At 40.1% G+C, this 288,358-nt stretch overlaps 4 protein-coding genes, 2 long non-coding RNA genes, 1 other non-coding gene and 1 pseudogene across 12 annotated transcripts in view; 3 read left to right on the top strand and 5 right to left on the bottom strand.

The window, feature by feature from the left end:
• The first annotated feature begins 14,133 nt into the window (after positions 1-14,133).
• On the top strand, positions 14,134-92,872 carry Sec24d (SEC24 homolog D, COPII component). Of its 4 annotated transcripts, none has more exons than XM_090356649.1 (23): positions 14,134-14,272; positions 16,394-16,552; positions 24,522-24,651; positions 30,208-30,356; positions 32,669-32,941; positions 33,397-33,527; positions 39,752-39,863; positions 40,371-40,498; positions 56,795-56,933; positions 60,604-60,719; positions 66,649-66,773; positions 71,290-71,481; positions 72,631-72,724; positions 75,046-75,162; positions 75,741-75,911; positions 78,578-78,674; positions 78,788-78,933; positions 80,113-80,251; positions 81,154-81,272; positions 84,292-84,471; positions 85,882-86,073; positions 88,700-88,789; positions 92,053-92,872. In XM_090356649.1, exons 2-23 carry the CDS (start codon positions 16,435-16,437, stop codon positions 92,191-92,193), a joined length of 3,099 nt encoding a protein of 1,032 aa, XP_090212775.1. In that variant the 5' UTR covers positions 14,134-14,272; positions 16,394-16,434; the 3' UTR covers positions 92,194-92,872. The 4 variants fall into 4 exon arrangements, with proteins under 4 accessions (XP_090212775.1, XP_090212774.1, XP_090212773.1 ...); XM_090356648.1 differs by having other exon boundaries at positions 14,167-14,272; positions 33,400-33,527; XM_090356647.1 differs by lacking the exon at positions 14,134-14,272 and adding an exon at positions 15,194-15,332.
• Positions 92,873-95,231: 2,359 nt separating this feature from the next.
• Mettl14 (methyltransferase 14, N6-adenosine-methyltransferase non-catalytic subunit) lies at positions 95,232-112,856 on the bottom strand. Its single transcript, XM_090356650.1, has 11 exons — positions 112,649-112,856; positions 110,702-110,790; positions 109,588-109,675; positions 107,821-107,901; positions 107,269-107,356; positions 105,495-105,585; positions 104,164-104,305; positions 102,294-102,386; positions 99,625-99,741; positions 97,547-97,757; positions 95,232-95,870 (listed from the first exon to the last, which is right to left on the bottom strand). The coding sequence occupies exons 1-11, from the start codon at positions 112,712-112,714 to the stop codon at positions 95,566-95,568; spliced, it is 1,371 nt and encodes a 456-aa protein (XP_090212776.1). The 5' UTR covers positions 112,715-112,856; the 3' UTR covers positions 95,232-95,565.
• Positions 112,857-118,492: 5,636 nt separating this feature from the next.
• Positions 118,493-120,049, bottom strand: LOC150047254 (lanosterol 14-alpha demethylase pseudogene; annotated as a pseudogene).
• Positions 120,050-130,191: 10,142 nt separating this feature from the next.
• On the top strand, positions 130,192-180,132 carry Prss12 (serine protease 12). The gene is made up of 11 exons (XM_090356536.1): positions 130,192-130,540; positions 146,158-146,308; positions 154,398-154,576; positions 156,088-156,229; positions 159,820-160,016; positions 162,531-162,672; positions 165,036-165,241; positions 167,812-167,890; positions 169,170-169,292; positions 178,602-178,882; positions 179,619-180,132. Exons 1-11 carry the CDS (start codon positions 130,192-130,194, stop codon positions 179,924-179,926), a joined length of 2,157 nt encoding a protein of 718 aa, XP_090212662.1. The 3' UTR covers positions 179,927-180,132.
• Positions 180,133-181,561: 1,429 nt separating this feature from the next.
• Positions 181,562-181,883, bottom strand: LOC150047256 (uncharacterized). Its single transcript, XR_016539420.1, has 2 exons — positions 181,829-181,883; positions 181,562-181,719 (listed from the first exon to the last, which is right to left on the bottom strand). It is a non-coding gene; the product is annotated as an uncharacterized LOC150047256 (long non-coding RNA).
• An 87-nt stretch (positions 181,884-181,970) lies between these two features.
• Positions 181,971-182,105, bottom strand: LOC150047257 (small nucleolar RNA SNORA24). The gene has a single exon (XR_016539462.1). It is a non-coding gene; the product is annotated as a small nucleolar RNA SNORA24 (small nucleolar RNA).
• A 6,641-nt stretch (positions 182,106-188,746) lies between these two features.
• LOC150047258 (bifunctional heparan sulfate N-deacetylase/N-sulfotransferase 3) overlaps positions 188,747-288,358 on the bottom strand; it is a 137,775-nt gene continuing 38,163 nt past the window's right edge. For 2 of the 3 annotated variants that reach the window (XM_090356652.1, XM_090356653.1), the window contains exons 3-14: positions 273,235-273,322; positions 268,404-268,558; positions 247,909-248,094; positions 241,897-242,025; positions 220,096-220,278; positions 217,494-217,590; positions 213,640-213,763; positions 208,373-208,547; positions 205,022-205,192; positions 203,002-203,111; positions 193,076-193,178; positions 188,747-191,062 (exon numbers count right to left, since the gene is read on the bottom strand). In XM_090356652.1, the coding sequence (XP_090212778.1) occupies positions 190,943-191,062; positions 193,076-193,178; positions 203,002-203,111; positions 205,022-205,192; positions 208,373-208,547; positions 213,640-213,763; positions 217,494-217,590; positions 220,096-220,278; positions 241,897-242,025; positions 247,909-248,094; positions 268,404-268,558; positions 273,235-273,322 (1,641 nt within the window). In that variant the 3' untranslated portion in view covers positions 188,747-190,942. The remainder of the gene's footprint in view (positions 191,063-193,075; positions 193,179-203,001; positions 203,112-205,021; positions 205,193-208,372; positions 208,548-213,639; positions 213,764-217,493; positions 217,591-220,095; positions 220,279-241,896; positions 242,026-247,908; positions 248,095-268,403; positions 268,559-273,234; positions 273,323-288,358) is intronic. The other variant, XM_090356654.1, reaches the window with a different exon arrangement.
• LOC150047259 (uncharacterized) overlaps positions 238,400-288,358 on the top strand; it is a 79,239-nt gene continuing 29,280 nt past the window's right edge. The window contains exons 1-2 of the long non-coding RNA XR_016539421.1: positions 238,400-238,466; positions 284,495-284,587. This is a non-coding gene — a long non-coding RNA (uncharacterized LOC150047259). The remainder of the gene's footprint in view (positions 238,467-284,494; positions 284,588-288,358) is intronic.

Here is a 288,358-nt window from a genome sequence, read left to right on the forward strand (position 1 = left end):
GCTTAAAAATATGTTGCTAAACCAACATCTCCCATCTCCCAGTGTTGAGTTTTCTCCACAGTCCTGTACAGTCAAGCTAAATAGAATTGTAACACCAGATAGGGCTTGGGGAATTTTTATCTGTGACCTTGAACTTCAAACATGTCAAGTGAACCAATTTATTTTAGATTCTGGACTTTGAGTTATCTTCATACAATAATGCAGTGGCAAATTCACACAGAATGAAAATAGCATCAATTAAGTGGAAATATATCAAAAGAAGACTTAAACTAACCTATTAACCCTGCTTTGGGCTCAAGTTTTATTAACTAACAAACAAAAAAAATTTCTGTGGGCTCTAGTGCTTTACCCCTGCAATCCTAGCTACTCAGCAGGCTGAGTACGGAGGATTCCAATTCAAAGCCCGTCTGAAGCAGGAAAGTCTATGAGGCTCTTATTTCTAATTAGACATAAAAAAGCTGGAGCTTAAATTGGTAGAGGGCTAGCCTTGAGCAAAAACACTCAGGGGCAACATCCAGGCCCTGAATTCAAGTCCCATAACTGATGAAAGAAGGAGATAGAAAGAGAAAGGGAAAGAAGGAAGGAAGGACAGAGCAAAAAACAAATAATATTTACATTTCTAATAGTTTCCCTCTTCGTAATCCTGAAGTTCTTAGAAGAATGAAACATCACGCAGTGGAGTGTGTACCATTTGCTAAACTCTAAACTCTAGGGAGAGAGGAAAACAAGCAGCTGGGTCACACAGGCCTCCAGGGGTCACCCAGGAATCAGTGGGCCAGACTCCAGAATCTTCTAACCACATCAATGGAATACAGAAAGTTCTATGGAAGTCACCCAGTCCATTTTCCTGGCAACGTATTCAGGGGATTTTTCTCTGTTTTATTTTCCAGACCTTTGCCAAATCTGGCCTTAAAGACCCCTGAGGGATAACATTTCCTTCCTTTTTTTCTTCTTCTTCCTAACTTTAATAATTTATGATGCTATTAGTTCCTGGCTCTGACTACCAAGAAAACTTTCCTCCATCCTCAAGTATAACTTGAGGCTATCATCATGTTATGTCCGACTGCTATCTTCTTATTCCTATTTCTTTATTCCTCTGTATGTGTGTGGTGTGTGGTGGTGGTGGTGGTGGTGTTGTGTGTGTGTGTGTATGAGAGAGAGAAAGGGAGAGTGAGGGAGAGATGGGGAAAGGGAGGGGAAGCGGGAGAGGGAGAGGAGGAGAGAAAGTCCTTGAGTTTCAATTCAGGGCTTGCACACTGGCCCTGAGTTTGTCTGTTTTGTTCTAGGCTAGCACTCTACCACTCCTGAGTTCTGGGATTATAGGCTTGAACTACTCTGCCCAGTACATTTCCTTGAACTTCTGGCAGAATGACTGATTTACTGATTTTTCTCAAATAATACTTCAACAGTTTGAAAACTACTTTTTAGATAAAAATGAAAAGAAAGCCGGGCACTGGTGGCTCTGGATTTTTATAGTTTATTAGAGATAAGAGTTTCCTAAATTTCTGCCCAGGCTAGCTTCAAAGCACAATCCTCAAATCTCAACCTCCTGAGTAACTGAGATGAAAGGAGTGGACTACTGGTGCCCGGCCTTCTTTATTCCTTTTTAGTGCTGATACCAGTCATGATACTGATTGAGAAGCTGTTGTTAAAAACAACAGCTCCTTCTCTGTAATGGTTTAAAATGATAATGAGGGAGACTGATGCAAGAGGTCCATTACTCCAACTGCCATGTTGAAGTGAAACCCCTTCTACAGTGATTTAAAGGCAATAAAAGTATAGTAATGATAAATGAACTTTATTTTTAAATCCCACCCTTCTCTCTCCTCCTCTCCTTTTGCCAATCCTGGGACCGGGATGATGTCTCTGAACTTTTTATGCTCCTACATAGTGCTCTACCTGTTGAGTCACAGTTCCACTTCTGGATTTATTCATTTTTTTTTTTAAAAAAATTCTTCTTCTTTTTCTCATTTTCTTTTAGGTGTGGAATTGGAGATTCGAGTCTCACAGCCTTGGCTGTCAGGTTCATGAGTTTCCTGCCTGGGTTAACTTTGAACTGCGATCCTCAGCTCTCAGCCTCCTGAGTAGACTGGATTCGAGACATGAGCCTCCAGTGCCTGGCCTTCTTTTCATTTTTATCTAAAAAAGTAGATTTGTGGGCTGGGAGTTTGGCCTAGTGGTAGACTGCTTGCCTGGCAAGCACGAGGACCCAGGTTCGATTCCTTGGTACCACATACTTAGAAAAAGCCAGAGTGGTGCTGAGGCTCAAGTGGTAGAGTTCTAGCCTTGAGAAAAATCCAAGGACAGGGCTCAGGCCCTGAGCTTAAGCCCAGGACTGGCAAAAAAAAGTAGATTTGTGTTTTCAAAACGTTGAAATATTATTTGAGCAAGTCAGTAAGTCCGTCATTCTGCCAGATCTCTCTAGAAGTTCAAGGAAATGTACTGAGCAGAGTGGTTCCAGCCTATAATGGCAGAACTCAGGAGTCACAAATCCTAAAGACTCTCAGGGACCCTGAAGCCAAACTGGGCTCGATGACCTAGTCTTTAGGTAGGTAGGTAGGTAGATAGATAGATAGATAGATAGATAGATAGATAGATAGATAGATAGATAGATAGATAGAGATATAAATATTCACCTCCATGAAAGTTTGTACAAATTGAAATTTTAAACATGTGATGTAACTAGGACCTCGTGGCTCATGCTTTTTATCCTAGCTACTCAGAAGACTGATATCTGAGGATTGTGGTCCAAAACCTAGACAAGAAAGTTCTTGAAACTCCTATCTCCAATTGACCACCAAAAGGGCCAAAAAGTGAAACTGTGGCTTAACTGATAGAACACCAGCCTTGAGCAAAAAAGCTTAGAAACAGTGCCAAGTCCTGAGACCAAGCTGCAGAACTGACAAAGAAAATAAAAGATAACATTATACTATAATTATAGAAAAGTGTACATCAGATATGTGATATGGCAAATCTACCATTTCTGATACATTTCATTTAATGTTTTTTTTATTTTTAAAAAAGCCAGTAATGGCCCAAATTTAGACAAGTAATTTTCGAAGCTGGAACACCTATTTATGGAGATAGAATATTTTAAAGGTGTGTTTCATTCGTTTAAAACACTCAAAATTCATCAGTCATTGCACAGAAATTTCAGCTGAGATTTGGTTTCTTCTTACAACATCCCCCATGTATTTTGTTGTTTTTTGTTGTTGTTTAGTTTTGTTTATTCTACGTCAGTGGAAAGGGCAAGCCAATCAGGTCACTGGAATTTTTCTCCCTCCTATAAATGCATACTTTTATTCAAAGTTAACATGATGGAACTTGGCTTGCACAGACGACAATTTAAGTCCAGAAGTACAGAGATAACAATCATTAAAACTGATTTTTGCTTCATTATTTCCAAGTCCATGCAATCCTGTCTTCCTAGTAAATGAAATCCAGATGTCTGTGTGCTGGGAGATGCTATATTTCATGCCCAGTAAGGCAGAGGCATGCTTTCTAGTTCTAGTTACTAGAGCCATTAGCCTTTCATTTGAAACACAAACCCTTCAGTTTCTTCTGACAACAGCTTTGCCTAAGGAACCCCGAGCTATACATCATAAAAGATTATCAATAGCTTTTAGGAGACAAGCAATAATAATAATAATAATAATAATAATAATAATAATAATGATAATGATAATAATAATAATAGAAACCCCTTCTCCCAAGGAAGAAGGAAAACTCAAAATCATTAAATAACAGAGATTCAAAATTGCAAGTAATTTTGGTCAAAGGCTGATACTCTTTGTAGTAGTAAATGCATTTCCTTTCCTTTCCCTGTGGCCAGACTGAAGATTGAACTCAGGCTCTTATACTTGCTCGGCAAGTATGCATATCACTGGAGCAATGCTTCCAATCTTCTAAGTATGTTTTTGTGACACAGATAATGGAATGAAAAATACCCATTAGTATTTGAGATGTAAAATTCAGCATAATACCATACGATGTTCATGATTAAGGACTGGCAGAAAAACTCATTATATATACACATATATATACATATATATATATATATATGATTTTCAATCTAGGCATTAGTGGCTCACACCTGTCATCCTAGCTATTCAGGAAGCTGAGACAGAGGATCTTCTGCCTGGGCAGAAAAATTCAAAAATTAACAACCAAAAAATCTGGAAGTAGAATCGTGACTCAAGTGGTAGAGCACCAGCCTTCAGTGCTCTTGCATTTTGTGCTCTTGAGTTAAAATCTCAGTATCAGGCCAAGAGTGTGTCCTAGTGATAGAATGCTTGCCTAGCCCTCGGTTGAATTTCTTGGTATCATATACACAGGAAAAAGCCAAAAGTGGTGCTGTGACTCAGGTGGTAGAGCACTAGCCTTGAGAAAGGACTGGCAAAAATAAAAAAGTCTCAATACCAGTGCGCGCGCACACACACACACACACACACACACACGCACACACACACACACAATTTACATATGTCAACCGACAGACAAGTGCTGTATTCTAGACAAAGATTAATCTCATACAAGGACAATTCTCAAAAACACTGCGCTAATACATTCTTTCTCTTCCTTTATGAGCCCATTTCTGAGACATACTGATTACCAAACTATACCCCACTTCTGCCAATGAGGAGACAGAAAAATTACTATATTTCAAGGTCAATTTGCTTCTGAGAGAAGCTAGATAGAAACTTATCACCAAACATGAAGTTATCGCATACAGTAAAGATTATCTTACAGTCTCTCAATAAATGTCAAAGGAACATGTAACATGTATAATGCCAAAAAGATTGAAGAAGGTGCATGTTTGTCTCACACCTGTAATCCTAGCTACTAAGGAGGCTGAGATTTGAGGATCAAAGTTCAAAGCTAACCCAGGCAGAAAAGCTGGTGTGAATCGTCTCTCCCAATTAACCAACAAAAATCTGGAAGCAGAGCTGTAGCTAAAGTGATAGAGCACCAGCCTTGAGTGTAACTAAAGGACAGCACCTCCCGTAAGGTCATGCACACACACACACACACACACACACACACACACACACACACACACACACAACACACTCCATGAGGAGCATGTCTATAACCCTAGCTACTCAAGAGGCTGAGATCTGAGGATCTCAGTTCACAGCCAGCCCAGATACTAAAGACTGAGACTCTTATCTCCAATTCACTGCTAGAAAACCAAAGTGGCACTGTGGCTCAAGGAATAGGGTAGTAGCCTTGAGCTTCAGAGCTCAGGGATAGTGCCCAGGCCCAGAGTTCAAGCCCCACAACAGACCAAAAAAAAAAGTGACAAGATGATTGGGAGGGGTTGGGGGAGGGAAACGGGGACAAAAACATGAAAAGGGGTATCAATGTGCAAGAAGTAATGCATCCCCTACCTAACCAATGCAACTGTAACCCCTCTATACATTACCCGGCAATTAAAAAAGTGTGACTTGTTTTGTTGATCTACATAGACATGACCAGTTTGTGCTAAAGAACTTATTAATATTGTTTCCCCCTTGTAGCAAATAATACATTTTTGCAGCATAAGTAATAAAGGTAAGTTTGGGAAATAAGAGAAAAAATTACTAATAGGAACAGCTAACAGGCAACAGCTGGACTTGACCCCTGGGTCGTAGTTTACTGACCTTTCACTCTGACTACAGAAAAAAATAGTGGAGCAGAATAAATGGTTATTAAAAATACAATTCATCTGATTTCAGATACAAAAGAACTTAACTTTTAGCACAATAAAAATCCTAGAGAGACCTACCAAAAAGGCAGATAATATTTTTAAATGTGTTGAAAAATTCCAGAAGTGCTGAGCTAATTTGGGGTTGGAGGGAACACCAAGATTCCAGAGAAGAGAAAAGCAACTGAGATTCTGGGCTTTGCCTCATAGTAGACAACAAGGAATGGGTAAAGCTTTGTGGCTCTGACAGTCCAGAATAGAGCAAGGGCTCTGGGCCAATGACAGTTTAGCCTCTGGAGATATGTGACAAATGTCAGTGACATGTTTGATTGTCACTGTGGAGAGGTACAGATTCCCACTGGCTTTTAGGGATAGAGGACAGAGAGGCAGCTGATACACAAAATAGTCCCAGTCCCTCAAGTATAAATTATGAAGACTAAATGTCAACAGCACCATGCTAGCGGGACACAAACGCTCAGCAAATGGTGTGTAAGTCTTGTATTGTTTTTTTTTATTTGTCTGGTTTTGTTTTTTGTTTTTGTGGGTTTTTTTTTTTTTTGCCAGCCATGGGGCTTGAACTCTGGGCCTGGGCATTGTCCTTGAGCTCTTCAGCTCAAGGCCACCACTTGAACCACAGCTCCACTTCCAGTTTTCTGGCAGTTTAATTGGAGATAAGAATCTCATGGACTTTCACGACTGGGCTGGCTTTGAACTGCGATCCTCAGACCTCAGCCTCTTGAGTAGTTGGGATTACAGGCATGAGCCACCAGTGCCCAGCTACAGTGGTATGTAATTTTTATTCCTACTCTGGGTCATGTTTGTTTTCTACAACCTAGCAAAGGAATTTATAAAACTGAATTTTACACCTGTGGTGTGATGTCCTAATTGTCTTTACTCTCCTGGGTCCCTGTCTCATAGCTGCCACCTTACCATTATCAGCAAAATACTTTATCACCTGCTTTACGATTTGGTTAAGAATCTGCTGCATAGCTGGGCACTGGTGATTCACACTTGTAATGCTAGCTACTCAAGAGGTTGAGATCTAAAGATAAAGTCTGAAGCCAGTCTAGGTAGAAAAGTCCATGATACCCATATCTCCAGTTAACCACCAGCTAGAAGTGAAGTATGGCTCAAGTGGTAGAGTTCTAGCCTGGAGATTCAAGCTGAGGAGTAAGACAAGACCCTGAGTTCAAACCCAGTATTGTCTTCCTTCTCCTCCCCCCACTACCACACATACAAAGAGGAATACACTAGAAATTCTCCCCTCCTTTTTCCTCATTATACTTTTTCTATAACTCCTCCCATTCGTTTCAATCCTTAAGACACTGTGTTCTCTTTACCAGGAATAATGGCTGATACTTCTCCTGTCCTTTATTATTTTTAATTACATTTTCTTGCCTCTTTCCTGGTTATTCTCCCATCTCTTGCCTTCTTTTTGTTGCTAAAGTTTTGAAAAAAATAAATCCACAGGCACTGAATGTACTTTAATCTAGAATCTGCTTATGGGTTGTCTGTAAATTCTTCCTTAGCCAAACCCTAGTCATGAAACAAAAGCTCTTTCTTCAGCTACAATATCTAACGTTGTTTAATAACCTGTGTCCTCCCGTGACTTGCTGATCTAATTCTGTTATCTCTTTTGTTGCTCCTTTACCACTCCATCTGATAACTGCACCCCACAACCTTTTATTAAATCACATCTCAGCTTCAATCCCTCCCTCCCACATCTGGCTTCCTGGTGCTAGCTTCTCTCCCTCCTTTTGACAATCCTCATGTCTCGTCAGTTGATAGAGGGCGCTAGAGGTAGTCTGTGGGGCCAGAGAAGGATGGTTGGCTTGCTCTCACCTGCTTCCAGTGCCTGTAGCATTCTCATGAGAGCAGCTGATTGGAGTTCACATCTATTCCAACACCTTACAGACATTGTCTCAATTTAGTCCATCCTATCAGAAGTCTGGCCTGGACTCAAGAAGCCTCACCTTCAGGCTTCTAAGTTCCACTCATTCCAGTGTTTAGGAACAGTGACAGTAATAAATAGGACAAATAATATTATATTCATTGTGTTTATTCAACAGGATGGTAAATGCTGCTGCTTCTTCTTTTTATAATCTTCTATGTTTTTAATCATCTACATTTGTGTGTGTGCGTGTGTGTGCAGTCCTGGGGTTGAACTCAGAGTCTGAGCACTTTACCTGAGCTCCTTTTGCTCAAGGCTATGCTCTATTCTTTGAGCCATGGCTCAACTTCAGTTATTTTGGTAGTTCAGTGAAAATAAAAGTCTCACAGACCTTCCTGCTCAAGGCTGGCTTCGAAGAGTGATGCTCAGATGAGAGCCTCCTGAGTATCTGCTTAAGCTCATGCTGAGACTAATGAGAGGTTTTTTGTTTGTTTGTTCCTACTTAATTATTCTTGAGGGGGCAGTTTTATCATTTTGAAATGTGATTTCACTCATCCCTTTCTTATGATTTAAATATGCCCTTCCCCTGTGTGGATGTGCTATTTGAGACTGGCTCTCTGCGTCACATGGCCAAATAATTCTAGAATAATCATACACCCATTAAATAGAATCAAGGGCCAGAATTGGGAAATGGCTTAAGTTCATCCCCCCACCCAATCTTTCATTCCCCAGCTAGGCAAGCAGAGGCTCAGAGAATCACAGTCACAAGATTTTGCAAGAGCGGAGACTGCCACCTTGATCTAGTCTGCAGTTCAGTACTTTCCCAAGATTCCTCTTCTCTCTGTTCATGATCTGTACTGTTTTCATGTAAAAGTTCCCTGTAAGATGTAGGCAAACTTTACATGATAAATGCATTTCAGGGGGATATTTTGAAGCCAATTTCAAATAACAGAATAAGCACACATCTACTATATTTATAATTCATATATTAAATTGTTGTAGGACTATGCCCTATCCTCCCATTCACATACACACACACATATGCACACACACACGCGCACACACACACACACACACACACACACACACACACACACACACAGCCGAGAGGGGAGAAAAGCAAAGGTCTTTGTTTATGGTTTAGCCAAAAATATAAAAGAAAGACAGAAGAAAGGAGAAGACAAAGGAGGACAACAGAAGGGAAGGAAGGGAAGGGAATGGAAAACTCTTGTGTCTTTGGCTTATTTTTTTAACCCAGTCCTATACAAGCCTTGCTTGCCAGGAAAATTGGCTCTCTGCTTCTGCCATTCTAGGCTCTCTGCCTTCTCTCTGTGGCTTGGAGCCATGATTCCAAGTTTTCCAAAGAGAGGTGCGAACGTGATTTTGTAGCATGATGTTGAGCTGTAACCACAGGTTCTTCTGCCTCCATATTGCATCTGTACAATTCCATCTTCACAAACAGCAGGCACAAAATGGTTCCTAGTGGAAGCAGAAGTTGAAAAATCAAACTGTCCTTTCTAGATGGAACGATTTTTAGCATTTACATTCTCTGAGAGGACTGATAGTATCTGTGCTTCTAGCTCTGAAGATGAAGCTACCTTTCCCATGTCAGTTTATTATTAATAGATACTGTTTTCTGTCTCCACCATAATGTTTCACGTCATTTGTTATCCTATCATACAGACTATAGGGCTTATAAGAAAAAAGAACATTGGAAACGTGTGTGTGTGTGTGTGTGTGTGTGTGTGTGTGTGTGTGTGTGTGTATGTGTGTGTGTTGGAGCTCAAACAACCCAGGGGTTTGTGCATGCTGAACAAACACCCTATCACTAAGCTATCTTCTGAGTGCCCCCCCCACAGTCCAATTTTTAGTAGTAGAATTAGGAAACCAATGAAGTTCAGATCATTAGGAATCCAGTGCAATGTGGGGAGGAGACAAATCATTTAACTAAAGGTGAGAATGTGCCATTAAAAATATTTTATTAGCGGGGGGGTGTGGGGGGGAGGGAAATAGGTACCAAGACATGTGAAAGGGTATCAATGTATGTGAATTAATGCACCTTCTATCTGGCAAATATCATGTAACCCTTTTACTAATTACAATAAAAAATATATAATAAAAAATATTTTATTAGCATATATTAGTGGTAAATGGGGGAGGTTTATTGTCACATTTCTATCTATCCATACAATGTACCCCGATCAAACTCACACCCTACATCTTTCCTCCCCATCTCCCTCCTCCTACTTATAACAATTTCTTTCCTTTCTCCTTCTCTTTCTTTCCTTCTTCCTCTTTTTCTTTCTTTTGCTCTTTTTCTATCATCCTTTCTATTCTTCTTTTGTTTTCTTGCTTCCTTCTTCCTCCCTTTCTTTTTGTGTGTGTGCCAGTATTAGCACTCTTTGCTTAACTTTCTAGTTCAAGTGTTTTACTACTTGAGCCATGTCTCTGGGTTTTTTGGTGGATCATTTGAGGTAAGAGATTCCTGTGTGGGATTTGAACTTTGATCCTTAGATCTCAGCCTCAGAAGTAGCTAGGATTATAGACATGAGCCACTTGTGCCCAACTCATTGATGTACTTTCTCTTTCTTTTTTTTTTTTTTTTGCCAGTCCTGATCTTGAGCTCAGGGCCTGAGCACTGTCCTTGGACTTTCTCAAGGCTAGAGCTCTATCACTTGAGCCTCAGCACCACTTCCGGCTTTTTTTCTATGTATATGGTACCGAGGAATCGAACCCGGGTCTTTGTGCATGCTAGGCAAGCACTCTATCACTAGGCCAAACTCCCGGTGCTGTGCTTTCATACATGCATATGTAAGCACCTCAGCCTTGCTCACCCTCCTTCCCCACTGGCACTGCAACCTGCTTGCCAACACAGCTTGTTTCACTAACTCCCTCTAATCTTTCTGACCTAGGCATAACATTTTTTTCATTCCTCTCCAATGCCTTTGAGGAATCCTAATCTATCTGTCCAATCTCATTCCTCTGCTCAGTCCTCCAAAAGCCTTCATGCCTGCTGGCCTGGACTCTGAGCACACTTGGTACTTTGTGTTCCTCACCCTCATTTACCTGTTCGGGTTGTGCTTGCTGCTGTTCATCTGTCCTCGGGCCTCCACCCAGCTGCCTTCTCCACTGGGGAGATTTTGCTTGCTTCCCAAGTCTGAGCTCTATCTGCCTTCTCACACGTTCCCATGGCAACCCCGTCTCTTCATGGGATGCTGATCCAATGTATTGTAGGGTCTTAGGAAACCAAACTTATGGAAAAGGCCAAGTCAAATATACTTCAGGTTTGGCAGGCTGAGATTTTATTTCTGTAATGACTCTGATTGTTACAGATTTCAGGAGGCTGAGATCTAAGGATCATGGTTTAAAGCCAGACCAGGTACATGACTACAAGGCAATCACAAGAGGATAAAAAGCACAAACCATTAACAATAGCAAATCAGGATATTAATCACAAAGAAAAGAAATGAATACATATAGGTAGAATAAAAAACACTGGAACGTTCTAGAATAGGAAATATTGACTTCCAACTGGCTGTAACTCTAGTAAGCTATTTGCATGCCTGTGTGTGTGTGTGTGTGTGTGTGTGTGTGCTGATCCTAGAGTTTGGACTCAGGACCTAGGTGCTTTTGTGCTCAGAGCTAGTACTTTCCACTTCAGCTAGAGCTCTACTTCTTTCTTACATGTGTATCAGAGCTGTCACTCTCTTTGAGATAATTAAAATGACAATTTCTCTCGTTGCTCTTGTAAACTGTACTGCTCCAAGGCAAGTCAGATTTTCTGAAACTTTCATGAAACTTTTTTACATATATGTATGTAGATTATAAGAATCAGTTTAAAACAAAATCCTGAGTGTGGATTTTTTTTTCTCCTAGTCCTAGGGCTTGAATTCAGGGTCTGGGCACTATTGTTGGGCTCCCAGGTCCACTGTGCATTTTTAACCTTGGCTGAATGTTGAAACTATACTTTGTCTATGGATTAGAGAGCACACCTTACTATAAAGGCTTCTAAGGATTTAGGAAAGGACCATAAACCCTCAACATGTAAAAAAAAAATATATATATGTATATCCTGTTCTGGGGCTTGAACTCGGCGCCTGAGCAATGTCCTTAGGCTTTCTCAAGGCTAAGGACCACAGCACCACTTCTGGCTTTTTTTTAATGTATGTGGTACCAAGGAATTGTGCATGCTAGGCAAGCACTCTACCACTAGGCCAAACTCTTAACCCCATGATGTTATGGACATGATTGCCCCCACACTGTGGCCCAAGCATTGAAGCCTTGATCCCTAGATGGTGGATGAAATCACTGAGAGGTGATTAAGTGATTTAGGAGAGAGAGGAGAGTACAGAGAGAGAGAGAGAGAGAGAGAGAGAGAGAGAGAGAGAGAGAGAGAGAGAGAGAGAGAGAGAGAGAGAGAGAGAGAGAGAGAGACAGAGACAGAGACAGAGACAGACAGACAGAGAAAAAGACAGAGACAGAGAGAGGGAGGAACTGGGAGAAAGTGACAGAGAAAAGACAGAGAAGAAGAGGGAAGACAGCGAAAGACAAGAGAGGGGAGGAGAGGAGAGGAGAAGGTGAGGAAAGGTCTGACATGATCCATTGGTGGGTTTTTCTTTTTCTTCACTCATTTAGGCACTCAGGGCTTCCTGTTCTTTCTTGATTTTTTTTTCATTTACTCAAGTGTGGTACTCTACCACCTGAGCCACACCATCACTTCCAGCCATTTTCTGGCTAATTGGAGGTAACAGACTCAGCCTCCTGAGCAGTTAGGATTTATAGGCATGAGCCTCCAGTGCCCAACTTTGGATTTATAATGTGATGGCATTACTTGGAGGTTATGGAAACTTCTTATCTGGAAGAAATAGGCTACCAGGGGCATGCTCTGAGTTCTTCTTTATCTCTTTCTCTTCTTGCCTACTGAGAGATGTGTAACTTTCTTTTTTCTTTTTTCTAGTCCTGGGCCTTGAACTCAGGGCCTGGGCACTGTCTTTGTACACTTTTTGCTGAAGGCTAGCGCTCAGCCACTTGAGCCACAGCACCATTTCTGGCTTTCTCTGTGTCTGATGTACCAAGGAATTGAACCTAGGCCTTTGTCCATGCTTGGCGAGCACTCTACAACTAGGCTACACCACCAGCCCCTGATGAGTAACTTTTCCTTGCCCTGTTCTTCGGACACATTATGTTCTCCTATTTCCAAAATCCATAGTAATGAAACAAGCTATGAGCTTAAATAAATTCTTTCTTCAGATTGTTTCTCTCAGGTAGCTGTCACAACAACGAAAAAGCTAACCCAAGTGACTCAAAAATCCCTGAACAACCAGGCACTGGTGGCTCACATCTGTAATTCTAGCTGCTCAGGAGGCTGAGATCTAAACATCAAGGTTCAAAGACAGTCCAGGCAGAAAAGTCCATGAGACTCTTATTTCTAAATAAATGCCAGAGAATCAGAAATGATGCGATTGCTTAAAAGTGGTAGAGCACTAGCCTTGAGCTACAAGAGCTCAGAGGCAGCATCCAGGCCCTGAGTTCAAGAACCAAGCTGACAAAAAAAAAAATTTTTTTTAAATGGAACCCTGAACATCTAAAAAACAAAACCCACCTCAGCAACCATTTTATCTAGGCAGTTTATCAGTAAAAAGCCTTTGCTCAGAAGCTTTTATTTTTCTAGTAGGCCAGAATAAGATACTTTTGTGACTACAGAAGGACTGGTCTGGTTTTATTCTGTGCACTTGAGCCAAGTGTTAGGCATCTTGCTCCCTCAAAGGTGGATTGGGGGGGTGGTGGCAGTGGGAACTGTGGAAAACTCATGGGCAGGTGCAGATTTTAGGGCAAGACAGGTGCAGTTTTCACTCAGGTTACCCTTATTTCTCAAATATCTCTCAGGACAGTGGAATGCTGGGTGCTCTTATATATTAAAAAGGCAGATCTATTCGGGGGTGGGGATCAGAGGTGGGATTTCACAGACCAGGGAAGCAGGGTGAGGGTGAAGGGCAGCACCCCCCTCCCACACTTTCAGCTGGGAGGTTCCCCCCCCCTCCGTCACATACACACTCTGTTCTGCAGGTCACCAGGGGTAGAAGCCGGCCGTGTATACCGGCCCGACGCGCCTCCAGGCTCGGCTGTCCTGGGAGAACCGAACCTGCGACCTGTTGAACGAAGGGAAGAATGCATGGGCTCCGCACGCGCTGCGTCCCAGTCTCTGACGTTGTTGCAAGAGGCGGAGGCAGAACAAAGGACAGCTGCTGCGAGAGGGGAAAACCGTACAATTAAATTTTAAAACGAACCGGGGGGGGGGCCGGAACAAAAAAGAAAGAAAAAAAGGCGAAAAGAGTAAAACCAGAAGGAGGGGCGGCGGGCGAGCGAGCCCGGAGACACGACCACGCCCACCCTCCAACCACGCCCCACACACGCGTCGCCACGCCCCCGACACGCGTCGCCACGCCCCTCCGCACCTCGCCACGCCCCCCACCTCGGAGCCCGTGCGCCTGCGCGGACGGGAGCGCGGCGGCTGGTCCATGCCCCGGCCGGGGGCGCGCGGCGGAGGGTTTGACGTGGCAGTTCCCAGCCCGGTTGCAAGTCGGCACGCACCGGGCCGGGGCGGCGAGGGCGCGGCGGGGGCCGGGTCAGCGGGGGCCGCCCGCACCGGGAGCGGAGACCCGGGCTCCGGGAAGGCCGGCGCCGTGCGGGACCAGGTAAACCTCGCGGGGCGCAGACGCGTCCGGGCGGGCGTCCCCTTCCTCAGGAGCCGCTGGCGGGGCCGCGGAGCCCGGCCCGGTGTCCGGTGTCCGGCCCGGTGTCCGGTGCCCGTCGGGGGCGCGTGGCACTGGGCGAGCGTCCGGCGCTGGGGCGGCTTCCGGGGACCCCGCACTCTGCCCGGCCCGCCTCGGCGCCGGGACGCCGGGGTCCCCGGGGAGCTCCCGCTCCGCATCGCCCCCCCTTCTCCTCCGTGGTCCCGGCGTGGGGGCTCCACGGGGACGCGGCCGCCGGGACGGGGACGCCCGGAGTCCGAGCGAGGTCCCGGGATGGAGGGGCGCCCGCGGCCGGGGTCGCGGGGTGACGTGGACTTGGGCGGGGGTGTGGTGGGAGGGGACGGGGGCTCCCGGGGTCCCGAGCGGACCTCCCCACATTTTCTTGACCCCAGGCCTGGCTCGTGCCAAGTGGCTTCCTGCCATGTCGCCGCCTTGAAGCTGAGTCAGGTTTCTACAACTTAATGCTCCTCTCTGAGGAAGTTTGACGTGGCAACCCGGGGTGGCGTCAGGAAGCGAATTCCTCCCCGGACCGGGAAGGGGGACCAGGCCGAGTGGCGGTGGCCGTCCTCCCCCTCCCGCCCTCCCTCCTTCCCCCCTCCTCCCCTCTCCCCTCTTCCTTCCTTCCTTCCTTCCTTCCTTCCTTCCTTCCCTCCCTCCCTCCCTCCCTCCCTCCCTCCCTCTGTCACTCAGCAACAGGCCGCTGCGTGGGTGCGCGCGCCCAGGCTTGACCAAAGCTCAGGCTGCCACGTCTCTCTTCCCCCAAGTGGGCGGAGGGGAAAGTGTAGTCGGGCACACATCGGGAGGCCTTGGCCTGCCCGCCCCAAGGGAGGAAAGCCACCCCACCCCACCCCCACACACACCCCACCCCACCCCCAGCTTTGTACTTGCTTACAATAGTTTTGGAAACATAGTTTCCTAGAAAAATGAAAACCCAGGCTAGGACATTGGACCTCGATATGAATGTGATTTCCCAAAGACCGCGCGGATTGCCAAGACTTAGCAGGTAGCTTTCCATCTTCACCTTCAAAGACAGCCAATGCAAGAACAAAAAGGAACACTGTGCCCTTGCTAGCTGAAGAGAAACTGGATGGAAACTGTAAAAATCTCTGTGTTTTTGCATCTAAGAAACATGTGAGAGGTTTCTTTTTCTTTTTTTTTTCCTGAAGAACTAAGGCTCAGAGAGGTTTTTAAAATACTTCTTGCCACACAGCTGACTGTTAGGTTGTCTGGAATGAAAACCCATCTCTCTTTCACTGGGATTCAGAGCACTCCCTTTGTTGTAGAATTAAAAAAAAATACTTCCATGAAATGTCTCTTATGAAAACTTAGAGGAAAAAAAATAAAAAGAAATTGATAACTGATTTCTAAATAGACTCAAGATGAGTATTATATTTGTGTATATGCCTATAAAAATGTGGAATTACACCCTTTCCCTAATTCCTTAAATACAGGAATGTGCATGTTCTTAGAGATATGATAGAAAATGATATCTGAAAGAAATTGTATCTATCATATTTGAGAAAGCACCAATAATTCTCATAGTGGGAGCTATCACTTGACTTAGCTTAATTATGACTCATAAGGTAAGGCCAATATCAATTTTATCTCTGGCTGTATTTGTTGGACTGTGATTTCTTTTTGTCCAAACTACCAGGTTAAAATGACTAATGAGAAGAGCACTGGAAAGGCACAAATCATGAAACATCTGGTTTTATAACTGGTAGTTAAGTTGGTCAGTCAGTTGAATAGTCAGATGTGTTCTGGGTTGAAAATGTGTCACAGAAGCCAACAAGCACAAAAATAGCAGAGCTTTCATGATTGCCACCCATAAAGGGGTGGCAATTGTTATTCAGGAGAATTTGCCATAGGACCACCAGAGTCCCCTGTTAGGGGGCAATATTGTACTGTATGTTATGGAAAAATACTTCATGAACATGGTATTTGAACTTTCCCCCAAGTCATCCTAAATACATATTAATAGTATTTATATTTTTAATAGCATGAAGTGACTCAAACCTCGCTTACATGGATTTCTGTTTTTTTTGTGTTTTTTTTCTCTTCCAGGGCTTTTCTGCACAACTATCGTGTGGAATGATATTTTCATAATGAGTCAACAAGGTTACGTGGCCACACCCCCCTATTCTCAGTCCCAGCCTGGAATGGGCCTTTCTCCCCCTCATTATGGGCACTATGGGGATCCTTCTCACGCACCTTCGCCACCAGGTAAAGTGTGGCATTGTGACTTGAGTGTGATAGTGTGTGCCTCAGCCCAGACACATGAGATCCTCTGAAAAGAGGGGCTGTGAAATGTCAGGTGGTGGTTATGTGATGCCATGCCTTGAGATGATGGGATTGTTTGAAATGGCCCTCAAAGCAGAACCCAACAACAACACTAGTGGGATTAGTAAATAGAATCTAAGTTTGGATTTTAAATGTGGAATAAACAAAGAAGAAGCCAGGCACCAGTGACTCACACCTATAATCCTAGCATCTCAGGAGGTTGAGCTCTGAAAAATCAGTTTCCGGCCTACGCAGAAAGTCAGTGAGACTCTTAACTCCAATTAACCAGCAAAAAACAAAAACAAACAAACAAACAAAAAACTGTGGCAGTGGAGCTGTGACTCAGGTGATAAGCACTAGCCTTGAGTGAAGAAGCTAAGGAAGTTCAAGCTCCAGTACCAGGGAGCACACACTGACAGACACACATGCACACACACACATATACCTGCAGTTACACACACAAAGGAATTCTTGAGTGTTCTGTTTGCACTGTTAGACTTGCTCTTGCTGTTATAGGTTACGTATTACAGCGGTTTGTATAAAAATCAATCTCCTGATTAGAAAGCACTGTTAAGTTTGAGCACTAATGATTACTCCTTGACAAAAATAACAAGAAGAACATGGCTTTGCAGGAAAAGCATTATTGATATTAATTGCTAAGAACACAATACCCAGCAATTTTGGAAAAGTGGTATTGTGGACTGACAAATCCTGTTCTTGTGATCACTGCTATAGGGTCTCCCTCACCACTGCTCATCTCCCTCACCCCCAGGGCTGCCCTGAGGATTCTGGGAGACTGGGGTGAGGCTGACTATTGCTCATTTTAGGTATGAGGGCAACCCTATTTCCCGAGTGTTAAAGGAAGGCAGCTCCTGGGCTTCTCAGAGAATACTGGGGAAATTGATCTTAATCCTCAGAACAAGTATATCGTATTTATAAACACTGAGGTGGGGGAAACTGGTGGACTCACAGTTCCTACTGGATCTAGAAAGGCAAGATAACACATCTCACAGGGAAGATTGGCCTTGTATAAATTATATGTCATCTGCATGTCATAAAAATCTGTGGTGGAAATGGTCTGTGTATAAATGAGTGAGTAATGCTGAGGTTGACTGCAACTGACTTGGGTAGTAGGATCCTAGACAGTTAGAAAACATGTATGGAGGACAGAACCAGAACCTGAGGAGAGCCAGTGGGAGGCTTGAAGTTGGTATGATTTAATCTTTCTCAGACTTAGAAAGACTTTTAGATTATTACTCCTCTTTTTTTCTTCTTAAACTGATACTCAGGCTTGAACTCAGGGCCTCTCACTCTTCCTTAGCTTTTTCCACTTATTAGTAGCTCTCTACCTCTTGAGCCACGCCTCTACTTCTAGCATTTTGCTGGAAGAAGTCTTTTGGATTTGCCTGTTCCTACTGGTCTCCAGTCTTGATCCTCCTGTCTCAGCCTCCTGAGTAGCTAGGATTACAGCTGTGAGCTCTCAGTGCCTCACTGCATCCTCCCCCTTGTCTAGAGCCAGGTTCTCTCAGGACATTCATCAGTATATCTTTCCCAATTCTGTAGAAAACATTAACTTATCTTTCTCCAGTTTCTATATAGTATATAATATATAAACTTGTTCATATGTGTTCTTTTTCCTTCAATCAACAACCAGTCCAAATCCTTTTTAATAGTTATATTGTTTTCATCCTCATATTGTGCTATACAGCGGATTATTGGCCGTCTTTTTTGTAGCTAAGAAAACAATGTCTAGTATAATATAACTTGTTCCAGGTCCCAGAGTTGCAAGGTAGGGGAACTGGAATTTATAGTTGGGTCCCCCAAAAAGCGATCAACAACCTGCCATATACACCTGAGCCCAAGACTTAGTGTTGCTCACCCTAACTGACTCTCTTCTATGTCTTTTTTTTTTTTAAAAAAAAGAACACAGTCTTTCCCCCTCTCTTCTCCATTCTTCCCTGTAACGCTGAGTATATTTCACAATCCATAGCTTACGGTTTGCCCTTTGATTTCTTCCCCCTATGATGGAAGCAGTAGTTGCTGCTCTTGTATTTGATGTTTACTCCTCTCATTTTCATAAAACCCTTTTCACTTTCATGCCGTTGTTTTCTGGACATTTCTTAGGAGGAGTTCTTCTATTTGACTCTTCAGTTCTATCTTCACTCCTCTGTCTGGGTCTGCAGTGCTTTCCCTCCACTGTGTGCCCATTGGTCTCTCAATTCTAGACAAATCGCATTGTGTACTTGCGGGCTCAGGTGTGTAGGACTCTCATTCCAAACAGTTCTTTGTTCATTGAAAGCTGTTTTTCTGACATTGGTTGGTCATGGGGCCTGAACTCAAGGCCTGGTCACATTGTCCCTGAGCTCTTTTGCTCAAGGTTAGTAACCTACCGCTTTGAGTTGCAGTGCTGCTTTTAGTTTTCTGGTGGTAAATTGGAGATAAGAATCTCATGGACTTTTTGATCCTCAGATCTTAGCCTCCTGGGTATCTGGGATTAAAGGAATGAGCCACAGCTAATCCTCTACTTTTTACCAAAACCTTTATGGAGCAATTGAAATATCTTCCCCACCTCTTCCTTTCTGTTTCCCCATCAGTCCTTTTTGTTCAGTCAACCTTCCTCTTCCCTGGACCACTAACATGCTTTCCTCACCAACAATCTCCTGCCCAGAGTGCCTTTCTACACACCATCAACTCTAGAGCCAGAGGGATTTGTAAAGCACATTAATCTAGTTTGGACTTAGCTTAAATCCTTTTATAGATTCAATTGCTCCTATTTTATATTTTAAGCTCTTTAAGGCCTTCATTTCTAAAATTTCTCCCCCCCACCAATCCCTCTGTCCCATTCCTATACTAGTTACTATTCCCTAAATGTGATGTGGTTGTTGTTTGCAGGTGGCTTTACTCCTGCTGCCTCTATACTTACCCCCTTCCATAAGGGCATCTCCACAGATGTTTTCTTCTTTTCTCCTTTTGTCCATTACGGGGCTTGAACTCTGAGCCTCACACTTGGCTATTTTGCTCAAGGTTGATGCTTTAGCACTTGAGCCATAGCTCTACTTCCAGCTTTTTTTTCTGGATATTTGGAGATTAGAGTCTCCCAGACTCTGCCTGGGCTGGCTTTGAATCTCAGTCTTCAGATCTCAGCCTCCTGAGTAGCTACGATTACAGGCAAGAGCCAGAGCATAACATTTCTGTAAACTGTTTTAGTCTTTGACCATCTTTTCTCTGAGGCTTACTTCTATCTCCTTTCTCCCTAAACCAGTGCAGGCTTTATATCATGTACTACCCTGCCGGCACAGTTGTGCCAGAGACTGGGTTGAGGTGGCTTGCTGGTAGAATGTTTGCCTAGCATGCACAAGACTTTCTAAATTGTATATTATATGCCACACAAATAAATAAAACATATCAAATGGACAAAGACATAATCAAATATACCTAAAGCAGAAAAAGTACTTACATGTTTGCTTAAAAAGTGTTTTAACACATATACTTAGAAGATATATTTTTTAGCTTGGCACATAAAAATGATATATATTTAGCCCGCACATGTTGTTCTGAAGTATGTACACCTTATGGAAAGCTAACTCTGGCTCCTTGTAAATGTTCATCTCATGAAGTGAATGGCAAGCTGTAGGTTTCATCTGCAGAATTCTGTTGTTGGCTGGGAGGAGGAATGTTTTCAAAGCGTGTCTTTGATGACTGAATCTTTCTTGCTTTAAGCTTCTTTGTTCTTTCAGTTCTTATATGGGCAACCAAACTATCATACTATGGATAAGCTTTCTGTAATATATGCCGTTGTCCAGTCTTTATTTCTGTGTCATAGATACCTTAGTACCTTAGTATACTAATAAGTTTGTTTTTTGGTTCTGGACATGATCTTATTTCTTCTAGGCAGAACCTATTCTACTCAGGACCTTATTTCCTTACAGCAAGCCCTGTATCACAGAGCTATAACCCCAACCCAGATACCTTAGTCTTTTGTCACCATGGGTCTTCATATCTAGCTCCTTTGGTGGGCCTTTCTTTCTAACAGTGTAGTTTCTCTAGTATCTTTCTATCATAATAGCAAATGCTAACCATTGGCTTGCATTTCTAACATACCCACCTTTCTATGAATTCTATTGGCTGTGGTTTTGTAATTCTTGTGTTATGTAGTACATTAATCCGTTTCACAGTTTTACTGAGTGAGCAAATACTTGTGATATAACAGCAAATAAAATAAACCTGAATTATGTAAGGGACGGCACATTAAGTAACTGGACCATTATATTCATACAGGAAGTTGGAGGTGATAAGGAAGCATGGGGAGATAGGGAATCTTCCCAGAGGGAACAACCAGAAGATGACTGAAAGTCAGCCAGGTTGAGAGGCAGTTTGCCAGGGCTGTCAAGACATGGAGATGGCTGGGTGGAGAAAGTGGACAGAGAAGGCTGCACCTTGAGGACAATGACTTTAGACTAGAATAGTGAGGTGTCACTGAGGGCATAACCCTTAGCTAGGTAAAGTTCTAACACAGTGTATGCTGTAGAAAAAGGTTCACTGTGCATTCAGAAGTGTGGAAGGAACTGGGGGTGGGGACACTGCTCTGGAGCAGCAGAGTTTCTCAGTTTCTGTACCATCCACACCTGAACCAACTCATTGTGTGTGCGTGTGTACATGTGTGCATCGGTACTGAGACTTGAACACATGGGCAGGACATTCTTGCTTTTTTGCTCATTCAAGGCTGGTGCTCTGCAACTGAGCCATAATCCACTTCCAGGGTGTTTTTATTTTTCCTGCTAGTTCCTTGGAAATGAATGTCTCATGTACTTTTCTTTCTTGAGATCCTCAGAACCCAGCCTCTTGAGTAGCTAGGATTATAGGCATGAGCCAATGCCCAGCTATGACATGGTTGTCATCAGATTTCATTTGCTAATAACAGATTGCTTTGTAATGGAAAGGGGTATCAAGCAGCAAACAGAATATTGTACTTAGGACTTTGTGGTCCATAGAGATGTCCTATCCGCACAGGACCATCCCATCACCTATTGCTACCTTTCTAGTTCCAGAGAACCATCTGTACTACCTCCAGGACATGCAGAGATGTGTTGTTTCGCACAGTAAACTGTAATGTAGGAGAGACTAGGAGATGGAGCTTCCAAGATTATTGAAAAGGAAAGGCTGACTGGCTTGGAATTAGTGTTAAGGAATTCAGTCCCTACTCTCTACCACTGTATTAAAGACAACTTGATGATTTCACACACTTTTGTCTTGGCAGTAAACATGGTGACTTCATTCTCCCTGCATGACATCCCTTCCTGCTAAAATCCCCCTACTTGTCTGATTCTCTTTATGTTTGTTCACTATCAGAAAAGGCAGTCATATAGCCAGTGAAACACTGTGGACAATGCAGATAACAGTGATTCAGTTCTCTCTGCCCAGGAAGCATTCCAGTGGCACTCTAGACTTTGTAGTCTGACCCCATCCACTCTGGAGGATTTCTGCTCTTGTTACTTTCGATATAGCCTCTCCATGCAGTTCCAGTTCCTTCCCCTGCCCCAAGCTCTGATCTTTCAAGCTCTCTCAGGCAATCTGTGCCTCTGCCTGGACCCTCATCCTGCCTACTATTTAAAACATCCCTGCTTTTCTTCAGGATGCAGCCCAAGAAATCCTTTTGTGTGTGTGTGTGTGTGTGTGTGTGTGTGTGTGTGTGTGTGTGTGTGTGTGTTTATGTGCATGTGTGTGTGTAAGTGTAAGAGAGATGGTCCTGGGGCTTGAACTCAGGGCCTGGCTAGCATCTACCCCTTGAGCTACAGCTCCACTACTGGCTTTTTGGGTAGTTTATTGGAGATAAGAGTCCTGCCTGGGCTGGGTTCAAACCACCATCCTCAGATCTCAGCCTCCTGAGTAGCCAGAATTATAGGCAAGAGTCACTGGCGCCTGGCTTGTTGCAGGTTCTTATAGTGCATGTAATTATTTCAGCTGGAATGTTTTTGCATTACTGTGTAGATCTCCTGCTGTTGTCCAAAATAATACAGAGGAAAATACAAGTGTGCATGTAATTATGATATGAATATATTAAGTGATTCATTAAAATAAAAATCTATCAAAATCAACCAAGGAAGGCAGAGAGCAGGGTCCAGAGAGAGAGAGACGATTGCTCTAGGCATAGGAGATGTTAATGTAGTAACACCAAGTTAGACATTCATGGCTCTAGAACATGGAGTATCCTGTGAGAGTGTCAGCTATAAGGTAGCTACTCAGACTCAAGTCTGTGATTGCAACGCCTATGTTTTTCTCACATTGCTGAATTTGAGGTTTAGAAATCACAAAAAGCTGTTAAATGAAATATTAAAACTAATAAGCGTGGGTGATTCACGCTTGTAATTCCAGCTACTCAGGAGGCTGAGGTCTGAGAATCCTGGTGTAAAGCCAGTCTAGGCAGACAGATCCAAGACACTCTTGTTTCCAATTAACTAGTAAAATACCGGGAGTGGAAAGTGGGAGATACTGGAAATGGTGTCGGTGGTAGATCACCAGCCTTTGGGGGAATAAGCTTAATGAGGATGAGTTCAAGCCCCAGGATGGGCACCAAAAAAAAAAAAAAAAAAAAAGGTAAATGTGGACCAGGCTGGGGCAAAAGCAAGCATGGAATTTGAGAGAGCGAATAGAATTGTGTTTTTGTCTTTTTTTTCCCCCTCCTAAGAGGCGAAAGGGGCTTCCCCATCTTCCCCATTATTGCCAAGAGAGGAAGCTATGTGCTCTGTCAAAGCCTCTTTCCCTATACCCATGGGGCTTTAAATCCCTGCATCCCAAGCCTGCTGATTTTTCTACCCTCCCATCATTGCCCAGAAGAAAGGAGAGAGACACTGGGAACCTTTTTAGGATCTCTTGAAGAGATGCTTGTGACAATAGAGCTGCCAGTATCCTCACTTAACTGCAGACGAGCCAGCTTGAGCAGTGCCCAGACGTTTGTCCTGGGAATGAGGATGTGCTCAAGGATCTGCAGAGGATTGCTGGGCAACCCCACACAACCCTCCAGTCTCTGGGTACCCCAACCCAGAGCCTTTTCGGTGGTCCCTTTAGTCCCCTGGCATTTCTCACCATGCAATCCTGCTGCCTCTCTTTCAGTTTTTATTTGGGGATTTTTAAGATGATTCTTTCTTGGGGTACTGGGGCTTGAACTCAAGGCTTCATATGTGTTCAGCAGGTGCTCTACAAATTAAGCCATACCACCAGTCCTTTTCACTCTGGTTATTTTTCAAATAAGGTCTTGCCCCCCACCATTTCTATTCCCTCCTGCCAGGCTGGCGTGGTATATTTATATGTTCCACAGTGGTTGGCATAACAAGTGTGCAGCCACACCCAGATTTTTCTGATGAGGTAGGGCCCCATGAACAGGCTGATGGGGAGCCATGACCCTCCCCACCTGACCCCAGCGTCCATGCAGTAGGGATGACAGGGTTGAGCCACTGGAGCCCAGCTCTTTCCTCCTCAGGGCCATTATTACGATCAAATAACTATGCCAGAGCCTGGCATCCATGGGCCTATCAGTCATGGTTGAAGCAAGTTGGAAGGATGCCTCATCGCAGCCCAGCATTCCCCTCTTCCTTTTCCCATGATGCACCTTCATTTTATGGTTGTTTTTCTTTTTCTTTTCTTTGTGGTGCTGGTCCTAGGGCCAGAACTCAAGGCCTGGGCACTGTCCCTGAGTTTTTTTGCTCAAGGCTAGTGCTCTGCCCCTTTGAGCTACAGCTCCATTTCTGGCTTCTTGGTAATTAACTGGAGAGAAGAGTCTCACAGACTTTTCTTCCCCAGGCTGGCTTGGAAACAGGATCCTCAGATTTCAACCTCCTGAGAAGCTAGGAGCCACCGACACCTGGTGTCTGTCTGCATTCTAACATGCTTCTAAGCCCATGCCCTTCTCTTGCAGGTATGGTGAAGCCAGCTGGGCCTTTGGGGGCCACCAACCCTGGGGTGGTGCTACCTCCAGGCGCTCCACCTCCTGGACCCCACCAGTTTGGCCAGAATGGAGCTCATGCTTCAGGCCACCCTTCCCAGAGGTGAGCAAAGTAAATACCAACCCTCATCTGAATAGTCTGTCCTAGAAATACATTCTAAACATCCATGTTGGTTGTTTAACCTTTTCGTGATATCTTTATCTTTGAACAGATCTACTGGACTCCTGCCCTAGGAAACAAAGCAGTTAGAAAAATTAGGAGGAAAGTATTAGTAAATACAAATATATAAATATAGTAGTCCTAATCTATATTTAAAAACATATAAAAATAACTTGTCAATACTGCTCATTTTGGTTTGGGGTTATAGTCAATTATTTTAATTACTTCAGATGGCACTAACTTATTTATTTTCCTTATACCTTGTATTCCTAGAGTCCTCTACAGATCTGAGCTCAATGCCAGTGAGAGTTCACTAAGTCATTTTCAGTAAACTCATAATGGGGTGGAATCTGTGGTTTGATGTGGAAGATCAAACCCAGATGCCAGCGAGTGTTTCTTGATTGATGGGGCTGCTCTAAAAGCAATAGAAGAATACAACTATGTATGTTTGTATTTGTAACTAAGAGAGGGAGAAGTTAAGAGGCAGGCCCCAGAGAAACCAAGGTGTGAGATGCTGCATCCCCCAGGGACTGTCTTCGGGGACGGAGGTGGCACTCTACCTTCCCCATTGGAAAGCCTGCCATTGTTTGTCCTGGGAGCACTTGCCACTAACCACACCATAGTTCCAGGCAGCATTTACGTGGGAGCCCAAGGATTATCTGCAGCAGTATCCCCAGTTTGTTAGGTTGGAGCGGTGACAGGCAGGAATCGCTCTGTAGCATGATCCCAGGCCCTGCACGCAATGAAGCTGTCCAGCTGCTCTTGAAGGAGTCAGTAGTTCTTGCTAATAAGAAAACTCCTGGGGGATCTTTTTTTGTAAAATGCCAAGTTAATCTGTCCCCTGGACATTTGAATTTGACACTTCCTAGTCTTGGAAATGGTTGTGAGGAGAGGGAAATGTGGGCTACACAGGGCAGGGCTAGTTTGGTGGAAGTGCGATTGTAGTTTGAGCCTAGAGCAAGAAGTCAGAGGACTTTAGCCAGAAGCTGAGAGACAAGAGTGGGAGAACCCAGAGACTACTTCTGCTTCCAGAAACAAACCACCCGTGAGGTTGGTGGGAGTGCCTTTCTTCATTTATAAAACAAGGTAACCAGATTTCTCAGTCCAGAAGTAAAGGAAAGAGAATCTGGGAATAGTTCATTGAGAATTTCCTAGCAGCTCGGATTAAAAGAAAAAAGAAGTGTGCAGCTGGGAGCCGGAGGCTCGTGGTGGCTCGTGCCTATAATCCTAGCTGCAAGCAGAGGCCGAGATCTGAATATTGCAGTTGAAAGCTAGCCTAGGCAGACTGATCAGAGGGACTCCTGTTTCCAATTAAGCAGTAGAGTCAGTTGGAGAGGGAGGGTTCAGATGGTAGAGCGCCAGCCAGTGAAGAAAAACTGAATGAGAGAGTGAGGTCCTGAGTTCAAGCCTCAGTGCTGTCTCTCTCTCACACATACACACACACAGGCACACAAAATAGTTTGTACTTTAGAACGTTATGCAATGTCACACTAGCAGTTCCCTCAAGCTACTATTTGCTGTGTTTCTGGTTAGCATCATTTTCTCGTGCTTGATTTTTATTTGATATCATTTTGATTTTGTCTGTCTTAGCCCAGAGAGCAGTGGAGGCACAAACCATGTAGCCTGGGTGTGGGGTCTCTCTCATCCAGGTTCGTTCGTGTTCTCTCTCTCTCCCTCTCTCTCTCCCCCCTCTCTCTTTCTCTCTCTCTTCCTCTCCCCCCCCTTCTCTGTCTCTGTCTCTTTCTTTTCTCTGTCATGGGACTTGAAGCTTGGGCACTGTACCTGAGCTCTTCAGCTCAAGGCTACCACCCTATCCCTTGAGCCACAGTACCACTTCAGGTTTTCTGGTGGTTAATTGGAGATAAAAATCTCATGAACTTTAGTGCCCAGGCTGGCTTTGAACCATGGTCCTCAGATCTCAGCCTCCTGAATTGCTAGGATTACAGGTGTTAGCTTCTGGTGCCCAGCTTCCTCTAGGTCTTTATAGGTATATTTATTGATTTTTTTGTGCAATGACAAAATCTCTTATGACATCTTCCTCAGAATGTGTTGTATTGTTAAGCCATGCACTATAGCGCTTTGCCAGTGTGTCATGGTTGGCTCAGCATAGTGATAGCAATTTTGATGATTGTACCTACAAAGTGGCCTTGAACTGTACATGACCCCCATTACAGCACCTGGGCTGCATCCATACTAATAGCATTTTTTTTTTAGCTGTGGAAACCATATCACTGGATGGAAGGTCCAAGGGCCATAGCTTGTCTTTCCTTACAGCTCAGCCCCAGGACAGCTCAGTTGGAGAATCTGCTTATGTCATAGCTCTAGGGTGGCACAGGTGGCTTTTGTCTCCTTTCTTCCACTAATCAGTTGGTTCAACTAGAATTCTGACCTGATCGGGTTTGAAAAAAATGATAAAATCATGGGGAAAATGTCAAGTGTTTCAGGCCCAGTCTCCTTGGGCACCTGTTACATTGCCCTCAGGGGTCTCGTTTCTGTGGATATAGTACAGTGCTAGAGCAAAGGGCTCTGTGGCAGTGCTGGTGAGTCACCCTGTCTGATGGCAGAGGGTATCAGAGGCAGTGCATAACCAGCCCTCCCTCCCTCCCTCCCTCCCTCCCTCCCTCCCTTCCTTCCTTCTTTCCTTGCTTTTGTCCCTCCCTTCCTCCTTTCTTCTTTCCTTTTTTTTTTTTTTTGCCAGTGTTGGGGCTAGTACTTTACCACTTGAGCCACAGCACCACTTCTTGCTTTTTCTGTGTATGTGGTACTGAGGACTTGAACCCAGGGCTTGATGCATGCTAGGCACTACTCTACATTCCCAGCCCCCCCCACCTTTTTCCTGTTTGGTGCTGGAATTGGGACTTAAACTCAGAAGAGCCTTGCACTCTTGCTTGTTTTCTTCTACTCAAGGCACTTGAACTATCACCTTCACTTCCAATGTCACTTCCTCCCACCAAATTTATAAGGAATCAAAGTCAGTTAGCTAATTATAAATAATCTATTTTGACCAAGAAATGGTGAATTGGAAGAGTACTCGGCTTCCAGATTGCAGCTGGTAGCTGTGAAATTATCAGGAAAGTGTTTGCAATGGAAAAGGGGGAACAATGAAAAACAGTTGCTGTCTCCCCTTCCCTCCCTCCCTCCCTCCCTCCTCCTTTTCCTCCCCCTGTCCCCTGTTCCCCCATTCTTCTTTCCCTCTCTCCCATTCTTTTTTCCTTCTCTTCCCTCTGTCACTCCTTCATACTTCCCTTCCTTCTCACAGCCCTTAAGGTGGAAAGGTAAAAGGGCTAAACTCCCATCTTTATCCTCATTCCATTAAGAAGGAGGCTTCAGTCCCCAGCTCCTGAAACTGTTACATTGGAAATCCTTGAGTTATATATAAATGGGACCTTCAAGCCACACAAGTACCTTGTCTCCAGTAGTAATAAATTTAAGCAAATCTTTCATTTCTTTCCAAGTCTATTTCAAACTTTAAAATGGTAAATGTTTGAAGTTCAAGGTAATAGAGATAGTAACCTTAAACAAAGGTTTAAGATTAAATTGAGACTCAGTTTTCATGTTTTATTATTCATCTGATGATAATTTTAGTAACTTCTTTTGATGGTGATTCTTGTTCTTTTCTGGAATTCAATGGAATCATAAAATACATTATTGAAAGCTGGGACCTTGTGGCTCACGCTTGTAATACTAATTACTCTGGAGGCTGAGATCTGAACAACATGATTTGAAGTCAGCCCCTGCAGGAAAGACCTAATTTACCACCCCAAAACTGGAAGTAGAACTATGATTCAAAGTGGTAATTTGCTAGTCTTGGAACAAAAAAGCTCAGGCACATGATTGCAAAAAGACAAATATATATATATATTTGTATATATAGTTTATATATATATATATATGAATATCAGCCCCCAACCAACCCAGATTCTTAATTTTCGTCACATTATGTTTAGAGCAGGAAAGAGGTTTTATTCTGTTCTGCCCACAGCTCACTTTTACAGTTTCATAGCTGGGCACTACTGAATTAAGTATCTTGACTGTTACCACATTCCAAGTATGGGGCTTATCTGTGGGGAAACTGAGATTCTTATCTAAACCCTTGACATCCTTTTGGTCAGCATAAATCAAATTCATAGAGTAATGGAACTGGAATGGTGGACAGTATATGTAAAACAAGGAGAAACATCATGACTGTGATTGGACTGAGGCTCTCAGTTCTAAGCCAGACTGGGCAGGAAAGGCCATGAGACTCTTATCTCTAATTAACCTCGAAAAAACCAGAAGTAGCGTTCAAGTGATAGAATACCAACTTTGATCAAAAAACTCAAGGACTGTGCCCAAGCTGTAACTTCAAGTACCAGCACAAAACAAACCAAAGCAGCCCCCAACTTTACTTCTCAGTATGTTTTCCAGGGAATGTTCTGCTTGCTTCAGATTACGGTACATATGACATTTTATTTAAAAACTGGATAGAGTGTAAGCAGAGTTAGCTTAAGATAAAGCCACAAAACATTTAAAGTGTGTGTGTGTGTGTGTGTGTGTGTGTGTTGCCAATCATAGGGCTTAAACTAAAGGCCTGGGTGCTGTCCCTGAGCTATTTTGCTCTAGGCTAGCACACTACCACTTTGAACCACAGTGCCACTTCTGGTTTTCTGGTAGTTAATTGGAGATAAGAATGTCATGAATTTCTCCTTCAATCTTGGCTTTGAACTGCCATCCTCAGATCTCAGCCTCCTGAGTAGCTAAGATTATAGGCATGGGTCACCAACACTGGGTTTTGTTTTTTGCTTTTGCTTTTGTTCAAAGCTAAAGTGCTGTCATGTGGGCCATTCTTCCTTGGCTTTTTGCTTTTTTTTTTTTTTTTTCCAGTCCTGGGCTTGAGCTCAGGGCCTGAGCACTGTTCTTGGACTTTCTCAAGACTAGAGCTCTACCACTTGAGCCTCAGCACCACTTCTGGCTTTTTTTTCTATGTATGTGGTACCGAGGAATGGAGCCTGGGTCTTTGTGCATGCTAGGCAAGCACTCAACCACCAGGTCAAACTCCCGGCCCCATGGCTTTTTGCTTTTTAACTGAAGATAGAGTCTCATGTTTTTTGCTGGGTTGGCTTTGAATTGGGATCCTCAGATCTCAGCTTCCGAATAGCTAGGATTACAGGTGAGAGACCCTGACAGCATTTAGTTTTCTTGTTTTCTCTTTTATCAATCCATATGTTTTGTATATACAAATCATGGTGGGCTCAGATTGATTTCTCAAGCCAGCTCTGTGTCTCAAAGCAGAAGTTCTCTTGTTTTTCTACCTTGACATACTGAACATACGCTACATATCGATTGGTATCCCTTGAACCTTTTGAGCTCACAGCAAGATCAAACATGTGGTATGTGGTACTGAGTGCCACATAACAACGTTCTTCTTTGGTTTTATAAGTTATTGACATTTATTGTATATGATTTGCTGTAGAAACTTGATGATATTCTATTCCTTCCATCTCTTCGAATCTCTCTTAGATTTCCAGGCCCTCCATCTGTCAACAACGTGGCACCCTCTTTTGCACCATACCAGCCCTCCACACAGCCATCTTGTCCATCTCCTGTGGCTACTTCGTCTGTCACCCATCTAGGCACTCAGCTCAGTGCTATGCAGATCAACAACTATGGTAATGTGTTCATTGATAGCTGCAGGTGTTTGAGGGGTTCTGTGTGTATATGTGTGGGTGTGTGTGTGTGACAGAGACAGAGACAGACACATTTGGCCTCAAACCCAGGATCTCACACATGGTAGAAAAGCATTCTCTCATTGATGTACATACATTCCCACACCTTGTGAATATTTTTTTCCTTTGAAACTATTTTTTAAAATTATCTTTAAATAGTTGTACAAATGAGTCTCAGTGCAACACGTGGCTTTTTGAATACTATGCATCTTGATCTCTCACAATTCCTTGTGATTATTATTAATAATTATTATTGCCAGTCCTGGGGCTTGAACTCAGATCTTGATCACTATCCTTGGGTTTTCTCAAGGCTTGCACTCTACCACTTGAGCCACAGCACCACTTCCGGCTTTTTCTATGTATGTGGTACCGAGAAACCAAGCCCTGGTTTTTGTGCATGCTAGGCAGGCACTCTACCACTGAGCCAAACTCGTGGTCCCTCCTTCTGATTATTTTTAATGAGAAAGATTGTCTTTGTTTTTTAAGTAGATGTAAATCTGGGATGCCATATTGAGATACTGTTCTAAACATTTTTGTGGTGGGAGGGGGCGGGGGGCTAGGGGTGTCCTGGAGCTTGAACCCCAGGCCTGGGCACTCTCCTTGAGCTTCTTTTACCCAAGGTTAGTGCTTTACCATTTGAGCCACAGCTCCCCTTCTGGCTTTGTGGTGGTTACTTGGAGATAGAAGTCTCCCAGACTTTCCTGTGTAGGCTGGCTTTGAATTGTGATCCTTAGATCTCAAGACTCCTTCATAGCTAGGACTCTAGAAACCAGCCACTGGCATCCACTCATTTTAGACAATTTTTTATGTTGGTTGTGGTGCTTAAACTCGGGGCCTGGGTACTGTCCCTGAGCTCTTTTGCTCAAGGTTGATGTTCTACCACTTTGAGCCATGACACCATTTCTGGTTTTCTGGTGGTTAATTGGTGATAGCATCTCCCACTTTCCTGCCCATGCTGGCTTTGAACTAGGATCCAGCCTTCCAAGTTGCATGAGCCACCAGTGCCTGGCCCTCGACATTTTTATATAAATGATTTGCAATATGCATGACTGTAAATAACTTCTTCTGGTCACTTTCTTCAAGGTAATTGAAGAACTGTCAGAATACCTTACATTCTGTGCTAGAACAATTAAAAACATGCTTGTTTCACAACTAGACATAACAGTGGAATTATTTTAAGAAATGCAAAGATAGTTTCAAAAAAGTGTTGTTTGTTTTAGGTGCCCTGAAGTGAAAATAGAATTCTTCTATGTTCAGAGCTTAGGCAAATAATCAAATCTCAGCAGTGTTGAGGCAGAAGGGAAGAGTTAGATAACTGAGATATCTGAGTTGGCTCAGTTATCAGTAGCAGTGCTCTGTATTCTAGTAGTCAGAGAACTCTCCACTGCCTAACTGAGAGTCAGCTGTTTCCCTACGTGTTGTAGAAATCTCTACTGTGTAACCTCAGCCAGCTGTTTCCCTTAGAGTTTTAGAAATAAAAGTATTCTGGAGTACTATCTTTATACTCTACTGATTTCAAAATAGGCTTAAAAGAGCAGCTGAAGTGTATTTAATCCAAGGGAGAGAAATACAGCTTGGTTTTCCAGCTATTTCTAACAGGATTGGAAAGTGGAGACTATCTTTTCTAGTGACTTTCACCTGCTCCTGAAGCTCCTGGATAAAAATGCACATAAGTGACTGAAGGCATAAGTTCCCCAAAGTTTGTGGTGTTATTACTTTCTAGCTTTTGTGCCAGATTGTGCCAAATACAGATAACTAATATGTAGATCATATAAAGGTATTGCAACTGAGTTAAAAATTCCCTAGTAAGTCTTTGACTAAAATTGTGCTTTTTAAATTTCCCATTTGAATAAAATGCTACAGAAAACATTGGTATTTTATTCTGAGTGAAGATTTCATTTTGTGGCCAGACAAAAGAAAAGTGGCCAGGCACCAGAGGCTTATACCTATAATCCTAGCTACTTAGAAGACTGAGATCTGAGGATCATAGTTTGAAGCCAGCCCAGGCAAGAAAGTCTAGGAGACTCTTATTTCCAGTTAACCAGTAAAAAGTCAGAAATGGAAGTGTAGCTCAAGTGCTAGCTTTTTCACTCAAGGGGCAGTGTCCAGTCCTTTAGTTCAGGCCTCAGTATTGGCACACACACCCCAAAATGATTTGCACGCCTGCCTTCTAGCTCTTGTCCTAGAAATTAAGTACTTAGACAGCATCAGAGTTGAGAAACTCGGCATTGATTTGAATGGTTCTCTTTCTACAGGATCGGGCATGACTCCCCCCACCCAGGGGTCCCCTGGACCTCTGTCAGCCACATCATTCCAGGGTCCCCCACGACCTCCACAGCCATCCATCTTGCAGCCTGGCTCTCAGATTCTGCCACCACCCCCCACCGTGCTGAATGGGCCTGGCGCCCCACCTCTGCCTCCTGCTGCTCACAGGCAGGATGGGCTCCCCGGGCCCACGCCTATGAATGCCCAGTACCAGCCTCCACCGCCACCAGGGCAGACCCTGGGTGCTGGCTATCCACAGCAAGGTAAGGTGCAGGGTTACCTAGGAGCCAGAACTGGAAGGCTGGCTTTGAACCCCTGTCACTTACTTGTCTGGAAAGGTAGATTGTTTATTTGTTTTTTGCCAGTCCTGGAGCTTGAATTCAGGGCCTGAGCATTGTCCTTTTTTGCTCAAGGCTAGCTTTGTACTGCTTGAGCCACAACACCACTTCTACCTTTTTCTGAGTATGTGGTACTGAGGAATGGAAAACAGGGCTTTGTGCATGCTAGGCAAGCACTCTACCACAAGGCTATGCTCCCGGCTGCTGGTAAGGTAGTTTTTAACTAGCATAGATAGAGCAAAGGAAAGAACTGCAGAGATTCCCACTTCACTTCTATTTGAATGAAAATAAAGTGTACTTGATCAGCCAGTATCATCAGCGAGTCTCAAACCTTGGGATTTGATAGCCATTTCTTCTTCTTTTTCCTTTTTTCACTCAAGCAGCCAACTATGGCCCCCAAATGGCAGGCGCACAGCTCTCCTACCCAGGAAGCTTCCCCACAGGACCCTCACAGATGGCTGGACCCCCACAGCCGCAGAAGAAACTGGATCCTGACTCCATCCCCAGCCCGGTAAGAGCTCTAGCCCCTTCCTCACTGTCCCATTTATTCACCATTACCGGAAACATTGTTAGCATTTTTCCTGCCTGTGCCCGGGCTGGTCAGAGCTTTCTGCCTCTAGACCTGTGGAGTGTCACACCCTCTAGACCTGTATGGTGTCACACGAGGGAAAGTGCTGCAGGGGTTTTTGGGAGAGAACTCAGCCCCATGGTGGTGAAGCCACAGTCAGGTGGAGAAAGACGACAGGTACAGGGTAGGGTGGAGGATTTGGGCTATTTTTGCAGATCGTCTTTTAGTCTATATTTATTTGAATACAGACTTGAAGATTTAAGATCAAGTGTTTAATAAGCTGCCTATCATTAGAAATCAGATTAACTGCTTTATTATAATCATATTTGTGATTTTTTTTTTTGTCTTTTACCTTTGCTTGGTACTAGGGATTGAACTTGAGGCCTCATGCTTACTAGGCAGGCACTCTACCACTTGAGCCACCGTATCACTCCTTAGTTCTTTCTGCAGTAGGATCTTCCTTTATTCTTGGGCCAGCCTGGATGGTGTCTACACTTTGTGCTTCCCCTGTAGCTGGGGTAGCAGATGTGTGCCACTGTGCTCTAACTAGTTGAGATGCAGTCTTTCAAACTTCCCGCCCTGCCCACCCCCATGGCTGACCTCAGTTATAATTCTTCATTTCAGTTTCTCCCAAGTAGCATGTATCTATAGGCCTAGCCACTCAGGAAGCTGAGATCTGAGGATCACCATTCAATGCCAGCCCAGGCAGGAGAGTTTGTGAGATTCCTAATTCCAGTTACCACTGTAAAGGGAAAAAAAAGTGGAGTTCAAGTGGTAGAGGGCTAGCCTTGAGCAGAAAAGCTCAGGGACAGTGCCCAAACTCTTGAGTTCAACTTCTAGGACTGGCACACACACACAAAAAAATCATGGACTTGAGATACTACCATGCCTGGATCTGGTCATTACATTTATGGTTTAATTTTATTTGATGATTCCAATTTAAAACTTAGGTGTTTCCATTAAGTTTACATTGGTTTTGTGTCTGTGTGACCACCCTGACATGGTCCAACACTCTGAGCCATGCCTCTCATTCTCAGGCATCTGTAGCTCCTGCAGGACTTTCACCTTTTTCCATCATATGATAAAATATGTTGCTTTCATCTTATCATTCTGACCGCATCATATTAGAGGTTCCCTGAGGCTCTCAGGCTCTGAAACTTTCCCTCTCTCCTGACATCTGCTCTTCAAGTCAACACCACTAGAATGAACTTTCAGTACAGTGCCATCCACATCTGTTCAGCGCTTCTTTCGGACTTCCTGGGTCTTAATCTCTCAGAGAGAAAGCTAGTTGCCTAGGCTCTCTAGGGGATTCGTAGACACACTACCTGGGAGCTCTAGATAACTCTAGTCGACTCCCTGACTCTCATGGCTTTAACTAAGGATGTGGATATTTCTAGTCCCAGACCTTGCCCCTAATATCCAGATCCAATCTCATCATTCCTAGCATCTTGCCAAAAATCTTTGAGTCATTATTGAGTCTCAGTTTTACATCTCACAGGTAGTTCTTTAACCAATTCTGTCCTATTCTTCATTCATCCTGGTGTAAGACTCCACATTATTGTAAGAGTCTTGTACCTGCCCTCCTTGTTCCTCCCATAATGTAGCTAGGAGCCAAGGGGTGTGTATTCCCGTCCTGTCAGGTCAGGTTCTGGCTCAGAGTAGACCCGGACATCATTCTTCTACTGAGATATTCTCATAGTAGCTTGTGGGATCTGACATCATTTCTCACCCCTGGCTCCACCATGTCCCCTTCCTTTACTCATCAAATGCAAGTGCATGTGTCCACATGAGTACCTGACTTGGTTTCTTCTGTCCTCTGAGCTCCAGCCACCTGCCTTGTACAAACAAGCATAGGGTGCCCCTGGCCCCACGAATCTGGCATCTGGCATTTCCTTTGGTGGAATGGTTTTCTCTAGACCTTTGCAGGGCCTGGCTCATGCCTTCATGTCTTCATTGCTCACCCCAGCCTCTGGGTCTCTCCATCCACACTACTTATAGCTCTATAATAGAGGGCTATTATTCATGCATTTGTTTATTTATTGACTGTTTTCCCCACTGCAGTGTCAGCTCCATGTGTCAGCAAGAAGTTGGTTGCATCCACTGCTACCTGATTTATAGAATGCATTCATGTATTTGCTTAAGGAGTGAAGAAAGGAAGGAATATCACCAGAGAAGCAGGAAGTAGTCCCTGCAATGATTTAACATAGACCCTTCAGACACGCTCACACAAATCAGTCCCCCATTTATTTTTTATTTTAAAGTAATGAAATAGCTATGCCAGATGGCGCTTGTTCCTATTTCCAAAACATGTTTTTGCTAATGACATAAACTTTTCATTTTGGAAACAAAGATGCCATACTCCAATCCTCAGCCTACATGCTTTTTCAGCCCTCTGGATGGTGACTTCAGCCACATTTTGGAAGTGAGACAGCTAACAAAATCAGAACTTGCCAGAAATCATCCCTGCTGTCTGTCCTGCATCTGGAGGATGTCATTCCGAAGCTGCACTTGCTGAGGCTCTTTCTGTCACCACCTCTGAATCCATATAGTTCGGCTTTGAGTAAGCCAGCCTTCCTTACTGAGGCTCACATATCTTAGTTTATTTCTCCTTTATCCTTCTTGTTCATTTATCTTGAGAACCATTTGTTTTTGCTTTCTTCCCTGGAAATTATCTCTAAGTATTGGTACAAAGAGGTTTCAGTTCAACGTGTCAGTTTATGTGCACATTGTCTCTTGATAACCGTCAACCCCTCCATACTTCTCCCCATCTCCTCAAGCTTCCTGGCTCCATTTTCACTTATGTGCGTTGACTATTACAACTGTATTCACCTACCCATCCTCTCTCCATTGATCTGCACTCCTCCCCCCTCATATTCTTTTTATCTTTGAGTCTTTGTATAAAGGAGTTGTCATTCAACAAAACAGTTAATGAACACAGTGTGTCTTGATCAATGTCATTTCTTTCGACATTCTCACCCACCCCTCCCAGCCCATCCTTCCCTCACTTTTCCTAATGTTCGGGTCATATGTATTGACATTTTTGGCCATTTATCAAAGAAGTTTATATATGCAATACATTTTGGTCTGTGTCATCCCTTCATCTTCACTCCCCTTCAACCCACTCCTTTTCTTATATTTCTGTCTGGTCAACGGAGTTACATCATAGAACCCCACCTCTATATATACTATACATTTCTAACTCTATTTTATGAACTATACTGCATTCATAGAAGATATGTGAAAGTGATTCTAGAAGCAAGTGTTGTGAAGAGAAAGCAGTCTATACCTTTGGGAAAGCATTGGCATCTAAGAGTTACTATCTTTTTTGCTAAACTCTAGATAACCAGTCACAGTGAGAATTACTACTGAAATGTCGGCTTATTGTTTCCCAGTAGCATGCATGTGCTCGTAAATATGACTGGCTCTGCTGTGTATTACCTACTTTTTTCCACTTTAATCCACTTTGCCAAGATGTAGAGTCATTTAGCAATGTAATACCACTACAACATTGTTTCTTTGGGGATAAGTTTTGTAAACTTAAGTTGGATATTTTACAAATAAACTTGGTGTGTTTGTGTATTTGTGAGCTAGTACTAGGGCTTGAACTCAGATTTCCACTGTCACTTGATTTCTTTTCCGTAAACTTTTCACTCAGTGCTGGCACTCTACCACTTGAGCCACTCCTACACTTCTGGCTTTTTGGTGTTTAATTGGAGATAAGAGTCTCTCAGATTTGTCTGCCTAAGATGTCTTTAGATTGTAATCTTCAGGTCTCAGCCTCCTGAATAGCTAGGATTACAGGGGTGAGTCAATAGCATTACAAAAACAAACATTTTAGAAATACAGTCTACTGAAGACTGACTATTGAATATATAGCTTCAATATTTTAGGCATATCTCTGAAAACCCTGGCTTTTACCTCAAATATTTGACATACTTTTGTTGGTTGAAGTGATTGTAATAGAGATTAATATAAAACTGTTGCTGAGTTTGAGTCAAGCCAATGAATAGTGTTCTGATTTTCCTACTCACCTCTTAGCGTGGCCTGTAGCAACTTTTGCATTCTATATCCTTAATTTAATAAGCATTCAAGCTCTGTGAATTTTGGCAGACAGACAAATAGGTATTTTTAAAGCCAGCCTACATCTGTTGCAAACATTTTGAGAAATCAATGCATGGGATGAATGGAAAAGGCAGAAGATACATTTTAGAATCTGGTGAAAGATAATATCTTTATGAATATCCCAATCTTCCCATCTTTCTGTAGACATCATTCTTGTCCCCACCTACTTTGCCTTTTCCCTTTTTTGCCTTCTTCCCTTTTCATCTTTCTGTTTGCTTCCTTTTCTCTTTTCTGGTTAAAAAAAAATAAGGAGATGAGAAGATAGGAAGCAAGATAATTAGGCTTTCTTCTTATTTTCTTCTTAATCCATACTGCATTTTGCTCATAATTTTCATTCCTGTAAACAGTTAAAACAGTTTTTTTTTTCCAGTCCTGGGCTGAAGCTCAGGGCCTGAGCACTGTCCTTGGATTTTTCTCAAGGCTAGAGCTCTACTACTTGAGCCTCAGCACCACTTCCAGCTTTTTCTAAGTATGTGGTACTGAGGAATTGAACCCGGGTCTTCATGCATGCTAGACAAGCACTCTACCACTAGGCCAAACTCCCAGCCCAAAACAAAATTTTTTTAACATAAAAATATTTTTAAATGTTTTATTGTGACTACATTATATTCACCAGATAGAAGGTACATAACTTCACAAACATTGATACCCTTTCTCATGACATGGTCCCCATTTCCCTCCCACCCAACAGTTTTTTAAGCCCTCATATATTATTTGTCAGTACATATTTATAGTACAATATGCTTCTAAATTATATAAAAAAAATTTGAGGACTTTGGCACCCATTGATTTCTATGCATTAGGCAGAAATCTGCATGCAGAGACTATACTATTCTTGTCTTTTAAGAAAGAAAGAGCTGAAGGCAAATTGAAGATGAAGAAGACTTTGGAAGAGAAAAACTAAGGCTTTTTTAGATCATGTATTTAGATAATTCCTTCTGAATTTTAATTTTAATTTAATTTAATTTAATTTTGCCAGTCCTGGGCCTTGAACTCAGGGCCTGAGCACTGTCCTTGGCCTGCTCAATGCTAGAGCTCTATCACTTGAGCCACAGCACCACTTCCAGATTTTTCTGTGTGTGTGGTACCAAGGAATCAAACCCAGGTCTTTGTGCATGCTAGGTAAGCACTTTAACACTAGGCCAAACTCCCAGCCCCTTGAATTTATTTATTTTTGTCTTAAAAGATTTCTTTCTATTAAAATACCTTTTAAAAAGCTTGTCTTAATTTACTTTACTGTGAATTTTAAAAATTCATTTACTTATTTGTTATATTTATTTTATTATTATTTTATTTATCACAATATTAAGGGTAGAACTCAGAGCCTTGTACAGGCCAGACAAATATTCTACTGCTGAGCTACATTCCTAGTTCCCAGAATTGTTAATCTTTTTGCCAGTCCTTGGGCTTGAACTGAGGGCCTGAACATTGTTCTTTGGCTTTCTAAAGGTTAGCGCTCTACCACTTAAGCCACAGCACCACTTCTGGCTTTTTTTGTATATGTGGTACCAACGTATTGTACCTGGGCCTTTGTGTGTGCTAGGCAAGCACTCTATCACTAGGCCAAACTCCCAGCCCCCAGAATATCTTTTTAAATGCTTACCTCTAGGCCCAGTAGAAAACTAAAGAAAAAGTTCTTCAGAGGGTCAGGATCAGAGCTCTGAATATGAGAGAAAACAACCGGAAAACTAGTGCCCTCATTTGGAAGTAAACAAACGTGAACCAGGTAGCTGTCTTTGAGACCTCCATCATGGGGTTAGAGGCATGGCTTATGGGGTTGGAAGCATGGCTCAGTTGGTAAGCGCTAGCCAATGACAAACAGGTACTGAGTTTGAGTCCCAGTCAGTCTCAGGACAAAACTCAAAGAAAAGATAATAATATGAAAGAAAGAGAAAGTATGTGTACGTACATATGTAGATCCCTATGTGTATGAAGGGAAAGGTGATAAAGAAGCAAAAGGGAGCATGAGTAGCTGGTGTGCACCCCTCTTTGCATGTTAAGATGAGTCCTCACTTTTAAGTTGCTCTTGGTATCCTGTTTCCCAGATCCAGGTGATTGAGAATGACAGAGCCACCAGAGGGGGACAAGTTTATACCACCAACACCCGAGGCCAGGTCCCTCCCCTGGTCACTACAGATTGTGTGATACAAGACCAAGGTATTTCTCTGTTTTCTTTATGTTTCCCATTAGCACATGTTGTCCGTGTAGAATTGTCACTTGACGAGTCTTGAGAGAAGCAGTCAGAATGCAGTCAGTCATGGGTTGACAAGGCCTCACGGTCAGTGTGTGCAGTAGTGTGCAGTAGTGTGCAGTTAATTACTCTTTTCATATGCAGAGGCATTGAATGAAGTCATTGTCATCCAGAGGCTTTACTTGTTACTTATTATCTTTGTTTGACATCTTTAGTCAAATCTAAACACCTGTCCAGTGTACATTAAGCTATATTAATGATCTGATTTATTGAAAACAATCATAATAATTGAAATATCTGTGTTGTATCCTTAGTAGGATTCAGTGACTTATATGAAATGTATAGTGTCCCTGAAATACAAGTTTACAAGTTTCTGCATAAAGCATGGAATAGTCTACCTTTGCATATATTTAAATGTCTCAGGAAAGTGTGTTTCTAATCCAGATCTGCGTGTGTCGCTTTGAATGTTTCAGGGAATGCCAGTCCTCGCTACATCCGGTGTACTACATACTGTTTCCCCTGCACGTCAGACATGGCGAAGCAAGCTCAGATTCCGCTAGCAGCTGTCATCAAACCCTTTGCCACCATTCCCTCAAATGAGGTAAGACTGCACATGGCACAGATGTAGTCACGGACAGACTCCAAGAGCCTTTGCTCCTCTCTATTTCTTACACAGTTATCTGGTATTAGACACAAGAAGCTGGAAGATGGTTATATTATGCAAGAACATCTGGCCATCCAATTCTCTGGGACAGCATTAGTCTCCTAAATTATGTTCTTTGGCATCATATCCACCAGTCATGGATGGACTAAGTCAATTTGTGATCTATTGTAAAAATGCATGTCTACAGAAACTGCAGCAGGTCCAATATCATCAAACACAGGACCTGTGGTGAAGCCATTTTACCCTAGACAGGGGGTGTGTGTGTGTGTGTGTGTGTGTGTGTGTGTGTGTGTGTGTGTGTGTGTCAGACAGAGGTGGGGGGAGAGAGAGAGATGGAAAAAGAAAGTCAACTCATGCTCCCTCTTGGGCACCCCACCCCTCCCACAGCCTCCCTTCCTTGCCAATTGCTGTTTTTATCTTTTAAAATACAAGCCAGGCACTGGTGGCTCACAGCTGTCATCCTAGCCACTCAATAGGTTGAGATTGGAGGATTGTGGTTCCAAGCCAGCTGGGGCAGGAAAGTCCATGAGACTTTTTATCTCCAATTAACCTCTAGAAAAAGCTGAAAATAGAACTATAGCTCTGGGGCTGGGAGTTTGGCCTAGTGGTAAGAGTGCTTGCCTAGCATGCACAAAGACCCGGGTTTGATTCCTCGGTACCACATTACATAGCAAAAAGCTGGAAGTGGTAGTGTGGCTCAAGTGGTAGAGTTCTAGCCTTGAGAAAGCCCAAGGACAATGTTCAGGCCCTGAGTTCAGTTCCCACAACTGGCCAAAAAAAAAAAAAAAGAACTATAGCTCAAAGTGATAGAGTGCTAGCCTGAGCAAAGCAGCTCAGGGACAGCACCCAGATTCTGAATTTAAGCCCTACTACTGGAAAACAAACAAGAATTTAATTGTGTGAGGGGCAGGGCAGGACACCAGCAGGCTGGTTGTATCAGGCCAAGGATGGCCTATATATGTGCTTACACTTGTGTGTGTGTATGTGTGTGTACACACTTATATGTAGAAATATAGATATATGTATGTATGTCTATACCCACACATGTACATACACATATATCTCTCTATATATAGGCATATATATGTCCATAGGTACTTCTATATATACCTATATATATATAGACATATGATTATATATACACACACACACACACACACAATTTATATAACACTTTAAGTATATATTTGTACGCACACAGTTTTACACACATAAACTTTTGGTGGTGCTGAGAGTCAAACTCAGGGCCTCAGTGAGTTATATTCCATTCCTACCTTTGCCCTTTCCCATTTTCGGACATCTCTTCCCTGATTTTAGTGATTCCCATTAGAAATAAACTATACACTGACTCAAATAGAACAGTAACTGTATAAATGACGACACAGCTTACACATTGTTCTACACTTGTCTTCTTCTAGGCCATGTGTCTAGCGCTCACCCAGTGCCTTTGTGTATAGAACAGGTCTCATTCTTTAAAACAGCTGTAAAGGACTGGACTCCTGTGGCTCACACCTGTAATTGCATCTACTGCGGAGGCTAAGATCTGAGGATCACAATTCAAAGCCAGCCCAGGCAGACAAATCCTTGAGATTTTTATCTCCCATTAACCAGCAAGCAGCCAGAAGTAGAGGCTGGTAGAGCACCAGCCTTGAGTTTAAAAAAAAAAAAAAAGCCAAGCAAGAGCCTAGGCCCTGACTTCAAATCCAAATACTGGCACAAAAATAAAAGTAAATATACAAGCCTAATTTAGTAACCAGCACTGTTGATAATTGTGGCATTGTTGTAGGCATCTATATCTAGATTTCGAGGTGCCTATAGCTGTGAGAACTTGGTGGCTTTCATAGTATGAGTCCTAAAGAGGAGGGAATCACTGCCTTGTCATAAACAGATCTGAAAGGATGCAGTCATTACTAAGAGTATTCTGTAAGCGGGTGGTGGCGGGGGGAGGAGGAGGGGAAGGAGTCGTCCTCACCAGTGGTATGGACAGGCAGTGAGCACAGACAGCCTCTTTCTGGAAAGGGTGGCTACAGATGTGTCTTTCCTGCTTCACTTTGCTCTTGTATGGTCTGAAAGGGGCTGCAAAACCAGTTACTTTCGTAATCAGGAGATAATATTTGTAGCTCCAGAGAAAGCTGAAGCATATATAAAATAACAAAAATACCCTAGGCAGTCACTTTTGTGTATCAGAATTGTGGCTGGGAGGGACTTGTGCCCATGACAAGTGTCCTTGCTCGGTACACCTTGTACACAACAGTGAATTTGCCAAGTTTTCAAGTAGACATAAATGAAATCTCCCTTCCCTCACCCTATTTGTGACAAAGCTGGCCTGAGTCAAATGTACAGAGAAGAGAACTAAAACTCAGTAACTGTTCACGTCTGAAACCTGAAATTAGACTCTTTAGTCTCCTTAAGGTAAATTAGTATTAGCAATGAAATTATTTGGTTAATCTGTTCCTGAAAATAAAACTTAAGTTTTAGATTTTTTTTAGTTTTGTTTGTTGACAAAACCTTGCTATCTATCATCTGTCTGTCTGTCTATCCATCCATCATCCTGGGATTTGAACTTAGGGCCTGAATCCTGTCCCCAAGCCTTTTTGTGTTCAAGGCTAGTGTTGTACTCCTTGAGCCATAGCACCACTTCCAACTTTTTGAGTAATTTATTGGAGATGAGAGTCTAATGGGGACTTTTCTGCCTGGGCCAGCTTCTAACCACAATCCTCAGATCTCAGCCTCCTAAGTAGCTAGAATTACAGGCATGAGCCACCAGTGCTGGATGACAAAAATGTTTAAATATTAATCTAAGCCTTTCCCAAAATGCCGATATGCATCCTGTATGCATACACAATGGGTATATTTCCTGTTATCTAAAGTTTTATTTTAAACAAATACCATCTTATCTCTCACCTAAAATTTCCTTTTGTAAAAACTTGTACTGCATTAAAGTCTGAGCTTTCTAAAATAATAAACAGATGAGGTTAGAAATAAGGGTTTCTTTTTGAAATCTAACTGAGAGAAAAACAGTACTTGGGGAAGCAACATGCTTTCTGTTCACCAGGGCTTGAACTTAGGATTTGGAGCTCTTGCTTAGCTCTTTTGCTCTCAGTTAAAGCTCTAGTGCTCAAGCCATGTCTCTAATTCAGTATTTTGTTGGTTGATTGGAAACGGAGTCCAATGGACATTTCTGTACATAAGGGGTTCAATCTCTGATCCTACAGGTCTCAGTCTCCTGAATCACTAGGAATAACTGTGTGAGTTATTGGTGCCGGGCTTAACACACTTACTGTTTCTCGAATAAAACTCCTGCAGAGCTGCTTTCTCAATGCAGACCATTTCTACAGAAAGCTCATCTTTTTTTTTCTCAACTTCAAGAGTAGGATTACTCTGAACATGCTATGTTTAAGAAGTGTTATTGGTTTGTTGCCAGTAACTAACTACTACTACTAACTCAGTAGGCTGAAATCTAGGATTGTGGTTCAAAGCCAGCCCATGCAAGAAATTCTGTGACACTCTTATCCATAATTAACCACCTGGAAGCAGGAAGTGGAGCTGGGCTCCAGTGGTAGAGTGCTAGCCTTGAGCAAAAAAGTTCAGGGACAGTTCCCAGGCCCTGAGTTTAAGCCCCAGGACAGGAAAAAAAAATAAGTGTCACTTTTCCTTATATGGCAGTATCTGCTTGAATGAAGACTTTCTCTGTTTAAAGAAATGTGTTTCTTTGTTGAAATAGACTTAGAAAAGTCAAGTAGTATGAAACAGATGCTAAAGCACCAAGAAGATGTTCCCCAAGGGGATACTTAAAAAAACAAAAAACTTAAGTACTGAGATATTTAACTAGATCTAAACTTGAAGAAACATTAACATAAAGAAACATTATTGCCCTACTACACTAATTTGTCACAGTATAATTACAGGTTTCCTTCTTACTATTACTATAATTATGTTCAACCTCTTATCTGCATTTTAGATACAAAGAAACTGAGGTGCATATTCACAAAGCCTTACAGGTACAAGCAGTAAATCCTCTGTTGCAACCAAGGGCTCAATGTTGAGTGTGAGGTTTTTTGGTTTTTTTTTTTTTTTTTTTTTTTTTTTTTTGCCAGTCCTGGGCTTGAGCTCAGGGCCTGAACACTGTCCTTGGACTTTCTCAAGGCTAGAGCTCTACCACTTGAGCATCAGCAACATTTCTGATTTTTTTCTATGTATGTGGTACTGAGGAATCGAACCCGGGTCTTCGTGCATGCTAGGCAAGCATTCTACCACTTGGCCAAACTCCCAGCCTTGAATGTGAGTTTTTGGTACAGGTGGGAAAGTACAAGTAAGAAGGAATATGATTCCGCTAGTGGTAGGCAGTGGAGTTACTAACTTATACAGATTGGCTCCAAGAATAAAGTTAATGTAAAAGCTTAAAAAAGAAGAAGAAGAAAAAAAAAGAAACTGAGGTGCAGAGTTTGATTGCTTGTTGGTGTCAGCAGCTAAGTGGCAGGATGCAAACCAGTTCCAGGTGGTCTGCTTTCAGAGGTCTTCACTTTTTTTTTTGCCAGTCATAGAGCTTGAACTCGGGGCCTGGATACTGTCCCTGAGCTTCTTTTGTTCAAAGCTAGTACTCTACTACTTAAGCCACAACACCACTCGTGGCTTTTTCTGTTTATGTGGTGCTGAGAAATCGAATCCAGGGCTTCATTCATTCTAGGCAAGCATTCTACCACTGAGCCACACTCCCAGCTCCAGAGTTCTTCACTTGAATCAGCAAATGTTGCTTTCCTTCGCATCTAAATCTTCAGCTCTCTGGGCTTCACTCCAAAAGAGAACCCAGAGGGCACTTCCAAGAATCTGCAAACTGCACATGTGCAAAAGCGAATTTCTGGTCTCTACATCATGTTGAATCGCCCACATATCAATAAATGATTCAAACATGTATCTAATCATTAAACTAGAAATTAAAAAAATGAAGCCGGGTGCGGTGACTCACACCTGTAATCCTAACTACTCAGGAGGCTGAAATCTGAGGACTGAGGTTCAAAGCCGGCCTGGCTCTAAAATCACTTCAAGTCTGTGAGACTCTTATCTCCAATTAACCACCAGAAAACTAGAAGCAACACTGTGGCTCATGAGGTAGGGTGGTAGCCTGGAGCTGAAGAGCTCAGGAACAGTGCCCAGGCCCAGAGTTCAAGTCCCACAATTGACAAAAAAGAAAAAGAAAAAATTTTTTTTAAAAAAGGCAAGTAAGTAACAGAAAGTAAAGGATGACTAGTTTGGGGTATTCATAATCATATACTCAAGGTATTGATTTAAAGTGTCTCTCAAGGGCAAGTGAATTTCATGGGTATTGTTCTTTTCATGAATGACCTTAAATGACTTATTTCATATTAGTAAAATGTTAGGATTTGAGTGCTTCTCTGACTAATATTACAATCTTTGCTATACATTAAAAAAAGAGAGAGAAAGAAAACTTTGGCTGTGCACTAATGGCTCATGCCTGTCTATAATCCTAGTTACTCAGAAAGTTGAAATCTAAGAAGATCGGAAGCTAGCCTTGACTCCAACTAGTCAGAAAAAAGCTAGAAGTGGAGGTGTGGCTCCAGTGGAAGAGTGCCACTGGCATTGTGTTAAAAGCTAAGTCAAAAGTACCAGGCTCTGAGTTCAAGCCCTAGTATACACACACACACACACACACACACACACACACACACACACACACACACACACACACACACACACACACACACACACACCTTCCTTACTGAAGAATATCTCGATTTGGTATCCAGTAAAATAATTTATTTAACGTTTGTTCTACTGTTTGACAGAACCTTTCTAAGTATGCGATTGTGTTAGCAACAGCCTGTAAATATAAACCCTCCTGAGCAGTAATCGCAGGAGAACGCCCTCAGTGAGCTGCTTCCAAGGGCAGACTGGTGTCATCTTTGTTTAACTAGTCCTTCTTTTTGTGTAAATTTTAATCCTTAAAATGTTTTCAGTGGAATCTATTCCCACATTCAGTATAATTAACTCCAGAGGTTAAAGAGATACTGGTGGTGCTGTTCTTTTTTTGGCCATTAAATCGCATCCCTATTTTGGAGGCTGTATTTTAAGCAGGGAGAACTTCAAGTAGGTCCAGGTGGATTTGGAAATACAAGAGGATTGAAGATTGTAACTAATCGAATGGTGCATTTTTCTTTCTCTTGACATAGAAAAGCTTTACACTTTGTACAAGTGCACACAGGTGGTGATATGTTCATTAAATGATACTGTGGGTAAACCAGATGGTCAAACGTTTTTACTCCATCCTGCCTATATTTTTAGACAATGGATGGATATAGTGATCACAGCAACATTGAATTGGCCTTGATAAATGCTTATCCAAAGCTATAGATTTTTACCTGAGTGTGAATTTCCTGCATACTTTGTGTTTGAAACTGAATTGAACTTTAAGGAAGTGAAAGAAAACAAAAATAGTTATCTTTGGGGCCGGGAGTTTGGCCTAGTGGTAGAGTGCTTGCCTAGCATGCACGAAGACCCGGGTTCAATTCCTTGGTACCACATACATAGAAAAAATCCGGAAGTGGTGCTGAGGCTCAAGTGGTAGAGCTCTAGCCTTGAGAAAGTCCAAGGACAGGGCTCATGCCCTGAGCTCAAGCCCAGGACTGGCAAAAAATAAAATAAAATAAATAGTTATCTTTTTTGATACTAGAATTTTAAATCAGGGCTTCATGCTTCTTTGGCTGGTGTTTTGCTGCATGAGCCATGCCTCCATACCAGCTTTTTACATCTAGTGGACTTTCCTGTCCTGTCTGTCCTTGAACTGTAGTTCTCCAGATCGCAGCCTCCTGAGCAGCTAGGATGACAAGTGTGAGCCACCAACTACCCACTGAGTCAGTTATTCTTTGGCCAGGATTTATAGGCAATTTACATAAAAGTTCTCCAATATGAAAATAATGATAGTCTTATTCTTTGGAGTTTTGGCTCAGAGTTACCTTTGCCTATAAGTTTTGAGATTCTTTCCTCTTCATGAAGGCTCACATTCACATAGACTAAATATGAAGAAGACCTGTTGGGAAAAGAGAGGGATAGATGTTAAAGATTTGATCAATAAAGTTAACATAAAAGGAAAAGACTTTCAAGGAGAAAGCCACCACCAGCCTTCGTATCACTCATCCCAGGAGAAATGGCTGGGCATGCCTGTGGCTTTTCAGCTAGTCTGGCTTATATGAGTTAATGCCATTCTGGCAGAATTGGTGACTGCTGTTTAATATATCAAAGAGCAAACTTCTGCCTCATTGTAGTCATTTATGTCACAGTGACCTTATGTCATCTTCCCTGTTTGGAAGATAGTAGCTAGAAAAGTAGGCGTTTATCTTACTTTTAGAGATGATGAAAATAAATGTTCTGGGCTGTCAAAACCGTTCAGCTAACAGGCCATGTGGCCAGAATGCAAGAATCCCAGTACCAAGTAAAGTGGTATTCCTTCTTTTCTTGCTGGCTATCATGTTAGCAATGAGATTTTTACTGCTGCAGGTTTGTAAGTTACCCTGAAACGTGTCTATCTGAAGCCGGTTTTCCTTTCTTTGTCTTTTGACGTTAAGCTCCTTAGTAATCCTTGGAGACAAAGAACCAAGCAGTGAGAGAAAATAGAGTACGGGTACTCATTCTCCTCAAGAGCCTACCATACCTGCCTGGTCATTCTTTTTAGTGTGCATTAATTACATCCAGGGCTTTTACTATAGTATTTCAGATGTTCATATATTGCACTTTGCTTTCCCTGTTACTGCACTATTTTAAAAATCATTAACAATGGCCGGGAGTTTGGCCTAGTGGTCGAGTACTCGCCTAGCATGCCCGAAGACCCAGGTTGTACTCCTCGGTACCACATACATAGAAAAAAGCTGGAAGTGGTGCTTTGGCTCAAATGGTAGAGCTCTGGCATTGAAGCCCAGGACTGACAAAAAATAAATAAATCATTAACAAAATAAATGTAACAAATAAAATAGAAACAGTGTAGGAAGGAAAATCTGGAAGAGAGTAAATGAAGGGATGACATCTAAAAAAGAAAGGTGCTCATTACCTGACTCATGAAACTCACCCCTCTGTACATCACCTGGATAATAATAGTAAAAAATTAAAATTAAAAAAATCAGGAGGCTGGGAGTTTGACCTAGAGTGGTAAAGTGCTTGCCTAGCATGCATGAAGACCCAGGCTCTATTCCTTGTTACCACATACTCAGAAAAAGCCAAAAGTGGTGCTGTGCTCAAGGGATAGAGCTCTAGCCTTAAGAAAGCCCAAGGACAATGCTCAGGCCCTGAATTCAAGTGCCTGGACTGGCAATAAATAAAGTGCCTTCATGGTATAAAGTTGCTGGGAACTAAGTCATATTCTTCTAGTGTTTGGTCATCTGGCTGTAGGGCTGTGGGTGAGTCTGGCAGCCACAGCCCAGAGCTGTGTCCCCTTTTAGAGCCATGTTAGAACAGGAGCAGACAGACTGACATGGTTGCATTTGTCAGAGCAAAGGTTGTTAGAATTATATTTTAAGTTCCAGTTCAGAAGCCAAACGCCCTGAGCTGATTGTCTCAACCACAGAATTGCTCATGTAGATCTTGCATTTTTATTTTAAATGAAGAATAACTTTAGAAGGAACAAGAATAAAAAACAAGTGCTGCCAGATGCTGGTGGATCATGCCCATAATCCTAGCTACTCAGGAGCTCTGAAGATTTCGGTTCAAAGTCAGCCAGGGCAAGAAAGTCTGTGAGATTCTTACCTCCAAGCAGAGGAAGCCAAAAGTGGGGTTGTGGCTCAGTGGTAGAACACTAGCCTTCACAAAAGAAGCTCAAGGATAGTGCCCCAGCTTTGAGTGGGTTCAAGTCCTAGGACTGACACAACACACACCCCCCCCACAAGATTCTGCTGTGATTTAATTTTCAGTGAGTGTAAATGGCGGTTGCATGGTATCTGTGATATAATCCTGGAGACCAAACTCCAGAGGCTCTTCAAAAAAACCTCCTCAGAGGGACTAGTTGAGAGCCTTTTATTTCCATTCTATTGGTTAATTCTAAGACCTGAATTTTCTCACTTTTTTTGTTGTTGTTTGTTTGCATTGGTGCTGGTTCTGGGGTTTGAACTTATGGCCTGGGTGCTATTCCTTAGCTTTTTCTCTCAAGCCACAGCCCCCTTTCTACATTTTACTGTTCGAAAACCAGGGCGGTGTCGTTGTGAGCAGGATTTCTCAGCCATTGTGCCATGTTTACTTGGAACCTTTGGAATCTCTTCAATCACATGGACTTTCCTGATCTCCCTAAGAACTGTTGTCACCTTGCTTCCCACCCCTGGCTTCACTGAAGCTTTGTGAGTATTTAGACAATGTGAAGGCCATGGAGTTCGATAGGTGACCCTTTCCTAGATAACATATATTCAGTGAATAAAACATTTTAAATTAATTAACAAAATCCTATTTTTAAAATGCAGAGAAGGCAGGGAGGAAAAAGCCTACTGGAGCTTCATGTTTGTAAGTGACCCTTGGGATATCTGATAATGTCACCCACAGATTTGCCTGGAATGTCAGCTATTTTGAAGTGATTATTCTCAGGGATGTATGCTTGCTTTCTCAGAGCCTAAAAGACTAAATCTGGAAGATGTTTGTGCTAAATAATGCTCAAGTATGCTTATTTATCTCCACCTGTATGTGGAGGAAGTCCATTAGAACTTGGAGGACAAGTCATTTGGTGAGACTTTTCACCACAGAGTTCTATGTCCAAACATTTATTGGGCATTCTTCTTGCAGTGTAAAGCCTGTATCTGAAGCGAGGTTATAAGTAAAATAGGGGAGGCCCTGACAAGCCTGGAACCTACATTTTTAGTCATTTACTTGTTTGTTTTGTATCCTTAAGTAGTTGTGCAAAGAACCCTTGTACCCTTACTTCAGCAACCCCCCCATACACATAACATGCTCCAGCTTTCTGGTATTTTGATAAACTGTAAGTTTGTTGTTCAAAGGAATTTCACTATTAGGATCCTCCCTTGAGTTCATATACCATACTTTAGCGAATACATTTATGAATATGTGCATATGATGTTTACATATCTGTTTATAATGAGGATCTAACTTCTACATATGTCTCTTTGAGCCCAACATACTTCACTTAACATGATTTTTTTTGTCAGGTTAATCCATTTCCCTGCAAATGACATAGCATCATTTTTCCTCCATGGATATTTCATCTCCTCAGCCATGTGCCATTTACTTAAATTTCCATGTTCTGTATCAATGAAAATATCTTACTTCCACATATACGTTCCAATGAAAACTAGCCCTTGGGGGGACTCAGCAGCACACATTGTCCTTGCTGTTAGGACTGCTAGCAGTTAAAGACAGCTGTGCTGGCTCCAGGAACAGTTGCTTAAGGAATTTCCTGGACAGTAAATTTTTCCCTAGGTTTAGCTTAGGTTTCACATTTCATCTTCTCCCCCATTGTTGGTTTTTCTCAATATCCTCTCACTGTCAGATGTGTAGTATTATGCATGTATACGTGTTTGTGCATGTGTGTTCGTTGGGGGAAGTGTATGGTATTTATACACATGTGTCTGTGTGCGGGGATGTGTATGAGTGAGCCATGTACAAAGAGTGGATCTGAATCCTCAGATCTTCAAAATTCATTCATTGTTTGAGAAAACAAGACCATCATTAGCTTTACTGAGCAATGTTTTCAAGTAAAACGAAAATCAAGTAAAACAAAAATCCTAACTATAAAGAATGGTGTATGTCACTCACCTTCCTCCATCTTAGCCAAACTGTGTCCCTGCAATGAGCGTGTAACACAGGAATGAGACTGCAGCTTTGAGTTTCTGCGTCTGGTTCTCGAAATATTTGCAAGCATGTCATTTTATCTGTATTCTTCCTCCTTTGACAGAAAAAGGATACAAAAGGTGGATTAACTCACTTTTATCCATTTTCTTGTGGTACTTAGTGAATTAATGGGCCATCTTCTCTCACTACTGTTCATGACTGATTTAAACTGAGAAGACATAGATTTTAGCTGTTTTTAAATTAGACCTTTTAAAAAAGGAAAACCTTCGTTAAGTATTTGTGTTTTTCTCCTTATGAAACTTACTTATTGGTAATGTTTTTTATTGTTATTATAAAAGTCAGGTACCTCTTTACCTGACTCATGCTACTGTAACCTCTCTGAACCTGACAGTGCGTGGCCAAATAGCATGACTCAGCAAGAGTCACGTCACCCTGTCCTCCTGTGAGCTGGCCCCGCCCCTGCCAGGGCAGCCTTCCTGTTGCCCTTTGCTTTAGGAGGCCATGTGAGCTGGGAGCTGATCACTTGTCCTGACAGTGTCCCAGGAGAAAGGGAGAAGGGAGAAAAGTTGAAAGAAGAAGAGAAACTTTTGAAATAAGTCCTTTTGTCTGTTACCTTAGTATATCTGACATACCCTTTAATTTCTTCCTTCCCTTTTCTTTCAGCCCTTTCTCTCTACTCCCTCCTTCTTCCCTTCCTTCTTCCCCCCGCCCCCTTTCTTGTCATAGGGCTTTGACTCAGGGCCTGGGTACAGTCCTGAGATTTTTTTTTTGCTCAAGGCTAGTGTTCTACCACTTTGAGCCAGAGCTCCACTTCCAGTTTTCTGGTGACTAATAAAAGACAAGAGTCTCACTGATTTTCCTGGTTGGACTGGCTTTGAACCACAATCCTGAGATCTTGGTTTCCCAAGTAGCTAAGATGGCAGGCATGAATCACCAGTGCCTGGCCAAACTTTTAATTTCTATGAAATTCATGTATAAGCTGGGTGCTGGTGGCTCACGCCTGTAATCCGAGCTACTTAGGAGGCTGAGATCTGATGATCACAGCTCAAAGCCAGCCTGGGATTAAAGTCCATGAGACTCTTGTCTCCAATTAACCACCAGAAAACTGGAAGTGGTGCTGTGACTCAAAGTGGTAGATATAACGCTAGCCTTTAGCTGACGAGCTCTGTGACAACACCAAGGCTCAGAATTCAAGCTAACAAAGAAAAATAAAATCTGGGTATATGGTAGTAACCTTGCATTTCTTACTTGATTTCACTTTTGGAATTTTTTGAACCCTTACTCAAAGATTCATTTTAAGGAAAGTTTAAGGTTCTCAGTTTTGTGATAATTAGATGTATGAGTTCAGTTCACGATTTTTAAAGTTACATGAAATGGACGGAGCATAGTTATCTTGGATATTTTATGATCCATGAAAGCTTGGTTTTAATTTTTGATTACACAGCGCCACCTACTGGTTGTATATTAGTAAACACCTTCACAGTTTTGACTCCCTAGATTTTGTATTTAACTGTGGAAAAAACCTATAACCAGGTTTATGCATTCAGAATCTTTTTTGAAACGGAATCTTTCCATGTCACCCTGGCTTGCCTAGAACTTGTGATCCTCCTTCTTTAGCTTCCCTGGTGTTGGAATCACAGGCATAAGCCATATTACAAGGCTGGATATTTACAGTTTTCTTTAAAATATAGGAGTCAAAGCAAAAACCTTGCCAACTTTAAGATATTTTTAGGGATATGTCATCCTATATTACGCTTCATTTTCTTGGAGCATCTGCTTTTGTTTTGGAAGTCCAATGTGGATAATTAAGCCTTGCCTTTCTAAGCTAAAAACAACTTTAGTTATTGATACTCGGGAAAGTATTCTGTCTGTGTGCCCTCTGTTCTCTCAGTTCTTGTGTTGTGTCATTGTCTTTCTACTCCACTTCACGGCAAGCCCCACAGACAGACCACATGCCTGGTTTCTGTGGTACCCAAGGGCAAACTATGCCAGACAGGGTATTAAAGACTGATAACATGTTGAAATAAGAAAATATGCAGAATTTTAAGTATGATTGAGTTATTGATTGATACTAATTGATACCTTCTTTAACATGGGAAATAATGAAGAATTGTTTTGTTTTGTTTTTAATCATGGTCTCCTTTGACTTGTAGTCCAAAATACACAATAGTTATGTTCATGGTTCTTGCTTTATATACATTAACAAAAAGCCATCTTGTAGGAAAAAGGATGGAGATTGCCGTGTTGAAAGAGATAAATCAAACTCAGGACAAAGATTTCATGTTTTTACTCATGTAGAACCTAGACCAAAATAATAATAATAATAATAATAATAATAATAATAATAATAATAATAATAAAATGATTAGAAAAGGGGAATTGATTGTTAGGGGGAACCAGTGGGAGGAAAAAAGGAGAGGGTGAGGGGGTAAATAGAGTGGAAGTCCACTGTATGTGTGAAATAGCATAATGAAACTCACTGAAAATGGTTTTAAAAACTGAATAGGAAGCGGGGTGCCAGTAGCTCCTTCCCCATAATCCTAGCTACTCAGGAGGCTGAGGTCTGAAGGTCATGATTTGAAACCAGTCTTGATAGACACACCATGAGACTCTTATCTCCAGTTAACCAACAAAAACCAGAAGTAGAGCTGTGGCTCAAGCAGTAGATAACTAGCCTGGAGGAAAAAAAAAAAAAGCTAAGAAACTGTACAGGCCCTGTGTTCAAGTCCCAGTACTGGTACAAAAAAGGAAGGGAAACAGTTGAGTGGCATGGAGGAATATTGTCTGAATTCATATTGTCAACAGAACCCACTGTGCAATTAGTTCATATTAATTAAAGATGAAAACAAACATTTTAATGAAAATAGGTGCCAATGTAGTATGTGGCACTCCCTTGTTTATCCAACAACACATGATTCAAAATTGCTTTCCTTCTTGGTTTATCTCAGTCATGCCAAAACTAAGAATAGTCAGCTGAGGGCTTGGAGCCAAACCATCTCCTTCCATTTCTAAGAGAAGACAAGAAAAGAAAGAGCTGGCAGGGATATTTTAGAGGCTGAAGATTAAAGCACATTTATAAACAAAGCATTTAAAACCTGAAAATATTTCTCAAGTAAATGGGGTATTAAGAAAACAACTTAGGGCATTGTTTTGTTGGTTTTTTTTTTTTAAAGTAATTCAAAGGTTTTTTTTTAAAGCCTATATTCACTTAAATTGAAGACAGAAGCTGTGTATAAAGCTCTTGCACAGTTCTGCTGAACAGATAAGTAGACATCTGGAAAAAGAAAAAAATGCTTGTTTTCAGCATGGCCCCTGAGAGATGAAACAACTGTGTCGTTTAGAAACCCTTGCCCTGTTGCCCCCAAACAAAATGTAAACAGTTAAAAAGCTTTTAACATTCTTTACTGTCACCTTGATCATCTGAAGTCCTTCCTTACCCATCCATCATCTGCTTTGTGAGAATGAGAATTCAAAAAAAAAATTGTATGTGTTCTTAATCGCCTAGATATCGCTTCGACTTGACTTCAGCTTGTTGCTAGACATTTAGTTTCAGTTCTACAAGTTGGAATCTGTCAGGGTTAGAAGGCTTAGGCATTAGTGGCTGACAGTCCTGGTAATTTTAGGCTGTGTCTGCCTTTGAGCAGATCATAATAATAGGATCAAAGGCAAATAATTGCATCATCTTTGAGGTCTCAACTATCTCAGAGAATTGATTATAGTTATTGAACTCTGAAAACAAAAGGATGAGAATAGGTGATGTGGCTGCAGGGAATGTAGTTTAGCTTCTAAACTGAGGATGGAGCTGGAACCCAGACAAACCACAGGCAGCATCGGCCACTAGATTCTCCTCTAGGAAGCTGACACCCAGATATGCCTACGGACATTGTATGGTTCTGATCATCCAGTATCTCCCTTCATTTTCCTAAGAAGCCTTCTCTTTTTAAATCTGTCACTTTTTTTTTGCTTCCCTCAGACCATTTATTTTTATTTTTTATTGTTATTATAAAGTGATGTACAAATAGGTTTACAGTTCTATAAGTCAGATAATGAGTGCATTTTTTTAAATAATGTCACCCCTTCCTTTATTTTCTCCCAGTTTTTAATCTCTAAATAGTGATAGAAATTGATTACGATTTCAATATGTCAACTTATGATTAGAATGCCTCTTGGCCAGTACCACTTCCCCTTATCCCCCAGGCCTTTTCTCATGATGACCAGCTAAAGAGAACAAGCATTGCCACTTTATGTCTTTCACACCAAAGGTTTGTACACACAACTCCAATGGTACATGGGTTTGTGAACTTGTATATGTGAACCCACATGAAAGGAAATTCTTGGCATGTTTACAAATGTACCCTGCCTCTCAGCTTTCAACCACTAGAAGGTGTTCCTGAGCTTTCCTGCCCCCCGCCCCCCACTTTAAGGCTAGTACTCAAACCACTTGTTCCACTTTTGGCTTTTTGGTAGATTATTGCAAATAGGAGTCTCAGAGACTTTCCTTCCTAGGCTAGCTTCAAACCATAATCCTCAGCTTTTAGCTTTCTGAGTAGCTAGAATTATTGTTGTGAGCCACCAGCACCCAGCCTAAATTGTAATAATATTCTGCGTTAGCTAATAAAGTTCATTTTGAAAGCCAGAGGCTAGTGGCTCATGCCCATTGTCCTTCCTATTCTGAAAGCTATGATCTGAGAATCATGGTTCAGAGCCAGCTTGGACAGGAAACTCCACCAGACCTAGCTCCAATAACTAGAAAAGCTGGAAATGGCACTGACTCAAAACAGGAGAGCATTAGTTTTGAGCAAAAGAGCTCAAGGACAGTGCCCAGGCCCTAGTTCATGCCATATGACCAACAAAAAAAATAAAAACAAGTAAAAGTTTCACTTTAAGAAACTTTTTAAGAGTTACCCTTTTCCAGCCCCTCGGCACTGAGCAGAGCACTCTGTACTGGACGCTTATTCAGTTCTTTCCTCAGCCCTGCCAGTGGGTGCCAGAGTCACCCCAAGAGACCATAGGTCAGAGGAGGCACAAAGTAGAAAACCCAGACCATCTCCTGCTTCTTCATTTGTAGTCTTTTAGCAAATTTAACAAAACGTGGGGGTTCAGGGGTTCAGGACATTTTGTGTTATAATTCCTGCTTACACATACATAAGGTAAATGTATTTATCACCTAGATGACAGTGTGCATCTACTGATAATATACTATATGATGGTATGCTGTCTATATACAGGTTAAAGTTTTAGCTTGGATCCTGTGGACGCCATTGCATTGCTTTACATTCACATGTTATCAGGGGAGATCTCTCTGCCATCCTGGAAAATTCTCAGTGTTGTGTTCCTCAGTGAGTGAATGCTACATGAGAAGACATTTCCAATGTTTCACACCTAATACCAATCTCGAATTCAGACATTCATTCAATCTGACTTGCTTCTGGTTTCCAGACTCCACTTTACTTGGTAAACCACGGTGAGAATGGACCAGTCCGGTGCAACAGGTGTAAAGCCTACATGTGCCCATTCATGCAGTTCATCGAGGGAGGGAGGAAGTTCCAGTGCGGCTTCTGCAGCTGTGTCAATGACGGTAGGTGGGCTAGGGCCCTGGTCTGGGGAAGCTTCTTATCCAGAAGTAAAATACATGATACATTTTAGCACAGCAAGCATGCACCTTTGTTTTCCCCAGCTTTGATTTGCTCTGATGCTTTCTCTGTCAGTTCCTAGAGGCAACTAAGTAAAACATGCATTCTCTGTTTGGGGATCCATGTCCCTCTTTCCCTCTTAGCTTTCTGTGAGACTTGTGAAAGAAAACTCAGATGTCAGCCACCTTACCCAAAAGCCCCAGCTGCAGCAAAATGAGATTTTTTTAAAAAGATTTTTGTTTTTTAACTTTTAAGTTTACAGAGAGAAACCCTAGAGACACCTTGTTGTCAACACGTAGGGTTATTTATTTATTATGCATATGCTGGTTCTCAGTCTTGAACTCTGGGCCTTGCACTGTCAGTTGGCTTTTTGGCACTCTACCAATTGAACCACAGTTCTACTTCCAGCCTTTCCTGGTTACTTGGAGAGGCGAGTCTCAGGATTTTCCCGAGATTGTGATTCTTAGATGGCGGCCTCCTGTGTGGCTAGGATTAGAGGTGTGAGCCACCAGCACCGGGCTCCATGTTATTCTCAAATATGAAATCCCTGCTACTGGGGTTGTGCAGGCGCAGCCTGAGACTTTAACTCTTCATGCAGATTTTCCTTTCCTCCACTAATTTTAAGGAAGGAACATTTTTATGATGTACTCGTCTCCATTTTTTTAGGCATTATATTTTTACTCTCATTCCACTGTGAGCTCACTGGTATTGAGAAAAAAAAACTTGCAGCGTTTTCAAGATTATTTTCACATGTGTCATATTTATAACACGTCTTTATATTTTTAATTCCCTGTTATTAAAGAAAACGTATCTCCCATATGCATGTGCATGTGTCGATGTTTGCTAACAATGATATTTGTGGGAGAATGGTTTTCCTAGTGTTTCCCCCATTCCTTATCATCACGGATACACTTCTGGGTAAGACCCAAGACCAGAAGAATGGACCGCGTAGCCACCCAGGGCTCCCTGACTCTTCACCCCTCGGTAGTCCTTGTGCCCAGCCACAGTTTCCTGCCTACCTCATCGTGTTCATGGCCTCTTGGTTCCATGAGTGTTCCCAAGGGAGGGGGGAAAGCTTACCACTTTCTTTCCTGTCCCGTTGTCATGCTCACAGTCCAGATGTGCCTTTGTCCATCTTAGAAACATAAAGCGCCAGACACTGACTTTGGGAGTCTTCCTCCTGAAGACCTTTGGTCAGTTGGTACAAGTGGACTTGCATGGTTGGCTTCTAGTCTGAACTTGAAGACCATGGCATGGACCCTTCAGCAGGCGTCTGTACTCATGTCAACTATAACGTCAGCTTGGAGCAAACTGGATGCAATGCTAAGACCAGGATTTGTTATCCAGCCTTACTCCTTAAGGATGGGATGTTCCCTTCCTCATCCCCAAATGGACTCTTAGCAGACCCTTGGCTGGCCTCTATCTCAGCACTTGTATTTCAAAAGCCTGGGGAGTCCTTCCCTTTTTCTTTGGGGGCAGACTGTCATAAGATGACAGAAGCCCCTCCTGAAGCACTAGGATAAAGTTCCTCCCCACCCACTGTCTCCTCGGGGTCTGAAGCCAAGCCCCCAGCTGTCTTTGGAAGATGATCAGATAAGTGTCAAGAGTTTAGAATACCAAGAATCTCCCATTTGCTGTTGTTATTCCCTGGTCTCTCCCAGGGTTAGGGAACCTTTTTTTTTCTACCAAGTGCTGTTTGGGTATTTATAACATCATTACAGGCCTCACAAAATTATCAGTGCAGAAAGTTGGGCTGTGGACAGCCAACATGTGGTGGGCATGTCTACTCTGTTTGTTCCAAATGATTTCATGAGCCTAAAACAGCCTTCAGGCCAGTGTTCCCAGGCTGTAGGCCAGAATTCCCTGGACTTACATTGATCTCTCTGTTCTCCAGTTGGGTTTAGTGAAGACAGAAGAACGTAGAGTTTTAGAATAAGAATCCCTGCTCAAATAATCCCACTCTTGCTTTCCTGCAGTGTCTAGAGATTACCAAGTGGGAGCTATGATAGTTACCAGTAGATGTATGGATTTCAGGTCTAGGCTATGTGATGTGGATATTTGCAGTTTCTGACCTAGTTTTCTCTGCTTCCAACTTAGTCACCATTTTAATAATGATGAAATCTTTCACATTCAGGGACCGATATGTAAACATAAATTTTAAAAGAAATGGCCATGATATATATGTTAAGAATGTAGGAAATTTAGAGTTCTATGATTTTGTCTGCAAATCTTACCTTAGAACATAATTTGTTGTGAACAAGTCTCAAGTGGTAGAGGACCTGCCTAAATATCTACAAGGCCCTGAGTTCAGACCCTAGAACCCCCAAAAGATAAAGGAAGTTAAGGGGTCTGGAGTTTCATCTGAAGTGATCAAAATACCTTATAACTTAACCAGCTGGCGTTGTATGACATTGTGAATGTATAAAATGCCAGTGAATTGTACATTGCAACTGGTGAGATGTTCATTCATTAGCTTAATTAGCCACCGGGCAAGATATCCATCTACCAAAACATTGTGTTGCATGCCTTATATACATGCAATTTTTATTGGTCAAATAATATTAACAAAAGAGAAAATAGTCTCTCTCAATTTCTATGCCAGTTTCACAACTAAGCGCAAAGAACACATAGTTACTTTTCAAACGTAAGTCATTATTTGTAAAGCTTTACAGAGGAAGATGTTGTTCTTTACAGAATGCCTTAACACAAAAGCACTGGGAGTTTTTCTAAACATCCCTGTTGGCAGAAGTTTCATAGCTTTCCCTATTCATCTTGCAGCAGCGAGAGTTCTTTCTCGCACAGATACCAGACCTTATTTGTCCAAGTGCATTGTATGTGACTCAGAAGTATTTCTGTGCTACTGGATGACTTCCAGGACTTAGCCAGAACTAACCTTCTGAGACATTTGAATCAAATTAGTTCTTCAGAGATCTCAGTGGTGCAGTCTTTCCCTAATACAGTAATCTTCAGCACTTTGCAACCCAGCCACGGGAAGATTACCATACAAACTTCCCTAGGGCCGAAAACATTTCCTAATTAAAGTATAATAAATGTGGTAATTAATAGTGTAGTTCAAACAATCAGTGTTTATCTCTGTTAGGTAGATTGAAAATTCAAATGGAAAACTCGGTTCTTTCTAGAAGATTTCAATCACTGAGATTACTGATTTAAAATCAGTGGTAACTTTTGTCTTGTATTTTGTTTATTATGGTGCTGATATTGGTATGCTCCACTTGAGGCAGATCCACTTCTGACTTTTTTGGTGGTTAATTGGAGATGAGAATCTGGCTTCAAATCACAATCCTCAGATCTCAGTCTTCTCAATAACTAGAATTACAGGTTTAAGCCACTAGCACTCAGCTATCCTGCTTCTCTTGAATGATCCCCCTCAAAAGTATTCTTAGTCATCCATAACTTGTAGAAGAACCAAAAGGATTTGTAAGAAAGTCTTAGGTTTTCCAGGACATGCTTTTTCTATTTAGAATACCCTGCATTCCAGCTTTCAAACTATTTGTCTTAAACTAACTCCTTTCTTCCCGTAATAAATTTTGAGAGTGTATTAAATTGTCTATTTATAAAAACAAAGCATGTCCTTTTCTGTTTGGCTCTCATTAGTTCCACCGTTCTACTTCCAACATCTGGACCACATTGGAAGAAGGCTGGACCACTATGAGAAGCCGGAGTTATCACTGGGATCGTATGAATATGTTGCCACTTTGGATTATTGCAGAGTAAGTACTCCCAGGGCCCCAGGTATTTATGCATTGATGTCAAATTCAAGTGACTAGCATTCTTCTGTAGGGAGCTGACTTGATTCATAAACAGAACATTTTGGCGCTAGCCTGGGAATGCAGAAAGACTGGATGTGAGACCCACATCCAAACTTCTAGGTTGTGAGCATGAAGCAGTTGCCCACGCACCCTCCAGGAAAACCCATTTCTAGAAATACAGTGCCAGAAATAGAAAACTATTATTTCGTGTCTTGTAGCCAGACTATACTGGCTGCTTGATGCAGCAGTGCAATGGAGGGCCTCTGCCTCATTCGTGTGTCAGTCACCTCAGGAAAACTTCCCTATCAAGGCGACAGAACCATTGACACGTTTTTGTTTGTTTGTTTTTGCATCTATTCTGCACTCTAGTCATTGTGGTGCCCACAATAGCATGATTAAAAAGTGTAACTTCCTCTATAAAGCCATTGACATTGCCCCCCATGGTGCCACTTCAGGCCATGTCTATCTTCATTTGTATAAAGATCTTGCCATGTGCTTTGGACTTAACCAGATCTTTGGTCTGGCCATGCTTTCATATAAGATGTCCTTCAGGCCATCATGCCTTTCCATTTTCCTGTCACATCTGTCTAAGCTCCATCTGACACACTTGTACTTGTTCTCCCTGCTGGTTTTGTTACATGCATCTGCAGCTTTCTATCTTCAGTGTCTGATTTTTATTTTTTAAACAATCTGGATCAATCTCCATGTTAGCAATTCTACCTATGGAATTTAAGTCTTCTCACCTGTCTGCCCTCTTCCTGTATCCTTGGGGACCCAGATCTTGTACTGAATCTCTTCATGACATTTTTATAGTATCTCACACTGGTGAGCAGTTAATCCATATGTGTGGAATGAATGGATGAGTGAGTTCACAAGTGAGTCACAGCTTCCCATCTCCTTTCTTTAGTGTCAATTTTCATGGCCTCATTATAGGCACCTTGTGCGGCTTTACAGTGGTTTTGTGATTTGAAACTCCCTTCAAGTCTTAGTTGAGGATTCATCTGAAGCATCTTGAGGAGGTTTGAAAAAACAAAAAAAGCAGGGTCATTCTGTCTTCTTGCCTCACTTTCCCTTCTGAAAATGAAAGCCACTAACACTTCTTGCCCAGAAACCTGCCTCTAACCCACAGATTTCTTCTGCAGATGGTTTCTAATTGTCCTGCTCATCTATTGAGAAGAGACCTGAATAAAGAATACTCCCACAAACCAGGCATGTTGTCCATTGACTGAATCTCTTTTCTCAACTAAATCTCCACTTATTTTAATGGGTTATATTAGTTTGCACTGTGTTTCATAGAACTAGTTACAAAAACTGTGGGACTGGGAGGAGTGTGACCTAGTGTTAGAGTGCTCACCTAGCATGCATGAAGACCCAGGTTCGATCCTTGGTACCACATACATAGAAAAGCTATAAATGGTGCTATGGCTCAAGTGGTAGAGTGCTAGCTTTGAGGGAATGCCCAAAGACAGTGCTCAGGCCCTGAGTTCAAGCCTCAGAACTGACTGATAAACCAAAACAAAACTGTGTGCCTCATTGGTTTGAAACACCATCCTGCTTAAGCATGGAGTGGGAATAGAAGAACACTTTCAGTGCACATGCTTTCTGTCAGCCCAGAAGTGAGTCCCCAAATACAATACCATCTGATTCGTTTCTTTCTTTTCTGCTGTTGACTGAACGAGCATCAATAGGCAAAGCATGAACACTTGATTCCCTGTTTATACCTCATAAAGCCATCGAAGCCTGTGGTAGGAGAATTGACTCAGTGAGTGATCTTTATAATAGTAGTATAAATCTTACAACACTCCAAGTCTCCAGCTCCCTGCCAAAATAGCTACATTATCTTGACTTTATGCTTTTTAGTAGAAACTTAGGCAGAGAATCAAGTCTATTTCTGGGAATGAAAATCTTACTATCTTCAAATTCTCGAATATGGAACTATTCCAGAAGCATGATGGATGGAAAAATCACACCCAGCATGCATAGAACCAAATAAGAGGCTTTAGCAAGCTTATTCTTCCTTATCATTTTCCAAGTAGGGTTTATAATGAATAGAGCTATAAACACCTTCAAACTTACTTATAATTTAAAATGCAAATGAAGTATAATAATAGGAACATTAGGGATTTGGATGGTAGAAAGAGCTTATTTAATTTATATTTGTAATATTTTTTGCCAGTCTTGGAACTTGAACTCAGGGCTTGGGCACTGTCCTTGGGCTTTCTCAAGGATAGTGCTCTACCACTTTAGCCATAGCACCACTTTGGGCTTTTTCTGTGTATGTGGTACAGAGGAATCCAACCCGGGCTTCATAGATTCTAGGCAAGCACTCTACCACTAGGCCATGCTCATGGCCCCTGTATTTTTTTTTTTTAAACACCATACACGGGCCGGGAGTTTGGCCTAGTGGTTAAAGTGCTTGCCTAGCATGCACGAAGACCCGGGTTCGATTCCTTGGTACCACATATGTAGAAAAAAGCTGGAAGTGGTGCTGAGGCTCAAGTGGTAGAGCTCTAGCCTTGAGAAAGTCCAAGGACAGTGCTCAAGCCCTGAGCTCAAGCCCAGGACTGGTAAAAAGAAAAAAAAAATAAAACACCATACACACTGAAAGGAAAATGATAAAACTCATGCTTTCCTGTATCCATTTTTGTTGGTCTTATCAACTTTGATCATTTTGGCAGTACTAGAATTTGAACTCAAGGTCTGTACTTGCTAGTCAAGTGCTGTACTACTTGAACCCCACACCTGGGCCCTTTGGCTTCAGTTACTTTTCAAATAAGGTCTCAGGCTTTTGGCCATAGCTGGCTTTGATTTCTTCTTATGTGGAGGAATGTTTATTATAAAATAATGAGAAGCAGGGCCGGGAGTTTTGCCTAGTGGTAGATTGCTTGCCTAGCATGCATGAAGACCCGGGTTCGATTCCTTGGTACCACATACATAGAAAAAGCCAGAAGTGGTGCTGAGGCTCAGTGGTAGAGCTCTAGCCTTAAGAAAGTCCAAGGACAGAGCTCAGGCCCTGAGCTCAAGCCCAGGACCGGCAATAAATAAATAAATAAATAATGGGAAGCAAATTGAGGGAAATTTTTTGAAGCAGTCTACTTTTTAATTTTCTACTGGCATTGTATTTCTGTTGTTGTTACTCTTCTTCTTCCTCTTCTTCCTCCTCCTCCTCCTCCACTTCCTCCTCCTCCTCACTTCCTCCTCTTCCTCCCTTCCTGGGGCTTAAACTCAGGGCCTTGGCATTGTCATCACTTTTTCGCTGAAGGCTGGCGTGCTACTTGGGCCACAGCTCCACTTCCAGCTTTTAGGTGGTAATTGCCCAGTCTGGCTTTGAATTGTGAACCTCAGATCTCAGCCTCCTGAGTAGCTAGGATTATAGACGAGAGCCACTGGTGGCCAGCCTCATCCTCTGTCTTTTCCACCTGTCAGTGTCTTGGTTGCCAGCGCATGCCAACATGGTTTCTTCTCTGCCTTTTATGGCTGAGACTCTCTTTATCCCTCCACGGGCACCATCACTGCCACCATGCATAGGTTTAATCCGTGCCCGGGACCAGTAACTTCCCGAACTTTCGTAGTGTTTTTCTTTTCTGAGCTTCAGACTAGCATTCTGCTTAACTGTAGCACAGCTCCAAGGAAAGGTGCCTCTGGCATCTTAGATTCAAAATTCATTAGTTCCAGCAATGTTTCTCCCACTGGTCTTCCCGGTTGCAGTAGAGTAGCATACTTACATGTGACACTTGACTAGACACAGCAAGTCAGGGATGAATGGAGGAAGCTCAGGCTATCTGAGCATAGCTTGATAAATGTTCAGAAAGGTAAGAATAAGGCTGGGGTGAGACACAGCAGAACAATATTTTTAAAAAGCCACATCTGGCTTTTTGGTGGTTAATTGGAGATACGAAGCTCACAGACTTCAATGCCTGCCTGGTCTTGAACCATAATCCTCAGACCTCAGCTTCCTAAGTAGCTAGGATGACAGGCATGAGCCATGGCACGTGACAGAAGAATCATTCTTAAAGAAAAGGGAATGGGGGGAGGTCAGTGATGGAAGAGAAAGAAACAGTCCAATCTAATTTCAAGTTATGGAGCCTTTGAGTTGTTCCATATGATGTCCTGGATGGATATGCACAGAGAAACTGGAAGAAAATTTGATTTAGAGGAATGATGAACTAAATGTACACATAGGAAAAAAGTTACAGTGAAGTGCTGTATAGAGATATGCAGCCTGGAGCTATGAAAATTATTGACTGGGGAATTGGTCAGACTGAATTTAGGAGTGAATTCAAGGATAGTAAGACATATTTGAGTTTGTTGTAGTTTTTTTGGTTTCATTAAGCATAATCATTTTCATCAAATACAGATCAGTATGGTCCGTATTATGATACAGGTCAGTCCGGTACTGTGACTTTCATCTGGAGTCCTAGCTCCTTAGGAGGCTGAGATTTGTGGATCAAGGTTTGAAGCCAGGCCAAGGAGAGAAATTCCTTGAGATTTTTATATCCAGGTAACCAGCAAAAAGCTAAAAGTGAAAGTTTGCTTCAAGTGGTAGAATGCTAGGTGTGAATGGAAATAGCGAAGCAAGACCTTGAAGCCCTAAGTAAGCCCATACCCAGCCCCCGCCACACACAGAGAAATACATGTATTCTCATAGAAGCAGCAGATGCCAGTCTATTTTGGATGTTTTCAGGTTGATAATCTTTTAAGCATTATTGTTTTTTACTTAAAATGAATTCTTTTAGGGACTAGAGCTATGGCTGAAGTGAGAGAGCATTAGCCTAGAGCAAAAATGCTCAGAGATAGTTCCCAGGCCCTAAGTTCAAGTCCCAGGACCAGCACCAAAAAAAAAAAAAAATTCCTAGCAGTATTTCCTAACTTGAGAGTAATTAAAATTGAAATTAGAATATTTTTAAATATTCTAAAATTGATCACAGGTTAAAATTTCACTTGGTCTTAATCTTTTATTCTCTAGTGTGGGTCACTAGTGTTACTCTTCCACAGCCATCTTTTCTAAATATTTTGTAAGTCCTGACTGAAAGATTGTTTCCCTAAGTGCTGTTTGAACACCAGCCAAAATAGAGACCCACAGCTAGACACCATTGTTACAGCAGCTGCATTATGTCAGAGTGATCGTTTTAAACACACAGAAAAAAAAAAAAGGCTGTCCTACTGTAAATAGGTAATAAATCAGGTAAGTAACAATACGGCTTGGTTTTTAAAGTATGCAGTTACATGGACCCATATAATTTCATATCTCTAAACGGAAAGAACTCATAAAAGAAGAGGTTTGAAAACAGCAATATCCAAGTCAGTGAAGTTTTATTGCCGTTTCCAAAATGAATACACACACACACACACACACACACACACACACACACACACTTTATCCTGGAAGGCAATGCTGTGGCACAGCTAGCCACAACATCTTACCACACCTTCCCCTCTGTAACTGTTCTAGTTGGTCCTCGAACCCTGCCTACTTTAGATCACATCCTGAAAAGCAGATTTTTTTTTTTAATCTTTTTTTTTGCCAGTCCTGGGCTTGAGCTCAGGGCCTGAGCACTGTCCTTGGACTTTTTCTCAAGGCTAGAGCTCTACCACTTGAGCCTCAGCACCACTTACGGCTTTTTTCTATGTATGTGGTACCGAGGAATCGAACCCGGGTCTTCATGCATGCTAGGCAAGCACTTTAACCACTAGGCCAAACTCCCGGCCCCTAAATTTTTTTTTTAATGGCATCAGAAACTGTTCTAGACAGTTACTTGATTCCTTCATGTTAGGTCCTCTTTCTTAAAGTGTCTGATCAACTTGACCGGGGTTCTAGTGAGTATTTAAGTTGGATTCTGAAGCATATTTACTTCATATACATTTGTGTGATGTGTTTGCTCTCCTGCAGAAGAATAAACCTCCCAGCCCACCAGCCTTCATCTTCATGATCGATGTGTCATATAGTAACATAAAGAACGGGCTTGTCAAGCTGATATGTGAAGAACTGAAAATTGTGTTGGAAAAGCTTCCAAAGTAAGAGACCCACCATTCTTTCCATCGCTTCCCTTGCTGAGTGAATGCTTTGTCCAGAAAATAAATGCTGAATTGGCCAATGGATATATTTTTTACTAATGAGAACATTGAATAGTCAGTTAAATCAAACAGCACAACTCCTTTGAGGCTTTAAAAAGTCAGAGTAATCATTTGTATGAAGCAAAAGAATCATGCTAACAAAATACTACTACTGCTATTACTACTACTACTAATAATGCTAGAGGAAAAAACTCCCAAAATATATGTTATGAAGATCCTAACAATAGAAGGGGGAAGTCTAGAAGTTCTTCCCTTCCCCAACCCCCATTTTTAGACAACTGGCTTTCTAGTAAAAACTGCAAATTTCTAGAAGTGATTCAGGATTCTAAAAGTGTCAGAAAATTGGACACATCTGTCTTAAGGCCAAGAATGATATCCTTTTAGGCAGTACGTTGGCTCACTGTATTGCCTGGCCATCCTTGAACCCCACAGCGGTGGCAGGTGTGTCCCTCTACTTGCTATTGCTACAGAGCAAGCACAAGCAGTAGCCAGCAGATGAACAGCACCATAGCTACTTAGTAAATTAAGCCAATGACAATTTTACTGTAAGAAAATTGAAAACTCCACACAAAAACAGCTCCCAATAAATCTTATGGAGAAAAAGAACCAGATTTGAACAATAAAGGAAGGGATATATGCAAAAGGTATTTTGGTTTGAATAAAACCTTTAAGAAAGACTTGAAGTGTGGCAGGGGATAGCTAGAGAAATTATTTTATTTGTTTCCTCTTGCCTCCTCTAATATTAAAATAAATCCTGGCTAGTTTTAAATGTCTTCATGGACTATCTTGTTGTTTAGGGCAAGATAAGCATCTGGCAAGGAGATCAGGAATCAGGGAAAGGCCTCGGGTCCTTGCCATCTGTCCTGCTTGATAAACAGCTAATAAGTACAATGATTTCTACCCTTGCACCACCTTCTGTGCTTACTGAACCACGTGGGCAGCAGTGGATTTTGCAGATCATGGGGGGCTACCTTCAGATCTTAGTATTCCCTTTGCTCTTTGGAGGCCTGTCCTTCCTTGCTCCTTTTACCTAAGGTAGGTGTTTTGGGCCACAGGAGGCTCTGCTAAGGAGACACAGGACCTCCCACAAGTGGCTTTGTTTGTTTTTGTGAGGCTGAAGGTATAATATTCTTCAGGAGAGTTTGGAAAAGCAGCAGGATGTTTGAGAAACACTGAGGTGATTTCAAACTGAGTCCAGATGAAGAATGAGCCAGGAGCAAGTAAAAGGTCATAGCATAAAGAAGGCCTCTTGTGCCTGCAGACAATGTGACTGGAGTTTGTCCTAGCCCATTAGGGAAACTTGAGAAGTGTGGATTGGTTTTCTGCAGAATATGGTACATGTTGTCAGGGACATCTCTAACAGGGTGTTTGTTTGGTTTGGTTTGGTTTGCTGTCTGTACTGAGGCTGGAACTCAAGGCCTGGGCACTGTCACTTTGATTTTTAGCTCAAGGATGGTGATTTACCACTTGAACCACAGCTCCACTTCTGATTCTTTTGCTGGTTAGTTGGAGATGAGTTCCATGGACTTTCCTGCCTTGTTTGGCTTTGAACCTTGATCCTCAGATATCAACCTTCCAAGTGGCTGAGATTTAGGCATGAGCCACCAGTGCTAAAAAGGGTTTGTTTGTTTTTTTTTTTAAATCTAAATCTGAACTTAGAACTTGGTTAGTGTGAAAGAAAACTACTTAAGTTTCTGAAAATGATCTCTCTCTGTTGTCTGAAACCAATTCAGTGTAGTGTACGTACTCTGTTTTCATAGACCAGTCACTCTACTCACTCTTCTTCCATGACAATGGTGGTGTGAAACTTACAATCTCTTGATATAAGTTAACATCACATTTTTTTCCTATGTGTCACCTGAACTACATCCCATCAAAGTAGATGTGTAGTTTTGGCAAAAAAAAAAAAAAAAGAGGTTAAAGGTAAAAGTTACCACTGGTTATTTCTGGTCCTATGCACATCTCTCTCTTAAAAGTTGCCCCCACCTCCCCCTCCTCAAAGCAACTACTTACTTCCTTTTCCTTTTTTAGATTTTAAAACAAAACTTGAGGGGCTGTGTATTTATGAAGCTTTATTTTCATGGTAAGATTGCCCTGTCAGTTTGATTTGCTTCTCTGTACTAAAGTGGGAAAAACATGCTGAATAGCCTTTTTAAATCACAGCCTGAGGTCTAGATTCATAGCCAAGGGTGTGGTCATCTCTCAGCTAAGCTTTTGAAAAGAAAAGGAGTCTGTCCTTTCTACTCAGCTTCAAATGCCTATCTCTGGCCTTGAAAAGTTTCTAGACTTTTCTGACTTTCTTGGAACCAGAAAGACAAACCTTGAAATGTTTCACCTGTTGCTCAAATTGGGTTTTTATTCACTGATTGCTGCTGTGACTATAATGTTTCCAATACATGATTTGGGATTTTTCTAATTCTCTATTTGTACATCTTCTGTGCTGTTCTGATTCATTTTATTAAAATGATAAGAGCAAGTCTTAAAGGCAGTGACCATTGAAAACTAAAAGATCAACCTGTGTCAATCTTCATGTTATGTAGTGATACAACTTCACAAAACTGGTATAAAATTAATACCAAGGAGAGACTAAGAATTTGTTTTTCTCTTCTGAATATAACTTCATTAGGTAACTAAAATGTTGAAGAACTTTTTTAGGATAGTTTTCTTGTTTATCAAAAAGGGAGGAAAAAACCATGCTCCCATGGAGACAAGTAATAATATTTTTGCAGTAATGTGAAATGTTCTGATTAAACGCTTTACAAAAATGTTAATTTGGGTTCTTAGTGAACCTTGCAAATCCCATGGTACTCACTTGCCTCCACTTGAATCTGCCCAGATTCAACAGGGAACGACAATGAAAACCACCCTCTCTAGTTTTTCTTCTGTGTCTCTTGTCTTCGTTGAATACAAACTAACTGAGAAGTAATAATGTGTAATTTGTTATTTGTAACTTGTCAGACGCCTTCCCTTATGTGATGAGGTTGGTGGAGGAATAGAAACTTAACCAGTAGTTTGCAGTATCAGTTCATTCTGTGAGTTCAGTACTTAACGCTGGCTGACCTTAAGCTATCAAAGTGGTGGCACGATAGCAGAGTTGCCTAGTCTTGGCTTATTGAGGGCTCTGGCTAGCCATCCCAAAGCCAGTGTTTCCCTATTATGTAAACAACCTTGGTTGTTTCCTTATTGTCCGCATTGGGTCAGGGAGACCCTGTAAAGACAGAAGCCTTGTGTAGCGCTCTTTATTAACTCATAATGTTAAAGCCATCATGGACCACGAGCCTTTGAAAATGGTTTGTGGGAGTTTAGAAGAGGAGATGACTTCTGATGGGTGTATATAGGGAAGTTTCGGAGAGGAAAGATTTAGACTTGAGTCTTAATAATTGAAAGGAGAGGGACAGCCCGGAAGCAGAATGATCCAGCATGACGTAGTGCAGTTCAGGGGAAGCCGAGGTGCTGGGGGAAGGGGGGGGTTGTCACTGCCAAAAAGCTTTTGCAAGGGTCCAGAACATATAAGCATTTACCACGCGCTTTTGGAAGGAGTTGGGATTTTCTTTTATTGTATTGGGGTTTGAACTCGGCTTGTGCTCTGCTTTGGTGCTCAGATTTGGGGCTGTTACCACTTGAGCTATGTCCAGTTCCAGCTTTTTTTGCTAGTTTGTTAGAGATAAAGAGTCTTGTAGATTTGTCTACCCAGGAGGGCTCTGACCATCGATTCCAAAATCTCAGCCTCCTGAGTACCTAGGATTTACAGGCGTGAGTTACTGGTGCCTCGTAATGATGAAAATTTTTCAACTGTCTACCCCTGTGTCAAGGCCACAAGGAAGGGAGAAAGAAAACAGAACTCAGCAGTCCGTTCACTGATGAGACATCAAAAGAGCTGAGACAGATATCAGTGATGGAAGCAGAAGTAAGCTTGAGATACCTCATCACTGCACTTCGATTTTTCTTTTCCTTGGGCTTAAGTAATTCTTTTGCCATGTGGAAATGGAGCAAACCAGGTTCTTCCAAAAAAAAAAATCCACTAAGCAAAATAAGGTTTGTTTCTTAACTGACATCTAAAGGTTAAAAAAAATGGTTTGTATAGTGTATGTTTTTCATTGGCTCATTGAGCTCTGTGTACTATCTATTACCGGAAATGAGTCTCGGTGTTAGATTTTAGGGACAGAGTAAGAGGAGAGAAGTGTATAGGTAACTAAAGACTCAAGTGGATTTGTCTGTCCAGGCTGGCTCCAACTTCAGTCCTCAGATCTCAGCCTCCAGAGTAGCTAGAATTACAGGTGTGAGTCACCAGCCCTCAACTTCAGTGTCCTTTTTTTCTAGTAACAGAAATGACAGCCAGAACTTTAAACATATCTTCCTTCCAGTTTCTTGAAGACAAACTTACTGAATTTCAGAGAGAAAATTCTGTTGTTCTAGACTGATTAAAAAAGACTGCCAACACTTACTTTTCTCACAGGGAAGAGCAAGAAGAGACGTCTGCCATTCGCGTTGGTTTTATCACCTATAACAAAGTTCTGCATTTCTTCAATGTGAAGAGTAACTTGGCCCAGCCACAGATGATGGTGGTGACAGATGTGGGAGAAGTCTTCGTTCCTTTGTTAGATGGCTTCCTGGTCAACTACCAAGAGTCCCAGTCTGTGATTCACAAGTAAATAAGCAAGTGTTTTATCATTTAACCACAGCTGGACATCTAATTGCATTTTGCTTTAATTCCATTATACAATGTTTTATTTAAGCAAGGGGGCTTTATGACATGGGTGGTAGAACACAATCATTTTCATTAGGTCTGTTTCTTTCTAATGTACACAGGGGTTCAGAAGGAAGAATGTTATTGCACTCTTTAGTTTTAAAATGTGTTTGTTAGTATATGTAAGTAGTTGTACAATGGGGTTTCATTTGAACATGTCATCTTATGAGAACGATGCATCTTGATCAATATCACACCTTCTATCCTCCTCCCCACCTCAACCAACCCCACCTCACCCAACCCCGCCCCGCCCCTCAAGTGATCTGTTTCCTTGGTCACATCTGTACATTGAATGCTTAGACTGCATCCTCCTACCCTTCCTCTCTCTCCATTCATCTGTTCCCTCCCCCAGACCTCTTTCCCTTCTGACAACATGTGTCTCAGCTGTCTAGTATTTCTTTTTGTTAGACTGGAAGCTGGTCATTCAGAGGACTTATACCACTGGAATCTTTCCCTGCAGATGCTGTAGTTTCGTCAGTTTGTATATATACGCATCTGACCCTGTGTATGTCTTATTTGTGTTTATAGTTTAGATCTTAACTTCCACATACAAGAGAAAACATCCTCTGTCTCCCTGAGTGGAGACTTCATGTAATGTAATTTCAGCCTTTCCCCTTGCAAATAAAATAATATTCTTCCTGATAGATGAATAGAATTCCAGTGTGTTATACTCATTTTCAGCCTTATTCATTTTTTTTGTCTTGGCTTAGAAAGGCAACACAAGGAGAATGGATATGAGGATAATAATTAAAGATACAGCTACAGTTTCAAGAACTTAGAGGAGAAATATAATGAATAGAAAAATATGTACAAAATGTGATTGCGTAAAAATGTTCCATCCAAATCTTAGGTTTGATGCAAACCATGACAGGCCATCATTTCCTAAGGAATATCTTAATCAGTTTGCTTATTTTCCCAGTAGGTAAAATTCTCCTAAGTGTTGTACATGAAATAAATACCATGAGTGTTTAGTGTAAAATGTTAGTGACCTACTGATTTTGAAATTTATGACAATCATTTACAACTTTTTTACTCATCCACTTTCTATAGTTTATTGGACCAGATTCCAGAGATGTTTGCAGACTCCAATGAAAATGAGACTGTCTTTGCGCCTGTCATCCAGGCTGGCATGGAAGCCCTGAAGGTGAGAAGCCACTTGTTGAAGCTACCAAATACATTTTCAAAACAGCCTGGCACCCGTAGGCAGGCCTGTAATCCGAGCTGTTCAGGAGGCTGAGATCTAAGGATCCCGGTTCTCTGCCAGCTGGGGCAGAAAAGTCCATGAGACTCTGATCTTCACTTAACTACCAGGAAAGCCAAAAGGGTGATAAAATGCTAGCCTTGAGTGAAAAAGCTAAGGGACAGCACCCAGATCCTGAGTTCAAGCCCCGGTACTGGCACAAAAAAGAAAGAAAAGAAAAGCCAGACAAAAGAGAAAGTTTTGTCTATGAAAAGAAGTACAGTGGTGGTCTTCACCAAAGTTGGAGGGCCACTAGAAACTCCAACACAGCCAAGACCCCATTGCTTACATTCCTGCACTTTTCAGCAACCCATCCACTGGTGGTGTCAGGATTTCCAGCTTAGCTCTCCCTTCTGCTTTTAGATGACCTTTGTATGATCTGTTTTTAAATAAGTTCAGGAGTAGCTGGATCACTGGCATGAAGAGTTCAGTTCCCAGGTTGCCCTCCCCTTCCTTGGGACTTTGAAGTAGGTGAGGACCAGGCCAACGACAGGACATGCGTGCTTGGAGCCTCGCTGGCTGCCTTAAGGGGAAGGGACGAGAGGTCAGCCCTGTGTCCAGTGGGGAAGCCAAACCCAAACAGCTCTGGGTCCGTTTCCAGGTAATCCAGACAGTAAACTAAAGAAGACAGAAGGCCCTGGAGGCACTTGTTCTAAGTGATGCTTACCTTAGCATGGAAGTAAAGCTCTCCGGCTCTGAAAGCTGATTCTTAAAATCAGTTTTAAATTTGATTATACGCTTTTAGACTGACTTCTAAAGTAAAATGACTAGTTATAATACAAGATATAAGTATCAGCAGTAACAGAACAAAACTTGAGGATATGAACCACTTCCTGCACAAGTTTCGTGTCTAAATTTATAGTGTGATTCTAATGCAGTGACTCTGAGAGGTTATTATTTAGGAAATGGGGTTTGAACTTTGGGCCTTGCACTTGCTTTCTACTTCTCGAGATAAGAGTCTTGCAGATTTGCCTGCCCAGGCAGTCTGAATCTGAATCATAGCCTTCAGATCTCAGCCTCTTGAGTAGATAGGATGATGATGATGATGATGATGATGATGGTTATTATTATTACTATATGCTTGTCATTCATAAAGCATATAGTAGTTGCCACCAATGTCTAAATTCCATCCGTAGTCTACTGTGGGTGTACAGTACTGCACATGCTGGGCTGTTCTTCCCATATTGCCACCCAACTCCCACTGAAGACATGTCACTTTTCAGGGAATCTCAGTTTCTTACTTGATCACTTCAATTATGCACATTAACCTTACTCCCTTTTGGGGGGCACATTTTTTTTTTTGGAAGGCATTCTGTATTGTCACAAAACTAAGGGTAGTGAACTTGTGAAGGGACATTGATGAAACTGGATTTCATTTGAATACTTCATACGTTTTCTGTTTTAGATATATGTGTGTGTGTGTGTGTATAACTGTTGTATGAAAAGGGTCACAATTCAGTATGTCAGTTTATGAGCACAAGGCATCTGGATCAGCCCCTTCTACCAATCTTCTTTGTCTGTCCCATCCCCTTTCATCCCCTCAAGTTAAAGTTATGCATTTTGTTACTGTTTTATTTTTTATTGTTTCTGAGGCCAGGTCTCATTATATAGCTCAGGCTGGCTTTGAACCCTTAATATTCCTGCTTTGGCCTTCCCATTACAATTTCAGACATGTATCACCATGCCTGGCTTATCTGGATGCTTTTAAACAGTGTTTTCCGCCTGACACTAGTGGCTCATGCCTGCAATCCTAGCTATTCAGAAGGTTGAGATCTGAGGATCACGGTTCAAAGCCAGCCTAGGCATGAAAGTCCATGAGACTCTTTATCTTCATTTAACCACCAGAAAACTAGAAGTGGTGCTGTGGCTCTACTGGTTGCACTAGCCTTAAGCTGAAGAGCTCAGGGACAGCGCCCAGGCCCAGAGTTCAAGCTCCACAACTGACAAAAAAAATACGTAACAATGTTTTCATAGTAATAAAAGTGACAGATTTTTAAGTGTAGTCAAAGCTGGCCCAGGCAGGAAAGTCAATGAGACTTAGTTCCTGTTCACTGCCAGAAAAGCCTGAAGTGCAGCTATGCCTCAGATGATAGGGCACTAGCCATGAGCCAGAAGCTCAGGGACAGCACCCAAAACAAACCCAAAAAACAAAACAACAACAACAACAACAAAACCCCTTCCTATCCAAGCATGTTCTCTAATTCTTTCTTGTTGGTTTGTTTTAGGCAGCAGAATGTCCTGGTAAGCTGTTCATCTTCCATTCCTCCTTACCAACTGCTGAAGCACCAGGGAAGCTGAAAAACAGAGATGACAAAAAGCTGGTTAACACAGACAAGGAGAAGGTACCGTGTGTTCAGTACGTTCTTCCACGGGAGCCCTGGCCAGGGTACCGCAGCTTAAGAGGAGAAGCTGAGTAATGTATACGTTGTAGGAATATTTAGAGTATAAACCCTGATGTCTGTCTGTAATATCTAAATTGAAATCAGAGAGTGTTCTCTCTCTCTCTCTCTCTCTCTCTCTCTCTCTCTCTCTCTCTCTCTCTCTCTCTCTCTCTCTCTCTCTCTCTCTCTCTCTCTTTCTCTTTCTCTCCATGCAGGATCTCTGTGAGGAGACACAGGAAGCAGTAGGGGGAAGGGTGGAAACTAGTGGGAACAGTAAGGCATCCAACAGTTGACCACATAACGCCACGTGAGCACCCCCTGCAGGTCAGAGCCGGGACAGCAATGCCAGCTTGCCCCCGGGGTCTAAAGGAGAATCAAGTGAAATAGAAGTGCATGGAATTGTTTCCTTAGCCTGGCTCAGTTAGCTGGAAATGTAGATATATTCTCACATTTTACAGCTCCTCTAAGAAGTCAATAGAAACTTAACTCTAATCCGAAACTAATTTTGTTCTTTCCTTTCTTGGGTCTTGTTCCTGCAGCTGCTCTTCCAGCCCCAAACAAATGTGTATGAGTCTCTGGCCAAGGACTGTGTGTCCCACGGCTGCTCGGTGACACTCTTCCTGTTCCCCAGCCAGTACGTGGATGTGGCCTCCTTGGGCCTGGTTCCTCAGCTCACTGGAGGAACCCTCTACAAATACAACAATTTCCAGGTAAATGCCAGCCATGTGCTCTTCTCAGTCTTCTCCTGCATTAGTTTCGATGCTTAGCTTATAGTTTAAGAAAGCTGTACTCCTTTGTGGCCAAAATTGACAAAGGTAGGGGACCAGGAGTGTGGCCTAGTGGTAGAGTGCTTGCCTAGCATGCATGAAACCCCAGGTTCAATTCCTCAGTACCACATACACAGAAAATGCCAGAAGTGGTGCTACAGTTCAAGTGGTAGAGTGCTAGCCTTGAGAAAGCCCAAGAATAGTGCTCAGGCCCTGAGTTTAAGGTAAGTTTGAAAACACAGAGAAATGTGGTATATTTAAGTTTTGAGAGACAATAGCAGGGTTTGAACTCAGAGCCTCATGCTTACTAGTCAAGCACTCTACCACTGAGCCATGCCTTCAATCTGGCTCTTTGCGTTGTGACTTTGGAGATAAAGTCTCATGGGTTTTTCTTCTTGCACTGACTTTAACCCACGATTCTCCAGACCTCAGCCTCCTGAGCAGCTAGGATGGTAGGCCTGAGCCACCATCGCCCAGCATCTTGTGGTTCGGGCCTGAAATATCTGAGCAATGCCAGGGTCCTGATTTGGGCACTGTTGTGATATCTGACCTAGAGCCCCAGCCCCACCAAACTTGGGATCGAGTGAAGCAGAGGCAGAGGGGATTCCGCTCATCACCTTACCCTGTTTCTTCACATCACTGAGTTAGGCACTAATCCTGAGCAAGCTCAGATATCATGAAGGATATTTACTTACACTCTATGTATCAGTAGTGATTATTGATTCCTTCAGTGTTAACTTTAAGAAGAAATGTTCTTGTAATCCTATAGAAGAAAAACACCAAGAAGGGGAAAGTGATTTTGTAATCACAGAGAGTTAGGAGTGCTAATTGGGGCTATATTACTTTGATTCATTTGCATTTATTGCACATGGTTGTAAAAGGAAATCACATGCTAGCACACTCCTTTTCTTAGATTCCAGTGATGTTACAAGATGGGACTGAGCCTGTTATAAAGACTGGGATGCCTCCCATTGTGGGGGGGGAGGGGGCGGTGGGAGCTGGAGAGGGAATAGTGGTCCTCTCCCCTGCCTACTGCTTGTAGGGGAGAACTTAAAGAGCTTCCCTGACCAAGTCTGAGGGGCAGCTCTGCAAGCCTAGCTCTTGGTTCATTTGTTGGCTCTCCTGGGTGAGCATCTCAGCCCAGTCTTGCACACATTTGCACATTGCATTGATGTTGCCTTTGGAGAATAGGTTTCTGCAGTTACGTGAGTTAAGAGCAATTAGAGAACCAGGCGAGAGACAAGGCACAGTGGTGCACACCTATAATCATAGCTATTCAGGGGTAGAAGCAGGAAGATCCTGCTTCAGGAGGATCCCAGGCCAAGTTACTATGACTTTAATAAATACATAAATGTGGAAGTGCTGCTATGAGCTCAAGTGGTAAAGTGCTTGCTGAGCAAGTACTAGGCCCTGTGTTCAGTCTCCAGTACTCACCCCCACTAAGCTCCACAAGTAAATAAAGAGTAAATAAATAAATGGGCTAGGAGAAGGGTTTCTACTAATTCTGTGTATGAAATACCCCTGCCTTAACTTTACTGAGCTCTGTCCATAATGACATAAAAGGACCCGAGACTCATTAAACTGGGTGTTAACCTTGTCCCTAACACAACCCTTGAGTAAATCATTTATTCCATTTTCACATTGGGAAATTAAAATGATTGATTTTCTTTTGGTCAGTCATGGGGCTTGAACCCTGGGCCTGAGCACTGACCCTGAGCTCTTCAGCTCAATGCTACCACCCTAAACCCTGAACCACAGCACCACTTCTGGTTTTCTAAGTGGTTATTGGAGATAAGAGTCTCACAGTTTTTAGTGCCTAGGCTGGCTTTGAACCGTGATCCTCAGATCTCAGCCTCCTGAGTGGCTAGGATTACAGGTGTGAGCCACCGCGCCCAGCCCAAAATGATTGTTTTTTTCCCCCCCTTCCAAATGTTATAAAGATGAAATGTAGCAGATGTTTCATTTGGGAACTAAACAAAATCATTGCCCAAAGATCACTTTTGTGTGTGTGTGTGTGTGTGTGTGTGTGTGTGTGTGTGTGTGTGTGTGTATTTTAATATGTTTCTTTTTTTAATTATATTTTATTGTTGTGGTTACATATAGAGGGGTTACAGTTACATTCATCAGGTAGTGGGTACATTACTTCTTGACCATTCATAGCCCTTCTCATGTTTTTGTCCCACTTTCCCTCTCCTCCTCCCCCTCCCAATAATCCTGTTTTTTCCCTTCCCTTCCCTATTTTCAAATATATATAAATAAATGTTATACAATATACCAGGTAACAAAGTCAGATACAATAACATGAGATAAACCATAAAGGGAAAAAAGGAGAAAAGAAGTAACTTCACATAGTACACTAAGAACAATGATCAAAAGATAAACCTTGTTTCCATATCCTAGAGTTCATTTTACTTAGTCTTATCCTATATATATCTATTTTTTTTAGCCAAGGAAACCAGCTATGCACATAAATATAATGCCATGCATTAGGATAAAAAAGACAAAACTATTTTAAATCAAGTTTAAAAAAAAAAACAACCCACACAATTGTTATTTGAAGTATTCTGCCGCCCTCTGGTGGACAGTGATCACGCTTTTAACTTTTCTAGATGCAGTTGGATAGCCAACAATTTTTGAAGGACCTCAGAAACGACATCGAAAAGAAAATAGGCTTTGATGCCATCATGAGAGTTCGTACCAGCACTGGTAAATATCACACCCTTCTCAGTTCTCATTCAAATCACTCGTTTACTTGTCAGATTAAATAACAAGACGGTCAACGCAGTAATTGTCAGAGGACACTTTGCTTTTGTCTTTAGGTTTCCGAGCTACTGATTTTTTTGGTGCTGTTTTTATGAACAATACAACCGATGTAGAGATGGCTGCCATCGACTGTGACAAGGCTGTGACTGTGGAGTTCAAGCATGATGACAAACTCAGTGAAGACACTGGTGCCTTAATCCAGGTGACTTCATGGTTTTCCTCTCTGTGATGAGCAGAGATGGCTGGACACAGGAATAGAAGCCATCTGAACAAAGCTGCTAGTTTCCTCATTTTAAAAAAATATATTTATTTTTAAGCTGGATGCAGTGACTCTCACCTGTAATCCTAATTTATTTCCTTTTTTTTTTTTTTTTTGCGGGGGTTTGAACTCAGGGCCTGGGCACCATCCTTGGGTTTTCTCAAGGCTTAGTGCTCTACCACTTGAGCCACAGTACCACTTCCAGCTTTTTCTGTGCATGTGGTACTGGGGAATTGAACTCAGGGCTTCCTGCATGCAAGGTGAGCACTCTACCAGTAGGCCATGCTTCCAGATTGAAAAAATTTTAATGAGTGAGGATAAGGGAAGCAAAGATACTGTACAAAAGGACATGCATTCATTACCTGACTCATGTCATGGTAATCCCTTTTATATTACTTTCGGGTTTTTTTTTTTTTTTTGTCAGTCCTGGGGCTTGAACTCAGGGCCTGGGCACTGTTCTTGGGCTTTCTTAAGGCTAGTGCTCTACTACTTGAGCCACTTTTTACTCCTACCAGATGTGTATCTGTCGGCCGATGCCACCATAACAAAGTACCACGGAAAGAATTGTATCTTCTCAAAGTTCTGGAGGCTGGAAATTCAAAATAAAAGGCTTTTGAAGGCCATTCAGGGTGAATTTACTGTAGGCCTGTCCTCATGACTTGTCATTGTCTTTCTGTGTCTGGGTAGACTTCCCTGTATTCAAGTTTCTCCTCTAGTAAAGACACCAGTTACATTGGATTAGGACCCAGCCACAGGGCTCTATGTAATCATTTACCTCTTGATAGCTCCAGCCCCCCAATCCAGCTAGAGTGTAAGGTTTTGGGGACCAGCACTTCATCATACAAGTTTGGAGGGTGTTACACAGTTCAGCCCATAAGGACATGTCAAGCATATTATCACATCATAAGTAAGTGTAATCGAATTTGGCCTTGTAGTAAAAAAAATTAACTAGGAACCATGGAGATTTTTCCATTCATCATTGTTGCTCTCAGGATAGAAAAAAAATCTCATGGAAAAATGAGAGCTCTTTTGTCTATGCACACTACTACAGACGTCCTTAAGATCAATAGTGTGGCTGGCTACATGAACCATAATGCACTTGGCTTCCATGTCCCTCTGCAGTGTGCTGTGCTCTACACAACCATCGGTGGCCAAAGACGACTCCGGATTCACAACCTTGGCCTAAACTGCAGCTCCCAGTTGGCTGACCTGTACAAGAGCTGTGAGACCGATGCCCTGATCAACTTCTTTGCCAAGTCAGGTAACACCTTGCAGCTCCATAAACCCTGCTTCATAACTCGGCCAGCACTTGCTGGTTAGAGTTGATACCTAAATACATACTATGGTGGTGCGACTATCTGGCAGAGAAATTATTAAGTTGTATGCTATGGCTCTCGCCTATAATCCTAGCTACTCAGTAGAGTGAGGATCATGGTTCAAAGTCAGCCCAGGCAGGAAAGTCGATGAGACTCTGATCGCCACTTAACTACCAAAAACAACAAGCCAGAAGCAGAGCTGTGCTCAAATGGTAGAGTGCTAGCCTTGAGCAAAAGTAATTCAGGGCCAGCTCCCAGGCCCTGAGCTCAAGCCCCAGGACTGGCACAAAAACATAAAAAAAGAACTAATAAAAGAGGAGTACTGAAAAGTGGGCTAACTCAGTACATACAGGGTGAAGCTGCTCAACTCGAGCTTCTTTCCTCATCAGGAGTCAGAGGTGAAGTGTAGTGGGTGATGTGAAGGGTTTTAGTATGTAGATGGCAGTGCCCTGAGGCAGGGGGAAAGAGACCACCCCTGACTCCAGACAGCCCTACCTCTTCCACTCCAAATCGGATGGGGCCCCACACAAGGATTTTGTCTTCCAAAATGCCTTAGTAAGAAGTCAGAATTCCACATGTCAACAAATGACAAACTAGCTTTTTTCTTTGCTGGGTGTAAAAGTGGGATTGAAGACAAAGCTGGCCCCACTTCAGCCTAACATTATTTGTCACTGGCTAAGTCGTGGAGAGACAGCCCCGCTGGCTGGCACCCAGCTTTAACATCCTCAAATGCCACTCTCCTGGTTAGGTGATCTAAGAGAAACAGTCGTCTGTTCTTTAAAGAGATCAGTTTCTAAGACTTTGATGTCCTTTGTTGTTGTTTTTGTTCATGGTTGTGTGCACTTAGCTTTTAAAGCAGTTTTACACCAGCCTTTAAAGATGATCCGGGAAACCCTAGTGAATCAGACCGCCCATATTTTGGCGTGTTACCGGAAGAATTGTGCCAGCCCATCAGCGGCCAGCCAGGTAAGCTGCCTGTGGTACTTAGCCTGCAAAGCATGAGATGCAATGACTTGTTCTTTCAGCACAGAGCTTCGGAAGACAGCCGTGCTGCTGTCACTTCCATACCTACAGCCAGGAGACTGAGAACACAGTGGAGGGGGCAGGGATATACTTGCATATATATATATATATATATATATATATATATATATATATATGTATGTGTGTGTGTGTGTATATATATACATATATATGCCAGTTGACAGTCAACAGCATGACATGTAAACAAATGAATGTTGTCATAATATAAACAGGGATTCTCCTCTGTAGGTAGAGATGGATATTTTGCTGTGAAATGTGTATGCTACAATATGCATAGGCATATTCATGTGGTATCATCACTCATGGCAGTAATAATGTATTTTATTAAGAAATATAGTTTATACAAAATGAGCCCAGGATTCAGCACCATGCACAAGTGTAGCTAAATCCTTCCTAAGACCCAATCTTGGCATGCAATGACACATCAGCCTATGAACACTCAGGAGGTGGGATTTTTCACTATCTTTTTTATTTTTGGACAGATTTCCAGAGTAAACAAAGGCGGTTTTAAAGGGTTACAGGACATTCTTGTTTTCATATATTTTTATTGTAGTTATGTTATATTCACCAGATAGAAGGAGTATTACTTCACAAACATTGATACCCTTTCTCGTCTTGATATAAGATGATGCTAAATGAAAGGACCTCCAGGATATAGAAACAAAAGCTATGTAATGAATGATTGCTGCCCTTAATGTACTATGTTATCTCTCATCTCTTTTGCTGTCCCTTGGTTATCTCATATTGTTACAGTATTTTACCTTGTTATCTGATATATTGTATATATGTGTATTTGGTTATTTGAAATCAGATAGGGAAGGAGGAAAACAAGAGAAGGGAGGATTACAGGACATTCTAAGCAATAAGAGAGGCAAATGTCCTGACAGTGGTATTTATCATCTTCCATTTCACTAAATTATTGGATCAACTCCTACTTTTCCTGTTTCTAAAGTATTATAAAACATACCCCCATCAACGATCTTTGACAGAAAAGAACACCATGAAAATGTCAGACTCCTAGAGAACCTGACAACTCCCTATTTATCAGTCATATCCCCTCAATGTAATAAATGTTTCCAAAACTCTTAAAAAAAGAAATATAGTTTATAAACAAGTATTTATGTGTCAGCTATTTATACTGAAAAGTTATAGATAGATAGAAGATATGAAGAATTTTGAAAGAAATCACATTTGGCCATCATCTAATAATTTGAAATGTTATCCTTGCATTAGTTTGTTTTTGTACCAGTACTGGAACTTGAACTCAGAATCTTGCTCTCCCTCTTGGCTTATTTGCTCAAGGCTGTCACTCTACCACTTGAGCCATACCTCCATTTCTGGATTTTTTCTGGTTATTTGTAGATATAGGTTTCTTGGATTTGTCTGTCTTGGTTCTAGCTTCAGTCCATAATCCTCAGTTCTCAATCTCCTGAATAGCTAGAATTATGTGTCAGCCCCTAGCACCCAGAAGAAATGTTAGAAAATCACTTAACTAACTTCATTTAGACTGTTGACCACACAACGGAGTGGATACTCAGTTCCACATTTAGTTTTATATTCTCTTATTCCTGTTCTTCCGTAGGCCAATAGTTAGTTAGCTGCTATTTCTCATAGTCATGTCTTAAACATCTGGCTATAAAATCTTGATTGAAAAAGCAGACAGTGAGCCAGAGATGGGAATGTTTTCTAGTTCTTTGTCAAAGTGATTACTGACAGGACATCTGAAACCCCACCTGCAAGGAAGCCTTGAGCCAGAAAAACAAAGCAGATAAATTCTGGATCTAAGCTCATAGTCCGTGTTCAAGAAAGAAAACAAAGACACTGAGATTGGACTTTTCCTAGAAATTCTTTTTATGCGGTTCAAAATGATTTGCCTGTACATTCTTTCATCCTCCGTGTTGAAAATTGAATTGGCAATATTATCTGTATTTGAAGATTCAATGCTGTTTATTAACATTCAGATATTCCACTGTAGTAAATGTAAGCAGTAAATGTGCTATTATTGCTTTGCTATGTTTGTTGAAGTTGTATGCAGCCCAGGTGAGCGCAACCTCGAGTCTCACCTGGCTGTGGTCCAGGCTTTACGATTGGTCTTGGATCTCTGGAAGATAGTTTTCTGTCTGTAATGTCTCCCTCTTCAGAGGGATGAGGTGATAGAAAACAGGAATAGTTACTGTCTGCCCTGAAAAGTCATTTGCTAATGTTAAAATGTTGGCCTCAGACCATAAGTGAAAACTTTAAAAAGGGGGAGGAAAATCTTTAGGGCGGTAGCATTGAGCTGAAGAGCTCAGGGACAGCTCCTAGGCCTGGAGTTCAAGTCCCATGACCGACCAAAAGGAGGGAATCTTTTACCAGTTTTAAAGTTAAAGCCTTATCCCTACTATTAGGCCATCTGTTTATATAGTTTAGTTAGTCTAAAGTAAAAATATTATGATGTCTGTATTCTCTGGAAGAGAGATTATTCCTATGCTTACAATGAAATTTGTTGTTCTCCATCAGTAAATTCTTAACATATGAATGTCTTTAAGCATAGCGGAGTTTAGTTAGACATGGTGCTCATGCCTGTAATCCTACCTACCTGGGAGGAAGAGATTGAGAATCACAACTCCAAATGCCCCCCCCCCCAAAAAAAATAAATTCTAGGGCAAAAGAAAGTTTGTGATACTCCATCTCATCCAGTGGCTGACACAGTGCCGCCGCCGCCGCCGCCGCCTCCTCCTCCTCCTCCTCCTCCTCCTCCTCCTCCTCCTCCTCCTCATATCATCCTCATCAATCATCATCATCATCATCAATCATCATCTGGAAGCATCGCAGGGCGACATAAATAGGGGATCACAGTCCAGGCATGCCCCGTGCATTTTTTTTATGCCAGTGCTGGAGCTTCAACTCAGGGGTCTTCCTTTGCCAAGGTCAAGCCTGAACACATGCCTTTCTTTTTCAGCTTATTCTGCCGGAATCCATGAAGGTGTTCCCGGTGTACATGAACTGCTTGCTGAAGAACTGCGTGCTGCTCAGCCGCCCGGAGATCTCCACAGACGAGCGGGCATACCAGAGGCAGCTGGTCACAGCCATGGCTGTGGCTGACTCCCAGCTCTTCTTCTACCCACAGCTGCTGCCCATTGTAAGCGAGCCGGCTCTGACGCCCGTAGCTCTAACACAGGCAGAAAGGGGATCACGTGTTTGTTTGTTTCAGGGTTTGTTGCACACATTTATATGGGCAACTCTTTGAACCTAAGAAGAAATTCAGAATCACACATGGCTTTCACAGTATGGAGAGCAAGGAGGGAACCAAGGCATCAGACTTCTCTACACTGCTCAGCCGGCTGGTTTGCCTGGCTCGTTCTCACTCAGCCATCTTTACCTGAATAGGCCTACTGCGATATCTGCAGATAAACGGGAACCAGCTAACAGCAGCCATCAAGAACTCCACAGCAAAGCCAGGCACTGGTGGTGGTTCATGCCTGTGATCCTAGGAGGCTGAGATCTGAGGATGGTGGTTCAAAGCCAGCCTGGGCACTAAAGACCATGAGACTCTTACTTCCAAGTAACCACCAGAAAACCAGAAGTGGGGAGTGCTAGCCCTGAGAAAAAGAGCTGAGGGACAGTTCCCAGGCACTGAGTTCAAGCCCCACAACTGATGAGAGAGAGAGGGGGGAGAGAGAGAGGGCACAAGCACGAGCACTCTTCAGCAATAAAGAAAGCATTTTCTTACCTTGGCCTGTACTGAAAAGTTACTTCATGTACCACCCCAATTAAAATTCTAGCATCCCTCCTTTACATCAATACACCCCCCTCCCTCAACACACACACACACACACACACACACTCCACTTTTCTATTTTGTTCTGGATAGGTTAGTTTTTATTTCAGTAATACTGGGATAAGAACTTAGAAACTCAAAATTCACTTTGCTTACTCACTTGGCTGTCATGCTACAAAGAATGGCACAAATTGCCATGCTTCCAGCCTTACTTTTTGCTGGTTATTTTGCAGTTGGAGTTTCACAAACTTTTCTGCCCAAGCTTTGAACTACAGTCCTCCAGATTTTGCCTTGCTGAATAGCTAAGATTACACATGTGAGCCACTGGCACTCAAATCCGTCAAAGTTATTCAATACCATCTGGAGTTATATCTATTCGACACTTTTTTTTAATGTGTGTGTGCTAGTCCTGAGCGCCATCCCTGAGCTTTTTTTTTTTATCTCAAGGCTAGCACTCTACCATTAGAGCCACAGCTCTACTTCTGGCTTTGAGCAGTAAGTATAGTGGAGATAAGTTTCAGGGACTTTCCTGAATCAAGATTCTCAGATCTCAGCCTCCTGAATAGCTAAGATTACAACTGGCTTATTTTAGACATTTATGATCTTTTCCTCCTTCCAGAAGAACATTCACTACACAGGCAGGGATTTTTGTCGAGTTCATATTTGCCAAATGTGCACAAGAGGGAAAGAGGGAAAATGGAAAAGGAAAGAAGGGGAAGAAGGAAGGAAAGGAGGAAGAGGTTTGTAACTCCCTCTGTGTCCTGCACACAGCACACATTAGATGTGAAGAACACAGCATTGCCTGCCGCTGTCCGCTGCTCAGAGTCCCGTCTTTCGGAGGAAGGGGTCTTCCTGTTGGCTAATGGTCTCCACATGTTCCTGTGGCTGGGAGTGAGCAGCCCGCCAGAGCTGATCCAGGCAATATTCAACGTGCCATCTTTTGCACATGTGAACACAGATATGGTAAGAATTTGGGCATTGTTTTTGTGGGGACTCTGCAAAAGATGCCTTCTGAAATAAATTTTCTGTGCACATTGACATTGCAAAGAAAAAAAGTAATAGGGCTGGTAATTTGGTATGAGTGAAATCAGATTTTGATAAACAGTTGATACACAATTATTAACAAAAATCATTAACCAAAGTATGTGATTTGAGTAAAACAGCCAGTGCTCTAAGGTAATTTGCAGTATGGCAGCCATACCTGTCATTCTGCGCTAGCAAGTAAGTGAAGCAGACATGGTACCATTTTTTCTTAATATTTAGATATTTTTATTAATCAGGTTTCCATCACTATCACAAGCAATCAAGATAAGATACTTATATTGGCAAAAAGGTTATTTTGGCTGGCAAAAAGGTTATTTTGGCTGACGGTTTGACAGGTTTTTGTTTTTCATTTTTATTATAAAGGTGATGTACAGAGGGGTCACAGATAAGTCAGGTGAAGAGTACATTTATTTATTTCTGGGCAATGTCACCCCTCCCTTGCTCTCTCTATTTTTCCCTCCCATCCCCACCCACAGCTGCATAGTTCATTTTCCACACTGTCCAGTGAGGACCACGGCTGGCCTCCATTTCAGTGCCCCCTTCACCCTCCCAAAGACAGATAAAGGAACAAACAAGACAACAAGATGATTGGGAGGGGTGGGGGAGAGGGAAAGTGGGAGGAAAATACGAGAAGGGGTATCAGTGTACCCACTACCTGACCAATGGAACTATAGCCCCTCTGTACATCACCCCGACAAAATAAATAAATAAATAAATAAATAAATAAATAAATAAATAAAGTCAAGACAGTTAAAACAACAACAAAGAAAAAAGAAAACCTCTATCCTGTTAGCACGTTTTTGTAGATGAACCAGTGAAGGCTCAGAGGCGAGTTCTTATCAGCAGTCAGGGGCCTGGACTTGGTTCCTCAGCTCGGACCTAACCTCAGTGCCGAGCTGCGAGCCAGAGACTCAAATCAGATTAACACAGGACAGGACAGTTAGGAGAACAGATGATAAGCCCTTCTATTGTAATCATAACAAAAGTGTGGGTTGAATCTGGAATTGAACACAAAATGCCTATTTTTAAAATAGTTTAGGAAATCTCAGCACCAGTGTCTTCTCAGTGGTGGAGTCCGGGGAATTCGTCCCTGAAGCGTAGCTGAAGTCATGGCAGGATGGCTAGTTCTCTGTGTTATGTCTAATTTCTGGGGCGAGTGCATAATTTAGGGAACCTATAATCTCTTGAGAGTGGTAGGAATGAAATTGAAGGCTGCAAAGATAGGCAGGTAGTTGGTTCAGAGATCTGCAGACCATTGTGAATGCCATCAAAATGTTTTAAAGAAATCAAAGTTTCCCAAGTCCGGGGAGACTAGTTTTATGATCTAGCAACCATAAAGATGCCTGTACATAGGAGAAATTAAGGAATTGTTAGAAATGCAAATTTTTAAAAAAAGAGCTGGAGTTAAAATTCCACCGGCAAGGACTTTATGTCCTTTATATTTATGTAAACATCTTCACAGGAACTTTCCTCCAGTAAACACTGAAAGCATGTTTGCTGAACTGAGTGTGTACATCTACAGCAGTTTAAGTCTCTGTCATAAAACAACATATTGGTAAGGATCTTCTTCACTTCCTTTAAAAAAGAAAGTTAGCACGTTGATGCATGTACATCAAGTATATTTTATGTGTTGAAAAAAAAAAGGGGGCCCACCAGGGGCTGAAGGCATGGCTCATACGGTAGAGCACCAGCCATGAGCAAGGAAATCAACTCTGTACAACACCTTAATAATAATACAACTGTATTTTAAGAATGTTAAGGGAAAAAGAAAGCCAAGTAAGCTGGAGGCCTTGAATACAAACTCTAGTGACCACACACACACACACACAAACACAGGCGAAGCACTGTTTTTTGGAGACTGGGAACTTTTACAGGAGCACAGCCTAACTCACCTATTCTGTGGCTAACTGAAAGAATGTGTTGATCTCAGCATCTCCATGCAGAGCTCGGAGGGTAGCGTGGGACCCTTCCTTCATGGAAGCATCGCCATGTGCAGCCAGATTGTTTAGTAAACTATTCACCAGATTTTGGGGAAATCTGAGAGACCACATCCCCTTGAGAAATAAGCAGTTTGGTAGTTTGTTTTCATGTTGGAACCGCGGAACAAGGGTAGCTTTTCCCAAACAAGGCAACGAGGAGATACACTTCATTCTTCATTTTGACACATGGGACCTTGAAAAGAGTTTAAAACCTCAGTGGCCCTCCAAAGGCCTCCTTGATATAAAGCAAACATCTGCTATAAACCAAACATCTGTTAGGCCATTTGCAATGATATGTATTTGTTATGTCCCACTGAAGGGTTTTTTTAAAAATTTTTTGCTTTTATTATTTTTTAAACCACTGTTTTCCAAAGACAGAGAAAAATTGTTTTATAGGTGGGAATGTGTTAAAAAGAATGCAACTTTTTTTTGTTTTCAGGTAAGTGAATTAAGCCAATCACCTGTACAGTACTTGAAGGATGTGTTCAGCATTCTGATAGCTACATGACGCTGCTTCCATGTAAATCTTACAGAGTGAACTGAAGCTGTGATTTTCTTACATGTAGACTCTGCTGCCTGAGGTGGGAAGTCCGCATTCGCAGCACCTCAAGATGACAATGAATCTGCTCCAGCAGAAGAGGCCATATTCCATGAAGGTGAAAAGGAGATTTGGATGCTTTTTTTTTTATGACTTTTAAAATGTATGTCTGTATTTCTATTTATTTATTTATTTATTGCCAGTAAGTAGGACTTTCACTTTGTTTCCCCCCTCTCCCCCCCCCGGAGGCTGGAACTCTTCCACCTGAACCACACCTTCTGGCATTTTGCTGGTTAACTGGAGATTGGAGTCTCAGGGATTTTTCTGCCCAGGTGGGCTGTGTACCACCAATTCTCAAAACTCAGCCTCCTGAGTAGCTAGGATTACAGGTGTGAGCCACCAGCACCTAGCAAATGTTCTGCATTTTTATGATGCAACTCACACTAACTTCTGATTAGAAGTTATCACCAAGGATTATCTTGAAGTAGCAACTTAAAATCACAAAAACCTACTTCATTGTGTAGCAGCCATTGATATCATTGACAGGCTTTGAAATAACTTTTCCTTTGGCATCTAATATTACTGAAAAGCAGTGGAGTTCAAGCCCCAGTTCTGGCACAAAAGAGAGAGAAAGACAGACAGAGACAGAGAGACAGAGGATTGAATAGGAAAGAATAGCTAGAAAGTTAAAATTGAGCCAGGCACGGGGATGAGAGTTATACACATAGTTCCAGCTCCTCAGGATACTGAGACAAGAGAACTGCTTCTGTCCTTGAGTTCAGGGCCAGCCTGAGCAACATTACTGTTTCCAAAAAATAAAAAAGATAAAGCAAAATCAGATACAGACGATGCTGCCACTTTTCAGTTGATGCTAGATATTTTTTTCAGAAACTCACTCTCTTTAGGCCTCATCCTTAATTTTGTGGTGGAACAAAAGAAAATTTTGACCCTCAGATGAGTAGGCACACGTGATTCATGATACATTCTAGTCCTGGATCACTGTCTCCCCTCTGTTTGCAAACTGTTTGACCCTACCTGTTTCTGCAAACGTCTGCTTCCCTTCCCTTCCCTTCCAGTTTTTCTACAAATATTTACTGCAGACTGGCGTTGTTGGAGAATTCATTTACCAGCAGGCTTCTTGAAAAAGTCATCTATTCTTGACTATCAGTCTCCTCCCTTCCCGCCCTCCACTTGTGTGTAAACAGCTAAACTGCTGAAGACAACAGATACTCTAGGCTTTTTAGCAACATTTCAACATGGAATATTTCCTCATTCCTCATTCTCTCTTCTATCAGTTTTGTTTTGTTTTGTTTCCTCCCCGTACTGGGGCTTGAACTCAGGGCCTAGGTACTGTCCTTGGATTTTCTCAAGGCTAGTACTCTGCTACTCGAACCATAGCACCAATCCAGGTTTTTTGTATATGTGATTCCATGGAATCGAACCCAGGACTTTGTGCATGCTAGGCAAGCACTCTACCACTAGGCCACACTCCTGCCCTCTCTTCGATGAGTTTTGAAAGTGATGTGGACTCTTCTTTCCCACCAACCTTTCTTAGCTTCTCTTCACCCACCTGCCCCCTAAGACTTGGGTAAGGGGTATGTCCATGGCACTCTTCTATTTTGCTCAGCACAGCCTTCCTGGGACATCCTCATGCCTCCACCGTGAAGTGGCCCTGAGACCTTGAGAGAGGAGGCAGGACGTGGAACACTCTCCCACTCGGAGGCCTCTCTGGTAGCTTAGGGAGCTCTAGAGACTTCTCATGCTGACATCAGAAAGGCAAGACCTATAGCAGTGCACATTTGCATTCAGCATTACACATCTTTCTCCTGACATTTGCAAACTGAGGAATCGAACCTGGGTCTTCGTGCATGCTAGGCAAGCACTCTACCACTAGGCCAAACTCCCGGCCAGGAGCACTTTTATATACTATCATTATGGTTTTTTTATTAGGCCAGGCATAATTTAAAAAGCCATCAGTCGGGCTGGGAGTTTAGCCTAGTGGTAGAGTGCTTGCTTAGCATGCATGAGGACCCGGGTTCAATTCCTTGGTACCACATACATAGAAAAAAGCCACAAGTGGTGCTGAGGCTCAAGTAGTAGAGCTCTAGCCTTGAGAAAGTCCAAGGACAGTGCTCAGGCCCTGAACTCAAGCCCAGGACTGACAAAAAAAAAAAAAGCCATCAGTCTAGGACCCAGGACAAAATATAACAGAAAACTCTCAAATTATATAACTGGATTGTTGTACTTCATAAGGAAAAAGCATGTGATGCAAACATGGGGAGGAACGGCCCCAGCAAAGTTGAATGGCACCTGTGTCTGTAGCAACAGCTGGTGTAGCTCAGGGCGTGGCCTCTGCAATGCGAGGGGGCAGAGAGAGGTGCCTTTGCCCCATTGCACAGGAAGCCCCTGTGGATGGCAGCCTTCCCCCAGGGACCCAGAATTCACCAGTCCTGACATGTGTTTTACATGCTCTTTTCCACATGAAGTCCTAGGAAGACAGTATGTAACTTACCGTTATGACCCATCTCTATCTGAATGAGTCATGCTTCCTGGACTCAGCAGCCTGCAAGGCTATGTGTGGCTACAGTAAGCTCAACACAGTTGGTCGCAGGACGTGATCTCTGTAATCCCCTCAAGTCTACCCACTTTCCAGTGCCTCCACATCTGTTCTTCTCACTAGTGTGCTGCACAGATGTCAACCTGCTGCCTCTCCTTGTAGTCTTCTTTCCTACAAAAGCTCAAACTCATGATAATGGTCATTTTGTTCCTACCTTCTCATTGCCTTCTGAAAACCTGTGTTAGCCAGGTGCTGGAGGCTCACGCCTGTAGTCCTAGCCACTCAGGAGGCTGAGATCTGAGGCTCACAGTCCAAAGCCAGCATGGGCAGAAAAGTATGTGACTCTCATCTCCATTGAACTATCAGAAAAGCCAAAAGTGGAGCTGTGGCTCAAGTGGTAGATGGCTAGCCTTGAGACCATAAGCTCAGAGACAGTGCCCAGGCCCCAAGTTTAAGCCCCAAGTGTTCATAGGCCAGCACCCAGGCTTGAACTCAGAGCCTCACACTCTCCCTTCACTCTACTACTTGAGCCACACCTCCACCTCTGGCTTTTGGGTGATTAACTGGAGATAAAACATCTTAAGGACTTCCTTGCCCAAGCTGGCTTTGAACCATGAGCCTCAATCTTGGCCTCCTGAATAGCTAGGAACACAGGTGTGAGCCGTCAGGAGCCCAGTGGAAATTTTCCTTTCAGTGTTGGTGCCTCCCTCTGCCCTGGTAACAGGCAAGGCCTCATTCATAGTGAATATTCTACAGTATTTGGAAAAATGGAAGCAAACTAAACGGAGCCATGATTATAACCAGCAGCTCTGGTTGCTTTCTAGCTGACCATCGTGAAGCAGCGAGAACAGCCAGAGATGGTTTTTCGACAGTTCCTGGTGGAAGACAAAGGACTTTATGGAGGGTCATCGTATGTGGACTTCCTTTGTTGTGTTCACAAGGAGATCTGTCAGCTACTTAATTAACTGAACCCTCTCCTTCAGTAATGTTGCAATTTAAGGAGACCTCTCCTCCTTGGTGCCTAATTTTCCAGATGATAGAGGCTAGTTTTGATTTTTTGCTCAATTTCAGAATAGCTTTCCAAGACGGCATGTAGGACTTTAGCTTTGGTGCTCAGGTATAAAGCCAATGAAGGGACAGTTGTACCATAAAGGGAACAAGTCTATTTCTGATTGCACAATTTTTAATTTGAAAACTGATACAGTTTCCATTTCATGAAAAAAAAGCATAGTTTACAGAAACATAAACATTCTCAATTTTCTTTGTGCTAGACATATAAATTATTTTTCAAAGTGTATAGATTTGGAGTAAAAAGTTGGTTCCCCTCATGTTTACAGTGAGGGAAAATTAATTTTTACATTGTGCCTAATTTTTTTAAGTCGTTGAACTCCATTGAACTGATTTTTCAAAGTAAAGTTTGCATAGTAGACTTTTAATAACCTTGGAATCTACCTGGTAGAACAATTTGTGTTCTACTCTATTTTCCATAATTATATTTGTCCATGTTGAAAGTATTTTCCAGGTGTTTGTCTATAATACCGTCTTATCAATATTCTTAATGGTTCTTTGTACAATTTTCATGGTTTCTACCTGTATATAATGGATCTTAACCAGTACCAATAAATCACTTCATATACTCTTAAATCACTGCGTACAATTTTTAGGTATTGAGTTTTGTTTTGTTTTTTAAGGATAATACAGCATCTTGGGAAAAAAAACTAGAAGAGTCACTAACAGCAAGTCAGGATGAGAAAATCTTGTTTCTAGGTTGTTAGGTAACGAATCTGGGAACTATATACTTAACTACATATTAAGACCATGTACTTAATACATTTAAAAAGAAATCTCAAACACATCTTTGTGGGCAAAGAAACAGAAACTGGCCACAGGCATTATTAATATTTATGTATATGTATACCTACACATATATACATGTATGTGTGTGTATATATATATATATATGTATGTATGTGTGTATGTACACCAGAATGATTTCAGGTGAGTAAGGCACCCAAAAGTGTCTGCCATACTCAACTTTTATCAAGGTATGAATAATAGTTATGTTGGGCCAGGAGTTTGGCCTAGTGGTAAGAGTGCTTGCCTAGCATGCACAAAAACCCAGGTTCCAGTCCTTGGTACCACATACATAGAAAAAGGTGGAAGTGTGCTGTGGCTCAAATGGTATATAGTCTTGAGAAAGCCCAATGACAGTGCTCAGGCTCTGAGTTCAAGCCCAGGGCTGGCAAAATAATAATGATAACAATAATAATAATAATGTCACAATATACCATAAAGCACATCCCAAGTGTTTTGTGACCATTTCTACATTAATTCCTTTGCAACAAACCCAAACCCATTATCAACTCCATGTATACATGAAGAAATGAAATGGCAGCAGTTAAGTACCTGGCCTATGATTCCATGTCTACTAAGGATTCTTCAGTTGGCAGATGCTGTAAAGTTCGTTAAACAGCGACACAATTTATATCCCTATGTTATTAACTAACTGGAATGATATTAGTTGGCTGATACAATTTTAAATAAGCTCCTAGACATGTGTGTGTATACACACACATGCATGTATACACACAAGTCAGAGGCACACAGGGGAGAGATGCTTCTGTAAAACAAGAGGTATTAAAATAGGAACCTGAAAGTGTGTGAACTTGTAGAGTGGGAAAAGCAAAGTTATCTCAAAGCAGTTGATCTCGAGGTAGGGAAAGGCCACCTTGTAACAAACAAATGCTAATCACTCCACTAGCTAGACAACTTATATTTCTGCTGAAATCATCTCTTCCGCAAATGTTTTCAGAAAGTACTAGACAGTACTGATTGGCTGAACAAGTTACATGCACCTGGCTTCTAAGGCCTTAGGTCTTTCGTGTATGACAAAAGCTCACCTAACCAGCCACAAAAATGCACAGACCAGCAGGTTTGATCTTATGCTGAAACTTTTACACTTGCTAACAATAATTCCACTTACAGAAAACAAACAACTTTCAAAGATTTGAAGTTTCATTACAAAATTTATAACAAAATAAATGAGTAACCAAGAATAATGGTACTATCTCATTCAGGAAATTCATTTAAACATGAGTGAAGGTACAGAAAGGCAGCATGAAATCTTACACAACTAACTGATGTGCACAGCCAAACCTTTAAAATTAAACACACGCAGTTCAACCATTTACAAGCTATAATCTTACAACACCTTTTACAAGCTATAATAACCTGAGTGTTTCTGGAATTGTTTACAAGTTGTGTGTGTGTGTGTACTGGGCCTAGGGCTTGGACTCTGAGCACTGTCCCTGAGTTTTTTTCAAGGCTAGTGCTCTACTACTCGATACTGTCAGCTTTTATTGGTAATTAATTACAGGTAAAAATCTCACAGACTTTCCTGCCTGGGCTGAATTTGAAGCTCCATCTTCAGATCAGCTTCCTGAGTTGCTAGGATTACAGAAATGACCTACGGATACCCAGATATGTGAATTTTTAAATGACAAGCTAAAAGATGTGTATCATGACCTCATTACTAAATATTCCCTAATATGTTTAAAGCAAACACCTGATAACGAGGTATTGGTTGTTGCCTGTTACCTTTCAGAGAAAAAAAAAAAGATGAGTACTGGCCTGCACTGATGGCCAGCCAAGTTCAAGTCCACAGCAGTCTCAGTGCTTGGGCACCTGCCCTGTGGCCTCCTAAGGACTTGTGGCTGCACAAGTTGAGGGTGTGAGGATGAGCTTTTATTCTTGTCTGTCTACAAAGCCCCCCACTTCTCGTTTGCATCTGGAAGGGGATCTGTTCTGTCAATGTCTTTGGTACTCAGATCTCATTTGTACTTACTAAGATGTTCATAAAAGGAAGAAAAAGAAGTGTGCTTCTTTTTATTGTTTCAGTAACAGTGTTAATGCCCAACACAAGCTTCTTGCTGGTCCCAACTCAGTTCTGTCCAGGTCCCCAGGCTCCATGTGCAAGACCACACATCAGACTGCTGCCTGCTGGAGTCTTACAGCACCTCAGGAACATCTTTTGTACTTTTTAGTCTTCCTAAAAAGCAGAAACCTTCGCTGAGATCCAAGTAACTTCAGTCTCGGAAGGTAAAGCTACTTGTGCCACTGTGATCTGTTCAGTTAACATATTCAAGACAGACTCATCCGGAGAGGCCGTCTGGTTTTGTTGTAGGGAATTGGGCTGAGTTGTGTGCCAACGGCAAGGGAGCTTGCTAAAATAATCCTGGCTGCAGGGAGAAGCTAAAGCAAGCTGGAACTGAGACAGAAAGGAAGCACCCCAGGAGAAAGTTTAGAGGAGCAGTACCAGAGACCAGTGTCTTTAAGCCTTATCGAGGAGGGAAGCCACCTCTGTGTGCTCCTCCTCGGCCACCCCTAAAACCTCCCCTCTCTCCTCGGAAGTTGGACCGATTTCTTTCTCGGCCTCGGCCAGCTGAAGTTCCTCCTCTCCCTCCTCCTCTGGGGGCACCACCGCCCCGATCAGACTTAGATTTGGGAGGAGGTGACTTTGGTCGCAGTCTCTCTATTTCCTCGGTACACCCAGTCAAGTAGGAATTAGGGGCGCTGAAATAGGATGCATATGTTTCCGCATTGTAGTTGCTATTTGTAAGGGTTGGTCCAACTGTAAGCCAGCCTGAAATGAAAGAAAACACTCTTTTTATTTGCCCTCTCTCTTACTGATCACTTTTGGGGAGTCATATGAATCCCTAATCTATTCTTTTTGTGTGTGTCAGACCTTGAATTCAGGGTGCTGTCTCTGAGCTTTTTTACTTAAGGTTAGAACTCTGTCACAGCACCACATCTGGCTTTCTAGTGGTTAACTGGAAATCTATGTGTTATGTGATAGACTCTCCTGCCAGGCTGGCTTTCGATTATAGGCATAGCCACAGCTACCAGCTCCAATTCATTTTTAACCACGTCTCCATCCTCCATCCAGTAGTGAAGCCTCTTATTGAATGTATGGCTCTTAATCATATCTTGTTTTACCTTCTAACATACGACTTCCACAAAATACCATTCTCCCTATTCCCCATCCATCTTCTACATTCTCTGACTATGCCACTTAGAAAAGCAAGTATAAAACAGACCAAGTTTAGGCTCCTGAAATTGACGAAGTTATGCATATACTTCCCACTTAGGAAAATGATGCCATTTTTTCTGATTAAAATTTTGGAACCAATTTTTGCTTTCACACAAAACATTCTCAGTCCACGGGTCCTAGAAACTGAGAACACTCCCTTATTGCTTCAGCTCATTCCCATCTTCCCATGGGCAAATGAGTACATCAAATACCTAAGAGGATGGCTAACCTGTGAAAAAATGGTTAACACCACTAATCACCAGAGAAGTGCAAATCAAAGCCAATGAGGTATCATTCCCCCCCGCTTCCCAGTTATCAACTGATATAATGGCTATTACCAATGTTGCTGGAATTGTGAGGATATCTATTATGGCAAACAGTCTGGAGCTTCCTCAGAAAATCTGGAGTAGAACTCCATATGATCATGATCGAGCAACATACCCAACAGAGATGAAATTACTGTGCTGCAGAGACATCTGCCCTTGCATGTTTCAAAGTATTCTTTACAGTAGCCAACACAATATGGAATCAGCGTGGATATGAATGAATAAAGACAGCACAGCATTTGCACAGATTTTTAGGTGCAGATGGAACTGGAGAACATCATGTTAGTAAATGAGCTGGGCACAGAAAGAGAAACACTGCATATTCTCACTTATAGATGGGAACTAAATGTTTATCATAAAGCTGTAGAGAAGAGAAGAGAACAGCAGCTACAAGAGGCCTGGGAGAGAAGGGAATGGAGAGAGGATGAAAATGGCTTCAGGGGTGCAGATGAGTAGGGGAATGACTTCTAATGTCCTTAGCACAACTCATCAAATACTCCAAAAGAGTAGACATCATTTTAAACACTCCCAATATTTAAAAAAATGGTAGTACAGCTGTCATCAGATACACCAATTATTCTAATCTGACCCATCACACAATGCACACACATGCAGCATCCAGTAGAGACACTGGAGATTTGGTGCATCCATGAGGCTCATGCAGGACGACCAATGTGCCAGGATGGAGGGGAATTCTGACCTGGGGGAGATGACGAGCATGCTGGAACAAGGAGGAGCTAGGAAATCTCTGAACCTAGCACTTAACTTTGCTGTGAACCTAAAGCTACAATCAAACATGGAATCATCTGTTTACACAGAACTATATCCTATTAACACCTATATCACAAAGAATCATAAATATATCCTTATTAGGAAAAAAATTTTAAAAACCTGAGGCCCTACCTGGCCGAATTGTACTATCTCTCCCAAATAGATGAAGGCGTCTCCTGCCAAGACAGAAATGCTCAATTATATGAAAAATTTCTACAGGTTTTTCAATGTTGCCGATTTCTGGTTCTTCTGTGATAATCAAGTCAATGTCAACATTGGCATGGATGAAATCCCCATCGGTGCTTCTCTTCACAGTTCCTTTGATCCCCATGAGGCAGTGTTCCTACAGCACAGGAAGAAGACGCACTGTCAGTAATCACTGCTGACAGCATCTTACACTGCTGATGTCACCCATTCTAAAACAAGCTTGTTTTCTCCTAATCTTCTGGATACTGTTTTAGTGGAAATGTGTAGGGAAATGGACAGTTCTATGCCCTTACAATACTCATTGCTTCCAGAACACTTTGCTTCTAACATCAATGCAGCAAGTCTCTGCTTTTCTGTCAACACTTCCATTCTGTTCATGTCAGTTCAGTTCTAGCACTATGTACATATGAGCACAGAGCCGCGGGTGAAAGGCTCATTCTCACAAGGCTAGCATCCTAGCAATGACAAGTCCAATGCTTCTGACTGGCCAACCAGAAATCCAATGTTCTAATAATTCTCTCTTGGTTGAATCACTCACCACGGTGGCTCATGGAATTCAGGAAAGTGGTTCACTATCACATGCTTATTATAAAAGGTTATAACTCAGGAACAGGCAGATAGGAAAAATGTGTATGATGAAAGTGTGAAGCAGGAACTGAGCTTTTAGGCCCCTTGGAGATATGCCACCCTCCAGTTTTTAAATCCAGGAAGGACTTACGAAAGATCCACTACTGGCTCCCAAAAACTCATGAATAGGGGGCCAGAAGTTTGGCCTAGTGGTAGAGTGCTTGCCTAGCATGCACAAACATGTAGGCTTGATTCCTCGGTAGAAAAAAGCCAGAAGTAGTGCTGAGGTTCAAGTGGTAGAGCTCTACCCTTGAGAAAGTCCAAGGTCAGTGCTCAGGCCCTGAGCTCAAGCACTAAGGACTGGCAAAAAAAAAAAAAGTCTCATGAATAAAAGCTGCTAAAGGCTAGTACTAATAGAATCCAGTGAAACAGAAATTCTCAGGACAGGCTGGGAGTTTGGCCTAGTGGTAGAGTGCTTGCTTAGCATGCACGAAGACCCGGGTTCGATTCCTCAGTACCACATACTAGAAAAAAAGCCGGAAGTGTCACTGAGGCTCAAGTGGTAGAGCTCTAGCCTTGAGCAAAATAAAGTCCAAGGACAACGCTCCGACTCTGAGCTCAAGCCCAGGACTGGCAAAAAAAAAAAAAAAAAAAGCAATTCTCAGGACATTTTGGGTAGGGAAAAAGAGAAACACTTATAAATGGGAAAGAATATCATTGGCATTTCTTATTTCTAAACTTAGAGAAAAGAAAATTAATTCTGAGAGTCAGGAATTTCAAGTGCTCTTACCTAACTTTGAAATATAAAGCTTACAACATGTAAGAATATTTCTTCTGGGGCTGAGAATGTAGCTTAGTGGTGCATGAAGCCCTAGGTTCAATTTCTCAGTACAACATAAACAGAAAAAGTCAGAAATGCCATTGTGTTGTGGCTCAAGTGGTAGAGTGCTAGCCTTGAGCAAAAGCAGCTCAAGGACAGTGTTCAGACCCTGGGTTAAAGCCCCAGAACAGGCAAAAAAAAAAGGAATATTTTCCCCTTTCCAATATGGTGCAGCTCAAAGATAGTGAATAAAATGCTTTCAAATTAATTTGGATTTATTTCTGTAATATTCAATGTTATTTTTATAAGTCTAAAAAAACAATCTTGCTATTGAAATTAATTAAATAGCCTACAGTGATTTGAAAAGTTTGAGAATAAGAATAACACAAAACAGGCCGGGAGTTTGGCTTAGTGGTTAAAGTGCTTGCCTAGCATGCATGAAGACCCGGGTTCGATTCCTCAGTACCACATATAGAAAAAAGCCGAAAGTGGTGCTGAGGCTCAAGTGGTAGAGCTCTAGCCTTGAGAAAGTCTAAGGACAGTGCTCAGGCCCTGAGCTCGAGCCCAGGACTGGCAAAAAAAAAAAAAGAATAACACAAAGCAATAATGATAATACCTTCGTTCTTTGGAAAACAGCCTTTGGATCTAGAGTCTTCGTCTTTCCAGGATTATTTTTGTTGGTTTTAATCCAACAAATATCTTCACATCTTCTGTAACCCCACTTGCGTAAACACTGGGAAAAAAAAAAGAAACTCATAAATTAAGGAAATAACACCTTCAAACTTTTCTAGAGGGACACTAAATTCTGCAGTATTAAAGTAACTGTTTAAGTGTAGAGAAGGAAATAGCAGCCATAATACAAAATGCATATATATATATATATATAATATTTACATCATCCATAGTTAAGAATAAAAACACTGAAAAGATGACATGGTATTCCAACCGATTCCTTACTACAGACTGGCATTCCTAATCAGTAAATCTGAAATCACGAATGCTCTGAAAATAACTTTTTGTGAATGCTCTGAAAATAACTTTTTGATTGTTGATAAAACATTCAGGGGGTTCTGAAGCTGAGAGCATTAAACTCCAAAATCTGAAACACTTCTGTCTGAAACATAGGGCCACTGACCTGTACTGTCTTCCACTGCCACCAACAGACAATGAGCTGTCAATTGTAAGGAAATTGAGGATCCTGTATAGTCACAAAATAATCCAAAAGATAATCTGAATTCTACCACCTCCATTTTCTGTCCTCTGACAAAGGCAAATACAAATGAACTTTTCTAATTGATAATTCTCTTCAAATAAGCCCTGCAAAACTTCATTTCTATATTAACTACTTTCAACTGCATAAAGTTCAGATTTAAAATCACAATGCCTATCTCCTGATTGGGAAAAATTGTAATTTTTGATCTTTATATAATCATCAAAGTAAGAAATATGAACTTTAGTATCCAAAATCTGCTAAAGAATATATGAAAGACATTGTTTAATTAACCATTGTATAGAATGGTATTTGCAAGGCTTACCACATGCCGGTGTTGGGTAGCTCCTCAGAATAGGAGCACAAATAAGATACAGGCCAGACCCCTGGCCCACTGAAGAGCAAAGTAAGGGAGAATGAGCAAATGATATGGTACTGCTGATATGATGATCGAGCATACATTAAGAGAAACGCATTCCATAAATGTTCCTTACTGCAGGCACTGAACTAACACCTCTAGGTGAAACTAAAATAATTATCAAAGACCCAGATCAATACAGTAGTCCCTCCTTACCCTGGAGTTAGTAAGTTATGGAAGCATCGCTGTTACTCAGTAGCCTCAAACTCACTATTTACATAAAGAACACAAAGGAACTGAAGAATCTTAGTCTTTGAGTAGGAATTCACTGCAATATAATCCTACTTATTATCTCATAAGTTTACTTAATCTGTCAAGCAGGATTAAACAAGATCACTTCATGTACAGTAATATAACCTAAAAAAGGAAAAGTGTCATGTGATGAAACAGGTCCCAAAAGAGTATGCTTCTAGGACCACTGTCTCACTGTTGCATACCAGGTGAATTAAGATCAAATGGAAGCAGGGCACCGGTGGCTCATGCCTGTGATCCTTTCTACTCAGGAGGCCGAGATCTGAGGATTGTGGTTCAAAGCCAGCCATGGCATGAAAGTCCATTAGCCATTTACCTCCAGTTAACCACCAGAAAACCAGAAGTGGCACTATGGCTCAAGTGGTAGACTCCTAGCCTTGAGCAGAAGAGCTCAGGGACAGAGCCTAGGCCCCAAGGTTCAAGCCATATGACCAACCAAAAACAAACAAAAACATGGATGACTTCTGATAAATGAACGGTGTTCCACGTTCCCATTATTTTTGATTATAGGCACTTATGGGGCTGGGAGCATAGCCTAGTGGTAGACTGCTCACCTAGCATGCACGAAGCCCTGTGTTCAATTCCTCAGTATCACATACACAGAAAAAGCCAGAAGTGGTGCTATGGCTCAAGTGGCAAAGTGCTAGCCTTGAGCAAAGTTTAAGGACAGTGCTCAGGCCCTGAGTTCAACCCCCAGGACTGGCCAAGTTACTCTGAATAATAAAAAAAAAAATAAAGAAGAAAAGTTCTGAGGTACAAATGAGTCTAAGACCATAAACAGAGATGAGACGTCTTTTTTCCTCTTCCATTCATGCATTTAAACTGCACAATACGGGAGCTGCTTTACTTTCCCAGTGTGTCACCATTTGGAATTCAGGAGTCAATACTATTCAGAATAACAGTTTTTGCTACTCATAAAGAGCAATAAACAGCAGTTCACATTTTCTGCTGTAATCTAGAGCTCTAGCCTGTTCTCTTCCTGTACTTATTAAATTATATTTTGAAGGACCTACATTTATCTGCAGAGCTAGTTAACTGATTTGGTGTGCATTGTCTTCTACATGCTTTCCTTTGAATATTTTAGAACTCTTCGAGAAACAAATGACAAAATAACATGAATATTCATCCCCTTGATGAAACACACTGTTATATTTTTCCTTATGAATTTATTTTGTTAGGTCCAATAGCTCATGTCTATGATCCTAGGTCCTGAGGAGTCTGAAATGTGAGGACTGCATTTCAAAGCCAGCTTGGGCGAGAAAAGTCTATGAGACTATTATCTCTAGTTAATCACCAAAGAAAATCTAGTAGAGATGTGGTTCAAATGGTAATGCTCAGGAACAGAGTCTAGGCCCTGAGTTGAAGCCCCATAACCAGAACCAAAAAAAAAAGTATCTAATCTTACCACTCTTCCAAGGTCCAATCCTTCCCCAGAGCCACACCAGAGAAATATAAACGATCGTGGTGCTGCAATCTCATCTATCTCTAATTTCATAATCTATAAGAAAACAAAACATGCATAAAAAGTTTCCAATTCACTTACATCCAATAGAACAATATTGTCTGAAGATGAGCACAGATAAAATCATTTCCCTGGCCAGGAGTTTGGCCTAGTGGTTAAAGTGCTTGCCTAGCATGCATGAAGACCCGGGTTCGATTCCTCGGTACCACAAACATAGAAAAAGCCGGAAGTGGTGCTGAGGCTCAAGTGGTAGAGCTCTAGCCTTGAGAAAGTCCAAGGACAGTGCTCAGGCCCTGAGCTCAAGCCCAGGACTGGCAAAAAAAAAAATCATTTCCCTTAGAAAACATTAAAATTATCCTTGAAATTGTTATAAGCTGGGTGCTGGTAGCTCACACCTGTAATCCTACTCAGGGGACTGAGATCTGAGGATCATGGTTCGAGGCCAGACTTTGAGATTCTTATCTCTGCTTAACCATCAAAAAAGCCAGAAGTGGAGCTGTAGCTCAAGTGTGGGAATACTAACCTCGTGCAAAAAAAATCAGGGATAGCACCCAGGCCCTACAGACACAAAAGGGAAGAAAAAGAAAAAATAACTTATGGTACTGTTTTATTTTACAGACAAACAATATACACATGTGTGCAAATAAGAACATGTACACACATGTGGAAAGAGGTTACAGGAAAATCAGCGAAAAGAATGAGGGTTTCTAAGGGAACTAGGAGCTATTCTACAGCAACACTTTATTATATACAGAAAAAGAAACACAACTGAAAGGAGGCTTAGGTGAGTCCAAAGTTACTGGCAAAATTAAAAGACAAAGAAGCTGGGTGTAGTAGCAAGTCCCTGTAGTCACACAGAATTTGGGAGTCTGAGGCAAATTTGAGATCACTTGAGCCCACTATCTGCAGGTAGTCACTGCAAGAGCTTTCCAACAGCTGCTTCTCCCAGATGCTTTCTCCCTGGTCTAACATGCTAACAGGGTATTCTCATTATAGCAGTCAAAACTTTCAAAACATCTTAATGTCTTCATGCTGAAAGTTCAAGTACTTCCTTCAGCTAAGAATCCTTGTGCCCCATCTTTCACCCCAAGGGTAGTTCCCACTGAATACACTGTTGAGGTGTTGCTTTCTCCATGCTCACACACCATCTTCCCATGTGTGGTCAGTGTTCTCATTAGCATCTCAGGCTATTCTCCACTGCAGGGCCAACAGAACTATAATATCCCTGCTCATCCGTATTCCCTCAGTATGAAGTCCTGAATCTGCAAGAGGTTGTGTAGTAATTAGTGGTCAATAAATATTTATTACTTTTGCTATTGGTTGTAAATCCAGGTACTTTATGTAACTGAATTGAAATCATCAGCTTAACGTTATTTAGGAAAATCTAAATTGATCATGATTATATCATACTGAGCTTACCTATCATGATCTATACTGTACAAGACTAGGTTCTACGTGAGAACAGAAGTGTATACACACATATACATACTTTTACTAAACCTGAACAACTGATCAGTGCATTACCAATCACGTCATTTGCTCTTAGGTTTTTCCCAACCATACTCAAGGTCTCAACAACTAGGATTACGATTCTTTCATAGTTTGCTTACAAGCTGCTCTTTTTACTCAAGTAGAAAAACGAATGAAAATGTATCGCATGTCAATGTTCCTTGGACTTTCAGCTGTAAAATGTTCCATTAATTTATGTTCTATTAATTCATACTTATCAGTAAAGAATTGGAATGTTGGTTAGGATACTTTGTGATCCAGTAAACATCTAATCATTTGAACAATCGATACAGTAGCATCATACATCATCCCAGGTCCAGCATTTCTCATTCGCCGTGATGCCTGTCTCTCTGTAATATTCTTCTAAAGGAGGTTCCAGAAGAATCACGTCAAATTTAGGGGTTAGCTCTCGAATATCAAAAGCTTCTATGTCAGCTTGTAAATACCTATTTTAAAAAACGAATAGAACATTTTCAAGTACCTTGCAGATGATAGTCCAAGAAATCATCTGACCTATTACTAAACATTATTGTTAAATATTATTTTCAAAGTAAAATGTTTATTTTGGAAGATCTTCTTTCTTCATCATAGATATGAATCCATCAACCAATATATCTACCCTAGGACACAGATAGGACACGACAAAGTAAATACCAAATTATTTCCCACCAATAGCCATTTATATTCTGCACTTATTTTTATACTCAAGTCTGTACTCAGATGTGAGTCTATAACCCCCTTTCCATTGCCACTGGAGTTTTCTAAGTAGTAATGTATTACTTTTTTCTCATTAATTAAAATAGAAAAACTACTTCTCACTAAGTTTCAAGTTCCTCCCCATAATAAAATTTCTAAACATGGACATAATTTTCTTTTATTCAATGGTTCATTAGTTAAAATGTACATGTTTTTTCCACACATTCTTTCCGCATGACATAATGGTAATTATTACTAGCTTTTAGGTATTTCACAGTTTGAACGTATTTTAAAGAATATTTTTACACAGATAAATATTAGACTATACCTAGACTTCCCAAATTGTGAGATTGATTTCTGATTATTCTAATGACTAATGTTACCTCTCATTGAATTCTTAAAAGTGTAAGATATCCAAATAGAGTTCAATTTTAAAACTCATATACATTTCTGAGAAAAAAACGTTGTTAAGCAAATATTAAAGTGAATTATTGTATTCCAAATTGTTAAAAATAGTATTTTAGTATGGCAAATTAAAATTTTTCTTTTTCTTCATCTAAGTGTTCTAATTTTTTTCAAGTCATTAAAGGCATTTTATGCAAATTTTATTAGTACGGTAAGCTGGCTGGAGATGTAACTCAGCACTGACCCAACATGCTCATAGCTGCCATAATGCCCCTGACACACACACACAGACACAGAAGAAAAAAAAAGAATATCATAAATTCAAATTATTTTCTAAGTTAGAAGAAAACATTTTCAGGTACTTTGTCTGGCTAAATTAGAACCCCCTGTGTAATCAACATGAGAATTTCAAAGAAACAGACTCATGGAATATTTTAACATTAGGTAGAGTTCTTCTTTAGAAGGAAGATTATAGGATAAACAGACTGCTAATTGAAACCGAAGTTAGGAACAAAAAGTAAGGCAGCTACTTACATCGGAGGGGTGTTAGACTTTGCTATTAACTCATCTTTCAGCCTGATAAGTTCCCTGAGTTTGGGATATTCTTCAAATCTGTCAGCTAAACCTGAGGAGAAATTATATAAATTTTAATTCAGGTGAAATATTAATGAATTCATAGTTTATAAGCACTCCCAAGAAAGCAAAACAATATGCACACACACCATTACTCAGGTGTGAATTCAAGACCCCATGCCTGCTAGGCGGGCACTTTAAAACCTGCCACACCCAAGTCATTTTTAAAAACAGGGGCGAGTCTCATTTTCAGCCAGGATCAGCCTCAGACTGTGATCTTCCTAACTATGCCTCCACATGAAGCTGGAACCCTAAGTGTGCATGCCATACCCTGCTTGTTTACTGAGAGGGGGACATTAATTTTTCCAAGGTTATCCTGGAGTCACAATCCTCCCCAGTCTCTACCTTCCAGGTGGGTAGATTAGAGGGGTGTACCATCATACCCAGCCTCAATTTTTTCTTTTATTATGCTTTCCTCCCATACTGAACATAATAGTACCAATACAGACTATATAAATTTCTTCAATTAAGTAAAAAAGAGTTGTTGACTGGGCACAGTGGTACCTACTTACAATTTCAGCTACTCAAGAGGCAGAGATCAAGAGGTATCACAGAGTGAGATCATCCTGGGCAAGATGAAACCCAATCACAAGCTGGAGAGTGGCATGCACTGTGGTCCCAGCGATAAGGGACCCTCTACCGAAGGACTGTGGTCCAAGGCCAACCTCTCGCAGAAACTGCGGGCTCTCATCCGAAAATAAACAGGGCTGTGGGCTTTGCTCAAGTGATAGAGCATCTGCCAACAAGCATGAGGTGCTGAGTTCAAATCCCAGTAATGTCAAAAAAACTAAAACTACATGTTTTTACTCTCAAGAGTAAAAATGAGGGCCAGGAGTTTGGACTCATTGTAGAGTGCTTACCTCGCATGCATTAAAAACCCAGGCTTAATTCCTTTGTGCCATATACATAGAAAAAGCCAGAAGTGGTGCTGTGGCTCAAGTGGTAGTACTCTAGCCTTGAGAAAGCCCAAGGACAGTGGTCAGGCCCTGAGTTCAAGGCCCAGGACTGGCAAAAAAAAAAAAAAAGTAAAACTGAGGGGACAGGAGCATGGTCTAGTGGAAGAGTGCTTGCCTATCTTAAAGAATCTAAATTCTATCTTTCTTTAAGATCTGATGAACAGATGGGTAGTGTCTTATATAAAATATGAGGACTGGAACTGGAGGCATTGTTAACCAAAGTGCCAGCAGCAGTGGGCAAAAAAGACGTGCAAGAACTTAAGACCCTGACTGCAAGTCCCAGTACTAGCACCAAAAGAAAAAAAGGGGGGAAAGAAAAAGAGAAAAAATTATGGAATGATAAAATAAAATGAAAACAATACAACGCAACACATAAAAGAACTGACTGCTAGTAGATACACAGCAATAATGTTCTATCACAGTAATAGTTGCCAACAAACAACCCTACGAAAACACTCAAATAACACTAACCGTTTATTACACCCTCTAAATGAATCGACTATATACTACACAAATTATCTACAAAAGAAAGACCTCCACATAACCAAAACAAAAGTAACATTGTTTAATGAAAAATAAAGATCTACTAGAAGCACTGAGATGAGAAAGAGGAAGTCCAAGCTGGGAAAAATGTTGATAGAATTAATCCAAAAAGAGATAAGATCACAAGCATATAATGAACAACTTACGATAAGAGGGCGCAAATAAAGCTGACCTACCCACATCCCTGATGAAGTTCTGAGGCCGGTGTCCGGTGTCTACGAAGTGCTGGCAGTAATCATTATGAGGATTCAAGCTCTGCGTCCCCTAAGGAAATGGTCAGCATTACATTAGCAGCAGGCCCTACAAGGCAGGTACACTAACTCTGAGCACCGCTTCTAATTGTGGGACCATACAAAATATAAAAGATATATTTGAAAACAACTATAATCAGGACTAAACCTCTTCAAGAGATGCCAACACCAATATACCATTATCCCAACCTAAACAGAAGAGTATTTCAAAAGTAACTTAAATAATTTTAATTTTACTAGTGATTCTCAATAATTAAAAGACAAACAGATATGGACAATACTTTCAGGCACATCATTTGAATATGAGGTGTTATAGAAGATTTAGCCTAGTGGTAGAGTGTTTGCCTACCATGCACAAAGACCCAGGTTCGATTCCTCGTTACCACATACATAGAAAAAAAAAAAAGCCAGAAGTAGTGCTGTGGCTCAAGTGGTAGAGCTCTAGCCTTGAAAAAAAACAAAAATTATTGATCTTACCTTAAGAAAAGTACTAGAATCCTTGTAAATTTCTTCTTCATATGGCAAATTTTCCTCTTCCTGTTGCATTTCTAGTTCATCCTTTGAAAAGAAAGATTAAGGAAATATTTAATATACTCCATTTCTTTATTTTTTTTCCAGTCCTAGGACTTGAATATGGGGCTTGGGCACTGTCCTTGGGCTTTCTCAAGGCTAGCATTATACCACTTGAGCCACAGAACCACTTCTGACTTTTTCTGTGTATGGTACTGAGGAATCAAACCACTAGACTACAATTCTGGCCCTCTTTAATTATCTTAAGACTCAAAATATTTATTTCTCTAAGATTATGCTTCAAATTAGCAATAAAAAAGTCTTTGCTTTCCTATCATTATATCCAATTAGCTGATTATTTTTACAATAAAAAAATCATTATCATGAATAATTACCTACAATTAATGTTTTATTTTCTTAACTGTCTAGAATTATCTCATATAAATATTAGGATTTAGTTGAGTGCTGAATGATTATCACTAATGGGCAAGTTTACTTCTATTACATGATACTGCCATTCTTATAGGGACAAAATGTTCAAATATATATGCTCTACCTAATAAAATCACAAGTACTTATGTATAAACACTAAAATAAGATATATCCTTGTGAGATTAGTCACTGACCTTCCTAAAAATTTAGGCTCTAAACAGAACTACCAAAGTAGGCATTTGATTCTACTATAAATATGTACTATAATTAAAATTTTGAGGCATTTTTGTCCAAATTACTTCCTTCTAAAATATTGCTATTACAAGTCCAGAAGTTTGCTTTTCCTTGGTCCTCTGTTTTGTAGACCATGAGTTCCCAAAATACTTTAACTGCACTACCCTATACTGGAGGACACAGAGACTAAAGTAGTCTCCTCAAATTAGACCCAAAATCCAGAGTTACTGGTACACATATTAATTCACCCTTCTTAAAAAATACTATTGGAGTTGTAACTCCATTTTCTGCAGAGAGAGAAGGAAATGTTTCTTTCCTCCATTTTCCCCTGTTTTAATTCTGATAAAACTTTAAAACTTGCTAAAACTTTTTTAATAAAACTTCAAAATGATATACTATTGTCAGTGATTGCTAAGAATGTTGCTAAATACTTTATGTCATAACTGGAAGTCACATTTACATTCATAAATATAAGCCAAACAACTCTTACATAAAATGAGGATAATATGAAGGCTTTCCTTTTTCTGACAGTGCTGGGATTTGAGCTCAGGGCCTGGTACTTGCTGGGGCAGCACCCTGGAACCACACCTCACCTTTTTATTGGTCAATTTTAAGATGCAATCTCACTTCTCCTCTGAGCAGCAATCCACCTACCTCAGGATTGTCATCACCGTTATGAGCACAGACATGTGAGCATCACATCCAGCTACCTTCCATGAGGTAGTCTTGCACACATTTGTTTTTCTTTGCCTAAAACCTTGCTACTCACAACTGTGGTCTCCAACATAACTTGGAATGACAGATGTACTCCACTGAGCTTAGCGATGAGTTGAGAAGGTATTTGGAATTTTTCTCCCAGGTTGACCCGGGACTATAATCTCCTACTAGTCTCAGCCTACCAACAAGATTACAGATGTGAGCCACTGGTAATTATTAGTATACCGTACTTTAACTGATAATATATGCAAGTGACAAGGATTTTAGCATTTGTTCACATTCAGCTTTCCACCTAACTGGTTTTCTTACATGTAAATCTACTATAGTAAGGATTTATTTTTCATTACTTGCCTTGTATTCTTCAACTTTGTCCTCATCTGTCTCTCCTTCATCCAAACACTTACGTTTTGCATTTGGAGCAGAGGTATCATAGGAAGCCCTAAAAATTAAAATGGAAGCATCACACAACTACATACAGACACTGATAGGCATATATGGCCAGTGGTGAATAACACGGTGTAAAAACAGAACAAGGAAAATTACTTATAATTAAATGACATCTGTTCACTGTTCATGAAAGATCCCAACCTGACTAATTATACTCTATTTTCTTGAGAAAGCAACTAAAGAAAAAAGCTATTAAAAAGAATGCATTAAAAGCTGAGAGTCAGTGGCTCACACCTATTATCTTGGTACTCAGGAGACTGAGATCTGAGGATTGTGGTTCAAAGCTCAGGGCAAAAAAGTCTGTAAGACTCTAATCTCCAAACAACTCCCAGAAAACCAGAAGTGGTGCTGTGGCTCAAAGTGACAGAGGGCTAGCCTTGAGCGAAAAAGCTCAAGGAGAACACCCTGGCCCTGAGTTCAAGCCCCACAACTGACCAAAAACTTTTTTTAAAAAAATGCTTTGAGTAATCAAATGAATATCCCTTTTAGTACAAAGTATACATTCTTAAGTTTATAAAAATTATAATTTATAATTTAAAGTATAATTATTTTCTACATGCAAGCTAATTATTAGTCTAAGATTCCTTGTTTAGCTACTTTGGGGGAGGGGGCAGCACTGGTATCTCAGGGCCTTGCAATAGTTCAACTTGCTAGCTAGACTGGGGCTCTACCACTTGAGCCATATACCCAGTCTTTTTTGTTGTTGGTAGAAACCAGTAAATGTCTGTACCTAGCTGGCCTTGAACCTCACTCAGCTCTCCAGATCTAAGCCACGCTAAAGAAGTGTGCCAACGGCACCTTGCTTTAACTGCTTTTTGAATGAGAAGTTACTATTTTCAGAAAATAATTTTTTTTATGATCTATGAGCGGTCCTCAAATCCCATGTTTCCAGCATCTTTCTTCTGATGCTTCTCATGGCAACACGTTTACATTTGTGGTCATTTGTTTATTAAAAAACACAGACCCTTTCAAAATATCAATCAGTAGGTCACTAAACAAGTTACTCCACTCCACTTACCTGCAAGTTTCTCTTGTTTCAGCAATTTCTCTCTGTTCATCTTTACTATTTAACACAGCACCAATGCTGTCTGCACTTTCCGCTCCCAACTGAGGAGAAAAACACAAAAAGTAGATCACAAAATCATGATAAAAATGACTTATTTCAACTGAAAAAGCATCTTATGCTTTTAATTATACTTGATATTAAGATAATTTTAGCCAACTTTTGACTTCTCAATAATAAACATGAATTGGTGCTAGTAAAAATAACCCCCAAGGAGGAGCTAACACCATGTGTACAAGTGTATGTAAGTACCACACTGGGTACTTTGTATGAATCAGCTCACATACTGTAACTTATCGAATGTGCAGACCAAAACAAATCCAGTGTTATTTAAACGAGGCTTTTAAAACTGATGGCAGGCACAATTCTCAACCTTATTTTTAAGGTGCTAACCTTAAAAACAGGAATGTCAACTTTGACCAGCATTCTGGATAATTTTTACAAAATGCAATGAATGTAAATAAAATCAGATTCATCTCATAAAAACTCCAAAGTTAGACTAGAAAATACAGAATACCATGAAGAATAATTTAATATTTTGAAGTATCAGAGGATCATAAGAAAATCTGCACTAAACAGTCCCTCAGGAGAAAGCATGCTAAACTATCAAAGCAGCAGTGGCCAACTTTGATTCTAAACAATTCCTATCCTTTTATGAATGCCAACACATCGACTGCTGCCAACACATCAACTGTTCAAAAGTCTCAACTCCACTGTAAAACTTTCCTGAGGCTTCTTTTTGGTCAAGAGACTCAGCACATCTACTTCCTATAGGGAGAGCTTTCTAGGTTTCTTCCAGGGCTGGCTCCTCCCTAGTTATAGTTTCTCTCTTTTCACACTCCTACCTTAGAGCACAAGGTTTTTTTCCTCCTAGAGCTCTTCCATTAGCAGTATACACAGAATGACCCCTATTCCTCATCCTTATTTCCTTACTCATTTGGAGCACTTAGTGTAACTTTCAGGGATTTTTACACGTTCCCTTTACTTTCTACTTATTTCATTATCTATATCACAACTCCCAATTATTTTCACACTTACAAATAATTCGGTGCTGCACTGAAATGAACTGCAGGTTAGGGTCACCTCCCTAACCCTTGTGTTGATCTCTATGGCGGAATGGAAAACCAGTCTGATTTTAAGTCTGCTATGGCTCTTTCCTCGCTGCATGGGAACGCTACTAACCAGTGAACATCAACTTACTCACCCACAAGAAGCAGTGAAGTGGGCAGGCTTGGAAAACCACCTTTGTGGAGTACAAACTCTGTTGGTGAGGCTTGAGGAGGGCAAAAATCACTTAAAACCTACCAAACCCATGTATTCGCTAAATGAAGGAAATGCTTCCAATTTCATGGGGGTTGTGACGGCTACACAGTAAAAGAAATTCTAATACCAGACGATTCCAGATGCAACTACGTGACTATCAAATTCACTGTACAGAAGAGGGAAAAGAAGAAAACAAAACAAAACCCTAACGTCCACCTTCGGGGCCACTTGCAATGAGGTTCTTCCAACACGACCACGAAGGAAAAAGACTTATTTCCAAATGAACCTCGAGAATGCGCGCTGACCGCCCAGAAGGTGGTATAAATAGAGGAAAGGGTGAGGTCGGGGGAGACGGCGAGTCACGAAGGCCAGGGTGGACGGTGCACGCCCGCCACTGAGGATCAGACACCGGGGCAGCAAACCCGGAGAGGCGGGCGCGGGCCGAGCCAGGTTTGGACCCCTGAGAACGGTGGGCAAGGGGTCGGGGGGCCGGGGAGGGATGTGGTGGAGGGGACGGGGCTGACGTGGAGAGACGCGGTGAAGGACGCGGGTGAGAGGCGGGGGCGGGGGGGGGGGGGGTGACAGCCGCGCGTGCGCACTCGCGATCCCGCCCCGCACCGGCCACTCCGGGCCGCGGACCTGCTGAGCCAGGAGTTGTCGCCGTAACTTCTGTCGCTCCCGGATCTCCTGCAAGCGACTATCCATGCCCCAGCTCGTGCTTTCCACTATCCCCGCACAGTCTTCACTGGCCAATAAACCCCAATCCTTCTCTCGGGACTACAGGCGGAACACACGCTTTCACCAGCAACTCGCCGCGGGGTCGTGCCTCTTCTTCTTCAGCGGGGAACTTCCGGTGCAGCCCGGCTTCGGGGAGCTGCGCGGAAGTCCCGCCTCCTGATGTCACCGAGACGCGGTCTGGTGACGTCACCCAGGCAAGAGCCAATGAGCGCTGCTGCTGCCCGGCGCGCGCTTTCTGCGACGGTGCAGGCGAGTCGGCGGGTCTCTGCCCGGTGGGTGCAGAGCTGAGTGGTCTCCAGTGATAACGGCGCCCGGTCAGGGAGCCTCGGGCCGAGCCACGACGAGAACGAAACCAAGGAGGTCCGGACACGCGCTTTGCTGCGTGAGCCAGACCTCTGCTCTTGTAAAAGCCGCCACCCGCGCCGGGTGATGCTGGCCGCCCAGGGGACTGAGATCGGAACATCTCCTTGAGACTTCGTTCAAAGAAGGGAGCTCTTCCTAAATAGCTAGAATGTGTCTGAAGATCGGTTCCACTTCACTGTGACTAGAGAAAATTCAAATTGAGTCAACAAACAATTGGTGAAACTTAGCAGGTGGGCTAACAGCAAGTGCTGCCTTAAATGAGGAGAAATGAGACTGCTTGAGCCCTGCTGGTAGGAGTGTAAAATCTTCATATTCTGTGAAGTTAACTGTGATTATATGTCACTTGCTGGCAGGTAGTTAAGAGAAATGCATCATTAGGGAATGTCCTATTGCGGCTGACATTGTAGAGTGTACCTACACAAACCTAGGTGGTATGTGTCAGTCACAATACATGGCATGCCACCTTCATGTGTTCAAGAGACAGGCCTAATGAGCTGTGTAAAGTTGTCCATATAACCCAGCATGCCTCTCATAGTGAATGTGTGTGTGTGTGTGTGTACACACCAGTATTACCCAGGGCACAACAAGCCTCTCCCACACCTCCACTGCTCTCTTTTTGCTGGGTAATTGGAGATAAGAGTCTCACAGACTTTCCTGCCCAAGCTGGCTTTGAACTGAGTAGCTAGACTCATAGGCGCAGTAGGAGTACACTCTATAAGTATGCAAAACACACAATAAGTACATAAAGCATTGATATTATTAAACAGGTATGTGGCTGTCTGTATAATTGTATATGCTGTGCCTTTATAGGACTGAAAGTAAAGTAGGCTGGTTTATGCCAGCTCTAGTACAAATGTGAGGCATGTGTTTATGGCATCTATGACACTTGGCTACAGGAACTTGTCAGCAGGTTCATTCTAATCTTATGGGACTGCTCTTGTATATGTGGTTCCTCATTGACTGACACAGAACACTGCTCATGACTGACTACACTCATTTCATTTCAGGTAACTATCAGTCTCACACCTGTACTCTCTATATAAAGTCCATAGAGACATTGACAGGAGTTTATGTCCTGGCACTATTTATCGTACCTAGATGGCAGAGGCAGCCTTGATACCCATTCCTAATAAATTGGCTAGTCAGAATATGTAATCCGTGACTACAGCAAAGTACAATAGAGCAGTAGCAAACAGATGGTCATTTTTATATAGTATTGTGAATAGTCTTAGAAACATAGGATGTATTCTATTGAATCAATATATATATTAAAAATATACACACAGGCAACAATAGTGTATTTAATTTCCTAGGACTGTATTTTTAAATGCCTGAGGCAATTTATTGGATAGTAGTGTGAATATCTCTGGTGTGAAAGAAAATGTAAATGAGAATGGAAAGACCCAAGAGGAAAAAGTAATGAAATATGATAGGAGAAAAATTGTTCAGTCTGGTAGTAGCAAAATCTGATATCTTGATATTCATGGGCCTTATGACTCATGAATCATGCATATGTGTCATTTTTAGAAGGAAAATTTGATGCTCCAAGCAAAAGCATGCACAGATTATAAAACAGATTCTGGGATAATTTCAATGGCCTTATGTACAAGACAGATGGATATTTGATTAATACATATCTTTAAATATATTTCTCTACCCAAAGTGTTAGAATTTAATTTGCTGGGTGCAAATTAATTTACATCCTAGGGAAGGAGTGATACATTTAGCATTCAGAGAGAATTACTTTGTAAATCTGGAAAATACAAAGATGTTTTGCCAAAGTGTTGTCCTTTACTGAGTTTCATGTAATCTAACAGTCATTTAAAAAGAAACCATTTGATTTGTTCTACTATTATTTCTTTACACATAAAACTAATAAATCTTTTACTCATCAGTAAAAATTTTTGTTGGATGCTGATGGCTCACACCTATAATCCTACCTGCTCAGAAGGATGAGATCTGAGGGTCACAGTTCAAAGCCAAACTCAGTGAAACATTCATGAGACTGATCTACAATTAAGCAGCAAAAGATAAACTCACATGTTAAGAGTGAATGGCTGGTATTGGGGTTTGCACTCAAAGCTTGAGCTCTTGCTTATTACTCTCTCCACCCTCGCTCAAAGCTAGCACTTGACCTCTTGAACAACACCTCCACTTCAGGCTTTTTGCTAGCTAATTGGAGATAAGAGTCTTTTGAGTTTGACTGTCCAGGCTGATTTCAAACCAGTATCCTTGGATCTCAGCCTCCTGAGTAGTTCGAATTACAGCATGAGCCACTGGCACCCAACCTCTTCATTATTCTTACTTGAGTCAATTATTACTATAATAGTTACCAAATGGAAAATCCTTATGGATTGTGGTATTTCACAGTAAAGCAGATAAGATCTTTCTTCCCTTCTAATTATTTAGCTAATTAATTAATATCCTCATGGATGATATAAGGATACTTCACCCAAAACTTTTCATTCATTACAATGCCTGTTTGTTCATTGGATATTTGGACCTCACTTCCTGCTGCCATCTCTTCCAATTACTCGTTCAGCCTTAATCATCTTAGTAGGTTGCAATAAAGACACTAAAAGTTTGTCGGAGTTGGGCGAGGAGAATGGCTGTGGTCTAGTCTTCTTAGAATTGTTGTCTGTAATATACCAGCTTCTCAGGGAAATTGAAGTCAGACATCACCTTATTTATTCTACTGGTCAAATTGTGTCACAACTGGCCAGTGAAACCATGCCACACTGGTTCCTGCATTCTGCTGATATGACCCTTTATTCTTTGTTAATCTCTGACCTACTGAGATGTTCCTGCTGTATCTCAGGGAGAAATCATATCTCCCAAGGCCACTGGCTTCTCCTAGTGAAGAATTACTTCTAGAAAACTAGATTTAGGCACTAGTCACAACTAGGTACATGGTATGTTCATTTTCCCTCTTGGACCTCTTACTGAAGGACTTAAGAAATCCATATGTGTTTTGTGGCTATATCTACAAACATAAGTGCATTTTCTTGGGTTTACATCTATTATCTATCATTGATCATCTACTCATTATCTGCCAATCTACCATTTACACACTATCTAGCTATCTAATATGTCATCTATTATCTATCTATCTATCTATCTATATGTATCATCCATATCTAGCTACACATATGTCTATGTACATAATCAAGTCTGTTTTCTTGCCCCTTTATATTGGACTACCCATGTGCTTGAAATGATTTCACACAGATATCTCAAATTCAGCCCAAACACCAGGATTTCTTTTGGCATTTCTTCTTCCACATTAGTATGTACCTTTCCTCACTTTCCTGATTTTCAGTGTTTTCTGTAAATAATCATTCCTGGGCCTGCTATTTGTCATTTCATCCAGATGAAGAAGAAAGTGGAAGAGAAAAGGAAAGAGAATGGAAGAGAGAATGAAGAAAGATTGGCTTTTGACAGAGCAAGTTTTTCTTTGCCTAACAAACATGAAATCTCTGTTGGACTAAGAAGAGGAAATTGGACTCTGCCCAGTCACAACTGAAGGATTCTTTCCAGTGACTGTGGACACTTACGACTTAGTTAAACTTGTGTTTGCCAGATTTCTCCGGTTGTTAAGGGTCACTTTTTTCTGAAGAATTTATAACAAATATGTAGTTTAGCTAAGCACTGGTGATTTATGCCCATAACACTAGCTACTCAGAAGGCTGAGATCTGAGGATTGAGATTTGAAGCCAGCCAGTGCAGGAATGTCCATGGGAGACTCTTATCTCCAATTAGCCACCAACAAGCTGGAAGTGGAGCTGTGGCTCAAGTGGTAGAGCACTATTGAGAACAAAAGTTTAGGAACAGCACCAAGCCCCAGTGATCAGCACAAAATGTGGTGGTGATGAGAGGGACTGTCCTGTCACTACCACCTCAACAACATTTTAACCACCCAATCGTTTTAGCATCCATTGATGTTCTTTCTTGAAAGTAATTATTGCACTAGTGCTTAGAAAATGGTGATTTACTTATTTTTCTTTCCCTTTATGTTCATTACCCAGTCTTCCTCTCAACAGAGTTAACCCTTTTCTTCCCATTTCTCCTTGTCTTTTTCTTTTTTAGATCTTCAAGAAATCTGTATTATGTACAATTTGTTGTGAAAATATTTGTGATTTCTACTGACAGATTTGAAAGGCACTACACTAAGACAGTGTGATTTGTTACCTCAGTTTTAAGTGAAGGAAATATTAAATTACAATTCGAAGTTAGTGCAAATAAAGATGAAATTTCCCTCATCCATTTTCCTATTCCCTGAACGCTATTCAATGAAGTAAACATTAGATTCATGAAACAAACTATTTTTCACAAAAGAATTTTAATGTGAAATGTTATCTAACAGCAGAGATAATGGCCTTCACAATTAGTTTTAACATGAATCTTCTAACCTCAAACAGAACTGTAATATACATGAGAGGAAAAAAAAATTTTGAGGCAGAGTCTTGCTGTGTAGCCCAGGCTGGCCTCAAACTCATGATCCTTCTGCCTCAACTTCCCAAGTGTTGGATTAAGTTGTGGGCCACCAGGCCCAGCCAGAAAAACAATACCTTATCTATTAGTAACAGGTAACAGATATCTCATATTTGTGAGTTAGGGTCAACTCTTGAACACAGAATAAGATCAGTGATAGCATCTCCCAAGCATCTTGCTTCACAATACCTTATCTTCAAACTGATCTTCAATCTTAGTTTAACTGTCCAACAGAACTTGTAATAAAATATTCCTAGCTGGGTTCTAGTGAGATTGTAGGAAACTACATTAAGTCAAATAATAAAAATAAAATTCCCTGAAGATTTGATTTTGGAATTTGACACAAATGTGGACTTGTGAACATAAGGACTATTTAGTATTAATGTATTATATCTCTAGGAAATATGATTATAGAAGCATGGCCCTAGATCTCTTAACTTCATATAAAAACTTCCAATAAAAATTTCAAAGGACCCATTTTTCTACAGCAAAGCTCCATCACTGCTGAGTGTTATCTTACCAAAACAAGAGACTACTCCCATAACTAAGGTTTTAACTGTCAATTTATTCCCACCCCCCATCTTTATACATAAAAACTATGCAGGTAAATGAATTACTATGGCCTTTTGAAGTATTTCACTAGACTTTTATACCAAGAGCTATTTGTGCTTTTAAATGTGGGACCTGGAAACTACCATTTAAAATCTGTCAGTTACCTAGACCCCCTAGATTTTTCTTATTAATGAACACAACATCCTTAAAACACATAGTATCAAAATTGTTAGAAAAATGTTTCAGTGCCATTACACTTAACAGTATCATAGAGTTTTGGAAAACCTTCAAATTGTACTGGCTTTTAGAATTACACACTCAAGAAAACTTTACACAGAGTTGTTTCATCAACTTCATTCTCTTCAAATGCCTTTGCATCTTTACACTGATGTGTCACGTGTTAGTTCCCTGCAGCCTTTTTCATTTTGATCTTTGTTTGAAATGGATTAGTGGGTTTTCAGAGGTGTGAATCATGGTTGTATAATTCACAGTGGGGAAATATCCATCAATGAGATCAAATTCATATAAACGGAGCATAGTCAACCAAATTGTCTTAATTTGAACATAAGCAAAATTTTCCCCAATACAATGATGACGTCCAGCTCCAAATGGCACATAGGCAAACTTCTCTCCTGATGCGGGGTTATCCTGTAAATAGCGATCAGGATTGAAGTCCAGACGTTCTATCCATGAGTCTTTCAGTCTATGATTGACAGTGGGAGAAACACACACCTGATGTCCTGGAGGAATGGTATACCCTGCCACTGTCTGAGGAGTTTTGGCCATTCTCATCATAGTCATTATAGGAGGTCTAAGTCTTAAGGTTTCTTTTATGCAGCAAACAAGCAAATGTAAGTCCTTGAGCTGGTCATAAGTTAAGGGAGGCAGAGTCTCTCCCGCAGACGGTTTTCTGTTCTAGATAACATTTTTCTTGAAGTGTTTTGACTCTGGCCAAAAAGAAGCCCATCCAGGCACTGGTAGTTGAGGATATATGCTGACCAGTCAAGAGCAGCCCAATAAGCATACCTGCCACTTCATCATCTGTCAAAGGCCGCCCATCCTTGTATGTAGAATCCAGTACAGTTTGGAGAATGTCATCAATTTTCTCTGCTGACTGCCTGCGTTTCTGGATTGCCTTGTAGAAAATATTCTTGATCTCTGGATGAGCTCTGTCCCTGCATCTGAAACTAGGCAGAGGCAGCCATCCTGGCAGGAGCCAGGCCGCGTGGCTAAAACCTCCATCCAGATCTGCATACAGCTGGGCGACCTTCTCATTAAGTTGGCTTCTGATTTCCTTTCCATGCAAACAATGGCTAGCGGTTAAAATTATAAGTTCGGAAAGAGCTTCAAATACATTTTTTTCTCCACTTTCTCCCCAACTTTGGAAATATTCCTTTGTTTCTTTTTCAATTATTGAAACATACTGTTTAAAGTGGGCTATGTTGAGGCTACTTTTTTAACATTTTCTTCTGTTCCAAGAAAACCGTATTAGGCACATCATATGCAACTCCCTTTCCAAACACCAGTGTTGTGAGGCGACTGCAGACATCTTCTGCATTCGGGTCTTCATTTTTACTATTAAAAAGTAGTGCAGCAGCAGCATTCCCCAGAAGGTAAGTAAATGTCTTGCCCACCATGGTAAAACTAAATACAGGTCCATACTTCTCATATGCATTTTCTAGGAATTCAATTGGACTTTTCCCAAATGCTATGGCATGCCCAAGAAATGGAATTGGAGAAAAAAAATGTATGGTGGACCACATAGACCAGGCTGAGCGTGAAGGCGCAGGCGGCCAGCAGTGTGGAGAGCAGGTTGCCGCCCGTCACCTGCTCCATCGCCTGCTCCAGCACCGACCCTCCAGCCTGCAGGAAACCCAGTAACACCATCGGGGTGGCAGCGGCTCCGCTTCACTCCGCCAGGGACACTGGAGGCCGAGGTCGCCGCCGCTCCTCGGAAGAGATGGAGCCAGAGAAGCCGGCAGATGGGCGTTGGGAGGCGGCCCCGGCCTCCAGGTCTCCTTGTCTTTTTTTTTAAAGATCCCTTTTAGCCTTCAGGTTACTTTTACATTTTGGATATGATTCTATAGAGGTCACCCTCTGTCCTCCCTGTGTCTTTTCCTGCCCCCCCCCCCCCCACCCCGTGGCTCATGGTTTAGGAAAGGAGAAAGGTGTAACCAAAGTGGCAGAAATGGAATAATTTACAGGCTATATAATACAGACATATATATGGTATTTGGGAAACTTTTCAAAGGAACCAGAAAAATTTCTTATTATGGTACAGCACCAGTTTCAGAAACTTTCTCACTAAATACTGGAGGTTGAGAATGCAGGCCTTGGAAGGCTGTGTTGTTACTCTCTGCTAACACATTACCAAGGAAAGAGATTTCTGAGAGAGGCTTTTAATTTGGAATAACAACTGTTACCTATTTCCGTACTGAGTAACATTCTGAAACTTTAAATGGACTCACTGATGTATTTTCAAAAGAATGTATAGGTCATGACTAATGTTGCTGTCTGAGAAACACAACTATAATTTATAAGAACAGTCTGAAGGATTATCATGTTTCGCATATTTCCTCCCTCTCCCCAATGTCTCCATTTTTTTTCTGTAAGCATCATTATTAGTTCAACTATAGTTCATCACTGATGAGAGAAACCAGACAAGGATCAGACTCTGAGAGCCATTGGCTTTGTTTACTTTCAGTGTGTGTGTGAGAGACCTCAGTGCTCTCCTCTTTTCATTTCATTTTAGGTTTTTGCTAGTGGATTCCCAGAGTACTAGATTAATCTATTCTAAGAAAGGACATGACTTCATCAATGCCAACAAGCGTCCCTGCATGCAGGAAAGGGCAGAGGGTGAGGGCCAAAGTGCAGATCATCACACAAACCCACTAAACCTTGGCATCAACGTATTAAATGACTACTCTGCAGAGCTGATTAAGTTCATGTCATCATAACGGGAAACTAACCAAGTGCTGGGAACTGGTGTTAATCCTAAATGGCATAGAGCAAAACACAGACCCTACAGCCACTGCTCAGAATGGAGCTCAGTGATGACTCTGTTAAAAATCTATCTACTATAATTTATAGTCACTGCTTTCCTTAAAAAAATATCATTGATAATCATAGTGACTCTGCATCTTTGTTTTTGATGGAGAGATTTGAGTAAAACTTTGGCTGTTTGGGTTGAATAATTTCATACTTGCTTACTAATTTATTACCATTCAGCACGGTGAATTAAGGTAAATTAGGACACAGATTTACCCTTTGTTTTTGGATATTTATGGTTACATAACTGGTTACGTCAAATATTATGATGTTTATGGCTAAATTCATATTGTGTATTGAATATCCATCTGTTTAAGGTTTTTCTCCCTTGTGCTGTATTATCGCATAAACTAAACCTAACTATACAGTTTCCAAGGTCTCTAGCAATAAGTGATTTTGCAGCCTTTCTGTTTACAACTGGTGCATAACTGCTTGAACTATGCTTCCAGTTTCCTCCCCCACCCCACTTTTTTGTGCCAGTCCTGGGATTTTAACTCAAGGCCTGAGTACTGTTCTTGAGCTCTCTCAAGGCTACAACTCTACCACTTGAGCCACAGCATCACTTCTGGCTTTTTCTTTGTATGTGGTACGGCGGAATCAAGCCCTGGTTTTTGTGTACCAAGGAATAGAACCTGGGTGTTCATGCATGCTAGGCAAGCACTCTACCACTAGGACAAACTCCCCCCCCCACACACACATACTTTTTTAAAAAATAACTGATTTTTGGATTTGCCTATTCCCAATGGCTTAGAATCAGGATGCTCAGGTCTCCCCTTCCTGAATAGCTGGGATTATAAGCATGAGCCACTTGCTCTCAGCAGACAAGCATCTGTGTGTGTGTGTGTGTGTGTGTGTGTGTGTGTGTGTGTGTGTGTGTGTGTGTGTGTTAGCACTGGGGATTTGAACTCAGTCCTAGGCACTGTTCTCAAACTTCTTCCACTCAAGGTTAGTGCTCTATCACTGGAACCACAGCTCCATTTCCATCTTTGGTGGTTAATTGGAGATAAGAGTCTCACAGACTTTGCCATGGCAGGAACTGAACGTTGATCCTCAGAACTCAGCCTTCTGGCTAGCTAGGATCACGAGGCACTGGTTCTAGCACAGGCTGAATTCTTCATAGTTTGGAGAAATAGCACACTGTTCTTCAGAGCTCATTTATAGATGATGGCAGCGGATTCTTTGGGGTCACAGGCATGATTGCCAATGACTGGCCCTTTTTTTTCCATTTTTGAAGGGACAGCTTTAGAGTTCATGCATCCATTGTGCAAGTAAGCAGATTTCAAAAGCGAGCTTTTTAATAATGATAAGTTTACATATAAGAAAGGAAAGGGATGACAGCAGTTTTTGGCTGAGTCAGAAAAGGTATTCTTGCTCAATGGGATTGTGCATCAATCTCTGGAGAGCCATAGAAATCCCTAGCTATAAAGCTGGATTCCAGTGATTCGTGTTTGTGATCCTAGCTACTCAGAGATAAACTCTCTGTATTTCACCTTTACAATAGCAATAAAAATATACCTATATTATAATGCATAAATAAAACTAAGGAACATTTCCCCAGCCCTGAGTTCAAACCCCAGTGCCAAAAGAAAATAATAAAATAAAATTTGTATCATTGTTTATCTTCTTGAAGCTCCTGTCATTTATTGTTCAGCATTTTGCGGGTTTTCAACATTTAAGCACTTTAAACTACTTATTTTAGATCTATTTCTTGGATCTTTACCTTTTCCTTTAATCATCTACCCTACTGAGCCATGTAATGTCCAAAGGTAAATGTCTTTCATGATTATTGGAAATAATTCACTTAGCCAGATGCCAGTGGCTCACACCTGTAATCTTAGCAACTCAGAAGGCTGAGATTTGAGGACTGTGGGCAGATGGAGCAAGAAAGTCCATGAGACTCTTATCCCCAATAAACTGCCCAAGAAAAGCTCAAAGTGGAGCTGCAATGCAAATGGTAGAAACCCAGAGACAATGTCCAAGCCCCAAGTTCAAGTCCTAGGACTGGCAATAAGTTAAGTAAGTAACTAAGTAAATAAAGTATTTCTGATGGCCAGGTGACACATGTCTATAATTCTAGCTACTCAGAAGGCTGAGATCTGAGGATTGTAGTTCAAAGCCAGCCCAGGCAAGAAAGTCCCTGAGATTTCTATTTCCAGTAAATCATCAGAAAACAGGAAGTGGAGGTGTGGCTCGAAGTGGTAGAGTTCTAATCTTGAGCCAATAAGCTCAGGGACAGTGCGTAGGCTTGGAATTCAAGCCCTCCAAATGACCACAAAAATTAACAATAAAATAAAATATTTCTGAAGATAAGAGTTCCACTAGGCCCAGGCAAGATATTCATAAATATTCTTTTTAGTTACTGTGTGTTATTTGAGACTCTGTGACAGAAGCCATCATGTTCTCTAAAGTTATCTGCTCAGCCTTATCTGAGGTTTCCAACAGAACAAATGCCAGTTGTGACTCCCATGTTAGGCCTTTCTAATGACTAATTACTATCAGTAATAGAAAAACCATTAAGTGAGATGCAGAGGCTTTTTTACACTGAGTAAAGATTCTGAGCCTTCTAAAAATAAAGACTTGTCTAGGGCAGCATCAAACTGTTTATACTCCGCATTTGCTTTATTACACAACTCAACTATAAATACTGCCAATGAGTCCCTATTTGAAATCTCTATCAAATTTTCAGTACTAAAAATGAAGGCATATGTCTTATGCAAGAAGGAGAGAAAAGAAATTCTGATTTCAGCTCTACTAGAATGTCTAGTTATTGTTGTTTCCTTATGCATAAATACAAGACTTTCAATGCTTTGGGAGTTTTGTTGGGGGGTATAACAGAAAAGTAGAAGAAATGTGTACGCACTATTAATGTTCAAAACATGCTGTATTGGAAAATGCTTAGTGGTTTGTTTTATAGTAAATATAATTTAATTGAGAAAGTGGCAATCTTGTCAAATCAAACCATAGCTGCCTTTCTTTTCTGTTTCTCCTCCTTCGTTTTTGTTTTGTTTGAAGGTCCTGGGGCTTGAACTCGGGGCTTGAACTCAGGGCCTGAGCTCTGTTCTTGAGCCCATCTGTGCATAAAGCTAGTGTCTATCACTGGAGCTGCAACACCACTTCCAGCTTTATCTGTTTATGTGGTACTGAGGAATTGAACCCAGTGCTTTGTGCATGCTAGGCAAGCACTCTATCTACTCAGCCACAAACCTAGCACCTATTCTTTCCTTTCTCTCTTTCTCTCTTTCTTTCTTTCTCTCTTTCCTTCCTTCCTTCCTTCCTTCCTTCCTTCTTTCCTTCCTTCCTTCCTTCCTTTCTTCCTTCTTTCTTTCTCTTTCTTTCTTTCTTTCTTTCTTTCTTTCTTTCTTTCTTTCTCTTTTTCTCTATCTTTCCTTTTTCTCTTTCTCTTTCTTTCCCTTCCTTCCCTCTCCCTTTCCCTTTCTCCCTTTCTCCCTCTCTCCCTCCCTCTCTCTCTCCCTCCCTCCCTCTTTCCCTCCTTCCTTCCTTCCTTCTTTTTTCCCTTCTTTCTTACTGTTAGTCCTAGAACTCAGAGCCTGGACTCTGTCTCTGATCTTTTTTACTCAAGGCTAGCACTTCTATCACGGGAGCCACAGCTCCACTTCCAGTTTTTTCTGGTTAATGGGAGGTAAGGCTCAAACTTTCCTATCCTGGTTGACTTCAAACCTTAATTTTCAGGTCTTGGCCACCTGAGTAGCTAGGATTACAGGCATGAGCAATCAGTACCCAGCAAACCATAGCTGTTTTCATGCTTCTTTGTCTTTAGCAATGTTGTAACATGAATAACCTTTTAAGTGATGTCATCTTCCTTGCCCAAATTTTGTTTCCTTGGAACTCAAAACAGGAGATTCTTGAGATCCCACAATTCCTTTGTCCATTCTTTGCATTCTTCTGTCTTGTGAAAATGTTAACACCAGACACATTAAGTCTCATGAGACACCTGGTACATTCTGTAGTCTGCTACTAGAGTCTGGATGCATGATTTACTTGATAAAATATTTTGTTTTCTTGCAACGAGACAGATATTTATGTCTGAAAAACTCATAAATATAGTATCATATGTGTGTGTGGGTATATTAATATTGGCACTTGATCTCAGGGCCTAAGTGCTATTCCTAACTTTTTCACTCAAGGCTAGCACTCTACCACTTGAGCCACACCTCTGCTTCTGAGTAGCTTGTGGATAGCTAATTGGAGGTAAGATTCTCATAGATTTTTCTGTCTGGGCTGGCTTTGAACCACAATCTATAAATCTCAGGCTCCTGTGTACCTAGAATTACAGGCATGAGCCACCAGTACCTACCTAAATAGAGTATCTTTAAATGTTCTCCTTTCGGGCAAGTTTACAGAACATAACGAAAGCCAAATCCTAATAATCCCTATCTCCTGGAATTCAGATCCTGTATAATTCCCTTGTGCTTAATTCCAGGGTTACTTTACTGTGGAAGCAATAGAATATGACAGAAGCAATTGTAAGTCTCTTCTGAGACTGATGTATGGAAGTCTTTGTGGCTTCTGTCTCACATCTCTTGGTGTCTGGATTCATTCATTCAAAGGGATGCTATAGCATACTGTAAGAGCCACTCCGGAGAAGTTCTTCCATAAAGAACTGTGGCTTCCTGCCTGTGGCCACCTGAGTAATCTTGGAAGCAGATCCTCCAGGTTTATCAAACCTCCCTCATGTCTGGACTGCAACTTCAAGACCTTGAGTCAGAGCCACCAGATTAGCTGTTGCTCCATTCCTAACAACCAGTAACCTGTGAACAAAGAACTCTGTTCACAGCAACTGAGTTGTGAGAAAACCTGCTACTTATTCACCCTTGTCTCCCAGACCCATAGGCTAAAAAAACCCATGAAACATCCCAAGGGCAAGAGACAGATTCCTGCCAGATATGGAAAGGTAGATGAGGTGACTGTGGCTCAAATGCTGACCAAAGCCAGACAGATGGGAGGGAACCGTCCTCCAGGACTAAGGATGGAAACAGCCATAGACATTTGTGGTCATGGAGAATGTCGTTTATCATGTTGCCAGGACTTGTGATTTTTCAAGATGTAGCACACATAAATTGGGTTCTTTCCAAGAATCTGTCACACCCTCTAGGGCTAATCCAGACTAATCAGAGCAATCTGTTTCTGAGAGGGATTTTTTTTTTTAATGAAGAACCACGGGAATCCCTCTGTACTCACCAGCTTTGGGAGGAGATCTACAATTCTGAAAAAGATTTTTGTTTTGTTTTATTTTGCTCATAAAAAAAGAAAGAAAAGAGCCAGGCCCCAGTGGCTCACACCTGTAATTCTAGCTACTTAGGAGGATGAGATCTGAGGATCTAAGTTCAAAGCCAGCCCAGGCACAAAAGTCCCTGAGACTCTTATCTCCAGTTAACCACCAGAAAACCAGAAGTGGTGCTGTGGCTCAAATGGTAGAACTCTATCCTTGAGCTGAAGAGCTCAGGGACAGCGCCCAGGCCCAGAGTTCAAGCCCTACAACCGACCAAAAAAAAGAGAAAGAAATCCAAGAAGGAAAAAAAAGCAGAAGTGGAGCTATGGCTCAAAGTGGTAGAGTGCTAGCCTTGAGCAAATATTGCTCAGTGACAGTTCTCTGGCCCCAAGTTCAAGGCTCACTACTGATAACTCCCCTTTAAAAAAAAATCAAAGGTTCATTAACATTTTGCTGGAAAATCTTATTTGTTCATTGAATGTTGTCTTCCACTTTAAGGTCAATCACTAGAATGCACAGCTGTTTCTATTTAGAGGGTTACAATGAAGAAAATTCTGGGACAATGTGATTGTTGTGAAACTGTATCCATGCAGCATGCACTAGCACAGAGTTTGAGAAGAGAATTTTGGGGAAATTTCACAGTTTGAACAGGGCTTTGAAGGATGTGAAGAGTTGTGTCAGGCTGATGAAGTTTTTTATTTTTATTTTTTATCATTATTATAAAAGATATACAGAGGGGTTACAGTTACATGAGTCTGGTTATAAGTACATTTCTTTTGGACAATGTCACCCCTTCCCTAGCTTTCTTCTAGTTTTTCCCTCTTGCCCCCACCCACAAGTTGTATAGTTCATTTTCAACTTAATGTACGAGTACCCTTGAAGCTGATGAATTTTTAGGTAACTTCATGCCTATTGTATAAGGTGCACACATTATATAGTTACGAAATGTTCATGACTCTGATCATTTTCTTTGTGCATGTAAACATTAGACATTTGTTCAGAGTCCAATACCTTTCATAAAAGTTATAATCCTTACAAGTTTGTAAAGCTGAACTGTCATTTCCAACCTCCAGACAAGTGAAAGAGATTAGAATATAAAAGTTAACACACAAAAGTTCTAATCCCTAGAAAGCTATGAAGTTGAAGAACTGTCATCCCCATATCCCAGACAAGTGAGCAAGAGATTAGGTTATATGACATGGCATGTTATCTCAGAGAGATGATTGATGGGTGATGAAGAAGTTTCCATTTCTAAGCCCTATCTCCATGTCTCCTGTCTCCATTCTAGGAGTTCCTCAGGCAAATGCAAACTGACAATGACCTGGGTTTTGCCCCACACTCTGAAAGGGCTTCTTAGTTATCGGGCCAAACAGTGGGCTGTTTCTCTTCTTTTCACTGTGACCCCTCCTACATTCAGCTTTATTGATGGTTCTTAGGATTGCTTGGTTGAGCTGGGCAAGCAGGGTGGCTCACGCCTGCCTGTAATCCTAGCTTCTCAGGAGGCTGAGATCTGAGGATTGTGATTTGGAGTCCTGGGTGAAAGAAAGGCGGTGACACTCTTTATCTCCAGTGAATCCCCAAAAGCCAGAAATGGAGCTGGGGCTCAAGTGGTAGAATGCTAGCCTTGAGCACAAAAGCTTATGGGCAGTGCCCAGGCCCTAAATTCAAAAGGTGGTCACACACACACACACACACACAGATTCTTCAGATGAAGCAAGGAGAAAACACACTGAATAAAAGGTGAACTGAGGATTTTCATCCTTTTAACCAATTCGTTTACACCTCAATAAATAGTATGCCCTCAGTGCTTCCCATCTCCCCCTCCTATTTTTAAAGAGGAAGAAGGGAGAAAGGAATCATTCACATCCTTTGAAGGGCTGAGAAATGAGAATCGCTGATAGGATTTTGAGCCCAGGTCTGCTGAAGCTCACAGCTGTTACTTTCCAATCAACTGGGAGTGAGACTCAGCATCCCAGCTGTGTGAAGGGGGGTCTCTAACCTGGAGGAGGAAACTTCTGGTTCAGTGGTAGGGAACTTTTTTGGATTTCCTAGAGATGAAGTGTGCTGACTTCCTGCTAGGAATTTCCCTGTGATCAGTTTTCAAGGGTCAGGAAGTCCTGGAAAGGATTCCCCTATATGGCAGGAACTTGGAACTCTTGAGTCCTTTCAACAAGAATCCCGAGATTCCCAGGTCACTGGCAAGCAATCTGGCACTGCTTCTTTTCCCATTGTTGACTTGTTCAGTGTGGCCAAGGCCCACTTCAGCCATAAGGCTGAGGGTTTGACACTACCCAAACTCCAGCAGTCAGGGGCAATCACTGGCTTTTCAGGGACATATCTTATTGAGAGGTAGAAAAGGCAATTCAGTCATTCTTCACAGAGACCTATCTACCAGGAAATCATACTACTGTCTTCTCCCTCTCTACCCTGCTGGAGCGAGGGGGGGGCGGGGGGGGGGGGGCGCAAGGGGTAAAGGGGGAAGTGGGGGAGGAGGGAGGGAAGGAGGGAGAGGGAGACAGACAGTGAATGTTTTGGTACTGAGGATCACTTTGTCCTAGAGCTTTTTCCCTCAAGGCTAGCAGTCTACCACTTGAGTCATAGGATAGCTCCACCTCTGGGCTTTTGGCAGCTTCACTGAAGAGATGAGTCTCCCGGACTTTCCTACCCTGGCTGGTTTCAAATCAAATCTCAGCCTCCTGAGTAGCTGGGGTTACAGTCCTGAGTCACTGATGCCTAGCATCCAGTCAATTTAAAAGGAAAAGAAAGAAGGAAAGAAAGAAAGAAAGAAAGAAAGAAAGAAAGAAAGAAAGAAAGAAAGAAAGGAAGGAAGGAAGGAAGGAAGAAAGAAAGAAAGAAAGAAAGAAAGAAAGAAAGAAAGAAAGAAAGAAAGAAAGAAAGAAACATCTCAGCAAATACACGCTTTGGACTGTTCAGAGAGTGGAGTTGGAAGGACGGTGGTAGGACGAGGGCTCAGCCAACAGAAGCCACGACACTACCCACAGGCAGAGTGCCATGTCGGTGTGGCAAATGCAGGCATAAGCTTAACTCAGCTCCCGGGCTCTGCAAAAACAAAAGCCAGGCAGGTGTTGGAAGGCTGGGCTGTTCTGGATGGGACGGAGGGCAGGGCGGATGGGGCGTCAGATGGAGAGGAAATTCGGTATTAAGAGAGCCTCCTCACCGAATCCCAGTAATACCCACAGCCCGGGTGCGTGCGGGCCAGGCCCGGGGGGAACGTGGGAGGGCAGGAAGCAGAAAGGCTCGGCTCCCTGGCCAGGCTCGGCTCCCTGGCCAGGCTCGGCTCGGGAATTTCATCCCGGGCCGGGACAGGGTGTGAAGCTGGCACCGGGAGGGGGATGCCAAGGTGACGGAGGGCGACTCGGGGGACCCTCTGGCACCCTTCTCCAACCATCTCCAAACCCAGAACACACCACCCGGGCCCGGGCGAGGTGAAGGGGAGAGGACGCGGGGCGGGGGCGCGGTGCCAGCCCAGGGGCGCCGCCGGACTCCGGGCGAGCGGAGGCGGAGCTGCCGGTGACACCGCGCCCTTGGCCGGGGGACCGGGTCCCCCTTCCCCAGGCCGCCCCGCTCCCGCTCCTCCCCCCCCCCGTGTGTGGGAGGGGGCTGCGGTCGGGGAGGGGCAGGACGGGGAGGGGCGGGGAGGGGGGTCCCGGGACGCCGCAGCCGCGCCCCGCCCCTTCTCCTCCCCTCCGGAATCCCGGGCGCCCGGCGAGCATGGACCAGACCCGGGCGCGCCGGCACCATGACGCCCGCCCGCCTGGTGCTGGCCCTGGTGCTCGGGGCGCTGCCCGAGGCGGTCGGCGCGGACGCGGCCTCCCCTTCTCCCCGCCCGCCCCGCGCGCGCCCCCCGCGCACGGCGGGGCGCTGCCCCCCGGGGGACCCGCGGCTCCGCGCCACCGAGCGGGGTGTCCCGTGCCTGCGCTGGGCCGAGGTGCCGCCGCTGCTGCGGAGGGCGCCCCCCGCCGGCTGGCTGCGGCTGCGGGCGCGGCGCCACAACCGGTGCCGCAGCCCCGACGGCGCGGGCCGAGCCTGGTGCTTCCACCGCGACGCGCGCGGCCGGGTGGACTGGGGCTACTGCGACTGCGGACCCGGTGAGCGGGCGGGAGGGCGCGGGGAGGGGAGGGGGAGAGAGAAGGAGAGGGTGAGGGGAGGGGCAGACAGGGGAGGAGGAGGGGAGGGAGGGAAGAAGGGGAGGGAAGGGGATTGGAGTGGACGGGGAAAGGAGAGGGGAGCAAGGAGAGGGGTAGGAGGGGAAGGCAGGAAGGGGAGGGCAGAGGAGAAGGGTGAGGAAGGGAATGCACTGGAAAGGGGGAGAGAAGGAGAAGGGCAATTCTGGGGGAGAGGGGAGAGGGGTTGTGTGATGGCCTTGAGTTGCCAGGTGTGCAGGTTGGCTGTGACGGTAAGTGGAAGGTAGCAAGGTGCAAGGTGTGCTGTGTGTGTGTGTGTGTGTGTGTGTGTGTGTGTGTGTGTGTGTGTGTGTTCCTGTACTGGGACTTGCCCTCAGGATCTGGAGCTCTCCCTTGGTTTTCCCACTCAGGCTTGGTGCTTCACCACTTGAGCCACAGCCCTGGCTCTTCAGTACTTATTTTGGAAAGGAAAAATGCTGAATAGGACTTAACAAACAGTAATTTCTTCCTGTAGATCAGGTTTGGCCAAACCCAACAACAACCATCGAAGATGACAGGAGATGTAGCTCACATGGTGAAAAAGCCAAGTGAGACCTCAAAGTCCTGAGTTCAAGCCCCAGTACATACATTTTAAAAAAGAAAATCCATCTGTAAGATGTTTTAGGTTGTGGTAATAGAAAGATCCCATTAATAAGCTTAATAAAGTGAATAAACTGCCTCTAAATAGAGCTTCATTTTGAATTGTTGGAGTTTTGTTTAATATTAGTTTTTTCTTCTCTTTTCTATAACAAGTAAGATAGAAAATACATCCTTCAAAGGTTGAGTTTATTCTTAAAGAACAATAACAACAGCTACAAAATCAGCAGCTTTTTGTCTGAGTTGTGGGGCAGGAGTTTCTGAACTGGCATCCTCAGACATATTTTGTCTCTTTCAGAGGTAATTTGGAGGTAGCCTTTTACAATGTCATTTTTTTTTTCTGCAGAAATTTTATTTATCCGTACCTTCAATTTCATGAGAGCTCTGAGTTAAAGGAATGTGATAGAAAGGTTAAGATCATTCTGCCTTCATCCCAGAGAATGAAGTCAGCACAACTCTCATGTTCCATGGTCAGAATGCCAATGTGGCTATTAAAAAAAAAATTGAGGTGAAATCAAGCAAGGAGCGACATAGCATTACCTCATTGTTTACCATAAGAGATTATTTGAAGAGAAAGAATCCAATGACGGCTAGCAAACACTGGCAGTTTCATTTAATCTTCTAATTACTCTTATAAGTAGGTAAGAGTAGAGAATTATTAGAAACAAAATGTGCACATAGGAAGCAAGATACTGTATTTTCCCCCTAAAGTATATAAAGACACACTTAAAAGGAATTTATGTCTCAAAATGGACGGTGATCTATTGCTTTGTTTCAGATACAGAGTTTTATTTTCCTGATGGGGATTACCCCTCCTTTGGTTTCCTGTCACCTCCCCTGCCCCTTTTAATTGGATCGAAATTTAAATCTTTCCAATGCCTTTCAGTTCATGGCTAACCCTCACCAAACAAAAAAATCCTGTCCATTGTATAATCTTCGTGTATAAGGTAATTGAACACAAGTGAAACAAAAGAAACCATCCAAGAAGAGATAAATGCTATGTTGTTACTGAATTATTCTTCTCACAGATTCAATCTTCTCACTCTGCCATTTACTCTCACAAGTCTGGCTGGGCATAATTTGGAAGGAAATGGCATATCCTGAGCCTTACAGCTTTCTTATTGTTGGAATTTCATCATCTCAGTTAGAAATTCAAACAAAAATGGAGAGTTGAAAGCATATTAAATTTTGGTTTAGAAAACCTTTCTGCTTCAGTGTAGACCAAGACACTTTTAACCCTGAGAACTTTGTTTTTTTCTCCTCTGGAAAGAAGGTTCAGAATAGGGCTTTTGTCCTTAACTAGGACAACTTTTCCAGCTCTGGGTATGTACACAAAATAGGTAAGATTTATTAGGCATTCATTTTATGCAAGATTCTGGAATAAGCATCTTCTATTTGTTTTCTTATTTAATTTTCACAACCTTATTTAAGAATTCTAGTATTTTGCTGTAGAAAATATCATACGCTTATAAACAGGAATGCTGGAGTCAATAGGGTTGTTTATGTACATTTTTGCTTCAGAGCTCATTTTGTGGTGTTTTTTCAGTTATATATCATGTAGAAATATCTATTTTGTGGAGTAGTACTTATTTGGTAACTTATAGACTGGCCTAAAAGGAAAAAAGAGAGAGAAAGGAAGGAAGGAAAGAAATAAATAGTGGCTTATGCCTAGAATTCTGGCTACTCAGGTGGCTGAGATCTGAGGATCATGGTTCAAAGCTAGCCCAAGCAAGAAAGGACATGAAACTCTTTTATTTCCAATTAACTGCTAGAAAACCGGAAGTGGGGTTGTGGCTTAAAGTGGTAGAATGCTAGCCTTGAGCAAAAGGGCACAGGAATTGGCAATAAATGAATGAATGAATGAAAGGAAGAGAGTGAGAAAGAAAGAAGAAAGGAAAGAAAGAAGGTAAAAGAGGGAGGAGGAAGGAAGAAAGGGAAGGAAATTATGTTAATAGAAAAGACATTATGTTGATAGAAAGGACATTATTTCACATCTCTAAGCTTTAATATTTTTGTTTCCTTTATAGAAAACCAGGACAAAAGAACACTGATGGTAAACTAATCCTCAAAAAAATAAACAGGTGGCTAGAGTCGGGTTTCTATTGTATCAAGAGAAATGAGGAAGTTGCCCCCCCTCCCCACTGGAGAGTTGTTTGAATCGAAGTGAAAGGGGCTGAGCAGGAACTTAGGTGAGCAAGGCAGGGTGTGGATGTTCCAGTGGCTCCAATGTCAAAGAGCAAGACAGGTAATGCCTAAACCCTGGCTTTATGAAACCTACATCAATGGAGGGTCTTAGTTCTTGTGATAAGGGTTTACTTATTTATTTACTTGCCAGTCCTGGAGTTTGAACTCAGGGCCTGAGCGCTGTGTCAGAGTGTCTTTTGCTCAAGGCTAGCATTGTACCACTTGAATCACAGTGCTACTTCCGCCTTCTTCTGTTTATATGGTACTGAGGAATGGAACCCAGGGCTTCACGCATGCTAGGCAAGCACTCTGTAAGCACTCTACCACTAAGCCACATTCCTGGCTCCTCATAGGAGTTTAGAATCACTTAAGCACTTCTTGAAATGCAGCTTCCTGGGTTCTAGTCTCCAGGTCCCAAGTAATTCTCACATTTGAATCAAGAATGGAATGTGCCTTTCTAAGGGGAAGTCAAGTTGACCAGATAGAGACAGCAGTGAATATTGGTGGGTAGAGTGACAGGGCTCACCATTCTTGTGCTTGATCCCCAGTGGCTCAGGAGCAGGCACATGGGACATCAATAGTAACTTCCTATGTGGTTTTGCATGAAATGCCACCATTAATATCTATATCGATATTAATTTTCTAACATAATGGCAATCTTAATTTATTAGAATATGCTTATGAACTGAGAGGTATGTCAAGTTGTATGTCAAATTGTGATCACATTTCTACAGAAAGATTTAGCTGGAAACGAACTGTTCTCCTATTCAGTCCTTGCAGTAAGTTACTGCTTCCTCAAGAGGAAAGCTCAGAATAGTGCTATAGATGAAAACACTTGCTTGGCACTGGGCTTGGCTAGGAATTCATCTTTGATATAAGCAACCAAGTGAATCTATCTTGTGATTGATGACTGAAGAGTGATATAGACAGAATAAATGATAATACTCTAATAAATGAGATTTTCCACTAGGAAGGATCTCCTAGCTTCTCATTACTATGACAAAATATGTGAGATAGTCAACTTGAAAGGAGGAAAGATTGCTTGTAGTTCAGAGGTTCAGCAATGGCAGTGCATTCCTTAGTCACCTGGTTCAGCTATTTTGGGGGTCCGATGATGAGTCAGGACAGCATGGAGGCAAGCATATGGTGTAGGCAAGCATGTGGGGTAACCATGCTATCTCAGGGTACCCAAGAAAGAAAAAGGAAGTGCAAGAGGCTAGGTTGGGTCCCAGGCAAAAGTGACTTCTTTAAGGTCACGCCTGCAATGACCCAACTTCCCCTCACTAGGCCCCTCCCCATGAGGATCTGTCACTTCCCAATAGTCACTAAGTCTGGCAGCCACCAAGCCTTCAACACACAGCCTTTGAGGAAGAGTAACAGAATGATTCCCAGATCGGCACCCTGCCCCTTCTAAAGCAATCATATCATGTTAATGTGCTCACATGTGCCTTCCCACCTTCAGTCTCTTGATTCAAACAGAGCAGACAGGCATGTGGGCAAAATATTGTTACTTAACAGGCTGTCTGCTTTGAAGTCCATCTGCTGTTTGAAGTGAAGCTTCTTGCTAATGTTATATGTATAGTTTGTATGCTATAACTCAACCATGGGTCTAATCTTCTTCCTTTGTATGACATCATATAGTGTTTCAAACTAAGGAATAATTTATAAGATTTATAAATGTCTAACAAGCCCAATGTAAATGGGTAGAATTGCTTACAGAGAGGATGTTCTCTCATTTTGAAGTAGACCAATTCTGATTCTGTTCTTAGCATTAAAGGTAGTTACATGAATAATAAATGAACAATTAGTATGAATTATAGATGAAAACTAATGGATGAAACTATAGTTTAGTTGGATATTGGCCCAAGAAAAGCCTAGTGTATTAAGAAATGAGTTGGTCTTATTTTAATTTAGGATAATGTGAATAATTTTGGTCTGGGAGTTTGGCCTACTGTAGAGTACTTGCCCAGCACATACCACATACATAGAAAAAGCTGGAAATGGTGCTGTGACTTAAGTGCTAAAGCTCTAGTCTTGAGAAAGCCCAAGGACAGTGCTCAGGTCTTGAGTTTAGGACCCACGACAAAAAAAAAAATCTATTTTTCACTGCCAAAACATTTAAATTATGGATCAGTGGTCAGTCTAATTGAAGATAAACATAGTACTACAAGATAGTTTATAAAAAGAAGAGATCAGGGCCGGAAGTTTGACCTAGTGGTAGAATGCTTGCCTAGCATGTATGAAGACCCGGGTTCAATTCCTCGGTACCACATACGTAGAAAAAAGCCACTTGTGGTGAGGCTCAAATGGTAGAGCTCTAGCCTTGAGAAAGTCCAAGACAGTGCTCAGGCCCTGAGTTCAAGCCCAGGACTGGCAAAAATAAATAAATAAATAAATAAATAAATAAATAAATAAATAAATAAATAGAAAGAAAGAAAGAAAGAAGAGATCAAAATTAACCTAGCCCAAGAGCAGGGGAAGAGATGACATAATCCAAAAAGAAATGGACTCTACCTGACTTACATAACTGTAACTACTCTGTACATCACCTTTGTAATAATAATCTTTTTTTTAAAAAAAAAAGAATTAAAAAAAATAACTTAGCCCCCTCTCCTGGGTTTAACACATTAACGAACAATGCCCCAAACCAGTTGTTTTTAGATATTGTGATTTTTTTGGCATAATTTATTAATGAAGACATAAAATGGGTATTTTATGTATTTTCCACTGTTGCATTTGGTATAAATCTTGATCTAATGTCAAATATATGGACCAAATCATCTAACAGGTATTGGATTTATTTATTTGTTTGTGTTTGTGCTGGGCACTGGGTCTTGAACTCAGAGCCTCAGTACACTTACTAGGCTTTTTCACTCAAGGTTGTCACTCTACCACTTGACAAACAACAACAAAAGAAACTTCATGGGCATACCATAGGCCAGGACAGTTTCCCTTTGAAGGTGCTAAGGAAGCATCTGTCTCTGGTCTTTCTCATAGGTTCTCTTAGTTGCTTGGACTTCGGCTCATATGTTTTCCTCTTTGGATTTCTCTTCTGTAGAACAATGTCACGTAGGATTAAGGCTTTCCTCCAATGACTGCATCTTAACTCGATCATCTGCAGAGAACCTTTTGACAAATAGGCTCACATTTGGAGGTACTGAAAATCAGCACCCCAGTATCTTGTAGGCATGCACAACTGAGAAATAGCCTTAAAGATGAAAAACCTGGTCTCGTGCGAGTGGTTCATGTTTTCAGTCCTAGATGCTCAGGAGGTTGAGTTCTAAGGATTATAAATTCAAAACCAGCCTAAGCAGGAGAGTCCATAAGACTTTTACCTCCAGTTATTATCAAAAATGTCAACAGTGGAGCTGTGGCTCCAGTTGTAGACTGCTAGCAAAACAAAACTCAGAAACAGCACCCAGGCCTTAGGACTGGCATGAACATGGCGTGTCCAAGCACACACACACACACACACACACACACACACACACACACACACACACACACCACACACATACAGATGAAAAACTTAAGAAATATGAAGGAAATTTCAATGCCCTCAACTCTTCTCCGGTTTGCCATAAGTTGTCTAGGTTAGTGTGTCCCAGTCTTTGGAATTCTATTTTCTAGCAAAGTTATCCATCAAGCAAATTCTTGTACCATGATTTATATTTACTTAGAAGTAAAGTATCAACTCAAATGACAGTAAATTAAACATTTTTGCTAAGCATTTAAGGAAGTAGAATTCTAAGCATTTTTTTTTATAATCGTAACATTCTACTTTGAAAGAATCGTAATACCAGAGATGTGTTGACTTGTTGGTTTATTTGTTTTAACAATTCCTTTCATGGACTCTAGACATGTTTCTTTTGACATGCTATCGTGCCTAAGTTCCAGTCATCCTGCCATAACTGGTTTGGTCTATATATTTTATTTTATTTTTTGCCAGTCCTGGGCTTGAGTTCAGGGCCTGAGCACTGTCCTTGGACTTTCTCAAGGCCAGAGCTCTACCACGGGAGCTACAGCTCCACTTTTGGCGTTTTTCCATATATGTGGTACCGAAGAATCAAACCTGGGTCTTCGTGCATGCTAGCAAGCACTCTAACACTAGGCCAAACTCCTGACCTATTATTTTATTTTATTTTGCCAGTCCTGCGGCTAGCACTGTACCACTTTCAACCACAGCTCCATTTTGGCTTTTTGCTGGTCAGTTGGAAATAAGTCTCACAGTCTTTTCTGCCCAGGCTGGCTTTGATCTGAGATCCTCAGATCTCAGCTGCCTGAGTAGCTGGGATAACAGTGTGAGCATGGGCACATAGCTGTCATCCTACTTTCCTCACTGTGCAAGTTCTTCAGTCATTCCAATGATGTGTGCCTATCATTGCTGTTGAGTGCCTTATCATACATAAGAGGAGTCCTAGTATGTTTTCATTGCTCAAACTTGCTTCCAACACTTCAATATAAGTTGTTTGGTGATGGTAGGGAATGAATGACTAGATTAAAATAGTAATGAAGAAAATCACAGCTGAGTATCAGTGGCTCATACCTGCAATCTTAACCACTCAGGAGGTGGAGACCTAAGAAGAGCATTTTCCAGTGAGCCCCGGCAGAAAAGTCTGTGGGATTCTTATCTCCAGTTCACACACAAAAAAGCCAGATGTGGTGCTTTGACTCAAGTAGTAGAGCACCAGCCTTGAGAGGAAAAAGATCAGAGACAGTGGCCAGGCCCTTGACACACATACCGACAAAAAAAGATAAATATTGTATTTATAAAAAATATAATAATAGGGGCCAGGAGCATGACCTAGTGGTAGAGTGCTTGCTTAGCGTGCATGAAGCCCTGGTTTCGATTCCTTGGTACCACATACACAGAAAAAGCAAGAAGTGGTGCTGTGGCTCAGTTGGTAGTGTGCTAGCTTTGAGAAAGCCCAAGGACAGTGCCTAGGTCCTGAGTTCAAGCCTCAAGACTGGCACAAAAATCCCCTAAGAAGTTGAAAGTAGCACTGTAGTTCAAGGGATAGAGCACTAACATTGAGGAAAGTGCACAGGCTCAGAGTTCAAGACCAAAGACTGGAGAAAAAAAAAAAGAGAAGTTAATGAGAATGAGAGGATACACCAATTTAAGTGTCATTTCAAATAATGGTAGCGGCAAAAAAATGGATTCTTCCATTGAAGTAAATCCTTGAAGATGTAAGAAAAAAGAAAGAAAAACTGCTGATATTTGTGATATGCATAATATTATGTGGTTTTGTGGTTTAAAAAAATCCTGTTGAAATGCATTTGAATTCTTCAGACATGCTTCTTTAAAAATATTCTGCACTTACTCTTCTCACAGCGCCTTCTCTTGCTTGGTCTGTGTTACAAAGATTTTGGATATGAAAGTGATTTGAAGGTGATCTATCATATGAATGACCCAGCCTGGATTCTCTCCCGAATAATCAAAATTTGGCAATCCAGTGCTTATCACTGCCTTTTGTTTGAATGAAATTGGATTCAGATTTTGTTAATTCCAAGAACTATGCTATGCTTTTCTTAAGTTCTGTGTTTCAAAGATGATAATGTGAGTGCTAAGAGTGATGGTCCATTAAACCAGTACAAATGGAATGAATAAATATGTTAGGATTATAATGCCTTTAGAAAAATTCTCATAAAACTGCACATAATAGCTGGAAATAGGCAAATTACCTCAGATTTTTTTTTTGGTAAGACTAGGTTTTTTTTTTTCTTCTGTATTTCTTGGGTTCTTTACTACAAAATAAAAGACATTATAGGTAAATTTGAGAATTTTACAGAATGTTTAAGTTTACATTTATATTGTTGTTGTTTTATTTTCATACTAGGGCTTGTGCTTAGTGTCTCAGGCTCTCATTTGGTGGTGTTTTTGCTTAAGGTTGCCATTCTACTTAACACCTTAAGCAAAACTCCATTCCCAGCTTTTTGGTGATTAATTGGAGATAGTCTCATGGCGTTTTGTTTTTGTTATTTTTCCTGGCTTTTTCAGCCTGGCTTCAAATCCCAATTTTCAGATCTCAGCTTTTGGAGTAGCTAGAATTACAAGTGTGAGCCACTGGTACAGGTTAAAGTTGCATTTAATTTAATCCCCACTTAGTTGTTCCAATTGCTGTTTTCCAATCATTTCTCTGCAAGTTCCACTGGAAAGAGAAACACAGGGCCTGGATTCACATTGAATTGTTATCTTTCCTGTTTAAATTTTGACTCTTCCAAACACTGAAAAGAATGACTCAAGACTATCAACTTTGGGACAGCTTAGTAGGGATAGATAGACAGTAAGAATAAATGAATTTCTCAGAACATTCAGTTACACCAAACAAGGCTGCAGAGTGGCTGGTTTCCTATGCCATATCTTAACATCTTGACATTATAGACACAATCTGTGGACTTTTCATGACTGTTACTCGAGGCTCACATTGGAGAAAACACTTCATTTCTTCTTTAGTGGATGAACAAATCAAATAGAGAGACGATATAACAAGGCTAATTACAGCTGATGTATAAAGGAGAGCTTTTAACTTTGTTTCTTGTGGACGACCTCATGTGAAAATGGAATGATAAATCATTATGATGAAAGCTTCCTGTGTGATGTAATCTCATATTTCAGATGCAAGATTATTAGTCACTCTTCCACTTTATTCCTCTAAAAGTTATAATTGGACGCTGGTTGCCTAGCTTAGAAAGTGAGAGCAGAAAGCCTGGGGATATAGCTGAGTTGTAGAGCATTTGGCTAGAGTTCTCAAGGTCCTAAGTTCAATCCCCAGCACCTTGATAAAGAAAAAAAGAGGGGTGTGAGGAAAGAGAGGAAGTTATTTAGCACTGATCCCAGGTTGATAATTAATCCCCATCCCAAAAATAGAGTGTGTTAAATACTCATTAAAAAATAGCTTGGCACCATGTACCAGTGGTTTTGTAATTCTAGTTACATGAGAGGATAAGATCTGAAGATCCTGGTTCCAAGCCAACCTCGGCAGTAAAAAACCTAAAATACTCTTATCTCCAATTAACCAGCAAAAGGTTGAAAGTGGATCTGTAGCTCAAGTGCCAGGCTTGAGCACAAAAAGCTTCAGGGAAGCACCTAGGCCCTAAAGTCAACCCCCAGGACAGGCATACACACACACTAAAAGAAAGATAATTAAAATAAATAAAGCAAAATAGGTCTACCTTGTACTGTAGGGTTTTGTCAAAGGCTCAGTTTTAGAATAAAAGGTTTTCTTCTAGCTCTTCTGATTTTAGGTCTTACTTTTGTTTCCTAACTGCATATTCTATATGTTTTCCTTGGCATGTATTTTCAGAAAACATGGAAAATATCTTGTTACGGAAAGTACAAGTCTTAAATATTGGAGGGGGAGAAGGGTTTCAAAGTTTATAAATATTTTGGAGTCATACTCAATGAGCTTGTGTGCTGACATACAAGAAGAGGACTCAGCAAAGATTCCTGTCCTCTCACTGGAAGATGGAGGTTGAGATTGCATACATAGTAAAGACAAATCTTAAAGGCCTAAGATTTGTTCAGATTCTTGGTGCTAATATAGCCACAAAGAAAGAGGGTTAATACGTTACATTAAAATGTATGAGTTTTCCTTCAGGGGGAGTGAAGATAAATTGGTGGGCGAAGGAATACTTCCAGAACCTATGAAAAGTGATGTGCCTGGAATTGTTTATTGCTATGTGTGCTGGTACTGGGGCTTGAACTCATGCCCTTCTACTCCAACTTGGCTTTTTCACTCAAGGCTGTTACTGTCAGAAAATGATCATGGACAACATTGAGCTACTCTGTCTTTGAAATAACCAAACCTTTATTTGTGCTTCACAAACAAGCAAACATGAACCATACCTCCACTTCCAGTTTTTTGGTGGTTTATTGGAAATAAGAATATCAAGGACTTTTCTGGCTTCAAATCTCCACCTTCAGATCTCAGTTTCCTTAGTAAAGAGAATTACAGGCACCTGCCTTTCATGCTGGCTTTTATCAACGAATATTGAATCCTTCACACAGATAGGATGCATTTTTCTTTGATGGCCAGCTAATGTAATAAATTTGTATTGTTGGTATCAATGTCATTCTTTGTGTGCAAAGAGATGCTTTTATTGCCCTTGAAAATCAGAAAAGAATAAATCTTCCTTTATGACATAATGAGAATAAGAACATCCAACATAATTACAGTGTGCTTACCTATCTTTCTCTGTGTTTGTGTGTGTATGTGTGCACGTGTGCACAGGCACACACACACATACACACGTACTTAAGAGTACTTGAATATGCACTTTGGGACCCATACTCTTGCTTTTTCTCAAAGGCTAGAATTCTACCACTTGAGCCACAGCTCTACTTCTGGCTTTTTGGTGGTTAGAGATAGGAGTCTCAAGGATTTTTCTGTCCAGGCTGGCTCTGAAATGCCATCTTCAGATCTCAGCCTCCTCAATAGTTAGCATTACAGGCATGACCCACCAGCTTCTGGCTTTGAAGTCTTTTGATGGCTGAGAGGATGTGAGCCATTATCCTGCAAACATAAACTTCAGATAAACCAATCTGGCTGGTAATAATATCTTTTAGTTTTCTCTTTAATACACAAGAATTGCACAATAGAAGTTGAGCAACATAACTTTGTTGTCATGGGGACACCTTGATGTTTTGAGTAGCTCCCAAGTACATGCTATTTGTTTGAGGAAACTGTAGCAAGTAGCCAATTACAGAGATTACCAAGTTAATCAGTCAAGTGTGGAGTCTTTTTAAAAGTTCAGTATCAGTTTGTGCACATCAGAGCTTATCTATAAAAATATGTGGATTAGATGAGCTGAAAGCATATCCCATCTGCATGATATTATTTTCTTTATTAATTTCAGACTTTTGGCTCATATGGTTTCAAGCATTGCAAATGGATTTCTTCTCTCCATCATCATTACTGGAAGTAAGACTCCTCAGCTGGAAAGTGCTAGTCTACAATTTTGAAGTATGCAAACATCTCTTTCTATGTATTAGAAATCACAGAATTAGAGAGCAGAATTCAGAGCAGAATCTAAGTCTTATGGGCTTATTCAGATCTCTCCCCCTCCCCCCATTTGATTGGACTTGGGATTAAACTTGGGCCATGTCATTGCTAGGCAGGTACTTTACTACTTGAACCACATCTCCAATTGCTTTTTCTGTGGATTGTTTTCATGGTCAGGGATTTTTGTCTGGGGGAGGGGCCTGGATTGTGATCCTCCTTCTTATGCTTCTCAACGTCTCTGGGATGACAGCTTTGTGACACAAGATTCATCCATTTTGCTAGATGCGGTGCTGCCATGCCCAGAAATGGCTTGTGATGGAGTCTTGTGCACTTGTTTTTTTTTTTTTTTTTCTTGGGCTGGCCTTAAACCACGATCGCCTCATCTTGGGATCCAATGGAATCAGATTTATCTCAAATTCCCCTTTCCTGTCACCAAGTTAAGTAAATCATTTGTTGTAAAGGCGTTATACAGTAACTCTTTGGGATTGATCGATGTTGCCAGGTAACCAAGTTCTAACCTGATGTTTTGACTCCCTGGAAATGTCTATAGTTCTGTCTTTTCCCTTTCCTTTCCTTCCCTTCCACTTCCATCTTTTCTGATTTCTTCCATCTTTACAAATTCAAGTGCTTTGATAAGGAATCTTGCTTCCATTTGATAACTCGAAGATGGTTCACATAATTACAGAGGCAAAGGAATAGACAAAGCAGAGCCTGTTTTCTGGATTGGACTATATTCCCATGATGGGAGCCGTATCTGTTGTCACGGAGATGAGGAAAATAGACTGCTGGGTGAGAGACACATCTGGAGGGTGGTGTGACTTTCGGATGTTGTCATGGGAGCCTTTCCCATGCTTAACCTGAACATTTCTGGTTTTAGTTATCTTGTATTTTAAAAATACTCTTGGATGATAAAACATGTCTTAGTTAAATCATTTCCTAAAGAGTTTAAATAAGAAATAAGTCTCAGTCACCATAGTTGACAGTCAAGTGAAAATTCTCTTCAAGACTAGAGAAAGAGTCCAATGGTGGAGCTTTTATCTATTATGCATGATGCCTTGTGTCTAATCCCCAGTACTCAAGAGAAAAACATTGTAAAATAAAATGAAAAGTGGGTCCTAGTGGCTCTACACCTATAATCCTAGCTACTCAGGAGGCTGAGATCTGAGAATCAAAGTGGGAAGCCAGTCCAAGGAAAGAGTATGTGAGACTCTTATTTCTAATTGACCAGCAAAAACTGGAAGTGGAGGTTATCTCAGGTGGCAGAGCACCCACCTTGAGTGAAAAAGCTAAGAGCTTGAGGCCCTGAGTTCAAGCCCTGAACTCAGCATGAGTTCATCATGAAAGAAAGAAAGAGAGAGAAAGAGAGAAAGAGAGAGAGAGAGAAAGAGAAAAAGAGAGAGGGGGGAAGGAAGGAAGGAAAGAAGGAAGGAAGGAGAAAAGAAAAGAATTCTCAGTATGACTGCATCTAACTCTTTGAATCCATTTAATTTTCAAATAGTAACTCATTTAAAAACATTTTAATATAATTTGGTTATGGAAATATTCAATGTAATGTACACTAACTTTGATAATGGGAAGTCACGATGAAAACTAGAAGGAGAGGCAAAATACAGCTTCATATAATGAGATTTCATAGTCTCAATCTTCTTTGGGTAGTAGGTAGCACATTTCCTAAAAATGAATCATTAGCTTGAAACAGGAATTCTTTCAAGCTTCTTATGAGGTAAGTATGTGGTAATTAACAGTATGAGTTAAGAATCCAGGTGTTTATATGTTCTTTTGAATGTAAGATAGGTGCATGTTTTGTCTGGGGAGAATCAGTATATTTTAATATGTCACCATAATCTGAGGCTACCCCAATTTACAATATTGTTCTTTACACTTTTCTTGAAAAACCCAGCCAGTTGTTCTAGAATCTGAAATGCCTACAGCCAGTGCAGGGCAATGGTTTCTGCTTGGAATAGAATTATGCATAAGGCAGGCATATATCACAAAGATTCCACCACAAGATAGAGATTCAGTTTCGAGTAATCCACATTAATGGGCTGGGAAACTCAAGGGCAAGAGAGGGAATGTGTGTGGGCTCTGAGAGCCATAATCGTTTTGGGGTGTGTGGGATGCATGCTAAATCACCATATGTTCTACCTTTCTGGGTTTTTTCTCTTTGCTCTCATCCTTCTGGTGAATGATCCTTTTGCCAAGTTCATAGTCAAGTGCATATAGTAATGGGTTTTTTTGTGTATTATTGGTTTTTATTCTTCTCTAAAAATGTCTAACATTTTTAAAAGTTATCTGTAGTTATCATGCCTATCTCTTTTTGTTTGTTTGTTTGTTTTTGTGAGTCTTGGGGCTTGAACTCAGCCTGGGCGCTGTCCCTGAGCTCTTCAGCTCAAGGCTACCACCCTACCCTTGAGCCAAGCCCCACTTCCCATTTTTCTAGAGGTTAATTGGAGATAAGAGTCTCAGGTACTTTTGTGCCCGGGCTGGCTTTGAACCTTGATCCTCAAATCTCAGCCTCCTGAGTAGCTAGGATTATAGGAGTGAGCCACTGCACCCGGCATGCCTATCTGACTTTATTTTCCCTTTTCTTTTCCCTCCCCCTCCCTCTTTTTCCTGCTCGTCCTGCCTCAACCTGAGTGCTGAGATTACCGGTGCACACCACCTTTTCCTCTTCCTTTTACCTACTGTAATCTATCCATTTGTTCATAATCATGTTACAAAGATAATTTTCATGTCATTCATAAATGTATAGAAACAAACACAGGAAACTGTGATGCATTAGAAATAAACATAAAAGAAGACTGTCTTCTGCTCAATTAAACAAGAACATGCAGGGCTGGGAGTGTGGCTTAGTGGTAGAGTGTTTGCCTAGCATGCATGAAGCCCTGAGTTTGATTCCTTGGTGCCACATACACAGAAAAAGCCAGAAATGGTGCTGTGGCTCAAAAGGTAGAGCACTAGCCTTGAGAAAGCTCAAGGCCAGTGGCCAGGCCCTGAGTTCAAGCCCCAGGACTGGCAAAAAAAAAAAAAAGAACATAACATCAACACTGATTCTGCATTAGGGCACATAAATATTTTTTAATACAGCTTTTTAGTTTGAGAATTACATTTACTAAAATTGTTGTCATCTAGAACTTGGAGTTTTCCCCAAACTCATAAAGTCAAAGATCATGCATATAAATATTGGATGTAGAAAATAGCAGCAATATAAATGAAAATGTGGAGAATTTTAATTCATAAAGTAAAATACAGCACAACTCCAACTCCTTTGCTAATTTTTTTTTCAAATAAAAATTTGTTGGGAATGTGAAGATGTGAACTAATTTGTGAGTGTGTGTGTGTGTGTGTGTGTGTTGTGCTGGTCTTAGAGCTTGAATTCAGGGCCTGAGTGCTGTCTCTGAACTTTTTTGCTCAAGTCTAGCACTCTATCCCTTGAACCAAGAGCTCCATTTCTGTCTGGATTTTTCTGCTGGTTAATCAGAAGTCAGAGTCTTACAGACTTTTCTACTTAGGGCTGACTCCAAAGTGCAGTCCTCAGATCTCAAGTCTCCCGAGTAGCTAGCCACCAGCACCCAGCTTGCCGCGTGTTAAGTGGTCAATATTGCTGTAATAATATTAGATAGATGTGTGTCTATGTTCCTGTCATTGCTGTGGCTTATTAAATATTAGTGAAAAGGGGAAGAAATGGAATTTACCAGCTCTCATGGATCAGTGGTATAAACATGCTGAATTGATTGCAAACTCCTGGTTGCCCAGGCCCAGCGTTGTCTGCCATTCGCCTGGCCGGAGGGAGCAGTGGGTATGAAGGGCGAGTGGAATTGTTCCATGCCGGCCAGTGGGGAACCATCTGCGACGACCAGTGGGATGCTGCCGAGGCGGAGGTGATCTGCAGGCAGCTCGGCCTCAGGTTGGTTTTTCCTGCTCTCCTTTTACTGCATTGAAACTTTTGAGTCTTGTCAGGTCCATACCCAAAAGGCAGGTGCTGTTTAGGTTAAATTGTATGTTTCCTTGACCAGATAGAAAAGGCTGCTGTTGATCTTCGTCCTATATGTATATATAGTGTGTGTAGACATACATATGTATTATTGTGTATGTACATATGCATATATACATCTGAGGATCACAGTTCAAAACCAGTCTCAGGCAGGAACGACTACGAGACTCATCTCCAGAGAACCAGAAGTGGAACTGTGGCTCCAAGTGGTAGAGTCCCATATAGATGTTAAACACTCAGTAGGTTAGAAGGATGTTAAAGCCTATTCTCAAGCATGAACTCATTGGTATCTTTCTATAAGGACATTCAGTCGTGGTGAAGGTTTCCTCTGGGAATTCACCCAGCAAGTAAGATTATGTAAGTGTCTCAGTCAGCTTTGTGTTGCTATAACAAATACCTGACATAGTTAGCTTGAAGAAGAAAGGTTCATCTGGCCTCACAATTGTGAAGGTTTCCCATTCATGGTCAAATGGTCCCTTTGCATTTTGGGCTTGAGGGAGGCAAAACAACATGGCAGCAGTTATGTGATGAGCAATCTGCTTGCCTTAGGCTGGAACATGAAGAGAAAAAGGAAGAGAAAGGTGCCTGGGTCCTATAGTCTTCCTCCAGGGGTGTGATCTCATATCTCTATTAGTTTCCACACTTTAATGCTTTATCTTAACAGCATCACAGTCTGAAGACCAAGCTTTTAACACCAGTGATTGGGGGGACACAGCCAAACAATAGCAAAAGGCAATAAAGATTTTCCACAAGCCTAGAGTTACTTTCCATTGTATGCACTCTGCTGTTCTGTTTTTGTGCTTTTCCTCTGATTAGTTCTTTTTTAGTTTTCTCTTGTAAGTTTGCGTTAACACAATATTCTGCAACTCTTCTTCCTCGATGATTTGTTTTGCTTATTTGAAAGCTAAATGCTTTCATATGAAATCGTTTTTTTCCATGGCACATGGTCGATAGGAGACAGTGTAATTGTTGCTTGTCTCCACTGATGATTTATTCTTCGGCAAACTCCATCTCCGTCTCACTTGCTTTGTTGAATTCCCAGCAGGAAATACATCATCTCTCCCTGACTGCCCCCCCAACCCCTGTGGTGGGTGATATTTCTTCTGAGGTGGTCTCCTTGTTGACCCTCATCTCTTAATGGTGTCTACATATTTTGATAGCTGGCAAGCTTTCTAAACACAAAAGCAATGATTGTACTTAAGATGCTTAAATCTGATTAGGCCAGCACTTGAAGAAAGAGGAGGAGAAGGAAGGAGGCATTTAGATGTTAGAAAATTAGATAACCTGAGAAATTGTATGTATCCAGTGAAGTGGGAGGTAGAGATTTTTTGGAATCCTTTCTGTGCACTTCCACTGTGTCTTTCAAAACCCTTAATAGCATAATCTGTAACTGTGACATCATATTTCATGGTGTTCATGTGTTGTAATTTATATAGGAGTTTTTTTCTTCCTTTCATCTTCTTAGTTGTTCTCTTCTTCTCCCCACTCTCCTCCTCTCCTTTCCTCTCCCTTCCCCTCCTTTTCCCTTTTCTCCTCTTCCATATATATATCTATACATATATATATGTATATATATATATAATTCTGCTATAAACTGCTTAGCATTTTCTTTGTTCTTTTTTTTTTTTTGTACCACTTGAGCCTCAGCACCACTTCTGGCTTTTTTCTATGTATGTGGTACGGAGGAGTCAAACCTGGGTCTTCATGCATGCTAGGCAAGCATTCTACCACTAGGCCAAACTCCCAGCCCTCTTTGTTCTTTTTTTATGTGTGTACCAGCACTGGGACGTGAACTCACTTGCAGCCTTACATTCTTCCTTAGTTTTTTGGCTCAAGGTTGGTGCTGTCCTGTAATACAGAAAGGAACTCAATCAGTGAGATACAGAGAAGTCACATTTTTGGGAGATGGGAGCTATCCCTTAGCTTTCTCCCATGGGGCTGGCACTTTATCACTTGAACCACACTGCCACTTCTTCCTCTCTTTCATTTTTTTCCTACCAAAGTGATCATTTTGTAGTTTGCTAAGATGTAATGATAATGTTATCTGATTTTGACTTGTTTTGTTGTATTGTATGTTAATTGGTATGTGGTAGAATTGAACTTGTTTTTCAGTCTTAATTTTCTAGTTTTGGCTTTCTTCCCTTGCTATTATTATTTTAGTCCAGGAAGATTTTAGTGTGTTTTTTTTTCCTTCCTCCTTCCTGCTTTCCATCCATCTCCTTATGTATACTCCCCTACCTCCTTTTCTTAGTCGGCCTGGAGGCTGTCCCTGAGTTCTTTCACTTAAGACTAGCACTCTATGGGCTGGGAGTTTGGCCTAGTGGTAGAGCTTGCCTAGCATCCTCGGTACCACATACATAGAAAAAAAAGCCAGAAGTGGTGCTGAGGCTCAAGTAGTAAAGCTTTAGCCTCGAGAAAGTCCAAGGACAGTGCTCAGGCCCTGAGCTCAAGCCCAGGACTGACCAAAAAAAAAAGACTAGCACTCTACCATATTGAGATACAGTGCTACTTCCAGTTTTCTGGTGGTTAATTAGAGATAAGTCTTATACAGTCTTTCCTGCTTGGGCTGGCTTTGAACCTGATCCTCAGATCTCAGACTCATGAGTAGCGAGGATCACAAGTGTGAGCCACCTGAGCCTGGCCTGTTTCATTTTTTAAAACTTAGAATCTTTGGCATTTTAATTATATTTTTATTATTATGAAGTGATTATACCCACCTTCATCTTTAAGACATCTGGGTTTCATGTTTTTCTGTCTGTTCTGAATTTGGGGATCACATTTCATAGTATCCCACTCTGGGATAATACACCGCCTAATCATGGCTCAATGAATTGTACCCACTGAAGTTTCCATGAATAGGTCTTCTTTTCCTCCCTGGTGTTGATCTCAGGGCAAAGATCCAAGGGGACGGAATGAGCTGTGAGTTCCCCCATCTGGCTTGCCTGCATCCATCAGCCTGTCACTCCATTTCTCCTCCTTTTCTGATCTCCAGCCCTCAGGGATGTGCACGTCAGAGTCCATATTCACATTCATTAATCTCTGTCTTCTAGAGAGTGGTGTGATCTGCAAACTCATTCTGTAACAAGAGGATAAGGAGTTTAAGTTTCCTAGCCACCAGGTTGTGCTATGTGAGCATAAAAGCAGCTTTAGACAATAACTTAGGAATGGTGTGACTTCATTCCAACTTTGGATAGTCAAAACTGCATCACATTTGATTTTCACTCATGAAATTTATATTCTCATGTAATTTAATTTTTCTCCAGCTATGAATAACAACTCTTAGCGCACAGGCCAGTATTCACTCAGGTGGCATTCAAGATTTTGCCTGAGGTCACAGATTGTTGGCTTCTGTTCTCTTCTCTGCTTACCCTAATGCTTCTCTGAAAAAGGAATCACTGGCCTCAGGCATACAGCTGCACAAACAGCCCCCTTCTCCTCTGAACCAATATTAGTGCATATATTAACATATTTACAACAATGCATTTTTGACACTCAATACTCCCCCTCCAAATTCTGGACATTACTTGCAGATTTTCCATCAACTTTGAATTTCATTTTCAGTGGGTGTTGAATTGTTCTTCTGTTCAGTATAGTATAAATGTCATGTGGATGTATTTTCCTTTGAGAGAAAAGATCTCTTCTGGTATCAATACCATTTGAAACATTTTTGACTTTTTCACAGCATGATAGATGACAGCTAAAGTATCATTTTGATTAAGAAACATTTTCCTAGAAACATCAACACTTTCTTTTCACAAAGAAAGTATTGTCTGGTGTACTAGGGCCTTTTCTTTTGTAGAGTTTTATGGTTGTGCCTGTTGTCATTTTGACACAGTTTCATTAGGTAGCTTAGGCTGGTTGTGAACTTTCAATCCTGTTGCTTTCCAAACACTGAAGTTACAGGGAGCAGTACCATGTTTACCTTTTCTTTGGGAAATAATTTGTGTGCATTAAGGTACTTAGAAATGTTTGCTTCTGATTCTATATGTCTCTACCACATGAGTATGAAATGCTAGAAATCATAAATTGAGGAGTTAGAGGCATGGTTTAGGTGGTGGAGAACCAGTATCAGATATCAAGTTTAAATCCAAGTCTCAGGAAAAAAAGTCACAAATTTTGCTTCAGTATGTTATTAGAACCAGTCTATTTTGGTAAAAGTTATCATCACTATCTTACAATGCAAAATTTGTAAATGAAACTTTATCATAGTCATATATGATATGCACAGGGTTTGGTAATATCTGCCCTTTCAGATATCTTGGGGCATCTTCCCCATGGATACAGAGGAACTATAATATATGAAGTGGAAAGCAATACCGACGTTCATCAAAAAATTAAACATAGAACTAGTCTATGACATAGCCATTCTACTCCTGGACATTTATCCAATAGAACACAAAGAAGGCCACACTAAAGCTATCAGCACAACCATGTTCACTGCAGTATTGTTTACTATAGCTAACCTATGAAATCAGCCCAGATGCCCTTCAAGGGATAAAGGAGTCAAGAAGATGTCGTATATATACACAATGTAATTCTACTCATCAATCCGAAAGAATGATATTGTACCATTTATAAGTAAATGGAAAGACTTGGGAAACATTGCTTTAAGTGAAGTAAGTGAGACCCAGAGAAATATAGGTTGCATGGTTTCCCTCATTTATGATAGCTATAATACGCCTATAAATCTACAGCAAACACACTAGATGGTAAGTAAGGGGTTAAAAATGAATTAACTGATATATAAAAGACTCTATGGAGAGCGCAAATAGTATAATTGTTGAAGCCCAACAAAGTAAGTACTGGGACATGGCTATTTGCAAGAGAGGAGGGTGGGACCAAAGGGGAAAGGCAAAAGAGTCAAAGTGTGTTGGGGGTGGGGTGCAGGCAGCAATTCAATGTATATTCTACAGAATTGAGAAATACAAGGGAATGGGTGGATAGAAGGGGGTGAAAATGTTGATGCGGTAACACAGACCAAGATGCATTGCATATATAAACTGCTTGGTTAAATGGCAAAAACATCCAATATATAACCAACCTAAAAAAGATAAATAAGGGAGGGAAGGGGTGCATTAAGAGAGGTGGGTGAAAATGTTGAAAGGAGTGCCATGGATCAAGATGGCGCTGTCTTTATAAACTGCTTCAGGGAATGGCAACTCCATTGTACAATTACTTAAAAGATTTTATATGTGTAGAAGATTTGTGCCTGCCTACTCCATGTGAACATTCTCTGAAACGACTACAAGTTTCACTGAAGACAATCCCATCAATGGAGCATTTAAATTTTCTTGTTCGGTTGTTACATTTCCCATAGCAAAGCAAAACAGTCATTCAGGAACTCACAAGTTTCGGACCACATCATCTGTGTCAGAGGATTTCTTTGTTGTGCTCTCACCTTTGTCCCCTGAGTTCCAGATATTGCTCTTTGATATTTGTGGGAGGAGGGTGGCTCAGAGTCTACTGTTCTGCAAACATTGGAGAGTAATTCAAGTGTCAGGATCATAAATTTCAAACTACATTTTTATTGTTATTATAAAGGTGATGTACAGAGGGATTACAGTTATGGAAGGCAGATAAAGAGTTCATTTCATTTTGTACAATGTCATCCCCTCCCTTGCTCAAATTAAATTTTTTTTAAACTGCAAACACACAAAAAAGATGCAATTTCAAACGGAAAATAAATCTGTTGTTTTCTTTCCCCAGCTTCCTCTATGCCTCACCAATTGTAAATACTCCTTTATTCTTCCTTTAGTTTTACTCCGTGAGTTTTAAACAAGAAGTTGGCCAGGTGATAAAGGAACAAGTAAATTTATCCTATTTGCTTTACTGGTACAGATGTGCTTACCAACTAAATATTTGTGTCATTAAAAAAATATAGATGTGCTCTTAAAAGCCATTTCACAATATCTATTAGAAGTCATCAAACAAGATTTTCTTAAACCACAAAATTGATTCTAAGTTGTTTACCCTTATAGGGCTATCAAAACCATTTAATAAACTTTTCCTAGATGTTTTGGTTGTAAATTCTCAATGAAAGCATCAAAATAATAGAGAACAAAAATCATAGAAACTACAGACACTATTATTTACAAACAACTTATATGAGTCTAAAAAGGCTAACTGGGGGGTGAAAACGCAGTTTCTAAAATCATTAGTTATTTTGAATGATGATCACAGTCTTCATCAAACTCTTGGTTTCAAGGATATGATAGGACTTTTGAATTGTGAGAAAATCAAACTTACTACAAATATAATTAGCTGAAGATGTTTTCATTAGGGATTGGTTTAGCTGTCAGTCCCCAAGACCTAATTGTAATAGCAGCTTAAATAAACTTAGGCTAAGCTAAAGTTTATTTCTCCTTCAAGAAAAGAGTCTGAGTCCAGTGGCACGCACCTGTAATCCAGTGACCTGGGAGGTGGAGTTCAGGAGTTATCTCAGTTCAAGGTCAGCCTGGAGGGTGAAGCCTGAGAGACTTCCAGTTCCACAGAGGGAAGCTTAAGGATGTGGCATGTGACAGAGATCTCATCATCCCTAGGAAGCCTGAAATAGGAGGATCACTGTTAGGCTTGTGTTCTGGAGGAAGGCAAGACCTTATCCTCAAAATATCCAGAAAATAACGTGTGGCTGGAGACATGATACAGCAGTAGAGCTCTAACTTCACAAATGTGTGTCCCTTGGTTCAAACAACACAGATGAATGAAAGAAAGAAAGAAAGATAGAAAGATTAAGACTCTAGACATTTCTTTCTTGCTATCATCATTTTATTTATTTATTTATTTATTTATTTATTTATTGCCCATACTAGGGTTTGAACTCAGGGCCTTGCATCCTTGCTTAACATTTTTCATTCAAGTTTAGACCTGCATTACTTGAGCTACCACTCAGCTTCTGGCTTTTTGTTGATTCATTAGAGATAAGAGTCTCATTATTTTTTCTGCCCAGGCTGACTTTGGACCAGCAATTCTCAAATCTCAGTTTCCTGATTAGTTAGAATTATAGGGATGAGCCATCAGCTCCTGGCCAATGTTAACTGTTTTGGTTTTTTGTTTTTGTTGTTCTTTAATTTTTTTTTCCCTTTTGGTTGTTCATTTGTTTGCCAGTACTGTGGCTTAAATTCAAAATCTTGCACTCTCATTTGGGTTTTACTTTGTTTGTTTGAGCTGGTCCTAGGGCATGAATTAGGGGTTGGGTGCTGTACCTGAGTTTCTTTTTGCTCAAGGCTAATGCTCTATCATATGGGCCACTGCTTTACTTCTGTCTTCTCTGATTAAGTGGAGCTAAAAGTCTCACAAGCTTTCAAGGCCTAGCCAGGCTTTGGACTTTGATCCCCAGAGTTCAGAGTAGCTTGGATTACAGGTGTGAACCACTAGAGGCTGGCTTGGCTTTTTTATTCAAGGCTGGAACTCCACCACTTGAGTCACACCTTGTCATCTTTAATCTACCACCTTTAGGGACTGAGTACGGCTTCTTAGACTGCAGCCATCCTTGCCTTGTAATGAGAAGGAAGGAGGGCGTGAAACATGGACCCTTCCTGCAAATGATACTTGACTCCTGTTTCCTCAACTATCACTGGTAATACTTAGTCATGGTACAGTTGTATTATGGATGCTGAAAAATTTCTAGAATGGAGATGCTCATATTTATGCAGCATACTTGATGTGCTGTACACAAAAGGAGGACAGAATAATATATCTGCTGTTACCAAATGAATGAAATTATCTAGGATTATGGTCTTTATTTTGGACAGCCATTTCCCCACCCTCCCCAAAACCAAAGTAGGGTAAATATTCGAGAATGCCTACCAGTCTTTGAGACATATGTGATGGCAGAAAATATAAAGAAATGCAGCAAACAAGCAAAAAAGAAATAAGGAAAATCATGAATGCCCTATGCAGTGAATTGGATGATGATCTTTTTTTTTTTAAACCTGAGACAAAAGAAAGTTCAGGAAAGTTTTGTTGTCGAGCCTAGAATTCTTACATGCTTATGTTTTCTCAGTGGCATTGCCAAGGCCTGGAATCAAGCATATTTTGGGGAAGGATCTGGTCCAATATTGTTGGATGAAGTCCGCTGCACTGGGAATGAGTTTTCAATCGATCAGTGTCCTAAGAGCCCTTGGGGAGAGCACAACTGTCTCCATAAAGAAGATGCTGGGGTGTCCTGTACTCCTCTAACAGGTTAGAGTCTTACCTAAACCCCTAGTAGTGTCTTGGCAGCCCACATCTCCTTGATTTGAATATAACTGTTAATGAACAGGTGAATACTTTTCCCAAATAAAACTAGAGAAAATGTAACACAAGCTATATATTAAAGATCAACCTTGGGCCAGGCACGGTGGCTCTTGCCTGTAAATCTAGCTATTCAGGAGGCTGAGATCTGAGGATCATGGTTCACAGTTAGCCCAAGCACTAAAGTCCGTGAGACTCTAATCTCCAGTTAACCACTAGAAAACTGGAAGTGGTGCCGTGACTCAAGGGGTAGATCAGCCTCTATACTCATGCTCGATTCCTCCCTCCCTCCTTCCTTTCTTCTTCTCTGTACACACAAAAGGAAAGGAAAAGGGGCCAATGAAATTCTAAATATATACCTATTTATTGACATGGGTACACACTGTTGTTTTTATTAGCAACATCACACATTTCTAACATATCAGGGATGAGCAAGACCACTTAATTTCCTGCCATATAACCCTTTTGCAAATGATTATAAACTTATGTTATTGCTGTGATGACAATAGGTGGCATGTCACACAGTGTTGCAGGTGGTATTTGTTGTGCTAGTAGAAGGCTCTTTTCTAAAAGATTTTTAGTTGCTATAAAAGGTCCCAGAACCTCATGAATATTACGATCTCTGCTGAATATTATTTATGTTTTATTCAGGGAGGGGGGTGACATAGCTTTAAATCTACCTTTTTTGGATTTAAATTTATTTATTGTGTATCTGCTTAGAAACTTTTTTGTGTGTGGGGGGGGTCATAGGGCTTGAACTTGGGCACTGTCCCTGAGCTCTTCAGCTCAAGGCTACTGCCCTACCCTTGAGCTAAGTCCCACTTCCAGTTTTCTAGAGATTACAGATAAGAGTCTCAGGTCCTTTTGTGCCCAGGCTGGCTTTGAACCATGATCCTCAGCCTCCTGAGTAGCTAGGAGTATAGGTGTGAGCCACAGCTAGAAACTTTTGTTAGAGTTCTCTGGAAGCTGGTTACTCATTGAGGTAAAAAAAGATTTAGATTTCAGATCTGTATTAATAAAAGAACAAAGGCAAGACAAGTGCCCTAAGTTTTGTCATTCATGAATGCCCATGGAATAATAAAGCTATAGATATGATACAGTCATAGTTCTATATTTTGGGCTTGCAGTTTAAAGTTTGAACGATTTCCATGTTACAATTGTTTCTTGCTTTTTAAATATCAGCCAACAGTATGGCCTAGGCATAAACAACTCCATTATAAAATTTTTTCCCAAGTAATATTTCACTTTGAGAAATCAGAATATGTTCTTTGGACTGTTTTCCTCCTCGCAGAACAGGCAGGCAGTTTACTAGGAAGAGCTGACAGCAGAAACAACACGAGAGTAGGAATGGACCCTTAGTGAAGAGCATGGATGGAGGCCTTGAGCATGGAGATACTTTTTGCCTTTTCTCTTTTGGAGAATTGATGTGCTTGGACCCCCGTGTCTCCTTCTTGTCACAGATGGAGTCATCCGACTTGCAGGTGGGAAGGGGAGCCACGAGGGCCGCTTGGAAGTGTACTACAGGGGCCAGTGGGGGACCGTGTGCGACGATGGCTGGACCGAGTCGAACACATACGTGGCTTGTCGACAGCTGGGATTTAAGTAAGACTCTTTGCTATGAAGTAGCTGAATGCCAGGTTGTATCTTTAAAAGTCTTCTTGTGGCTTCCTGATTTGTAATCTCTATAATGCTGAAAATATATCTTTTCTCTCATCTATCTATCTATCTATCTATCTATCTATCTATCTATCTATCTATCTCCATCCATTATCTGTTTTCTATTCTATATATTAATCCTTCTATCCACCCATCAATCCAGTTTATCTCATATCCATGTATCAGTACATTTATGTATCTATCTATGTATCAACTTTTTATAAGTGGATAAATAACCATTCCTTGCCATTTGCATCAACTTTCCTACCACCTCTCTTCTTAAACAAATCAATTGAAGCCAGTGGTGCCTTCTAAGTCTTGAAATTTGTGATAATTATCACTGTTATTTGAGAAACGCAACACACTCGTCATGAGATGACCTTTAGAACTCACTTTCTCTGAGTTTTGCACTTTGGGCAGTGTATTCCATGTCACACGCACAATGCATTCTAGTGTGAGGATTTACGTTGGCTGAAGTAATGGCAAATGACGCCTTTGAGCGAATACTTGAATGAAGCCCATGAATGCTCATTCTTTGTTTTCCTTATTTCTGTGTCATGCTTGAAATAGTGTTCTCATACTTAAATGATTGACAAAGTTCTTTCCTTGCAGCTTGAGGTGACGCTAATTGCAAATGTGCACAAAGACTTAAATGCTTTATGTTGGAACATGCCATGTTAAAATATATAAATACAATATATTATAAATTATTATGCCTATTAATTTATAAAACAATATAGAAGAGAAAGTATAGCAAAAGAAGAAAATGAAATACTATGTAATTTTCTTTATTCTTATATTCTGGTTATTATAACTTGTATATATAACTGCATCTCCTCTAATAATGAGCATTGGAGTTTTGCCTGCACATTTTTTACTTTGTATTGCTTCACAATCACAAGTTTTACTGGTAATTTCATATCCACTAAATAGACCTATCATAATATATGTATAATATCCAAGTTAACTTTTAGGTAAATATTAATTTTATATTAGATTAGTAATAAATAATGTTATATGAGGATGTAATTGTGTATAATTACCCCATATTTTGAAATTTATTGAGCAGAGCAGTTTTGTTTTGTTTTTCCAGTACTGGGCTTGAATTTGGGGCTTCTGTGCTGTCCCTAAGCTTTTGTGCTCAAGGCTAATGCTCTACCATTTGAGCCACAGCTTCATTGCTGCCTTTTTTGGTAATTAATTGGAGATAAGAATCTCATACTTTCCTTTCCTGGCTGGCTTTGAACCATGATCCTCAACCTCCCGAGCAGCTAGAATTACAGGTGTGAAGCACCAATACCCAGGCCCAAGAGTTATTAAATTACTAGGTCAGAGGGTATGAGGTATCAGACAAAAAATTACTGACAAGTAGGAATTGCTTAGCATTTGTCACTTTTGTTTAAGTGAATCTGTTACACAGAAAAATGTGATGTTGCAGCTGGGAGTTTGGCCTAGTGGTAGAGTGCTTGCCTAGCATGCATGAAGACCTGGGTTCGATTCCTCGGTACCACATACCCAGAAAAAGCCAGAAGTGGCATGGTATCCTTAATATGTGGCTATTAGAGCCAAATAGTACAAGAGCGATGACTCAATATTTGGTTACCCATTGTTATGGACATGGTATTGGAGATATAAACATCACTACATAGACATAAAAATTTATGACTCTGTAGACATAATGTTTTATTACATAGATTAATATGTATCTATGACATACAAACCCTCAGCTTAATTTTAATTATGTTCTAAAATCTAAGTGCCAGTGATTATATATAGAGATCCCCTTCTTGAGTACTTATTTGTTAAATGTGACATTTGAAATATGATGTAAACATCAATGTTAATAAATTCTTTAATTAAAAAAAAAAGCCAGAAGTGGTGCTATGGCTCAGATGGTAGAGCTCTAGCCTTGAGAAAGCCCAAGGACAGTGCTCAGGTCCTGAGTTCAAGCCCTGTTTCTGGCAAAAAAATAGAAAGAAAGCAAGCTGTGATCTTCTTCATGAATTCAGAGACATTACTAGACCCCATATGTTTTCATCATTTTCTTTATTAATGAAAAGAATTGAGCGATAGTAACTTTCTCCTCCATATTTTACTATTTCTTTGGTAAGTCTCTTCAGCTTTTCTTTCATACATAGATAGAAGACCCACTGGTTCTAAAAGTGTTCTCATACTGTGCTACTGCGAGCATGTGCTTACTGAGGAATTTTTGAAAAAAAATTTGGAAAGAGAAAGAGGGAAAACAACTTCCTGGTATATCTGTTATGTATGTAGTTGAAAATAACAGACTGATGAATTTTTCCAGGAAGATGGGATAAGTTGAAAGTGATAGGTATATGAGATCTGCAGCTGATGAGTTAACAAGATTAGTAGGGAGAAAATTAAGATAGACTAAAAAGTGCATTGTCTTAACTTTTAAAGTGTCAGGTGTTTAAATAAATTTAAGCAACTGGAGAAAATCATGGTGAATTAAAAGAGCCTTTTACATTCTTTTCTTTTCTTTCTTTCTTTTTTTTGCGGATCATGGCCTGAGCACTGTCATTGAGCTTTTCTGCCTAAAGGTAGTACTCTACCACAGTGGCCACAGCTCCACTTTTAGTTTTCTTGCAGCTCATTGGAGATAAGAGTCTCACAGACTTTCCTGTCCAGGCTGACTTCAAACCATGATCCTCAGATCTCAGCCTCCTGAGTAGGATTACAAATGAGCCACCAGGGTCTGGCACTTCTTGTATTCTTAATGTCAAAATAATAGAAACATAAAGTAAGAGAAATGATTGACATGAAACATTATTATTAGAGATGAATTTTATCAACCTTTAGAACACAAAGACACCATAAAGATCTTTTAAGCTCACTGCTGTCTGGAAGCTTGGATATTTTTGGAACCAGAGGACAATTGAAAGGAGGATGAGAGAAGGTGCAGGTTGACCTAATACGTTTTACAAATATTTCTTATTTCCAGGCATATAATTCCTTACAAATACATGTGATGTAATATATACTGGAAAGTCGGTTGGAATACCAGTGATAAAGTTTATAAAAATTAAACTCACATGTAAAGCTAAGAGTACTATCACTATTCTGATTTTCATGGGCTGACATTTGAGTTGGGCCCCACCCTTGAGCAATCACTGAAGGAACACGCCTTTCATTTTGGAGAAGAGAACACTAAAGAGCTGTAAGGGAGGGGATAAAATCACATGAGCTCAGAAAGCTCACCAGGGGCCAAAACCATACAGGCAGTTCCCAGGAATACTTACAAAGTTGGGAATTGGATGTTAATCACCTTAGGTGAAAGGATGAACTGTAGACAGACACAAGAATGAATCTCCCATTAGCTCCTTATGGACTCAATCAGAAATTATGAAGAAGACTAAAATGTATGATGAAAGCAAACACCACTCAGAGTCTCCAAGGTAAGAGAAAGACCAAATGCTTGTCTTCTGAAGTCATGATGCTAATTAGCCTGTTTGTTTTATGGTTCTCTGCAATGTAAGGCAGCAGTCGTGAGCAGAATGTTTATTTCATTGCCACAGATATGGCAAACAAGTCTCTGCAAACCATATTGAAGAAAGCACAGGGCCCATATGGCTGGATGATGTCAGCTGCTTGGGAAAGGAAAGCAGTTTTCTGCTGTGTCCCAGGAAGCAGTGGGGCAAGCACGATTGCAGCCACCGAGAAGATGTGGGCATCGCCTGCTACCCTGGCAGTGATGCCCGCAGACCTTCCCAAGGTGAGCATTGGCTGCTGCTTCTGAGATTTCCTAATCACTATCCTCTGGCCTGAGGGTGAAGCATTTTTCATCAATAGTATTTTGCTTACCTGTTGGTTTCCCAAGAAAAATAATCTTTGAGTCTTTTCCATGGATAAAATTTGTTACTCCTCAGGTGTGTGTGTGTGTGTGTGTGTGTGTGTGTGTGTGTGTGTGTGTGTATGTGTAAGAGAGAGGGGGGGATTTTTTTCTCATTTAATGTATTTATAATGTATAATGGCATGTGTCTGAAAGGTGGAAGAACCAGAAATATCCATTCAACTATCCCTTGGTCACTTATTCACATTTTCATTGATCTTGAGTCCTAAGACTTTGCCAATACTAGGACTTGAACTCTTAGTCTCTCTCTTGGCCTTTTCACTCAGGACTAGTGTTCTTTCACTTTGTGTTATGTCTCTACTTCCAGCTTTTTGTTGATTAATTGGAAAGAAGAGTCTCAATTTATTTGCCCAGCCTGGGTTCGAGCTATGATCCTCCAGCTAGGAGTGTGGCCTAGTGGTAGAGTGCTTGCCCTAGCATTCATAAAAACCCTGGGTTCAATTCCTCAGTACCACATAAATAGAAAAAGCCGGAAGTAGCTCAAGTGGTTGAATGTTATCCTTGAGCAAAAGAAGCTCAGGGACCATGCCCAGGCTCTGAGTTAAAGTTCCAGGACTGGCAAAAAAACCATCTTTTCCAGGTGCTGGTGGCTCACACCTATAACCCTAGCTACTCAGGAGGCTGAGATCTGAGGATTGCAGTTCAAAGACAGCCTGAAAGTCCATAAGATTCTTATCCCCAATTAACAACCAGAAAACCAGAAGTGGCACTATGGGCTCAAGTGGTAGAGCACTAGCCATGAGCTGAAATGCTCAGGACAGTGCCCAGGCCCAGAGTTTAAGCTCTTTGACCAACCAATCAACCACCCAACCAACCAACAAAAAACTATGATCCTCAAATCTTAGCCTCCTAAATAGCTAGGATTACAGACATGAGCCTCTGGTGCCTGGCTAGCACATGCTTTGATATAAAAACAAGACTTTTCCCTTTCCCCATCTTATGATTTTTCTATAGTCCTGAGGTCTGTTCAGTGCTTTGTCATCAGCTATCTGCTGGTTCTTCAGAGATCTCAATGGGGTTTTGAGTGGATTCATTGCTTTCAATAATCCCTCTTTCCCATCTTTTAAAAATATACTTCCAAGAAGTTCCCTGCCAGGTGTCTTTCCTGTTCCGTAATTATAATTTTTATCAGACTCCTGTTTGGATAACAGGTAAGTTGCTTCTCTTGTAGTCCTGAAATACTTTGGATACAGATCTTCAAACAACAATTAAGCATTCTAGACAAATTCTTAATGTCTGGTGAAAAGGGCAGAATAAACATTAATGAAAAATAGACATGGAAGTCAGGTAATGGTAGTTCATCCCTGTAGTTCTAGATACTTAGGAGGCTGAGATTTGGGGGATTGTTGTTGGAAGCTGGGAGGAAAAGTTGGAGATTCTGTCTCCAACATAGCAAAATGCTGGGCTGAGGAAATTCGTGGAGTTGGGATAAATGAGAAGAGAAAATGATGAATAGAGTGCCATGTTGAATTGAAGTCTTTTGTACAGCCATTTAAAGACAGTAAAAATATACTTTTAAACCTTGGCTGTAGGCCTAGCTCAACAAGAAAGCAAGCTGAACACTCACAGGCCCTGTGTTCATACCCCAATCCCAGCAGAAAAACAAAACCAAAGGTAGAAGGATGTATTTATAACATTTGCCAGGATAAATCACAGCTTTATTATTTATCTGTACAACTATGATATACATCTCTGCATATGTGGATAGATGTTAAGATATTCACCCGCAGGCTTTAACTTTAATCTCAGGATTGAATCATCTTCTTATTTATTGATTGGTTGATTGGTTAATTGGTCCCAGCACTGGAGCCTGAACTCATGGCCTTATGATCTTAAATAGCTTTTTGCTCAAGGCTGGTGTTCTACCATATGAGTCTAACCTCCACTCTGGCTGTTTGCTGGCTAGATGGGGTTAAGAATGTCTCAAATTTTTCTGCCCAAGGTTGGCTTCAAACTTCAAATGTCAGCTCCCTGAGTAGCCAGAATCACAGGTATGAGTCCCTTGATGCCTGGTTTTGTTCATAGATTTTCTTTTTAAGATAGGAAGTAAACACAAGTCTGGGTTAATGTTCTTTTAATATTTAAAAGTTTGTTGGCACTTCTGCAGTGTCATTCATTCATTTCACAAACCACCATTGGTTTTTCTTTGGATACCAGGTGATATTCGGAACACTGGGGATACAAGACAGAACAATACGAGCAATTTGACTTTGGGATTTCAAAATACATAGACATGGAGATAGATTTTTTATTAATGTCTTTTGCCTTTCCTCCCTTAAAAATTGTCTGATCTTTAACAAATATATTCTGTGAAATCTCATAGGTTAGCACAAGTTTGCTTATTTGGTTCTTCTAATACTTTTGAATCATGGTTAGGTTTTCCTATCAGACTGATGGATGGAGAGAATAAGAAAGAAGGGCGCGTGGAAGTCTTTACCAATGGCCAGTGGGGAACAATCTGCGATGATGGCTGGACTGACAAGGCTGCCACTGTGATCTGCCGGCAGCTTGGCTATAAGTAAGGGAGCTCATTATTTGGACTGGCTTCTTGATGACCATTTCTGATTTGTTTTGAGGTTTGTTCTCATTTGTGACTTTACAAAAAACAGCTTTCTTTTTTGACAGTATTGGGGTTTAAACATAAGGCTTTGTGCATACGAGGTGGGTACTCTACCACTTGAGCCATGCCCCCCTTCCCTAAATCTAATGCCACTCGTTGAAAAATGTAGGCAGAATATTATCTTAATTCAGAATTATAAAGCAGTAACAAATAGTGTCTCACTAAACCTTTCTATTTTTCCTCTAGAAAAATGCACTATTTTCCACAAGAAAGTTTTTTTTTTATAAAAAATATTTTAAGAGTCTACTAAGCCAGAAACTGGTGGCTCATGCTTATAATCATAAGTATCCAGAAAGCTGAAATCTAAGGATCACAATTCAAAGCTAGCTTAGGCAGGAAAGTCTGTGAGATGCATTTTTGGTAGCTAATTGGAGATATAAGAGTTTCATATATTTTCATACCCAAATTAAAGTATATCTAATTTGTGTCTTACATTGAAATTCTTGCAAAGATATAAGTTTGACATATTTTTATATGAAATTTAAAAGTTAAATTATAACTGGTACTGATAGCTCATGCCTAGCTGCTCAGGAGGCTGAGACCTGCGGATCATGGTTTGAAGCCAACCGAGGCAGAAAAGTCCCTGTGAGACTCTTATCTCCAATTAACCACTCAAAAACTGGAAGTGAAAGAAACAAACAAAAAAAACCTGGAAGTGGTACTGTGGCTCAAAGTGGTAGAGTGCTAGCCTTGAGTGAAAGAACTCAGAGACAGAGCCAGGCCCTGAGTTCCATCCCCACAACCTTCCAAAAGTAAAAGTTAAATTGTTTTTATAAGTAGATTTGATTTTGTCATCTATTACAAATATATGAAGGAGAATTATTTCTTAGGTCTATAGAAAGTATAGTTATTTTACCCTTGAAATTGAAATTGTTCTTCCTTCTCAGAACATATATTTGCATGTGTGTATATGTGTCTAGGTGCGTTTGTGTATGTGCAATATACATATACATGTATACACAGTCTGGAGGATATTACATAGACCTTAGTTTCTATAACCCAGCTTGGGAAACTGAATGTTATTGTATTTTTAAACTCCTTATGGGCCACTCCCACCTTCTTACTTCACCATCCCAACGTGAACACTATCTCAAATTTTTGTGTAATTTCATTGCATCTTCATAATCTTAACACTATAGAGATCCTTAAACAATAGCTTTGTCTATTTAAAAAAATCTATTTTTACAAAGTTAAATCATAATACTTTGGGCCCTTCATTTTCTTTTTTTTCTTCTTTCCATATATTTTTTATTGTAATTAATAGAAGGGTTACATTGTATTCACCAGATAGAAGGTGCATTACTTCACATACATTGATACCCTTTCTCTTGTCTTGGTCCCCATTCCCCTCCCTCTACCCCCTCCCCCCATCCTGTTTCCCCCCCTTCCCTATCCTATTTCACATAACCAAATACCCACATATACAATATATCTGATAACAAGGTGAAATACTGTAACAATATGAGATAGCCAAGGGACAGCAAAAGAGATGAAAGATAACATAGTACATTAAGGACAACAATCATTCATTATATGGCTTTTGTTCTATATCCTGGAGGCCCTTTCATTTAATGTTATCCTATATGGCCTTATATATCTAGGTTTTGTTCTATTGTAAATCTCTGCTAGGAGAGCCCAAGGTTTCTACTGATTATGACAAATGAGGGAAACCATTGAGCCTATGTTCCTTTCAAACTCTTATACTACCTACATTGTCAGATAAATTTACTTAACACATGATATTTTCATAAAGTACAATCCACTGTAATTCTGTTCCAGGAGAGATGATAGGCCCTTCATTTTCTTGTCACTCTTCCTAGATTTGTTTTTGAGATTAATTTCTGTTGGTCTATGTCACTGTAATCTGCTCATACTCATTTTTTGTAGTATTAAATTATGTTAACAGTCATGAAAGAAAATGGTCTTCCAAATACACACAGGTTAATTGATTTTTTTTTGGTTTTTTTTGCCAGTCCTGGGCTTGAGCTCAGGGCCTGAGCACTGTCCTTGGACTTTCTCAAGGCTAGAGCTCTACCACTTGAGCCTCAGCACCACTTCTGGCTTTTTTCTATGTATGTGGTACTGAGGAATCGAACCCTGGTCTTCGTGCATGCTAGGCAAGCACTCTACCACTAGGCCAAACTCCCAGCCAGGTTAATTGATTTTTATATGTCAACATTAATGAACAGACAAAAGTATCTCGGAGTCATATGAATGCTTGACTAAGTCTCTCACATCCTTAAAGAATGCTTCACTTCTAGGGGTCCTGCTAGAGCAAGGACCATGGCTTATTTTGGGGAAGGAAAAGGCCCCATCCACATGGACAATGTGAAGTGCACAGGAAATGAGAGGTCCCTGGCTGACTGCATCAAACAAGATATTGGACGACACAACTGCCGCCACAGTGAAGATGCAGGAGTTATTTGTGATTATTTTGGCAAGAAAACATCAGGTCACAATAATAAAGGTAAGTCTCCTTTGCAGGCCCTGAACACATGAAAAACTACTCATGCATACTTCATTCCCACACAAGGTGCTCTGATCATGAAAATCTCATGCAAGGAGGCTGCATGCAGCCCTGTATTACTTGTGTCAGTGCTGAGAGCCAGTGCTTGGTGCCTGGAAAAATTGCAAAGGTAAACAAGGATATCTGCCATGCTCTAAATGTGTAAAAACAGTGTAATGACCCAATTTTCCCTACATGCTGAATGTAATAGCTTAATAAATACCTTTTAATAATTTATATTCTATTTAATTCTTTAGATTCACTCAGATTCCTTAAGCAACTAAAAACATAAACCTAAGTTATAATAAGCTATGTCAATCAATTAAAAATATGAGATATCATGGATTTGTTCTGTTACTTTTTCATACCTTCACCTAGTTGTACCTTATCTTGATTTTTTTTTTTTTGTGGCAGGCAATGCTACCAAACCTCAATAGAAAGATGTCATGTCAGAGTAGTTACAAAACAGAATCTGGTTTATCAACAAACGGATCTTCTGCTGGTCAAGAATTGGTGACTTGTATATGATGAACAGATGAAAGCCAGAAACATTACTGTTCCTAAAAGACTGTGGTCTAGCTTCTTAAATATTTTATTTCAGTGTGTAGCTTTAAATAGATTCTCCTTCCCTGTGGTTTAGAATCTTTTGTCCCAGAATTATGTGTACTTTATGTTTTGCTTGCTCAGCATTTTATCAGCCCCTTTCTTGGCTGATAAACATTGAAACGATTTGGGTATGGTTGGAAAGTTTTGTTTTTCTAATAGGCTAATTTGCAGTGTCATCTAGGTGACTCATATCCAAAATGTTGAAAGTCCAGCTTTGGACAACATACTTCTGAGATCATTTGGCAAATTAACACATTGTTGAAATATTTTCTCTATCAAGAATTCACTACTGTAGGGCTTAGTGAAGTGGCTCAAGTGGTTGAATGCCTGCCTACCAATTTTGAGATTCTGATTTCAAACCCTAGAATGAGCAAGGAAGGAAGGAAGGAAGGAAGGAAGGATGGGAGGAAAAGAAGTGAACTTGCAGCTGATTCCCTTCTTATTAGGAGGATTCAATTGGAATAATTGTCTTCTTACACATATAGTAATCATTTTGTGCATATATATTTAGGTAAAGAAACCATCCCTATATAAAATCTACTTTGTATCTTTACCCATCTTTTATATACCACCTCTTATATATGATCTATACATGTATACCTGCTACGTAATGTATCATTATGCATAATATATATTATAATATAACATACGTAATGCATGTGTACATTGAATATGAAATATATACCCACATTATAAACAATGTACTATATATGATACACATATGCACAATGTAGACAATATACTGTATGTAATATACACATGCACATTATAAAAACATAATATATGATATGCATATTATATATACTATATATATGATGTGTGTGTATGTGTGGTATAGTGCTGAGGACTGAATCCAGGAAATTTAACATATATACATATACATATATACGCACATATACATATATATACATATATATGTATATTTTTTCGGTCCATCATGGGGCTTGAAGTCTGGGCCTGAGCGTTGTCCCTGAGCTCTGCAGCTCAAGGCTACTGTCCTACCCCTTGAGCCAGTACTACTTCTTCTTCATATATATATATATATATGTATATATTTTCTTGTCAGGTAATGTATAGAGAGGTTACAGTTACATTCGCCAGATAGTAGGTGCATTACTTCTCACACATTGATACCCCTTCTCATGGTTCTTCATGTATTTTCAATCTAACTCTTTTGTACATTCATGGCAGAAATCTAGGAAGCTGGCTTTCATCTGTTACTATACTATATCAGTAAGTAGATGTAAATTCAGATCAAAATTCTAGTTTGGGGATTGTGCTTTCTTTCTCTGAGTTAGACTTTGATCTATGTTTTAAGAAGAAGGTTGTATTTAGGAAGTGACCTAGACTGTTATAACTTTTACAATTATCTTTCTTAATGCTCTTGATTTTTTTTTTTTTGCCAGTCCTGGGCTTGAGCTCAGGGCCTGAGCACTGTCCTTGGACTTTCTCAAGGCTAGAGCTCTACCACTTGAGCATCAGTGGCACTTCTGGCTTTTTTCTATGTATGTGGGACCGAGGAATCTAACCCAGGTCTTCATACGTACTAGGCAAGCACTATACCACTAGGCCAAACTCCTGGCCCCTTGTTCTTGAATGTTTAAAGAGCTTCTATAACCAGCAGAAGGAGACCTTGGTAACTTCTGCACAGGGTGGACTCATTCAGCAGCCTATGAAACCCTTCCGAGCTGAGGGATAGAAAACGCCATGTAGTTCATCATCTGCTTGCACATTGTTGCCTCAGTGGAAAAAAAAATTGCTTCAATGAAAACAAATTTGTTTTTAATTGTTAAAAGAATTATCTAATACTGTAAAAAAAACAGGGATTTAAAATATAGAAAAGCTCATGGGGGAAAGGTGTCTATCATGGGTTTAGTCCTCTATTGACAATGTGACAACTAATTCCTCACCCTTTTCTGCTCCAGACCCCCCACCCTCTGTTTGTGGGTTACGACTATCACACCATCGGCAGAAGCGGATCATTGGTGGGAAAAATTCCTTAAGGTAAAAATGTACGCAAAACCATTTTCCCACCGTACAGAGTTATTTATATCGATAGCATGCTACAAACTTGAGATTGCCTATTCATACATAAGGAATTTATTTCTCTTAATTTCCTAAATTAAATGCAGATCACATCAATTTATTTTACAGAGATCATAGTTTTATGTCTCTAGCCCGTGTAGACGAGATAAATACGATGTGGCAGGGACAAAATAATTTTAAGAAAAATGTATAGTTGTACAGACCCATTTAATCTAGAATATATAGATTTCTGATTTGACTCATTTGTAATGGAACATTTAATTTGAATTGGCTAATGGGAAGTCAGCACTTTGTTTTATTCAATACCCTGTGGGCTTTCATTCACTCATTCATTGTGTGTGTCTGTTTGTGTCTGTGTCCTGGTACAGGGGCCTGGACACTCGCTTTCTCTTAGCTTTTTTTTTTCGGCCAGTCCTGGGGATTGAACTCAGGGCCTGAGCACTGTCAAAGGGCTTTCCTCAAGGCTAGAGCTCTACCACTTGTGCCACAGCACCACTTCTGGCTTTTCTATGTATGTGATACCAAGGAATTGAACCCAGGTCTTCATGCATGCCAGGAAAACACTACCACTAGACCAAACTTCTGTCCCTGTCCCTTAGTTTTTTACACTCATGACTGGGGCTGTCCTGGAGATATGAGTCTCACAGACTTTCCTTTGTGATCTGGGTCTGTATGATGATCCTCAGATCTCAGCTTCCTGAGCAGCTAGGGTGAGAGAGATGAGCCACACCAGTGTCTCCTTCAGGTTAGTGGATAAGGAGAAAAGCCACACTCAAAGTACACAAAATGGAGACTTGGCTCGTTTCTAAATATGTCAGTGATTGATGTAACATCTATAAAAGCCCACAGGCACATCTTCAGAGATGCTGGTGTGTGGTGTGTTCAGAGTTGAAAACAGGAAGAGACCTTCAGCACCATCACAAGAGAGTCACTGCTCTCCTGCTTTCTTTACTTTGTTTTCCTTCTTTCTTTTTTTCTTTTCTTTTCTTTTCTTTTCTTTTTTTGCCAGTGCTGGGGCTTGAACTCGGGGCTTGGGCACACTGCCCTTGGACACTTTTTGCTCAAGTGGCTAGTTCTGCCACTTGAACCACAGCACCACTTCTGGCATTTTCTGTGTATGTAGTACCGAAGAATCAAATCAAACCCAGGGCTTCATGCATGTGAGTACTGTACCACTAGGCTGTGATCCCAGCCCTTTGTTTTCCTTTTGTGGATATGTGGCTTGCTTTCTTCCCAGGGGTGGTTGGCCCTGGCAGGTGGCCCTCCGGCTGAAGTCTTGGCATGGAGATGGCAGGCTCCTATGTGGAGCTACGCTTCTGAGTAGCTGCTGGGTACTGACGGCGGCACACTGTTTCAAGAGGTACGTGTCCACCTTTCCCTGTCACCCTCAGCAAGGGCTCCTGCCCAGCCCTGTGCTGCTAGATAGCACTTAGGGGGAAGTGTGGGAGGTGACAGCTAAAAAACAACCCCCACCTCCTGTGAGAGTCCACTTGCTTACCCTGGTGGCAAAAGGAACTCTGAATCTAGGGAGAAGGGAAGGTGAATTTTTGGAGGGAAGGGAGTTGGAGTAGGACTTCCCTCAAGAACCGATCTGAAATCATGGCAGCAAAAGACAGGCTGATTCTCGTAAGACAGTAGAAAAATGAAGTAAAATGCTGCCTTTCATTCCAAGAAATCTGGCTTAGACACAGCAGAACGAAGAAGGCTCCTAGGTTTTAGTGGCCAATCTTTTTTACTTCGTACTACCCATGTCATGTGGTTGCCCACAACATTAATTCAGTCTTGGCTAGCAATGAATGATAGCGCAGTGTTTAGATAAAGCAGTGGAAGAGTCTGCTGTCCTGTCTTCTTGTTTCAAGTTACTGTAAGGAAACTGTACTCACTTTATCAAAGAGAATTATGCTTTGTTCTGAGTGCCACACTACCAAGAAACAACATGGTGCACCTCAAAGGGTAAGCAAAAAGAGGTTCCATTCATTGCCTATTGCTTCAAATACCACCCATGTTAGAAGGAGGTGAGCTGCTTTTTTGTTTTAACATAAGGTTTTTTTTTTTGTGGCTGCTATTTCCTTTTTGTGTGTTATTCTTTAACACTGGAGCAGTATAAAGGTGGGCTAGACTACAAGTGGAAGGAAGAGATTTGTTCTGCAGACTACTGAAGCAGAGAATGGCTGTTTGAGAGGACAGGGTGAGGAAGGGGTGAGCCTCCTTGGAAGGAGAGCAGAGTATAGCATTAGTATTATTAGCGGGGCTATCAAATCACAGAATTAAGTAAGGCTTGGAATGCTGGAGCTGTGGATCTCTGTTCTACTCACTAAGTAATGAGAAACACCAAGGGTTTTTGAACCTTGAAATGTGATCAAAGGGAGAGTTTTAGGAGATGAGTCATTTGGAGCTGTGTGGGAGAGATCTGAAGAGGAAAAGCAAAACAGATAAAGGTACATTAAGGAGGTTGAAAAACAGAAAAATCTTTGCCTGTGGGTTTGCATGTCTTTTTCTGGAGTGGCTTAAAATTTAAAACTCTCTATGGGAGGAACTGGTAGGGCTCTTTATATTCCTCTATAAGAGGAAGACTAGTTATAATACTGTAATAACAGAGAGAGAGAGAGAGAGAGAGAGAGAGAGAGAGAGAGAGAGAGAGACAGACAGACAGACAGAGAGAGAGAGAGACAGACAGACAGACAGACAGAGACAGACAGACAGAGACAGAGAGACAGAGACAGAGAGGTAGAAAAATAAAGATAGGTGGTCTGAAGACATTGTATTGGAAATCAGTGTAAGTCAGTACAGTGTCACAGGAGGAAGATATGGATTTGGCTATCAAGACCCAGCTTTTGGTCAACTTTCGCTTTTTAGAAATTGTTTCTCCTCTTGGTGCCTCATTTTACTCCATTGTAAAGTGAAGTTAAGCAGTATTCCATTGTGAGATCACTGTACAAATAATCTGTAAATTATTATGGAAATCTTACAGAAAGTATGAAATTCAAAACCAACAGCAGTTATTATTGTGGTTAGGGTAAAAGAGAGGAAGGGAAGAATAAGGATATTAGCAAAAGAAAGGACTAAAAATGTGTTACTTTTCACTTACAGGAGGAGAATAAAGTAGAAAAGGAAGAGAAGCTGAAGAAGTCTAATTAGGGGCTTAGGGTTTAGACAAAGTATTCTACATGTTATCTTTAGGTTTTCTTCCACTTTTATTCAAGACTCCATGCCTTTCAACTCAATTTAAAGTTATTGTCTTAAGGGGTTCAAGGACTAAAGAAGGAAAGTAAAATATTCCCTTAGTTTGAAAAGCTTCAATATGATTTTGGGTTTTTGGTTTGGGGTGGGGCAGGTTGAGTTGGTTCATTCTGTTTTTCCTCCCGCAGCCTTTTTCTTTTAGACATTGCCTAGATTCACTATCTGTCTCATTGGTGCTTATGTATCAGGTGTCTACCATGTAACTTGGCATATAACAGGTCATCCTGAGTGCTTGCTGCACGCTAAACGTGCAAATGGTGGCTGTATATAAGACATTTGGGCTTTTAGTTAGAGGATAGTGATAATTTTACATCTGGATCAACGTTTAACTCCTTCCATATGTCATTGGGCATTTCCTCCTGTGGTCTGCTTGGTGTAAGGTAAGGCCAGTTGATTAAAGGGCAGCATCTTCACATGCTTTGGCTACACTGGAAGACTTAGTTATTGAGAGAAGGGGGAACACTGCATAACAAATACGTTACATCTGATGGGTCAGTAATGTGCTGGGTTTTCTGGGCTTCCTGTTTGAAGTGCCACTTCAGTCCTCCTTGTGCTGAGTTTAAGAAAAGGCAGAGAGCCAGATCCTAGTGATTAGAACAAGACCCAGGAATTTTTTTTTTTTTCTTTTAAGTCTGCATTTGGGGACTTTGGTTCCAAATAATCCTCTATTAATCTGGAGAAGTTTGCAAAATAGAGACTGTGGTGTGGAACAAAGGAGCCCCACTGAGAAGTTATTCAGCTTAGATTGCTTGCAGGGCATATGTAAATGATGTTTATTACTATAATACTTGTAGCTGGGTGGGGTGTATGTCTGAATTCTGTATTTGAAATTTGTTCTTTTATCTTCTTATTCTGTTTGTATTTCCTTTATTTTGTCAAGCCTGGGGCCTGTGTACACATGAAGGTATTTTTGTGTGTGTGCAATAGGCACTATCTGATACTTGTATCTGAGTACTGACACAAACCAGTGCTCATTTTTTGAGGGGGTGGAGTGGGGTGCTAAGGCTGGAATTCAAGGTCTGGGAACTGCACCCCCTTTTTGTTTACACAATGCTAACACTTTACCATGTGAGCTACAGTGCCATTTCAGCTTTTCAGTGGTTAGATGGAAATAGGAAACTCACAGACTTTCCTGCCTAGGCTAGCTTCAAACCACAATCCTCCCATCTCAACCTCCTGAGTCCGTAGGATTACAGAGGTAAATCATCAACCAGTGCCTGGCTTCAGGTTAGTGCTCTTGAGCAGTCATTTCTGAACAGTAAGACTCAGACATGGCTGCTGAATTATTTTATGATGTAGAATGGGACTTTTTTTTTTTTGCCGGTCCTGGGCTTGAGCTCAGGGCCTGAGCACTGTCCTTGGACTTTCTCAAGGGTAGAGCTCTACCACTTGAGCCTCCGCACCACTTCCGGCTTTTTTCTATGTATGTGGTACCAAGGAATTGAACCCGGGTCTTCATGCATGCTAGGCAAGCACTTTAACCACTAGGCCAAACCCCCTGCCCTAAGATGGGACTTTTTGATGTTCTTTTTTCCTTTCTTCCCATAGTCATGTCTACTTTATACAGTCTTCAAATCAAGTTAGGGTAGGAATGATGGCCTAGTGAGGATGAAGTCAGAATGCCACTGTGACCCATCCCCATCCTGCGGGGCCCACTCTTCTGGGTGATCCCTACTTATAGGCCTGCTGCCATTTTGTTTTACATTTTCTCCATTGTTAAAGCCATAGCACATTTGGAATGTCATATCCTTGTTAACAGGTTCAAGAGAAAACATGTTTGTTTGTTTTGTAGTAGTCTTGTAAATCCTTCACAACAGAGTTTGTTCTTGCCCTTTCCTATACAGAATCATTTCTATAAAGTACCATGCAATTACCATCTGTTTATAACTGAAAAGTACCTGAGCATGAAACTCATTCTTTTTAATTGCCCATTCTGATAACAAACACTAGTTTTGAGGAAAGTCCATACTTGACACAAGGATTGTGTGTGTGTGTGTGTGTGATTCTACTCCAACTTTGATTTGCTCAAGATTATAACTTTATCTGATTTTTATCTTTTTGACTTTTTGCCTAGGCATGCCATAGCAGCTGGAAATGGTCAAGAGATTATTGCTTTGGAAAAATCAGGAATGTGTAGATCTTTCTCAGTAGAAAGACAAGCCCCAGAGGTAACGGGACTTGCTTTTTAGGAACACAGCATATCAGATGGCTGGCACAATCCATCATCTGTGTGGAAGAGCAGAGGTATAAAGGACCAGGTCTTTGCTGACATGCACACTGTTCTGGGTCATAGTAAAACCACTTCCTGTGTACATGCTGTGTATCAGTAAGGCTCAATGCAAGATTCTTTTGAGGAGGTTACTTCTGCCCAGCAGCTGGAACCATTCTCATAAACAACTTTAGTTGACCTCTTTTTGAGTTTCTTGTAGTAGTAGCAGATGTGTGTGTATAGCCTGAATAAACACACACACACACACACACACACACACACACACACACACACACACACTACAAATTGACCTTAAAACCTAAACTAAACCTTAAAACCTAAACTTAAAATCTATCCCTGAGCTCTTTTGTTCAGGGCTAGTGCTCTACCACTTGAAGCCACAATGCCCCTTCCAGGTTTTTTTTTGTTTGTTTTGTTTTTGTTTTTGTGTGAGTCTCATAGAGACTTTTCTGCTTGGGCTAGTTTTGAACTGTGATCCTCAGGTCTCAGCTTCCTGAGTCGCTAGGATTACAAGCATGAGCCACTGGTGCCTGGTTTGAATTTTTAATTCTAGTAACTTTTTTTGGGGGGGGAGTATTCTTCTAACCCCAGAATCCCAGACATTTAATTTTACTAAACTGCTGGGTATCAGCTTGCTCAAGACTGTCTGAGAAGTTTTGTTTGAGGGGGAAGGGAAGGCATTTTAATGAAGCAAATGACTGCTGTGTCAATCAAAATTGAAAATGTATATTTTAGAAGGGTTTTTCAATATAATAAACATAAGGCAACAGGACAGCAGTGGCTCACCCCTGTAATCCTAGCTTCTTAGGAAGCTGGAGGAACATGGTTCAAAGCCAAGCCTATGTGGAAAAGTCAATGGGACTTTCACCAGTAGAAGGACAGCTTTAAGTGCGTCTCAAGTGGTAGAGTGTCAGCTGAGCAAGCATGAGTTCAAAGTCAAGACAAAAACGAATCCTAAGGGCTGGGAGTGTGGCCTAGTGGTAGAGTGTTTGCCTAGCGTCCACGAAGCCTTGGGTTCAATTCCTTGGTGTCACATATACAGAAAAAAATAGAAGTGGTGCTGTGTGGCTCAAGTGGTAGAGCTCTAGCCAAAGACTGCCCAGTCCTTGAGTTCAAGCCCCAGAATTGGCAAAAAAAAAAAAAAAAAAAAAATCCTAGAAAAATGTACAAAGTTCAACTAGCAAGTCCTTTAGATACACAGAAAAATCTGGGAGAATGGGAGCATGGCCTAGTGTTAGCATGCGCACCTAGCATGCCCACAGCCCTGGGTTCAATTCCCTGGTATCACATAGACAGAAAAAGTCAGAAGTGGCGTTATGGCTCAAGTGACACGGTTCTAGCCTTGAACAAAAAGTGTCCAAGGACAGGCCCTAGTTTAGGCTCTAGGACTGGCAAAAAGAAAACAAAACAAATAAACAAACAACCCCCCCCCCAAAAAAAAACAGAAAAAGAGGCTTCTTTTTGTGCTTTCTTGAGAATCTCAGAAACACAGTATATGTTTCCAAATGTATTAGTAAATTGGGAGTTTGGGCCAGAGTTTTATCCCTGAAATATATAATTATATCCACTAGGCGAGGTGGATGGAAGACAAATATTATTGGGAAATGAATCCAGATTTCTGTAGGCTGCTCTTCAGACCTCCCGTATGAAATGCACTCTAACTAATAATGGATTAAACGAGTGAGGGATTCCAGGCATAGGCTTAGCAGATCCATTTCCCTAAATTAGGACCACTTCAAAAGTATAGGTACAGCTGGATGATGGTGGCTCACATCTATACTCCTTGTTACTCAAGAGGCTGAGATCAGAGGACTTGTTCAAAGCTAGCCTGGGGAGAAAAGTTGGAGAGAGTCGTATCTCTGAAAACCAGAAGTGGAGCTGTGGCTCAAAAGTGGTAGGACAGTGCTTAGGCTCTGAGTTCAAGCCCCACGATGGACAAACCAATTAAAATAAGTAAAAGTATAGATGCTAAGATTCCATTTTGACAAGAATAGTGCATTTTCTTTTGGTTAAATGTTTTCAGTTTATAATCAATGAAGGCCAGATTGGTAAACATACTAAGTCTGGGGGACACATGACTACGATAGCTGATCAAAGAACACATTATATAAACACAGTATGTGTGCGTGTATGCATGTGTATACACACACACACACACACATACACATATATATATGGCACTTTGGTATCTATTAGTAATGTCTTGGGATGCTTACTCACCAGTGATTTGTGGGCATGCAGGGGCAGGAGACCCATGCTTGTCTTTGACATCATCCCTTCAGTGGTTCTGAAGCCTGTGAATTTGAAAGCATCTATGGGACTATGCCAGAGCTATTAATTTAATAGAGATTGTGGGGTATGGATATTTGCATTTTAAAAAGCAATATAGGTAATAACTAGCCAGTACTAATAATATTTGATTTTTGTGGGATGTTTTGTGAAATACAAACTTTGGGGTTAGTTCTTTACACTGTGAGAATTGGTAAGATGTCCCTTTGACTTCAGTACGTTCAGGATGAAAGTGTATGTGTGCCTGGGGACACAGAGCGCTTTCAAAAGCCACAACACACAGAGGTTTCCAGTTAGAAAAAAGTAGCTTTCTAGTTAAGAGTAACTGTGAATGCATCCTTGAAAGTGCTGCTGAAATAGTTGTGTTTAAGAACTCACCTAGTACTTGAATTTTCCAAAACAGTGGTCCCTGTCTTATACGTCGCTATTGGATCAATGATTTTTCATATTGTTTTTCACGGGTGATATTGAAAATGCCAGATTATACTGTCAAAAGTACAGTGAGGGCCAGGAGTTTGGCCTAGTGGTAGAATGCTTGCCTAGCATGCACAAAGACCCAGGTTCAATTCCTCAGTATCACATACATAGGAAAAAGCCGGAAGTGGTGCTAAGGCTCAAGTGGTAGAGCTTTAGCCTTGAGAAAGCCCAAGGACAGTGCTCAGGCTCTGAGCTCAAGCCCAGGACTGGCAAAAAAAAAAAAAGTTACAATAGTTCACAGAAAATGGAAGTGAAGGCTATTCAAACACTTGACTATTTTTCAGAATCTTCAACTTTTACTTAAATTTTGAAATAGAATCCGAAAAGCTCTTTTTTAGGCACAACTATGTTGAAGTTTTGTGATATTCCACAGAAAGTGGAAGTGAGGGTTATTTGAATACTTGAGTATTTTTCATAGGTTTTTTTTGGGGGGGGGGGGGGCTCATGGGACTTGAACTTTGGCCTGGGCACTGTCCCTGAGCTCTTCAGCTCAAGGCCCTACCCTTGAGCCAAGCCCCAATTCTCATTTTCTAGTGATTAATTAGAGATAAGAGTCTCAAGGCTTTGTATTGCCAAGCTGGTTTTGAACCATGATCCTCAGATCTCAGCCTCCTGAGTAGCTAAGATTACAGGTGTGAGCCACCATGCCCAGTTTTTTTCATAGTTTTTAAATTTTACTTTTTGAAGTGGAACCTGTAAAAATCTGTCTACCTCTGTGTCTTCCTATCTATTGGTGGAAGTGTACTGAGAGAATTTTTTATGTAGCTCAGGCTATCCTGAATTTGAGATCCTCTTCTCTCAAGTGTTGGGATTATAAGCCTAAGCCACCAAGTTTAGCAGGAGGCTATACGTTAAACAGGTAGTCAATGAAAATAACAAGATTTTTTAAAAAAATGTCTTTAAGTTCACAATCAACTAGAGGTCTTATAAACTGTATAAGACTCTCAAGTTTTGGTCCCAAAATTAAGGTGAAAGCTGTTACATATATGCCAACACCTAGAGACATTATTGGTTAACAAAAAATTTTCTGGTCACAAATGTTTCAGGTAGATACCTCAGAATTAAATTATATTATTTAGAAGTCCAAGTGTGGCTTAAGTTGTAGTGAGTCATCCTTAAGTGAAAAGGCCAAGCAAGAGCTCAAGGCTGCAAGTGCAAGCCCTGATGACAACAAAACACCAAAACAAAACAACCAAACCAAAGTATGAAAGTATGTTATTTAAAAAGACTGATGATTATCCATGTAGTAGTTTTTATTTTAATATACTTATTTGAAGAACACACACATTAAATAATGATTCACACAATCAATGCATTGTATTCCCATTTATGAAGCATTATACAGTGAACACAACAGATAAATATCTTTGACCTAAAATAACTTTCATTCAAGGAGACAGAGAGACAGAGACAGAGACAGAGAGAGAGAGAGAGAGAGAGAGAGAGAGAGAGAGGGAGGGAGGGAGGGAGGGAGGGAGGGAGGGAGGGAGGGAGGGAGGGAGAGAGAGAGAGAGAGAGAGAGAGAGAGAGAGAGAGAGAGAGAGAGAGAGAGAGAGAGAGAGAAAGGAATAAAGACAGGGCTTAGAATGTGGCCCAAGTGATGAGTGCCTGCCTAGTAGACTTAAGATCCTGAGTTCAAGCTCGAGTACCACCATAACCATCTACAGAGAGCGAGAAAGAGAGAGGAGAGCGCTAAAAAATGTGAATATGTTGATCTAAAACGAGGTTTGCATTTGGTTCACATGAACAGGGAATATTTGTGTCTTGGTACTAGGAATAATATTGTCTTTGAGGGATACCAGATTAGATTACACATACTTTCTGCCCCTATGAAAATTCAGGATGAATTAAAAATCTTAGTAATAGGCCGGGAGTTTGGCCTAGTGGTTAAAGTGCTTGCCTAGCATGCATGAAGACCCGGGTTCGATTCCTCGGTACCACATACATAGAAAAAAGCTGGAAGTGGTGCTGAGGCTCAAGTGGTAGAGCTCTAGCCTTGAGAAGGTCCAAGGACAGTGCTCAGGCCCTGAGCTCAAGCCCAGAACTGGCAAAAAAAAAAAAAAAAAAAAATCTTAGTAATAAAATGAATAACAAATATAGTACAATAATCCTGTCCTGTGTTATTTGTCCCTGCTTTGATCTTTCCCTATGGTGGAGAATTGATAGGTTGTTGTTTGTTTCCACTTGCTTTCCACATTTACTCTGCAGAAAATAAAGGTTAATTGGTAATCTAGATTTCACAGTGAAAATGGAAGAGGTGATTGCAGCAGGTTCCTCGGAGGAGACAATGCGCAAGACAAAGGTAGTTATTATTTGCCAAGTGTCTAATAAGTAGGAACAAGATTTTCATTATCACTGCTAGCATCCTTGGCTGTCAGTCACCCATTTTCAGTATCTGGAACAAGGCTTTCATTAGCTTTTTCCGTCTCTCAGGTATGGTAACAATACCAGGAACTATGCTGTTCGGGTTGGGGATTACCACACTCTGGTGCCAGAAGAGTTTGAAGAGGAAATTGGAGTTGAGCAGATTGTGATTCACAGGGATTATCAGCCAGACAGCAGCGACTATGACATCGCCCTGGTGAGGTTACAAGGACCTGAGGGGCACTGTGCCCGATTCAGTAGTCACGTCTTGCCAGCTTGTCTACCCCTCCCAAGAGAGAGGCCACACAAAACTGCCTCCAACTGTTACATAACAGGATGGGGAGACACAGGTAATCTAACGTGATGGAGCCAGTGAGCAACATTGGACACCCTTCAGTGTCTGCCACTGGCCACATTTGGTTGTGCAACAGGCAAGATTTTTGCCCAACTTAGGTCTAGATTCACACGAGTTGGTTATGGGTTCAACTGCAACTTTAGCACCAGCTGAGAACCAAATTACTCGTGTTACTTACTAGTGGAGAATGTTCTAATAACTTAGTTTCTTAGTATAGTGAGAGGACTGGGAAAGAGTTTAAGACCTTACCCTGTACCCTGGTTAACCCGATTTAGTGGAGATTCTGATGGGTTTGTATGTGGGCTTCAACTCAGGAGCCATGAGCTTACACTTGGTCTTTTTACTCAAGGTTGGTGCTCTACCACCACTTGAGTCATGGCTCCACTTCTGGCCTTTTCTGGCTAATTGGAGATTGAGTAGTGGCTCCAGTGGTAGACTGTTAAGTCCTAGGCTTAGGCTCAGGGCCTGAACACTGTCTTTGGGTTTTCTCAAGGTTAGCGCTAGCCACAGCAATACTTCTGGCTTTTTTCTATGTATGTGGTAGGAATCGAACCCATTCTAGGCAAGCACTCTACCACTAGGCCAAACTCCCAGCTCTACAACTAGCATCTATAACTTAAAACTTAGCTTGAATTAATTACATGAATGCCATCCTTAAGTGATCTCATTAAGTGCTTAACTGTTGAGATGTTAATAGATGGAACTTCAATGAATTTTTTTGGTTTGACTAGGACGAGCCTATTCAAGAACACTCCAACAAGCAGCCATCCCCTTGCTTCCCAAGAGGTTCTGTGAAGATCGCTACAAAGGCCGGTTTACGGGGAGAATGCTGTGTGCTGGAAGCCTCCATGAGCATACCAGTGTGGACAGCTGCCAGGGAGACAGTGGAGGGCCACTTGTGTGTCAGCGTTCTGGAGACAACTGGGTTGTGTATGGAGTGACATCTTGGGGATATGGCTGTGGGCTGAAGGATTCCCCTGGTGTCTATACCAAAGTCTCAGCCTTTGTACCTTGGATTAAAAGCATCACCAGACTTTAGCTCCTGAAAACCAAAGGGGAAAAAATGAGTACAGAAACCAATAGAAAACTATCAGCCTCCAGTACTAGCTCTAACCCAGAAGTGACACCTACTGGAGACTAGGGTCTGTGTCCCTCCTGCTCTTGAAAACATGTGAAGCCTTTTGGGCATATACCTCAATACTAGTGACTGAAACTAGCATTGTAACCAAGTTTACTGGAGAAATGAATTTCTCCTAAGTTTCATCTCTTCTGCATGCATTTCCCAGCATCCTCCACTGTGCAGTATGACTGCTTTTCCTTATTGATGGTCATTCTTAAACCGAAAAAAGTAGGACCATTATCAATTTTGGCCCTTTTATCCATGCAATCAAGAAGCCAAAAGAGGCACTTTATTATTTCACTATACACCTGCAGCAGCATTACTGAGTCACAGGCTATGTGATCGTTCTAACAGTCCCATAAATGGCTTGCTACATATCCTACTTGAGTTCCAATTGCAGGAAAAGTCCTATTCTTTTCTGGAGGATATCTACTAACATATACAACTTTGATCATCTAATATAGCAGTCTTCCTGAACCATGACAAGTGTGCCATCTACTGGAATGTCCCAACAATTGACTTGTTTCCCCAACAAATAGCTGCAGAAAACCTGACAAATCAAGATCCCTTCCTTGCATAAATCAGGGTCATATTTTGGTTTGTGCAACACAAAACTTTATGGCAGTGGATAGCCCCCACACCTACAGGCTGTAATTCTTTCACAGGAGCAATAGCTCCTGTCAGCATCTGTGACAGTACAGAAGTGGATCATAGCCACAGGAAATGCCAAGGCTACTCTTGACCTTCTTGCTTAGGATGGCTTGACTTTTTGGTTCAAATTGCATTTGGACAAATTAAATGTCACGAAACCTCCAGGTGCCAGCACTTTTAGTAAGGGCGCAGATATTCGTTATACGTGGTTGTCTTCTATTTTACCAGTCTCCCCCAGCATCTAATTCATATCCCTTGTTAAACCTTGTTCAGTAACAGCTGAACACGTACAGGTGCTTTACACTTCCCAAGTAAGTCTCATTTTATGTTGTGCCGTGTACATTTATCCGAAAGCACACCTCGATTACTTTGCAGCAACAATCACAAACCACAAACACGGTATCTAGCTTAGAGAAGTTAAATTCGCACATCATACACCATTCTGTGAAGAAACCTCTGGCTGCTTATAATTAGACCAACAGGAACAATATCATGAAGCAGGGAATGTTTCAAGGCCAGTAAACCCTTCCCACAGCCAACTGTCCATGAGTACAACTTTTATATCTGGTACAAATGATCAGTGTGTATCTCTGCAAATAAACTGCACAAATTCTCCATTTACATCGAATTGTTTTGGCATGTTCTGTTGCTTGAACTCAAGGCTTGGAAGTGTCCTTGGGATTTCTAAGCCACAGCTCCACTTCTGCCTTTTTCCATGTGGTACCGATGAATTGAACTCGGGCCCTCATGCATGCTAGGCACTAAACCATTACATTAGGCCCAACTCCTGGCCCTTTATATCTAATTTTTTGTTATGGAATACCATATTCAAGGTTTTCTCAAAGCCAATAGTATCAAAACTCACACCAGCTCCGTAATACACTTAGTCATGATTTAGTCAAGTATGTAATAACCATTAAGCCATTTTATTTATACAAAAAAATAAGCACTAATTACAACAATGCAGGCCTACATTGGAAAATAGACCCGTTATATTCCAGACCATTCAAAAGGACACCTGAAGTCGCTGTGCATTTCCATCCATTATCATTTGGGCTTATCTGTAACAGAAAAGGAAACTAGCATTACAAAACGGCTGTCCGTGCACTTGCCTGTTATTCCATTTCAGCCAGCAGTCTTAGCCCATTTCAGACCGACTCCAATACTCACAGAAAAGCAAGCGCGCGCTCCGCTGTCCCCCTATCCGGTCCGCATCGGCAACGAGTTCGGGCCTCCTAGAAAACACATTAAACAGTCGCTGAGAAGAGCCTCCCTTTCTCGCCTAGCCATCCCCCAGCGTCCCGCAGGTTTGCCGTGTTCCTTGTGCAAGTCAGAATCTGATACCAACGGACATGGCGACAGCTTTGCCAATCAGCAAGAATCATGCTCTTCCATGGCTAGGAAGGGAGACTGCCACACGGCTGACAGGTCCCATAGATACATGGAGACTTCCGAGGGAGAAAACCGCCCCAGACCGCGCCACCACTCACCGGGCGGGCGAGCGGGGTCCCGCGTGCTCGGCGCCGCGTCCCGCGGGCGGGCTATTTAGCCAGGCGCGGACTCACGGTGGGCACCGCGTCCCAGCTACCTTCCCCGTCGCCGGCCCAGCCAGGCCCGCGGACCCGTTCCCCGGCGCGCGTCTTCCGGCGCGGGCCTGACGGCGCCTCCCCGCACCGGCCCATCCCGGAGCCCGGTGAAGACCCGAGCGGGCTCAGCCTTTCCTCTAACCACCATCTCCCGGCACAGCCAAAGACGCCCGGATCGCCTCCACTTCGGTGACTCCAAAACCAAACTCCAGCTACCCTGCACCGAGATAACACGAGAGCCACGACTTGCCGGGCCAAAGAGGACGAGCCGTCCCGGCGCACGCTCTCTTATAGACCCGATGACGATTTCCGGCGGAAGTGCCTCGGAGGGCGGGGCCGGTCTGCTTTTTTTGGAGGGGGGGTTCCCCCGTGCTCTGTCAGGGCTCCACCCCTTCCGGTCGTCCACCTCCGCGCCCTTTTCTCTTCTCGCGGTATTTTCCCCTTCTGAGTTGAAGTGGGGGGAAACCTGGCACGGCACGCATGCGCCTAGGTGGGAAGCGAGGGTGTTCTCGCGAGATCGTGGAAAGCGGTGGCGGGTGAAACAATGTTGGTGTCATGGCCGTCGTCCACGTTGTGTTGAGACGCCTGGCTCTGCAGCCTTACGCTCTAAACCCGGTATGTTGACTCACCTACGAAGAGTTCATTTTTTTTTTCCCCGTCTTGCTGGGCCCCCCTCCCCCGCCCGTGCCCGGGAGCCAAGAAGAAAGGAGAGCCAGTGATTAATAACCGATTTAATTATTCTATGAGGAGACCGAAGCTTCATGCTATCCTTGGAAGCTTAAAAAAAAACCGTCGGGTCTAGTTATGAGTGCATTTCATGTTTTGGACTCTTTACCATATTTTATTTTTAAAAAAAAATACTCTTCACAGTGAAATTTTGCCAATTTTCAGTCAACTGAAAAGACCACGGGCGAATGTTAAATCAGTTGGATGTTTAGACGTCATTGTTGTGAACTTTTTTTCTTTTTAAAGCACATCTGGATCTGCCATGCAGAGAGTTCAGTCAATGCGTGTGTCTGATTTCCGTAAAGAGACTCAAAATAATGTAATAAAATAAAAATAATGTATAAGCACCCAGACCGTGGCACAGTATAAGATTAGAGATTAAACACACTTGCATATTCCTACATCTTAGAAACAGAAGTCACGTGTGACGTGGAAAGCCATTCCCCAAACAAAACTGATACCTTAAAAAATAATTGCCTGCATGCTTAGTTGTTTGTTGAGAATTTGTTTGGTCACATCTGGGATTTCACGTGACACAATTTGCTTCTAAGTCACGTCTCTGGGGGAGGGAAATGGGGACAAAAACATGATTGTTAAGTAATGCACTTTTTATCTAGCGAATATAATGTAACCCTTCTATTAACTGCAATAAAAAAACCCTAAATCATATCTCCATGTTACATATACATGGGAAAAAAAACCACTGTACAAGTAAGTTACTAAGGAATAGACCTCATTATTTCCTCTTAACAATTTTGGCTTTTCTGGCTTGCATCAATGAGAATGATGTGTAAGCTTTATACTTTTAAGAAATAGAGGATGAGAAAGCCAAACAAATCTTTTCAATTTCCCCAAATTTGCCACCTATGTGAAACCAGGACAATCATTTCTGTTTAGGTCTAATTTAAGTGATATAGTTGGAAAATACACTTAAATTGTGCAGTGCCTCCTTCATTTCCTGTATATCAATAAGCCAATAAATATATAACATTCTTCTCCTTTGTCTTTCCTAAACAGTGACAATTGTTAGCTAGGTGCCAGTGGCTCACCCCTGTAATCCTAGCTACTCAAGAGGTTGAGGTCTGAGGATCAAGGTTCAAAACCAGCTGGGGTAGGAAAGTCCATGAGACTTATCTCCAGTTAATCAAGAAGCTGAAGTGGAGCTGCAACTCAAATAGTAGTTAGCTTTGAACAAAAAAGCTCATGGATAGTGCCCAGTCACTCACTGATTTCAAGCTTCAGAATCAGCTTTTATACACACACATACACACACACACACACACACACACACACACACACACACACACACACACACACAACCAGTTATTTACATCTGCTCAAAAAATATAAGGGTTAGAGGCATGGCTTTCATTTGCCTGGGAAGCTCAAGACCCTGAGTTCAAACTTCATGCCATTAATTTTTTTTTTGTCCCATTTAACCCAAACAGTTACTAAAATATTTAAAAGAAAAATACAGCTGAAGATCTAGTACACTTAACTACTAGTTGAAAAAATTACTTAAGTGATGAAAAAAAAAAGGGTTGAAGAGTTGAGGTTATTGTAATGTTGAATTAGAGAGATCTGGCAAGAATTGAGGAATCTACATAACTGGCTAGTATCTTATTCCTACAAGATTAGTCACCAGATAGGTAACAAACTGAAACCATTTACTACTTTGTCTCATGCTCAGTGCAGGCCTTCCAAGTATAAGAAGTACAGTACATAACTATCACTTCATTTACTGAATCCTACAAAATACTCTTATGGCCCATATTAGCCTAAAACTATTCAGGGGAAGAAAGGGAAATGTAGTGGTAACTGAGTGAAGTTCAAGAAGTCATTCACACTATTAAAGCACACTATGGTATGCTAAAAGCAGTAAATGGTATGGAGTAAAAAGAGCAGGAAGTATTGCAGGGAGGGTAGGAATTGAACATTTTTAAAAGTTCATTCTGGTTTAAAACAAATTATGGTCTTATTGAGAATATGCTATTAGGTCAAAGACTTGAAAGTGAGGGAGAAGAGATGCTTATATCTAGTAGTAGTTCCATAGTGGCCGTATTGATTATGGTAAGTTATGGATTTCTTGCAGTTCCCACCTCATGTTGCTTCCTTAGGTATCCCACTTGACTGCATAGAGAAAGAAATGTTGCTTTTGAGATTAGCCTAACAGATTGACTTGTGCTGGTGGTTTATCCCTGTAAGTCTAGGTACTCAGAAAGTTGAATTCTGAGGATCATGGTTCAAAGCCAGCCAGGGCAGGAAAGTCCATAAGACTCATCTCCAATTAAATACCTGAAAACTGGAAATGGAACTGTGGCTCAAAGTGGTAGAGAGTTAGCCTTGAGCAAAAAAGCTCAGGGACAGTGTCCAGACCCTGAGTTCAAGCCCTGTAACTGACCTCCCTCCCCCCCAAAAATGACTCTATTGCCTTTTGGATTGCTTGTATTGGTGAAATAATTTAGAGACATGTGCCAGGAACAAAATTAAGCCTAGATTGACTAGAATAGTGTAAGCAAGATGGCAGCAAAGTTACAAAGATAATGATCTGTCCAGATCAGTCATTGCAGAATGTTTTATTTTTATTTTTTGCCATACCTGGGGCTTGAACTCAGGGCCTGGAGCACTGCCCTTGGACTTTATTAAGGCTAGTGCTCTACCACTTGAGCCACAGCACCACTTCCAACATTTTTTTCTATGTATATGGTACTGAGGAATCCAACTCAGATCTTCGTGCATGGTAGGCAAGCACTCTACCACTAGGCCAAACTCCCAGTTTGTTTTTTTGAGTAAATTGATTGCCACTGGAGTTTGACCTCATTGAACTCAGGATCTGCAGGTTTTCTTTTTTTTTTTCTTTTTTTCTTTTTTTTGCCAGTCCTGCTTAGAACTCAGGACCTGAGCACTATCCTTGGGCTAGAGCTCTACCACTTGAGCCACAGCATCATTTACAGCTTTTTTTTTAATTAAAGAATTTATTAACATTGATTTTTACATCATATTTCAAATGACATGTTTAACAAACAAGTGTTCAAGAAGGGAATCTCTATTTTTTTTTTTTGCTATGTATATGGTACCGAGGAATTCAACCCAGGTCTTCATGAATTCTAGGCAAGCACTCTACCACTAGGCCACACTTCTGGCATGGGTGATTAATTTAATGAAAATTTTTTTTGCTTGCATGTTGTTGCTTACATGCATTTGGGATGATTTGTTATTAATGTTTAATATGGCATATTAAGATGGAGGACTTATTACTGTTCTGCAGTATTTGTAATCTATATTTGTAAAATATATAACTTGTAAAATACTAGATATATTAAAATAATTTAGAGGATGTGTGGCCACTTGTTAAAATTACTTATTTTCTTTATTGTTTTCTCCCAATTGTAGACAGTATAGATATTTCATGACAGGAGGCATTTATTTCTGTAACCTATCTCAGAACACTTTTGAATCATTGTAAAGAGAACAGAGAGGATGGGTGTAGACAGATAAGGGACTGGATAGAAATGCTGCCACTGATCATGATGCATTATAATCATAATCTGACCCGTCGGATTGAAACCCCTTTGTACAACTATTTTAATGATAATAAAATAAAAAGTAGATAAAACTTGATGGAATGGAACAAAATGATATGGGTATCAATTTTTTGAGGCCACTAGATGGCTCTGTTGGACTGTTACTTAGTGTTTAAGCCAGTACAAGGTTTTGCCTTAGGACTGTTCATTTAGGATGATGACATGAAAATGTCAACATGTCTAATGGCTCTAGTGACTTACCTTGCACATTTCAGTTTTATAATAATAAAGAGCTAAAGAGAATATTGAAAACTGTAGATTCTACTAGAAAGGACTGACTTCCTCCAGGAACATACTCAATTAATACAATTGAAACAAATCAAATATGGTATTAATGGATATATCTCCATATGGTAAAATAAAAGCAGGGTATAAACAGTGTCCCCTTATTACTGATGATTGTATTTTACTTCCATTGGGAGAACTGAAACTGAGTCCCCAAAGTTGTTTCCCCCATGTTAATTATTTTTCACAGATGTCGAGCTGAAGTTCAGTTTACCCCCTTTGCTATTTTAATTGGACCATAGCCATTAATTGCGGTTAAAAAAATAGAGCTTTCTGAAGTTGATGGTTAAATGGGAGTGAGAATTTATCAATATTTAAATTTTTTTCTTGCTTCCCAATTTGTGATCTTTAAAGTCTTCTTTTTGTTGGTACTGGAGTTTGAACTCAGGGTCTCACATTTGCTAGGCAGGTCTATCTTGAGTTACATCTTCCAATCCATAATCTTCAAATTCTTATAAATTTATCAAACTTTTAAATCATAAATAAAGTAAAACTATTTTTTATTATATACCTGTATTGTGGCTTGAAAAAGTTCCATATACTGGGTTGGGAGTTTAGCATAGTGGTAGAGTACTTGCTTAGCATGTACCAAGACCTGGGATCAATTTCTCAGTACCACATATATGGAAGAAGCCAGAAGTGGTGCTGTGCTCAACTGGTAGAGCCCTAGCCTTGTGAAAGACCAAGGACAGTGTTCAGGCCCTGAGTTCAAGCCCCAGGACTGGCAAAAAAAAAAAAAAAAGAAACAGTTCCATTTTTTGAAGGATATTAAAATTTGAAACAATGTACTGAAACCCTAGGAATATATAGCATATTTAGCTTGCATTTCTGTTTAAAGTGGTGACACCACACACATGCACACATATGAACATACACAATATTCAGGTTCAGAATGTTGTAAACCAAATAAAGTAAGAAAACCCATCTTTTCTGGTCCAACTGTATAAACCATGCATAATGTTTCCGAGCAAGGCCTTATTTCTATTTCTGTTATTGATTTGAATAGAACATTTTGGCAGCAAAAATATAGACAGCAGGCATTTCCCACATTAATTTATTCTCTCATAACCAAGGAGAAGTTTGATGTAGACAGTTTGATGTAAATTTGTCACAGATTCTGTGTGCTTTGGAAATGTCTCACATTTCATTCAGTTTAAATCATTTTCCTGTATTGTAAAAAGTGGAAAAATAAATAGATTCTTCTTAACAGTATTTGGAGACTTCATCCTGTAAGCATTTAATGGATAAAATTTGTTTTGACACCCTTGAAAGGGAGGGACTGCTGGGTGAATATTATGGCTAATTTCATGTGTCAGCTAGATTGGGCCCCAGGATATCCAGAGAGCTGGTTAAACATTATGAGGTATGGTAATATGGGTGTTTCTGGATAAGATTAGCATTTGAATTGTTAGATTATCAACATCCAAACATCCAATCGACTCTCAGTATTAATAGCACCAATAGCGATGTCTATATCTATAAATAGATAGATAGGAGACATGCAAGTTTAAAATGCTGTATAATCTCAGAGTTTTATGTATCATTTCATATATACATTTATATGTAAATATATATATTTATACATGTGATCATTACAGGGTATTGCAATGGGGAAATTAAAATAAATTTAAAATGAGTTAATTAAAGACAATGAAAAAAAAGATTTAGTTCTCTTTTAATTCTATTGAGTTATCTTTGGCTATTGGTGTGAATCACACACAGTAGTTGGTAGATTTTCTTGTTGATGGATTCCATGCCACATTGAATGTATTGATCAGGCTTCCCCAGAGAAAAGGTGTGTGTGTGTGTGTGTGTGTGTGTGTGTGTGTGTGTGTATGTTTGTATGTGTCTGGGATATATATATGTGTATATATATGTGTGGGTATGTATATACCCACATTCACCAAGCTATGCAATACTTTCAATACTTGTAATATTTAAAATCACCAGATCCCAAATAGTTTTCTAATCAGAATTTATTGTTATACATATGAGGTACCATGCCACTATCATAATTATATCCAGACTTTTTTCTTTTAAAAAACTCAGAGAAAAAAATGTTCCCAATAAATTTCATTCAATGTGAATGACTAGAGTATTATAGCTATAAACACCATTTCATTTCTTCCTGAAGAAGTTCCATATTGTAAGCAATAGAAAGGGGATTTTATACAGAGCTAGTTTTTAATGACATTACATCTCATTCTTTTCTTCACTATTCATGTTATTTTCTGATGTACATATAATCTGTGTGGGTATAATCTGCGTGGGTATATGGTATAGAAATCATGCATGACTTCTAGAATGTGATGCTATTGCCCAAACTATTAAGTGTGGTACCATCTCTTCTTTTTTCTCCTTTGCTTACACAGAATTGAGCATGATAATAGCATTTGTATATTAAAGGATGAGTTTTTGGCTGCTGAGTAGACCTACTAAGTTACAGGGTGCCATTATTAACTTTATTTAGGCGTTCAATTGTACAGTCTCATCTTTAAAAGTAGATATGGATCAGTTTTACTTTCTTTCATCAGTAGAAGCATTGTTGCCCAAAGAAAACATGGCCTTGGGTGTGACTACTGGGTCCATTCTATATTTGAGCCTCCTAATGAAAAACAATGGCAGTTTTCTTGGTACATTTGCCATGTGCTGCTTCAAAAGAGATAGCAGTAAGCATAAAGATTCATTTTTTTCCCAAATGACTCTGCTTTGTTTTAAGACATTTTTTCTTTTGTACCAGTTCCTGAGGTTCGAACTCAAGGCCTGGGTGATGTCCCTGAGCTTTCATATTCTAAGCTAGTGCTCTACCATTTCAGAGACAGCTCTACTTATTGATTTTTCCTGATTAGTTGGGGATAAGGGCCTCAAAGACTGCCTGGGCAGGCTTCAAACTGCAATCCTTAGATCTCAGCCTCCTGAATAGCTAAGATTACTGGTGTGAGCCATTAGTGCCTGACTTATTAATTCATTTTTTAAAATTATAAATTTGTACATTGTACAATTTTTATTTTGGACTTCTTGGCAAAAATGTCATTTTATCAAAAATTTAAATGTAAATACCCTAAACATAGCATCTAGGGAAATTCCCTGGTTTTCTTTGAGTGGGTTGTGTTTTGGGGGAATAGCAAAGTAAGCTATTAACAATTAAAAGTCAGCTTGCTTCTGGTGATGACACATATTTCAGACTGTATGCATGCATTTCTATAGAACTAGAGGACTGGAATAGATTTTCAGCATATAGGCATAGAGTTCTCAATCATGTCTCCCTCCTAGAGGGAGCACAAATATATTATTGCTTACTGATGTCATTTATGCTATGTTTCTATTCACCATCCAACAGGTTTGCAATACTATATTTTATTTTGTATTTTATTCTGATAGTAACATTATGGTGGAAGAATAAGTACTTTTTATATAAATGCCCTTGATTCTATATGTAAACCATTATTCTTCACACATCTCTCTTTTTGATTTTTGATGCAAATAAAGCCCATAGATGATACTCTTCCACCCATGATGTATCACAAATTATGACACACAATTCTTTCTAAATAACTAGGGTGGATCTGAATTTTGGCAGGCATTTTTTTTCCACGAGTGTTGTTTTGGAATTGTATATTACATGGTGAATTATTTATGCATTTATTTGATTCTCATTTTGCAGTATACTTTATAGAATCCACAAATAAGAAAACATTGTACAGGCAAACAGTGATCTAAAAATCTACAGAGACACAATCTTCGTTGCTATACAAAAGTGTAATGATTACTATGAAGTGCAGCAGTCCTGCGTTTGTTTGTTATTTATGTTGGTTGCTATTGACTTCCACAAGAGTGCACAGTAGTCTACGATAATCCCACAGACTCTGAGATGGGTGAGGAGGAAAGCCATAGGTTTCAAGGCTTTTTTCCTCCCTTTTATTCCTAGTCATCCACATGCCAGCATATGGAAGGAACTTTTTTTTTCTTATTTTGAAGAGGTATATATTATATTTTGATAGCCTTTTGGTAGCTTCTGGAAGCTTTGGAAAAGGTATGTGTTATCTCATGGAGGTTGGTTGCTCCAGAAGTTTGTTGTTGTTGTTGTTTTCATTTGCTCAGTGCTATCTCACTTTCTGCAGCTCCTGTCTCAGCCAGGATGGCAGAGGCTGGCCCAGTTTGTGCAGTAGCTTTGAGAGCTCCACGTTGTGGTCTCTATAGTAGCTTGACAGAAATGCTCTGCTCTGAGAGGGCCAGAAGAAAGAAAAGCACATTTTATTGTTTATTGGAGCGTATTTTACATGCCTTCACAATGCTTACATATCTGGACTAAAATTTTTATCAATGAGGTGGACTATTTAGTTAGCACATCTTACAATGTGTTGTGAACAGTCTTGAGGTGAGGGCTTCTGGCATTTCTCAGCATACTAGGAGAGGGTAACAGTGAGTCAAAAGCTTTCCCTCCCTTGTCCATCTATATGTTTATATTTCCATTACCTTTGTGGAGGCTTGTTTTTACCTTCTCTCTAGAAGCTATTTTCACCAGCTGCTATACTCCCCCAAGTAAACCCAATCTGTATAACGTAGTATTTTGTTGAGCGATATAGAATTGATATATTGAAATGTGTTTTTCCTATCTATTTCTACCACCAATGTTTGTATATAATATATCAGTATGTCTACATTAACCAAAGTAAAACTCAGTGCCTAAAAAGACATTCTGTACTGTTTTCAAAAATTTTTTAGCTTTAATATATAGTTTTCACATAAACATAGTATATTTTAGCCAAGTGGTGCTGGTATCTCATGCTTGTAATTTCTTGGGAGGCTGAGATTGAGAGGGTCCTGGTATGAAGCCAGTTCAAGTGGACGTGTGAGACCCCTCCATCACATAGCTGGGTGTTGTGTGGTGATGTATGCCTAGCATCACACTTTATGGGAGGGTGAATTGAGTTAGATCATAGATCCAGGCCAGACCGGACAGACAAATTCAAAAGAATCTATCCACTTGAAAGAAGCTAGGTGTGGTGACAGATATCTGCCATATCAGCTCTGGAGGGAAATGTAAGATATAGGCAGATGGTGGGTTCAGGCAAGGAAGTAAGACCTTATCTCAAAATGACCAGTATAAAAATACAGCTGGATGTGTGCTTAATATAGAGTGGCTGTTGAGCAAGCAAGGGATGCTTAGTTCAGACCCCAGTACTGTTGATATATCTCTATCATCTACAGCTATACCTATTTTTCAAATAGTTCCTTCTTGAAAATATCATAAAAATCACCCTTCCATTTCTTTTAATGTCTAAGGATTGTTTTCATAGCTACAAGGCTGTATTTTGCTACTAGAGTCCTGAGAATGTAATTTCTTTATCAGAATAAGGGAACTTCCCTCTTCCCTGCTTTCTATTCAGAATTTAATTGTGAGCTTAGTGAGCAGAAACAGGCCTGACATGACAAATGGTCCTCAAAGTCTTGTAATCTGACAAGACTTGTAAAAATAAATTCAGATTTATTGTTAGGTCTTACTTAAAGTTTGTAATCCACTTGCATTCATATATTCCAGGTATACATGCTATGCAGGTTGACTGTGAAATAAAAATATGAATAAATTTCCCTATATGTGTGATAGCATTATATAGTCTGTAAAAATACAGAGCTATACTTTAGCATTATGTTCTCCATGACACCATTCTGAACAGAATAAACAGAATTCTAGGTGCTACACCGCAGGCATGTCTCCCTTCTTAGAGACCTGGTCTGTCATGGTTTCAGTTAAAATTTTTAGTGCTAAAATTTCTGTATAGGTGCCAGTATTGTTTCAGGGAGAAGTTATCTTTTTGTTTGATTTCACCACTGAAAATTCTATTATTATTTTCTTCATTCTCACATGGCAGGTAATAAAATGTAACTGGAGGGCCGGGAAGTTGGCCTAGTGGTAAGAGTGCTTGCCTAGCATGCACGTAGATCCGGGTTTGATTCGACGGTACCACATACATAGAAAAAAGCTGGAAGTGGTGCTGTGGCTCAAGTGGTAGAGCTCTAGCCTTGAGAAAGCCCAAGGATAGTGTTTAGGCCATGAGTTCAGTCCCCATGACTGGCAAAAAAAATGTAATTGGAAAATCAAAGCAAGCCAACTTAGATGCATTGAAACTCAAATGTCACTGAGTTTTCAGAAAGACTGACTTGACTTTAATCAGAATCTACACAGTGTTATTGCTCATCAACTTTCATATTTGGGGTGTGAGTACCATACTCACATCAGAATCCATTGGAGGGTATCTTCTCCCTTTACTCTTCCCAAGGCATTTTGTTTTACCTTCTTCCAGTAGCTGACACCAGAAGCCTTTGTGAGAGTCAAATCTAGAAAAAAAAGACAAACACAAACAAACAAAAGACTAAAACAGTATTTTAAAGCGGTTTATATAACATATTGACCATTAGCATAAATACTTAAATGGATGTCAGTCTACAACTAGGGAAACTAGAATATTTTCTGCTCAGCCCTTTCCATAAAATACTTTGGCACACTTCTGAATTCTCAGTCCATCTGTCATATTTGTAAGTTTGCCAGATTCTTAATAGAAAAAAATCCAGCATACAATTTCCTATTAATAGAAATTAATAAGGCTGTCTTCTTTATCTGGAAGGAAAAAATAATGAAATTTCAGCCTATTTTTTTCTTTTTGCCAGTCCTGGGTCTTGAATTCAGGGCCTGGCCACTGTCCTTGAGCTTTCACAAGGCTAGTGATCTACCACTTGAGCCACAGAACCACTTCTGGCTGTTTCTGTGTATGTGATACTGAGAAATTGAACCCAGGCCTTTGTGCATGCTAGGCAAGTACTCTATTACTAGGTTATGCTCTTGGCCCCTATATATTTTTCAATACTATTTAAAAAATGACAAATTAGTCTTCATCCTTGTCTGTGGATTTAAATAGTCCCCGAGCCTCTTTGTGCTCAAATCTAGTGCTCTACCATTTGAGTGATAGCCCCACTTCTGGCTTTTTCTGAATAGTTTATTGGAGATAAGAATCTCATGAACTTTCCTGCCTGGCTGGCTCCAAACTTCAATCCTCATATCTCATCCTCCTGAATAGCTATGATTACAGGCATGAGCTACTGGTACCAGGCTGAAAGAAACATTTAACCAAAAAATGAATATGAATGATCAATAACCAAATGAAAATTTAGTCAGCATTGCCAGTCATCAGGGAAATGAAAATTAAAGCTAAAAATTCATGGGCATGTGTAACTTTAAAGATTGCTATTTGAAACAAGTAGAAATATCAAATATTGCTGGTAGAAATGATTTGTCTATTAATAGCCAATAGTGGAAACGACTTTTCTATGCATCAGTTGGTGAAAGGAATACTACTTACACACGAGAAAGGGTATCAATGTATGTGAAGTAATGTACCTTCTATCTGGTGAATATAATGTAACCCTTCTATTAATTACAACAAAAATGTATGGAAAAAAAGAAACAGAAGAAAGTAAAAAGATATGCTAAGTGGTGGAAAGTACATGGACTGCTTACTAGAGTCCAGGACTAAGGAAAAATGTCTGAATGCATGAGAACATGACAAAACTCTACATGAACTGAAATGTTCTGTGACTTCATTATGTTGGATTCAACTATATATGTTAAAATTAATTGAGTTGTGTAATTGTGATTGGAAATTTTTTTTATTTGTAAAACTGTGCATCAATAAAACATTTTCAACTCTTGTCTGATTTAATATGTCTATATGTAGCTAATCTTGTGGAATTTATGAGAGCCTCATGCAAAGAATCTAAATTCAGGTTACTACCTGTTGGCTTTGGCTATTGGAAACAATAAAGTCACATCATTTTTTATTCCTTGTTATCATTAAAGTGTAAGATCATGAAACAATATGATACATCTTCATGCAGTGTCTGTTCTTGTTTCAATAGATAAAAACAACTGAATTAATTAATTTTATGTTCAGAGGAATGAAGTGGGCATTAATAAATGTAGTATTATTTAAATCTATGCAGAAAACCCTTCACAAAACTCTGATAAGCATCGTTTCTCTGACATAATTTTTTATTACTATTTTGATGACATCAGTTTCTGAATTTGAAGATTCTGACAGGTTTTAAGTATTCATGATCAAAATTCAGATTCCAGAGCAGCTGCTATTGTTTTGTTCATACATGTGGCTATAGATACATGGCTGGGACATATTTATCCTGTGCATTAAGACTTACAACAAGCTTCTCTAAGAATTTTATTTATTTATTTTTTTGCCAGTCTTGAGGCTTAAACTCAGGGCCTGGGTACTGTCCTTGGACACTTTGCTCAAGTGAACACTAGTTCTGCCACTTGAGCCATTTCTTTTTCTGAGAATGTGGTACCAAGGAATTGAATCCAGGGCTTCGCGCATGCTAGGCAAGCACTCTACCACTAGGCCACATTCCCAGCCCAGAAAGTTTGGATTTCACATGTGTCAAAATTAAGAATAAAAGAAAAACAGGCTTTTCTTTCATCTCTGCTAATTGATTAGATGTCATGTAGCAGACTGTCACTCGGGGTTTTATTGAGTTAAGAACTGAGTGTGTGTGTGTGTGTGTGTGTGTGTGTGTGTGTGTGTGTATGTGTGACCAAGAACAGATGTCTGTACATAAGGTCACAGGGAGTGGTGTGGAAATCAGTATGGAAAGGCAGAGGGAAAGGAAATCACCATTTTCTAGGTGGCCCAAGGGAGAATCTTGTTCCTCAGAGAACAGGAAGAAAAAGAGGGCCTGCTGTTTTTATTTTGAGTCCACAAACCATACTGTGTCTGAGCCCATCTGAAAAAGTCTGACAGAACTACAGATCTCCTCACATCTACTCATAAGAGCAGGAATGTACCTCTGAAGAGTAGCCTTTGGCCCAATCACTATTGTTAGCCTTAGAACTACTCAAGTTTAATGGAACAGGAAGGAAACAAGCTTTCTACATAAGCACTGGCTGCCATACTCGTAAGTGAGCCCCTCCTGAAGTGAGCCCCTGCCTTTATGACTCACCTGTCCTGGACATGGTAATAGTTTATGGTAATAGTCATATACACAGTAGTCATTCACAAAACTTCACTGCATGGGCTTACACTTGTATGTAGTATCATCTGGGGATATCAGTATTTAACCACTGGCACATCTACATTATTTCTACATTAAAACATGATTCACCTCAAGCAGAAGAAAACCAAGGAAGATTTAGATAACACTTAAAGGTTAAAGTATGTCTGAAATGCTGTTAAGTTGAAGTAATATTTCCCTGTAAAAATTGCAGATAAATTGCAAAATTGAAATATGGTTATTGTAGTTACTAGTGTAGGACGAGATCAGAGGTCCCCCCCCATGGTTTCTCTCCAAAAGCAAGCATACTTCTTACACTCTAATGAATTGTTTTAATTCATTTAATTCCAGTCACATACTTGTGCATTCCAGGCAAGCACTTTACCACTCCATCCCACATTTTATTCTTAAGGCATAATTTGCATGTCATAACCTTTACTATTACAGTTAAAGGATGCCATAGTATGTTTATCCCCACAATAATTTTAGAACATCTCTATTGCCTCAAAAAAATCTCGGGAGCCTGCTCAGGGTCAATTTTCCTCTTCCTTTTCTCCATCCTAGATGTGTACAACCTTTTTGACTTAAGGCACTTAAGGACATTTCCTTTTTATCTTCTGGTATGAATTCACCAAATTAAATCATTTTCCAGTTGCTGGAGGCTTGGATTGTTTCTTGTTTTTAGCTTGTAACAAAGAATGCCACCAGTGTTTTTTAATGATATTGGATTTTTTTTATTTTGATGTTGATCCCCAGCAATAGAATTATATAGATGATGAGTTTCTGTTTGTTTGTTGGTTTGTTTGTTTATTTTTGCCAGCCCTAGGACTTGAATTCAGGGCCTGGGCACTTCCCTTTAGCATTCTCAAGGGTAGTGTTCTATCCTTTGAGCCACAGCACCATTTCTGTCTGTATATGTGGTACCTAGGAATTGAACCCAGGGCTTTGTGTATGCTAGGCATGCACTCTTATCACCAAGCCACACTCCCAGCCACCTATTTAATTGTTAACAAGTTGCAAAACAGATTTCCAACATGGCTAGTATGTGAGGGTTCCAGTTTCTCTACATTCTTGCCAACATTTAGTATTTTTTTTGGATTTATAACTCTTGGTTTTACTTTTGGATTTTAGCCATATGGATGGGCATGGAGTGGTATCTCAATGTGGTTTTAATTTGTGTAAGTATGGTTACATATTTATTTGTAAAGTGACACGTAGTGTGTCTAGAGATGGTTTCTGTCCCTGTGCCAGAAACCATTTTAAAAAGATAGTTTTAACATTCTAATTATTAAAGTCATATTTTTTGTTGACATACTATCCATTAGGAAAACTCACAGTATTGTTTTTCTCTTCTAACATCTTGTGCCCATGGGAAGAGCTTAAGAGACTGGAAGTGTGAATTCCAGAGATAAATGAATTCTAATTCTGCTTCTTCTCTCTCTCTCTCTCTCTGTGTGTGTGTGTGTGTGTGTGTAGATAAACCTAGAACCTAAAAAACATTTATGACACATATCTATATATTTTGAAATACTGCAATCCCTTTAAAAATCTATCAGAAATTGGGTAATTAATTGAATTATAACAGATGCTGCGGAGAACTCAGTATAATTTCTTCAGAAAGACAAAGTCAACTGGGCAGGGGTGGCTCACATCTATAATCCTAGCTACTCAGGCGGCTGAGCTCTGAGGATCGAGGTTCAAAGCCAGCCCGAGCAGGAAAGTCCACAAGACTCTCATCTCCAGTTAACCACTAGAAAACCAGAAGTGTCGCTGTGGCTCAAGGGGTAGAGTGCCAGCCCTGTGCTAAAGAGCTCAGAGATAGCACCCAGGCCCAGAGTTCAAACTCCTCGACCAACTTAAAAAAAAAAAAAAGAGTCAAAATCCAACAAAATAAGCATCAAGAAATGGGTACTTACAAAGAGGGGGTGGGGCCTTGTGGTGAAAGGTAGATAAGAAACATACAGGAAGTGGTAGGTGGAAGGGGGATGAGATGGTTGAAGGAGGTGATACAGGGTCAAAATGCATTGCATTCACATACTGCTTTGTTAAATGATACCTCCCTTATGCTACTTAAAGATAATTATAAAAAAGAAACTGGATAGACTTCATTTTCTTTTCAATACTTAGCATTTTCAGGTACTCCTGTGAGTTATAAGAAGAAACAACAGATTTTAGTCAATATGTTGCTATGTTTTGTTACTAAAAACATGGTAGATTTTTTTTATTACTCAAACTCATTGGCAGTGGGTTGGAAAAGAATATAAATTTGTTTGCAAGAAAAAGGATATTAGAAACAATTGAAATCTTTCTGAAAAAAAATTTTTTTTTTGCCAGTTCTGGGGCTTGAACTCAGGTCCTGAGTACTGTCCTTGGTCTTTCTCAAGTCTAGAGCTCTACCACTTGAGTCACAGAGCCACTTCCAGCTATTTTTTTCTAGGTGTATGGTACCAAGGAATCAAATCCAGGTCTTCGTGCATTCTAGGCAGTCACTCTACCACTAGTCCAAACTCCTGGTCCCAATATTTCTGAATTTTGAAAGAGATTTTGTCCTTTATGACTGTGCTAAGGTTCATCCACAAAATACAAAACACACACACACACACACACACACCACACACATATGAAATTTTTAGTCTCTGGCTTTTAAATTCCCATTGCTCACTTAGTGAAATTTTCTGAGCAAATTAATAATTCATACAATAAAATTTAGTTTCATTATGCTTAACAAAAACATTAACTAGTATTTTTGAATGTGAAGACTTTGGTCTTGGTCATTGATGGCTAGGTGATAATTGAATGGATATATTTATGGGAAACAACAGCTTATATTTTCCATTTTAGCTTGTATAAATTAGCACCATCCATATCAGGCATTGTTTTCCTTCTGTTCGTTTTTTCCCCCTCTGTTGTTTCAAATGATTAGCCAGTTTGAAACACTGTATTACATGTAGGCTTAATGAAATTATTACCATTATATCAATCCAAGTTATTATTTTGGAATTACAGTTATGTTGAACAAGAGGTGTAAAATGATAACTTACTTTAATTAAATGCGAAATTTCTCATAGCACACTCAAGCTCACTGCAAAAGTTGACTTGTTTTAAACATACTCAAAATGTGACTGTACTGAGCTATTTTAAAACATCAAACTTTCTGATGACTTTATATTTGGAATTCCTGACATTTTCTTTAGAAATTGTGAGAAGGATCTGAGTGCTTGCTGATGGCACACTATAATCCTGGCTACTCAGGAGGCTGAGATCTGAGGATCTTGGTTTGAAGCTGCCTGGACAGATAGATACATGAGACTCTCATCTCCAATTAATTAAGCACAGAGCTGGATGAATGACTCAGGTGGTAGAGTACCAATTGTGAGTGAACAAGCCAAATGTGAGGCCTTGGTTCAAGCCCCAGTACACACACACACACACACACACACACACACACACACACACACACACACAAAACCTAGAAATTATGAGGAGTAAACGGTACTTTGACAGTGGAAGATTTTTCAAGAATGGAATAATTTGGGGCCAGCCTAGTGGTAGAGTGCTTGCCTAGCATGCACGAAGCCCTGGGTTCCACTCCTTGGTATCATGTACTCAGAAAAAGCCAGAAGTGGTGCTATGGCTCAAGTGGCAGAGCACTAGCCTTGAGCAAAGTGTCTAAGAACAGTGCCTAGGCCCAGAGTTCAAGCTCCAGGACTGACTGGAATCATTCTTCTTGAGAATAGTTTTGATACTGGAATTTCTATATTGAAAACTATCAGTTTGACACCTCTTAGGGTACTCTTAAGAGTATTCTTGCAAGATTGCATAGCAAATCCTTAAGATACAAGTCTTTCATCTATTTCTGTTGTGCTATGTGGTTACTTGAGGATTTGTATTGGTTTGTAAGTTTAGTACATTCATACAAGACTAACTGAAAGAAAGTTTTTAACACTGAAGAGGTAAACTACTATCATTAGTAGGGAAGCAAGCAATACCAAATCAAACAGAGTCTCTTGGTAATTGTCATTTCTGAGAATATGCATTTTGTACCGTGAAACAGCTGTGAGTGCAACATTACTGACGGTAGCTGTATTGTAGGAACAGATAAACAGATAAACAACTTGCAAAGGGCATAGGGTAGAGAAAGGCCACTGTAGACCCAAGACAATGGCACAAAACTTCCAGATATTTTACAAGTGCACTGCTGGTTTGTTACAAGCTCTGTCAGGCCAACTGATGATTGGCAAGAAAATAGAAAAAGAAAGTGACTGGAAGTGCATTATCTTTATCAGCAGGGGGAGAGCCTGCGCATCTCCACTGGACTAGAAACTGTGGTTTCTGTGCTTATCCTGTGATCCCACTTTCTTGCTTACCCACTGAGCCCCCCACCAAGAAGAGAATCATATAATAGGGAATTTTAGGCAGATACATCCCAGGTGTGAAATGGCCCACAGTTCTTTGTATATAGAACATTGCTTTGGCATTAATTTCTTTTTAGTTTACATTGCCTTTTCTCAGCAGTGGAGTTGAAAAAAAAAACCAACAACCCCCCCCCTCCTTGCTGCTGAGTTGGATACAGAGGAGACAAATACACAGCATGCAGGTCAAGGGCCATTCCATAGGAAAGAGATTATGTTTTTATAGAATACTCCACTTCTTTTTTCCTTTCTGAAAATACAGTGCCTTGCCATATGCTCTATAAAAGAAAACACCCGAAGATAAGACAACTTGAAATAGAAAACTATTTAGAAAATAAAAGCTTTCTCTTCTAAAGAGATGCTTAAAAAGATAGAAGGCAAAAAGTGGACTTGGATTTCCAACTGTAGCAAAAATCACTAGGCTTCCTTAGAGGTTAAGTTGGATGTTAAATGCTTAAGGCTAGAGTCTGTTAATACTTTAACTCACATCTGCAAGACTTTAGCAGTACTAGGAACACATAAAACAGAGTGTGTAGGTTAATAGTAACAAAAAAAAGTAAGCGACTCTCAGGAAGGAAGCACAAAACTTCTCTGTGATCCTCTAAACCAAACTGCCTCTCCTACAGGTCTCAGTGTGTGACTTATACAGAATGTAAGCAGTGTGTGAGGTTTTCTTTCCAACTCTTCACTGCCAGGGGTGCTGAGAGGTAAAAGAAACTTTCCTCTTACTTTCTAAATTGGCACACAGTAAAGAGTATAATGAAAGGAAAATCATGTGTCTCTGGAACTGAGATTTAGACTGAAAAAGCACTATGGGCCAACTCCATAACCCTGTCTTTTTCATTCAGTGGTGCTTTAGGCACATAAGCTAGGAGGAAACATGACCCTCCACAATGAAAAGAACAGTGTCAGGGAGAAATTTTAAACATTTAGACTCAGAGCCAAAAGCTGTTGGCTCATGCCTGTAAGCTTAGCTACTCAGAAGGCTGAGATCTGAGGACGGAGGTGTGAAGTCAGCCTGGGAAGGAAAGTCTATGAATCTATCTATCATCCATCTGTCTGTCTGTCTGTCTGTCTGTCTGTCTGTCTGTCTGTCTGTCTGTCTACCTATCTACCTATTTGCCAATCCTGGGGCTTGAACTAAGGGCCTGAGCACTGTCCTTGGGCTTTCTCAAGGCTAGAGCTCTATCACTTGAGCCACAGCACCACTTCTAGCTTTTTTTTGTGTATGTGGTACCAAGGAATTGAACCCAGGGCTTTGTGCATGCTAGGCAAGCATTCTACTACTAGGCCACACTCCCACCCCCTAGGCAAGCACTCTACCACTAGGCCACTCTCCCAGCTCCTGAAACTCTCATTTTCAATTAACCACCAAAAAAAAAAAAAAAGCCAGCAGTGGCTCAAGTGGTAAAGTGCTGGCCTTGAGCAAAAAAGAGGTGAAGGACAGAGTCCAGGCCTTGAGTTTGAGCCGAGTAACAGCATTAAAAAGTAGACTCAGGACCAGGGTGGATTATGAGAGCCTCTTCCTCTTCTTCTTCTTCTTCTTCTTCTTCTTCTTCTTCTTCTTCTTCTTCTTCTTCTTCTTCTTCTTCTTCTTCTTCTTCTTCTTCTCCTTCTCCTTCTCCTTCTCCTTCTCCTTCTCCTCCTTCCCCTTCCCCTTCCCCTTCCCCTTCCCCTTCCCCTTCCCCTTCCCCTTCTTCTTCTTCTTCTTCTTCTTCTTCTTCTTCTTCTTCTTCTTCTTCTTCTTCTTCTTCTTCTTCTTCTTCTTCTTCTTCTTCTTCTTCTTCCTCTTCCCCTTCTCCTTCTCCTTCTCCTTCTTCTTCCTCTTCCCCTTCTCCTTCTCCTTCTCCTTCTCCTTCCTCTTCCTCTTCCTCCTCCTTCTCCTTCTCCTTCTCCTCCTCCTTCTTCCTCCTCCTCCTCCTCCTCCTCTTCCTCCTCCTCCTCCTCCTTCTTTTTTTGTCGGTCATGTGGCTTGAACTTGGCCTGGATGCTGTCCCTGAGCTCTTCAGCTCAAGGATACCACCCTACTCTTGAGCCAAGCCCCACTTCCCGTTTTCTAGAGGTTAATTGGAAATCAGAGTCTCAGGTCCTTTTGTGCCCGGGCTGGCTTTGAACCTTGATCCTCAGATCTCAGCCTCCTGAGTAGCTAGGATTACAGGTGTGAGCCACCTGGCCTGGCTAACTCCTGAGCTCTCTCAAGGTGGAATGATGCAGTCAGATTTACAGTGAGTAAAGATGCATAAAAGGAAAGTAGGACAGTGTTGTGTATTCGATCACCTAGTGTGTCATTTGCTGGTGCATGACATTGTTTCTAAGACCCACATGAAGGTCCATAGTGAATCACTCTCTGTTTTTGAAAGGTCCAGTGCTCTTCTTTAAGTAGGCTTGGCCCTTACCAACTTATTACATATATCTTCTCTTAAGGTTAGTTGTTGGTGTGATGCTTCACAACTATTTTGTTTCTTTAGTTTCCATCCAGGGCAAACCTTTGCATAGTTAGGAATCAGCAGATAGCTCAGAACATGTCATGGTCATATAGTTCAAATGTTCTTTCCCCAGAGATGAATGCCAATCTAGAAAAACAATACCTAAGAAACAGCTGACTAGCCAATTATATCACCAAGTCATCATTTTTTCTCACATAAGTTCTCTGGCCAAACTTTAGTAAATGAATTAAAATATAAACTTACGTTAAAGCTTCTGAGTAATTATAATGAGGAGAGACTCCTAGAAACTTCTGTACTTCATCCATCACTGTGGCAGGGTCTGTTCTTAGCTGCTGCCCATCGATAATTAGCAACTAAATTAGCAAAGGAATAGTAATAAGGAAGAAATGGTACATGTTGAAGAAATATATGTCAGTTGTAAAAAAAATGTCTATGCTCTGCACTTATTCAGACACAGTCTTGAGGGGATTTGTATGCCGTTAGATGCAACTAGGTCATCCTCATTAATGACCTGGAACAAGAAATAAATCATGCTCATTAAGCACACTGGCATGTTTTGTTGTCTGGAAAGTCAGCAGACACTAGGAAAACAAAACACCTCTTGTAAGGACCGAGGATACTTAGAATGGTGACTACAGAAACCACAAATGGAAACCAAATTTGAAAACAAACCAAGGGACGGATCCCTTTGGTTGTGTTGAGAAGTCGGACCACAGAAAAGGATCAAGATAAGCTTAGCTGTAATAAGACAGAGAACTTTATCTTTCTTAATTCAATCAGATAGAATATGATGGGTACTGGAAAGTGTTTTTGCTGCAAAACTTAGACTCCTTACTTGTACCTGTAAATGCCCTCGATGATAACTGAGAGCAGGAGACAAGTTTGGCATCTCTGCCTCTATTTTGTATGCCTGAGTTCTAAGCTATTTTCTTTGAAGTCTCTTTTGCAGCCACCTCAGGATCCAGAAAGGCAGGACTACTGAATAACACTTAGTGATGACAAGAGTTAAAACCGACCCCAATACAACAATGTCTCTCTTGTCCTGAGCAGGTACCACCTCCAAATGTTGATCAACTGCATCAACTGGGTGGCACCTGTGACTGGGAATTTTTTAACTGTAATACATCTCTCTCCCCTGCCCCAGCTCAGATCTATACTTAGATATGCTTGCTTTGCCTCTTCCCAAAGTGTGTCTCTGTTGTGTAATAAATCTTCCTCTTCACATGGTACTGCTCTTCTCTTTATTTGGCATGTTGGAGTGACTAAATAATGTGAGCTGATAATGTGTAACCCCTGGAATTGGGCCTCTAGCTGAGAACACCCGTGTTGTTAGAAGAAATTCTAAATACATTCTTTATAAACTCTTTATAATTTGAAGAAATCCTTCAATAATTCACTTGGAAAACAGAAATTTCAAAGAGAACCTTAATGGCGATAGAAAATTCCTCAAGAAATGTGGGAAGAATTTGTCATTCTGGTGATGGTGGATCCAGTGAAATGTTAGTGGACGCTAATGAAGCCTTCTGTAATGTCATTTTCCATCACATCTCTTTTCTAGGGTTTGTTCCTCATCTATACCTAGCTATCCTACAGTAGAATGTGTAGTATGGATGTGTCCTCTAATTTCTGTATCTAACATAGCTTATGAACTATGAAATATAACTAAAGTCAATGAGTTGCTGAGTTTTAACTTTCACTCAATTCTAATATAAGCTTAATTAGCCATGTGTGTTAGCACTGGACATAATGTTTTTAGGCGCAAGTACACAAAGCCACACTGCATCTGCTGTCACTGAGTTGAGTGCTTATATAGCAGCTCATGGCTGACTTTGTATTCTAACTTGTTGTTGGTCAGAAGAGAAGCCAGGAATCTGAGGAGGAAAAAACTTGGGATTTATGAAAAATTCAGCTTGTTGATTCAGAAGGAAAATAATGGTGCTTAATTAAACAAACAGTATCTTGTGCTTTTGAGCTTTATTCATGTCAGAATAGGCATTAGAGATTAGAAGCTTCTGAAACTCTACAAGGAAAGACTTGCACTAGAAAATGGAGCAGGGAAAATTGTCCTGAAATACTCTTAGAAAGAAAATTAAACCATTTTTCTCCCTCTGCTGATCTATTTTTCTTTGCCACAGTCTCATTATTTACAACTAATGAGTAGAAGTGAGTAATGGCTGAGTGAGTTAAAACTTTCCATATCCTTGAGGCAAAATCATCAACTTAATGAGGTTGTTACAGGCTGAAAATGCTTACTGCTTCATACCTGAAATGGGGGGAAATAAACAAGCCATCTCTCTATATGGCTGGCATACCATCCGGGGATCAAGCATCTCTTCTGCAGGGTTCTGAGTTCCAGGGACGCCCGGGGCCCAGCTGTGATGACTTCATAGAAGCTAAACTTGAGAGCTGCAGGATCCTCATGTGATCGCTGGTGCTGTGAGGAGAAGGTGGCAGACTTACCTGACTTGAACTAGAGACATAAATAATGAAAAACTAATTTTTGTGTGTGACAAGTCTCAGAGGGAAAGGAAGGAGTCCTCTCTGCTGGAGAGCTATTTGTTTCAAAATTAATAAAGGATGAAACAGTTTGCTTGGAGCACTGAAATGTAAAATTATGATACTTGGAGTGTATTTTTTAAAAAAGAATTTACATAGTAGAGGCTGCATTTATTTATTTATTTTTGTTAATAGGCTTCCTTAACCATCTTCACCAAGTTGTTTCTGGCTGTCTGTATTTTTATTCTGAAAGTAAACTTTTGAAAGCTGCTTGGATGTCTTCTTTTGGCATAGATACAAATCATTTATCATGTTCTGTGAATATCCATAATATATAAGCACTCTACTGGCTCTTGCTAGTAATGTAGCCTTAGATTAGAAAGCCCTAACAGCTATTTAAAATGGAGAAACTACTGAAAACCCTTGACATGTACATTATCTGAAATCCAGTTTTTTTTTTATCATAACCTAGCATCTAAAAGCCAAGATTATTTTATATAATGGTAACCTTTGCGGCGAATCAGAATCATTTACTGTACAGAAGCTTCAGAAGGCAGCAATACAGACCTGAAAGTATCTCATAATGGCTCAGGCTCAAGCTCAGGTTTGAAAAGGAAAAAAAAATCACCTTTTTTTCCTTAAATTGAGCAATAAACATTCAGGTTTAGTGGCGAGTTTGTGGACGTTTACCACATCTAGTTGAATAGCAAATTTGCTGCAATTGGGATTCAAATTACTATACTACAAACTCTAGTGCATTTTGTTAAGCCTTGCATTTTGCCGCTGGAGAGTGATTTATTTTCAATATTTAGGCTGTTTTGTTAGTTTCCTGCCTTGAAACCTCCTTTTCTGTAAATTTCCAATTTTCAAGGGCTAAGTGGTTGCCAAACTCCAATTTCTACTTCTCTTTTTGAGTCTATTAGGCCTTAGTTCTCTTTCTCCAAGATACTTGACAGAAAAGGCAAAAGGTACAAAATCAAATCTGCCAGTATGAAATCTGATGTATATTTTTACTTGAAAGATGGCTTTATGTTTTGCATGAATAAGTAGGGTGGAATTGCCGATTTCTCCGAGCTTTTGAGGCGTCTCCACTCCTATCTGGTCTGTCCTTCTCTGTGTCCCTGACATAAAGCCTTTTATGACAATCTGTCCTGTCACTTGAGAACCTCAGACCACTACTTTGGCTGAATACCTCTATGCTGAGAAACTTTATTCTCTAGTATTGTAATGATCAAGATGTTAGATGTTTAAAATCACAGCTGTGCAGAGATCTAAGCTCTGTCGGTCACTGAGAACAGAAAGAATTCACCTCTGATCATTAGGATACTAGAGAATAAAGTTCCTCAGCAGAGAGTGAAAGGCCAAGGAACAACACCTATGCTCTCAGTTCCCACCCTAGTACAGCAACAACAAAAATGACTAGAAGAGGTTTGCCTTTTTCCTAGTTGCTATTTATGGTTTATTAAAGTGAAATAATATGTTTGATGAGTATCAGTGGAGTTAGTTATTATATCAAAGTGATGGTTTTCATGCTAGGTTTAAACCAACATCAGAAACATAAGGAAAACAAATATATGAGAAAAAGAGAAGGCTTAGACAGGTCAGGATTTCAGGATGGAAGAATTTTTGTATATGCTTTATTACCAAATAGGTTCTTCAGTGCAAATAATTCTTAAGTTCTTTTGGAGCTGAGGTCAGCATTTTGTGGTCTATAGTCTGTTCCTATAGTGTTTTACTGAAACACAGCTATGTTGACTCATTTACATATCATCACAGCTGCTTTTGCAATACAATGTCAGACTTGTAACCAACATCATAAAACATGCAGCCGCTGATTTTTGCTGGCTGGCTCTTTATGACGTATACAAAAAGTTGGCTAATAAAAAGACTTTAAATTATTAAAACATTTACTTCTTAAAGAAGCAGATATATACAAACACATAAGCCTTCACAAAAATGTGTTTGTGTTTTACCCAGTTGTCCAGAAACAAGGACATAGTAAAGCCACTAGCACAACGATGTTCATTGCAGCACTATTTACCATAGCAAAGATATGGAACCAACTCAGATGCCCCTCAGTAGATGAGTGGATCAACAAGATGTGGTATTTATACACAATGGAATTCTATGCTGCAGTCAGAAAGAACGACATCGCCCCATTTGTAAGGAAATGGAAAGACTTAGAGAAAATTATAGTAAGTGAAATAAGCCAGACTCAAAGGAACATAGGCTCAATGGTTTACCTCATTCGTCATAATCAGTAGAAACCTTGGGCTCTCCTAGCAGAGATTTACAGTAGAACAAAACCTAGATACATAAGGCCATATAGTATGATGCTAAATGAAAGGATCTCCAGGACATAGAAACAAAAGCCATATAATGAGTGATTGTCCTTAAAGTACTATATATTATCTCTCATCTCTTGCTGTCCCTTGGCTATCTCATATTGTTACAGAATTTCACCTTGTTATCTGATATATTGTATATATGTGTATTTGGTTATTTGAAATCAGATAGGGAAGGGGGGAAAATAAGATGAGGGGCAGGGGTGGGGGGAGAAAAATGGGGACCAAGACATGAGAAGTATGTGAAGTAATGTACCCTCTATCTGGTGAATATAATATAACCCTTCTATTAATTACAATAAAATATATAAAAATGTGTGTGTGTGTGTGTGTGTTCTTAATTGGAGAAAAGAGTTTCAAGGACATTTCCACCTAGGCTGGCTTTGAACCATGATCCTTAGACCTCAGTCTCCTGAGTAGCTAGGATTAGTGGGGGATTAGCTGTCAGCACCTAGCAACACTACTACTTTGTATATCTGAGTTGCTTTATTTTTTTATATACAATTTAAAAATTAAAGTGGCTGTACAAAGAGTTTCAATTCAACATATCAGATTTCTTTATTGCATGGATAATTTATTAAATGAATGGACTAAAGTAATACAGACTTTACAACTACAGAGAATTGGTTTATCCAGGGAAACAAAGAAAAATTATTTCTTTTCCTGCAGTTATGATCAAATTGGTCTTTGTCATTAAAACTTAACATGGTGGTGGTAACTAAGAGGAACCCTGAGAGTGTGTCCTTTCCACTGTGATTCTGTCTTTTCCTTACCTGGTACCAGGAGTATGCTCTGTCTGATGGGTCAATGAGAATGGTGATGATCTTGGCTTTGGGGACCAGGGAAGCAGCTCTCTTAGGAGCTTCCTCAGAGTGGAAGTAATTGGCACTCTTCTCAAACAGGAAGTCAGTGGTGACATTAGACGGAACTGGGAAAAAATCCATGTACCTATAAAAGGAATATTTTTCTCAAAATAAAACTGATTTACTGAGGGCATTTGAAGTCTGATGATATTATCCTGCCAACAGGATAACAAGAAGACATTAGGTATTTCACAAACTCATTTATCTCCTAAACAAAAGTCTTCTTCCTTTTTTTTGTTAAAGATTTTTTTTATCCATACTTAGCAAAGCAATCATGTTTGGGACACTAATATTGCATTTGGAAATCCTATTTTTCTGAGTAACTATTCCTTTTGCTTAATGAAAAAAAATGAAAGAAAAGATATGAGATAATAAAAGTATAGGCACAATGATCAAAATTGCAATAATAACCATACTATAAAATGCATCTAAACTCAGAAATGCCATACAGATATAAATGTAAGTAATCCAACAGAAAGAAAAGAAATTGATCAAAATAAAGATATAGCTGGGCTCTGGTGGCTCACTCCAATAGTCCTAGCTCCTCAGGAGGCTGAGATCTGAATATGGTGGTTTGAAGCTAGCCAGAAAATCCATGAGATTCTTATGTCCAATTAACTAGCAAAAAGACAGAAGTAGAGATGTGGCTGAAGTGGTTGAGTGCTAGCCTTGAGCGCGCGCACACACACACACACACACACACACACACACACACACACACACATGCACACATACACACATACTGTCACCACCAAAAGAAACACAGAAAGAATATATTTAGTTCAAAATTTTTTTTGTCAGTCATGAGGCTTGAAATCAGGACCTGGGTGCTGTCTCTGGGTCCTTTGCTTAAGGCTAGCACTCTAGCACTTTAAGCCACAGCTTCACTTCTGGTTTTCTGGTGGCTTATTGGAGATAAATGTCTCATGGATTTAAAAAAAAATTGAATTGTCAGAATAATGTATAGAGGGATTATAGTTACATTCATCAGGTAGTAGGTCCATTACTTCTTGCACATTGATACCCCTTCTCATGTTTTTGTCCCTGTTTCTCTCCCCCAATCCCTCCCTAATCATCTTGAGTCTCACAGACTTTTGACTGTTGTGCTTGGGCTGGCTTCAAACTGTGATTCTCATATCTCAGCCTCCTGAGTAGCTAGGATTATAGGCATGAGCCACTAGCATCTGACTCAAAAATTTGTGTAAAAAGATTTAGACAAGGTTTTTGAAGTCACAGTAAAACAATTTCATTTCCATGAGTGTGTTGTGCTAACTTTATATTTAATCATGGAATGTCAAAGAACAAAAAATATCTCTGCCCAAATATTTTTCAAATGGAGCTATTTATATCTCAGAAAAATTACAGAAAGATTGGAAAGGTACGTACATATTTCAAATTATAAAAGCCTATTAAAAAATCCAAGGCCAGAGTTGTCATCCTTAAGTGTGGTGAGAATTCAGATCACAAGCAGTTAGCACGCAGGCACGGATACCTGCGGGCTCAAGCACTGAAATGAAGGATTGTGCTTAACATTCCACCCACAGAAAAGCTGTCAGGTACAATGATACCAATATATTGTAATACATGTTTCTGAAGCAGGAAGGGATATCTTCTAGAGCAAAAAAACCTTCTGTGTCATAGAAGGGCTATCACTTATAAGGATCCTTACACTCACAATAATGCTACCACCTTCCCCTTCAGTTCATTAAACAGTTCATCATTTTGGGTCACCAAGACAAGTTAGTTCAGAAATTGTTATACAAGACAACTTCCTCCCCAGCCCCCCAGCCCCCGCCCCGCGCAGTCCTGGGGTTTTAACTCAGGGCCTGAGCACTACTGTCCTTGGGCTTTCTCAAGGCCAGAGCTCTACCACTTGAGCCACAGCACCACTTTCGGCTTTTTCTATGCATGTAGTACCAAAGAATTGAACCCAGGGCTTCGTGCATGCCAGGCAAGCATTCTACCACTAGGCCAAGCTCCCGGCCCCAGTGATGACTTCTTTTGATAGTTCGTTGTTTGCTTTTGGCAGAAAGATCATGAGATACTTTCCCAGCATTGAACTGTGAGATGTTTCTCCACATTATAAAACTCCTAGTAGGAGTCCACTTGTTACTACATTGCAAAACAGAGCTGCAATAAGTTGATATATGGAGACTGGGAGAAGCAAAGAAACCTTTTATGTCCGCTGGGCATTGCCTTGCTGGTTATAGGCGAAGAGATATACAAAATATTTGAAAGAGTTGGATGTGCTATCTCTTCATTGTACACTCTATTTGTAGATTGCTATCCCTCATTTTAGAGTTCTGCAAGAGCTGATACTGGGTTCAGAGTGCTTATCAGTGTTAGTGGTAGCCTATTTGATCTATGCTTGTCTCAAGCATGTTCATTCTGAGAAAGGCCCTCTAAAATCACAAAAAAAGGAGTATATAGATGTGCTAAAAAAATTAGACAACTTTCAGCTTCTAAAAATGGCCGTGCTCTCCCAGCAGTTTTATACTGAAAACAGTTTTGTCTGTGAGGATTTCCTCACAGATGTTGTTCTAGATGTTGGACCTGAAGCAGGTATATTTTGCCTGGTCACAGTGGTTTACAGAGAAGTTGAGGTCTTTTCTTGTTTGTCTCCCTGTTCACATTTTTCTAGTGTAGGGGTTAAGACTTAGAGACACTTAAAAAATGTTTGATCAACAAGAAAGTAAATGAAAGGAATTTAAGCTCTTGTTTCCAGGATGGAACCTGAAAGTTACCTAAGTAGGTTTATTTCTATAAAATTTTGGACATTGAACTGGCACTTAGATTTTAGAACATAATTAAAATTAAGCTGAGGGTTTGTATGTCATATATACATATTAATCTATGTAATAAAACATTATATCTATAGAGTCATGAAAATTTTGGAGATTGAATATTCAGGTATAGAAAGGACAATGCAAGCATTATAGAGTGAGCATGTAATTTGAGGGTTATCTGTGAATTCTGCCTCCCTTAAACTTTGCTACTTCTACAACATGTAACACTTCAGCTTTATTTTCAAGCATAAAGAAGTGACATTGGCTGTATATAAAATTTATTCATGGTTGTCATTATCCCTGAATACTTTTAATTGAGTTTTACTCAGAATCAGGTCATCACTGTAGATTCTAAAATGTTAACAATATCGAATGGCTTTCCATACACCACCCAGCCATCTACAATACCCCCCTGCAATTCTATACATGCATAAATTAAATATTCTTTTTTTTCTGAGAGCTTCTGATTGCAAACATTGGTGATTTTTGTCAAAGATAAAGTTTTCTGGTTTTACCTTTACCTCTTGCTTAGGGCTGCTTATAAGTTTAGGCAACCAGATTAACTGCCTGAGGCAGTGCTTCAAATGGCTCTGCAGCTCTGAGGCATCTAACCTTCCACCCTGTGGGATCTTGCTTTCACAAAGGTGGCAGACAAGGCTAAGCTTCCCAGAGAGGTGAGTCTGGATTCTCAGTCTAGCTGTGAAGGCATTTAATGTGACTGAGAGCAAAGCAGTAATTACTGCTGAAAATTGACATTTGCGGTTACCATTATTTGTTATTTGCATTAACTGCCTTTTATAAATGTGCAATTTGTCAATCAAAAGAGTTAGTACTTAGGGAAATTTTAGTGAGCTATATTTAAAATCTTTTATTGAGCTTTTACTTTATATTTACTTATAATATCTCCTATAAATTGCTTAAAGGACTGCATATCTACATTCCTGGCCTGGAAACAAAAAGATCGTATTTGATACAATTTATGACACAAAGTGATTATGCTCATAGTTATGGGTACGTCCCAGGGACTCTAAGTATTATACTAGCTTATATGTCCAAAGAAGTCTTTAATCATTTACTCTACTGTTACTGTTATTATTCTATTACATATATACGCATACATCCACATATAGAAATATATATTGTATATACCTTTTATATACCTGTATACATATTTAAACAGGATGAAATTATATATATAATAGCTTAAAAATTAGACTCACTGGTTAAATAGAAACTGAAGTAGTTGTAGTTTCTTGATTCTATTGTTATTTAATAACCCACAATTAATCAATATCAAGCACACTAGGAAAGAATTGGCAGTACTGTAAACTATATCACAATTAAAATATATGTAAATCCTAAGTAGGTATACAAATTATATTCTATTTTTTTCTCTTTCAACTCAAGACTATCCACAGCGACTCTTGAAATTGTTGGTACTTCTACTAAAATTGAGATCATGCTATCTGACAATGGAGGGTAATACCCAGGCTCCTTATGCAAGAATAAATGCAATATATGTATATATTGTAATTATCAAACCTTTTTATGCCACATTTTTCTGGATTAGTAGAAAAGCCTCTATACACATATTATGATCAGCATGTAGCTTTGTGCCATCCATTTCTACTGTATGGTTTGTCTATATCTTCATTTTTTTCTTTCTTTTTCTTTTATGGCCAGTCATGGGGCTTGAACTCTGGGCCTGGGTGCTGTCCTTGAGCTCTTCAGCTCAAGGCTACCACCCTACCCACTGAGCCGCAGTGCCATTTCCAGTTTTCTAGTGGTTAATTGGAGATAAGAGTCTGATAGACTTCAGTGCCCAGGTTGGATTTGAAGTATGATTCTCAGATTTCAGACTCCTGAGTAGTTGGAATTACAGGCGTGAGCCATCGCACCCAGCCAGATGCATAATATATTTCTAATTTCAATGGGAAGGCAAAAATTAACTTTCAAATGTTGTGCCAGATTTTTAATATAAACACACTTATATTTCAATTTACTTTGTTTTCTTTGCCTTTTACGTAATAGGCCACAGCATTGTCAAAGAAGTGCTCAAGAGCAAGGCAGGAAATGAATTTCTATGAGTAGAGAAATGAAATTTTTAGTATTAGGCTATTTCTCTGACTACCCAACTATAATTACTGTAAAAGATAATTAAGGCTATATTGCAATGACATGTGAGCCTCTTGAGACAATAAATCCTTTCACGAACTGAGAAGGACTGGTGGTAAGTGACTTTGTATTTCTTTATGTTACTCAATGAGTTTCCAGGGCATAGAGGACAAATTTTATTCATGGTTATAAACCACGTGCTTTAAAATATGATCACTAGGTTTATAGTGTGCACAGTACATATACTTTTAGATTTATACTAATAACCCATCTTACCAATCAATCCCCCTGTGGTAGTTATTTCTATTAAAGAACTGTACCTCCTCAAAGGTTTTTGGGCTGGGGGAGTTACTAAGGATGGAAGGATGCATAACCAGGAACAAATACAAAGCAGTGGTACCTGCAAAGACAACAGAGGTTTCGAAATTAATGAAAGCAAGTGCCCAGTATTAACATTCCGAAGTCATTAATAAGCTAATGTTTCCATGGTGCAAGCAGGTTCATTCTGAGTATTCCATGACTTAAGTTGAATAGATAATCAGATATTTAAAACTAACAGGTTGTAAAAAAAATGGAGATTGAATGGTGTGCAATGTAGCCTGGAATTGGGAGAAATGACCTGAGATCTTGGCTCAGTCATGGCTTTGACTTGTGACTTTGGGTTTTTACTTCTCTCTTTTTCAGATGGAAAAATCCCCTGCTTTATTTTACGGGTTTGCTCTGAAGATGAAAAACAAGATAATGTAGTAGAAAATGTGTTCATGACAATAAAGCACTCTCTCAATAAAACATATCACTATCAAATATATAACATTATCGAAATTGATACATATGATCTATAAAGCTCTTACTGAGTCCTGTCAAAACTAGTCAGCCTCAAGACTGAATTTAATCCTTTACCATATTTGCATAAACTTGAGTGTACTTACTTAACACTGTTTAAGAAGCAGTGTCAAAATGGTTTAAATTGTTAAATCTGAAGGAAAGTAGCATTCTTCCTTAGAGACATAAAGTAGCATTATCATGTATTAGAGAGAATGGCATGTCATTGGTACCCATGTAGACTCATAACTACTGAGGGATAAAGATGTGGTTTCTTTTAAAGTGAGCAATGTTATAAAATGTAAATTAGTATTTTTATTAGCCTAAATCAGGAGGTGGCTTCGACTATCTCATTTTCTGCTCCACTGTTGTGATTTACACTATTCTACAATTTGATGGAGCACTCTCCTCAATTATATGATAGCAATAGCAGTCAGACACGGCCTTGTACTATTCCTCTCGCTTGGAAAATATACCATCCTACTTTCCCAGTAATGCTTTGCTATCATTTGCACAGAAGTCAGACTTTTCTGATCATTCTACTAAACTCTTTAATAACATCAGAAAATATATACTAGAAAAATGGATAAAATGACTCTCAGCTACCAGTAGTATTATCTAAACCTGAATTGAAAGAAGCAGTGCTCCTATAGTGTAAGAGCCTTGCTTGAGCCTTTGTCGCCAATTATAGATAACCTAGACAGCGTTTAGAACACAGACAACTGGCCCCAATCCCAGAGGCCCAGGTCTATGTCATGGCTTGAGAATTCACAGTTCTTTTAAGTTCTCTGATCTGGTGAACATCTTTTGAAAAATCAAAAAATTAGAAGAACTGTTGAAGAATATCTACACCTTACTTGTAAGGGGGAAAAAAAAATCCTTCGATACTTGGAAAATCGTAGTAAATTAGAGTAAGCATGTTTTCCTGGAGGCAGGCTAATTCTAGGGTTGACTTTTGTTTCCAGTACTTTATCAGTGTGCGAACCTCTCTAGGTCTTTAACTTCTCTCACCTGGTTGCTAATGAAGAAAATACTGAGCTGTGAAGGTTTTCTAGGGGCCCAGTAGCTAAGTTATGGGAAAGTTCAATCTACGTAGTGCCATACCTGAATATTTGCAAGATGTTTTTAAAAAGAACTTTATTGAGATAGAATTTAGAACATAATAAATATATGAAATATGCCAATCTCTCAGATACAGAACTAAAATACAAATAATCACAGAAGAAAAGCACAAGGCCTTTGGTAAACTAGGAAGAATAAATGTTCATGGACATAAGATACATAGCTATTATAATCTGAAAAAAGAAAATAAACTTTTCTGGGCTTTTTTTTTGGTTGAGTGTGGGGCTTGAATTCTGGGCCTGGTTGCTGTCCATGAGCTCTTCCTCTTAAAGCTAATGCTCTACCACTTGAGCCACAACCCCACTTCCAGTTTTCTGGTGGTTAGTTGGAGATAAGAGTCTCATGGACTTTTGTGCCCAGGGTTGGCTTTGAATTGTGATCCTCATATTTCAGACTCCTAAGTAGCTAGGATTACAGGTGTGAGTCACATGTACCCAACATGTATAGATCTATTTTGACTGCAGGAAATCAACTACATAATTACAGATACGTATTTTTAACCAACTACCTATAAAGGTTCAGTTTTTATACTTCTTTTGGGTCAGTTTCGATATTGAGAACTATTTAAATAGCCAAGTAACTAGAAATCAATGAAAAATTATCCAAAAAAACTACTTTTAATAAAACTCAAGTTAAAATGAGGCTAATTCTCAGTGGAACTTTAGAGGAGGAATCATTTTTGTGAGATTAAAAAAATTAATTTCATGAAAATACTGGTATCAGTGTCATAAACACAAGGAAATCTGAAAAGCTTTATGTGAATGAAAGACAAAAGACTATATAGCACAAGCTTCTATTAGTGACATTCTAGAAAAAGTAAAGCTACAGTGGCAGGAAGTAGGCACCTATGGCTGGGGGTGTCGATCCCAGAGTGACTTTTTTCTTTTTCCTAACAGACCTGTTTGGTTACATGACTGGATACCATCCCCCCAAATGTATCTAATAGTACAATTAACATTGGTGAATTCTATTGGACTTAAATTATACCTCCATAGAACTGGGAGAAAAATCAATATCTAGAAAAATCATTTTCTGTAATTTGTTTTCATTCAAAAGGTAAAAGCTCCATCTAAATAGTAACATGAATACTTAGGGTTTTGAGTTTAGAGGGCAAATAGTAATTCCACCCCTGGTGCTCAAAGGGTTTCAGGTCACATGTGGCCTGAGAGGAATACAGCCCACAGAGGTCTCAAAGGCAAATTTGTCAGCCAAGCTTCAGAGATCTGTGATGGGCGGTGACAGTTGATGTGTTGGCAGGAGGCTTACGGAGAAAGACTTCAGCTTCCATGTTTTCCTGGTTGCTTTTTGACTTCAAGTAGAAAATGACAGGTGAGATAAATAAGGGTGAGAAACATGTTTGTCTTACCTATTGTGTTTAGGTTGATATTAGCAAATGGCACTATGAAAAAAAAATGAGTAGACTTGCTTAGTCTTGTCAGTTTGTTCCAGAGAGATGAGGAAAGGCAGGCACCCCCTTAGCATGCAATGCGACTGTTTTCTGTGAATCCAAAGGCCTCCACTCCACGTGATTTCTCACTTAGGATACAGCTTGAGTGTCTGTCATTTTAAAGCTTCCACTGGGCTTTATTTTAATCCTGATTCTTACAGAAAAGGAGTTTATGGGAAAAAATGCGCAGTGATTTGAGAAAAAAGCACTAAAGATTTCTCCTGGGCATGAGTAAATACCTTTCTTAGCATAACATTTTGTTTATACTTAGGAATTTTGCTTGCTGCACACCTTTTCAACTGTTTGTGAAAAATAGTCATCTCTGCAAAAAGAAGTAGTTTACAAATAAATTAGATCCTGAAGATTAGATGATCTTTGGGAAGGGGTTTATTATAAAATATTCTAGGAACTTTTCTGTATCCCCATTGACTTTTAACCAAATCTTGTTAGTCACTTTGTAAGTACGTGATCAGTTTTGATTTTAGAAATGTTATTGGCATTTCTCATTTAAAATTTTTGGAAAATGTGACACCAAACACGCTGCCGGGTTTTTAAATTCTTTTTACTTAAAAATATGTGGACAAAGCACTCAGGTACATTATTGAGGCAAAATTTATGTCATATGACAACATTCAGTCAGCAGCTTTGTAGGAAATTTAATACCTACTATGTCAAGCATTTGTTATCTAGTCCCCTATATTTTCACTGTTTGGTTACACATAACATTAAAGATTCTCACCAGTTTTCTGAGGTCCTATTACCAAGAATTTTGGTAAGCGATCACAGGTTTTCTCTTTAGACCAAATGTCTCTGTGGCGTTTGTCATCACAAGGATTCTAAATTAGAAAAGAATACACATTAGCATGTGTACATGGATGTGTGTGTGCTTACAGTGTGCAAACATTTACAGTTTTTGTCCTTATAAGAAATTCCAGAATACAATGAATAAACAAAAATGTTTCTTTTTTTAATTTAAAAACATTGAAAGCATAGAAAGTTGCATTATTGAAGTTTTAGAATAATTCTTATCTCTGAGTGAGGTGGTATGAAAAGAAGATAGTTCTACATTGGGTAAAAAAGCCTCATATCTCTGAGAGTTTTCTTTTCTCTCCTGATAGCTCTATACTTATTTATTTTTTCCAGTGCTGGGATTTGAACTGAGAGATGCTACCTCTCACTCAGGTTTTTTGCTCAAGGCTCGCAGGTTAACACTTCCAGTGGCAATTCCCAACTTCTGGCATTTTGATGATTAGTTGGAAATGACTCTCACAGACTTTCCTATGCAGGTTGGCTTTGAGCTGTGACCCTAGGATCTCAGACTCTGAGTTGTTAGGATTATAGGCATGAGCCATTTGCCAGCTTTTTACATTTTTGGCTTTCAAGAAAATGATGACCATGTTGAGAAGAGGTTGCACTTCTATCCTACAATACTCTCAATATTCAAGCGCTAACTGAAACATAAGGTGTCAGATTTTTATTTTATGTGATGTTGAGCTTTCTTGATTTGCTTTAAAGGGTTTGGGATTAGCCATAATAATACTGTTTAAAGAGATACCCAATTCCTTTCAGCTGTTTTCAAAACTGGATTATATACGCACACGTGTGTGTATGTGTGTGTGTGTGTGTGTGTGTTTCTATATAAATGCACTTTAGAGGCTGTGGTGGTAAAAAATCACTAAATTTTATCAAAAGGGCAAAATGAAGATTAATTACTACTTTAGGGATTCTGCTTTTGGTTTATGACACTTAAAAAATACCAACACTTGCTGTGCAAGATGTACCCAGAACATCATTTTTTTTTGACAATCCAGGTAGTTGAACTCAGGGCCTGGGCACTGTCCCTGAACATTTTTGTGCTCAAGGCTAGTGCTCTATCACCTGAGCTACAATGCCACTTCTGTCTTTTGCTGAGTAGTTTACTAGAAATAAGAGTTTCATGAACTTTCTTGCCTGGGCGAGCTTCACAACTGATCCTCAGGTTTCAGCCTCCTAAATAACTAGGATTACAGGCATGAGCCAATGGTATGCCTGCATGCACCCTTCATTTTTTAAAATATATTTTTTATTGTAATTAATAGAAGGGTTACATTATATTCACCAGATAGAAGGTACATTACTTCACAAATATTGATAACCTTTCTCATGTCTTGGTCCCCATTTCCCTTACCCCCTCCCCCCCGCTCATCTTGATTTCCCCCCTTCCCTCTCCTATTTCAAATAACCAATTAAGCACATATAGAATATATCAGATAACAAGGTGAAATTCTGTAACAATATGAGATAGCCAAGGGACAGCAAAAGAGATGAGAGATAATATAGTACTTTAAGGACAACAATCACTCATTATATGGCTTTTGTTTCTATGTCCTGGAGATCCTTTCATTTAGCATCATACTATATGGCCTTATGTATCTAGGTTTTGTTCTACTGTAAATCTCTGCTAGGAGAGCCCAAGGTTTCTACTGATTATGACAAATGAGGTAAACCATTGAGCCTATGTTCCTTTAAGTCTGGTTTATTTCACTTACTATGATTTTCTCTAAGTCTTTCCATTTCCTTACAAATGGGGCGATGTCGTTCTTTCTGACTGCAGCATAGAATTCCATTGTGTATAAATACCACATCTTGTTGATCCACTCATCTACTGAGGGGCATCTGAGTTGGTTCCATATCTTTGCTATGGTAAATAGTGCTGCAATGAACATCGTTGTGCTAGTGCACCCTTCATTTTTAACTGCCAAGTATGTATTACGGAGAAAAGGAGAGAATTACAATAATTTCATACTATTTAAGGAACAAGTAAACTGGATCACTTTTTTCTTTCTATTCAATTAATACTGTAGGTATATGAAATTAAAACTAATAAAGCCGCTTTAGAAAAAAGGATTATTTTAAACTTGTCAAGTAGTAAAAAGTTCAAGAACTTAGTAATTTTGACTACTTAATTTCAAGTACTTTAAGGTGTTAAGCAGGAAAAAATGTAGTAATTAAGATTTGTAGTAATTAAGATAGTTAAAAAGGAAAGACACTTGTTATAACAACTGGAATGTCATACAACATTTCAATCCTGAACTCTTCATAGTTTGGTAATTAGAGGAAGGAAGACCTGTTTGAGGCTGATCAGTAGTTAGTTACCTGTCTAAACTCAATCTGTTTACCATCTACTCTTTTAATCTGTTGCAGTGTGCAGATTGATCTCCCACTCTTGATTGAGAACATCCTAATCACTAAAACCTTCAGTGAGAATTCCACAGTTTTTACACGCAATAGAACAGAGAATTTGGGTACAGCAAGGAGTCTGTAATTCAAATTAGTTGTAATGATTATGGAACCAGTTTTACCTGCCAGAGAGGGTCTTTCTGATCGGGGAAGAGCTCAAAATACTTGCGAGCTAGTTGTACTGGAGGCAGAGTCTGAAGGCGCAGGTTAGTCCAGGTCTGTACAAAGTTGGCCAGATTAACAAAGGTGTACAGTCCCAGCCGGTCATTCCCATAGTTGGACAAATGGGTCATGAAAATACTGATCTGAAAAAGGACAACGAACTTTAGAGTAAACTTCAGTGATTTTTGACACTAGAAGGCAGTAAAGGAATGTTAGACTATTTTTTCTTGAAGATCACTTATGAATTCTTTTGCTAAGATTACTTAAGAATTACAATCTATGATGTGTTTTTTGATGTTGAACATGTCCTAGAATTTCTTGTAATATTAATGCATAATATGGCAAGCTTTAACGAGTATTTATTTCCTGATTTTTTTTTTTGCCAGTCCTGGGCTCAGGGCCTGATTACTGTCCTTGGACTTTCTCAAGGCTAGAGCTCTACCACTTGAGCCTCAGCACCACTTCTGGCTTTTTTCTATGTATGTGGTACCAAGGAATCGAACCCAGGCCTTTGTGCATGCTAGGCAAGCACTCTACCACTAGGCCAAACTACCGGCCCCTATTTCCTGAAATATTAATATGTTTTAGTCACCAAAAATCAGAGCTGCCCAACATTCATATACTCACAATCAATAAGACCAATTATTGATATATATATATATATATATATATATATATATATATATATATATATATATAGCTTTGGCCCTGGGGCTTGAACTCCGAGCCTGGATGCTGTCCCTGAACTCTTCAGCTCAAGGCTAATGCTCTACCACTTGAACCACAGCACCACTTCCCAAATACTGATATTGTAGCCTAGATATTAATTCATGATGCCTTTATGATATGCGAACTATGAATATGTGAGTCTTTGGGCTTTCATGGGATCATGATTTTTTTTTTTGGTAAACTCAACCCATTTAATTTGGTTAATACTGTAATATTTCCAGCTAAGGAGTATAAGTAATCAATGAATTAATATTAGGTCCTGTGCTTTACAATTCTTAAAAGCTAGGGTCACAACATGTGATGCCTGAAGGTTATACTCAGCAGAATAACCTTCCAACCTTTTTCCACATGAACTGAATCTGAATCTGCCATTATTCCCTATACAAAACAGCTCCTTTAAGAAACGTTTTCAGTGCTTGACTAGATAAAATTGACTCTTGCTATGGAAGCAGTGGACCTATGTTTAATTTATACATTGAAAAAAAAGCACAGAAAATATGGGGAACATTTCACAATGAAAGAAATTTGAATTCAATCAACTTGGTCTAGATTGTCAGATGGACATTTTTAGAATTACTGCTTTAACTAATGCAAGCTGTTGATAAGGGGAAAGAATTCTGTGGGAGATTTTCAATAGCGGAGCCAACTTCTATGGCATTTATGCTGTTTTAAAAATAAAAATATGGTAGCACTGCTCTAAAATACATTAAGGCTTAAGCACATAGTAATTATTGTTACTCTGATCATCATAATAATATAACCAGTCATTCGTTAAAAGGGTGAGAGAAATATTGAAAATTCATTGAGATAAACTGGCAGAGATGACAGGCAAAAAAGTTATATTAAGAGAAGACAGTATATAGAAAAAAGTAATTGATTACAACTCTGAATAAGTGGAAACAAATATCTTGTATTCCATGGAACAAATCATAAAAATCCTATAGGCTTTCTCAGTTGAAGCCAGCTGTGATCAAGAATATTTTACTGATTTCTATTCACTCTGCTAGAAAATTTATGAAATCTCAGGACTTTCACAAGCAAGATACTTGGGAGATCATTCTTAACAGCCATCAGAATATTGGTGCAGTTATGGAATTGATAAGAATTTTATCCTTTTAGAACTTGATGAAAAATGAGACTTTCAAGTTTTTCCCTTGTTTTTAAAGTAGCTTCATTTCTGTGATTCTGAAAGATTTTTATTAAGAATCTGTGTAGTCTAAGCTGGCTTTGAACTCAAAATCCTTTTGCTTCAGTCTTCCATGCCTAGCTGTTATGATTTCTATTATCCCTTCTTTTATTCTTCAAAAGCTTATAAAAACAGATGGCAATTGAGAAACTTATGAGCACTACTTTTACACATAGTGGTTCTTTTCTAATTTAAAAGGCAGTCCTTATTTTATATGCCACATTTTTCAATGTAGCTTAATGACATGGTAAAATGATACTTCAAATTATATTTCTCCTAAGAAATTTGAATGCAATTGGGAATTGAGCTATGTATGGGCCTAGTTAGCTGCTAGTTCAGATTTCTTGCTTTATATTTTATGGAAGATCTATTAGGCAATCTATGGATGTTATTTGAATATTGTCTGTATTAAGCAGAAAATGGGAAATGAGAGATACCATAGACAGTGTCATGAATACACCTGAACCCTTTGAACTTACTATTTGACCTCATAATCAATATTGTTCTGCGATAGAGTACTTCTTTGCTACCTGCATGACCACAGAAAATTTAAAAAAATACTAGTGTCTCTGACAAAGACAGGCTATTCAAAATGAGTTGTGGGCTAGCTGATGACATTGTTTTTGTTGATTCGGAGCCCAGATTGCCAGAATTAAGGAAGCCCTTATAAAACCGAGCTTAATTCTGTAGAACAGATCCTTAGCCTTCAAGAGTGGAACCTTTAAGCCAGCCAACTCTTTATCTCTTTCACTTTGTCCTGTACAGTGGTTACAAATGTGGGCTCAACTATTAACTGGTTCTGTGATGTTTGCAAGTTATTTCAACTAGCAGTGCTTTAGTTTGCTTATCTAAAAGAAAAACAAACCATGTAACAATAATATCTACCCTGAAGGCTGTCATCACAATTACATGTAGGAATGAATGTAAAGGCTTGCCTCAGAGTAATTGCCTAATAGTCAATAGCTGTTGCTGTTATCCACCTCAGTGTCCTGGAGAAATGTAGTTCATCTACAGCTTCTTCTCCCAGCTCATCAGCCTAGCCCTCAGCTTCCCAAGGAGTTAGGAGACAGAAGTGTGCCTGCATCTCTCTTCTGATCGCTTCCTCTGTCAGGCAAGATTCTGTCATCAGTGACTTGTGCATCCCTCCTGCTTTTCACTCTTAAATTCCTTTGTCATCTTTCAGCCTTCAGTACACTGTACATTTAAGATTTCCAATCAGTTTTCTCTTCTCATTAGTTAGCAAACATATGGATGGTGGGGCACAGACACAGAGAATGCACAGCGAAAGCTATTCCTATCACAAAAGATATGGTCCCCCGTCTCAAAGGCACACTCAGAACAGTTGCATATTCTTCATATTCTTTTCTGTCGGCTCACTGTTCAACTTACCTTACTGGACATCTTCCTCCCCTCTCCCCTTCCTTCCCCTCTCCTCCCCTCCCTTCAGCCTTCTCCACATCTCATTCCACTTCATTCCTTCTTGGCCCTTTGGTTTAGTCTGTCATATCTCTAGTTAATCATCCTAAAATCTCAGTGGGCAGGAGCTCTGAAGGAACTCCCCACCCTTCTCCACACACATGTGGGATTTTAGAATTCCTCCTGATACCTGCAATGCCAGGCTGAGGTATTTCTTTCTTTCTTTCTTTTTTTTTTTACAAAGAACATCTTTACTGATAAATGACTATAAAAGCAGTCTTAGTTTATAGATACCCAAAACAGTTAAAAGGCAGAGCATTAACACTTGCAGTAGTCACACTGAGATACAAACAAGTATTCAGGTTAAACACCAGGTGTAAAAAGGACAAATACTGAAGTGCAAAGGACCAGAGGTCCCAGTTCTATTTCCAGACTTTAGAGAATAAGTCCATCTACCACTAAACTGCAATTAGTTTGAAAACTTCAGATGCTAGCTCCCACTTTAGTGATATTTGGACAGAAAACAAACAAACAAAAAATCCCATGGGTTCCATGGAAACTCTGAAGAACAGAACCTGGTATAAACAGAAGCATGGGTGGCCAGGGAGTAGAATGGTCACAGCAGGCTAAGGTATTTCTTTTATAAAATTTATTTTATTTTAATGTATAGAGGGGTTACAGTTATATTCACCAGATAAAAAGTGTATTACTTCCACACATTGATACCCCTTCTTATATTTTTGTCCCCATTTACCTCCCTCACCCCCTCCCCTCATCTTTATTTCCCCTCCTATTTCAAATAAACAAATAAACATATGTATATAATATACCAGGTAACAAAGCCAGATACTGTAACAATATGAGATTAACCAAAGGGCAAGAGAAGAGAAGAGAAAAAAAAACATAGTACATTAAGAACAAGTCACTCATAATTAATTAAGCTCCTGCTCCCATGTCCTGGAGCTCCATTGGTATTTCATCTTTTACAAGTATTCGAATATTTCTTGGTGTTTTTCCTGCCACCTGCTTTCAGTTCCATGAGATCTAATTCATCTAGGTAAGAGTAAAAAATCAATAAACTCCAGAAGTGGAGCTGTGGATCAAGTTGTAGAGTACCTTGACCAAAAGAGCAAAAGGATAGTGTCTAAGCCCTGAGTTCAAACACCCTCTCCAAAAAAAAAGGAGGTCATAAAATTCCCAAATGTGCCTCCCTCAGATCCTTTTCACTCATCTCACAAGTTTTCATTTTGTCTGAGATGAGGCTGACACCAATCTACTGTGTTTCTGCAGAGAACACCTTTCAAGGCTCTGATGCACTCAGCAGGTCTCAAGCCAGCACTGCAGGCTCTTCCTCTGGATGGATATAGTAGAGAATCACATTCACCATGAACCAGCACCATGCTTTCCAGAAGTGTTACCCATTGCCAGAAATGCAATGGATGAGAAATGTAAAATTTTGGCAGGGGATCTCTCTCTCCTTGTTCACATCTTTTACATTCTGTGCTATAACTGTTGCATGCCAACAAGTACTTTTATTGATTTTTGTCACCTTCTCCAAGCGAAGCGATGTCACTTTATTTTGAAGGTTTAGATTCATTGAGTGCTGTTTTATTTACCTGGCCATGTGCCTTACTCATCATTTAAAAATCTCAAAGGGAAGCTCACTTGCAGAATAATTTGGCACAGAGCTCTAAGCATTTTTGAGTTAGAGACCTGATAGGCTTTAAATGAAAGTTGGAAGGGTAAATCAATTGCTCTCAATTAAGGACAGGTTACAAAGGTATACAGTTGAGGTTAATGTAATTCAAAGTAATTTAGCTTGAAGTGGTTTTCCTTTTTTTTTTCAAATAACATTTATATTGCTCATGTAATTTTCCTGGCTATACATTCAGAACTGCAACTTCAGCCTTTTTATTACAAGGTAGTGATGGATGATCAATTAACATGTCTGTTAGGTGCCAGAAGTAATTCTACTGGGTTAATGTGTCACAATTGCTTTAGCTTCCGAACAAATGTTTACATGCCATGGAAGTGTCTCCAACTCTCAGACCACCAATCTGCAATTAATTTTGCATTGTGTCCATGGCTTATGCTCTTCTCCTACTGTCTCTACATGAAACTGCAAGCCCCCTCTGCGGTGATTTAGAGACCAGACACCAGCTGCTCTTATCCTCCTTGACTCACAAAGTCACAGAATAACAAACACAGTTACAGCTGAAGATGAATTAAAAAGTGATGGAGAGAAATCTTGTTTTTTTTTTTAAGTAGAGTCTCAGTACAAAAGTTATATTTGATTTTTCCATAGTATTTTTATTTTTGAATTGGAAACCATTTTATTTGGTTCTTAATTTTAAGGCACTTCCTCAAGAGCATAATGAAAAAAAGAGAAAGGAAAATAAAGTGCGGCTCAATAAATTGTGGCTCATGCCTGTAATCCTAGATACTCAGAGATCAAGATCTGAGTATCATAGTTCAAAGCTACACCAGGCAGGAAAGACTGTGAGATATTTGTCTCCAAATTAAAAGGTGTGTGTCTAAAATTTTTGTTGGGATAGATATTTGGGAGTGTCTTATATGCATAAAAGCAACTGTATTTATGCATTCTTCTTATTGTATGAACACAAATATAAAATTGTACACATATTTGAAATTTTTCTTCTTAATAAGCATTGGAGATATTTCCATATTTGTACACAGACCATGCTGCCAATGCTGATTGTGTGGGTGTTGTCTCATTCTGCATAGTAGTCTGTAGTGTACTTAATGAGTCCTTCTTACAACTATTGAGAATAACTTTGCCTGTGGATCCCCTCACAGGCAATGCAGATACAAGGATACAGTCTTGGAAGTAGAATTTCTGAAGAACATGATGTGTATTTGAAATAGTGAACAGTTAAAGGAGCTTGGAAAATGAAAGGTTTAACAAATAAGAACTATTGGCATACTCTGTATGTTCTCCCAATTTCCAAAGAAGATAGGAGTTTCTCCTCAACTCAAGACCATTGACTGGAGAGCCCAGACCCCAGCATTCTGCATTGCTGGGCGGGGGGAGGGGATTGTCAGATAAAAGGTCTGCAGAGCATGGAGTAAGAGCTCCTTAGCAAGTTCACAGAGCTAATCTCCTTCTCCTTCTCCACACGTTAGCATATACTGATTACCACAAAGGAGAACAGACATGGAGGGTTCCCTTCTTCCAACAGACTGGAGGTGAAGGATAACAATGGGGATTAGGAGACGCTTTAACCGTGAAGGAGGTTCACTACTTAGACTTTTATACAAGACTAGATATAGAGAGAGTATTACATTACATTACAAAAGTGATTGGAGGACTTTCATTCTATGAGCATCACTACCCAAAGTTACAGGCCTTCCTTGAGGTTTTCTCCACCCCCCACTTAAGTTGAGAGGAAGTAGTTTGTGAGGAGACATTTCAAAGAATTTAACATGTTCAATGTAGGAATAAAAAATCACAAGTGATATAGGGGGCAGAGAGACTGACAACTTACAATACCTTTGTCTTTGTGGTATTAAAGAATGAGTCTGTGGACACAGGGAGAAGTGAAATATAAACACCCATTGAAGGAGAAGATAAGCAGAGCTCCTTTAGAGCTCCGAGTGCTCACTTTGGAGCACTGACTGAGTCATGCACTGTGAATAAAGTGTCTCTAGGAAAGGGCTATGTGACTTTCAGGATCATTGGACAGCCAGTGATCACATCTGTCCCCAGACCCAATCAGAGGCTCCACGCATCCTTTAGCCCTTCTGGCTGAGTGTGTCCATTCCATGCACACTTCTGAGGTCCAGTCAGTCCACTGTTTACCTGCAACTCTTCCAGGGACAATGGGCCAAGATGGGATGGCCAGGGGGCCATATGTGTGACTGCTTCAGGTTATGTGCAGGGATGCACAACCTCTATGGGAAGGGACTTTGGCCTGTCCTGAATTTTTCTGCTCTTGCTTAGGCCTGTTTATAGGTTTCATTATTCTAAATTCCAATTCAATGGTAATTACAATCATTTTAAACCAAGTATTTCAGAGGTATATTATACCATTTTCTATGAGTTGTAATCCTCTAGTAAATGACATTTACTAGAGTTGAAAGAACGAATGAGGTGCAAAGGAACAATGATGGAGATTGTACCACTGACAAAGTGACATAGACAGACACTCGTAAAGGTGGGAGAGCCGTCCACACTGAGAACCTATATTTTTACTGAGTTTTTTCCCCCCCTGAGACTTTCCGTTTCATTGTGGAATTGCCTGCATTATTAAAATAAATGGGTGTCAAGCTCTTTTGATGTTTCATCCCAGGCTGAGGGAGAATTTTGATATGTCTACACATCCTCGCAGCAGGCAGAGGAAACCCACACAGCTGGAGTTGTTGTCAGTTGTCACCACTGAGGATATAGTTTAGCCTGAACATTTATCAAAAGAGCATATCCTTTGGGTCTCCTATTATGTGAGGTAAGAGATATTGAGTTTTACCTGAGAAAACCATTTCAGTCCTTTGGTTGATAAGATAGGGAGAAAAGATATTATCTCACAGATTTGTCTTGTAAAGAAAAGAACATAAGAACTAGCCTCCTGTGGCAGGCCCTTAGTATCCATCCCACGTGTTTTTTGCATTTTCAAGGAAAAAAACATTTAGTTTTGTGATGTTGAGGATGGAATCCAAAGCCTGTACCTGCTTAGACAAGTGCTCCAATATTAAATGTCATCTCTGGCCCACAAAGAGACATCTAGTATGTTCATTCTATACTTTTCACTTTCTGATTTATTTTTATGTTGCACTTTCGCTATGTTTTTTTCCTCACAATTTTCTGTGCACGTCCTTTTGAGTTTTAACAATTTTTCACACAATTTGATGTTGTGTGAAAAGAGATGTGAAGAGATGTTAACTTTTTCATTTGCTCAGATTTCTGCACACATTCCCTCACAGCCTAAAGTCCTAAATTGGCTTAGTTTTTCCTTTCATGTCGAGTCATTATTTTCTTATGCCTTCTGCTCAAGGTGTCATTTCTGCATGTAAATTCTGCTCTTCACCCCTGTATTGTTGACTTTATTGCAATGGTAATTTATCTTTCAGTCATCATATAAAAGCTGCATCAGGCTGCTGTGAGCACTCTCTTGCCAAAGAATCCGGCATCACAGATGTGAATTCTAGTAATAAATCTGTCCACACATCACAGAAAGAGGGAACACATTTTTTTACATCTTTGAAATCAGAGGAGTTAGAAAATGTGGATGAACCATAATTGTTAATACATGATATTAATGTGACTGGTGAAACAAATGGAGAGTAATAAGTTTCTAAAAGAATGAAAATAAAGGTGAGAAGAAAAAGAAGAAACTGAAAGAGAAATGAATATCATTTTTCCACCGCTACAGGGAATTCAATTGGGAATAGCATGAATAGGCTATTAGGTCTGTTCCACGAGACCTCACGATTCATTTGGAAAAGTCTTCAGGTATGTCTGGGAAACAAAGAAACAGTTAATAAAATCAAGGCTAAGTTCTGGTGTACTGAAGTGATGAAGTAAGAAGAGGTTTAGATAGTATGACGCTAAATGAAAGGACCTCTAGGATACAGAAACAAAAGCCATATAATGAGTGATTGTTGTCCTTAATGTACTGTTATCTCTCATCTCTTTTGCTGTCCCTTGGTTATCTCATATTGTTACAGTATCTCACTTTGTTATCTGATATATTGGATATATTTGTATTTGGTTATTTGAAATTGGATAGGGAAGGGGGGAAAACAAGATGAGGGGTGGGGGTGGGGAGGAGAGAAATGGGGACCAAGACATGAGAAAGGGTATCAATGTATGTGAATTAATGCACCTTCTATCTGGCAAATATCATGTAACTCTTCTATTAATTACAATAAAAATATATAAAAAAGAAGAAGTTTAGGACGAATGGTACAATATGAGGTTTATAAAAGTATCATTAAGACCTCTGTAGACTGGTGATTGCCCAGTCAGAGAATTGATCATGTATTTCTTTTATGACTCTGACAAGGATCATGGTACAGTGGGAAAGAAAGCAATGGCTTGTTTGGTTCGGGGCAAAAGAAATGACAAAATAGGTGACATCTGGGAAGCTAGCCAAAGGCAGTCACAAAAAGCAGGTCCAAAAAGGACTATTGAAGATTAACTCAAGGACAGTGACAGCTAGGTGAAAGACATGGAGAGAATTCCTTGGAGGCTTGGAATCAAAGAGAAGGAAAAAAAAATTAGAGGCCACTGTGCCAGACACTTTTTTTTGTGTATGATGGGACCATTTAAACACACACACACACACACACACACACACACACACACACGCACACAACATCTAATAGAAATGTTTAAGTTAGTAGCATGCTATCAAAATATTCCATCTCCTTTCCTCTGGAAACATAAATGTATCAGGACTATGATGGGCTAGGCTGTTGAGATCACGACACCACTGAAGTTCACAGTTCAGTTAGCCATCCAGAAATACAAATCCAGATTTCAGAATTTTAAACAAAATGGTGCATCACTTCCTAAGCAATGCATTGGATGTGATTTCATCTGTAAATGGAAAGTAGGGATCATTTACAAAATAACAGAGTAGGATTTCCTGTGCAGACAGATGCTTTTTATATTTATATAGCCAGAGCTGCTTCTCTTTTTTTATTTTTAATGCTCTGAGAAACTGGAAACTGATATGATTTTTCATATCAAGTTTAGTTTAACATATGGCAAAGAACTCATTCAGACTGTCTCCAAACTTTGCAGTTAACAGTTTCCAGCCTACATAGGAAGCGAAACGGGGCTGCTGGTGAGTTCCCACTCCCTCAGAAGACCGCAGAGAACAGCCTAAGTTAAACCACAAAAATGATGTTTATACAAAGTGCAGCCTTCAATTTAAACCACAGTCACACAGAAAGCTTTGGTGGATGCTTCAATCCTGGTTTTCAGTTGTACCAGCACAAGACTTCAAACACAGCTCAATAACCAAGTAGCTGTCAACACAGTTCTTCAGCCTTTTGGAAGAAAAGCAAAGAGCAGGTTCTGAATCTTGGAAGGCCTCAGTTTAGCTGTTTGTAACTCTTCTACTGGATTTTCCACTCTTAGGCAAATACAACAAGAGAAGCACATCTAACAAGAACCTTTGAAAAGAGAGCTAAGGCGTTCTTTGTGGAATGCAGTTGTGCTATATTCCCTCCTTACTAAACACATGGGAAAACAGACCCTAAATATGATTACTTCACCATTGCCTAAGGGTCTGTGTTTTGTTATCACCCAGTTTCATGGGTTTTTAACCTTTAGCTATTTTTGACTTAAAAAACAATTTTTTATCAGCTTTTATTAACTACTTCTACTCTGTCATTCTTCCTTTCCTTCCTCTTATGTCCTGATGTTGCTTATAGAATATATTCCATAGAATGAGAAAATAGACTAAAAAAATGGCTGTATTCTGCTTAAAAAATAAAAGGATCATGGAGCCAGGAGTTTGGTCTAATGGGAGAGTGCTTGCCTAGTGTGCATGAAGACCCGTTCGATTCCTTGGTACCATATACATAGAAAAAAGCCAGAAATGGTGCTGAGGTTCAAGAGGTAGAGCTCTAGCCTTGAGAAAGTCCAAGGACAGTGCTCAGGTCCTGAGCTCAAGCCCAGGACTGGCAAAAAAAAGGGTCATGTTGTCACAGTGACAAAAGAACAAAATAAACATATTTTCTGTTTCTTTCCCTTGGGTCTAGTTAGATATTCTCTTTCAACCTCTGTTTTCTCCATCTGGGCATGATTGGTTCATACCTGCATTCTTAGTTACTCAAGAGGCTGAGATCTGAGAATCCATCCTAGAAAGTTCATGAGACTCTTATCTTCAACAAACTACCAGAAATACCTGGAAGTGGATCTGTGGCTCAAGTGGTAGAATGCTAGCTTTGAGCAAAATTGTCCCAGGGTAGTGCCCAGGCCCCAAGTTCAAGTCCTAGGACCCACAAAGCAGACAAACAAAAACCAACCAATCAAACAACAACAAAAACAACTAAAAACCCCTCAAATCCACCAAACAAAAAACCTCATAGAACTGCTGTCAGTTTCATAATTAAATAAAGTCATGTGGAACAGCAAGTAGTCTACTCCCTGGCAGTTAGTCTTTGGTTTCCTTTCCCTCTGAAAGCCTTGCTAGCTTGGTTTCTCATCCTCTGCTACAATCTACCTACCTACTAGAGGGACAAAGTGGAGTTAGAGACACCTGAACTATTACGATTACTGTTGTTCCTATGTGGTCTTTATTTGCTATGTTGAGATGATTTCCTTCTATTCCACAGTCTTTGTATCACAAAGCGATGATGAATTTTGCTAATATGGTACATCACATGGATTCATTTTTGCATATTAAATCACCCTTAGATCAAGGATACTTACCTCTTGGTCCTGGTTTATGACCTAATAGATTATTGTATTGGTTTGCTGGGATTTTCTTAGGAAATTTGTTCAAATGTGAGGTATTAATTTGTTTTTCATTTTTTTTATGGAGTGATTTTGGCATCATGTTGACCTTACAGAATAAGTTTGGAGGTGATGATTTCTCTTCAAATTTTGACAGCAAAGGGAACGGCAGTGATTTTTAAAATCTGTGATTATCATCTATTTATACAGCACACCACTGACTCAATGTCCTTACTAGTTATAAGTCTGTCTAGATTTTATTAATAAACTAGCTTGTATGTGTTTGGCAGTCCACTATTTTTTATGCTATCTATTTAGTTGGTGTGTGATTGTTCCTAGTAGTCTATGAAGATCATTTTATTTCTGTGATCAGTTGCAATGATTTCTCTTTGTGATGTGAGACCTTCCTTTTTACTTATTTACTAAATAAAGGGATGTTAATCTTAAAACTAAAATACCCAAAACTTTCAGTTTTGTTGCCGGTTACCAGTGGCTCATGCCTGTAACCGTAGCTACAAAAGAGACCCCATTCCTGTAACTCTGGCTACACAAGAGACTGAGATTTGAGGACTGCAGTTAGAAGGCAGCCTGACCAGGAAAAATCCATGAGACTCTTATCTTTACTTAGCCATAAAACAAACAAAAAAAGCCTGGAAATTGGGGTGTGGCTCAAGTGGTACAGTGCTAACCTTGAGCAAAAAAGCTCAGGGGACAGTGCTCAGGCCTTGAGTCCAGAATTATTACACAACCCCCCCAACTTTAAATTTTGTAATTTTTGTCCTTTGTTTTGTTGATTTTCACTCTAATTGCTATTATTTCTTTTTCTTTCTTATTTTGGGCTCATTTATTCTTCAATTTCTAGTTTCTTAACATTCCTCTAGGCAGAGTTGTTTTCATTTACTTCAAAGCATTTTCTAACTTCTCTTTTGATTTCTTCTTTGGTCTTGGATTGTTAAAAAAATGTTTTATTTATCTGTACTCATTTGTGGATTTCCACTTCTCATTCTATTCTTGATTTCTAATCTGTCTGTGGTTAGAAGTGATACTTGGTATGATTTTAACATTAACTAATAGATTTGTTTTGTGCCTTGACATGTACTCTATGCTGAGTGCCATTTTAGAAAAGAATATTCTGCTGCAGCTGAGTGGAATATTCTGTCTTTGAAGTCAATTTATCCTATTGCACAGCATTGCCCACATTTTCTGTTTAAATATTGATCTTCACCATGATTGTTAATGGGTTATTATGGTCTACTATCTATTTAGACATTTCTGTCAATACTTCATGTACTTTGCAATTCTCATGTTCTGTACATATAGAGTAATAATCATAATATATTGGATGATATCCTTCTTGGTTTCTAGTGCTCTTTTTTTGATTTTAGCCAGATGCCAGAGGCTCAGGCCTATAATTCTAGCTTCTCAGGAGGTTGAGATCTGTGGATCATGACTTGAAAGAAGCCATCAAGAAACTCAATGAGACTCCCATCCTCAATTAACCAGCAGAAATCCAGAGGTAGACCCTTAGCGCAAGTGGCAAAAACCTCAGGGATACGGCTCATACCCTGAGTTTAAGCACCAATACTGGCACACACATACACACATGCAAAAGTGTAACAATTCTATTTTGGGTCTTGGCCTTACATTTACTAAACATACACAGTCTCGAAATTATCTTGGTTATTGTCCTTAGCAAATCAAATGATGCAATTTGTCAAATACTTGGGTTACTTATACATTTATCTTCAGTTTTCATATTTGCATCTGATATACTAGGGCCAATGTTTCTACATTTGCTGACCAAGTAAAACATTGTATAATTGAAAACCAAAGCTGTACTTTGTAAAATATTTTTCCCTTTTATATTCCCATCCCCCTCCTCTCATTCCCTGTATGTAACAATACCATTATTTTTGGTGTATCCTTCCTAGTACTTTTATACAACCAACTATATACTAATTCATGTATGATTTGTGCCTAACCCTTATTCTAATTTTGTGTGTATAGTTTCAGTGTGATACTTAATCGGTCTCATACAAATAGATACTCAAGTTATTACCACTGCTTGAAGTACAAATAACTGTAAGGAAAACTGTTTAAAACTATTCATTAAAACAATGTGTAAAAAATAGATCCTTGAAGTAGAGTTCTGAAATTAGAATGGGCACACCAGAGGTCAAATGCATATGTAGGCTTTTTAGTGGTTGTTAATCTTCGAACGGTAAGGATGGTATCCTTTTGCCTTCCTACTAGAATGCATGAGTACCTTTTTATTCATCGCCTTGCTAACAGAATGGTTTATCTTTTAAATCTGATTTTAATTTTTTTCTCCCAGTTTTTGACATTCAGTAGAAAATGAATGGTGCTTCAGTATATTTAGCTTTGCATTTTTTTTTGTTGGTCATGGGTTTTGAACTCTGGGCCTAGGCAATGTCCCTGAATTCTTCAGCTCAAGGCTAGTGTTCTACCATTTGATCAGTGCCACTCCTGTTTTCTGGTGGTTAACTGGAGTCTCACCAACCTTAGTGCCTGGGCTGGCTTTGAACCACGATCCTCAGATCTCAGTCTCCTGAGTAGTTAAGATTTCAGGTGTGAGCCATCAGCACCCAGCTAAGCTTTGCATTTTTGTCATTTCTAGTGACCCTGAACATCTTCCCAAAGGTCTCTGGAGATCTTGGGAACTAATAAAAGCTCCGTGAGGCAAGCCCCTTGAGGAGAAATGAATTTTGGACAGCCAGACTGTCCTTCAAGCTCAAAAGATATTTTCAGGCAGGGGAGGTTAACGAATTGCCATTCATTCAGAGCCTATCATGTGACAAAATTTTTACTTTTTCTGTATGCAAAATAGAATAAGACATGACTTTTAAAAATGAAAAACCCACAAATTATTGGAAGATGAAAGTAATAGGTGATAGTAAGCAGAGAAAGTTATATATTAGGTTTAAGTTGAGGTACTGCATGAACATAGAAGGGACACTCAGAATCAAACACTGGAGTGTTGTGGGGAGTCTATGGAAGACTGACATGTGAACTCAGATTTTCACAAAAATATTCTGACTCAAAGACTCAGAATGAGATAGTAAATCCTATTCAAGAAGGGAAAGGGAAATACAGATTATTGAAAGAAATGTCCAGAGAAATTTACAATGGCCAGGCTTGATTTGCTTATTTTTCTCCCCAACTAAAGGACTTTCTGTTCATGCTGAAAGCTTATAGGAAGTTATGAGAGAATTAGGCATGGGATTATGGCATTTGTTGCTTGGTTCAACTTGAGAATTCAAGTCCCTGGGAGGGAATAAGGAAATTTTTGGCATCCTAGATTCTACCCCATCTGGCTATTGGTCATTTGGCATTGTTGGCAAAAGTTCCAACATGGTTGCTCACTTTGAACCATGGTATTTAGCCTAGCTTTACCCTTCCCACAGATACACGGGCTGGCCATGCCAACCTTTAGCTTGTTTTGATTTCCAACATGATCAAAGGCAACCAAAACAATAACGACTTCCAATTCCTGTCACCTCTTCGATTGCGTCCCCAGACATTGAGTCCTATGGGAACTGGTACAAAGCACAGGGGGAAATCATGGGAATATTCACTGTGATGAGTGGGACTCATGTATTGATTAATATACATGGCATGACTGATTTGAAACAAATGCTTCAGTTCTCTTTGACTGTGCAGATCAGAGCAATTTCCTTGTGCTTAAGTGTAAATATTCAGGCACAAATTATTCAACTAAACACAACTGAGAAATAGTTTGTATAATAGCTGGTCTAATGAGTCCTGTTTTTCTTAAGAGCAGGTATCCAAAAAATAACTTCTGTTTTCTTACAGCTTTATAATCACTCAATGGCAACAAATTATAAAATACATAATTCATAGAAAAGGACATTATTTACAGAAAAACAGAACCAGTATGGAGGATAGAAAATGTCTAAAATTGTTCTTGCTCTGTGTGTGTGTGTGTGTGTGTGTGTGTGTGTGTGTGTGTGTGTGTGTGTGTGTATACTGGCATGTGAACCCAGGGCCACAGTGCTCTCTACTTTATTTTTTTCTTTTAGCTTTTTCCCTCAAGGCTAGTGTCCTATTACTTGAACCCCAGCTTCACTTCTGGCTTTTGTTTTTCATGGTTAATTAGAGACAAGAGTTTGGTGGACTTTCCTGCTGGGGGTGGGGCTGGATTAGAACTAATATCCCCGGATCTCAGCCTCCTGAGTAGCTAGGATTACAGGCGTGAACCAATGCTGCTTGGCAATCATTTTGATTTCACAAGCTTAAACATCTTCTTAGGCAACATCAGTACAATTTATTGTTTGAAGAATAAAGAACATAGTTGTTTATAGTTCTTTAAAATTACAGAAGATATTTTCCCTTATATAAGTGCTTATAACAATCATTTTCTAAAGCACACACACACACACACACACACACACACACACACACACACACACACACATTTGTCCCAACATAGCCATGGGTTGCCTTTCCCTAAACAACAGCCTCACATTTCAAGTCATGTTCAAATGTTCCATAGCCAAGTTACATAGACCTGTTAGGAGCCAATGTCCCTTACGATCCAGAGTGTAAAAGTGCCATATGGTGGTGATACAGCACAGAGTAAGAGCCAAGAACAACATCCTCATCAGAAAATTACTGAGGTGATGGTGAGAAGCCCAGGCCACCTTATGGGGAGAACAGCTGCTCCCCTGATGTCAGGAGACCGACCAGGTTACCTTTCTAGTCCAACAGCTCATTGTCTCATGTCAGGCAGCTCCACCTCCCTCGTGAAGACCTGTGAAGGACTTGGGACCATTTACAAACCTTTCTGAGTCTCCAATTTCCTTTCCTTGCAAGCAGGGAATCTGCTACGAGGCAGTTTTTATTAAACTGGTTGTTATCCGTGGTTGGATATACCATCAATCAATCTATGGCCTGCAACCTCACTCCCCATGTGTTCAGTGGATCATCTGAAACACCAGGAGACCTCTCACTGCACTGAAAATGTACCAGGAGGCACAGCAGGAAGCATAAAGATGAAATATGCAGAAATCTTTGATAGGAAAGATACCCTTTTGAAAAGTAGAAAAAAGTACAAATAACCACCCATGAGGCAAGTGCTAGGCAAATTATGAGACTTTAAAAGAGAGAGCATAATTTGAACTGAGTAAATATTAATTCTGTCTCTGATATACTGATAACACACAAGAATCCTACTTCTCTCTTTTGTTACTAGATAATTACTACTATTGTGAAGTTTTGGATAGCAGGGATGTGTGTGTGTGTGTGTGTGTGTGTGTGTGTGTGTGTGTGTGCATGGTTTCTGGTGTAAGAATAATAGGTAGAAACCACCATGCCCAGCTTGATTATTGAGATGAAAGTCTCATGGACTTTTTTTTTCCCCAATCGGATTTCAGATTGCACTCTTCCTGATCCCCCATCTTCTGAGGATCTGGGATTGTAGACACAAGCCATTGTAGACAGATCTTCATTTAACAATGGCAGCAGGTTATTAGAAAATGTAGGGTTTCTTCCTTGACAAAAGGCACTGTGTCCTACATAAAAACTGGGTACAAGCCAGGCACCAGGAGGTTTTGGGAAAGTAAAGAAGAGCCATTCTTTGCAATCAGACATGAATAGCCTCACAGCACTCTGGAGTTTATGGGGTAGGACAACTTTGAAGGAGTCTGCAGGAAACATTATAATAATACCAGGGAGGGGCCCGTGAGGCTTGGGGAGGCAGAGGCTTGGGGAGGCAGCTCTTGCAGGAGGTGGCCACTAAGACAAGTTTGAAAGTATGAATTGGAGTTACGTTTAGTTTTGAACCAGTTTATGTTAGAATTCTCCCATCAATTAAGAAAAACAACATTAGTTTCCATTGTTTTATTTCTTGTTTGGCGGTCATCTTCAGTTCTAATACCTCAATTTTTTTTTACCCCGTACTACATCCCAAATTTACCTGATCAAAACAATCACCTTAAAGATGTGATAAATATGAAATACACTCTTCCCTGTGGAGTTTTTGAATATTCCATATAAGTTGTATTCTGTGTCTCAGGTTGCTTTCTAATGAGCATGTTCAGGAGCTGCTTTCCTAATGTGTAAAGATGTTCTGATCAGTCATTTATTTTTCAATAAAAGTTTTCTGTTATGAGAATGTTTTCTAGGACTAGAGGAGGAAGAAATATACCCTTTCCATTAGGAATAAAAAGGTTGTACTAGAGGAAAACACACGGAAAAGACTTCAAGATCAAGGCACAGGCTTCTTTCTTAGGAAATAATAGTAAGAATGGACAAGTAGGATGGAATGAAATGAAAAGATGTCTACACATCAAAGAAAACCATTTACAGAATGGGAGAAAATGTTTGCATCTACCAGTAGGATGACAGAATAGTATCCAGTATATGAAAAGAGCTCTAAATGTGAAGCACCCAGAGAATAAACAATGCAATTAATAAGTGGGCAAATGAATTTATTAGACAGTTTTCAAATAAAATTATGTCCTTTGCAGGAAAACAGATGAAACTGCCAATCAACATGTTAAGTATAGTAGGTGATACAAAGAAAAAATATACAGGTATGTGGAATTCAGATCCCTCAAAGGATCAAAATGTCAATAAAAATAATATTAAAAAGGAACTACCTGGGGCCAAATTAGTAGTCGGGGGGAGAGGGAGCTCATGAAAATACATTATATACCTGCATGAAGAGTGCATAGGAAACCCATTTTATAAAACTTGCAAGAGGTAGGAGGATAAAGTGATAATAGAGTGACATGATCGAAGTACACTATATGCATATATGGAAATAATATTTACTATAATTAACATACACCAATAAAAGAAACAAAAGGAGTAAAAAGTTGTTTCCTTTCAGATGAATTTTGTAGACAAGCACATACTGTACATAACCAGGCAAAGTATGTTTGAATTTAATATGGATTAATTTCTATTCATATAGCCTATTATCTTGTGTGAATTTTGTGGTTTTCACTTTATTTTCCCCTCTCTGCTGTTACTCCTGGTTTGAGGTACTCATGGCTCACACCTATATTTAAGCTTCTTGTTTGATGAGAGAAACACAACTTCTAGTTTATAGTTAGAGATTTGGGCAGACGGGTGTTGCAAGGATGGGGAAAGAGTACTATATCAAATTCAGAACATTGACATAAAGTTTAATAAAAGGTGTACATAGAGGAATTAATGAGTAGTTTTGTGAACTTACAAAGGTAGAAGTATAATGTTTGTTTCCCTTGAATATCATCTAAGGGTAAGAAGAGGGTGAATCTTCTTGCAATTCCAACTTATTTTTGAATTAGTAACACCCACATCAGATGGATGGAACTGAAGACATTAAAAGATAATGTCACCAGTATCTTTTTTACAAGCAACTGGAAGGATTGATTTATGGAGGATGAGTGTACTTTGTCAGTGAGTCTTTCTTGCCATCCTTGTCATTCTGTTCTATTTTTTGTCAGTCCTGAGGTTTGAACTCAGGGCTTGAGTTTTCTCAAGGCTAGAGCTCTACCACTTGAGCAGCACCACCACTTCTGGCTTTTTCTATGTATGTGGTATTGAGGAATCGAACCTAGGGCTTCTTGCATGCTAGGCAAGCACTCTAACACTAGCCCAGACTCTGTCTCCCCATTGATTGTTTATACAGGTCCCTCTGTGGTTGTTGAATTGACCAAGTGTATTGTGTTTGGCAGAAATCTTGTGCTTGTGTACATAGAGCTGTGTCTGGGATTTCTACAGCTTCTCTCCTAGGTACAACATAGCACACCATCCTTTGCTGTCTGGAACAACAGAACACCCCACTGCCTATTCCTTAGACTAGCAAGCTCTAAAACCTGGCTCAGTACCCCCACCTTGACAGTGACAGCTTTTCCCAGTGGTAGAAATAAATTGACAAAACCGATTTAAAAACGAGGCATTATAAATTAGGGGGAAAAAAAAACAACCCGAACTCAAGAACTAGAAGTTTCCTTCCTGATGCTGAGGCTGTATGGGAAGCAGTCACTAACCAAAGGGAAATTTGTAACATTGTGTTGCAAAGAGTGCAAGTCTCCATGATGAGAATATTCAAGGGCAATATTTAAGGAACTGAATAGGCACCACAGCAACCGAGAGTTAAAAGAACTCAGAAAAGGGATTCACAATTCTATGGCTCAATGACGAAAGAAAATATACAATGTCAGAATTTTGTAGATTAATATTATTAATGAAAATGTAAGCATGAATATTTTAATGGAATGGCTTGTCAATATAATTCCTTTGGCCTGTGGGTTAGTGGCTATATTTAAAAGACAAAGAGAAGGCCATAGGCTATGACTTATAAGATATTGCCATTTGTAAAAGACAGATAATCTGGGAGAATCCACTTAGGTTGTTGTTTCACTCAGAATGACTTACCCTCTAGGGATGTGAAGAGGGATAGCCTCCCAGAAGGCTCAATATTACACTATTCCAAGCTGACTTCTGAAGTCCCTGGCGGGTTTTCCCCAAGGATGTGTTATGCTTAACATCTCTGGCATTTTTCTAAGATGTTAAAAAATAGACCCAGCTGTAGACTAGAAGGAAATGGTGAAAAACATGTGCATTTTGGTTTTGCAGGACCTGGAAAATTATGGTTTAGACAGGAGTCTTGCACATGTTTTTCTGTTTATTTCTAATTTTAGCCAACGTTTATCCTGATAGGATTTTTTTGTTCATATTCAGAGATAATTACAGTTTTTCATCTTGAATATTGCTAATGCCAGGGGCAAATCCACACATCTAATAAATAAACTTTAGCTTTCCTTTTTATGTTCCCTCACAAGGGAAAATCACTAACAGCTTTTCCTTATACAGCTTACTTCAATTAGTTCTTCTTTCACTACACTATTTATAAGACTTGCCTCAAGCAAATGTATGAATAGTACCTCATGTTGCTGATACCCAAGTATTAAGAAATGAAGGAAGCAGAGCAGTGGTTCATTGAACAGGGTTGTTCTGTAATCTAGAAAGGTGAGACCGGTAGCATAGTGACCTTATTTTCTCATTTAATTCTTTGCCTTTATGGGAAAGAGAGCATAAGAGAAAAGGAGTAAAATAGACAGAGACAGAGACACAGACACAGAGGGAGAGACAGAGACAGACAGACACAGAGGGAGAGACAGAGAGAGAGAGAGACAGTGAGAGAGACAGAGATGTATACAATGGTTTCCTAAGTAAAAAACAAAGAAACAAACAACAACAACAACAAAACAAAAACAAAAATCCCACTTGGGGGAGTTTCTAGTTGAAAATTCTTGTGTTTTTTTTTCCCCAGTCCTGGGGCTTGAATTCAGGGCCCAGGCACTATTGTTGGGCTTTCTCAAGGCTACTACTTGAGCCACAGCACCACTTCTGGCTTTTTTCTGTGTATGAGGAACTGGGGGATCAAACTCAGAGCTTCATGCATGCTAGACAAGTATTCTACCATCAGGCTATGCTCCCGGCCCCTGAAAAATCTAAGAGCAAGAATCTCTAAATTCAGCACAGTTTTCAACACAAAGGAGGGTCTGGTGTCTCACTTTGCTAAGTTTCTCATGTCACTATTGCTAACAGAGTTGATGACTCTTTATTTGTACATGTGATTCAAATCAGTTTTTCTCCCCTGGTTTTGGGGCCAGAACTCAGGGCCTGCCTGGGCACTGTCTCTGAGTCTCTTTGTGCTCAAGGTTAGCATTCTACCACTTGAGCCATGGCACTTGAGGCTGGCTTTTTCTGAGTAGTTTATTGGCAATAAATGTCTCATGGACTTTTCTACCTGGGCTGGTTTCAAACCATGATCTTCAGATCTCAGCCTCTTGAGTAGCTAGGATTACAGGAATGAGCAGTGTCAGTTTTTATTTACTGACTTGGAGCTTAGATGTCATGTTATGTTTGGATTTGACTTTTTCCCCCCTCTCACCTGGTTGTCAGGATGATTTCCAGCTGTGCTGTCACTTCTCATTATTTATTTGAAGAATAACCCCAATTACTTACCGGATTGAGTACCACAGTGAAGAAAAGTTCACCTCCTTGGATGCTCTTGTCCAACTCTCTTGGTCCCCCTGGATATTCTTTGTAGAAAATGGTGTGAGTGAAAAGTCCACAGGTCTGTCTTGGCAGAACCTGGAGGAAAAATGCCCATGTAAAGAAAAAAATCTCTTTTTAATTAGTTACTCTGTTGAACTAAGTACTTCATATTTTGTTTTCATAAAAGATGATATTCTTGAATTCTAACCAGAGCCTGAAAACCAGAGCCTGCATAATCTAGGAAAGAGAGGATGATGTAAATATGAAAGGAACCATGAGGGAAATTAAAAAAATATTTAAAACTGAAGTAGACTTTATATTATTTTATTTACTATTCTATTTCAAATGTAAAGGTCAGTACTTTTTACTATGAAGCCTAATATGAATTAACAAATAAAAAGGAATAAAACATTCTAAATATTGTGATCATTTTTATTATATTATAATTCCAGTAGGCAAAAAAATGTAAAGGATAACTTTCTGCCACGTTCTACACATACGTTGGAAAATGATGTGAACTGTTAATGTACTGATTCAGAAATGCCATTTTAAATTAAGACAAATAACCTGGAACACAAATCACAGCATCTGCTCTAGTCTGAAAAGATTACTCCAGGATGTCATGAGTGAACAAAATTCTAAGTGTGAAACTTCCCATTCAAAATAAGAGGTTAACCATTTGGTTAGTAACTGAAAGTGTCATAAGCAAAATGATAAACGGTGGCCATTATTTGCCTCTAGTATACATTGTTTTATTTTCAGAGTTTTACAGATCACCTGACAAGATCCAAGTATAGTGATAGATTATAACATACAGCTATATAAGATGGTCTAGGTTTTCATTAAATCTCAGGATAAACTGTTTATCTCTACATATTCAAAGTGTGGGAAATTAATTAACCTATTTGGGAAAGTTGCTAATTGTGCAGCAGCTTACCTGGGCAGGTGCTCTACTTTCACTCCTTAACAAACTTTCTTCTTACTGTCTTGACTAAACGCATATTTAGTTCAGAAAATGCTGCTCAAGATTTCCTGTATTTTGCATCCCTTTCCAAATACCCTAGGTTTTTCTTATTGTTTTTAGTCTGAATGTTTATTTAATTTGCCTCTTGAAAAGTTTTCTTAGGAAACATAATTCTCAGCTCAGTATATTGCAGAATACACCAAGCCTCTATTTTCTATTTACTTTTACAAACTTGTAAAACTTACACAGTGTTCATACCTCTGTATTTTATATCTGTGTCGCTATATGCCTTATAGTTCTCCTTGAAGCACTTAAAAGAACTTTAGTTTAAATAAAAAAGTCTTAAGTCTGGTGATGTTCATGTTTGCAAGCATTCTTCACTGTTGTAATACTACACACATAACAAAAACACGATAATTGGGAGGGGGTGGAGGGAAAGGGGAACAAAAAGATGAGAAGGGGTATCGAGGTTTGGGAAGTAATGTACCCATTATCTGACAAATGTAACTGTAACCCCTCTATACATTATCCCGACATTAAATACAATAGAAAAGATACTAAAAGAAAAATAATAACAACAAAAAAGGATAAGAGAAAATCCATGTTAAATGAGAATATATTTTCTAGCAATTCTTGGAAATGGTATTTCCTGGAAAGTAAACCTTAATGTAATATTCATCCATGTATAAAGATACATATTCCAGTCTTGATGCCTATCCAGGAGAAGAAATGCTTTCTTTTCAAAAATATTTTTGTCGGCCTATATTAATCGTATAAAGAGTTTATTATGCTAGTTCCATGCTTGCATATAATTTTGATTATAATTTGGATAACTTTGATCATAGTTACTCTTTAAATCAGTGTAAGAAGAGATATCCAAAAGCGAAGTGAGAAAATGCCCAGATTAGATTCAATGCTCGGTTAGGGCAGCATTATAAAAATGGGTGCTCTAAGGGTATCAATGTATATTCGCCTTCTATCTGGCGAATATAATGTAACCTTTCTATTAATTACAATAAAAATATATGAAAAAATGGGTGCTCTAAGTAAATCAATCTTCTGACTCAGTCTGACTACTTGCTTGGAAAATTGTGCAAGACCTACAGAGCTCTACCTGAGGCATGTTTGCCTCCCTGATTCTATTCTAAATGGAGAATGGCGTGGAAAACAATTGAGATTTGTTTTTTCTGTACATTGGAACTTGGTGAAGACCCTGCAAACTCTAGGAAGAGTGATTCCCTGCAGGCTGTCTGAGCATCACCGGAAGTGCTGGGGACACAGTGATTCAGGGAGCCTGAGCATCACCGGAAGTCCCAGGGATACAGTGATTCAGGGAGTCTAAACATCTTCGGAAGTCCCGGGGACACAGTGATTCAGGGAGCCTGAGCATCACCGGAAGTCCCGGGGACACAGTGATTCAGGGAGCTTGAGCATCACCGGAAGTCCCGGGGACACAGTGATTCAGGGAGCCTGAGCATCACCGGAAGTCCCGGGGACACAGTGATTCAGGGAGCCTGAGCATCACCGGAAGTCCCGGGGACACAGTGATTCAGGGAGCCTGAGCATCACCGGAAGTGCTGGGGACACAGTGACCCCCGCAGGAGGTTAAGGAGATTCTCAGGGTGTGATGATGGCGCTTGGCAAGGTGGGGCAAGCCCACTGTGTTCCTTGAAACAGGTCTCTAGTGCTAGAGCAGGAACAAGAGGCCTCGTTCACCGGGTATTTGGCTGTGGATTATCTTCTAGATCTGGTTCTGTAACACCAGCTCGGCTTCCAGCCTGAGAGGGACTGATGGCAACCCTGCAGCCGCCGACCACGTGCGAGGCGGTTATGAGAGCCTCTTCCCACAGATAGGAATCCTATGGTACCTGAAGCCAGACTCCTAGAACCTCACGCTGGCAAAAGTCCTGTTAGACTTTGCCAGAAAAACATGCAGATGTCCAGCTGCAGCGAGCAAAGAAAAGGTTTATTGCCAGCAAATGGACCAGGCAAGATCCCCTCTCACAAGAAAGAAATAGTGCCGGCTATTGCCTGGGGTGACCTATATAAACCTGCGGGGTTGAGGAGGCAGCGACCCTGGTGGGGCTTCATCAAGCGGACTATCAATTGTAGCTGCTGCCCAAATGGTGGATAAGGGGTTTGTCTGTAGCTGCCCAGGCCTGAATGTCACTCTAAGGGATCTTGTTGCCTTATACGGTTATAGCTGCCCCAAAGGAATACCATCTCAAGGAAGCTGACTCTTTACTGCTCTGATCAAACAGGCCTAGTAGAGCCTTGGAGGAGCATACTAAACTATTGGAAAGGGGTTGGGGGGGGAGGGAGCTGGGCCAACACTGATTATTTAATGCTTTTACCAAAGGGGCCTAAAGTTGCCTGGGAAAGGGGCATGCTATCGGAAAGAGGCCCACTAGGTCAACAAGTCCCAACATGGTTTCTGATCAGTAAAGACTCTGAGAGGTGGAGGGCAGAGGCTGCTGCCAGAAGAGTCAATGGGAGGTTTTGCCAAGGGGCAGCTCTGGTGGCCACAGTAAGTGTAGGTAGTATATGCAGTCTTGCTGAGAGATGGTTGACCATCTAGGACTAAGTACAGCTCTGGCTTCCCATGAGCTCCTTATGGGATGAAGAGAAGCATTGACCATTTGAAAGTGCAAGACTCTGCTCAGGGTTCAAGGACTTTGAACTTGTTTAAGTTTTGTGTGCTTAGAAGATGGGACTGACTTTGGAGGAGAGTAAGATAGGCCTAAGACTGACACTGAGCTAGTGTATACTAGTATGCTTTCTGGGGGGGAAGGCTGTGTAAGACATGGCACTTGATGCTCAAATAGAAAGGGGCAGAAAGTCAGGGTGGAAGAATGGCATGGGCATGAAGAGCAGTCCTGTGGTGGCAGGAAGATTCCAAGGGGGGATGCAAACCAGGTTGATTTGAGATCCTAGAGACCACATGGAAGGGTGTGGAAACTACTGGAACTCATAAAGATGACAAAGGGCCTGCGAGGTGTGTCTCCAGACTTACTGGAGGTCGAACTAGAGTTCAATTCTGAACTACAAAACTGAATTAGCAATTGATAAATCAATGAGTTTTCTGTTAAGTCTTTTGAGTTTGATTTCTGGAGTTTGCCTCACCTCATATAGCAAACTGTGGAATGACCTAAAGTTCACTCATCAGGTACTGGCCCTATTCTTGCTACAGTTTCTCACTGAGAGAGCGTATTGGCTCCCAAAGTTTCCTTTGTATCTTTCGTTGGATGGCTGCTAGTTCAGTTCTCCCTCCTACTGAATAATCAATGGGTTACAGAACATTTCCCACTTGGAAATTCTCACCCAGGTGACCACAAATCAAGCTTTTCTATGCAAAAGTGGAACTAAGGGGACAGTGACATCAAAATGGAATAGCTACAAAATTCACATATTTAAAATATAGGTAAAATGTGCTTTTGGAAAGATGAGCATATCTCAAGAGATATAACCCATCAAGTTTCCTGGCTATACAGAAACAAAGACAAAACAAAACCACATTGAATAAAATCATTTTTGAGACTTACCTTCACTATCATAAGAATACCAATGATTTAAACATGACAGAAGAGCATTAAGTGCTTTTAAATTATGAGACAAGTCAGGTCTTTTAAACTCTCTGGTTGAAGCCTGGCAGTTTGAGGCATGGTAAATTTATTTTCAGGGCAGAGAAAGGGCAGACTCGGATAAAATGTGGCTGATACATTCATAACTAGCATTTATAACATTTTTTTTCAAATCGAGAGACAAGTCAAGAGGTGAGTTGATCCAAATTGAATGCCATTATCCACTCTAAATTTTGCAGACCTCAGGATATTGTCTGAAAAAAGTCACTTATGTCTAATTCTTGAGGGTAGACATCTGCTAAAAAATATCAGTCTGACTCAAAGTGACAAGTGGCTCATTACCTAGTGTTTTTTTTGAGTTGGTTTTTCCTTTTGTGTGAATCTAAATTAGTCCATTCCTAACTTCCCAGGTGCCTTCCTTGGATTTTAGGACTTGTAGGAAAAAAAACCCTAAAGTTTAATGACTTGCTTTGGGAGGTCTCACAAACTATTAAACAGGAATATTTTGGCAATATATGTTCATCATCATGGTAGGAAAAAGCAAAACAAAATAAAACCAAACAAGCTCTAGAGAGAATTAGTAAATGGATAGTAATCATCTAATTAACATTATCTATCATTACTGTTTGCTATTATCTGTTAATGATTATGCAAGTCTTCACATGTGGCTTCTTGCTGTGTAGCTTAATTTTTATTTTCTTAGCTTGCTGTGTAAAAAGAAAAACACACTTTGGCTTACAAAAGGGCAGCATGATTAATCTATGGAGAGCTGGCATTAGTTTTAATACTATATCATAGTATGTAGTTTTTGCTTTTCAAAGAAATAATGGCTTCTAAAATCACCTGCAGATTCATTGTAATGTTTCCTGAATATTTTCACAACAGTTTTTGTTTACTAGTATTAGTGTCAGGAATATATACTGCTTTGTAAGTCGCATTCATAGAATGGTGAAGTGAGTTTAAAGGGAATGACCTTTCCTTAGACAGGACAAAGCCATGTCTTATTTTGTGGAACATTTTCCACAGTTTACACTATTTATTTATTTATTGCCTGTCCTGGGGCTTGACCTCAGGGCCTGAGCAGTGCCTTTGGGTTTTCTCAAGGCTAATGCTCTACTACTTGAGCCCACAGCACCACTTCTGGCTTTTTCTATGTATGTGGTACCCAGGAATTGAACCTAGGTATTTGTGCCTGCTAGGCAAGCACTCTTACCACTAGGCTAAACTCCCAGGCCAGTTTAAGCTTTTTAGAAAAATATTCACGTTAAGTAGTTGTAGCAAGGGGGTATCAAATCAACCTAGAAGTTTGTGAGTACAATGCATCTCGCTTGACACCCCCTCCCCTTTGCATGGTTCTTCTCCCTGTTTGTTCTTTTCTCTTTCCTGTCCTGGGAGAGTTAGTGGTAGGCTCTATGCCTGAGGAAGCAGACTCACCATGATGTTTTTATGGATAAAGCCTCTCCGGTGTCTGGCTGGTTTCAGGTGTGGGTATTCTTCCGTGCTGGTGATTTTAATATTCCAGACCTTCTTCCAGGCCTCATAAAGCTGAACATGTACTGGGTAGACGCCCGAGTGGTGGGGGGCTACTGCGTAACCCATGTCAGTGGGAATGCCGTGCTCCTACGACCAAACAGACTGCGATGAGCGCATGCCACCATTCATCTCCATCACATTCTTACTCAACATATTTATTTACATCAATTACTGTTTATTAAAAATAAGAGTGATAGATAGGAAGACCTCTAGATAACATGATGCCAGATAACTGCTGTTTCACCATTTTTGGTCTTGATGTATGTGGGCTTGAGAGTTGATAGGTCAGAGGCAGCTTTGTACTACTGTTCACACTTACCTCCCTCCACCATTCACTGTCTTCCTTCTGCCCTCTTCTTTCTTCCAACTCCCTTCCCTCTGCCTCCCTCAGCCTTCCCTTTCTCTTTCCCTTTTCCCTTTCCTTCCCTTCCCTTCCTCTTGTACCACACTGCTAGCTCAGTTTTTTTTTTCTGGTTATTTAGGATATGGAGTTGGGCTGGCTTTAAGCTGCAGTCCATTAGATCTCAGTCCTTTAGACCCCTTTATTGTTTACAATTTCAACAATTTAAATGACAAATGCTTGCTACAAATAGTATTCAACATTCTCCATAGAGCAAAAATCAAGAATTAGAACAGTGAATTTTGCAAGTTCACCAGGCCTGCTCAAAGGGTTTTCTTTTGTGCACTGAAGTTTCTACAATGTTGGTTACATACCTATTATCTTTTAGCATGTGGGCCAGTAATTGTCTTCTGATACAGCAGAAGAAAGTACAAAGTAGAAAATTACATACAGCAAATTTTTTTGGAAATAGCCTTATAGTGACAGCAGAATAAACTGAAAGAGCCAAATAATCTAGAAAATCAGTTGACTTGAAATGTGATGTTCATACATAAAACGAATCCATTTAAAAAAAGGTTTTATTGGGCTCTAGTGGCTCATGCCTGTAATCCTACCTACTCAAGAGTCTAAGATCCAGTGGGTCAGAGTTCAGAGTCATCAGAGGAAGAAAAATCTTCCACAGTCCATCTGAAAATATAACCAGCAAAATGCCAACTGAAGCCATGGTTTATGTGATAGAATATGGGCTGAGAAAGCAGAAAGCTCCAACTAGTAATGTTCAACCCCCCCCAACACACACACAAGAAAAAAATGATATGAAAAATCTCACATACACAACACTGTAGTTTTGTGCCACAATATTTCTTATTCACTTGGTCCTCCTTAGGTTATTTCCGATACCCAAACGAAACCTAAAGTGAATGGGATGATTCTGGAGGGGGTTTTGGACAATTTCACATCATGGTAAATGCTTGCTGCTTGAAATGGTTCTTGAGACCTGATTAGATTGTTGTAGGGTGTAGAGGGAGGCTATAGAGGCACACAGGATGAAACATTGTTTAGTCAAAGAATACCTACAGTTTCTATGTCCACAGACATTATTTTTCTCCTGAGTGAGCCTTAATTTTGTTTTCCTCTCTGTATTTTCATTGCTGGATCATCTTCAAAGGTTCCAGTTAAGTAGACTTCCTTTGAATTAATCACATCTTTTTTCTTGTCATGGACCAATGCCACACAGAGAACCAGAGTATGAGGCTGCTAAGTGGATTGAATAATAAAAGACCCGGAATAACAGAAAGAACACTGCAAGAGGAATTTCAATACCAAACTTTAGATTCTATTACAGAGCTATAATTATCAAAACAGCTTGGTACTGGCACAAGAACAGGCCTGAACACCAATGGAATAGAACTGAGGACCCAGATAGTAAACCACAGATCTATGGTCACCTAATCTTTGACAAGGGAGCCAAAAAAAATAGAATGGAAGAAAGACAGCCTCTTCAACAAGTTGTGCTGGCAGAACTGGTTAAGCACCTGCAGAAAACTAAAGTATGATCCTTCTTTGTCACCCTGCACTAGAATTAACTCCAAATGGATCAAAGACCTGGAGGTAAAAGCCAACACACTGAAAACTTTACAAGAAGGAATAGGAGATACACTAGGCCTCCTTGGCACAGGTCAAAACTTTCTTAATAAGGACCAAGAATCACAACAAATTAGAGAAGGCTGGATAAGTGGGACTGCATTAAACTGCAGAGCTTTTGTATGGCAAAGGACATAGCTAGTAAATTAGGAAGCCTACAGAATGGGAGAAGATCTTCACCAACCATACAACAGACAAGGGCCTCATATCTAAAATATATCAACAGTTCAAAAAATTGAATCACTCCAAAACTAATCTCCAAAGTAACAACCATCCCATTAAAAAATGGGCCAAAGACTTAAAGAGAGTCTTCTCTGAAGAAGAAACAAAAATGGCCTATAGACACATGAAGATGCTCAACATCTCTGGCCATGAAAGAAATGCAAATCAAAACAACTCTAAGATTCCACCTCACTCCAGTTAGAATGGCCAGGATCAGGAAAACTAATAATAACAGATGCTGGAGGGGATGTGGCCAGGAGGGATCACTACTTACACTGTTGGTGGGAGTGCAAACTCGTTCAACCACTATGGAAAGCAGTATGGCAGTGCCTCAAAAGACTAAACATAGAGCTCCCCTATGACCCAGCAATTCCACTACTTGGCATTTACCCAATCATCCAGAAACAAGGGCATACTAAATCCACTAGCACAACAATGTTCATTGCAGCACTATTTACCATAGCAAAGATATGGAACCAACCCATATGTCCCTCAGTTGATGAGCGGATCAACAAGATGTGGTATTTGTACACAATGGAATTTTATGCTGCTGTCAGAAAGAATGGCATTGCCCCATTTGTTAGGAAATGGAAAGACTTAGAAAACATCATATTAAGTGAAGTAAGCCAGACTCAAAGGAACATAGGCTCAATGGTTTCCCTCATTTGTCATAATCAGTAGAAACCTTGGGCTCTACTAGCAGATATTTGCAATAGAGCAAAACCTAGATACATAAGGCCATATAGTATGACGCTAAATGAAAGGACCTCTAGGATATAGAAACAAAAGCCATATGATGAGTGATTGGTGTCCTTAATGTACTATGTTATCTCTCATCTCTTTTGCTGTCCCTTGGTTATCTCATATTGCTACAGTATCTCACTTTGTTATCTGATATATTGGATATATTTGTATTTGGTTATTTGAAATTGGATAGGGAAGGGAGAAAACAAGATGAGGGGTGAGGGTGGTGTAATGGAAATGGAAACTAAGACATGAGAAAGGGTATCAATGTATGTGAATTATTGCATCTTCTATCTGGAGAATATAATGTAACCCTTCTATTAATTACAATAAAAATATATGAAAAAATGGTGGTCACAAGATCACTTGGCACAAAGGGATTCAGAGCAATTCAACAACACTCTGTGTTCTCATTATTATTGCTTTTTCTACTCTCCCTTCACTGCTTTCCTAAGCTACATTACATTAGATCCTGAGTAGAAAGACACTTGTGCACCACCCTTCTCTCTTTGCCAAAAGACATTGGAAAGAGGCTTTCCCTGCCTCTTGCAGGAGATATATACAAAAGACCAATAAATGAAGGAAGAAATGTCCAACATCCTTAGACATAATGGAAAGGCAAATAAAAACTATGCTGAGAGTTCATTTCATGCCAGACCAAATGACTGTCATCAAGCAAACAACAAACAGACATCCTCCTATTTATTTATGCTTCTTACTGTACCTGGGGGTAAAAATATGGATTTCCACATGCAGCTTCTTCTGTTGAGCTGAAGTCTCACAGGTTTTCTGCCCTGGCTAGCCTAGAACAATGATCTTCCAGTTTTCAGTCTCCTGCACCTAGTGCTTGTCGCATGTCTAGCTATTGCTTAAGAAGAGATCTCATGAGCTTTTTAGTCAAAATTTAGACTATCATATTTTGGAGGATCTAGCTTTACCTAGGTTCTTGGCTAAGTATTCCCTTCCAAGTCTTTCAATTTTAGATTAAGCACATATTGTTTTTCAATATGTAGCAGAAAGTCGAAAATTAAAAATTTACTTTAAAAAGTATAACTTTCATTATGCATTTCATTGACCTTTGATTGAAAGTAGCATCTTAGCTCCAGGTGCTCTTTATTCTATTTTTCTAGTTGGAGAAGATATGGACCAAAAATGCTGGGGGAGTATGGCTATGCTATCATAAAGTGTAAATTAAACTCTCATAGGACCAGTGGGATTAATTCATGTTCAATCTGAACTCAATCTCTATTCTCAGCCTTGCCCCCAGATCTATTATTCCTTTATGGTTCTGAGGCATCTTATCAGTTAACAAGCAACCAGATGCTGTGTCAAGAAGCTAGATGTTATTTTGACACCTTATTTCTTCATTCTCTCTTAAACTTATTTCAATCGTGGTTTCCCCATCAGTAGTATTTCCAGTATGTATCTTAAACATACCTACTGATCACCAGAAGTGGCTCTGTGGAATGCTGGCCTTGAGCAAAAGAGCTCAAGGACAATGTGTAGGCCCTGAGGCCAAGCCCCCCAAACTGACAAAATATAAAATAAACATAAACCCAGAATATTTCTGTGGATTCCTTTGGACTTAGAATGCAAAATTTTATCATAGTCACAAGCTCTGTGGGATATGACCATTGCCTCTTAAATATAGCCTCATTCGGAGTCACTCCTCCCCCTCTCTTCACATGTAGTCAGGCTCATGTTAGAGTCATGAAGTTCTGGGTTGGTTTACTCCCTGTTAGCTACCTAGTGCCAGGTAGAAGCAAGTACCTCTCTGATAACTACCAGTGAACAAGTGTGCAGACTTGTCTGACCATCTTCATCCATTTGTTTTCACTTTCTTAATTGTCTCAGCTAAACCTCCTGCTTATCTGAAGAATGGACATATGGGGGAGGTTTTAACACACTGGTGATACCAAAAATCTCATTGAAACTCCAGTGAAAATGAGAATTGCATTGCCACACAGATACTTTTATTTAATATTTTGGAATCATATGAGTTATACTGTATACAATGTAAAATTATAAGACATTCTTAAATTATCCATATACTTCCAGATAGGTGATGAATAGATATTGCAGCTCAACCAGCTAAAAGTGATGTGGTAGTCCTTAGAAATCCCCCCGCCAAAAAAAAACTAGAGGAAAAGAGAAAAAATTAGCATTCAAGTACTCCAGCAACATAATTAACTTCATTACTGAAGAAATCTTTTGTTTTTTACTCCTTTTGATAGTATTTCTTTATTTACACTCCTGCTAACTATTCAGGATGACACTTCACTTTTAATATTCATCTCGATCTCAATCTTTCCAATAGAAGAACTTTTAATTTTCCACTAATGATTGGAAGATCCATTACTTCTTTCCATATTTCACAGATTAGCAAGTATGCAAACTGATGTAATTAAAAACCCACCATGATGAGAAGTTAGTTAAATAGATCTGCTGCAATCTACAGAGAGAAAAATATACTACAGCACAACTTGGAAATACTTCTAAATGCTTTTTCTCTGTCTCATTCTGTTGGAATATTTCATTTTCTCAGTATGCAGAAGATCATGCTTTGGTTAACTGTTTAATGGCATTGAAAATTTGCATTTACAATTTACATGAGTTTAAAATAAAGTTTTCCTATTTGCATTTGATATTTTGAAGCTGCTTTCATGAAAAAACTTAAGTTATTTTGACTTTAGATGGCTTCTTTAAGAACTATGGCTATTTGAGTTATTATTTCTACAAAATAAATTTACTTTCAGAAGATGCAAATTGAATGGTATGGTAGTACAGTAACTTGTAAAAAGGAAGTGTGAATTTATCACTTAAAGTTACTTCTTTCTAAAAAGAGTATATGCAGCATTGAATTAACTAAATAATGAAAAAGAATCTTATCATCTGCATATCCTAAGATAGCTAAACCCATGAAAATTAAATTATCAATATATCAGAATCCCGTAGGCAGAGTGCAATGTAACATCCAGGAGAAAGCAATGGTTTAGGAGTCCTGGGCTCAATCTCAGTGTTCTGCTTCATGGATCATAGGGTTTTGGACAGGTTGTGTAACTTTACTAAGTTTCAGTCTCTTCACCAAGCTGGGATAGTAAAAGCAATGACCTTACAATGTGGTAGACTAAACAAAGTTAGAGTTCAGTGGTTGTGGTAGTATTTAATATTCTTTCATGAAGTTAAGATTATTGTCTTTTGTTTCAGAATAAGAAATAAAATAAATAAAAATAAACAACACCACACCTTCTCCTCCAAACAGCTCAGAATTCTTAAGAGCAAAACAAATATTTCAAAAAGATATACTATCATCATGTATTGTATGTAATTTAAAAAAACTGGTTCTACCCAATAGAATAAATGTCCTCTCTAAAGTAAAAAAAAAAAAAAAAAAAAGGAAAAGCAAAAGGAAAAGGAAAAGGAAAAAAGGGTGCATTGTCTCACACCTGTAATCGTAGCTAATCAGGAGGCTGAGATTTGAGGATCAAGGTTCAAAGCCAGCCTGAGACTCTTATCTCCAATTAACCTCTAGAAAACGGGAAGTGGGGCTTGGCCCAAGGGTAAGGTGGTAGCCTTGAACTGAAGAGCTCAGGGCCAGTGCTCATGTCGAGCACATGTGGGACATGTCATGACCCACAACAAAGAAAGAAGGAAAGAAAGAAAGCAATATCAGCCAAGCAGTAGTAGGTTATTCCTGTAATCTTAGCCAGTCAGGAGGCTGAGATCTGAGTATAGTGGTTTGAAACCAGTCCAGGCAGGAAGGTCTGTGAGACTCTTATTTCCAGTGAACCACCAGAAAACTGGAAGTGGAAATGTGGCTTAAAGTGGTGGAGCACTGGCCTTGAGCAAAAGAGCTCTGGGACAATACCCAGGCCCCGAGTTCAAGCTCCACAACTAACAAAAGCATATTATGTTTAAAGTGAAAGAATATGCAGTATAAATACCTTCTGGCAAAAGTACTCGATGTTATATATAAAATGGGATGTGAGGGATCAACAAATTTCATCAATAGTAGAGACATTATCTGCATAAACCCCTTCCTACATAGCACACATTTCTTTCAGATGCCACTGAAAGCCACTAATTCGATGCATTAGAATGAAATGGAACAAATTCATGAGTAAATCACACAGACAAAAGTTAATCTAAACATTCAGCAGCAGAACTGAAAAGGGTTACACCATTTGTAACCCTCTGCTTTCTCCTTCATATTCAATTATAATCTCTCCAATTATAATTGGGTGGGTGGGGGTGTCAAGTGGTAGATTCTCATCCAGTGTTTCCTCTTATTTGTGAACTTAGTGTCTATTTCCACTTCATAGAGCAGGGCGGTTTCTTCTCTTTGAGCTCCTTTCAGAACTGTTGGAGGGTTATCATGTATTTGCTGAGTGCCTCCTGAGTAACAGCTACTAAAGGATGCGCTTTTGGAGAATACCCAGAGGATTGTTGTAAACGCTTGTACTTTGTATGCACCAGGATGATTTTTGTTTGAATTGCTGTGATTTATTCAAGTAAACACAAGAAGGACAGTTTGTAGAAATACAAAAAAAGAATTTATGAAGCTTTATTTTTATATTGTAGTGAAACAAGAAAAAAGAAAATTATCTGGGGATACAGTGAAAGGACCAGCACATTCATTTTAATGTAGCTTTCTCAGAGTTCGAAGCAGTGAATTTATTTGGATCCCCGAAGTCTCTGAGAGTTAATAAAGCTATAAACAATTTGGTGGAAGTGTCAAATTTCCAGGACCCATTGAAGTATATTTAGTTTTTCTGAAAATATACAAGGTTGATTAAACTTGGAATCTTTCTGTTGACACAGCACTAATTTTGATTGAAGTTTTGTATTTCTGAAAGAGTAGAAGTGTTGAGGATGATGTTTGTTTGCTGGAAATATTGCATGCACTTTGGTATTTGTGATATATTTGTTTGAACTATTGATGCCATAAAAGATTCCATCTCATCCCAATAAGAATGGCTGTTATCAAGAATACTAACCTTCCCTTTAAAATCAGGAATAAGACAAGGATGCCCACTCTCTCCACTACTCTTTAACATAGTATTAGAATTCCTAGCCAGTGCAATAGGCAGGAAGCAAGCATAAAGGGGATCCAAATAGGGAAAGAGGAAGTAAAACTATCCCTCTTTGCCGATGACATAATTCTGTATTCAAAGAATCCTATAGATTCTACTACCAAGCTCCTTGAGCTGATTTCAAACTTTGGAAGGGTAGCAGGATATAAAATTAACCCTCAAAAATCAACTGCCTTCCTCTATGCCAACAGTGAGAGGAAAGAGGCAACAATCAGGAAAGCAACTCCTTTCGCAATAGCCTCAAAGAAAATAAAGTACCTAGGAATTACCTTAACTAAGAATGTAAAGGACCTTTTTGATGAAAACTTTAAAACCCTGAAAAAGGAAATTAAAGCAGAACTAAGGAAATGGAAAAACCTCCCATGCTCCTGGATTGGAAGAATCAGTATCATGAAAATGACAATCTTGCCAAGGGCTATCTACAAATTCAACACAATACCCATCAATATCCCAATGTCATTCTTTAAAGAAATAGAAGCGGCAATCCAAAATTTCATATGCAATAATAAAAGACCCCGTATAGCAAAAACACTTCTTAGCAGAAAGAACAGCACAGGAGGAATTTCAATACCAAACTTTAAACTCTATTACAGAGCTATAATTATCAAAACAGCTTGGTACTGGCACAAGAACAGGCCTGAACACCAATGGAATAGAACTGAGGACCCAGACATTAAACCACAGACCTATGGCCACCTAATCTTTGACAAGGGAGCCAAAAAAAATAGAATGGAAGAAAGACAGCCTCTTCAACAAGTTGTGCTGGCAGAACTGGTTAAGCACCTGCAGAAAACTAAAGTATGATCCTTCTTTGTCACCCTGCACTAGAATTAACTCCAAATGGATCAAAGACCTGGAGGTAAAAGCCAACACACTGAAAACTTTACAAGAAGGAATAGGAGATACACTAGGCCTCCTTGGCACAGGTCAAAACTTTCTTAATAAGGACCAAGAATCACAACAAATCAGAGAAAGGCTGGATAAGTGGGACTGCATTAAACTGCAGAGCTTTTGTATGGCAAAGGACATAGCTAGTAAATTAGGAAGCCTACAGAATGGGAGAAGATCTTCACCAACCATACAACAGACAAGGGCCTCATATCTAAAATATATCAACAGTTCAAAAAATTGAATCACTCCAAAACTAATCTCCAAAGTAACAACCATCCCATTAAAAAATGGGCCAAAGACTTAAAGAGAGTCTTCTCTGAAGAAGAAACAAAAATGGCCTGTAGACACATGAAGATGCTCAACATCTCTGGCCACAAAAGAAATGCAAATCAAAACAACTCTAAGATTCCACCTCACTCCAGTTAGAATGGCCAGGATCAGGAAAACTAATAACAACAGATGCTGGAGGGGATGTGGCCAGGAGGGATCAGTACTACACTGTTGGTGGGAGTGCAATCTCATTCAACCACTATGGAAAGCAGTATGGCAGTGCCTCAAAAGGCTAAACATAGAACTCCCCTATGACCCAGAAATTCCACTACTTGGCATTTACCCAATCATCCAGAAACAAGGGCATACTAAATCCACTAGCACAACAATGTTCATTGCAGCACTATTTACCATAGCAAAGATATGGAACCAACCCATATGTCCCTCAGTTGATGAGCGGATCAACAAGATGTGGTATTTGTACACAATGGAATTTTATGCTGCTGTCAGAAGGAATGACATTGCCCCATTTGTAAGGAAATGGAAAGACTTAGAAAAAAATCATATTAAGTGAAGTAAGCCAGACTCAAAGGAACATAGGCTCAATGGTTTCCCTCATTTGTCATAATCAGTAGAAACCTTGGGCTCTACTAGCAGATATTTGCAATAGAGCAAAACCTTGATACATAAGGCCATATAGTATGAAGCTAAATGAAAGGACCTCTAGGATATAGAAACAAAAGCCATATGATGAGTGATTGGTGTCCTTAATGTACTATGTTCTCTCTCATCTCTTTTGCTGTCCCTTGGTTATCTCATATTGTTACAGTATCTCACTTTGTTATCTGATATATTGGATATATTTGTATTTGGTTATTTGAAATTGGATAGGGAAGGGGGGAAAACAAGATGAGGGGTGGGGGTGGTGTGAGGGAAATGGGAACCAAGACATGAGAAAGGGTATCAATGTATGTGAATTAATGCACCTTATATCTGGCAAATATCATGTAATCCTTTTATTAGTACAATAAAAATATTAAAAAAATAATACTAACCTCAACAACTGTTGATGGGGATGTCATAAAAGGAACTCTAATACATTGTTAGTGGGGATGTAAACCATTATGGGAGGGATTTCAGAATTAATCTTAGAACTAACCATGATCTGATGATATTACCAGGGTATTTAAACAAAAGATTACAAGTCAGGATGCATTGAAGATCCTTGCACACCTACCCATAATAGCGCAACTGTATCAAAGATGAGTAAGTAGATCAGTATATTACATGTTGCAGTTATATTACATATACACATGTAATGTAGGTGATATTATTTATTATATATATACACACACAAACAAAGTAATACAATGGAATTATATTTTCTCATCCATCTTGAAGAATATTATAGAAAAAGGGATGAATCTGGAAAGAATTCTGTTAAGTAAAGTAAATCAGTCTCACAGAACTAAAGTTTGCATGTTTTCTCTCACATGTGGAAATTAGAATCTAAATTATAAATGAGATCTAAATTATAACCATATATGAAAACATATACAAGGCCATATGCATTTATAAACAAGAAAATCAACTACAGTGTGGTACATGCCGGAGGGAATTCTAATTGTGTAACTCCCTTTAACAACTAACAATTGCTGTTGTTGTTGATTGTGGGGTTTGAACTCAGTGAGGCTAACGGGGTGAGGAAATGAATGGAGAGAGGGTGCAGGGGATAATGCAGCCATGCTATTCAATGTACTATGTGAAAATAGAATTAGGAACATCAAGTGGCTGGGTGGGGTTGGAGAGATGAGGAGAATGATGGAAGGGGTATTGTTGAGGAAGATGCATTGCAGTCATAAATGTTGAAATTAAACCCCCTTATACAACTACTTACAGATAATGGAAAAGAAAAAAATGACTAAATAAATAATAAAATAAAATGAATGCCAAAAAAGAATTGATATAAGCCATATAAACAATGATTGAAGAGAGAGACCTTATTGTCATGTACTGACTGTTTTAAAATTATTCCCTGTTAGAGAAGTAATCACATTCTTATGAGGTTTGTGTAATAGCTATATCAATAATGTGTGAGCTTTCAAACAGGCAAATATGGTAGTGAGTAAGTATTTGCAGCTTGGTTTACAAGAAATAAAGACCTTTTCCCAGCATCACTGGTTGTGAAATCTTTGGAAAGTAACATGAAATTCTACTAGCTTTAAAACATGAGAGAAATGAGATTTATAGGTGGTAGATGTGTGGAAAAACTAGGACAATATATGGTTGATTTGGGGGAGCTGAGCATTTCCACAGGAGAGTTAAGAATCTTCCTTCTTGAAATACAGGTATCTGTCACACATGGCACATGGCAAAGGCTGCAGCATGGACTTCTGAGTTTGACAACATTCCCTAAGCAAGTGTGAATGAGAGGAAAAGAAAGAGGAAGTGGGGAGAGGCTGCTATAGTGGTCCAGATGTGGGAAGGAGAAACTAAGAAGAGAGTGGCTATGAACATTTGAAAAACAGGAACGTAAAATGATATAAAAGAAAGCAGTATTGCTGGGTGCCTATGGTTCACACCTGTAAGCCTCGCTACTCAGGATGCTGAGAGCTGTGGATCGTGGTTCAAAGCCAGCCGAGGCAGGAAAGTCCATGAGACTCTTATCTCCAACTAACTACCAGAAAATCTTAAGAAGTACTGTGGCTCAGTGGTAGAGGGCTAGCCTTGATCAGTGAAAAAGCTCAGGGACAATGCACAGGCACTGAGCTCAAGCCGTACTACCAACAAAATATAAAGCAAAACAAAAGAACAACAACAACCAAACAAACCCCAAATCAGAGAGTAGTGTTGAAAGGGGTGATATTGATCAAGATATATTGCATTCATAAATGGCTTTCTTAAATGGCAACTCTTTTGGTCACTACTTAAAGATAATAATAATAACCATAATAATAATAACAATAATAAAGTAAAGCAGTGCCAGAATCAGTGAAATGACTGGGAATGCAAAGTGAGATAAAACCTCAAAGTGGGCCCAGGGTTAGCTCTGTAAAGAATTTGCTTTCCCTTCTCCTTGGCCATCCCTTACCTAAAGCTGTTTAATGACCTCCCTCTCAGAAGACACGATCCCTCCCAAGGAAGTGAATGTAAAGATGGCAAAAGCAATCAAGACTCAGGAACAGTATGCATAGCTCCGCAAATAATCCCTCTCCTTTCTGCACACCCCACTCCAGCCCACAAGGAAGAATTTATAGGAGGATGCTGAAAGGCTTTAGATCACTTCATGTCCACATAAATCTGGGCAGCAAGGGACTATTTTCATATAGTACATGTGCTAAATTTGTCTTTTCTTTTTAGGAGACCAGTTTAAGTCACCAGATATACATGCTAGGGATGAAAGATAGCACTTTTGTTAGAGGAAAAGGGGAAAGGAATTTAGAAATGCGTTTCTACACCCTCTGTCTTGTTAGAAAACATGGAATCTTCCCATAGGACAAGTAAGTGTGAGTCAGGGACTGAGGGCCTCTGATCTGAGCTACTCAGGAGGCTGATACCCAGAGGACTGTGGTTTGAAGCCAGCCCATTAACTTCTGGGGCCACACTCTGCTTTAGTTATTTTTCCAGTCAGGGTCTTGCTAACATGTTATCCAGGATGGCCTCAAATCACAAACCTCCTGAGGCCTACTTCCCACTTGACTGGGATTATACCCATGAGCCACCAAGCCTGGCCTTTATAAATGCCTTCAAAATAAAAGTGCTAAATTGCTATCATAAAAATGTCATACATATCTTCATTCTTGACTTTATAAAGGCTCCCTGAAATGCTTTGTCTATTCCTTGTGGATGGTTATTGAATTAGAGAGATTTATAGTTGATATGTGAATTATTTTGAAATAATGGTGATTATTGAGTGTATATAAATTTGGAATGATGATTGTGTTGTTCTTGAACAAATCTGCAAGGATGATATTATAATGTTCAGCTTTTCCAGTAACTTGATAAAAGACTGCAGGAACCATAAAACATAGGAAAGACACAAAGATATGAAACCTGATTGTGACAGAATAAAACATTCTTTCTGTGTGTGTGTGTGTGTGTGTGTGTGTGTGTGTGTGTGTGTGTGTGTGTGTGTGTGTTTGTACTGGGCTTGAACTCTGGGCCTAGATGCTGTACCTTAGCTTTTTCACTCAAGGCTAGTGTTCTTCCGTTTGAGCCACACCTCCACTTTTGGCTTTTGGATTGTTAATTAGGGATAAGAGTCTCACAGACTTTTCTAAGCAGGCCAGCTTCAAACCATGATCTTCAGATCTCAGCCTTCTTAGTAGCTAGGATTACAGATGTGAGACATGCCAGGGAGTGCATGAACAAACATGGCTGTGGGGCTAGGGGTTGCAGTATTCCACACTGCAGTAACATGCATGACCATGTTAATGTTAACATTGTTAGTATTGATAATATATCCCTTACTCTTCTCTCTTTCCATGTTCAACTTCCATTAGCCATTTACTTTAGAAAATAAATGAGATACTTGGTGCATTCTTCTGTGAATAATGATCAAAGTTGTTTTTAATTGGTGCCATCTGGATGATTCTAGAAGTGGCCTAGCTCAGTGTGGACTCTCCATTTCTATTGACTATTAAATTTTTACTTTGTGTTCACTATCAATAAAATGAAAATATCACATGCCTTTTAATAAAATGGTTCATGGAAATAAAAATGATCGAATTTATTCCATAATGTCATAACAAGCACACTAATTGAAAGAGCATAACATATTTTATAAGCCAGCAAGACTTTCAATATATTTTAAATTATAATTTGGTACTATGATCTTTGTTTCTACTTTGGATAAGTGAAAGTGCTCACTAATCTAAAAAGTTATATAACTGACAATAGACATTCTAGCTATTGTAAATGAATAGGTTCTACTGACTTTGGAAAAGAAATAGGAAGAGACACTATGCCAATATAATATAATCCAATGAAAACACATACTTTTGAAAGAGTTTGTGTCATTATGAACATTTTTCTGCTACTGCTGATTGTAGTAAATGGTCTATAACCATATTTAGTATCATCTAAGATTGATAAAAAGTTATATGATAAACATTTCTACTAATTATTTTATCATGAGTAATACAACTGCTATCATATGCCAAAACATAGGTTTAATTTTTCAGTTGAGAATATGTGTTGCCATTGATCTTTTTAAAATTTATTTTTAATTATAATGTATAGAGGGGTAACAGTTATATTCACCAGATAGTAGGTGCATTACTTCTCACACATTGATACCCCTTATCATGTTTTTATCCCAATTTTCCTCACCCCACCCCCTTCTAATCATCTTGTTTTCCCCCCTTCCATTTGCTATTTCAAAAAACCAAATAAACATATATATAATATTGCCAGATAACAAAGTCAGTAACGATAGGAGATTTAACAAAAGGGCAACAAAAGAGAAGAGAAATAACCTAATACATCAAGAATAACAATCACACAAGATAATGCCCTTGTTTCCATATCCTGGAGAGTCTTTCATTTAGCCTCATCCTATATGGCCTTATGTATCTAGGTTTTGTGCTACTGTAATCCTAAGAATGGCCTATAGTCACATGAAGAAATGCTTGACATTTCTGGCCATAAAAGAAATGGTTATCTCATATTGTTACAGTATCTCACTTTGTTACCTGATATATTGGATATATTTGTATTTGGTTATTTGAAATTGGATAGGGAACGGGGGAAAACAAGATCTCGAGGGGTAGGGGTGGGGGGGAGGGAAATGGGGACCAAGACATGTGAAAGGGTATCAATGTATGGGAATTAATGCACCATCTATCTGGCAAATATCATGTAACCCTTCTATTAATTACAATAAAAATATATGAAAAAAGAAAGAAATGTAAATCAAAACAACTTTGAGATCCCACTTCACCCGAGTTAGAATGGCCATGATCAAGAAATCTAATAACAGCAGATGTTGGAAGGGATGTGGTCATGAGGGATCACTATTACATTGTTAGTGGGAGTGCAAACTCGTTCAACCACTATGGAAAGCAGTATGGCGGTTCCTCAAAAGACTAAACATAGAGCTCCCCTATGACCCAGCAATCCCACTCCTTGGCATTTACCCAAAGGTCCAGAAACCAGGATATACTAAACCCACTAGCACAACGATGTTCATTGCAGCACTATTTACCATAGTGAAGATATGGAACCAACCCAGATGTCCCTCAGTAGATGATTGGATCAAGAAGATGTGGTATTTATACACAATGGAATTCTTTATGTTGCCATCAGAAAGAATGACATTTCCCCATTTGTAAAGAAATGGAAAGACTTGGAAAAAATCATATTAAGTGAAGTAAGCCAGACCCAAAGGAACAAAGGCTCAATCATTTCCCTCATTTGTAATAATTAGTAGACACCTAGGACTATCCTAGCAGAGGATTATAATAGCCAATGATCTACTCTATTTTACCTTTCTATTGATATTTTCTCTCGCTTTAAAAACTATACAATAGATATCTTCAAATCAGGTGATGGACCAATTATTATTGTTACAGAAGCCCTAATCTCAGACAGAGTGGCTTTCAAAGACTCTGCTTTTAAAATTCCAATTGAGTTCCTGACTAGCCCATATTTTCAAACTCAAAGTTTATCAAGATCTAAAGTTGCAGTTCCCTGCACGGCTGCAATCATCAAATGCAAATTTGCATAAAGAATTTGCTTGATCTTCCATAATGAGCCATTAGATGTAGCTTTGAAAGCTAAATTAAAATGGACATCAAACTCCTTCATGAGTGAGAAGGGTCCATTTTGTGCATGTAGATGGTAGACCAGATGCCTTTGCTTATGCCCAGTGAAGCAAGGCAGGATTTTGGCAATAGATAGCAAATGTAGGGCCCAGATGTTTTTTTTATGTGCTCCCTATTCTTTTCTGTGTATGTATGTGGTTTTTCCTATTCTTATTTGCACAAATACTATTTATGTCTTTTGGCTCAGTTACCCATTTGAATTTTACAATTGTGACCTTATTCCTGGTTTGCATGCTTATTGCTCTTAAGGCAGTCTGATATTTCTTTGAATGTCTTTTCAGTTCTTTGATTGAGAAGCATCCACATTTATTTAAAAATAAACATTTCTAACAGCTTCTAGGTGAGGAGGAGGGAGGAAGAAAGGAGATTCTAGCCCAATTCAGGAGTGCAACAACACAACTGAATCGTTTGCTCCAAGTATCTAGAGAGTAAAGAGTTAGGGCAGAATCCCCTCTAGATTTGTTTCCTCCTGAAATCAAGTGACTTCTTTATCTGCTGGTAAGTAATATTCAGTCATGTAGAAGGAGCTGAACATTCATTTGTTCATCTCCAGAGTGATTTTAGACATCATAGCTGTCTTTGGGATCTTTAGAGAAGATCCCAAATCATGTGACTTCTAACTCAAGGTGGCCATTTTGCTGTATGTGGGATTACCAATATTTCTGTGGCTCTAATCAGAAGAGAAATCTAGTTTACATGTCTGCAAAGCTTATGACAAGCAAAGACAATTTATGAAGTACTAATAGACTTGGATTTCTTATCTAACTTCTACCACTAGTAAAGCTTTATAATCATAAGTAACTATCTATCTATGCATCTATGCATCTGTCTATCTATCTATCTATCTATATTTATTGATGCCAATGTTAGAACTCAGGATCTTACACTTGCTTGGCTTGATGGTGTTCTACCACTTCAGTCATATCTCCAGCCCTGCTTTTCACTATTTTTGTTTATTTGGAAATGAGGTCTCAGAGTTGTCAGCCTGGGCTGTCTTTGGTCTTTCCTAATTCAGTAGAATTACATTCCTTAGTTACTGGCAGCAGGATATGATTATGGTCTATAATGGAAGAATGTACATTCTCCCCATTCAGGGTTGTTGTGAGAAACAAAATGGAAATAATATACAATATGCTTGAAATGACCTTTTCATATCACATCTTCCATGCAATTGAAAGGGCAAAACGGTTTCAGAACTTACCCTTTTTGTGAAGAGGTATCATATATTTATAAATTGGGAAACTTCATATTAAGTAAATGCCATATCAATACAAACTCTGTGTGTGTGTGTGTGTGTGTGTGTGTGTGTGTGTGTGTGAGAGAGAGAGAGAGAGAGAGAGAGAGAGAGAGAGAGAGAGAGAGAGAGAGAGAGAGAGAGAGAGAGAGAGAGGGAGAGGGAGAGGCGGGGGGAGAGTTGTGAGTTCTGGGCCAGGGTGCTGTCCCTGAGCTGTTTTTTTTATTAAAGCTAGCACACTACCATTGAGCCACAGCTCCATTTCCAGCTTTTTTTCTTTTTGTGGTGTAGTGGAGATAAGAGTCTCACATTTGGCTTTGAACCATGATCTCCAGATCTCAGCCCCCTGAGTAGCTCAGATTACAGGTATGAGCCATGAGTACCTAGCTCCACAAAGAAACTTTTAAAACTTAAATATCTTGTCCCTTTTATCAGTCCCTGTAACACCTCTAGAGCCTAGACAAAAGCTGAATATGATAGATTTATCATATTAAGTATAATGATAATTAAGACAGCTGGGTCGGAGTTTGGCCTCGTGCTAGAGTGCTTGCTTAGCACGTACGAAGACTGGGTTTGATTCTCAGTACCATATACACAGAAAAAGCTGTAAGTGGCACTGTGGCTCTAGTGGTAGATTGCTAGCTTTGAGAAAGTCCAACGACAGTGCTCAGGCCCTGAGTTCAAGCCCCAGGACTGACAAAAACAAACAAATAAAACCCCCCAAACAAAAACACCAACAAAATACCACTAGCTGCTGTTATTGAATGTTATATGTTAATCATGGCTCACACATTTTACATATTTATTCATTTTTATATTGTTATGGTTTGGGATTAATCTGTCTCTGACTAATAAAAAAATCCACTGATGTACATCACATTTAGTTAAATATTAACGATAAATTTGATCTTATTTCTGAAAGTCTTTCATGACTCTTCTTTACTGCCTTAAGGATTTTAATTTGGATTGTCATCATGTCATTAGCAGTGATTGATGTTCCCAAGACACATCTGCATGGCTCTTGAATCTGGAGGGTAAGAATGATCACTTCGCAGTTTGGAATTACTCTTTCAGTTCAGGAAGTGGGTCTAAAGCATATGTGTAACTCTGGTATTGCATGGCTGTACTGTGTTTCATATATTTCAAGTTGTTCCAGATAGAAACACTATAACCATCCATAGACTCACTATGTAACAGCACAGCTCTGCACACTGTTATACTTTTTTAAATGAATGTAGTTTATTACCTTTAAGTAATTGTACAAAGGAGGTACCATTTAACAAAACGGTTTGTGAATACAGTGTATCTTGAGCAATGCCACCTCTTTCAACATTCTCATCCATCTGCCATCTACCCATCCTTCCCCTTACTCTTCTTTCTTTTTGTTTTCTAGGCTTGGGGCTTGAACTCAGGGCCTGAGCACTTGGGCTCTTTTTTCTCAAGGCTAGTGGTCTGCCCTGAGCCCCAGCACCACTTCCAGCTTTTTTCTATGCATGTGGTACCAAGGAATTGAACCCAGGTCCTTGTGCATGCTAGACAAGCACTCTACCATTAAGCCAAACTCCTGGCCTCTTCTTAATTTTGTAGGATATATATCGGATTCTTGACTGCATTTATCCCCTCTTCTCTTCTTTATTCATCTAACCCTCCCTCCTTTCTCTCACTCCACACCTTTCCAGTGCACAATTGCTGGTGTTTATTTCAAGGCTTGTGACAGTGAGCATTCTTCCTTTTTTATCAAACTTGCCTTCATGCATTCTCTTTGAAGGCTACCCTCCTTCTCTGTATTTCATCTTTTACTGCTGCCTTTCTTTACTGTGTTTACTCACTCTTCTTCTTTCACAAATCCCATTCTCTAGAGATCTGTGAAGCAGTGTTAAAGCAATTTTCTCCTCCACATCTCCTCTTGCTGATTAACATAGCTAATTAGACTTCTGAAGAGAACGGAATTGATGTTTCTGTTTAGTACACCATTCCAAACTGTGTAATGTTAATTCTACTTTCACATGTAACTTACCATTCTTATTTACTTATTTCTTGGGGGAAAAGGTGACTCTCCAGCTTCTCAGAGTTTGCAAATCCAGTCAACCCTTGCTACCTATAAGTATTAGGTTTCTAAAGGTTACTATTAGGGACAAATGACCATGACCATTCAGGACCCAGTTCAGGGCTGGACTGGGAATTCATTCTTCCTGTAGTACCACCCAACTTCCACTAAAGACACATCACATTTCAACAAATCTTAAAAATTTCACTTTTCCATGCCAATGAAGTGCATTAGCATTTGTTTTCATTCTGGGATACTGAGTGCTTTATGGATGGCAGATTCTCATAAAATTAGGGACAGGAAGGCAGTGATTATATTGCAAGGTTTAAACATAGGACTGAGTGCTTTCCTACACCAGCTGAGCTGCTCAATGGGCAGTGCACATTGAAAATGGTCCTTTGGGGGTTTCTTTTTATCTTGTTTATTGATCCTTCTTTGACTGCACTTGATCAAAACTGTGGCTTCAGCAGGCACTCTATCTCTTCCCTTCTCCCCCTAAGCATAAATGCCCCTTGAATATCATACATGTGCCTGAGATGTCTTTCTGTTTTCCTTCATTTCCATTGCCTGCTTAGGGGGATGTCTTATTGCCCTCCATTTATTTCATAGCCTCCTACCTCATCTTTTGCCCTTTCATTAGCATATTCTGATTCATCCTCCTACAAAAGCTTGTTTATATTTCAGGGTGTAAGAACTTGACCTTACCACCCCCAACATCACTTGTTTCTCTGGAGGGAAACTGAGGGTTTCCTCTATCTGTCATGTAACACTAGTTATAGTCAGTTATTGTGGCAGAACCCCAGGTTAGCAGACAAGCTCCTCTTAGACAAGAGAGCTATGGACATATTTCATGTGACTGAGTCATGTGGGCTTCAAAATTCTCCTGAGTTAGGCAGTGATGAGCTCATAATACAAACTGTGGAGCCACGTGGTCAAAGATTGGATACCTAAGATCTTAATAATCCTTGAAGGCTGTTGAAGTGTGCCAAAAGGCCATTAAGCCCAAAGAACTTTCTAGAATCCAAACCTTGTCATTTCCCTCCATAGTTAACACAAGCTCAATGCAGCAAGCAGAGGGTCTACTTACTAAGGCAAACTTTTTGTTGAGAATCATCTGTTCTACCAAAGAGGACTCATTGTGGAAGAGGTGTGGCTGCATGTGGCTCCACATGTGTGGAAACCACCAGAACTCGTCCACTGACCCCAGGAGACAGTCGTCACCCTCATCTTCCTCCTGTGTCCCTGTAGGGGAAGATAAACACTCAATTAATTCAGAGCACATTCATCTATCTGTCCATCCATCCATCCATCCATCCATCCATCCATCCATCCATCCATCCATCTATCCATCATCCATCCTTCTCTCTCTCTATCCAGCCATCTATCCTCCATCCAGCTATGTATGTATGTATGTATGTATGTATGTATGTATGTATGTATGTATGTATGTATCTATCTATCTATCTATCTATCTATCTATCTATCTATCTATCTAATCATCTGTCTACCTATTTCACCTGGCTAACTATGTACCCTCTCATTTGGTCTTTGGCAAACACCATTTACAGTGTCTTAATGCTTCTAAGATTTGTACATAAATGTAGCAAAGGAAAACCTGTGTGCGGACAACCAGGGATTCAGATAAGCCTTACAAAAATGTTGTGGTGGGCAGGATGGTTCACTCCTGTCATCTCTGCTCTGGAGGAAACAGAGATTGAGAGGATCTGTTGTTCATACACAGCCTGAGTGAAAAGTTATAAAGACCCCATCTGAACCAATAGCTGTGTGTGATGGTGCACATTTGTCAGTTCAGCTGTGTGGAAAGTATAAATGAGGGGATTGGGGTTCAGGCTGACCTAGGCAAGAATGGGAGACCTTCTCCTCCCTCATCATCCCTGGAAATCACTAAAGCAAAAAAGGCTAAGGGAGTGGCTCACATTATAGAGCAAGACCTTAGGCAAGAGCAAGACCTGGAGTTCAAACCAAAGGATTGAAAAAACAAGTTCAGAATAAGATATAACTATTGTTACCAGATAGAAATATATAACCATTCTCATGGACCTCAGAACACTTAACCTTTAGTATCTTTGTACAATTTGTAGTTTGCAGAAAAAATTGTGGGGAATGACTATGGAAAAAGTGTGATCCTTAGTAGGAAATCATTTTTGACATGGGTTCTATGTTTAGTCCTAACAAAATAATTTCTTAATTTGTGTCCCTCAGACACTGTATCATTTAAGTCAGTCATTTTATGGCAGTTTTCACATGGCAAACAGACAAAAGTCTCCTGGGCTTTCCTAGTAATTAATTCAATCCTGATTTCTGCTCCCCCACTAATGAGATGACAACAAAATGTATTGAAAGTCTCTGGGTTTTAAAGTTTCCCTCTTCCTGCTCCTGATTCTTTTCCTTGTCACATAAACTTCTGTTTTCCCCCTACATCTGCCCTATTCTATCTCTTTCATTCATTTGCTACATGGATTTTCTTTTTTCTTAAAGTTTATTTTTTTTGGGACAGTACAGTAGATCGCAGGGCTCTTTTAGGGTGATATGTCAGGCAGACATTACCCTTTCATCCATATCACGGTGAATTCTGCACTGAAAAATGTTGATATATCAGAATAACAAAGGAGTTATAGAGGCTTTGTTGGCCTCTGATGACCTTATCTTAATTCATAGTAGGCATATTTTTATGACTTTTATTTTCTCTTAATAGTCTCATTTATTGTTTCATCTTAATTCCATTTTGGGGATGTCTTAAATCAGAATTAATGATACTGAGAACAAGTGTCGGTTACTTGGTACTTTAACCATTATGACTAAAATATAATCACAGTGGAAATGTAGTTATTCACAATTAAATTGTTCTGGCCTTCTTTGTTGGAATGGGAGACAGGAAAAGGAATAAGGAGTTAAATTCCTTCACATGTAATAGAACTAAGCTAAAACTTTATACATTTTATTAGGTTTATAGTTAAGTGATTTATCCTGGGGCATACTTACTTCTTGATATTATACTAAAATTATCATTAACTAAGCCTTACCTTGAGCCCAGTATTATATTCAGTACTTTGCAATATCATTTCTTTTCTTTCTTTCCACATGCTATGAGGTAAGGGTCATTACAAATCTCACTTCACAGGTTAAGGAAATTGATCTTTAGAACCATGAAGTAACTGACCTGAAGTCACTTGGAATGGTGGGGCAGATTGAGACATTTAATTTTGATTAAGGAACCCCACATTCAAGTGATAGCATGTAGCTATCACTTACTGACAAAATGGTGAGAACAAAGGTCAGAATGTACTAATTCATGAGGGGTGGGGGTGGGGGGAGGGAAATGGGGACCAAGACATATGAAAGGGTATCAATGTATGGGAATTAATGCACCATCTATCTGGAAATAAAAAATATATAAAAAAAGAAAAAAAAAGAATGTACTAATTCAATATCATAGTGCTTTTTCACATTGTCAGTTTTTGCAAAACATTGGAGTCAAATTTTATGTCATGGTCTTGTTCTAGACTGCTACTTAGAGAAAAAGGCAATTTTGCTGTCACTACATGATCAATCCATTTTTGAAATCGATATTTTTTTGGTCATTGTTGGATGTGGGGCTTGAACTGTGGGCCTGATCATTTCAGCTCAAGGCTACCATTCTACCACATTGGGCCACAGCGCCACTTCCAGTTTTCTGGTGGTTAATTGGAGAAAAGAGTCTCATGGACTTTCCTGCCCAGGTGGGGCTTGAACTGCGATCCTCAGATCTCAGCCTTCTGAGTAGCTAGGATTATAGGAATGACCCACCAGTATCTGGCTAATAGACACTAAAAATTTTTGCTTTCATGAAGTAAAAACTTCATCCAAGTGTTCATTTTTGTGTAGGAGTGACCGTGGAATTATACTGTGAAAGCACTTTCAACGTCCATTCATGATAAACTCTGAGGAGTGTAGGAAAGGGAGTGCTCTTAAGCTAATAAAGAATCACTGAAAAATATGCTATTGCAAGATTCATTTTGAGAACAAGAACAGATACACAGAAAGTTTCCCAACTTAAATCAAGAACAAGACATTGAGGGCCATCCTCAATTTTGTTTAGAATTGGTCTGGAGCTAAGAATGGTGCCAAGTACATGTAATCCCTACTCTGGGAGTCTACAGCAGGACTGGGAGTTCAAGACTATAATGGGATACACAGCAAGTTTGAGGCCAGCCTGGATTACAGAGCCAAACCCTGCTTCCAAAAGTAAAACAGGCCAGGTGTTGGTGGCTCGCATCCACAATCTTAGGACACTGAGATCTATAGGACTGTGGTTTAAAGCCAGCCAGGTAGAAATGGGCTGAGAAACTATCTTCAGTTAACCAGAAAAATAAAAGCCAGATGGATGACATGGCTCAAGGGTTACAGTGATGAAGCAAGCTGAGTGAGAGCTGGAGGCTCTGAAGCTGAGCTCCAACACACACAGAGAATGTTTCACAAGTTAATAATAATGAAATGAAAAAAAAATCCCAAATGTTTCTCAAAAGAGCATTTTCAAATCGCTAAGGAACATATGAAAGATGCACACGTGCTATTTATACCCATCAGAGTAATAGACAATAAAAACATTGGATAATATTTTCCTATGCTCGCCAGAGAGGCTCAAATTAAAACAAACAAACTCAACTGCTGCTGGCCAGGTTGTAAAGCAGAGGAATACTATATGTGCTGGCAGTAAATACTTGCATGCCATGTATGCAATTGGTAAAATCTTCTTGAAAAACTGGTTGGGTGTTTTCTATGCAAAGCTTATCTTCTGTGTGCCATCTAGCAATTCTACTCCCAACTGCTAACCAGTAGAAGAATTCTCTAAGAACAATAAGGTTCACAATAGAGCAATTCATATAAGCCAAAGCATGGAAAGAGCATGACCACTTCCCATGCAGTGGAATGGATAAAGGAATGTGGGCGTAGTCAAACAATGAAATACTACACAGAGATGAAAAATGAAAGTGTTACAGCCTATGCATCAGCAATGAAACAAAAAATAATGTTGAATAGGAAAGTCTGGGGGGAGGTGGATCCTTATACACATCTGTAGGTAAAGCAAGCTAAGCAGTATTAGAGGTCAATTTAGTGACCGTCTTGAGATTAGCTAGTGAGTGTGAGTAACACACAGGGTGATCTGACTGATTCTCTTTCTCTGGATCTGTGAGTTAACTCAGTTGTTTACAGCTTATTAAAAATTCACTGAATGCCAGACACTAGTGGCTCCAATACTGGTACACGAAAATATTCACTGAAGTTTATTACTTAGGCTTTTCTATATATACAAATTATTGTTCAATAAAAGAAAGACTATTCATGATATAATGCCATAAGCTTTCAAACCATTAACACTTCCTAAAGGTTAGAAGTGGTATGTTCAGTGGAGTTAAATGATATAAAGAAAAATGTGGGTAAGGAGAACATAAAAAATGTAATTAACATGTCAGGCACTGGTGGCTCACACCTGTAATCCTACTCAGGAGGCTGAGATCTGAGGACTGTGGTTCAAAGCAGGTGCAGGTACAAAAGTTCATGAGACTTTTATCTCCAATAAACTACTCAAGAAAGCTGGAAGTGGTGCCGTAACTTAAGTTATAGCTTTGAGAAAAATTAGATCAGTGAAAGTGCTTAGGTCCAGAGTTCAAGCCCAAGAACCAGCAAAATAAATAAATAAAAATGTAAAAATAAAAGTAAAAAGAGGAATGTAATAATGTATGTTGGAAAGATACACAACTGTAAACAGAGAACAGCCAATCCTGTTTCTTTTTTTATTTAATGAATGATTTGTTATTATAAAGATGTGGTACAAAGGGGTTACAGTCACCTAAGTCGGGGAGTGAGTACATTTCTTTTTGGACAATGTTTACCCTTTTCCCAGTCCTATTTCTTACCTGTATGGTAAAACTTCCCTGAAAATCCCAGGTTGAATGTGAAATTTGTGATTTGTGCACGCAAAAGATTTTGAGTATCAAGCAGAGCCTGAAATAGAGAATTAAAAAAAGAATTATGTTTATCAGGTTGAGAATGCATTGGGAAGTTTAAAAACAACAGCTTCCTTTTGCATTCAGAAGGTAAAGCCACTCCCTTGAACATGAGAAAATCCAGTAATGAAAAGAAATAAGATAATTCTCAGACCACATAAAGCATACCATGTATTTATTCTTCCAATTGCAATAAATCAGCAAAAAGTATCGGCCAGAAAAAACATAGGTGGGAAAAGTTTAACTTGTGTGCATCAAAGGAAATTGTATCTAGTTTATAAGGCGTTATCTCTGTTATGGCTCAGAGACATACAGATTCCTGGCTTTCTCATTAAGAATGAAGCTATGTAAGAGCACTTGGAGAAAGAAGAAGGTTGTAATTTCTCAGATACACCTTTTGTCTTCTCAACATAAGCCTCTTCTATCTTAAATATAAGATTCCCAAAAGATAATCATTATTAAAGGAATATATCACAGTAGAACAGATTTGTAATTTCCACTTTCCTTCCTAAACAAAATACCAAAATACCTGTGGTAGTTAATCTTTTTTTTTATTTTCTTTTTTCTGTTGATGCTGTCCCAAGGTTTGGACTGCAGGATGCCTGCTTATTAAGCAAGCACTCTACTACTTTGCTGGTCCTTTGGCCTTTAGTTTGTTTTTCAGTTTAGGTCTTGTGCTAACTTTACCAGGGCAGTATTACAGAATTGTACCACCATGTCTGACCCACTTCGTTGGGTGAACTTGACTGGAATGAAAATTACATAGGAGATGAGCAATGCATACATGGCTGGGTGTTTCCAGGGAGGATTAATGAGGAAGACAGGCCCAGAATGTAGGCAATGTCACTGAGCAGGCCGGGTGCTTTTCTGGAGAGAAAAAAGACTGCTAGCTCAGAGATTCTTTCTGCTTCCTAGCTGCCGTGGTGTGCACTGCTCTATTCTGTCATGAATCACCCCTCTCACCCCTCCCTGGCCCCCTAAAAACTGAGCTCTCTGAAAGCGCAAGCTAAAATAAGCACTTCCTTGCTTTATATTGCTATGTGGGGCATTTTGTCACAGGGGTGCAAAACAGGCCAATGCAATACCAAAATTCTTACAAATTTTAAACTATGTTGAGGTAAGAATTCAATGTTATATCTTACAAAATATTTACTAGCCTGTGAGTAAATAATTGATGAGCTCATTATTTTTCTCCTTTTCCTCATCATTCTTTAATTTTGGTTTTTATATTTTCTCTCAGATAATGACATATATATGCACACATCCATGCACACAGACACACATACTATGATACTCAAAACAAACACAAAAACACCTAAAGTTATATACGCAAACAGATGGCAGATACTAATTGTGCTTGGGCATGGTGAAGAAAGAAATTTATTTCTAGATGATGTTTTATGTACTTAAAGTATAATGCTTCTTATATTTAAATTGTTTTTATGAATCAGATTTTTGCAGTGTCTGTGAGAACAATTCTACATATTTCTATTTCCATCCTTTTAAAAATGTGCTTATTCCTGGCCTATACTGTGCAAGGAGGTTAAGCACCAACATTATTCTTAGATTGTATCTTTTCTCTAAATTCCTCATTATTATAGTGATTTTATTTTGCATTAATCTGTTTTAAATTGAACATCTTTACAAAGTATTGTAAAATAATACAAAGACACTTTGCTTCATTCTCTATATGCAATATGCCTAAATGATGATATATAAACTCTAACCATAATAAGTTAAACAGTTTTATAATACCACATTCAACAGTGTTTTTTTTTTTTGGACAAGCAAACAATCTCTGCTAGGTGGAGAACTATGAACCAGAGAGGTGTTGAGCTGTTGACATCCCTACACCTGTGCATTCAGTCGCCTCTGAAGACAGAGGTGTTTAATTTCAAAACCAATGAGGCTGGGTGATGGTGGCTCAAGCTGCCATTCAGCCACTCTGGAGGCTGAGATCTAGGGAATCATGGTTCAAAGCCAACACAGGTAGAAAGATCCATGAGACTCTATCTCCAAGTAACAGCAAAACGCTGAGCTAGAGATGTGAGTCAAATGATAGCGCAACAACCATAGTGCAAATTGAGCACTCATGAGGTCCTCAATTCAGCCCTGTTACAACAATTGTTAGAAATTAGTTATGTAATTTCAGTGTTGAAAATAGTGATTTCAGCTGGGCACAGTGGCTCACGCCTGTAATCCTAGCTACTCAGGAGGCTGAGAACTGAGGATCAAAGTTCAAAGCCAGCCCGGGCACAATAGGACCTGAGACTTTTTTTTTTTTTTGCCAGTCCTGGGCTTGAGCTCAGAGCTTGAGCACTGTCCTTGGACTTTCTCAAGGCTAGAGCTCTACCACTTGAGCCTCAGCACCACTTCTGGCTTTTTTTCTATGCATGTGGTACTAAGGAATCAAACCCGGGTCTTTGTGCATGCTAAGCAAACACTCTACCACTGGACCAAACTCTGGGCCCCAGATCTGAGACTCTTTATCCAATTAACCTCTAGAAAATGGGAAGTGGGGCTTGGCTCAAGGGTAGCCTTGAGCTGATGAGCTCAGGGACAGTGCTCAGGCTGAGTTCAAGTCCCATAACCCACAAAAATATATAAAATATTAAAAAGATACAGGTTTAAATTTCTCATTTAATTGTGTATTGTAATCTTTATCCTGTCATATTAGTCTTCCAAACCAAATTTTCTAATGGATCTGGATAGAATACTGAACATTAAATGAGTAGAAACTAATTCACTGAATCATTTATTCTCATACATTTACTTTGCTCACTTTTTGTCAAATAACATTTATTGCTCTTTTACCAGTACTTATATATATTTATAAAGTAACAAATAGCCATTTATATAACATAACATAATTTTCTTTATGCTTTGGCAAACAAAACCATTTTCAATAAATTTGAAAACACTTATCAGGACTTTAAAAAGGAATGTCATAATCAACTAAATCACAAGAAGATTGTGTTTTGAATACAATTCAACTAAAAAATTTTACTTATACACAATGGAATTCTATGCTGCCATCTGAAAGAATGACATTGCACCATTGCCAGACCCAAAGGAACATGGGCTCAATGGTTTCCCTCATTTGTAATAATTAGTACACATCTAGCAGAGGATTACAATAGCTTAAAAGCTATGTACCTATGGTCATATAGGATGAGACTAAATGAAATGAACTCTAGGATATGGGAACAAGGTATTTATCTGTGATTGCTGTCCTTAATGTACTATGCAAAGTTATTTCTTTTCTCTTTTTTTCCACTTATGATTAATCTAGTGTGGTTACTGTATCTGACTTTTGGTTTCCCTCATTTGTAATAATTAGTACACATCCAGGACTCTCCTAGCAGAGGATCACAATACTCAAAAGCTATATACATAAGGCCATATAGGATGAGGCTAAACAAAATGAATTCCAGCATATTGAAACAAGAGGTTTATCATTGTGATTGTTGTTCTTAATGTACTATGTAAAGCTATTTCTTCTCTCTTTTTTTCTACTTATGGTTAATATCATGTGGTTATCATATCTGACATAGTTACCTGGTAAACTGTATATACACTTATTTGTTTATTTGAAATAGGAAAGGAAGGGGGAAAACAAGATGACTGGGAGGCGGTGAGGGGAAGGAAATGGGGACAAAAACAAAAGAAGGGGTATCAATGTGTGAGAAGTAATGCACCTACTATCTGACGAATGTAACTGTAACCTCTCTATACATTATCCAGGCAATAAAATACAATAAAAATTTTTAACAACTTTTGCAAATTTGAATTTGTACGCTATCCCACTAGTTTCTTAGTTTCTCAAGTGCTCATTCACCAAAGCTATGAACATTTACAAGCATTAAAAGGAAAAATCTAAAGGACAAACAGAATCTAATTAAAAGAAACCAAGCCCTGAAAATTAAGAACAATGGTAGTTGTTATGTATCTTGTTTAACCAATTTGTTTTAAAAGACTGAATATGTCAAACAGCACCAATCAGAGACAAAATTCAAATGTCTAATTACAGTAGCCAGAAACCTATAAACACAGCACTGTCTTACCTAATGTATACGTAAAACAGTCTCTACTTCCATTTTCAAAATGTAATGTCAGTGTATTAGAAGGGAAAACAACATTTATTCTTCCAACTTAAAACTAAAGACTTTAAGACAAAAGGTGAGAATGCATTATCTATGTTTTTCCATGGGCTTTCACCCAGAAGCTTGCTAATTACAGGGAGACATTATTTTTCTTGTCAAAATGTCTTTGGCCAGTGTCACCAACTGCTGCATGCAAGTTCTTGAATATGACCTCACCAACGTGGCATGATAAATGAGGGTCACATCTGGAAGTGGGATGACTTAGAACTCTGATACAGAGCCCTGCCTCTTGTGTAGGCTTGAGTTAGTTACCGAATCTTTCAAATCCCAGGCCCCTTCTCGAGAAAATTAAAGAGGAATAATTTGATGGCAGGTTCAGTGTGAAAATGAAATGGCAAAATAGGTATATTGCCATGCACTCTTTCTAGCTCATGGAAACAGAGTTGTACAGCTCTTTTATTAATTATTTATTTTTTGGTCCTGGCACAAATTTGACTCCCTATTTCTTCTCCTTACCCATTTGAAAGAAAAAGAGAGAAACAAATGCCTAAAATTGTATGCTGTCAAATTGATGCTTAGCATTTTGAAAGTTGTCCAATCAGCACTAAAGAAGAAAATTATCCGTCAACTATATTAGAGCAACCTTCACAAGGCTTGTTTCCTTTTCTAAATAACACCGGAGTTGTTTACCTGGTGCTCATGTATTTTATGTTAGAGTTGTATTAACAGAGTAAGGACTGCTTGTGTGAAAGCTAAGGAGAAAAGACTGACATGGAATTTCTGAATTATTTCTCTTACAAACCTTAACTGATCTTCTTGTGCATTTTGCAGAGGCTCTAAATTCAATAGCAAGGAATAATTCACCTAAAATATTTGTTGAAATGAACTTGGCGAATGATGATCTGTAAACAGGAAACCATTAAATGCAAATTCCCACTAGGGGAGAATTGTTGTGCAGATTTTATTTAGCTTGTAGTTGATATGCTTAAGGAATCAAAATAGTAGCAGACAATAAAAAAGAAAGAAATGTAAAACATAGTTTAGTTTATAATTACTATCAATGTGATATCTTTAGGAAACTGTTAGACATACCTCACCCATTCAGTTTTGCAGAAAATGGGAATCAGAATCATTTTTAATAATTTAAAGTCCTTGCTTTTAGTAGGAAGAGAAGGGGAAAGGAAGTGTAGGATTTCATATGAGAGGAAAGGGGCTTGCTAATCTCCTCTCTGTTATGCTAGAGCAAAAATAGATTTCTTTGAATACCTAAGCAGCTACGCTGGAAACCCTTTCAGTAGCATAGCTGTCCTTCTCTAGAAACGAATGTAATAAAAACTTTCAAAGGCACATACTTGGATCTTGTTCCCAGAAGGGTCTGTTCCATATGAATGGGAAAGTGAGTTTGAAGCTTCACTGTAGCCTCCTTACCTTGTTCAGTAGTTCATTTTCCAGAGCCCGGTGTCATGTTGAGGGGTAGGGCAAGGGCACGGGTAAGGTCAAACTCAAGGGCAAAGGTAAGTAAGGAGTTGCTGAAATCAAGAAACTGGTGAATTTCAGATTGATCAGTCATACAATGAAATCATGAAGATTAAGAATGAACCCTATAGAATATTATGCATCCATTCTTTCCTTTGGAATATTACCTTTATTTTCATATACTGTTTTGAATCTTGCTGAAAAAAAACTTCAACATATTTCACATTGGAAAAGAAATATAAAATACTGAGTTTCAATTGCTCCTGGAAAAGCCTGGCCTAGTAGAGTGCTTCTCAAGCTTCTGTGCACATGAAAACCAACTGGGAAGCTTAATAAAATGCAAATTCCTGGATTTGAATAGCGATTCTCAGCAGTATTGCTGAAGGAAGGTGATATCACACCACATTCGAAGAATCACTGACCTGTTTCTTGATTTCAAGTGTTTTAAGGTAGTTTCTAATTTATTTATAGATCTGATTTTCCTTTAAAGTCTGAAATCATCAATGCTTGATGCTTAACATAATTCCTGGACTAGAGTAAGCATGCAGTAATAGTTGATTTCCATATAAGTTGCCATTAACTCTTAAATCATAAACCATTTAGAAATGGTAGATGTTGAGGAAGGAATTGTGGTTGCTTATGGGAAGTTCTAGAATATGTGCTTGGCTTTTCTGTCCCCAGAAACACATGAAGATATAGTGATCTCCCCTTGGGAAGACCCAGCAACGAAGTTCCTCTTCAGAAGCAGAGAGACTTGATCCTGATATCAAGTGTGCAGGGGATTTTTATCTAGGGCTTTCCAGCCTCCAGAATTGTGAGAAAAAAATTGATTGCTCACACATTATCCAGACATTTTGTGACAGCAGCACAGCCTGTAACCAACTAATGCCTCAAAAAGGGGGTTCATACTGTCACTTATAGTCAAGTTTACCTTTTCACATAGTTCTCATAAGTTTTGTGACTGAGTTTCTGAGACTAGAATGAGTAAAGTAATGTAAATTGGGAGCTGATAGAAACTGATTGGGAGGGAAATGGCAGAAGAACTTAATACAGGCGTTGGTTATAAAAAAGCGCACGTCACAAAAATTTACTACGTTTTCAAGCTAGAGTGGAATCCCTTGACCTGAACTTCTCCAGGTCTTCTGAGTCACAACTGCAGTATAACCTCACCCCAGCTGTTCAATATGAATGAATGCGTTGGCTACCTGCACATGGATCCACCTAACTACTCATGAGGTCAAGATGGGAGGATTGCAGTTCAAAGCTAACCTGGACAGGAAACTCCATGAAATTCACAACTTCAATTAACCACTAAAAATAAAATAAAATAAAAAGCTGGAAGTGGAGTTGTTGCTCAAGTGGTAAAGTATTAGCCTTGAGCACAAAAGCTCAGAGATAGTACTCAGGCTCTGAGTTCAAGCCTCAGGGTAAACACAAAGAAAGAAAGAAAGAAAGAAAGAAAGAAAGAAAGAAAGAAAGAAAGAAAGAAAGAAAGAAAGAAAGAAAGAAAGAAAGGAAGGGAGAGGGAGAGAGAGAGAAAGAAGGATCTTAAGAACATGTTAAAGTTGATCAGTCAAAAGCTATTCTAATAAACCAATGAATTCAATTTATACTTATTAAGTATCTCCAATGTATCACATGTTGTGTTAGCTGAAGTAATCCATTTCTACCCATCATGTTTAGAAGAGAAAATAGCTTGGGCAAGTCTTTCTAAATTGTAAAGCCCTAAACAAGTGTATAAAAATATGAATGCGATCTACAGTTTTCAGAAAAATGGTTCAAAATTTAATGGCTAATTCCCTTTTTGACTGAATTGACAGCAAGCAATATTAGGTGTCAGTTCATCCTTCTCACTTAGCTCCAGCTCTAAGTCCTTCCTGCTGCTGGAGAAAACACCAACTCACTTCTGCTTCTAGGCTTTTGCCTTGTCATTCCTTTTTACTGTCTCTAATTCCTTTTGTCATAACAACGTATTTTAATTCTACTTCTTTTATGTCATGCCTCAAATAGTTGTTTATCAAAGATGCTTTCTGACAAGAAAATATTATAAATTTGACACCAATGTTTCCTTACCTTCTAAGGGCCAGATTTTTACCATCATCACCATCACCATCATCATCATCATCATCATCATCATCATCATCATCATCATCATCATTATTGGCAGCATTGGGGTTTGAATTCAGAACTTCATGTTCTCTAGGCAAACACTCTACCACTTGAACCATGTCTACACCTCAATCTTTCCTCTGCTTTTTGCCTTATATTGTTGTTATCTCCACAGTTGACAATATACAGGGTGCTGAGCTCTCTATTTCCTGGTTCACTGTTGTCTCCTCCTACTAAAGGTAAGAGATCAGACCAAAGGACCTCTGTTTCATTTGTTGAGCCTTGCTTGTATCCAAGCAGTATACTCTTAAATATTTATTCAATAAACAAATAAATGCTTCTGACCTGCAATTTGAAGCAATTGAGGTCTGAGGATAAATCTAGGGTCAAAAACAACTAAAATTTCAGGAAAAGATTCCTTTGGGCTACTCCAGCTTCTCTGGTCTCAATGCTGAGAGTGACAGCAGAGAAACAGTAGAAAAAGAAAGGTATCATCGCACTGAAGATGAGAAGAGAAAAGGTTAGCTGACACAAAGGGTCCAGAAATAGAAATGGTCTAACATCAGACAATAACTTCAAGCCAAGCCAAACTACAGGAAAAAAAGCAACGAACGTTCTGTGGCTTTCTGACAGTATTTGAACTGAGATACTATGGGAAAAAGATAATTAATGGTGTAGAGCTCCCGAAGGAAGTTTCCTGGACTTGGATCCCAGTTTCAAGGACACTAACCTTTCACTTCCACAAATGTCTTTCCTGAACCTCAGTTTCCTTGTTATAGCAAAAATAACAAAAAAAGCAACCATATATATTCCATTTGTTTCTATGAAATAGTATGAAATTGTTTCTATGAATAATAATAACTTGTTTCTATGAAATAATATGAAACTTGTTTCTATGGAATGATATGAAATAATAATCCATTTGTTTCTAAATGAAATAATCTATGTAAAGCCCAGGAGCTGAGACACAATCACAAGGACTTCGAAGTCCTCATCTCATCTAAGCAAAGATTTAACTTACTCACTGGTATGGAAAACATGAGTTATGATCTGATGAAGAGAAAAGAGAGAAGTGATAGAGATACACAATAGTACAGACATAAAATGACACAGCAGGTCCCCGCCTGCACACCTCATTGAAAAACTGTTCACACACCTAACTCCTTGAAGAGGTGCTAAGGAAATCAGTTCCTGTGACAAGGCAGTTTGAATTCCATGTCCCATGAGCTGAGCAGAAGCTGTAGGAGAGCCATGGATGTATGACCCAGGGTGTCCTGGCATACAAGCCAGGTACAGACTTGCACAGACTTTTAAGGCAATAGGTAAGGAGCTGGTGAGAGAAATTCCTGGCAGCCTACCCATATAACTATACACAGAAAGTCTCCGGGAGACAAATGCCAGTCCAGAAGCCTAGCTGAGCTTCAGAGCACAGTATAACAGTCTCTGACCCAGAAGTGTCGACGCTGGTGCTGGAAACAGCCTCCAGAGGGTGGCTCTCTGGTGGAAGTGATGATGATGTAGACAGAATCTGAAAGTGAGGCCTACTGAGAGGTCCTCAGGCTAACAAGAGGTCTGTGGTTTGCCAACTTCCTGTTTGATCATGTGATTTCCTCTTTGCCCTGTGCTTCAAGAACTGCTTTCCTCAGCAGATGATCCTGTTAAGGGCGGAATAGGTGCAGAGTGGCGCTTGTCCAGGCTGGCACCATCCTGTGTAGATTCTTTTTTTCTTTTAGCCTTCAAAAATGATGAGCTGAGTAAATGTATTTTCTTTATAAAGTTAGCCTGACTCTGACAAATGGAGTCATGCAGACAATTGAGGAGCAGCGCTGCTACTGTAAATGGCCCAGAAAATGTGGTAGTAGCATTGCAATTGGCAGGCAGAGGTTGAAAGCATTTGGAGGAGCAGGCTGGAACAAGGCCTGGAATGCTGCTACTGGGACTTTCCAGACAATTCTCCTGAAATTCTGAAGAGAGAGAACGTGGCGGAGAGCTGAAATGTCTTAAAGCCTGGCCCAGAGTCCTGACTGCAGTGATGATGCCAATGAGAAGAAAATGGGAAGAAAGGCCCAGTTTTGATTCTAGTTTACACTGTAAAGAATCTGTCAGCATTGTTTTGATGTCCTCAGACTTTTGGGGAAAATCTAGGAAGGATGGACTAGTATATTTGGAAGAGGAGATTTAAATAAAAAGGTGATCTGGTTTGAATATGGCTGTTGAATGGCCACTTTGAGACTTATAGTAAGACAGACTCAAGCAGACAGGTAAGATTTGGGAAACTCGCAGCCTGGCCAAGGAAGGAATGAGAAGATGTGTTTGGGACAGAAGATTGCCACCCTAGAGGGCACAAAAGTTGAGCCAATGACAGTGTCAGAAAGAAATGATTCTTTATAAAGTTAATCTGTTCTAGTATTGCATTTTAATACCCAAGATGGACGGACTAATGCAGAATTAAGCATTACATTAAGTGCCTTAATTTAATAGACCTAGAATAATCTATAATCCCTTATTGTTTGTCTTAAATAGGAACTAATAAAGTATTATGATAATAGCATACAACTACTAGAGAGCCAGAAACTGTCTGGACATAGAGACACAAGTTAATAGCTAAAATTTTCAACTGGGCCACAAAGACACTGTTACTTTGCTTATCTGTTTGGAAATACACACTGTGGTATGAAGCATTGAGAAAGGCCTTCCATGGAAATAATGAGAAGCTTCTTGGTAATTTAAATAAAACATCTCAGAGATAAAAGGAGAGACTCCAGTAGCTTAGCAAATAACTGCAAAGACAGACAAATATGATTGCCTCAAACTATAGAGCTCTGTCCAGCAGAGAAAATTGTCACCCAGACTGAAGTGATAGTCTACATGTAGAATGGTGGGGGCGAGGAGGGAGCTCGATCAGGTACAAATCTGACAAGAGCTTGATAACTAGAAAATTCAGGAAGTACAAAACACAACACCACAAAAGAATCAGCTATCCAATTAAGTAAATTGGCAAGCGAAATGAGGGCTGAATCTGATTAAAGTGCTGTATATAAATGCATAGAATATAAAACCCTTTTGCACAATTAGCATATGCTAAAGAATATTTGAGGGAAGAAAGGAGAAACATGCCCTATGGAGGGGGCTCAAAATGAGAGGAAGGAAGGTAAAGGGAGAGGGTGAGGAGAGATGACTGTGGCCAAATGTGTGAAAATGGTACACCGAAGCTTGTTCACACTGACAGCATAAGACGGAGGGAGAATGAGAGTGAATGACAGGGCTAATTCTAATCAAGGTATGACATATATATATATGGATATGGATTTATATGCATATATCAAACTGTGTTCATGCATATATATGCTCATGTGTGTGTGTATGTATATATATACATGTACAGACATGTCAAATTGAAAGCCTCTTGCACAACTAAATGGTGTTAATTTAAAAAGTGGGAAGACAAAAATTGAATCACATTTCCTTGATTTTTTTTATAGGTTGTGTGAAAACTACTGTCATTTCTGGAGCAACTGTGAAGATACCACCTAGACAGATGAGCAGCATTTCCTCTGGAGACCAGGAGAGCTGTGGTAGGTGTTTCATACAGCAAATCATATACGGCTAGTGTGTATGTTTTGGGGTCAGCTGAGAAGAACAGAGGTGATTGGCTCAGATAATTTCCATTTGATATTGTCGATGCTTCCTAACTTGGGATTCTGTGATATCGGAGTACACCCATGGAGAAGACTGTAAGTTGAAAATGTATTTAATAAACCTAGCTACCAAACCCAGCTTAGCCTAGCCTATCTTCAGTGGCTCAGGACACTGATACTAGCCTAGAGCTAAACAGAATCATCTAGCACAAAGCATATTTTATAATAGTTTTAGATGCAAAAACTATACAATAATAGTAAAAGTAATAAGAACATGTCTCATGTAAATTCTAATGTCCTTTAAGTGAAAAAACACAATGCTTGTTTTGTAGTACTAATCCTGGAAAAAAATAAAAAAATTAAATTTGAAACCAGGTGTCAGAAGCTCATGCAATATGGAAGATGAGGATGTAAAGGCAGCCTGGATAGAAAAACTCATGACACTCCATTTCTAAATTAACAAGCAAAAGGCAGGAGCAGGGATGTGACTTAAGTGGTAGAATGCCAGCCCAGCAAGCAAGCTGAGCAATTGCAAGGCCTTGAGTTCAAATTCCAATATTGTCAAAACAAAACAATGACAACCAATCCCCCCTCCAAAGAAAATAAATGGAATTTTAATTGTGGTTTCTACTTAGTACTCGTCATTTTTGTAGCTCCGAAGACTTCATAAGGTGGAGACCATCTGTATTCTGTGAGTGTTAGCACACCCATCTATGCTGCTGAGTAGATGGGATTATACACCTACTGTTGCTGTTATTGTTATTATTATTGAAAGGAACTTATTTAATATGATCCCTGTGGTAAGAGAAGATAGAGAAGTCAGTAACTCTGGATCTGTCTCTGACAGGAGCTTGGAGATTTTATAAGGAAGGGAAACCACAGAATTCAGGGGAGGGACTGGCATCTTGCTTCAGTTGAGGAATGCAAGGTTGACAACAGGTCACCTCAGTTTGGTCACTGGTCTGGTTGATCATTTTCTAAGTTCTGGTTTTATGAGGGGTTCTGGAGAAGTTATTCTCACTGTCATCTGAATGGAGCAATCTATAAATTCAATTTTGATTCAAGTTTGGAGTGACAGAGAATTATCTGAGTGGAACTGCAGGTAGCGAGCTTGCCCCTGAGGCTCACAGCGATGACTCTGAGAGGATAATGGTATAACATGTTCTTTCATTTCTCTCCTTGCTGTTATTTTTACTCCCTATGTATCTAAATATACATATGTATTTATTTGTAATACAGTATTTTTTACCTTTGGGGCTTGCCTGTGTGCTTGTCATGCCTGTGGTTTGACTGCTAATGTCATCGAAAACCCAAGCTGATGATTAATGTGGTGTTGTCAGCTGGTCATTTTCCATTTCCCTGCCCTAAAGGTGGGAATTAAAATCAAAGAAAGAAAAAAGAATGGTGTCACACTGTACTTTTACTCTAAGGGTGCTCATGTGGTGAGAGCCATTCTTCTTCCATTCTTCCATTTTGTTCATATATTTTTTTATTGTAATTAATAGAAGGGTTACATTATATTTGCCAGATAGAAGGTGCATTAATTCACATACATTGATACCCTATGTTATCTCTCATCTCTTTTGCTGTCCCTTGGTTATCTCATATTGTTACAGTATCTCACTTTGTTATCTGATATATTGGATATATTTGTATTTGGTTATTTGAAATTGGATAGGGAAGGGGGGAAAATGGGGACCAAGACATTCTTCCATTTTTACAGAAGGTGATCTTCACCCAGTGTCTGGTCAGTTTTCCATGCATTGCCACTCAAACTCATGGCCTTAGAACTATCTCTGGGGAGAAGCAAAGGTTTGAAATATGCAGAGAGTCTTTGTAAAAATGGAAGGAAATCTTTTAAAGGCTATAATTCTCGGGGCAATGATTTATATGCGCATGCCATCCTACCAGCCACGTACAAATGCTGGAGGAGCTTTGGGTTGGTGGCCAAAGCCCCAGTTGGAGTGGGCCGTGATGCTTGTGTCCTGTTTGAATTTCCAGGATGGATTGAAAATACTCAGACATGTTCTGAACTCAAAGTGACCCTGTGGCTCTGAAGTACTGTGGCAGTCTATCTAGAGAAATGCTATGAAACTTTCTTGGAGATTCCATGAGCCTGTGAACATGTGGGTGGGTGAGCTGGTGGGAAGAAATGGAATAGAGATGGTGGGACCTGACTGGATCCTCTTGATTAGTGAGAAAGAGTGAAGCCTCTCCTCACCTTGCAGACATCTTGTTCAAGTGCTGCCAACTCAGGGATCTCAGCCACTTCTGAGAAATGCCAAGAGCTTGAGAGGGTCCAGCAGAAACAAACCATAGGACAGCCTTTGAAATTCACATGTATACTACATGCCAGACCACTGGGAAGGAGGATGGGGAAGCAGAATGCTCTGATTCTGATTCTGAGAATCAAAGGAGTGCTGCCTTTGGATTTGCTTATGATTTTTACAAATTCACACTTGCAAGGTGCCCACAAATCTCACTGAGAGGAAAGACAAGAACTGTAGAATTTTTTCTTTATTATTGGTTCTGTTTATGTGGTCCTGAGGAATGGGACTCAGGACCTCACGCACACTAGGCAAGCAGTCTACCACTAAGCCACATTCCCAGCCCAAGAAAAGAACTTTTTATCCTGCTTTATATTAAGGAAGCTAGAAGTAGAACTCAGTGGTAGAGTACTTGCCGAGCATGCACTAGACTCTGGGTTTGGTCCCCAGCATTGAAAAAACAAAACAAAACTACTTTTATGGAGATTGATATCTCAGAGGCACTAAAATTCTTGCTTTAAACCACAGAATAAAGATCAGGGTGGGTGAGGATTTGAAGTAATAAAACACCTTAATAAATATACTTTCTGGGTATAATTTATATATTTTTATATATTATCTTTGTCCCTATTTGTTTCTCTCTCCATCTCTCTCAATTCTGAAGCTTAAACTCAGAGCCTTGTGCACTGGCATGACTTCCTTCCTTCCCTTAAACAGCACCTTCAGCTGGTTAATTGAAGATGGAATCTCATGGACTTTTCTGTCTGGGTTGGCTTTGAACTCCTATCCTCTAAGCCTAAGCTTCTGGAGTAACTAGGATTACAGGAAGGAACATTGGTGCCTGGATTAATTCATTTTTTTAAAGAACACAAAATAATTTTTCTTGCCACAAACTCTCTTTCCACTTTAATACTTTTGTGTTAGTATTTACTCAGCTGTTGTTGGTGGTGTTGGTGTTGGTGGTGTTGGCACTGGTGGTGGTTGTGATGGGGATGGTATGTGTGTGTATGTGTGTTAGTTGGTTTGGGGGCTTGAGCTAAGGGCCTTGGCCCTGTCCCTGGGCTCTTTTGCTCAAGGCTAGCATTCTTATTACTTCAGCCACAGCTCTACTTCTGGCTTTTTTGATAATGGATTGGCGTAAGAGTCTCACAGCTTATCTTGCCTGGGGTTGGTGATGAATCTCGATTCTCAGATCTCAGCCTCCTGAGTAACTAGGGATACTGGTGCTAAGCCTCCCAGCTCAGTTGTTTATTATTTTTTTAATCCTGTCTCCTGACACATGAATAATCTTTCTTAAATATAAACTGAACTTTCATTTTTCTACCACAAAGGAAAAGCATTTAGAATAGATGTAGTGTTATTAGGTCAAGAAGCTTATCCAAACTGATGAAGTAGTGGAGTATAGGAGCATCCTCGATTCTGATATGAAATGGCAGATGAA

Source organism: Megascapheus bottae, chromosome 23, assembly GCF_031878675.1.
Source record: "Megascapheus bottae isolate mThoBot1 chromosome 23, mThoBot2.hap1, whole genome shotgun sequence".
Taxonomy (NCBI): Eukaryota; Metazoa; Chordata; class Mammalia; order Rodentia; family Geomyidae; genus Megascapheus; species Megascapheus bottae.

Excerpts from the sequence above, each read along its gene's own strand:
- Sec24d (XM_090356649.1), top strand. The coding sequence starts at position 16,435 with ATGAGTCAACAAGGTTACGTGGCCACACCCCCCTATTCTCAGTCCCAG. Across the intron at positions 24,652-30,207 it reads TCAGGCCACCCTTCCCAGAG|ATTTCCAGGCCCTCCATCTG; the intron begins GTGAGCAAAGTA and ends AATCTCTCTTAG. Across the intron at positions 78,675-78,787 it reads GAGAGTTCGTACCAGCACTG|GTTTCCGAGCTACTGATTTT; the intron begins GTAAATATCACA and ends TTTTGTCTTTAG.
- Mettl14 (XM_090356650.1), bottom strand. The coding sequence starts at position 112,714 with ATGGATAGTCGCTTGCAGGAGATCCGGGAGCGACAGAAGTTACGGCGA. Across the intron at positions 104,306-105,494 it reads AAGTCTAACACCCCTCCGAT|GTATTTACAAGCTGACATAG; the intron begins GTAAGTAGCTGC and ends TTTTTAAAATAG. Across the intron at positions 102,387-104,163 it reads AATGCTGGACCTGGGATGAT|ATTATGAAATTAGAGATAGA; the intron begins GTATGATGCTAC and ends GTTTTCTTATAG.
- Prss12 (XM_090356536.1), top strand. The coding sequence starts at position 130,192 with ATGACGCCCGCCCGCCTGGTGCTGGCCCTGGTGCTCGGGGCGCTGCCC. Across the intron at positions 156,230-159,819 it reads TGTCGACAGCTGGGATTTAA|ATATGGCAAACAAGTCTCTG; the intron begins GTAAGACTCTTT and ends TCATTGCCACAG. Across the intron at positions 169,293-178,601 it reads GCGGCACACTGTTTCAAGAG|GTATGGTAACAATACCAGGA; the intron begins GTACGTGTCCAC and ends TCCGTCTCTCAG.